Consider the following 241,901-nt stretch of genomic DNA (forward strand, 5'->3'; position numbering starts at 1 on the left):
AACTAAATTGAGGGCAGGACAGAGGAGAGGGGTCTCCTGCTGCAGTCAGACCCGACCTGTGAAGGCCAGATTGGGCTAGCCTGGGGAGGACAGGGGGATGAAGGAGGACAGCTTGTGAAGCTATAGTGCCGCTCTGCAGCAGAGACATGAACCCTTCTGTTTCACTGGCTCTGGCCAGAAGTGTCCCTGTCATATACGACCCACTGTCACATACACACACACACACACACAAACGTGCTTTTATACCCCTAACCGGAATTTACCTTTGGTCTGGTTTTTCTTGTATTCTGGACCAAAGTCCCCTCGACAACCATTCATGTTATGTAACACCTTTAAAAGTATGTGATCTTACTGTCCGTTTACTCAGATCTCAGGTTCCAGGGGAATTGAATGTTGTGTTCATACCTGTGCCACTACACAACCCTGGGCGGCTACAACACTGGTCATCGAAGAACTATTGCAAACTCACAATACTAGACACGTGACCCATTACAATGGCAGGCAAAAACTATCGACGAGAGTTTATCTCAAAGTGACCCTGATTTGTCCCAAATGGAAATAAAAAACCAAACATCCCCTTATGTTTCTGGAGATGCACATTTTCTCAGACTCTAGATAAGGAAAATTCCGGAATGTGTGGGATTCTCAAGGTAGACCTTTTTCACAACTGCTACTCACTCTGCTAGTGAGCCTTAAACCCCAGACACTGCGACGATGATCAAACAGTTTTCCTAGTGTAGTCTAGCAGTCTACACACCTCATCTTGTCGTACAGCAGTTTTAGTTGTGTAAACCGTAGTGGTAGGATATGCATGAGCACCCCAACAGGCAGCATATCAAACGCATGCAAGATGCAGGAAAGCATTCGAAATGGCAAAATACTATTTTTTAAACGTCATTGCAAGTATTGTCAAAGAAGGCAGAAAGACTCTACCAATCAAAATCATCTTACCCACTGTCAAAATCTGGTTGCCAATTACATCATCACATATGTAGATGGGTGTTTAAAATCCAATTTGTTATGCTCCAACGCAATGTGTGTAGACTGCCCACTACTTCTGCTGCTACAATATTCTTAGAAAAAATAGACAGTAAAGGTTGTAGCCTACATGCTGAATTTGCCTTCAAAATATTTTTCTGCCAGGATCTTTTTCCCCAGAGAAAACAAATTAGCAGTCATAACATATACATCAATAATCATTCTTACTTTTTTTTACGCCAACTCTTCAACTATGCCTCATCCACATGCAATCACAGTTCCATTGAAAGAACAATGAACTCTGGACCAATGAACACAGTCCTCATTAGACTCTAGGCCAACCAGAATGCAGGGATGGAACTGGACTGCCATGCAGGGCCTTTAACCACCACACCGCTCTGGAGAGCTTGATGGATCTTTGATGAAGATTATCGTTGTAGACCACACTAATGTGTACGCATCCTGTGCAATCCAACCGCAGGCGGACATCACTGAAGGTTGTTCCATTGTAGGTTGGGATCCCAAAACTTCTAAAGAAATCTCAGCAAATGGTTTTCTGAGGGATGTTATAAGTGTTTCAGGTAGTACCTATATTATCTCAGTATGAGATCAAGTGAAAACGAATTAATGGGTTCAGATTAACATTACGTTTACATAATGAGGTAATATCCCATTTGTACTGCCTTAACATGACCCTAAAACATTCTCCCCATTACTAGCAGGGCAGAATGTAGCGTAATGCTAACTAATTTGCCATTTGATATTAATAAAAGCAATAAAAGCAATGAGTTCATAATCTATGATGTTAAATACGTTAGGAAAACATGTTTGGGTGGAATTCTCCAGGTGCTATCTGTGTGTTACAGTGTGCTGTCACACATTCTCACATGGTCCTTCACACACACACACACACTTTCTACTGCCATTTTCTAATTGCCACACCCGTGTCCTGGCCCACCGGGATGATGCCCAATGACGACCTCTGGCCCGCTGTGCTCACTTTGCTCTCACCAACCTGGACCCCCTGTTTCCCTCTGGGTGAGAGGGCATTTTGCCAGCTGAACCCCTAAAAGTTCCAGAACAACAACAGAGCTGGAACTCAGGCGGTCTGCAGTCAAGGGGGCCCATACCTAGCCATGCCCGGGGAAGATCTACCTTTCGGCCCTTTCATGTCCGTCCAAGAGAGAGGTCACTGGGGCCCATGTGGCCCTGGATGGAGGGGAGGGAGAGGCCCTGGTGAAAAGGGGGACAGCTGCAGACAGACAAGGCAGAGGGACTCAGGAGAGAACAGAGCAGCTGTAGCCACAGTCAAAGGTGTGCAGCAGGACAGCTTTCTTCAGAGGGGAAAAAATATGGTCAGAATTGTCCATTCTGGGTCAGCTGACAACAGCATTCAAGTGATAAATGTGGCCCCAGAGTAATAGATGGGCAACTTCTTTACCAAACTACTGATGGCGTTACACTGAAAAAAAAACAAAGCTGCACTAAAGCAAACCGTTAAAATATGTATATTTTGAAAGAGAGGTATACCACATCCAAACCATTTTGTGTGTAAAAAACAAATTGCATATTGTAGGTCCCTTATATAGAAACGTGTTATCTTTTAACCATTATCTATATTGGAATTAATCCACCATCAATATACCACAAATTGTGGTTAGAATGCAGATATAAATAGGAGAAATGTTTCTGTGTGTGTGTAGATATGTTAGTGTGTGTGTGTGGATATGTTAGTGTGTGCGTCCTCATGTTTGTGTGTGCATGTTCTGGGGTGTGCATACACTGTATGAGAATGTGTTCACATTGCATGTGAGTGTGTGTGTGTGTGTGTGTGTGTGTGTGTGTGTGCAGTGAGGAACACCCTCCTCCCCTGTGCGGTGGGACAGGTTGAGCTCCCCCGTAAGCAGACAGACAGCTGATGGCAGGGGGAGGAAGGGGCGTCTGTTGAGGCCATAGCCTGTGAGCAGAGTACAGTGTGGGCAGGCTCGCCTCCAGACCAACCTGTGTAACAGCCGGGCCCCTGCCGGCCTCAACCCTCCACACTACCTCTGTGCCACTCTGCCATCTGGGTCAACCAGGGAGCCTGGGCAGTAGTCTGACCCCACACCGTAGGCCTCGAGTGGAGGTGCGAGTGGATAGTCAGCCTGTTGGGCCCAACGCCCGCAAGGCTTCCTTTATCATATCTGACTGAGATGCAGTTGATGTCTTTATCCTGTGTCAAGCTCATCTAAAAACAATGAGAATTAAAAGCATAATGGTTGGACAAACAGTCTCTTATCTTCATAATGAGGTTAAGATGAAACTCTGTTTGGATTTAAAAAAAATTACTACTCCAGGGTTTCCCACAACTCTACTCTGTGCCTCCAGGTGTTTCACACAATTTATTTTAAACTTGAAATGGCTCAAATGAATTAATCAAAGGTGTAATGATTAGCTGACAAATTGAATCAGGTGTTCTACTTTAGGGTTAAAATAAAAAAAATGAAACATCTCATTGGTCCAGGGAGAGATTTAAGAAACCCTGGATTAGTCTACCTCCACAAGATGAGGTTGGTAAATAAAATATTTTTTATTGCTGAATTATAATTTCTAATTTACACAAATCATCTATTAATCATTTCAAATAATGAATAAAACAAATCTGCCAAGACAATAATTACAGAATGTTAAAACCACTGAATAAGAGATTGAGCCCCTACCATATCATTTGGAGTTAATTTAAATTCTGAGGGTGGTGTGGTCCCAGTGATTTACTATTTTTTATGCTGTCATATTTCTTTTTAATTTCATTAGATTGAACAGTGAGGAGAGGGGAGAGGATCTGTCAGAAAAACAGTTAGCAAGAACTGAAGCCATACTCACGACAGTATGTGTCCTGGATGAAGCATCTTGGATGACAAGACTACCCCAAGACACATCTGGTGATCATAATGAAAAAGAAGTTTAGTATTGTTCCCCTCTTGGCATTAAATCAAGCCTTTATAGTATGACAGTATAAACTAATTGTATTGGTTTGTGTTGTATTTTGTGGGTTGGTGGGAGGGGTTTGGGTCATTGGTTCCTGGGATTAAGTGCAAATTGACCTGTCTGTAATATGTGGGAGGGTCATGTCCTCTCATCTCCTCCGCCAAAATCTGCTTACTTTCATATTAGGTTGAGCCGCCTAACACATCTCTAAGCAGGATGCAGTTCAATATTTCACCACATGGGTGGCTGGTGTACTAGTGTGAATTAATGTGAATAGAATTTCATTGATAAAATCTGATATGCACTGCAGCTATAATTAAAATATCTTAATACAGCTGTAATAAAGAAATACCTCCATGTTCTGTATATGAAACTAAACAAAAAGCTAATGTAAATCCTGAAAATCAAATAAAACGAATCCTTGGAAATGTACAATTTGTGAAACAAATAGCGACTGCTTCTCCAAAAAAATAAACATGCTTTTGTCTTTTTACTATTGCAAAATGGATTGCAAAAACTGTCCAGTACTATGTAATATGTTTCTATTGTCCCAGCAACACAAGACTGAGTTATTTCCAGATGTTTCAGTCATATTGATCGACTGTTGAAGTGTAACTGATGAATCACCTTATTTTCACTTCATCTCTGATATCCCATGCAGACAGAGGTCAGATTGTCAGAGACAACAATTCACTACATTAAAAAAGAATAATAGAATAAACTGTAATACCGCGTCGTTCTATTATAATAAGATTTAACGACGATTGCAAAAACGTAGATTTTGTTGCACTTAAAAAAAAAAGTCCAACTGTGTTAACGTTGGACTTGTGACCATCTGATAAACAGTAGTATTCAATGATATTTCAGTTAAAGCAATGATCCTCACTGATATAGTTTTTTTTTTTTTTATGGAGGTCACTTATGGTAGATCACAGCGCATACAATGCCTGGGTTGTAAGTTCAATTCCCACGGGGCTCCAGTATGCATATGTAGCCTATGCAATTTGTAAGATGCTCTTCATGAGAGCCTCTACAAAATTAAGTAAAATATATATGCAGATAAAACATGACACATTAGATGTCTATAATTTAGTAAATTACATCCTAATCCTACATAATGCTAGATGAATCACTGAGTATATTAGTTATCTAGACTATATCGCGGGCATGTTCGAAGTCCAACACACTGCAGCGTTGTAAATGCAAGGCTACATCAAATTAAAGCAAAAGGTCAAGAAGAAACAAACACATTATTTTGGTGTGTGATATGGACTGTGTTGTGAGTCATCATCACATGCACGCAAGTGGGAGGCGTCCAACTTCCAAGCCCGCCTGGCGAACAGTGAAGACGGGGAGACCGAGGGCAAGGAAAGCCGTCCGAGAAGTGGCTGAGCGTGACGTCACGAGCTTTCCTGGACGTCAACAACAACCTGCGGCGTCAAAACCTGACAGCGGCGGTTCGCGTGCAAGGAGTCACAACCGCTTCTTCAAGCCGCAGCCACTACCTCGCTGTATTGTTTGAAGCCATTCCAGCAACGCCACAGCCTCCTGCCTAGGCTGATCTTTCTCTTTTATTCACACGCGCACAAGAAAAGGGCGAGCATAAAGTGCTGGGACGCTATCCGGGCTAGGGAAACCCATTGCTCTCCCCACCACTTCCCGTGCCAGGTAATTATGATGACAAGAAGCATAGGTATGCTGCAAAATGTTTGCAAAGACCCTCAACCTACAGTGTTTATGTGCAGTTTGAAGTATTAACGAATGCTGAAAGCTCTACACGCTGACAGCTAGCTAACGTTTAGCCAGAAAGGGTATGTGGTGCTTGCTGATTCGTGATGATGATGATGATGATGATGATGCAACTAAGAGGCTGCGAGTGCGATTTCGAGATGGAAGGGAGGTGGGTGCTTTGGGTCGGGATCTGGCCTAGTTGCGTGTGTATTCTCAGCATTTCTCTTCTTCTGACCCAGAAACAAATGACTGGATATTTTATTGTTTACATCAAGCATTAACCACATTACATAATAAGGTATCTGGGGATAATGCATGCATGGCAGTGAAATCGATTTTAAATTCTGAAACTTGTCTGCTAGCGAGCTATTGGCTGCATGCGTTTGCAGAAAAAACTCAAGTGAGATTATGCAGAGAACTAGCGTTGGGCATGTTTGAGCGGATCGGTTTTGTGAAGTTAGTTTCACAGTCAGTGTGAAGGTGTTTTGGCGATACAAATTGTCACACCGACATGTCGTTTACTAAACCAAACGATCAAAGGTCTTGACGTGTGACTGCAGTCACAAGTTATTATAGTGGCTCGTCAACAACTTTAATCTGCATCCATTGGCTGCATTTCAGAATTTAGAAATAGCTAAAATCGTACGGATATTACAATGCCTGGATATTTTCTGTTCTATTCAATTGGCTGACCCCCTAACCCAAACAAATCCCATCCCCTTAACTCACCTCCATCCCACAAATACTCCTGGAACGAACAAACAAATTCAAATGACTACAGATTCTTGTAAAATGAAACAATGACACAGTAAGGGTGTTTACCAGTACCTACACCCTTTCGCCAGCATTTAATATGCCCCACCTACACTCTGGGATTGAATATCCTCTACCTACAAGAGATGACAGCTGACACTGGTATAACAGCTCCAGATAAGGGTGACTCTTCAGACATCAACATCTGCCTGTCTTTACTACCTTCTCAATGTCTTTTTCAGTTCCTCTATTCCAAACCAAACCATGCTCTCAATCTCGGTTTCTGTTCCAAGTGATCCTGATAAATAACATATTGAGGCTTCATTCATTTTGCTCCTGTGGTATTGCCCTTACTCATGCTTACTTGGAAGGTTGTATAATCTTGAAAGCTAGTCTGTGATGACGATGATGGCTGTGGATTTCTATTTGATTGACAGCATGCACGCCCATATTTTGACGTTACTTTATTTCTGTATTAGTGTTTTTTCACCCAGACTTTCTTAGTGGCTTTTTTAAGCACTAAGGCAGAGGGAGTGTGATATATGACCAGTATACTACAAGGGCTGGTCTTAGGCACAACGCAATGTGGAGTGCCTGGATAAAGACTTTGCCTGTATTATATTTGCGATATACCACAACCCCTGACCAGTGTACCAAAACTAAGGGCTGTTCTTAGGCACAATGCTGCAAAGAGTATAAACTGGTCACTAGTACAGTTAGAACAGTAACAATATTTTAACCATATTGATTTGTTAGGTATGATATATGGTATGGATGTGATAATTGGGGAAATTTGCTTGTACCGTGACTTGGCGCATGTTCGTTGCTATGACAATATTGTGCTCCCTCACTGTCGCCATCTTTCTTGCTTTTTTTTTTATACTATGACGACCTGTCTGAAGGTATTTTGGTCCACAGTGTAAATGCAGCATTAGTCTCTAATAAACCAAGTGGTTTGAATGCTGATTGGCGGATATCCGTGGTATATGACACTGAATGACTTTTGACTGCTCTAATTGAGTTGGTAACCAGTTTGTAAGAGCAATATGGCATTTCTAGGGTATGTGATATATTGCCAATATAACACGGCTAAGCGCTGTGTCCAGGCACCCTGCAATGTGTCGTGCCTAAGAACATTGCTTCGCTGTAGTATGTTGACCATATACCACCACCCCTTGTGCCTTATTGCTTACATATGCCATGGCTTTCAGCCATTATACATTCAGGATTTGAACCGCCTGGTTTCTGAATGTCTGTATACCTTAGCTGCTTTCCAGGGTCTGCTCTAAGAGTTTGGATGCTGAAGGAAGAGCATTTTGAGGAAGTGTGTGGCTGGAGATAATGTCCTAAGTGCTTCCATAGAGCCATCTTGAGTTACAGAGCTGTAGTTTTGAACAGGGTTCTTAAGTGCACAGCGAGAGTCATGTGTAAAGCAACATGATAGCCCTTCACAAAGGAAACACTCTTCCTCTTCACCAGGGTCTTGGCGATAAGGTACACAGTATTTTTATATACTGTACATTTCCTGAAGCTCTTCAAAAACCACATACAGCAGTTAATTGATATTTCTTTCAAGAGACAATCGGCTGTTCAATCAATAGAAAAAAAAAATGTGTCTAGGGAATTTCTTTAAATGACTGAGAAATTTCACTTTGACATTCTCAGACAGCGCTATGGAGGCAAGAACTGCCCATCCGTGAACAGTTTAGTTGGGACCAGGTTTGTTATGGCGGACCTCATTTACAAACAGACAAATATGTTGGGGTCTGCCTAGGGTACAATGGTTAACGGTTAACGCTTGAGAGGCATTCAAATAACATGAAGTTACATTTTATATTATATTAAGTTATATTCTTCAAGAATCAATATCGTACATTTTTTAGGACCGAAAATGTATTTAACAACTTCAAATCATTCTGTCATTAGTGTTTACATTTTGATGAACAAATGGAAAAACACATGCCAGTCAGTGCCAGTTTAAACTGTGTATATATTGTCTGCAAAATAGCCAAGCTATACACAGCCCCTATGTGTCTTTTGACTTTGGTCAGCACTTTGCCTCATTCTGTCAATGCAGCTTTCTGTGTCACGTTCGGTGTATCCTAACATAGCTAGCATTCAAATAAATGCCTTGAACCAGGTCCCCCAGATAACGGTTTTAAAGAGGAGAAATGGATGTGAATAACCTATGCTTATGTGTGCTTATGTATTCTGGCTGCGTGATATGGTTCCTGGGTCTCTAGTGTTGATGGTATTGTAAAAGCTTTATGGTGTATTTTTGGATGGAATAAGACATTTCTGATTCTTGTCCTTTCTAACTTTATTCTGTGCTAACCCAACCAAACCAGAACGCTGCTGAGTCAGTTGTCTACTGCGCTTGGGATCTGCCGCTCACAGGCAGCTGTGAAACACCCTGAGCTAAAACCAGGCTAAAGCCACAGATGAAATATGCAGTTTGCTGAAGTGACTTATCAGGACAGGCATCTAAAAAAGCTTTGTTTGAAAACATTTGATATAAAAGTGTTTTATTTAATGTCTTTTTTAGCATCTGGTATGAGAAGCATCTAGGGTTGTAAGTTACAAACTGAATATTGGTTTATAGTGTTTCTCAAACCCAGGTGTGTGGACCGGCTCTGGTCCATGAAGGAATGTCTGTCCGTCCATGGCATATCCCATATGATGACATTCCATTGATTGCGTTTGATGCTTCCTTCATTTATCCACGGTTACGCTAATTAACACATTGATGTTTGCTAATTAGCGGTCAGCACATACAATGTGCTTTCTATTTCTTTTCTGCCAAATTGACGCAATTATTTGAACGGTTTGAACTATTAGCTATCTTGAACATATGACATGCAGTTGTGGAAAACACAAAAGGAACTGTGGCAAAATCGTGATTCAAAGCAATGCATGTCTTCTATTGTGTACTAGTACCTGATAATCTCTTGGACATTTTCATGAACCCCATACAACTCACACAATGATTTCCAATAGCTGCAACATGTCCTAAAAGAATGATTGAAATTGCTACATGTAAAGGAACCATGTTTTGGTTATGTTAAAACAATTAATTGTCTTAGTAAATTGTAATAAAAAGATTAAATAAAAAAAGTGATGGTCGCCATATTTATTTATTAACACACGTGAAAGGATGAAGCCCATAATTTGCCAGTCCATGGTACAGACTTCTTTGAGAGATGCTGCGTAGGCCTATAGCTTCATGTGTTCAGTCCCCCATGAAGATAATAATTTATTTACCAGTAATGGTGGGCCACTTTGCAGGTTCATATGTACGGGTTCTTAGGATCATATGTACAGGTTCTTAAGATCATATGTACAGGTTCTTAGGATCATAGGTACAGGATCCTGTTCCACAGTATCTCTTAGGAGAACAAATATCTTTAATATGCAACAACCGGAGTCAGCAACCAGAGCTCATCTCCCGGACACCGATAGTTCTTCATGGTGCCGGATGTCGGTCTGATGCCCTTGTGGCTGGTGTTTCTACTTCATCCTGGCCTTATTCAGCGCTCACCGCATCCTCTGAGGACACGAGCCTCATCAGTTGATGTGACTCGCTCGCTCTCTGGATCCTTGTTCCCCACAGTAAACGGACCGTCCCTCATCAACACGGACTAGGGTGGACCGCCAGCGGGTGACCAGGCGTTATTGGTCGTTTGAGACGGACCACAGGGGAAGCTGGACTGCAGTGAATTTCCCTAACGCTCCGTGTGCTGTTCTTGTTTGGATTCGGTGCTGCTACCCTGACACGGCGAGACTGATTAATGGTGTGTGGCGGGCTTGCTCTGTCTGGACCCTCCCTCCGCCCCGCTCTGCTCCCCTCTCCACCCTACCGCGCTGAAATTAAATGATTATCTCAAGGGTGCTCCCCCTGGCTACGTGAATGAATTGGATTCGGCGTGGTCGGGTTCCAGCGCCGCTGCTGCAACAGGCTTACAACGGCAGGGCGGGGGGGTTTCGTCACGCCGGATCTCAGCCCGGCCGCCGTGTTTGTCACTCTGTCTGAGGCGGGGGGAGCATGCGCGGGAACGGTTGCCCGGCGGATGGCTGCCGCTGTCACACATGGGGCTGTGGTTTAGACGGGTACTTGGATTCCGATTGGGCATTTCCACTTTTCAAGCGCCGCGCTCTCCCAACTGAGCCAAACCGGCCAATCAGATTGGCTCTGAAAAAGATCTGATATAAGCTCTGATGTGATTGGTTAAAAGATCAACGAGTGTGAACAGCGATCAGAATTGGTCTGCCTGTGTAAATGCGTGCAGATCCATGTGTGTTTTCTACTGCAGCAGCAGCTCGATTTTATTCTCCTCTGTTCTGCGTTACTAAACATTACAGGCCTGGACTGTCAGGCAGTGACTACAGTGTCTGGGACTGTTATTTCACAGTTTCATGTGCTGTCCTTTACATGTAATCCATTGACAGTCATCAAAACCCTGTGCTCTGCAGAGCAATGAGGATGAGCTCTGTGGCCCCAAAAGGTTGCCTCATTATTTTCCGACCTAAAATTAAAGCTCCGCCCCCCTGGAATCTGCCACACATCCAATGAATGATTAGATTGTTCTGTGAGGCTCCATCTCTATGTTTCATGGGTTCACATGTTTGGGTGATGCCAGGGAGGGTTTCTCTTTTTTGAAATATGGCATGCCATTTGATCAGCTCTTCTTGTAGGACTGCTGTTATGTGGTGTGCTGTTTTCACTGCTTGGTCCAAAACACATTTAGAATTCAAACCCCAAGTTGCAAGTAAACAGCACAGTAATTCAATCTATATAATGGATTAAAGAAACAAGTGCTGTTTAATTTGAATTCAACCACTTTTTCAACTGCACTCTCTGATTTGAACAAATCTTTTTTTCCCTATACATTATTTGTCTATGGTAGGCCAAGTTGTTAGAAAGTAGCTTTTTGCCACGAGACATATCTGAAGATGCATGAAGGGTTTTATTTTGTAATAATTACAGGTAATTGGAAAGTGGATCAGTGTATTTTATATTTTTACATCTTAACGAAGTCTAGACATGAATGTGTCGTGGTAAGGTGTGTAGTATGTAAAATCGGTCAAACGAAATGCTTTCACATTCATGTCCGAAAGGTCACTTTCTGACCACATGTACCATAGGCTGGTAATACATATGGAATGTTCTATTCATATCCAATGGAATGCAGGCAAAATGTGATTGAAATGAAATGGAGTCCCTAAGGTCTCCTTGATGATTATAAGGAGGCATTATTTGATATTGATCTCAGGATAATAGATTGTGTTCTGTACCTCCTAGGAATAAATCGGGCCTGCATGCCTTGCAGCACCTCGCTAAATATGTTCATATTATACATTTTGGAGGACGATGTTGGCAGCTTTGTAAGGTACTCTAAAGATGCAGTACTCCCATTGCACGATTGCGCTGATCATGAAGTTGCAGTTCAGAGTCTCTCGCTGTTTTAGCAAACAGGAAAGCGACAACCTGTACTGTGTCAAGTTACCTATGTCTTCACCAGCACAGCCAGTGCGTGTCCCCAGTGCGTGTCCCCAGTGCGTGTCCCCAGTGCGTGTCCCCAGTGCGTGTCCCCAGTGCGTGTCCCCAGTGCGTGTCCCCAGTGCGTGTCCCCAGTGCGTGTCCCCAGTGCATGTCCCCAGTGCGTGTCCCCAGTGCCTGTCCTGCTGACTAACATTTAAAGATTAAAGGCCATCTTCACTGACGCCTCACCTTCCCTGGCTGTCCGTTTAGCACATGACCAGAATCTGGACCATACAGCAGATTAAGGTTGTTCTAAATGCGTCCCGATAGGTTAATGGCTTAAATGTATCGGCGAGGAGATGCGTTGTTTAACCGGGAGGTTCATTTCAGTCACCTCTTTATCTCACGGTCAACTCAGTCAGTCTGGTTCTCCGTTCAGTTGGATACGAAAACCACTTTAAGGAAGATACAAAGCCGTTTAGCTTATCAGGTACACAGTGTCACATGGCTGTATTGTGGTTCGGTTTGGGTTTCCAGGAGGAAAGGGGAGCTCAAGAGAAATGCTGGCTGAGGTCTTAGAAAACAAGTGGTACAGTAGATTAAATCCAGACAGTACTCGTGATGCCCTAAGCCTCCATCTCCAGCCAATGTGGCTTTGAGGACTGATATGGGTGACATCTGCATAATGTGTACTCTTATTAATGACACAGTTCACTGTGTTACCCTGCATACACAGCTCTGGGCAAATTGTTGGACTGGACCATACTGTACTTTGATGTTTCAGTAGAAGGAAATGGGCCGTAATTGAATAATAAAGTTTTCATGGAATGGTTCTTGAGGGGATGCCTTGTTGCTGTGATTTGTATCTGAAAGAAATTCTGAAATAATTTCTGAATCTCTTCTGAGAGTCCATGATGTGTATTTTGTAGGTGGTAAGGGTTTAAAAAAGTCCATATTATTTGTTTAATTACTTATTACTCCTTGGGGAAAGTAATCAGTTGTGTTTTGCCAGACACCCCCAAACCTTTGCAGTTAATAAGCTACACCAGGAGTGTCATTACAGATGGTGTGATCCTGCCATAATAAATACGTTTTAATGGTCACCAGTAATCATAAGGAAAAACCCCATTATGCACCATCAGGTTGGCCTCATCGCAGTCTGTACAACACAAACAGCTATGTCAACACATGTCATTTTCATAGGATTTTTGGGGTACTAAAGCTGCACTGAGTATCAGGCAAATTAGCCTTCCCCCTCATGTACAATGCATTTGAAATGGCAGGCAGACTTGTTGTCGTCCCTTATAACCCAGAAAAAGAGCATTACAGATGTTCTTTCTTTTACTTTTTATGTCCATGATGGAAGGAAACTGGAAGTTCCTGGCTTTTCCTAGTTGGCTTCTGGTCTTAATCCCATTTGTTTCTATCTACAGTATTAAAGGAAATAAAGAATCCTTGAGAAATACTGCACCAAACTTAACCAGATATTGTAGACTTAAAATGACTCATCTTCTCTGATAAACATTTATTACATCTTGAGTTATTTTAGAGTCATTCTGTCTATTTTGAGGAAGTGATACTGACACCCTTCATAAGGTGTCTCACAGGGGACAAACCTCTGTAACTGCCACTTCGAACCACGTCGGCAAGACAGATCTTTGCTTTTTCATAATGAGCAACTGAAAAAGTGGATGAGATCAAAATGTTCTAAATATGCCGACTTTGATAAATGATTGATCATATCCTTTAAATAAAGATGTTCTAAATATTAACAATACCTCATTCAAAAGCACCATTCTAAGGATAACATTTCATTTGAAATTCCCAAAGCGATGGTCTTTTTTTATCTTGGTTTTGTGATGAATCTGTCCAATATCAGCAAACACATTGTGCGTTATAGATGTGTGTTGTGTTTTAGGCTAAGGAGCCTTGGAAACCAGGCAGGTATAACGTTGTGATGTGTGCCACAAACTGTGCAAGGGATTTCACTTAAATTGTAGCTCTCTCTGTGAGCATGTTTGATCAAACCGACTAAACTCAATGCCTAAAGACCTACTTTGATTGGTTATTCATCTAAAAAGGGCACAGAAGAAAAGCGAGAGCAAAAACCAATAGCTAATTCACCTGCAGAAGTATTCAGGCAAACCGTTTAGCTTCACTGTTTCCTGTAACGTGTTTGTCAGTAATCCTGTGTGATTCGGCTTTGTAGACCTACTCTACTGTGACAGACAGTCGGCTGTGGGGGATAGAGTCCCAGGTGGATTGTGCGTTCGCTGGCTCAGTGGTAGACAGTCAGTGGAAGTGTGATGTGTTGCTAGCCTAACACATGACTGTGGGTCCGGTCTTTAGAGTGTTCACAAAACGCTGCCATCAGGAGATCTGCTCTGATAACTGGCACTTTGAGTGGAGTTGTGTGTCATTTATTCCCTCGCTTGATATGACATGGCTTTTCTTCGATGTGTCAGTGTGCGAGGAGAGTCCTCTTTGAATACAGATGCGAGGTAGAGAGCTGCAGTGGAATTCACAAACTGCGATTTTATTAATGTAACCTTTAAGTCTTCACGCTCTGTGTACAGTACAGAAAGGTCGTATGGCATCACCCGGGAAAACTATTGCAGGTTTGATTCTCTCTAAACGGACCAATTGGATTTGTGTGTATTTCTCTTAAATTTCTAAGTAATCCTCTGGTCGTTAGACGTGTAGACATTTACAAAACTATTGTTCTACTGACGTGATGAACACAGTTGGTGTTGTATAGGCTAATGACATTTAACTGTACGTTAGGTTTGCTCATTGTTTGCTGCCAGGGTTACGTTCTGCCCCCAGTGAAGACAATATCAGCTACTGTGGAACTACTAGAGACCGTAACATTGCCCTCTGGGGCTTCTGTAGCACCTGGTCATCAGGTCAAAAGGTTAACTGGCACTTAGAAACTACTCAGTGCTGAACAAATTCAATTGAAGTATTTAGCGGGGACTGGAATGTTTGGAGAACATGCTGTTTTAAGAAGTAGTAGGCAAAATCAATACATCTCCAGTGGACTTGGGAAATCATCCCAGTTGAAGGTGAAACCCGTAGCAAAAGCTTGATCAGAAATGATATCCACTGAAATATTAAAATACTGCTTTGCAATCGATTGATAAGATGATGTTAGCTTAAATAACACTCCAGTCTGAGAATTTAGAAGACAAACTCAGCAGCATTTTACCTGGTTTGGGAAGGCAGTATAGCATAATTGACAGTGGTGTTATTTTTAAACGTGGTGTATCGTATCCTAGAGTTTTAGGTCAGTGATATTCCCACTGCCCACTCAAGCCTCTGCCAGGCTCCATCCTGTTCTGCTGGCTTCTCACCAGAGCCTCAAGCTGCTCACCCACTACCACCTCCAATACAACCGCCGTTTATGAATGAATACTCAGGCTTCAGCTCAGATGAGAGAGGGAGCATCTGAGTGTTATCATTTAGAATCTTCCTCTAGGCCAGGAGCAGAGGGAGCTGAGCGGGAGAGAGGGTAAAAGAGATGATGTTGACCCTTTAGGATGGAATAATGCTTTTTGCTAGTGTACTTACGTAGTTGTGGCATTAGTTAAGTAATGACGCTGTGAGCAAACATTTTAGGTTGGATGGCATAAGTTTAGAATTGACCCTTTGCTCTCTTTTTCATTTTATATAATTTTTATTATTATCTTTCAGCACAAGAAAAACACATCCTTGTAGCGACACATTTAAAACATAAGGACAAAATAAAACAATCCAGCCACCTGTCCACTCTCCCCAATCCTGGACTGTCCTACCCACATTTCCAAACCATTCCCCATCCACTCCACCCCCCACCCCCCACACCATGGCTTGAATGTCAGTACTTTAAAAAGTACTTTAGTTGAGGTAGCCTCTTTATTTTTCCAAAACATCAAGATATGTTTTTTGCTAAAATAGAAGTATAGTTGTTCGGGATTGTTCAGAGCATTGGAAAATATCTAGATGGTCAGTTGTGGGTCCAGGTTTACTGGAATCTCCATTACATCCCTGGAGACTACAGATCTGGAACCCAACAGGGCAGGACATAGGGGAACACTAGTGTGCCCTGGACTGTTTCAAATGTATAACATAGGGGTGATGTATACTCTAATATTGTTTTCTAGGGTGGTAATAGTGCTCTAGTAATTGATCAAATGAGGCCACAGTCTCTTGTAGGTGAAACTCCTCAGTGGAATTGTGTTAATTAGGGCTACATGATTAATCGAATTCTGATAGGCTTTCAGGTATTAAAAAAAACGGCGATTCTATATTTTATTTCAGCCCTAGTCCCAGTCCTAGTTCTCTACAGAGATCAAAGGTATTCTTTTGGAAGGGACAAGGAATGGGCTGAGTAGCAGTTTGATCTTAATTCTGTTAATAACATAATCAATGCTTTTTATGCTATATCGACTTTCTGTTTACAGTCTTATTGGCTGTTTAGATGAAGGGAAACATTTTGGTTTGATGTTTTTCACTTTATCTTGTCTTACATTGCCATAATTTTGCAGACAGTCTTATCCAGAGCAACCAGAAGTTTTCATACTTTTTTGTACTGGCCCTGTGAGGAAAAGGAATCTAACTCTGGTATTGGAGGTAACATGTTCCACCAACTGAGCTCCTCAAGTTTTTGGTGGAAGAAGGAAAAACACCAATTAAGACATTTGCGATATATTGCAAATAGCGATTATTAAAAAGTACTTATCACCAAGCAGTATCATCAGAAGAGTCAAACCTCTCTGGGGAAATTAGGATAAAAAGCATCATTGGTGGTTTTGAACAGAGAAGGAACGAGGGATATTTGCCTTCACAATGACTTTGTTGTTTGTCGTGTCAGATTGTGTAAGAATGAGAGGAGTTTGGAGGGGGGAGAGAGAGAGAGAGAGAGAGAGAGAGAAAAAATCCATGCATTCTTTTTTTTTTCTCTCTGTTACTTCCTTCCAGGCTGAGTCACCGCTGGAGAGTGGGAAGGTCTGGTGAGAGAGAACGAGGGAGAGAGAGAGAGAGAGTGGGGAGGGGAGGGAGAGAAGAAACAACCAGGAGAGGAAGAGGAGACACCACTTGTGTGTGTGCGTGTGTGTGCGTGTGTGTGCGCGAGTGTGGATGAGTGTGAGAGGCCGACAGAGCGAGCTACAGGGAGAGCACGAGTGAGGGAGAAAGACACCACCGGCATCGAGGCTGGGAGGCACCATGAGCGATGTCACCATCGTCAAAGAAGGCTGGGTGCAGAAACGGGGTGAGTAGTACCTAATACCTAGTACTGTTTAGTTAACCATCTGGGATTTATGTGTGTGTGTTCGTGTGTGTCTGTGCGTGCGTGTGACAGAGGGAGTAAACACAGATATTTGTGTGTGTGTAATAGAGAGTGAGCGAACACGTAGATGGCTGATTTTGTGTATGTGTTTGTGTGTGTGTGTGTGTGTGTGTGAGATTACGGTAGCCAGGTTTGTCTGGCTGCTTTATGCCAGGGCATGGCTTCAGTCTGATTGTGTCTGAGGAGAACAGTGTGTGTGAGCGAGAGAGCCTGTGGTATGTGAATGGTTTTCTGAGTGTCTGAGCTTAGGGAGGTTCCGTGTGTGTGTGTGTGTGTGTTTCACTGTTTGTGTCTGTGTCACTGTGGATGTGGCTGCTGTAGCTGAATGAAGGGGAAGGAGTGCCCCAGTGTTTGAGTCAGCGTGTGGAATAGTTCTTGCATTTGTTTCAAGCTGGTTTCTGCTTTTGTCTCATCGTCTGTGTTTGTTGTACAGCACACTTGGCCTGTTGAACAACTACTCCGATGTCAAGTAAAGTAGCCTTGGCTTCTCAGACCCGAAGCGGCCCCATAGCTTGCCTGACGACGCAAACTGATGCTGCTGTATCGTTCGTAACGTGTCCACGGCTGCTTCCATTCATGTAGTTTGTAGAAACTTTTATTATTTAGAGATTATCAGAGCCATTGATTAATTTTCCATATGTTGCTTTACCCAATTGTTTTCTGGCACTTGCCCAACACATCAGTTTCTGCGTAACCAGAATATAATTTCTTTAATTCTACGATCGTTGACCTTAGGGAAGAGTTTGGTTAGACAGGCAAGTCTTTAGGTGCTAATCTCCTACAGGGCCTTCCCCCGTATCAATTTCCTTAAAGAGCCCCCCCAGATCATATGTGACTAGCTAACTGTTTTACTGTTTTACCACTGTTTTACCAGAAAATCTGTAGTTTGAAAGCGTCTGTTTTCTGGATGCTTTATGGCGCCATTTGGAGTACAACAGGTTTGACATGTCGGCGCAAGCCAGTTAGATATTTGAACTTGAGCCCCTCACTCTCTGAATTACTTCTGGCAAAATACACATTTGAGGTTTGTGCGTCTTTAAATGGTCATAACAAATTGGTGTGGTTAACACCTAGAAACAAGTCCCATGGGTAATGATTCCTTTTCCGCCCTGGGTAGGCCCTGCTTTAGGAAGGTCGGGAGAAAGTGCAAGCCGAAAATTGCAAGCCTAGGGATAAAGACCCCGGAAAGTGCTTGCCCATTTTTGCGTGTTTCGTCCTTTTGGGTCAGGAAGTCGGCGATCCACGAACGTTCAGGACACGTTCATCTTTGCGTTGTCCAGGTGTTGTTGAGGCCCGTGTTGATAATGTTATAAACCGGCGTTGGGCCAGTGGGTGTTACAAGATGAGACAGGACTAGGCACTGGAACCTTTTCATGGTGACTGGGGTGGGTACCACACGTCTGTAGTCATTCAGGGAGGACACATTCTATTTAAAATGTTATTTGTGTGTATAGGTGCCAGTCACGAGTCTGTGTAAGTCCAAGACAATATACATACACACATTTGAGGAGCGGTGGGGCTGGCAGGCTCTAGCCTCTCTTCCCAACCCATATGTTTGGTTGACGCGCCCCAACATCTGCACCCAACACTCTCAGTAGATGTAGAAGGCTCCAGGTCCTGCTCACTTGGTCGGTCGCCGAGATGCATTTTCACTGACAAAAGTGTTGTGGTGGTGACTGGACGTAAGTGTCTGATTTGATTTGTGGGGTTTTCTTTTACAATCTCCAGACACAACATAGCCGGATTTGAAATGGACAGGTGAGGTGAGTCACAGCCCTCTGTTGGCCCGGAGCAGTCACTGTGGGTGTCTGTGCTGAGACTTCTGGAGCTCCTTCCTGTCAAAAGGCCGCTTTCGACGGGTTGCCTTTTTCATGTTTCAGACTGGAACATGGAACCGTTATTGCCGTTTTGGTTTCGGTCTTCCATCGTGTCGAGGCTAGCAATTTAAGTGCTATTTAATGACATATTGAAGTATCGATCCACACAGAAAAGAATTAGCCTAAAACCAAGAAGCCAAAGGACAGAACTTGTTTTTCAAAAGTGATCGAATCAAGGTTTTAACTTCTGCAAGGGGTTCCAGTGACATACAATGTTTTTATTCCAACAACAATAAGAGAGAGAGAGAGAAAGAGAGAGAGAAAGAGAAACAGAGAGAGAGACTGTTGAGTTATCTGGGAAATGCCTGACCCTCAGAGCTTTACCCAGGTCATGTGAGTGTACAGCGCTTGCATCCCTTTCAGTCCAAACCACTGGAGTCTGCCAATGATAAAATCATAAAATGTAGGATTATTACACACCGTCTGGACAAGTGCAGAACAGTCCTAAGCCTGGGCTAATCACAGCAGACGTTGGTGTTTGTGTGTGGTCTCCCAGATGTGTGTGCTCCGGAGCTGTCCATTCCATCCCATATAAAGCCATCTGGGAACGTGGGGGGGGGGGGGGGGGGGGGGTTCTGTTCAAACTTCCCTCCTCGGTAGGGGTGGGGTCACTCTCTCCAGCCGTGCAGGCTGCAGGCGAGGAGGCCTGGCCCTGCCTGGGAAACAGAGCACGTTTTGTTAGGCTTGGACTCTGGCCAACATGACCTCGTTCACCCTCTCTCTGTCTCTCTTGCTGCCTCTCTCTCGCTCTCTCTGCCCCTCCCTCTCTTCTCTCCATCCCTCGCTCATCTTTTCCCCCTCTGCTCTCTGTCCTGCTCCGTTCTGGCCGCTTGTCTGACTGTCTGCTTGTGTTTTCCCTGCTGGAGGATAGTTATTTTGTTCCTGGCTGTGTCCGCTCTCTACTGGGATGAAAAAATAGCTATTTGATAGATTTCCGCGGGGGGGGGGGGGGGGGGGGTCCTAGTGGTGACATCATTTCCTGTTTACGGAACAGCTGAATGGGTCTCTCTGAGAGGGGGACAGACCGGCTCTTCAGTCCACCTCCCTGTCTTACATCACTCCATTAAAGCTCTAAACCTCTCACTCTATTCAACCGGCGCTGATTGAACTCCGGGCCAAAGATGCCCTCATCGGCCGGACACACTAAACTGCACTGCCAGGGCCTGTTCGGTTCAAATCTCTTAACCAGTTTCCCTGTTCAATCAAAATTGGCGTTCTTCTAAGTGTATATTATGGTGGTCCAAAGTGAATTGATCTAAACTACTTCCTGATATCCGGTTGCTGATCGAATATGTCTCGCTACTTCCAGGGCTCAATAAAAGGGCATTAATATAATCCGATGGCTTTGGCGTTGTGGATCACTGGGGTATCTCCCTGGCAGATCTAAATGGGTTGTCTGTAGCGTTTGGTGAAGCGCACGGGGGAAATGGACGGCACCCGCAATCATTCCGATAACCATCGCAACACAGGCCCCCTCGGGTGGCTTCTGGTCGACGTGTCTGTCCCGTCTCGGACTACGGGCGCACCTCACTGTCCCTGCGACAGTGCGTGCGTGGTGTGTGCGTGCGGAATGAGCGCTCCGGGGCCGCTGGGATCACATGGCTATTTTGCTGTTGTCTCCCGGTCAGGACACTGATGGAACACTGTGTTCTCTGGGGGGTGATGACTTGGTGGTGGTGGTGGTGGGGGGGGGGGTGCATGCTGAGGCATGAATGAATCTCCCCCATCATCCCTTCTTTCTATCTGTCTCTCTCGGTCTGTCACTGACCTTGGTGGTACCAGCTCTGCTGACTGCGCTCCATTTCCTCCTTGCTCCCTGCTCCCCCTTCAGTGGCTCGCGAGAGGGAAGCGGGCGGGGGGGGGGGGGGGGGGGGGGGGGGAGAGAACCCGTCTGACCCCGGACAGAGCAACACTTTAGTGGCCACTGCCCCCCACCCACCCACCCACCACCCCCAGTACTCATGGTGGAGAGGACAGCTTACGGGAACACCCTGGAAGGCTCCTCGATGACTCAGAAGAAAGGGGGGGGGGGGGATAAAGAAGTTCCTAGTGAAACACTGTCGCTACCTTTAGTTTGGTTTTGGTCTGCGGAGTCCAAACCCACCGTGACCCGAGGTCTGCCAAGTGTGTGCATGGAGAGAAACCCGGCGGGATCCCGGCACCGAGACGTCCCTAAAGAGTGGGGAGTCAAGGCTTCTTACAGCCACTGGTCAAGCCAGTTGTTCTTCCTCTTGGCTGTTTTCAACACCCGGCCCTCCCTCATTCCCCAGGGAGGAGCCAGGGTGAGTATGAGGCACGGTTCCTGACTCTGACCTTGTGTTTATTGTGCTGAACGCACACCATTCACACACACACACGCACATACACGCACGCACGCGCGCACACATACACACAAGCGCGTGTGCGCGCAACTGTTAGAATTAAACAGCAGAGGCAGACAATGTTATGTGACCTGTCGGTTTCGTTTATCACGCCGGGTTGTGATACTGTCCTCCTTTCAGCCAGCAGCTTTAGACAGTCTCAGTAGCACCAGACCAGTCTGCCAGCAGTCTGCTGAGGATGGACTCCAGCATGCGTCTGTCTGTTAGCGTGTTGCGTCTACGCATATTAAGAGGAGTGCAGCCCCCTCAGTCACGACTCAGGCTTTTGTATGTGTGATGCATCAAGGACACACACACACACACAGACTTACTGTACAGAACATTGCCTGTATGCCTGGATGACTAGGTGTCTGGCTTGCTGGCTGTCTCTCTGGCTGGCTGTCTCTGGCTGTCTAACCAATTAGCTGGGAGAGATCTTGCTTTTCAGCTGTCTGTCTGTCCGTCTGACTGTGACTGACTGACTCTGTGTGTGTGTGAGGCCTTTGTCTTTCTGCCTGCCTGACCGTTTGTTTGGCTGAACGGCTGTCTGTGAGAGGTCATGTTTGCTGCCTGTCTGTCTGTCTGTCCGGCGGGTTTGCTGTCTTGCTGACTGTCTGTCTTTGTCTCTCTGAGAGGTCTTTGCTTCGCTGTCTGGTCTTGCTAGCTCTCGGTCCATCCATCTGTCCCCTCTGTCCCTCTCTTTGACTGGCTGTCTTTGAGAGGTCATGTTTGCTGTCTGTCTGGCCGTCTTGCTGTCTTGCTGACTGTCTGTAAGAGGTGGTGTTTTCTGCGTGTTGTCCAGCGAGGGACCAGGACGGGGTCAGTTCGCTGCTCTGCCCAGACTCATGACGTCAGTCTGGACAGAGCAGTCTGGGGGGGGGGGGGGGGGGGGGGGTCATGCAGGGTCACCCAGGGGAATGAAGGAGCTGCCTTTCACTACAAGCTTCCTCCGTTCTTCAGTGATTGCGCCGTGATGGTCAGTCTGTGTCGTCTTCCGATGGACCGCTGTGCAGAATGTTTACCTTATATGTGTCTATTAGTGTTTCTTATGGCTTGTAAAGTCACATTCATGGAGTGTTGGACCTCAGGAAGACTGGCTGTTGCCATGGCGTCAGCTTACTGGGGATCCAAATAAATAAAGCGATCATCTGCCTAGTTGACAGTGGATCTCAAATGAAAGCCAGGCAGTCTGAGAGAGAAAGATGTTGCCGCAGATTTTCACGGCGGGGAAATGAAATCAGTTTTAAGTGCGAACCTCCGGACCTCTTTGAAGACCAACAATGTCCCGCAGGGGAAATGGTTCTGACCCAGTCTCAGACTCGCCATGTGGTTTGACTGTCAATCCATCAGTTTAACCGCAGTGTCTGACTGTGTGGGGGCCTGTTGGAGCAGCAGACAGAACTAGAGACTTGTGTCTGTGTGTGTCCGCGTATGTGCGTGTACGTGCGCGTCGAACTAGCGTGAGGCTTGTCGATCCTTTTGCCATGCCTCTGTTGAGTGTTCAAATACATGATCTTTACCAAATGTGTTAAACGCCTTACTACTGTATCTATTATGTTACTATTATTTAATCTTTCTCTAGCTTGTAACCCACAGCGGGAAATGTATAGGACAGGATGAATGGCCCTGTGACATGTAATTGAATACCTAGGCTAGATTGATTAAGGTTTGCTTAATGGAAATCATGCTTTGTTAAAGTGATGTATTAGTTGTAACTGTCTAATGAGATGAACCAGAAGAGTTATTACTCAACAACCACTAGCTAAATATCAGAGCCTTCTAAAGGAGCCTCAAAGTTAGTTTTTTGCCGAAATGCTCTCTACTTTTTAATTAGGATACGGTTGTCTTCATCTTGATAGTCAACATCATTTCCCTTTATCTTCTTCCTCTCCTCTCTGAATGAGACTTTAACTCACAGAAGACAGATTCCACTGTCTGCAGTCAACACATTTATCAAAGGAGACATGGTAGAACAACGGGGATGCACGCATCACGCGGTTTAAATAACTTCATCAAAACGTTCCTCTTCCTCATTAAGCATTCCTAAAGTGTTCTGGCTCCTTGCTTCAATCACTGGCGCTCAATCATCTTCAGCCTTGCTCAATTCCATCCAGAGTCTTCATACTCCTCTATGTCCGGGGGTGTCCTCCTGCCAGGCTGCCATGTTCTATCGGGTCCCACTCTACTCCCAGGCCCCTTTTGCTCTGCTCATCCTCCGGTTTAAATTCTGTATCCTGTAATGATGAGCTCAATGTCAGAATAATCTGATGACTCATGATGAGTCAGGATGGATACTTACACCACCGAGAGAGGGAAGAATGTGGGGAGAGAGGGGAGCAGAGATGGGTGGAAAAAGAGAGGGATGGAGACAGAAAGAAAGACTGGGTGGGAGTGACCTCTGGCTGGTTCTGCCACTGTCCAGGGCTCAGGTTTCTGGTTCACGTAGGACAGGATCTCTGCTCGCCGTCTTGACAGGACAGGATCTCTGCTCGCCGTCTTGACAGGACAGGATCTCTGCTCGCCGTCTTGACAGGACAGGATCTCTGTTCTCCGTCTTGTCTTGGTGTAACCGTGTCACCTGCGGCCTGTCTGAATGGCAAAATTGATAATTTTGGGTTTGTAATGGTTGCCAATCTAAGAGACACTCTCCCCCCGAATGTTTCTTCTAAAATAAATAGAATCAGGAGGAAACCTGTTCTGCACACTGACATTTCCCAAAAGGAATGTTGTTTTATGAAGTTCTCTGAACTGTTCCCAAAGTCAAACCATTTGGAGACAATCTTAGACTATACATTTAAAAAATAAAGCATTGAATGTAACTTTCCAAAATGTTCCGTAAGTAATGAAGTACCAATAACATTATTATCTGGTCAAGTACCTTAAATGAGTTCTTTCCAAAGCCAAACAAGGTATTGGATGGTTGTATGCTAATTTACACATTTACATTCAGCAGACTCAACCTGATCTCTTAAGGTACCATTGTGCATAATCCAAAGGATGCCAATCCTCTCGCTAACCCCTAAGAACCACATGGAAACAGAGCATTTGGTGCCTGCTGTCTAAGCTTGTCTTCACACTCAGCCTTCCTGAAGCCTATGCGTAGCCGACCAATCGAAAGTGTGGTTTCGTGGATGCAGTTGGTCCATGCTCTTCTATGTGTATTGGGTCTTAGTGTGTGGAGGACCTCCCTTGTGTTTAATCCGAGGATATAGTTGCTCATAACTCTGTAATCAGCTGTGAGCCATTAGGAAAATTGGGATACATTGACAGAAGTCTTCACGGTTGATACACGCACACAGTATCTCCTGGCCTGAACTATCGGTTTACCCTGGGCAAAAGATACTGATCTGTTGTGGCGATTTCGTTAGCAGTGGAACATGCTAGCTACACGCTCACTCTTCATTAAGTCTTCAATTAATCTTTCATAGGAATGTGTCCCACTCAGGTTTTACTGTAGGCTGATATGCTGGGAGCAATGGTTGACTGGGGTAGCCCTCACATTCATCAAAGTGGTGTTAGTCAGTATTATTCCTGGCCATCTGGCTACAGGGCTAGCCTGAGCTACACTTCCCTAATCAAGGCCGGCTGTGCCGCTAACAGCCCAGTGAGAAATGCAACTTTAGCGCGTGTCATACGGGGAAGAAAGATTTAAAAAAAAAAACATCCTGTAATCTTTTCCCTCGTTTCATGTGTTCTAGCCTAACTTCCTGTGTGAACGTAGTCCTTACTGTAGGAAAATAGCTCTGCGTCTTAAGCTGCCCCTCAACTGCTAATCTTCAGGCAGCAGACCAGAGAAAAGCGACATTTTCGGTGGCAGAGCTGCTGCTCATTTCCATTAAGGAAGAAGATAGAACAGGCAGCAATTTGCATCTGCCGGTTCTAAGGGGTGGGGTGGGGGGGGGGGGTGCATGTCGCGGACAGTTGTTATGGGAGCTTGCACCATGTATTTGATTGGAGATGATTTTAGATGGTTCTCCAGATCTCCAGAGACCTACTGAGTCCAGGGTTCAGGTGAAGCCTCCTAAACAAGGTCACATCCAGCACTCAGGCTGCATACTAGAGTTCTAAAGTCTGTACATTACCTCAGCCAATCGTCTCAGAAAAGAAAGTGTGTGTTAAGTTTTCTATTAACGATATCTTCAAGATGTGCTAGGAGATGTAGCAGGGTGTGAGCGTGTTATTTCACTCGTAGGGCGGTTTTATTGTGACCAGGGCGGTGTGGAGACTGGATGGCTTTTGTGGGTGGGTGGACTGGTGTCTGTGGGTGGACTGCTGTGCCTGCCTCTCAGCGGTGCTCAGATAGCGGTGATGAGCGAGTGGGCAGTGGGCTGCTGTGCACCAGTCTTCCCATTACCCACCCCTCCCCCGCTCCGTGTCAGCTAGGCGGCCATCTTGGTTCGGTGGGTTCAGCGAGTTCAGTGCCGCCGGAGCCGAATGGATCAGGTGGCAGTGCCAGACCGCTCTGGTATCAATCACCGTCCGCCGCTGTCTTTGTGTCGCTCTTCTCCCTCCCTCCCTCTCCACTGACTGCAGAACCGAGGAGCCAGTCAAAACACCAGTCTTTCTGTCCTCTCTCCTCCCCTCTCTCCTTGTCCTCCTCCTTTTTCTTTTTTATGCACCTCTCTTTCATTCTCCTCCACTTGCATTTACATGAAACAGTGGTAAACATAGACACACACACACACACACACACACACATAAAAAGACCCACATTATTTGGGTCTACAAATCGAATGTCAGTTTCAGAAAGGACACCTAGGAGGTGTAGATAACACAGTGAGGCTCTCCTTGACCGCTGACAGGGAGCTCCAACTCTCCCTAGCCTCTAGCCGCATTGTCCTCGTCCTTTAGTAAGTCTGCCATTTGAAGGCCACGGGCTGTTACCCTGGGAACATGGCCCGGACTCTGGAATATCAGTACAGTACATTTACGCTGGTTAACCGAGGCTGTTTAGAAGTAGCATCAGCGACAGCCTGATGCTTGGGCAGCTTGTCAGCCGGCTGAAGAACACGAGTAACGCTAAACCGACTTCCCACTTTCGCCAGAATGTCTGTGTATGTGTGCTACTAGGGAAAATGCCTGTGTAACCTCACAAGTCGCTCATGTCTAGGAATGTGCTGTGCCTCAGGAACAGCAGCCACTCATGGGGAACAAACAATGGTTCTTGATTTGCATGTTGCCAGAGCACCTAGATTTCAATCTTGTTTGTAGAACCTGTAATCTCGCCTTAGCACAGAGTTTCCCTGCAGTCTGAGACCAGTCCAGAACAATCAATTTCCCCTGCCGTCTGAGACCAGTCCAGAACAGTGTGTTTCACCTGCAGTCTATGATCAGTCCAGAACAGTGAGTTTCCCCTGCAGTCTGAGACCAGTCCAGAACAATCAATTTCCCCTGCCGTCTGAGACCAGTCCAGAACAGTGTGTTTCACCTGCAGTCTATGATCAGTCCAGAACAGTGAGTTTCCCTTGCAGTCTGAGACCAGTCCAGTTCTTCTGTAGATGCCTCTGGTTTTATTAACGAGTGTTGTTCATTGTAAAAAGAGATGTTCCATCAACTGTAACAGGAGTAGGGCTATGATTCATTGAGTACCTTGAATAATTAGATTACCAAAAATACTTGATTAGAATTTACTGCCTGAAGGCTTCTATTCATCATGGCAGTGAAGCCTGAGAACGTTGAGGATGGTCAGTGGTTCCGGATAAAAAAATAAATAAATGTCACGCCAAAGGTGCAACCTTGCCTGCCGCTACTACAAAACAGTACATCATTGATGCTGCAACATTTTTGGAAAAGAAACATCCATTCACAGTGTGTATTTGAACTTAAGTAAAAGCTTGCAGTAGGTTTTGATTTTATTACGTTTGGTGAATAACGTTAGTGTCAGTGTTTTACTGGGAAACTGCATGTTCTGTATGCACAAAGAAGTTATAAAGTTGTTTAATATGGCTGTACTGATCTAGGTAGATGACTCACATCTACTAAAACCAACCTTGAAATCACAATGAGAGTCCTATTCGAACTGAAGAGCGAGGTTATTTGCTAAATACGGTCAATTCAGTTTTAATTAAGAAATTAAACTGAAATAGAAAATAACGGAAAATAAATAAATCTTACGTGTTATATATTGCGCCAGAGGTTTTTATTTTTTATTTAGCCTTATGGAAATCAATATCATTACAGAATGGGAACTGATTCCAATCAAAAACGATGCAAACTGAATGTATTTATGTAACAGTCCTTCACATAGTTTTTCTTCACAACGTCGGAAATTAGATTTTTATTGTGACATGGAGAAATTCATTAATGGAGCTGGGCAACGTTCATGTCAGCACGCAACATTTTTATAGATGGTGTTGTAAACATGATCATCACAGACATGTGCCTGATTTCCACAGTGGAGGATGAGGGGATATAAAAGAGGATAGGGGTTAACCGGGCTGATGATGGGGTTGGACTGTGCTCCAGTCCGGTTCTGCACAGGTCATCAAGGTCTGGCCGGACTCTTAAAGGCTGCAGCACACAACTGTCTGGTTTTCCTCTGGCCTTCCTCCTGAAGCACAGGAAGTCTTTTTCCTCAGACACATGAAATGCACACGCGCGCGCAAAGTCAGCTGGCTCCAGACCCACTGACAGGCGCCCGGGCCTTATGTAGTGAATGACATCCGGAGGAAGATGCAGCAGGGTTTCACAGACTGTCCATTGTGGAGGGGCGACTCGCTCACCGACACAATGAAGAATGGCGTTTTCTTCTCTCCTTGACAGTCACCACAATCGCCTCCGTCTGCATACCGTCTTCTGACGCCGCGAAACAATAAAATGCTATCGGAATTCAAGCACCCGTGCAGTGTGTCGGGAGGAGTGTGATGGTGGGGGACTACTCCACGCTTTTTTTTTTTTAAAGATGCTTTTCACGACCTTCTAAGTATAGTCTTAAAGCCCTGACAGGCCAAAGGGCTCTTAACCGTAGGGCCAAGGAGACGTCTGCCTGGTCGTTTGATGGCGGCCCTCCCTCTTCGCTCAGTTGCTGTAGAAAGACCTCCGTTGTTCCCTCTGTGTTTTGTCGTCCTCTCAGGTCCCGTCACCGGCTCCTTTCCAGGGGTGATCCTCTGTTAATGTGATTATGGGCAGCTCAGGGCTAGTAATCTTGGAAAGATTGTGACGTTATTGAGGCTGCTCACACAGGCTGTGTGTGTGTGTGTGTGTGTGTGTGTGTGCGCATGTGTTTGTGTGGGAGTGTTTGTCTGTCTGCTTTCGGGTGTTCGTGTCACTTGCCTCAATACATGCGTGGCGATGCATCTTTGCGCTTAATGCAAGGCAAGCATTTTCCCTGCAGCTCGGGCCTCGTCCGCTTAACACAGCGCAGCTCCCGGCCAGTGTCTCCAACCTGTCAGTCAAAGTCTGTCACTACGCCCCCACCGCCAACTGCTTTTAACTGGTAATAAAACGTAGATATTGGTCTTGGTGTATAAGTTAACAATCATCTTGCACTGTGGTAGGGTAGAAACTGACATTTAGAGCAGACCATTTTACTGCTGCGGTGTATTCAGGTCACTGTATCTTCCTCTCTGTCTCGTATCCTTCTGCATCAGCCGCTGGTATTAAATCTACCCGGCGGGGGCCTTCAAAGTTTAGTGCTCCGTAAAAGCAGCAAGGAAGGCCTCTCTTTGTAAACGGTGACCCAGGGGGACAAGCCTGCCTGGCCTTCGTCATCAGCATGCAGATGGCGTGTTGGAGCCCATCGATTGATGGTCCGCTGAGATCGCTGCCGGCCGGGAGGGCGGGAGGAGAGAAACGAGAGCCGGGCCCGGGATGCACTAACGCCACGCCCGGGATGCACTAACGCCACGCCCAGGACTCACCAACTCACATGAGCTCCAGACGAGCTGACGACCTGAAGTGCGGGGACAGGCTCGTCTGGCTGGAAAGGGACCGCTGTCGCTTGAACGTGGCGCTGAACAGCTCCGGGCATGCGACAGCACGTGGGTGCATGGACACAAGCACACGCAGGCGCACACGCAGACTGGTCTGCCATACATCATCAGTCAGGCTTGGTAGCGTGGGCTGTTTGCAGATCGTTTAAGGTCACCTAGGTGTAAGCATTTTGCTCATATTTCCTCGGCCATCTGCAGTTCGTTGAAGGTGATTATGGATCTTGGAGATTAACTGTATTCATACACTCTGCACCACAGAAATTTCACCAGTGTCTGGTTTTAAAAATTAAGAAAATCCCCCTCCCAATTTTGTGATGTTCCATTACAGATTATGGCCTTGTCTTCCTCCCCACATTCCCCAGCTGACCCCCCAACCTACACAAGGAGTCGCTAGAGAGTGACGTAACCAGGTAGCCCCGTCCACCCTTGGCAGGGCTGTGCCATTTTGCACCACCCTGTTCTGGCCCCCCGGGGATCAACGGAAAGCCAGGACACAAATGCTAGCCACAGTGGCAGCGACGTCTTTACGTTGGTTTACGTCAGCTGATAAACCAATCCGTGACCCCCGTGTGACCCAAGGACAGTCATGTGACAGACTGAGCGGTGACGTCTTCCTGGTCTGCTGTGTGTGTGGAAGCGCCACTGTCCAAGAATTTCACCTGTCTGTGACATGATGCCATGGCCCGGCGTGTAGCCGCATCCATATCTGTACGGGAACATGGGATTGCTTTTAACCCACCCCCCCATTCCTCTTTCAGCTGAGCTACCCTCCCCCCAAAACCCACCAGAGCAAGGACACTGTGGCGTTACTGCTGATGAAGCTCCCTCCGGTCTTTACAAGAATACTCTCGCAGTATTAGTATCACATTACATGCTTTACATTATTCAGTAAGAAGGGGGAATGGGGGGGATGGTCCCCTGCTGGGATGTGACCAGTATGTAACAGTGTGAACCATCTTTTTTATTTTACCTTGCCCTAACCCTTATTTATGCAGAACCAGTCTGAGGCCTAGCAAGTAAAAATTAATGCTGATTATTTTATGTGTTTGTCTTAGGCTGTTTTATGTCAGGGATAGATTTCTATCTTTTATTTCCATTTTGCATTGGAAGATCCAGGTAATCTCATGCTTGTGCGAGTTATTTTTAGATTGTATGTTTGACTTCATGAGATTATCCTCTGTATTTTTTTCGGTCCTCTACGCTTGCCGTAGTAATTGCAGGGCCGATCTGCACGTGGAGCAGTGGTCTAATTGAAAGCCCCCCCTGAGTTTTCCTTTAAAAGCTTCAAAGGCAGTTCTCTTTGCTCTGCCTTAGTCCCCCCATCATGTCTTATTAAGGCATGAAAACCCTATTATTCTCCGATTTATAGGAAGGAGCTCAGCCCCTTAGTGGTCGTCATCTCCAGTGGGGTGACTGGCAGGGTAGCATGAGCCAGGAGAGGTGCGACTTGTCCCCAGTTCACGCCGATCTGTTCCGCAGCATCCGAGACAGGGGCGTGTTGACGTTGACTCCCTCGCCGGTCCCCACAGAGCCAGACAGACGGCCCTCGACGGCCGAGCGCAGATCTAGCCGGGATCGTTTTCGTTTCCACTCGCGTGTGTTCAGATGGAGGGGAAACAAAACAGTCCTCACATCTGCTGTCGTCGTGCGGGACTGGAACGTCGGCGGCAGCCGCACCTGAATGTGAACGAGACCGGCGGTAGCTGGCGAATGAGACCGGAGGATCCTCGGTGAATGACTCGCGCTCACCGTTTCTCACAGAAGCCTGTCGCTAGGTATACAGCGTGGCGGTATATTCAACAAGGCAGCATTTTAGACAGACTAACGCTAGTCGTGCTCCAGTGCTTCCCTGTGTGAGTCATCCAGTCCCCTGTGTGCTTTCAAAGCCATAGTGACAGTAGTTAAATGAAATGAAACGAAATAACAGAATCATTTAACCGACACCTTTACGCGAAGCCACTTACTGTAATGTCAACTTTGATAGAGGCACGTGTTAGGTGGCCCAGCCGCTACTGCAAGTGGCAGCGGTGAAATAAAGATGCCGGACCTGTGTATTATCTGCCCGCTGTGGCTGGACTTCTTAACATGCCACTAAGCGGAGATTGCACATGGCTCAGGACTGAAATAATAATGGTTGTGAATAAAAAACACTGTTGTAAAATGTAGACCAGCTGATCTGAAGCTGTTACTGTGTCAATCCAAAATGGCGGCCAGGAATGGCCCAGGAAATGGTCATGATCTGGATCCAACTAGTTATTAAAGACTAGCTCTTTCATAATACCACGCTGTCAATGAAAATGATAGGGCACAGAAACTTGTGATAAACAATTTTAATGTAATTAATAAACTAAGCAGTTTGAATGTTTTTCTGTTGATAATGATTCCAAGTAAATTTTTCTGTACAGGGTTTTTAAAAGAACAATATTGAGTCTTTTGATTAAACAAATGAATGGAAAACCGTAGTTAGAAAAACAAAAAGATATAAACAAGTAAAAACAAACCTGGAAAGCACCCCCGCCTTATCTTCCTGGTAAGAAATTGCCATATTCAAGTCAGACAAGTAAAATCGTTAATGGATAACTACACTGAACAAAATTATAAACGCAACACTTTTGTTTTTGCCCCCATTTATCATGAGCTGAACTCAAAGATCTAAGACTTTCTCTATGTACACAAAAGGCCTATTTCTCTCAAATATTGTTCACAAATCTGTCTAAATCTGTGTTAGTGAGCAATTCTCCTTTGCAGAGATAATCCATCCACCTCCCAGGTGTGGCATATCAAGATGTTGATTAGACAGCATGATTATTGCACAGGTGTGCCTTAGGCTGGCCACAATAAAAGGCCACTCTAAAATGTGTAGTTTCACTGTATTGGGGGGGTCCGGGAGGTCCAAAAACCAGTCAGTATCTGGTGTGACCACCATTTGTCTCACGCAGTCCAAGACATATCCTTCACATAGAGTTTATCAGGTTGTTGATTGTGGCCTGTGGAATGTTGGTCCACTCCTCTTCAGTGGCTGTGCAAAGTTGCTGGATATTGGCAGTACCTGGAACACGCTGTCGTATATGCCGATCCAGATCATCCCAAACATGCTCAATGGGTAACATGTCCAGTGAGTATGCTGGCCATGCAAGAACTTGGATGTTTTCAGCTTCCAGGAATTGTGTAAAGATCCTTGCAACATGGGGCCATGCATTATTATTCTGCAACATGAGGTGATGGTTGTGGATAAATGGCACAACAATGGGCCTCAGGATCTCATACCGGTATCTCAATGCATTCAAAATGCCATCAATAAAATGCACCTGTGTTCATTGTACATAACACACCCCTGCCCATACCATAACCCCACCGCCACCATGGGCCACTCGATCCACAACGTTGACATCAGCAAACCCCTCACCCACACGCCCTGTACAGTGAAAACTGGGATTCATACGTGAAGAGAACACCTCTCCAAAGTGCCAGACGCCATCGAATGTGAGCATTTGCCCACTCAAGTCGGTTACGACGACTAACTGCAGTCAAGTCGAGACCCGATGAGGAGGAGATGTACTGCCAAATTCTCTGAAACACCTTTGGAGACAGCTTATGGTAGAGAAATTAACATTCAATTCACAGGCAACAGCTCTGGTGGACATTCCTGCAGTTAGCATGCCAATTGCACGCTCCCTCAAAACATGCAACGTCTGTGGCATTGTGCTGTGTGATGGAACTGCACATTTTAGAGTGGCCTTTTATTGTGGCCAGCCTAAGGCACACCTGTGCAATAATTATGCTGTCTAATCAACATCTTGATAACCCATCCACCTCCCAGGTGTGGCATATCTCGGCAAAGGAGAATTGCTCACTAACACAGATTTAGACAGATCTGTGAACAGTATTTGAGAAAAATAGGCCTTTTGTGTACATAGAGAAAGTCTTAGATCTTTGAGTTCTGCTCATGATAAATGGGGGCAAAAACAAAAGTGTTGCGTTTATAATTTTGTTCAGTGTATGTGGATCTAGATTAGAATTGTTTTATCCTATGCCGTGATTTTACACAGGTTCAATCAGGTTAATTTGCAGAAGCCAAATGCTTCCAATGAAGTTACAACAAGAACCGACATAGCCACAACCTCGATGTTTGGCAGAGGTTAAAGGATGGCCGGTGATGGTTGCGATTGAGATCACCTGCGCTAGTGGATTTAGCATATATTGTAGGTTTCTTAGAAGATTGGCTGTCAATGATCTAGTGGCCAATCATAGTTGCAAAGGGTCAAATACGTTTTGAAAGTTTTGCCTCACCCAACACTTCATTTTATTGGATGGAACTTAGTTTGCTGATGCACCTACTGTTGGAGACAGGGAGGTTGTAGAAAGGGCTTGTCTTGGGTATCCTGTCCCCTCCTTCACCTCGACTGTGACTGAGAATAACCTCATGAATTGGGTAGGGAGAAAGTGTTTTCGAGGGATTCACAAAGCGGGGAGGGGTGAAAGCTGTTGTCAGCAGGTCCATTAAGCAACCAGAGAGGGTAACAGGGCTACCGAAGTCTTTCCTTAGAGAGATGATCTGGGGGATCCTCACCACTGTGCACTTTACTACCCTATCCCACCTCTGGGAGGGAAGGTGTATTTTTTTTCATCTGTAGGAGGGAGGATGAGAGAGAGGGGGGAGAGTGAGTGATAGGGATGAATATGAGAGAGAAACAGGAGGGAGACAGCCACAGGATGCGCATGCATTCTGAAAGCTATCAGGAAACCGTTTCCCCCCTTGCTGCCAGAGATGAGGCCGAAGCTTTCAAGGAACATTTTACCATGCCAGTCTAAGCAAAGTATATATTTTTTCCTAGTTCCTTTTTCTAGCATTTAGACAGTGTTTGTGTTTTTTGTATTTTTTTTCCCTTTGTAGACGAAGCCATTGTACATTCTGACACACTGCTTTTTAAGCTTCTGTATGGAGCTGATTTTCAGGCTAAGTAAAGCTCAGGGTTTGTCCTCTGTTAAAATGGCTTTCCCTTGATTGTGTCTGGCTCCCATATTCTGTGCCCAGCTATAAAACAAAACTGGCCCGTTCTTCTTTCACAATTAAAATCTTGTACATTTTGCCAGTCACATTACATTTTTGTGTAATCCACGTTATCCTATTGGTAATTTATGCTGCATATATCTAGTGTATAAACACTGGTCTCATCTGTTGTTTGTAATGTAAGACTGAGGAAAATTAAACAACAAACAATAATCAGGAAATCCACACTAGTTGATTCAGTTGTCAATCAGACAGGTGTCTCGAAAGAATATACAGCTCCAGAAAAATGATGAGACCGCTGCACCTTTTTCTTTCCTTACACAATGCCAGGTTACCCATCCCTTCAAGGCCCAGGCCCCCCACCGCAACCACCGCCACCCACTAGGGGTGGGGCACTCTCCCACCACTGCTTGTCACCACTCTCTCTCTGCCAGTGCTTAATCACCACAATATGTGGTTACTCTTTATGAGCCTTCTCCCTTCTTTTCCTACTCTCTCATCCCCTGTATCTGACTTTGTCATGTACAGCGTCTCTATGAAGTGTCCAAGGGCACGAGGGCAGTATATTTTTAGTTGCAGCAGCTCAGCAGCAGGACCCAGGCTGCTAGTAACAAGCTATAGCTGTAGCTGAATGCATGTCCGTTGGGCTGCCAGTGCTAATAATGTCTCTGCGAGCAGCCGTCTCTCATCATCATACCTCTCCTCAGACACTGATTGGCCTGCCCGCAGAGGCTCACAGCACTGCTTGTTCCCTCACCCATAATGCAGCATTGCCAGCCATGGCCACCTGATTATATCTGTGCTATTGGCTAAAGCCGTTGAGCTAATTTATTGAGGAGATTTTTTTTGCCTATGGTTTTTTCAACAATGGTGGCAAAGTTAATGTTCAGGGCTTGGCCAATGAAAGTCTCTTAAACAAACATTTTAAAGCTTTCGGTTTCTTTTTTCTTTTTTTTATGGGGGCAAAGAAACATTTCCTTCTTACTGTGAAAAAAGAAATATAATTCTTAGTGACAATATAAAAGTTTGTATCACTTAAGACAAACCGTCCTTTTAAACGTGTTGTCAGCAAAGCCATTCAAACATTCGTTACAACTTTAAGATGAAGGTGATTCCATCTCCCAGAAGGTAGACTGACATAAAATGTATGAAATTAACTCCACCCAGGAACAGTACAAGGAGATGCTACCATCTTTGCTGCAGTTGCTAGGCTTCCTGTGACATGCTGCACGTGGAGCTGTGTGGCTCTGAGCCAAGGTAGATTGATTATTTCTGCTGATAGGCCAGGCAATCTGAGCCAGCAATTCCTATGCAAATAATGTCAAAGATTTTACACAGCAGCCCAGCTCCACACTGGGAGTGTGATGTGAAGCAGTAGACTGATCTAAATCCATGAGTAGTTAGAATTTGTGGTGAGCCATTCCTGGGGCAAACCGACACATGGGAAGCTTTCTCCAGGGATTCCTCACAGGCAAGGTCCTTTGCAAAAGAAGTATGTTAGTGCACATTTGGTGCCAGAGCTTCCCCTCAGACACTAAGTATTTTAGTTTGGTTTTATTAGAAACCCTTTCAGCTGCAGCTGAAGCAACTCTGTCCACTCCTCCTAAGGCATGGCAGAAGTATGTTTGTTTGTATATTACCTTGCAAGCAAATCAGTTGTTTGTTCTGTGTTTAGCTGTTGTGTGCAGTACATAAATATGTAGTAGAACTTTGTTTTAATAATTTTAATTTACATTGCTTAAAATGTTTTACTATCCTGAAAATGATTAATCATTTTTTATTCATTTTGTACCTATTTTTGTTGTTGGTATCTCTGGCAAACAAACAGTGATTGTCATCACCCTGATAGTTGACCTGTCATTGAAATCTGAAGTTGTGCAAAAAAAACTTTTTTTGGTATTAATGGGGCTATATTGTGTAAGGATGTGTGTGGAACAGCATTGTTTTTATCCTGTCCTGACATTGTGTAGAAAACAGATCTACAGCCTGCGGTTTCATTGCATTGCTTGTCAGGGAGACTGATTCAGGCTAGAAAGAGCAGCCATCGTTATAGCCTCAGTGGGACAAAGGTCCTGTGTGGTCATAAGCTGAAGACAGGATGGGAGAGGTGGAGGAGGAGAAAGGAGAGATGGAGGAGGGGCAGAGGGAGCAGGGAAAGGTGTAGGAGGGAGAGATGGAGGAGGGAGGAAGATGTGGGAGAGAAAGAGATGAGGGAGGTGGTGTAGGAAGAGCTGGTATTATGCAAGGATTTTGTAAAACTTGTCTTGGAAATTCACTAACCAGGGAAAATGTTGGCTTGTTATTTGTGTGAATGATTTGTAGTAAATGAATGGTGAAATTGCAAACCCTTTTTTGTGCTACAGCCCTGGGTCAGTTTCACACAATATTAATTTGATAATTCAGCAGATTTATGCTGAAACTGTGCGGCAATTGGTCAAATATACAGTATATTTTATATACACTGAACACAATTATAACACTTATTTACATTAAGTATAAAAGACTCTCATTGTCTCTATAAGACTTGCTTCCACGTAATCACGCACCTAAGAAGATGCATCTGTCTGGGTTTTGCGGGGGGAGAGAAGCAGCATACCAGTAATTCTCAGGTGAGGGGCTAACTCTTTGATATGAGTAGCTCACTGTCTGCAGGCTGCTATTTTTAGCATAGATTATTGCTACCCACTCCACGACTCTTTCACAGGCTGCCGCCCGCCCCAACGCTGAGACTGAAGTGTGCGACATCTTGTTCTAAATGCCTCTTTCTCCGTGTGTGTACACACTTAATCAGGAAGTCTTTAGGAGGAAGGAGGCATTATGGATTTAAGCAAGGGGATTGCTGCAATGTAAGCTGTCCTCCCCTCGATGGCTAGCCCAGCGTTTCCACTACGTCAAAGTTCGGTCACGTCAAAGCAGCTTGTTGACCGCCTGCAAATATGCTGCCGAAAAAGACAGCCAAGGCCACCTATCGACATAAATGAAAAAGGCTATATACAACCGACCAGAACTAATTTTGGGGAGCCAGAACTTAAAACTTGTTTTATTGCATCAGATGCTGAAAAGTTCCCGGTATAAGTTTTAATTACCAAACAAGCACGTCTTCGAGAAGTCTCCACTTTTTTTCCCAATGGAAACTGTACATTTGGAGCATGTCCAAGCTTCCAGAAATCTAAAAAGTCTGGATACCTGAACAAAGTCTATTCTTTTTGACTAGCACACTGAGGGACCCTTTACCATTCATGTTACGTGCGTCTGTCCACGAGAGATTATGCTACCCATGGCAGATGCTATAACCACTGAGGACTTCCTCATTCAGTTGTTTATCTGTTCTCCAGCTAGCTTGCAAACTTGGCCCTTTTAATCGTCCCCGCATACTAAGCCTCAGATTACCCCGTCAGGGTGGGGAACCTTGCCCTCCTCTCCCACCCTCGGGGCCAAAGATGCGCCCACCACTCCACATGGTGGCCCCAGCTGTATCACAGGGAGACTGTCTGTCTGTCTGTCTGTCTGGGACCCCGGCATCCAGCACTGGTTTTGGCAGCGAGTGCAGCAGCTGCAGGGCTGTGGCGGGGAGCAGGGGGACGAGTGCGCTGAGGGCGGCCGGGGCGGGACGAGGTGGGAGTCCCAGAGGGGAAAGAGAGAAGGAGCAGGAGCTGAAGGGACTCCGCTTGCTCCCAGCTCCTCTCAACCAGGGCCCCGTCCCCATTGTAACAGAGCCCCTCGTTGCGACAAAGCTGGCCGCGGGGCACACAAAGCCCCCAGATGGCACTCAGAGATGGGGACATATCAATAATAATGGACACCAAACAAAAAGTCTGGCCCAGCCACTGCAGGGATTAAAGCCCCACTTGGCCCTTCTTTTACCCTGCCCAGTGTGGCTTCGTGGGGAAGGGTGTCAACCCCCCGTCTGAGTGGACGTCTATACATCTGCAGTCAGCCATGCCTTCATGCCAAGTGTGTGGATGAAATGCCCGGTATGAGTCCATTAAGTCAGAAGGACGGGGACGCGCTCTAATTCAGGCAAATATTGGATCCATTTAGCAATTTTAATACTAGGATGGACAGTTTAGTTGAAAATTGACGGATTATGGAAATACAGGAAGTTCGGGGTGTCTGACACCTCCGTGTTTGATCCATTCTTCGCCGTCTGTCCTTTGTACCTCGCAGACGGCGCCCAGGTGGCGCGTGAGGAGGAAGCCTCCGAGTTGAGCGCTAAACAGTCCGGAGAGCACGTGACCACATCTTCTGTCCGTCAGCGCGGTGGAGGACACAAGGGGGGGGGGGGGGCGGGGGGGGGGGGGGTGAGGGGCAGGGGGCCAGCCAGGTGGCAGGTGGAGCTCTCTGGGGACGCGAAGCCGTTCTCACCGTAGCTCCCCCGGCGGGCCTCACCACTCTCTATCGCTCTCTTTGTTTTGGGGAGATATGTTCTTTTCTTCCGTCTAGTCTCTTTTCTTGTCTTCCAGTGGGTTGGTTTCCTACAGCTGGTCCGGTCCTCATCGTTAATGAGGGAGTGACTGGAGCCACACAGCTGCCCGATGATCCCCCCCCCCCACACCACCAATCACTGAGCATGTTTCACGCAGGCCAGCTAGCAGGGGCACATTCACATCCTTCTCTAGATTCAACCTCACAGCAAAAGAGTTGTTGTAATGTCTTGTTGATTGCATCGAAACTGACAATGATTGGTCATTTGTTGTTTAAGGAAAACAGATTTTCTTTATTTTTTCTGGTTTTTAATGGCACTATTCTGGATGATGACGTCGAATCTAAGGTACTGTATGAGACATGGTGCGCCTAGGATGTTTTGTCAAGTTGGTTCGGTAGCGCATTCCGAAAAGCTGCAAATCACCAAGTCAATCTCATGGGAAATATTTCCCAACTGAGCCCAGCGCGTTTATATGTCGACAGTCCACCACACATGGTATCTGTATTTGCAAATGTATTACCTCCTAGCCACATTCAAATATTGGAACAATCAACAGTGAGCTTGTGCGTGAAGCAAAACATCAAACTAATTATGTGTACAATGCTTGTGCCTTCTCACTACTTAAGAGGTAATGTTGACATTACCAAGGGCTTTATGGCTTGTTAAGAACCGGCATCAATGGTTAAGTGGTGTCATGTTGAAATGCCTTGTTGCAACCAAGCCAAGACACAAACACAGGCTCTCCTCGCCTTTTTCTTTCGCTCTTCTCACATCCTACTCGAGCGTTCTCTTCTGGGCACGCACCCCAGTCCTAGACCCAGAAACTGCAAAAAACCTCACTGCCTGATAGACAGGAAGTGAAAGTGCCATGGGAATACCAGCCTTTCAGGAGCGCTAAAGAGGAAGTCAGGATTTAAGTAGTGAGAACAAAACACCGTAAATGCTTTGTAGAACACTTGGGAGTTGACAGGTGAACTAATGCCAAGTAACAGGCCACAGTTCAACTGACCAAACGCTGACCTGCACAGAAGCCCATTGTAGATGCTCATCCATGTCAGTCCTCCCCTGCTTGTGAGACACATCCCACGCTACATTAAGTGTGGGAAAAGAACTAAAGCTTAAACGCATTTTAACGATGTGTGGTTCATGTTTACGTTCCGGCGCGTTCCCTGCTATAAGTGAAGTAGCAAATCCGAGAGGTCACGATGTGACCTAAAGAGACAAGGCAAGGGACAGTCTGCTCCCTCAGTTGGGCAACACCTGATCACTCCGTCGGGAGGAGGTCAACGCCAAGACGACACCGCACGAGACTTGCCAGCTCGATGAAAATCCATGTCTGAGAGGAAAGAGGAAGTGTCTTCAGAGCAGTGTGTTGAATGTGGTTATTGTCGGTTTCTGTGTGTAGCATGTGTCACTGTAGTACACTTTAGTAGCTTTGTAGTGCACTACTTTTGACTCTGGCGCCGTAATTCTCTGGTCAAATGTAGTGAACTGGGCTGGGAATAGGGTGCCATTTGGGATGTCGGCCTAGTGTTGGGCCCCAGTGTGTCTGTGAACGGCCCAGACAGTGACCTTTCAGTCTCGGGATTGTCTGATAGTGAGGCTAGGCCTCGCTAATTGGTATGCTGGGTGTAGAGCCAGAGCACAGTTAAGCATTTTAAATCAGGATGAGACAAAGGCAAGGGTTGTTTTGGTCTAAAGCAAGTCTTCATTGTGACCACCCCCACCCCCCTTCTTTTTCTCTTATCCAATTCCTTTAAAAAAGACAACTGCCTTAGTGTTCAGAGAATTTCACCATTGGGATGCAAATGTGGAAGTCTATGGTGCCACTAACCCGATAAAACAAACATTTCTTTTATAGGCTCCCGTCATCGCTTCCTGTTTTCGACCCGGCTGTTTCAGTAAAAGGTGACAACTGCCTACTGTAAAAAAATAAGCACTCACTGCGTTCTATTTTAGTTTGTTTTGTTTTGAAGCTAGTGTCGGTTCAACTGAATTTTGTTTTTAGCATACCTTAGGATATGTTTGTTGCTTTAGCCGACACGGTGTACTGTTTTGGTGTCATTGGTTGAGCTAAGACTTTATGGTTTTGGTGACGTCTTTTTAATAGTTGATCCAAAGTCTAAGTATCTAATTTTCATGCCAATCAAAGCTGGCTGGTCAGTTGGGACCTTGCAATATAGCGTGACTATCAATTGAATTAAATGTATTTCATAAACCCTGTTTTACATCCCTGTATACCAGCATGTTAGAATTGGATGGACACACGGTACTTTATCCAAACTGTTCCGCAGTCCCATTGTACTCTATTTCTCAATTCCATTCCACACATTTCTTCATCCCATTGACTGAATTTCTCCTTGCCGCTGAACAGCTGTTTGAGAGTTACAAGAAAACAGTACTGTTAAGCAAATGCGGCACAAGCCTTCTACAGATCCCAAAGGGGGTTGTTGTTCCTAGAAGGCGCAAGATGTTCCAGAATGATCCTGTTTGACTTTCGATTGCCTTAGGCCACCAAGCATCAGCAAGAGAGGGATTCAGTAATCGTTGCTTGCAGGCAAAGTACAGTTAACATTCAGTATGTACACTAGGAAATGGCCAGACGTGGCTGTAAAATGTCATGCTTCTTTACTGGAATATCTACATCAATTGAAACATCTGTTGGTGATGGTTGTTCTCAGAAAGTACTTTGTCACGCCACCCTGAAAGTATAGTTCTTTGAAAATACATGACATCCTTACCTAACAACAAATATCCACCAAAAGCTTTGATCCTCCAGTCAGTACTCAAGTGTCATTTTCTCAGTATGTCTTCGGGATAACTAAGTCCATTCATCAGTCAGTGGATCAAGTGGAAATGCCCACCCGTGCTCGTATCTTTTCAACCGTGACTGGACTGACTTAAAAGGCTGACAGAATCTTTTAACATGGTGGACTAATTAATGGCATTGATTTACGCGGAAGAGGGCGGCGTGGAAGGGCCCGGCAAACGCTTCCGTACGCGGGGTGAGCGTGTGGCCAACGATGGCCACGCGCCTACGTCTGGCCACCGGGTCAATGTGATTTTAATGGCTCTTAAGTGTTAGGAGACAAGCTGGCTTTTGTGGCGAGAGGGCCGTAACCACACCCCCTGCCTGCTTTTCTCCAGGAGCTTTTTCTGTCATGGTCCGGTTGACATGCAAGGAAGAGGGATGAGTGTGATGGTGGAGGATGGCCAGTGTGTGTGTATGCGTGTTCTGCATTTGCTTACCTACACACACACACACACACACTGATTTGTTTTACCCTGGATATACAGCACCATATTTAATTCATTCGTTTAAAGTTGGTTCTGTGATGATTCAGCACATTTCCTTAAGCATTTCTTTCTTGCTCTTTTTTCCCCCTCTGGCGCTACGTGTTCTGCCCTAACCATCTCTGGACCGGGTCATGTAGGTAAGTGATATGGACGTGTCTTATTGTCTATGAAGGAAATTGTCCCTGCCTGCACATAACACCACTTTACAGCTGAGATCCAGCAGAGATGTGCAGCCATTAACGTCTGGCCCATAGCTCCTCTGTGGCGGCAACGTTCAAAAGTGCTTAAGGAGTTTAGGAAAGAAAAGAAATCTAGTTTCCTCCTGTTACTTAGCTCTTTCTGCTGAGTGTCGTCTTGAGTAGGACTCAGTAATAGCAGCGGAATGGGGACAGGCTGCTGAGATGCAGGGAACAGGCTGTTCTGTGCTACAGAGGTGACGGCGGCCCTCTGCGAATAGGATAGGAAGACTGTGTTCCTTCCTGCTCAGACTTCTTAAGGCAGGGTGATGCTGAGATGTGCCATGCCCTGGGAATACAACCGCACTGCATAATGCCTCATTTCCCACCACTAAAACTGAACTTGTGTCAGCCAGAAGGAGATAGAGAATGTGTACAGTATCGTTGTGTTTTAAGCTGGGTGTCTGTATAAGCATATGTAAAAGAAAAAAAAAAGGGGGGCTTTGTAAATGACATTGGATTGGTTGAAATTTGATCAATTGAATCTTGGTAACTCCCACTTCAGGGGATTTCTTTCTCATTACATTCTTTACTCATTCACGCATTCACACGTTGAGTTTCATATCCACAAATGTCTCTCAGGCCAAGTATCCCTCTGACCTACTTCTGTGTAGAAGACTGACCCCTATTGGTTGCCAGTCTGGTAATAACAAATGATCAGTACATTAAGTCTAGTTCATACAACATAACCCAGGCAGGTTCACTGGAGGCAGGTTCACTGGAGGCAGGTTCACTGGTAGGGACATTCACTGGAGGCAGGTTCCCTAAGGTTGTTCTCTCACCTCCCCCATTCAGCTGACAGGATCAGCATCACTGCACTTACAGAGCAGGCCATCCTCCGAGCACAGATCCCCATCCATAATTCACGCGTCGCCCCGGTCTGCACGTCTCATTTCCTAACTCAGCTCTATACAATGGCAACGGGAGTGCTCTCCTCTCCGCAGCAGCCGCCACCGCGGCCCACTGGCTAATTATAGCCGCCGCAGCTGCTTTCAGCGCAGGGTTGCCTCCCTAACAGTTTGCACCGCGCGGAGGGAGGGGTGAGAGAGTGGTGGGGCTGTGTGTGAGAAACAGAACACCTGTTTGTTGTGGGTTGAGAGGGCCTCCAGATGACTGCTGTAGTCAAAGCCCCTGGATGGGGTGGGGGGGTGGGGGGTGGGGGTGGGGGTGGAGGGGGCAGAAGGATGGAGGTTACTCTGGGTTTCATTTTCCCCATAGAACTGACCAGTCTGGTGAAGAATGTATTAGTATGGTAACTGGTAACTGTGCAGTTATCTAGATTGTGCATTAGCGTGTTCTACATATGTCTTCCTGAAAGCCCCCCCCCCCCCGAGCCTCTCATGATCTTATACCCCAAACACGTGATTGTGGGAACTATGGATGCTTTTAACAGTTACCACCGCGGAGACCGTTACACTGGGTGCATTGGGGTTGAGCTCCGTAGAGGCGTCTCACACTTCACCGCTCCTTCCGTGGCTAACTCAGCCCTTCTTCCTGTGGTTTGGGGCCCATGGGGCACAGCTGCCCCCTGGGGGCCAGGCAAGGCCTCCCCAGTCGTGAGGCGTCTCTCCACCCACGTCACAAACCCCATGACTGGCAGCGGCAATGGCAGTTCATCTGTGAAGGTATGCACACGCAGAGAGCCTTCGGCTGAAAGAGCCTGGTGGTAGATTCTGACAGGCTCTCCAGGAGGTCTCTGAGGACCAGTCTAGTCGAAGCTATTGCAGTTGGGCACTGTTACAGCTCTGGCCATTCAAAAACCACCGGAGCTGGTGGAACGCTGTGGGGTCGTCTTGTAGGGCTTAGGTTTCCCTTAGCGAGCAGGCGCCGCTACGCTTGTCGTGTGCCTCAGTTGTTGTAGCTCTTTAGCGTTTTGGTTGTAGGGAACATTCACACGTGTTCAGAGGTCATATCCGCTGAGAGAGGAAACGTCTGTCATAGTGTCAGCAACGGTCAGAGCAAGTAGGACCCGGCAATAGCTGGTTACGGCACCGTCTTGACAGACAGGTGCTCTGACATTCGTAGTTCTTGTGTCTTTCTAGGAAAACTATCATGTCACAAGCATGTATAACTTGGTGAACATAACTACTGTCCCAATCCTAGATGTACAGTACCATCTGATAGCATACTGCGCAAAGCTGTCCCCTCAGAAATAGAGCAAGTCTGGAGAGGAGCCGCTAGACTAATCTGGGAAATTGGATTAATGGGTATGATTTGTGTGGGCTAGACCATAAGGATCTGTTTTTCAACCCACTATGTAGAGTCCCGCCACGTCGAGCAGCAGAACCGGTAAAGAGGCTTGGCTTGATCGAGCTGGAGCGGGTTGTACCCGAACTGCTCATTGGCTCGCCCGAACCCAAATGGGTCATCCAGGAACTGGTCATTTGCTTGGGCAAGCCGTGTCGGGTCGTAGTGAGTGCCAGATCGGCTTGAGCAGTAGAGACGCGCTGGTAATCCGTGATGAATTTCACCGGGCTAATCACAGGCCAGCCTGGCGGAGAGTAAATGCCAGAGGCCCGTCATTGAGGACTCTGGTACAAGGGCCAAAGAATCAGGGTCAGAGGACCACTTGGCCTTATTTGACATCAAGGATTTTCAGGGTTTGTTGGATTCAGGGGATTTCAGGAGATGTTAAGAGTATTGCTTGAGAGCAAGTGCTTCAGTTTTGGTTGTTTTTTGCAGGCATAGGGAAAAGCTAGAGTGCCGTCTTTAGTGAGCGAAAGTAACAGAGAGAGAGAAAAAGAGGAGTGGAGAGAAAGATTCTCTGCACTTTGAGCCCTGCGGTGGGCGGATGAGGCTTTAATGGAAAACGTGTCATCGCCGGATGAGGCTTTCCAATTACGATGCTGTTGTAGGCACAAATACAATTACATTTAGCATACAGCCGTGGATTAGGACCTGCTCCAGACTATGGCAGTGTGCTGCTGTGGCCCTGATTCGTCCGGCTGCCGAATATTGACTTTGAGCCCACAACCCCCGGCCTCTGCATTAATGTTCATGTGATTTGATACAGTCGGAAGGCAGATGAGGTGTTTATGATGACTACGGTCACGTTGGGTCAGGGAAGTCTGACTGACTACTTCTACGCGGGCAAAAGCACAAGCACATTCAGAAAATCTACGTTTGTAGCATACAATTCCCGTACACTAATATTAGCAGGAGCACACAGACTGCTGGGATCTGGAAAACGTCCTTCTAATTGTATTGAAGAGTCGAAGATTACACTGCATTGTCTATAGCGCTTCGCCCAGATTTGCCCAGACTCGCTGATATCAGCTACTGTACTCTCCTGCCATCATAGCTCTTTCAGAGGAGCAAGACGTAGCGGCGGTCGCTCTGACATTCTGTGTCTTTCTGACCATTGCTGCCTGCCACTGTAAGTGCCCGGAGTTGAATGGAAGCTCTCACTCTCCCCGTTAATGGCCTTTTTGGTTCCTGTGAAGACGAGGGAAGTATTATTAATGTGCTGCTGGCTGCCGGAGATGGGCTTCTCACAGGGGTTTTGGACAGCACTTCCTGATGATTTACACTCAGATCCCTAATGGTTCATACAGTAGAAGGAGCTGTTCTGAGCTGTTTTATTATAGTATTTTTTATATGCTAGATATTTTATATGCAATTTTTTTTTTCTGTGTAGTTTTAAATTAGTTTTCCAACCAGATTTGCCCATTTTTGTTTAGTTTATAAAAGTATTTCTAATTTGTTTTTTTAAAAGTTATTTTTAGTTCATGTATTATTGTTAGGGAGAAAATATTGCCTTTGTGAGGGAGGCTAGAAGCCATTATAGTTCTATAGTTTGTATAGTTTGAATTTTTGGGAATAACTTGGGCAGGGAGATCACCTCTTGCTCTCTGGTAAAAGATACTGATAATGATGAATAAGCAAGGCCTATTTGAAACATCGCCATCTACTGTCAGCATCTACCCACCCGACACAAAACACTGTTACAAACCAGAAAAGGAACCAGGCAAGTTCAGCCGGCCTGCAATTAAGTGATAAATGTTGTTGCCCTCACTGGATTTGAACTCGGCTCTCCCACTTGAGTGGCTGTGTCTTTAACTCTTCAACCACTACACAACAATGCTATACGTTTGCCCAGTGTCGGTATAACATCTCGACATTAGATCATTTTGTCATGCATTAACATCACGCCAAGTTTGAAACGATTCTTGTTAAATTTACCTCCACCAGAAATAGCATCTATGAACTGTATGGCTTTTGCCACTGGCTGTTTCAAAGCTTATTAGCCAGTAATAGACTAGTATCTAACTTACTGCTTGGACTAGTCATAAGATTTGAGCAATTGCTAGCGAGTCCGAATATGAACTTAACACAGCCAAAGCTATTTCATGGCACAAAAACATTAATTTTTCTTTCATTCGTGAATGACATTGATACAATAACTATCAATATAGGTGACGATAACTGAATTTTGTGTCAAATGAAAAGAGGAAAGAATCGTGGAAATCCCTACTCTTTTACAGACCAAGGGGTTTTTATCTAGCCTATATTACCCCAAGAATCATGCACGGATGCCTACTTTGTTTATAATGAGACTATTTCTGGTGGATTTTCTGTTTTATTTTAGGCTTAAAATAACGTATCTACTGAAGGTTGTAGCCAGCAAAGTTTTTGTCTATCCTGACCTAAAAGGGCATGCACGGATGCGCACTTCGAAAAACAGTTGCAATATTATCGTGAACAGTTTTATTTTAGGCTTGCTATAATGCAGCACCTGAAGGTTGAAGCCAGCAACGTTTTTATCTATCCGGGAACAAATCCTAAAGCATGATTTGCTTTGACTGACAAGATTCGAATGTGGGACCTATTGGTTGCAGGTCCACGTCTCTGAAAAGGTTACAAATCCCGATTGATAAGAAAAACTAAAACAGATTTATTTTTATGTTACTTTGTGTTCATAGTTTCTGCTTGTGATGATCTGATGTTATGGCCTCCAGTCTTGATCTGCTACAGAATGGGTTCAGATCTGGCCCACTGCTTTCTGTAGGGACTCCTCAATCTTTCTCAAACTTCCATGTTGCATAAAGCGTATCAAATGCCTGAAAAAAAATATTTTATGGAAATAATAATAAGTCACTAAATAATTTTCCAACTGTAGTTTTATTTTCGTGTCACTGTGATTACCTTTGTGAGATTGTACATGAATGCACAGAGTCTTATCTGATACTGATGAATCCTGTATTAGAAAAGAAAGGTTATAGTGCAGATGAAAATGCTCTGACATTTCATACATGTAAAGTAGCAGTGTGAATGTAGCCATTTCCTGCAACAGGTGTTGGTACTACTGTACCTCCCCATTCTCTGCCAGGGCAGGGGTGGCTCCTCCGTCTTTAGCTTGATGGCATCTGGCTGAACAATGGAAGGTCTGTCCACTGTGTCAATACTTCAGAGTGTGTATTTCGTTGCAGGCAAATATGTGCCATATTATTCTCTCCTTGGTTGAACCATGTGTCCGACGCTCAACCTCACGTTGCTCTTAACAATGATGCATTCTTCACAAGGGACTTGAATATGCCATAAGCTCTGCCTGCCGGTCTGCTGCACACGGCCTGGGTCCGAGTCGGACTCTTCATTCACAGCTTGTGCTCATAATGTCACTTTGACCAATGTACAGTGAGGTGACCCGAGATTCAGAATGTATATTGTTTTCCCGGAGAAACAGCTGGTCCGCACTTCACCATGCCCAGTGGAGCCTGACCTCTGTTGGAATGGTGTCTTTATCCCAGAAATGATCAACTCCCACTAACGCTGACCTTAACCTTCAACGTCAACCTCTCTCTCTCTCTCTCTCTCTCTCTCTCTCTCTCTCTCTGTCTCTGTCTCTGTCTCTGTCTCTGTCTCTGTCTCTGTCTCTCTCTCTGTCTCTCTCTCTCTCTCTGTCTCTCCCCTCTAATCCCTCTCTTCTATAGTGTGTGCCCACCAACAGAGGCCAAGCTGTGTGCTTGGTTACAGCTGTCTCCATCTTTGTAAATGCTTTAAAGGTTTCTTTTAATATATCTGCTGTTTGGACTGGCATGTGTGGTATGTAACAGTGGTTTTGGTGGCCCTGGCAGATGTCTCCATGTGTCCACGTGTTGAGACCCCAGTGACAGTCAGGCGACTCCTACTTCACACCCAACTCCCAGGCAACTTTTCAGACAGAGTGTGCGGGAATCTGCTTCAGAAATAAATACAGCCTGGTACGCATAACACCTTTCATTCGCACTTGCAGTAATTAGTCCGGCTCAACACGTGTGTGTTTTCACCCCCCCCCCCCCCCTCGTTTGTACCTGAAGGGAAATCGAGGCGTACAGATCTTGGATGGAGAAAGAAAATAAATGAGAGAGATTTGCGCTTCGTCGTCCCAATCACCACCACACTGGTCTTCCAGCTCCAGTTGCCAAACGGACACTTATTCATTTGCTTTCCAGGAAAAAATCCCCCCCCCCCCCCCCCCCCCCAAAAGAAAAAAGCCCTGACAGAAACAGAACGTTATAGAATCCTGTCCTAATCATGTAAGTGACGGCTAGCATGGCTTTCTGAGGGGATAAATGTCCCCCATATGGCCAACTGGCAGGGTTCAAGTTTGACAATTAGCAATTCTCATCCCCCTCATTACTGGTGTTTTTAATGGTGTGTGTGTTTGTGTGTGTGTGTGTGTGTGGGGGGGGGGGGTGTTGGTGGGTTGGACTGTGGCGTAAGGTAAAGACAGACGCACCGCACAGAACTAATGACAGGCCTGGACCCACACTCTCTGAGAAGGAGAGATGGGGGCGACGGGGTGGGGGGGGGTGGCTGTGCACATGCAATAAATTACTAGATAAGCTGCCCTGGCTCCTATTCACACTGGATGCTCCAGAGATACTGGCAAGCTGGCACGCTGCTCTGCCTCCCTCACTGCCACCCCCCCTCCTTCTGTTTAAGTTGGAGTTTCCAGTGTGGCGGTGGAACGAGATGACTTCACTTCAAATACACTGTGTGAAACAAAACGGAGCAGCGAGTCTACGGCGGATGTGTTTGCTAGTGCTTTGACTGGGGTCTTAGGTACGCTTGCTTTCTACTGTATTCTGCCATGTAGACCGAGCCATTGACTGTTCTCTGTGCTACCAGACACCCGAGCCCTTTTGGCTAGAATAAAGATTAGATCTAGGTTCTGGCTATTAGGTGCCATATTTACTCAATGTTATGAAGTAGGGACGGGTGACAAATTAAAGGAAAAAAACAATATAAAATGTCTCAGTAAGGTTTTGGTCCACCATGAGCCACCAGAACAGCTTCAATGCAACTTGGAAAAGATTCTACGAGTCTCTGGAGCTCGACTGGAGGGACGGAACAACATCCTTACAAAAGAAATTCCCTCATGTGGTGTGTGGATGATGGTGGTTGAAAGCCATAGCATATGATTCACATCATTTGCATGATCACCAACCGTCCAGTGTCACCCGTGTCTCCCGTGTCACCCGTGTCACCCGTGTCTCCCGTGTCACCCATGTCTCCCGTGTCTCCCGTGTCACCCGTGTCACCCGTGTCTCCCGTGTCACCCGTGTCACCCGTGTCACCAGTGTCTCCCGTGTCTCCCGTGTCTCCCGTGTCTCCCGTGTCACCCGTGTCTCTCGTGTCACCCGTGTCACCAGTGTCACCTGTGTCACCTGTGTCACCCGTGCACTAAAATGTCTTCCAAAGTCATTTAGATCTTTTCCTATTGCCAACTTCATCCACAGTCAAGGTCAACTGGGCCTGCTCAGCATTTTTATACATTTCTCAGAGCATAATAGGAGGTTAATTTCATAATTGTATCATGCAATACACCTGTGTGGAAGCATCTGCATTCTTTATGTTCCTCCACTCATTTATTCAGGTTTTTCCTTTTAGTTATCTATCTGTACAATGTTCTGGAGTAAATTGTCCATTGGCTTGAAGGAAAATATGTAAACATTCCTCTTAATGTATCTCCTGTATCATCTCCTTTACTACCTCCTGTATCACCTCCATTACCTCCATGACTACCTCCTACACTACCTTCATTACTACTTCCGTTACTTACTCCTACACTACCTTCATTACTACTTCCTTTGCTTACTCCTACACTACCTTCATTACTACTTCCGTTGCTTACTCCTACACTACCTTCATTACTACTTCCGTTGCTTACTCCTACACTACCTTCATTACTACTTCTGTTACTTACTCCTACACTACCTTCATTACTACTTCTGTTGCTTACTCCTACACTACCTTCATTACTACCTCGATGACTGCCTCCTGTAATAGCTGTTTTGCAGTGTATCTCGAAGCAGTTCTGCAGGTCCCTCCTAGTGTCACACCTTGGTGTAACATCCAGTGGCTGTTAATGTCCAGTTGAGTGCCACTAAACACTCAGATTGGCTCTCAGGCTCCTGAATTCTGTCTCCTGCTCAGTCTGCCTTGCTGAGTGTGATGACTTGTCTGGCTGCCTGTCTTGCTGTCACCCTGTTTGTCTTGCTGTCTGCCTAGCTATCTGCTTGTTTGCCTTGCTGCCTGTCTTGCTGTCTCTCCTGCCTGACTAGCTGTCTCTCCTGCCTGACTTGCTGTCTCTCCTGCCTGACTTGCTGTCTCTCCTGCCTGACTTGCTGTCTCTCCTGCCTGACTTGCTGTCTCTCCTGCCTGACTTGCCTGTCTGTCTTGTTGCCTTCAAGTCTTCCTGTTGGCATTTCTGCTTACCTGCGTTCTCATCTGTCTGCCTGCATGTCTTGCTGTCGCCTTGTTTGGCTTGCTGTTGCCTTGTCTGTCTGGCTGTCTTGCTGTCGCCCTCTATGTCTGGCTTTGGGTTTGGAGGGTGGGGTGGAGGTAAAGGGCTGGGTGTGGAGTGTGGGGTGGGTGGTAAGGGGTGGGGGCGGGAAAGTGTTGGGTGTGGAGGGTGGGACCCAAGAAATACGGGCTGGATATTCATTTTTTTTTTTTGCCATTGTTTTTGTAGCGAATCAAACTGCTAGCAGCTGGACAGTGCTAGTTGAAGACAGACGGTCAGACAATAGAAACAGATGTAGGGCATGTTAAAGGCCATGTCCCTGGCTGCTTCAAACCCAGGACACATAGCTAGCAGCGTGCTCTGGGCTGGTCTCATGGGATTAGAAACCCGGCATCTTATCAATGGCATTGGTTCTGATGTAGTCTCGTTCATTTGAATTATAACAGTAAAACCACTGTCTGGTTTTATTCAGCCTGAGTTAAGCAGAGCAGAATGTCCACTTGTAAACTGATGAATCCACAAACAGACCAGGACACTTGAGTTAAGTGGGAAGCTGGACAACTGCCACTGCTAATAAAGAGCCAGGAGCAGAAGAGTGCTTCAAGAGGGTTAAGATAGTGTCGTATTTATTATTATAATTTTTTGTCTGAGCAAGCAACGAGTTGAATGCAGAAACAGTTGGGGGCATTAGGAGGTTGTGACCCCACATACACCTAACACTCTGCCCTGATAGTGTTGTACCACGTCCTGTACACACACACCTACAAACAGCATATCTGACCAATCAAAGCACAACAGAAGCACCACAAGTACAACCCTTTTGTGTTTTTCTTTTTTTATATTTTTCCTGAAAGTCTTTGAGTCCTTTCTTACTTGTATTCAGTCCTACCTCCTATTGGACCTGTATTCCTGCCTGCTTCCGCTGGGCAGCTGTTCCTCTGCCTCTTCAACCCATCACACCCTCTAAACACACTCGACAGCGGCAGCGAGCGCGGCGCGTGTGTACGAGTGGTGCGGTGTGTGCTATAGAGTGCGCACGTTTTAAGTAGGAGAGAGGCTCTGGTCCCCACAAATGGTTTTAAACAGCTGTATTGTAGGGAGAGAAAAACAAAGGGGGCCTTATTGTGTCTGCGAAGAGGAGGAGGGGGTTAAACGGGGAGAAAGAGAATGAGGGGGAGGAAGAGGGAGTTGGGTGGGCGGGTGTGGAGGGGGTGTATGTGTGCTTGGGTTTCGGGGGCCACCGACTGGTCAATGATGCACCGGTGATGTTGGCGGGGCGATTGTTGACTTGCCATCTGCCGGCAAGAAAAGCAACTCCAGTGGGTGTTTTGAAGAGCGCGTGTGTGTGTGTGCGTGTGCGTGTGTGTGGAGGAGAGAGAGAGAAAGAGCATTGTGACGGAAGGGGCGGGTTGATGGGGGGGGCGATGGAAGGAGAGAGACGCGTAAACATGTGCAGATGTCGTGCGGCATAATGACTGGAACTTGAGACACACTGGCAGGCTGCTGCTGTGGGCGGGGCCAGCGCGACCAGGGTGTGGGGGGCGGGGCGTTGGGCGGGGTTTACTAGGTGAACAGTAGTACACATCCACAACATCCCCAGTGCCTTTCCGACCCGGCTCGTCACTGAGCTCCTTCCCTCAGTAGTGCCATATTGGAGAGGACAGGAGCAGCGGTGACGAACGTTGGGGTGTTGTCGTGCGGTGGAGGGACAGGGGGACGGGGCTGACAGCTGTGGCCTCTCCCAGGGCACGCCACCCCGTAACCCCCTCCCCCTGGTAGTGCCCTCACAAAGAGTCTGGGCCTGGGCCGTACTGACCAACAGGGCCCTTTCGCACAGTTTACCCCAGGGAGGGAGGTTTACCGGGGGGCAGGTCAGGACGTGATGGGCTTGGCAGCCTGGCAAGACGTTGCAATGACTTATTAATCAGGGACAGTAAAAGGGATCACAAGCGGGGTCATTGATCATTCTCCTCAGCATTTCTTTCTTTGCTGTAAATGTAGTTCGATATCCTCCTGGAAGGGAGTAGAATGGGGATGCTCTCCTGTGAGGGATCTCTCTTGTTAGAAGACCTGTTCTTCATGTATTTTTAATTTCTTCCTGCAAAAGCAGTAGAGTGTGCTAAGTTGTAGCGATGATAGTATTTTTCTTAAGTGTGTATGAATGATGATTTGATAAATTATGAAGTGCACGGCTCTGCTACAGGGGATGGAGAGGCATTAACTAGATTGTGTCTCTCTCTGTCTATCTGTCTCTCTCTCGGTTTTGTCCTCTGTGCCTGCCAAGTGCAATTAAGAGAGGGACAGGGGCATCTTAGTCTGGGCCAAAATGCTCTTCCTGACAGCACTGCTGTATTGATCTTTTACTGAAGGCAGGAGGAAACAAAGGACAGCTCCTCACAGATACGTCACCTCCACAGCCCAGCTGGCTTTATTAGCATCATTCCTATTCAATAATCTAGGCAAGCAATTGAAAATGCAGAACACAGTCTATCAACTTATAAGTTGGTTAAGGAGAGAAGACAAATCTTTGTGTCTTTAACTAAACCTCCTCAAATTCGTTCTAAGGCCTCCAGAGGCCGCGTGAAGTCTGCTGACTCCAGAAAGACACCGTGCATGCCGGATCCACTTTACGAACAGCAGTTTGTGAGTTCAAGTGCTCTTGCCGTCTGGGCCTCAAAGAGCCCCCTGAATGGGCCAGTTTAAATGGGTTTGGCTGGGGTTGGTGGCGCTGTTAGCCTTAATTCATTAGTGTTTAGCACGGGGGTGTGGCGTGGGAATGGGTGAGTGGTAGTGTCTTGGGGGTGTGTGAGTGTTTCAGAGTGGGGTACAGGGGATTATCGGGGCTGCGGTGGGCGAGCTCGCGTCTGCGTAGGGGTCTTGGGAGCGGGGGTCGTTTACTGGAAGAGAGGGGCCAGGACATAGCATAAAAGCGGTGGTGGCGGAGTGGAATGAGATGAGGAGTGGGGAGTAGGGGGTTGTTTGGGGGGGGGGGTGGACAATGGGGCAGGGGGGGTTCTGTATTGTCCCCCCCCCCCCCCTCCCTGCGCCAGCTGCCTCCCAGAGCCCTGCTCAGCCCAACACTCCTGAATAAATAATAGAATACAGCCCCATCCATCCATCCATCCACTCTGGATATAATGGCCAGTCAGGGCCTCTACCACCATGCAGCCAGCCAATCCTGCACCTGTTCACCGTCTCTGTACTGTACTAATTTAACTCAGACTGAACTGGTTTTGCACTGTACCCTTCGGTACTGTACTAATTTAACTCAGACTAAACTGGTTTTGCACTGTACCCCTCGGTACTGTAAAAATTTGACTAATTTGATGCACACCAACCTGGTTTGGCTCTGTACTTTACTGTACTGTCCTTCACCTCATTGCACTGTACTGACGTGATCACTCACAGCACTTAGACTCAGTGGGATCGCTTTGGTTCTGTCATGAACAACCTCCCCTTTCTTTCCTCTCTCTTAATAGAAGGCAAACACTAAAGTCTCTCCTCGCAGGCTTAATCCAACAAAACCAGCATGTAATTCGTTAAGCCCTTAACCGAATGATCCTATTTGTTACAACAACTTTTTTATATAGAGTTTTAGCTCTCAGTATCAACTGGCATTTATTGTCTTTATTGTTTCATATCAGTATTAGTTTGGATGTATTGCAGGTGACGTTAGGTGTTCCTGCTTTTTGTTGGGTGTGTGTATCCATAATGGATGACTGTACAGTCCAGGGGCCCGTACAACACGTGACCCGAATGAATTAACAATGCCTGTTGTGGTGGTAGTGGCAGGGCCCTTAGCGCACTTTGACCCCTGTCTCACAGGAAGCGGGTCACCCTCGGAACACGAGTGTTGTCATTAGAGTTTAGATTCATTGAATGCACACCTTTCCTGGTGTGTTTCAGTCAGACATGGTCCCTGTATGTGGTTTAACCATTTGTCTAAAATTATCATACATTCTGGTGTTTACGTTCAGGCTCCCCCGTCGGTCAGTTACTGCCGAGTGACCATAGTCAAATTGTTAGTAGTGTCAGGAACCGCAGCGCCACTGCGCTCCGGTGGTTAGCACTGCCTTCGTCTTAATGCCGCTTTCTGGGAATCAAGACTTACACTCAGGAACGCCCTCCCAGCACTCTTTAACTAAAGTTAATTCCCTGTCACGTCAGGCAACAGTTGGGAGTTAGTCGTCCCCTCCCCCATCAGAATAACTGACAGCGTCAGGCAACCCTCTGTAGCGATGATTGGACCAATCACGTCGTCTCTGCAGCAGCCTCTAGCATGGGCGGATTATAATGTGTAATAAAGGGAAGGGGCTTCGATGAATTTCACGCTGTGGAAAGAGACCACAGTCGCATTGCTGTTAAAATATTAACTATTATGTTCTTACAGCGGCGCTGAGGCAAAGGAGTTAGGAAATACTGTCAGAACTGCTTTGGGATAAGATGTTAGGTGGGTCTGAGGAGGTGGTTTCTCTGGTATTTGGTATTTATTATTTATTCCTCATTACCGTGAATATCTGGAAGATTTCTCGGTCCCGAATCAATACCTTCTCGCCTTGCTCAAATATATTGGATGTGGCGTGCTGTTTCTAGATTCCTAATTGTGAATAATTCACCGATTAGACTTATATAGTATAGTCCTACCTCAATTTTACCTGAAGTCTATTTCATTGAGGGGTGAGAAGAGAAATCCGAAAAACATAATTGAAACAGCGATGTACATCGAATGAAATCAGGGGAAGTTACACCAGAATATTGTTTTCTTATCACACCGTGATTATTGATGTGAAGCACCTTTTACGTGATGTCATGACCCAGTGTAACGTGCTCCTAAACAGCCGCGCTCCGTTCCATCTCAACCGGCACATTGATTAGATTGGAAAACGGATAGAGGCAAGAACAGCGATTTAAGCTATTTGATTAAGAGCTCTAATCGGTTAACAGTTCCTCCGATAATCGTGTTAATTAGTCTGGTTTTCATAGCAAAACCCAATTCTACATGGTAACACAACGTAGCGCTGGCCAAACACCGAGTCAACTACATCGCTATTCCAAGCGTGTTGCGTAGTGAATTTCACCTGTTTTGCGTTTGTATGTGCGTTTGTGTTGAAGGCCTCACACTTGGTTGTGTGCCTTGTTGAGGTTTGTGTTTTCGAACGTTGCCTGTCAGCGCAGGTTGTGTACGTACGGTAGATTGGGATCTAGTCTGTGCGAGCGTCCTGACCTGTGTCTTTGAGGACATGCTCCTGAGCTGGTCAAGTTGTTACAGGGGCTCTGCCATTCTCCAATGTCCCGTGTGAGGTAAAACGGGTCACTCGGAGGACCTCTGTTACCCTCTGGTTGTGGCCTGACTTGGGCCCAGCAGCACTTTTCTTTTCAGCGGCCCCCCCATCAGAAGACATGTCTCATCCGCGGCATCTTGTTGGAGTCACTGTAGTGACCAGGAGAACAGTAGACACAGCAGCTCCCCTCCGCTCCCCACCCTGCCTCTTCCAGTCCCAGGTTCGCGTGTAGGTGACTGACCTTCACCCCTCCTACCCCCAGTTTATCAGGGACATAGCGGGGGCCCACCGCCGCCCCTTCCTAATTCAGATTGGGATTAGGCGAGTGGGTGTTTTCATCTTAGTTGGAGGAGTCTAGCACGCCACGGACGTGAAGCCACCTGTGCCCAATGGGAGGATCTGCCCCTCTCCCAGTGCCCGCACTGCCACTCCCCTAACACACACACACACACATACACACACACCCCTCGTGCTCCAGAGAGGGAAAGGGGATTAGGGAGAGAGGGCCTCTTGGCTGCAGTGGCTCTGTCACTCACCGACCACTGTGGCCTGTTGTGCTGTCTGTGTATCCAGCCAGGCAGACGAGGAGGCAGACAGCCTGATCCAGGGAGCCAGCGCCATCTAGCGAGCACTGCTGGTGCTGCAGGGACTGACTGGTAAGACGGAGGACAGGAGAGGGAGGTGTCGGGGTGATGGGAGACAGAGAAGGGGATGGACCAAGTCAGTGATCTTCCAGATTTAGCCCCATGGATGGAGATTTACTGGAGATGTACAATACCAGTCAAACATTTGGCTCAATGTTTACTCATTCAAGGGTATTTCTTTATTTGTACTATTTTCCACACTGAGGAAGAGTAATCATGAAGACATTAATACTGAACCAAAAAAGTGCTGAACTTACCAAAATACATTTATATTTTAGAACTTGCCAAAATACATTTATATTTGCTGTGAAAGTAGCCACTGTTTGTCTTTGTACACATTCTCTCAAGCAGCTTCATGTAGTAGTCACCTGGAATGCTTCTCCAACAATCTTGAAGGAATTCCCATTCCCTTTTTGGCAGATTTTCTTTGACTCTGCAATCTAAGTCATCCCAAACCATCTCTTAGTTTAAGGTTGGGTGATTGTGGAGGCCAAGTCATTTGATGCAGCACTGCATCACTCTACTTCCTGTTCAAATTGCCCATAAACAGCCTGGAGATGGGTTTTGGGTCATTGTCCTGTTGAACAACAAAGGATAGTCCCACTAAGCACTAACCAGACATATATCTCTGCAGAATGCTGTGGTAGCCATAATGGTTGGGAGTGCCTGGAATTCTAAATAAATCACAGACCGCGTCAAGCAAAGCACCCCCACACCATAACGCCTCCTCCACCACACACTTCACAGCGGGAACCACACATGAGGAGATCATCCATTCACACACTGTGTGTCTCACATAGGCTTGCCGGCTGCTGCCAACATTTTTTAATTTGGGCACATTAGACCAAAAGACAGATTTCTACCAGTCTAATGTCCATGTCTGGTGTTTCTTGGCCCACGCGAGTCTCTTCTTATTGGTGTCCTTCAGTATTGGTGTCTTTCAATACTCTTGACATTTTCCAGATTGATTGACCTTCTCATGTCTTAAAGTAATGACATACAGTACATACATAATGATGGTCATCTTAATACCAACACTACCTTGTCTCAACATTTGGATTTACATTTTAGTCATTTAGCAGATGCTTTTTTCCAGAAGAGCTAGATGAAACAACCACACAGTTTAGTAGTACATTCTACTCAATTAATTAGTTATTGGCAGAGGCCCTAAAACCCAAAAAGTTAACAGACAGATGTGGTATCAGTGGAATTATTTTTAGTTTAACTGAAATGTAACAAGAAATTCTAAAAACCTTTAACAAGACACACTTGATAATTGAAATGCATTCCAGGTGACTAGCTCATGAAGCTGGTTGAGAGAATGCCAAGAGTGTGCAAAGCAAGAGTGTGTGGCTACTTTGAAAAATCTAAAATATTAATGTATTTTGATTTGTTTAATTCTTTTTTTATTTTGTTTTAACTGTAAACTACATGATTCCATATGTGTACTTTCATAGTTTTAATGTCTTCACTATTATTTTACAATGTCAAAAATAGAAAAAACAAAGACACCATTGAAGGCTTAGGTGTGTTCAAACTTTTGGTTGATACTGTATGTCCACTTTTTTGTTGGACATGAGGTGTTTTTCCTTTCCTAAAATTAATTGGTCACAGCATTTCTACATGAGAAATTATCATTATTAAACAGATTAAAACTAATTAGTAGTCTCATCCTTATTTCCATATACTGTACTACCTATTGTTATGGAACATTTCTATATATCCTAGGCGATTCAACCTAATGGTCAACCCTCCCAAAAAAATCCCAAATCTCCAAATCAAGCCATATTCCTTTATTGCTCTTTCTTTCAAAATTTTGGGAGTGCAGACTTTATTTTACCGGTCTTATGACCATTATAGATTAGGGGGGCCAAGTCTCATTTAAGATGTGACTTTTGCATGGAATCTGCATATCTAAAGCTGTAGCCACACATCAATAGTTATACCCTGTGGTCATGTTGGTTATACAAACTGTCATAGGAGTAAAGGTCTTTCCTCTCATCCAGTACTAGAAGCAGTCCTAGCTCTCTGAGAGCCGGTCTGTATTGCCAGTGTTGATCTGCCCTGTGTTCCTCAGCCACAGTGACAGCGCCTGTTGTTTCACTGTCCCCCCCGCCTGTGTGTGTGTGTGTGTGTGTGTGGCTGGGGTGATCCAGCGGGCTGACCTCTCTCCTTTGCGAGCCGCACCAGCTGGAGGGGCAGAGAGGGGCACCGGGAGGGCAAGCTGTGTGTAGCTGGCAGGACTGAAATCTCCCTGGGGCCGCAGGGACTGCCATGGTCCCATGGGTGCCTCTGTCAATCTGCCTGTAACTCCTGGGCCCCAAAACAAGAGCGGTGTGCTGTTGACAACGACAACCACCACAACATAACCTCTCATCTCAACACGCATCAGGGTGGTTCACAGATGGGAAGTTTTTGGAAATTCACTTCCGGTTGGATTCTTGGAATATTGTCATACTCCAAGACAGGAGGTTTTTCCAGTGAAGAGCTTTGAGCCATCTGTGAGTAGGATAGCATTGAAGATATAGTGACCTTTTATTCACTGTTGTACCCAAGCGGTAGATACCTAGCTGGTCAGAGCGTTGGAGCAGTAACAGAAATGTAACATGTTTCAAATCTGCTGTTGTGCTTTCCTGGTTCATCCTGACTCCTGGTCACCCCTCTGTCCTGGTCACCCATCTCTCCTGGTCAGTACATCCACCTGGTCAGTACATCCACCTGTTCACCCCTCCCTCCTGGTCACGCCTCCCTCCTGGTCACGCCTCCCTCCTGGTCACTCTTCCCTCTGGACAAGTCTGGTAATGACACTAATACACGGTAAGTGGATTGGCCTAAACTGGTCCTGGGTTTTACGTAAGACGTCTGGGAGCCTCTGGATTGAAGCAGCAGGGCAGCTGTGTCCGGGGTCGTCGTGGGGTCAAGGGCCTGTGGCAGGGGGCTCAGACACAAAGTACCAAAGAATTTAGAATAAAAAACTGTACTGGATATTTATATAATGGTAATTCCATTTTAGTCATTTTTTTTGGTTTGTTTTTGTCCTCAGTCTTTCACTTTATCGGATTCATATGTTTTCACCTAGGGGGTGGAAGGTCCTCTCTATGCCCCGGCTCTCCAATGGATTACCTGGGCATCCCAGGCTGTGGTTTGGGTAATCTGTCCATGCGCCAGGCAGCCCCCCCTTTCAACGCTGGCATGCCTAAGGGTCAGAGCCCAGTCCATCTTGTTGTGTCTGAGTGTCTTAATCATTAATGACCTTTAGCTCTCAAGGGATAAACTCTTTTGGCAATTCAGGTTGAAAATACAGCAAATCCCTGTGGCTTTGTCTCGCTAAAGGATCACCCTCTTAATATCAACTACCTTTCCATCGACACATATAATCTAGTTTAACATCATTTGTATTTAATAGTGATAGTTGTTGTTGTTTTTTTTTTTTATGTATCCTGACACGGGACATTGGTATAGATTGTGGGTCAATATGTCTCTCAAAGTTGGCTTTGAAATCACTCATGAGTATTTTAAAATTTTCAGTGGAAAAACAAGAGAACACAAGGTACTTTTTTGTGCTGGTGGATTGACTCGATGTCAGAGAGCCTCCTCTCCAATCAGTCAAGCCAAATTGTCAAAGTGGCTCCAGCCGCTTTCTCTCAGCACACTGCTGCCGTCCCCAGCCTTTGCGGTGGCATCGAGCAACGTGCGCAGGTGCGTCCAGGTCCATCGCTCATTCTCTACCCTCTCACTCCTTCCGTCCCTCTCCCTCCCTTTGGCCAGTCCCAGGGCTGCCCGCGTCCGTGTGCCCGTGTCGGTGCCTGGGCTGGGGTGGCGTTAGCATGAAAGGCTGTGTCTGTCTACGGCCGTGCCAAGGCGGGCTGGTTGGTGGTTTGGAGCGTGCCCGGCCTGTGTGTTGGAACGTGGCAGCGCGTTGGTCCCAAGGTACCCGTCACAAGCCCATCTTTAAGCCATCTGCAAATCAGACTCAGGCTCTGGCCAAAGCATTAAATTAAATCCGTGTTCGGACTGATTAACAAATAGGCTGTGTATTTATTTATTTATTTTATCGAAAACCCGATTGCGTCAAATGAAGAGGAAAATGGAGGTGTGAGTTGGCAAAACGGTCTCAGGAGCCATGATGGTGCTTGGTTGCTGGGCTTTTTTTATTTTTTTGGTGGAAGAGCTCGTCTGTCGTTGGAAGTGGCCCATCCAAGTCTTTTTCCAGATTCATACAGCCACCTGCCTATCTTAGTCCACTGACAAATGAACAATTAATCTGGCCTTGTAATTGAGTGGCGTACAGTATGCTGCTTTAATTGTGCATTTGGATCTGGGTCTCTGTCAGAACTGATTGTCTGGGTGGCCGAGCTTAATGTGTATTTTAACATTTCGCATCTGATTTGCAATGGAAGTCCAAAGTATGAGCTACGAGGGGAAGGAATCTTTTATTTATATTTTTTGCCACATTCTTGTGATGAATGCAGAACATTCTGTCTCAGACCAAAACATAACAAGGAGTATGAGATTACAGCAGCCCGTTGAAGATGCAGGGAATTTGAGCGAGCAGGCCAACGCCCAGAGTTTGGTGGGACGCCGTTGGATAAGTTGAGACCGTGAAGTGTCCACGCCCTGGCATTCCACCTCTGGTCACTCGTTCTACATAGTCTGGTTCCCAGTTCTGGACATCCCTCAGTATATGTAGAATATCGGATAGATCCATCTACATTTCTTGACTTTTTTTCAGCATCCCTTTTTAATTTGAACAAAACCTTCCAAACAAATCAAGCCACACTCAAACACTAAACTCAATCTGGTGAGATTTCTATTTATAGCAATCATTAAAGTCCATTCTGTCTTCCATGACACCTTACCTGCTGGCTTATATCCAGTGCTTTTGATTAATTCAGAACCTAGACATCTTCCCTCTCGATGACTTCATGCAATTAACCATGTCACGCCCACTCTCCCATCTGGTAGCAAAGGTCTATTGATTCTTACGTTGATGATTCTTGTTTTGATAAGGGGATCATTTATAGACCTCATTTATTCATTCCATAGCGAGTGTTAGCAGTGAGATCCTGTGGCAGGCTATGTGAGCGAGTTCGGAGGAGAGGCATCGCCGTCGACCGGCGTCTCACGTCCTCGCGGCGCACTGCGCTGTGTTCGTCTGCTGTCCCCTCCCACCCCTCCCGCAGACCCCAGCCTCACAGAGACATACCAGCAAAGACCTCCGTCTCCTCAAATTAACATGAGCAGGTGTTTTTCTCTGATGTGTTAATTAAGAAAAGCTGGTGTCATTATGCTTTAAGTGGATGTTACAAATAGAACATGTTGTTTATTTTCCCTTCCCGGTGTAAAAAAGAGAAAAAGAGGAAAAAAAAGAAAAGTGATCAGAGCTGTCAGGGAGGCGCGCGTCTGCCGTGGCGATGGCGGTCTAATTACAAGGAGGTAAAACAGAAAATACGGAACGTGCACGTTTGTGGATTTTCGAGTGCTCCCGTTATAGAGGATTCCGTTGTGTCCGTCCACACTAACGAGGGCGCAACAGAAACGACCTCCAGCTGAAACTAGAGAGAACTCAACATGATGGTTGAGATCCACATAGGCTGTGGAAGGCCAGTTTCAGAGATGTTCTGTCATTTGCTTTTTCGATCATCTGACCAATATCAAAAAGCAGCTGGAAAACAACAAACGCATTACCAGAAAGAAGCACGAGTGCGTTGAAATACTTGCTCCTTTATTATTATTATACTTTTTTTTTTTTTTTACATGAGTGAAGTGCCCCTATATCTCTCGGCATTCCCAAGTCCAAACCCCCTACACTGAGGGAACAGGTAGAATAGCTTCTAGCTTCTACTTCACAGTAGTCAGTGTACATTATTAAAGAACAGTTAGTCAATTGTAGCAGATGTGCTGCCCGTCCTCTCCAGTAGTCTGTGTTCAACCCAGTGCTGTGTGTGATGTAGCGCTGTGTTCCGGAGACACTGACAGCCTCCTAATCCTGCTGTTGGTTATCAGATGGAGCAGGCTGTTGCACCAGAAGTTTTGTTTGGTAATGCGGGATGACCAGCTGCTCAACAGATGTTGTTTTTTTGTCGCTCTCGCGCCGGGAGGGTTAAAGGTCCCCGTTCTGGCCCCCGATGGAGATCTGACCAGCCACCCCCCCCCTCCCCGTGCTGCGGCCCTCTCAGCGGGGCTAGTCTCCAGGGGCTGGAGGATAGGAGTGTACCCGGTCCCTGAGACCCACCCAAACACCTGTCCACCCCGAATGAGGCAGATGATGTTTGGGGAAGAGATTTCTGCGCTGAGATCGTAAACATGTTGTTGTCATTTTGATCGTAATAATCCCGTGATTTGGCAAAGCTACACGGTAAGAGTCGGAACGATATCGGGCTGGATGGACGTTCAAACAGAAGCCACTTCCGAATGAACAAAAGTGCCTGTGGACGGTTTTCAGGTGTAATACAAGGTTTAACTTGCCACTCCTTTCTCTTTCTCAACAGGAGAATATATCAAGAACTGGAGACCTCGCTACTTCCTGCTGAAAACAGATGGCTCCTTCATAGGTTACAAGGAGAAGCCACAGGACGCAGACCTACCCTATCCTCTCAATAACTTCTCTGTTGCAAGTGAGTATCCTGTGCTTGGTTGTAGCTCGCCGTTTCGTGTCATTCAAACGATATGGCACCGTGACATTCAGGCCTGGATAATGTCAAACTCACCCCTCTCGAATTCCATCACACCCGAGGCCTTGTTTCGTAGCATCAACGCCCACGACATCCAGGATCCTCAGGAGCTCAGTTCAGATTTTGTACAGCATCAAGACCCCAAACCTGAAATTATTTATTCCAACGTCTGTAAACAATCTGATTGCAAACCAACACTGCAGAGCCTCCAAACGTGGTTTAAACACACCTTTTGATGACCGGATCATCCGTTTCTGCATCAAGAATCCGTCTTGTAACATGAGTGATGTTCCTAGACAAGGCCGGTGACCTTTCAAGGCCGGTGTTGCTTTCGTATTTTTGCAACTGCAAAACCTTTAAAGGGGCAATCTGGGTTTAAGTCTATTGTTTAAAAGAAATTACTTTTACCCATTGGTTCTTGAAGAATGTATGTAAATTTCAAATTGTATCAATGCAAACCGCTAGAGCAAACAATATATAAACAATCACTGATTAGCCCCAAGGCTTTAATGACATACAGGTCTGTCTCATGTGACCAAGTCCTTGTTAGTCCTGGCATCCATTGCTTTGTCTGTGAATTTCCGAGTGGTACCATTTCTCCAGCCTCGTCCCTCAGCTGTGTACCAAAACAACTAGGCATAATCTGATAGCCACTAAGCTGGTGGAAACATTTGACACTTTGTCAGTTCTTGGCACAGTTCCTACATCTAATACCACTGTATTTACGTGGTCGTGACAGAAATCCAGCAACATCCTTTTGTTTCAAAGCGCGATGGAACTGACCAGGGCCTCTGACTTGGCTGCTGGGTAGTTACTGCTGGGGAAATAAATAACAAATGGACGTGTCTATCCATACTGCCTGACTGGGTTTCCACCAGGACACATGGAGGAAGCTGAGCTCCAGCCTCTCTCTCTCTCCTCTCTTTCATTCCTCTCTCGGTATCTCTCCCCCACGGCCCTCTATCTCCTCCCTCCCTCCATCCGTCAGGAAGCCGTAGCGGCCAGTGGCCAGGTTTTAATCTAAAGGCTGGGTGAGAGAGGGAGGCCATACATCCGGCCCCGGCTGGCTTGGCAGGGCTACAGTATTGCCACATCTGCTGCCTAAAGCTGGGAGGACAGGTGGTGCTGGGGAGGCTGGCTGCTGTAGTCAAATGGGCCAGTGAAATGGTGCAGCCCTGCCTGACTGGCTGGCTGTCCCCAGCGTGGGGGGAGGTACTTACTGTCACTGACAGACAGGGCTTGAGACACTGCCGGCCAGCCTGCCTGCCTGACCAATGGGCTACCTTCTACTGCCAAACACTCACATCTCCTGTAAGTCCACCAAATGGCTGAGAAACCACACCATGGTGCCCAGTGGGGATGTTCCTTCTCCAGAGCCCCTGTTTCTATTCTTTAAATATGTGTGTACGTTGTCCTTTTGTATTATTATTTCCATTATTTTCATGACAGAGCTGTAGGAAACAGAGTAGGGGGACGGGTGGGTGTAGGGAGACGGGTGGGTGTAGTGGGACGGGTGGGTGTAGGGGGACGGGTGGGTGTAGTGAGACGGGTGGGTGTAGTGGGACGGGTGGGTGTAGTGAGACGGGTGGGTGTAGTGAGACGGGTGGGTGTAGTGGGACGGGTGGGTGTAGTGAGACGGGTGGGTGTAGTGAGACGGGTGGGTGTAGTGAGACGGGTGGGTGTAGTGGGACGGGTGGGTGTAGTGGGACGGGTGGGTATAGTGGGACGGGTGGGTATAGTGAGATGGGTGGGTGTAGGGGGACGTGTGTGTGTAGGGAGATGGGTGGGTGTAGGGGGACGTGTGTGTGTAGGGAGGCGTGTGGATCTTACACCACTACATCAAGCTCTGGCACCAAAGGGCCTGTTTCTAATGCATATCATATGTTCATCTTATTTCAGTTTTGTCCAACTGAAATGCATCAATACATTGACAGTGATAATGAGGGTAGTGGTGAACATGACCAGTATTCAGACTGATTAACCAGTAGTGACAATATTGTACAGTAGCTAATAACCTGTGATCAAGACAATCAGAGTTGGGAAAGAAATCTAAATGGAGATGACGGCAACACTTACATATTTATTTTGATTAAAGGCAGTCTCTCCTAGTCAGTTTACCTAAACTAGCAGTCCTGTCCAGTCTTTCTAAATCTGTCCTTTGAAATTTAGAGAAATACTACTCCTCACTACTGCTACTAAAAGTACTACTACTAATTCTTCTAATACTACTACCACTATTATTGCTACTACTGTTACCCTTACTATTACTGTGAATACTAAGAAAAAAGACATAGTACTGTATGTATACAGGGCTTTTTAATTAGCCAAACATGAACTCCTTCATGACCTTGTTTTCTCAGTGCCCAACGGGAGACAGTTTAAAAAAGAAAACATGAACAGGACGAAGTGGAGGTACAGTGCCGTGACCTTATCCGTGTCGTCATTAACCTTCCTGGCTATATTTAGGTCTCCCCGTCGTTTTGTGGCGGTAGAGATGGAGCCAGCTGAGGGAGGGAAGTCATTATGTACTGGCATGTACAGACTCAACACTCTGTTTCAACTGTCATCTGACTGAACACCGTCCCCGATAGCTTTTCTGTAGCGGTGACAATGGAGCACATTGCAAAACCTTTCTGCGTTTAAAAAAATAATAATGTAAGTCCCTTGTGCCGGCGTGTGCGTGTGAATGAAGCCTGGGCACCATCGCTACTGTCGACCACTGTGCTTTAAGTTTGGCTGGACCGCTTTTTCTTCACCATCAACCGGTATGAACCGCAGCTGAACGTCAGACACGCAGTGTGACTTCTGGTTATTGGGCCTAAGTGTTTACAGACTCTTAACTCTGTCTGACTTGCCTTTATCGCAGAATGCCAGCTGATGAAGACAGAACGACCAAAGCCCAACACATTCATCATCCGATGTCTTCAGTGGACCACCGTCATAGAACGGACCTTCCATGTCGACACGCCGGAGGAAAGGTGGGCACACTGAACTGATACCCCCCCCAACGCATTTGGTTCAATCCAATCCACTGATTATGCACTCCCCAAAATGCTTGCAAGCCGGTCGAGAGAAAATACTGGCCCCTCATTCTGCTCAAATGGCAGCCGACGGCTTTCTACATAGACCACAGGATATCTAGGAAAGTGTCAAGAGGTCATTCAAAACCTCTGGTTTAGTAGTTCTGTTTTAGATGATTTTACTCATAGACTAAGATGATCTTTAAATATGACTGTGATATTACTTGATATAAACTAGTATTCCAGGGATACTTGATTGTGATGGTTTTCTTTTGAGTGACGTATTCTCCTTAGCCTCCATTCACTTTGAAGGTAGAGCAGTGACAGACACACACACACACACCAATCCGGTGATCAGGTGAAGCAACCGAGGGGTGCTGTGTAGGGGGGTTGTGTGCTAGAAAGTGTCCTTTCAAGTTACACTGGTATCCATATAGTACCCAGCTGGTGTGCTGCTAAGTGGAGTGGTTTACCTCTACAGAAAAAGCTGAATTTGCCCATAAGACATAAGACAATAAGATGTGCCTGTTCACAGTTGCAACACACACACACACACAGAGACAGAGACAACCCCCTCCTGTCTCCAGGGAGTGAGCCACTGTAGGAAGCGAGAGGAAACGGTGAGCTGGGCAGAGGAGGCGGCGCCGGCAGATCTTAAACTTTCCGATGGGAAAACAGAAGAGCATTTCAGCCGGTGCTCTGGCTTGGCTGGACTGATGGGTGGATCGAACGGCACAGCCGGGGTTAAGAGGAAGGGTTAAACACCCCCCCCCCCCAGTTCCCGTTGTACTATACCTCTGGCACGCTGGCCGTGGCTGGTACTGTCCTGTACCTGCCTGGCACCGGGCCCAACAAGTGAGGAGTGAGGTGGCACCAGCTGGCACCGTGCCCAGCTGGAGTCAGGCCCATTATCTGGCATTAGCTAAGAAGCCTGATTATATGTGGTTGTGTTTAGTTTTTTTGATGGAGGGGGGGGGGGCGGGAAGGGAGAGACAGCTTAGCTACCATTCATCTGGACGACCTTGAGAGAATTCCCGTCGCTTTTTGATGTGCACACCGCGCCGTTCCATTGTTCAAACGGGAACGCAACTTTGGTTTCGCCCTTGCTCAGAGTCTCGTGTGGCGAAGGGCGTGCTCAGGATCCTGGGCAGCAGAGAGCTGTGGAAAGGTGTTGAGAAAAAGGAGTCCGCTTGTGTGTTTGCGGCTTTGCATCTCGGTCGGTCCCTCGTCAGGGCATATGGGCCTCACAAACTCGGAAGGAAACGTGGGCCAAAAAGAACACGCACGGAGGCTCCGTCGTGAATAGCATTTTCTTTATGTTTTATCCAGTTACCACATGTGCGAAACCTGGGTTTTCAGCTGTAGCGAAGCGTTGCTTTGCTGTAAAGCTGATCGCCCAGGAGACCTGGTGGACATGTATTAGGATATCCTATGTGAGTCAATGTTTCCCAATGCCAACCATCCTCTCCTGTGGAATGTTTATGTAGCAGCAGTAAATACCGGGGGAAACCACAAAACACACAGATATATTCATCATCATTAAATACGCACATGTGCTCACAAATCTAAATGCATCGCTGGTTTTATGTAGCAGATGTTGTACAGCACAACAAATGAACACCCAAGACCATTTGCAAACAAGCAGTCGTTCCCATTCGCATAAACTCATTTGTGAGCATTTGTTTCAGTGTCGTAGTTTTTTTCCCCCATTGTGGAGGTGTATCGCATACATTGGCCTGTCTATAGATCATCCTTAACTTACCATAATGTCATTGATTGTGCATAATGATGTTACATTAGAGATTGAACAGTGGCTAATTTAATAGGGAAATGTCACTGTTTCCGTGCAGAAGTTTGTTTAGGTGTTTGTGTTACAGAGCAGAAGACAATGGGCTGTACCTAACTAGGGGGTGTTCTGCTGTGTTTCCCAAAATAGGGATGAGTGGACGGATGCCATCCAGATAGTAGCAGACAAACTCCAAAGACAGGAGGAGGAGAGGATCCAATGCAGTCCCACGTCTCAGATAGACAACATCGGGGAGCTGGAGGAGATGGACACCTCCACCAGCCACCACAAACGGAAGGTAAGGGGACAAACAGTTATCCAAACAACTAGGGGAACAACTGTCCTATCTACTAGGTATACAACTGTGCAAACTTCTACTTAAATAACTGTCCAAACTACATAGAAAAAACAGCTGTCCAAACTACTAGCTACACAACTGTCCAGACAATTAGCTACGGAACTGTCCAAACTACTAGTTAAACAACTGTGCAAACGACTAGCTACACAACTGTGCAAACAACTAGGTAAACAATTGTCCAAATAACTGGGTAAACAACTATCCAAACAACTGTCCAAACAACTAGGTCTACATCTGTCCAAAAGACTAGGTACACAACTGTCCAAACTACTAGGTAAACAATTGTTCAAACAATTTGTTAAACAACTGTCCAAACAACTATATAAACAACTGCCTAAACAAGTGAACAAAAAACGAGTTAAATAAACAACTGACCATACAACTAGTTAAACAACTGTCCAAACAAACAACAACGTAAACAACTTTTCAAACCACTAGGCAAACAACTAGCCAAACAATTGTATGTCCTAATGGTTTGAAACGCTTTGTTTTGTTTTCATTTATTTCTAATGTAATTGTTTATTGATTGATTGTTGGATTTTGCTGGAGGGTTTTTGTTAGAACATGAATATAATATGTTAATATGAATTAATATGGCCTGGTTAATAATCTATACAGTGTGCACTGCAACACCAGACACATTGTCATTATCACTATTGGTTAGCGCAACATTATTTGTTTATTGATATGTCAATCCATCCCATCACCCAATTAAATCCCACTGAAATCTGAGGAAGAGTATGTAATACTGAACTATTAGAACTACCCTAAATTGTTGTTTACGTGCCTCTTTTCCAGACAATGAATGACTTTGACTACTTGAAGCTACTGGGAAAAGGCACTTTCGGTAAAGTAATTCTAGTAAGAGAGAAGGCTAACGGCAAATATTATGCAATGAAGATTTTGAAGAAAGAAGTGATTATTGCAAAGGTACGTTTTCAGTGTGTGTTGTCTCCACTAAATTAAACCCAACCGGTAGCAAGTTGACATTATGTAGTGTTATTGAAGTGTTATGGAAGTGTTATGCTCTATGGGACAGCATTTGACAGAATGTGCTGGGTTGTCTCAGAACCGCTGTTCCATTTCCTTCTTTATCTACCCCCTCCACAGGATGAAGTGGCACACACACTCACAGAGAGCAGAGTATTAAAAAACACTAGGCACCCATTCTTAACCGTGAGTACTGAACGCACGTGTGAACACCCACACAAACACACACCAGCATGTTTGTATGCATCCATGCTCGTACAGACACACTCGGTGAAATACACAACCGTGGACATGAACTGCAGTCAGCAGCATGTTGTGCCTGAACCCCCAGAGCCTCATTAGCATGCACTGAATTACGTGTTTTTAGTGCAGTTCTACATCTGTCCAAAAGATACTACGAGAGGTCATTTCTGTTGGACTCTAGATGCTGGTGTTTACAGCGAACCACACACATGCTCACTCGCAGACACTCACACACACACACAGAGAGAAACAATTACAGTTCACATCACAGTAAAGCTCCCCCTTGTTTCAACAAGGCTCTTAAGAGAGTCAGAGAACAACATTTATTCTTTTTAATGTGCTCTCCCTGGATAGAAAACTTTATTCACTCGACCAGAGCCACATCAATATAAATATGTGTTGGGTCGGAAACCCGTTCTGAGATTGTGGAAGTCTGCTGACAGCGGTGTTTCTTACCCTCCTGTTTCAGTCTTTGAAGTATTCGTTCCAGACTAAGGACCGCCTGTGCTTTGTAATGGAATATGTCAATGGTGGAGAGGTACGTCTGTCTGCTTGTCCCCTGTCCGTCGGTCCGTCCGTCTGTCTGTCCGCCTGTCCATCCGTCCGCCTGTCGGTCCCCTGTCTGTCTGTCCCCTGTCTGTCCCCTGTCTGTCTGTCTGTCCCCTGTCTGACTGTCTGTACCCTGTCTGTCTGTCCCTCCCCTGTCCCTCCCTCTGTCTGTCTGTCTGTCTGTACCCTGTCTGTCCCCTGTCCGTCTGTCTCTCTGTCTGTTCCCTGTCTGTCTGTCCCCTGTCTGTCTAATTTGTCCGTCTGTCTGCCCCCTGTCCATCTGCCCCGTCTGTACCCTGTCAGTCTGACTGTCTGTTCTCTGACTGACTGTCCCCTGTCTGTCTGACTGTCTGTTCCCTTTCTGTCAGACTGTCTGTCTGTCCCATGTCGGTCTGTCTCCCTACTGTTATTATTTCAAGTTTGACACATTCTTATTTTCAGCAACAACTACGGTGAATGTTATTTTAAAGTTTGCAAGATAATTCATTAATTATATAAGCCCCAAGTGTGTGTGTGTACTGTCTATGTGCTGTGTGTGTGTGTACTGTCTATGTGCTGTGTGTGAGTGTACTGTCTATGTGCTGTGTGTGTGTATACTGTCTATGTGCTGTGTGTATACTTTCTATGTGCTGTGTGTACTGTCTATGTGCTGTGTGTGAGTGTGTACTGTCTATGTGCTGTGTGTGTGTATACTGTCTATGTGCTGTGTGTGAGTGTGTACTGTCTATGTGCTGTGTGTGTGTATACTGTCTATGTGCTGTGTGTATACTGTCTATGTGCTGTGTGTATACTGTCTATGTGCTGTGTGTACTGTCTATGTGCTGTGTGTGAGTGTGTACTGTCTATGTGCTGTGTGTGAGTGTGTACTGTCTATGTGCTGTGTGTGTACTGTCTATGTGCTGTGTGTGTACTGTCTATGTGCTGTGTGTACTGTCTATGTGCTGTGTGTGTGTGTACTGTCTATGTGCTGTGTGTTTTGTGTGTGTACTGTCTATGTGCTGTGTGTGTTTTGTGTGTGTACTGTCTATTTGCTGTGTGTGTTTTGTGTGTGTACTGTCTATTTGCTGTGTGTGTTGTGTCTGTGTCAATGTGCTGTGTGTGTTTTGTGGGTGTACTGTCTATGTGCTGTGTGTGTGTGTACTGTCTATGTGCTGTGTGTGTACTGTCTATGTGCTGTGTGTGTACTGTCTGTGTGCTGTGTGTGTACTGTCTATGTGCTGTGTGTGTACTGTCTATGTGCTGTGTGTGTTGTGTCTGTGTCAATATGCTGTGCGTGTTTTGTGTGTGTATTGTCTATGTGTTGTGTCAATGTGCTGTGTGTGTACTATCTATGTACTGTGCATGTGTATGTCTATGTGGTGTGTGTGTGTGTTGTGGTGTGTGTTGTCTATGTATGTACTGTATGTATTACTATGCATCTGTTGCTTCCACAGTTTAATTTCCACTGCAAGCCAACTGGTCTCCACCTGTTCGCCATACCAAGCCTTTTCCCAGTTTATGTCCGTTTCAACACACCTGTGGGTGATATTACCCATATGACATTCCCAAATTAGTTTGGATCCGCAAACATTTCTATTTCAGGCATTTTTAATCGGGACTCTTTGCAATATAGCGAAGTCTAAACATCACCTGCTCCCCATGTCGGTCCAGCCGGCTCCGACCCAGAATCCCCTCACCTCAGTGGGCTGTTCTGTGTGCCTGCACCCCCCCCCCCCCCCACACACTCTTTACAAACCTGCCTGCCACATTCACAGCTGCCAGCGTGCTGATGAAGGCCCACCTGTCCCCCCACCCGCTCCTCACCCGCCAGGCTGATCAGGCAGGCCGTTAGCGCTCCCCAGCGGCCGTATGCAAACCCCCCTCAGCAATTAACGGAAGATGTGCCGCCCCGCGTCCTCCTGGGTAATTTGTACAAAAGGAGCCGGGGCAGAGAAACAAGAAGGGGGGGGGGGGGAGACGACAGAGAGCCCCAACGTCTGACGGGGAGAGACTGATAAGGAGACGGAAAAGAGACTTTTTTTCACTCTTTAAAAAATGAATAGATGATTGCGGGGAAAAGGGGCGCCCTGCTTCAGCCCCTTTAATGGGATGTTAGCCCACGAGCGGCGCCGACTGCCTTTAACAAGATTGGTGTATTGATTAAAACGCTGATTTAACAGGCCGTGCCGGCTAGCCGTCGGAGAGTCGGGATGATGCGCCAGCTGCTGTCTAGGTTCGCCGGGCGTCCTCCGAGGGCCCCACCATCTATCATCTCAATATGGCGATGGGAGGCAGTTTGTGTTGTGTTAATTTCCTCCAATAAATCAGTAATTATTGCAATCCTGTCCCTGCTGTTTATCCTGCAGCTGTTTTTCCATTTGTCGAGAGAGCGGGTGTTCTCTGAGGACCGCACGCGATTCTACGGCGCTGAAATAGTCTCGGCTCTGGACTACCTGCACTCCGCCAAGATTGTGTACCGGGATCTCAAGGTAAACAACGCCGAAAAGGGGGGGCGGGTGGGGGGAAGCAATCAGATATTTGGAAAGTTGTTGTCCTCCGTGCGAGTGGCATGGGATGTGGGGGATTCACTGTGAGTAATTAAAAGCTCCAGAGTTTTCAGATTTGGGAGAGGGGGACTTTTTGGAAAACATCAAAACTCTTGCGGCTGTGAAAGATGACACAGTGTTTCGCTTACAGCCTTGGACCGAGCCAACCTGAAAGCAGCCAAGAAACATGAAAAAATAAACGTTTGCCATTAAAATTAAAAGGTTCGACTGCTTGACTAGCTTGAAGTTTCTTTCCATTCGTCTGCTAGAAACCGTGGGCAAGCAGGAGGCTTTCCCTTTTCTCCTTTGTTAATAAAAGTAACGCTGGTGTGACTCTTGAACTTCCCTTTATCATCTGAGGTGAATTGTCTCCACAGAGCACACTTTGCAGGGTAAGAGATGGCTGATGAGAGGCTGGGGCAGACAGTCGATCCTCTTGTGTTCTTGAAATTATGAAAGGAACATGAGGGAGGTGGTAATCATAGACTGCTGTCTCGTGTGCAGCTCAGCGTTGTGTGTGTGTGTGTGTGTGTGTGTGTGTTCCTGCTGCCCTTGGGTTTGCAGTACATCCAATAAAACCCAGTTCTTCTAACTTTGTTGCACTGCGGCGCTCGTCTGGCCTTGTAGCAATGTTCTGCCCACGCGCTCGTTGTGCCTTCAGATGCGCTGGTGCTTTTGGAGTGGCCGGATAAAACCTTGTTTTCTCTCTCTCTCTCTCCTCTTCCCTGCAGTTGGAGAACCTAATGCTAGATAAAGATGGACATGTGAAAATCACAGACTTTGGGCTCTGCAAGGAAGGAATCACAGATGCTGCTACTATGAAGACTTTCTGTGGTACGCCAGAGTACCTCGCTCCAGAGGTAAACCGCTGACCCCGCCTCCTCCACACCCTTAACCCGCGTTACGCTGCCATACAGTACAACAGCCGCTACAACATTCTACAGGAATCTAGCTTATTAGTGTCGCTCTTTCGCTCCTCTTGACACCCAGACCTCCACATTTTGAACATACAGCACAGTTGAACAAACACAGTCCTGCAGAGGTGCTCGAGCCTATTTTGCGGCACGGCTTTGAGGTACGTCTGTCGAAATAAAGCCAGCAGATTTACACCGTCTCCGTGGCAGCGTCCCATAAGTCATGACGCCATCGGGGTCCCACCGTGCGCCTGACGTCAGCCCTGCACATGCTCTGTATGGAGACGCTCTGCCTGGAGTCAGGCTGAGAAACGAGTGGATGTGTGAAGTTGTTAGAGTGAAATTGAGGATCCGAGCTATACAAGCGCTGTTTGGGTGTGATTTCTCAGTGACTGACTGGTTTCACCTACTCCTCTATCCAAGCAGTCACTTTAATGTGCCGTAACAAACTGCTAAGTTATGGTCATTCACGTACAGGAAACTGTATGTATGACACAACTCAGTTATATGTGTCCTTTTAGAAAGTAAAAACAACAGTGAAATGCGTTAATACTTACCCCACTGAAAATCAGTTTTTCCCTTAACCAATGAGTGCCGTTTTCTTCTCAGGTCTTCATCTCTCTATCCAGCAGTTAGGAGGAGTTGTCCCTAGAATTGCTGTGGCTGCAATACATATGTATGGAGTGCAGAGGAGTGAGGACTGTGGGTGGGGAGGGAGATGGAGCGGCAGGGGGTGGTCTTGGTTTGGGGGGGCGGAGAGGGAGCCATAGATCCCACTTGAAAAAGTATGGAGGACAATTTGGCTGTGGATTTTGTTTTGCTAAGGCCCTTCGCTGTGCCAGGAGATGATTTGAGTGTTGGTTATTTTTCACAAGAGTATGTGATTGCACAAAAAAAGTACATGCTAAATAGAGGCAGATGGTGGCAGATGGGGGAGGTTGGAAGAAGGTAGCTGGGAAACCTGGAAATCTATACCGCCTCACTGGTGTAAAAATAACAGATCACAAACCACGCCAAGTTCCAGAGATGCAAAGTAGCGGGGATTAAAAAGAGGAAAGATGAGACAAAGTGAAAATATTCCATTGCTTTAGGGTTACAACTGCGATATTCACATATTCTTTCCCTTTTCGTTCACTTTTTACCATGTGTTTTGCCCTCTTTGGAAAGGGCAAATGAGAATACTGCGTAGTTCGTTTCGGTTACCTAAACCTTTTTATTATTGACAAGAGAACATATAGAAATGTATTTTACGAATGTGAAAAGTAATAAGACATTTTCAAATAGTTTGCTAGAAAAAGGAAATACTGGCAATGAAAATATGATTGAAATTATTCACATCAAAAACAAATATTTTAGTCTCACGCTTCAGCAACAATGTGTATTGACAAAAAGAAAAATACTTACATCCGTGCCCACTGCATGTAGGCAATTTCGTTTGTGTATGTTTGCAAACTGTGTGTGTTTGTGTGTGTGTACACGAGCTAGAGCAGGCTAAGTGGGCGGGGCTGTGTGTTTGTTCCTTGTATCCTGCTGGGTAACTGGGCTGGTGGAGCCACAGGCTCTCTATCTCTCTGTCCCTGCCCAACCAAGCCTGCCAAGGGCCCCGTTCGGTCCTGGGAGCAGCAGCCCCGCCACATGGCTGTCCGAACGGGGCCTGTTCCTCCCCTCCGGGCCTGCCTCTCTGCCTGTGGCTCTGGAACAGGGGGGACCCCAACTGGCTCTGTGTGCATTAATCGCATCCCCGCCTGCGACCGAGCTGCTCCTGATACAGTCCCAGGACAAACTCCCAGTCCCAGCCCCTCCCTGCACGCACGCACGCACGCACGCACGACAGCCTGGGTTCTGCTTGAGCTGTTACGTATTTCAGTAGCTTATATTTCAAGAGAGCTCCGGCCTAACACACCTTCTTCTGGCCCTCTGTGATTAAACACAAACATTTTATTTATTTTTTTACTTTTGATTTGATGAGAGGGATGGATAGCTTTCCTCCTCCTCAATTTCTGAACTTGGTTTTCTAGTGTAATACCTCTGGCATTAGGTTTAAAAGTGTCAGCCGTTTTTCTGTGACTGTACCGCGGTTTCTCTCCGTGATTCTAATCTCGATAAGATCGCTACGTGTGATTAACAGCAGTTTTGCTTCTTTTTTTATTGAGTTTGATAATTCTCAGCTTTCCGGGATTACTTGTACTGCAGCTTGTCTTTCGGGCCTAGATTCAGTGAGATCAAGCATTAACCGGTGCTAGCCGACACCCGCCTAGCTGGTGTTTCGGCGTGTCGGAGGTGTAACCGCGTTAGAGCTGTCAAATCTGCGAGCGGCTGCTTGTGTGGTTGTTGGCGCAAAGCCATATCCGTCCCACTCAAGTTAGATTGAGAAAGTGTACGCTGTACAGTATCAGAATAGTGACATTCGAATTGAAAATTATTCAACAAAAAAATACGAGTTTCTGTCAGCCTAATCGAGGTGTAGATGACGTGAAATTGAGCACTGCCATGCTGGTGTCAGATTGCATGGGTCTGATGGAATCTAGCGCTTAGGTATCAGTCAGTTTTGTTTTGTTATCAGGGGCTCAGTGATTTGAGCCTCTTTCCATTAGTATCGCTCCAAAACTGATCCGAGGTCAGCACTCCTAGTCCCAGATGCGATAAAAACATGGACCTGGGGATTCTGAACCTTTTTCCGAGTTTGTCACGTTGTCTTGGCTGAAGGGTTATGCTTACGCCTTGTCTCTAAGACAGCTGCCCCATTTCGGTCCTCATCTCTAATCAAAGAGACGCGTGTGTCAAAGGAGAGGGGATCATTGCGTCGACACATCCAGGTTCTGCTTCCCATTAAGATTAGAGACGAGACATCATTATTCTGGAGATTTAGAACATATGCTTAACTGGCCCCTCTCCAGTGCCGCTTTGGCTTTAGTTAAACATATTAATTAGGCTTCCCTTTAGCAACGGACTGAAACGGGAGCAGCCCTTGTTTCCTCGGCGAGGTGAACGGCACCCGGCAGCACACTGGAGGGGATGTGAGGGAATGGAAGGGGGGATGTGTAGGTAGGTCCTGTGTGTTAGGACGGCAGCCCAGATGGAAGTCTCTGATTCAGCCGCGGCTCCTTTGGCCCTGTGCTTCCAGTCGCCAGCGATCCACCTCAAGCGGGACTGCCCTTGAACCGGTGCGTCGCGTCGCTATGGCGAGTCCCTCTGCAGTTCCTCCATCCGCCCAGGAGCATTTCCTGTCTGTTAGTGCCAGGTATGCGCTCGGGCCGGGGACGGCCAATTGGCTCGGGCCGATGGGGTATCTGTGGCCCGTGGCGGCGGGGTGACACCTCTCTTGGGGCGTCTCTAGAGAAGTGTAGCGCTGGAGGGTTCTGCGGTCCCAGTAACACCCTAACGGGATTCCGCATTCATTTGGGCGGACCCAGAGACGATGGCAACACGCAGGGGTCACGTGACCATGAGGTCGTTGTTCAGCGGAGTTTGGTGTCCGAATTTGGTTGATCTGCCTATGGTCTGTGTGGTCTTCCTGTGGTCTGCTTATGGTTAATGTGGTCAGCCTTTGGTCTACCTATGGTCTATGTGGTCTTCCTGTGGTCTACCTATGGTCTGTGTGGTCTTCCTGGGGTCAGCCTATGGTCTCTCTCTCTGCCATAGGTGCTGGAGGACAATGACTATGGCCGGGCAGTGGACTGGTGGGGTCTGGGCGTGGTCATGTACGAGATGATGTGTGGTCGGCTGCCTTTCTACAACCAGGACCACGAGAAGCTGTTCGAGCTCATCCTCATGGAGGACATCAAGTTCCCGCGCACACTGTCGTCAGATGCTAAGTCACTGCTATCAGGACTTCTCATAAAAGACCCCAACAAAAGGTACTGGTCAGTCTTAGTGTACACGCCAAAATAAAACATTATTTTAATTAAATTGAACAATGATAGTGTGTTGTTTAGTCCATAATGTGCTATATTTGAAAGGGGATCCTAAAACACTAAACCACCTGATCAGCCAGATTCTTATCTCTGTGGTTTGCCCCCTTAGGAAGGTTGCATGGGGTTGGCAAAGAGGACGCTGGCTTAACATTGAACTCTTCATAGTTGTAATAGTAGAATGCACAATAGTGAATGTTTATTCATTTTGTTTTAAGGTTTGTCACATGAACACACGTAAGACGTGGCAGAATATCAATTAAGTATTTGCTTGATATCAATTAAGTATTTTGACTACAACAAGAAAGGTATGAAAAATTGGTGTTGATGGTGCTTGTATCCATAGGAATCGACATGGCACATGCCCACAGGGGTGAGAGCATGTGTTCTACCCCAATGATGGAAAGGTTCCGGGTGACAAAGTTTGGGTGTCATGGTGTTGTAGAGGCAGGACGCGTGGAGCAGAGCAAAATTGAAACATTTCTTTATTACTGATATCACTCACTTGAAACCATTACAAAATAATAAAGAAGAGGAACAACCATGAACTGAAGCAAACAGCAAACAATTACTGACAAACTAAGGCAAACAAGGGCCACTTAAATGGGGTCCCCAATTAAAGGCAACGTGGGGCAGCTGCCTCTAATTGGGGACAATCAAAAATGGAGTGCAGAGATGCCAAGAGACCCCTCTGTGGTCAGGCCCTGCTTGTGGCCCCCAGGCACATTGAGGTGCCTAGAGGCCCCCAGCCAGGACCTGACAGTGGGAAACATTGGTCTACCTAACCTAGTTATTAGGGCTAGAGTCATTCACTATTGTGGTGAATTCGGTTTGTCATTCAATTAAAGGCCCAGTGAAGTCAAAAACTATATTTTAAATTTTTTGCAGATTTACATCAAAGTAGCTTCATGAAATACAAACCCGATTCCAAAAAAGTTGGGACACTGTACAAATTGTGAGTGAAAAAGGAATGGAATAATTTACAAATCTCATAAACTTATATTAAATTCACAATAGAATATAGATAACATATTGAATGTTGAAAGTGAGACATTTTGTAATGTCATGCCAAATATTGGCTCATTTTGGATTTCATGAGAGCTACACATTCCAAAAAAGTTGGGACAGGTAGCAATAAGAGGCCGGAAAAGTTAAATGTACAGATAAGGAACAGCTGGAGGACCAATTTGCAACTTATTATGTCAATTGGCAACATGATTGGGTATAAAAAGAGCCTCTCAGAGTGGCAGTGTCTCTCAGAAGTCAAGATGGGCAGAGGATCACCAATTCCCCCAATGCTGCGGCGAAAAATAGTGGAGCAATATCAGAAAGGAGTTTCTCAGAGAAAAATTGCAAAGAGTTTGAAGTTATCATCATCTACAGTGCATAATATCATCGAAAGATTCAGAGAATCTGGAACAATCTCTGTGCGTAAGGGTCAAGGCCGGAAAACCATACTAGATGCCCGTGATCTTCAGGCCCTCAGAAGGCACTGCATCACATACAGGAATGATACTGTAATGGAAATCACAACATGGGCTCAGGAATACTTCCAGAAAACATTGTCGGTGAACACAATCCACCGTGCCATTCGCCGTTGCCGTCTAAAACTCTATAGGTCAAAAAAGAAGCCGTATCTAAACAGGATCCAGAAGCGCAGGCGTTTTCTCTGGGCCAAGGATCAAAAGTGTTTTGTGGTCAGACAAATTAAAATTTGAAGTTCATTTTGGAAAACTGGGATGCCATGTCATCCGGACTAAAGAGGACAAGGACAACCCAAGTTGTTATCAGTGCTCAGTTCAGAAGCCTGCATCAGTTATATCCAAGTTCTAGAACAACATATGCTCCCATCCAGACGTCGTCTCTTTCAGGGAAGACCTTGCATTTTCCAACATGACAATGACAGACCACATACTGCATCAATTACAATGTCATGGCTGCATAGAAGAAGGATCTGGGTACTGAAATGGGCAGCCTGCAGTCCAGATCTTTCACCCATAGAAAACATTTGGCGCATCATAAAGAGGAAGGTGCGACAAAGAAGACCTAAGACAGTTGAGCAACTAGAAGCCTGTATCAGACAAGAATGGGACATTCCTATTCATAAACTTGAGCAACTTGTCTCCTCAGTCCCCAGACGTTTGCAGTCTGTTATAAAAAGAAGAGGGGATGCCACACAGTGGTAAACATGGCCTTGTCCCAACTTTTTTGAGATGTGTTGATGCCATGAAATTTAAAATCATTTATATTTTTCCCTTAAAGTTATACATTTTCTCAGTTTAAACATTTGATATGTCATCTATGTTGTATTCTGAATAAAATATTGAAATTTGAAACTTCCACATCATTGCATTCTGTTTTTATTCACAATTGTACAGTGTCCCAACTTTTTTGGAATCGGGTTTGTACTTAAAATAATGATAATGCATGAGTAAGAAATTAGTTTAAGGAAAATAATCCTGGAATTTCAGTCTGTTTGTGTAGGATGGTACTTTTAGCCAACTGCAACGTGCCACATGGGTAAAGGATGAGATCTACAAACATCAGTCAGTCAGGTCTGGGTTCTAAAAATTCAAAGTTTTGTGCAGTCAGACTAAAAATTTCACAAGCTTAAGGGATTCAGGTTATACATTTATAATATGTATTTATAAAGTACAGTACCAGTCAAAAGTTTGGACACACCTATTCATTCAAGGGTATTTCTACAGTTTTACTACTTTCCACATTGTAGAGTAAAAGTGAAGACATCAGAACTATGAAAGAATACATGGAATCATTTAGTAACCAAAAAAGTGACAAGCAGATCAAAATACATTTAATATTGTAGATTCTTCAAAGTAGCCACACTTGGCCTTGATGACAGCTTTGCACACATTTTGCATTCTGTCTACCAGCTTCATGAGTTAGTCACCTTGAATGCATTTCAATTTACAAGTGTGTCTTGTTAAATTTGTGTAATTGTTTTCTTTAATGCTTTTGATCAGTTGAGTTGTGACAAGGTAGGATTGGTATACAGAAAACCATTATTATTTATGTACTGTAGTAGGCCATATTGTGACAACAGCAGCTCAAATAAGCAAGAAAAATGACAGTCCGTCATTACTTGAAGACATGACATCTTTAAGACAGATGTCTTAAAGTATGTCATTACTTGAAGACATACTTTTAAGACATCTGTAAAAGTTCAAGAACTTTGAAAATTTCAGTCACAAAAACCATCACATGCTATGATGAAACTAACACTCATGAGGACCGCCACAGGAAAAGAAGACCCAGTTACCTCTGCAACAGAGGATACGTTTATTAGTTACCAGACTCAGAAATTGACAAAATCCTCAGTTTGCAGTCCAAATAAATGCTTCAGTGTTCTAGTAACAGACATGTCTTAACATCAACTGTTCAGAGGCCATCAGTCAGGCCCTTATGGTCGAATTGCTAGAAAGGTATGACTACTGAAGAAGTCACAAAAGAAGAAGAGACTTGCTTGGGCCAAGAAATGGAAATTAGACTGGTGGAAATCTGTCTTTTGGTCTGATGATTCCAAACATGAGATTTTTTGTTTTAACTGCCGTGTCTTTGAGAGACACAGTGGGTGAACGGGTGATCTTCGCAAATGTGGTTCCCATCATTAAGCATGGAGGAGGAGGTGTAATGGTGTGGGGGTGATTTACTGGTGACACTGTCTGAGACTTATTTAGAATTCAAGGCACATTCAAACAGCATTGCCACCACATTCGGCAGAAATACGGCATCCCATCTGGTTTGTGCTTAGTGGGACATATTGGAAAATAGTCAGAATAAAGAAAACCCTTAAACAATTTTGGTACGGTATATTAAAACATTTGGTAGTGTACTGGATATTAAAAAGTAAATACACACGGTGATCTGTAGGACAGAAACTGATTTAAAAGTCCAATTCAAAAGACTGTAGATAGCTTTACGTTAATGACATCTATCCATAAAAACTGCTGTAATACTAATGTCTTTGTGGTGAACAAACTTGAATTTGGGATTTCTTCCCACAGACTTGGAGGAGGTCCAGATGACGCAAAAGAAATCATGCGACACAGTTTCTTTGCTGGAATCGACTGGCAAGATGTTTATGATAAGAAGGTAACTAATGCCTGTAATACTAGTTCTATCATATACCACATTCATATTGAAGAATCCTGTTGGAAATACCACGGTAGATTACACAGGGACCCAACCCTTTGGCTATCACCAGTTGGCATCCTTGATCATGGTTTGATAACTCCCTGGTCTGGTCGGAATGAATGTCATCCTTGCTCTTTCAGTGCTTGACCCTCACAGAGACGAGCAATGCAATCCCCACACCCTGATAGCAGATGGATGCAAAATACATTGTGGGAGGTGTTAACTTGTGACCTCCAGTTCTGTGTGTGATGGCGCTGTGATGCTGTGATTTCTGTCCCCTCCTGTCTAGCTCCTACCTCCCTTTAAGCCTCAGGTGTCATCGGAGACGGATACCAGGTATTTTGACGAAGAATTCACCGCACAGACGATTACAATAACTCCCCCAGAGAAATGTGAGTGAGAATTTTTTACTTGTTTTATTTGTGCCTGCTGTTTTAAATGTGAACCACTGTCTCTTTGTACCTCACTCGTGCTATTTTGAATGTGCCAGTTGTGAGGCAATATGGTTTCATCACAGTCCCGAAACTGCAGTTAAAGTGCAGTAACTGCAGTCAAATGTGATCATTTTAATGCAGGAAAACCAATGTTCTCTCCAACTCCTCTTTTTTGTTGTTGTTGTCTGTCAAGCTGTCATGTTAGTTTAATTTTAACCAGTAAAATTGGGTGAACTCGAATCAGTCTAAAAAGGTTGAGTTCACTGACACTATGCATGATCTAAATGTGTAATCTCCCGTAATCCCTCCCAGTTGATGAAGACGGGATGGATTGTATGGACAACGAAAGGAGGCCACACTTCCCCCAATTTTCCTACTCCGCAAGTGGGAGGGAATGAGAGCTATATCCAGTCACTATCACCGCCATTGGAAGGTTACCTGTGGAAAGTTACAGCATAAAACCAACCTAACCCCTCCTCTCTCCATTCGGGTCCTGCCATTCCATAGAGAGCCAGGAGAACCATATGTTTTATGTCAATGGTGTTTTTCATTGGGATTTTGCACGTATGGTCAGGCAGAAGTTAAGCTCTGTTGGTAGTTCCTAAGAGTTTAACGGTGTTTTTGTTATGGTTGATTTCTTACGGGATGGTATTTAAAGCCTTGCAACTGACTCGAGGAGTCAAATGGGTTGGTTGTGATGTGTCTTTAGTTCTTTCTGTTCTTTTTTCTAACTGAGATACATTTCTATCTGCTGTAGGAGCCTCTCATTCCAGGTAGGAACAGATGCTGTCTTTAGCATTTTAATTCAAAATAGGACAGTGTACCATAGCTTGAGATTCACAGGAGATTCTCCACTTGTTCGCTGTGTGATGGTCCGCAAATGTAAAAAAAAAAATTGCTTTTTGTCTTGACTTAATGATATTTGGGTTTACACTGTATTCTTTGGTGTGTTGCGTGTATTGAAATAATTTCATTTTTGTTAAGTTCTAGGATTTCTGTTTTTCGGAATTCCAAAACTGCCAGAAAACGGTTCACTCAGGCTTCACGGAGATCAATCTGTGTTCAACTCAGTAATCAACAGGTAACTGCTACTACCACTGGCTTTACTCTGCAGGTCAAACCATAGGAGCTATCAATATAGACCACCTCCACTACTTCTCATGGACTCTATGATGGTAGTTTCAGATATTAAACTATTAAGTGTGATGTTAATATAAGATATTTAAGGCGTGTGCAAAAAGAAAACTCTAGTCTGTCGGTTGATAAGCTGTGATTTTCACTTTCTCCTATTAGTGAAATCATTTGTTTGAATAGTGTGAGCGCTTCTGGGATTTTGCTATGCCAATGCTATGTATTGAATGGAAGTAAATGTGTATATACTGAGAGTCTAAAGACACAACTGTTGGCTGTAAACTCCTGTGAATCTGAGCTATGCGTTGGCTAAAACAGAAAGGTTCACCTCACTGTCTGGCTGGGAGAGAAATGAAGAAAGGTATAGGTACATGTGTTCAGGTCAGAATCCAATCATCCAATTTTAACTGGCTCAAGGTAGACGTTTCCTAAAACCGAGCATTATGTAAATAGGCTATGCCAAGCTTTATTTTAGACATATCATCACTAGATAATAAAACCATTCCAAAACACACCTTCATAGATGTGATTGAGAAATGCAAGATGGCGACTGTTTATTGTTGGATGCTCCTCCTTGATTGTGTAAGGGGAGGAGCAAATGAAGTTAGGAGGGTTGTGCTAAGACCATAAGAAGGGTGAATGAATTTGAAAAATCTGACCGGGGTTGAGAGATCTGCGATATTATTTGATGAACAGAAGTAAGAGGCATTGATATTGTTTGATTTGCACCACAGAAATGGCTTTCTATGGTTTTATTTATTTGTTCTTTTGTATAATGTTCTTGTTTATATGATTAGGAGTAATGACCAGTCATTTGATCTGGATGAAAAAGGCACCTGGAATAATGGCTTAAGAATGTAGAAGAAAAGGCCTTGTTGTTTTCTTTTGATATTTTTTTTTTGTTTCTTTCTTCTCTTACCAAAATATGATGATGATGATGAAAGACACAGCGGACAGCAAATTAAAGAGTTATATCAGTACCCAGGTAGTATTATTAAACATTTTCCATAAGACTTCTACATTTCAGGGGCTTCTCTCTTTAACATAATCGTATGTTCTGTAACCAGAGATGTGTCTGCGGTGTTAAAACCTAAAAGTTGTCTTCTACACAAATGTAAGGGCTTTATTAGCTACCACTTCCTTTCCGTTCCAATTGGTACAAAGCTACTGTCGTCTTCTAGTATCCTGTAATACATGCAAATACACATGCATGGTGCAGAACACTCTTCCACACGCAAACACTTGGTACTTTATTACAATTGCTTATTAACGCATTGCACGTTCAAGCTGTTTTTTTGTTTTACCTCCCGCTTTTCTAGAACAAGAAACTTAAGACATAAGAATGAATAACTTAAGCACTTACAAAGGCAATACACATTCATTGGCTTTAAAGTTGAGTGTTTTGAAGAATAGCTTACTGTTTATTTAGTTTACTGGTGAAATGGGATGCAGACTCGTGGGCCAGTGTTCCACATCTGTAGGTGGACATGCTGTGTGTGTGTGGTCACACTGTCATGGCGGACTGTTTCGAGATCTTCTAAAACACCTCACAGTGCCACTTGGAATGTGTTTTTACTGAACATTATTGTGTTGTATTACCATAGATAATAGTCAACAGCCAATCATTTTTGTAGGCAGTCACTCCATTGCAGAGTATCAGCTAGTCAGTGTAGGTGATTGATGCCAGCCTGATGCCGCTGTACATGTTGACTGGCGTCGTTTATTAAAACAGTGTTTGACATGCAGTAAGTTGTTGAGACATGGCAAATAATGGTACAGCATTCTGTCCTGCTCTATCCACTCGTCACGAGTAAGCCTTGCTTGGAAGGAATGCGACTTTCAATTCTTGATTGAAAGAACATGCAGAGTTCACACATTCCTGATTAAGTGGTTACTTTCAAGTCCCTTTTCAGGTATTTCATTGTTTAGGTTTAGTGTTCAGTATATTCCACGAGTGGTTTTCGAAGCATGTGTGCTGTCATGCTAATGTCAGTTCAGAAGCAAAACATATTTTTGTAGAGAACACACTCCTGTCTGTGATGTGAGCTGACTAAGAGTTTGATTGTGAATGTAGTCATGTGGATGAGAAAGACAAACTGATGTGACTGATTTCTTGTTTAATGTTTAATAATTTGACTCAAATTTGATGTAATTGAAGAGGTCCAATCAGTGCCGGCTCTAGCCATTTGGAGGCCCTAGAAGGTCAGGGGCCCCCTAGAAGTCAGGGCCCTAAGCGACCGCTTATGTTGCTTATGCCTGGAGATGGACCTGGGTCCAATAAGTGGGAAGAAGAGTACGTTGAAAAAGAAAGAAGTATATTGGGAATGACATTACTGTGGTATTGTCATTCTCACGTTTGTTTCGATCCACCTTAGATTTTGTTAGACCAGCAGCTACCTGGGATCCCTTAATAACAGAAAACATGACTGTAAAAAACACTTGAAGACCACTGAGAAAAAGTATTTAATACAAAGTAATGCAAACAATACAATTTAATAAACACAACAATAGAAACAAGTTTTAAGCTTTGATTCTGGGATGAGGAGTCATCTGGCAGAACTAATCCCGAGGTGGATATGGGATTTCATTAGGATCCTCATTAGCTACCACCAAAATGTCACTGTAAAACATCTGAAATGGAGACGTCCCATACTTCGGTAAAGCAGGGTGCGTGTGGTTTAAAGACCCTATTGCCAGCTGACCAATGTCGATGTTCAGTTGTGATGTAAGTAGAAAATCATCTCTTCTCAGAAGATAAGACTGTCAAATATGATTTAGTAAGTACATATTATTTGTCTTAGCGGTTTATTATAAATGACTGTCGGCCTGTTGTTTTTTTTTAATACTGCCAATAATGTGTCTGGGAAGAATAATCTGGAGACAAACTGCTATCTGAACAACTGTGCTGTAATCACTAACCCCTAAGCGTTCAAGTGTGTATGCTCTGGTCTGAGAAATGTGGTTAATCAGCCTGTTGGCTTTCCTCTTTTTCTTCCAAGATGCATTCCTTTTTTTCTTTTTTGATGGTTTCTATGTTTTGACTGAAGAAGGAAAATGATACAGCATCAGTCAAAAGTTTGCACACACCCATTACACTTACCTATTCACTTGAATGGGCAAGTGTGTCCAAACTTCTGACATAAAAACCTTGGTTAATAGAGGTTTGGCTTTTATGGCCTACTGTGTGATTTCTTTGATTCATTTTTATTCAAGGATTGTTTTTTATTTTATTTATCGATGGACAACTTGAAGTTTTTTTGTTAAATTTATTTTTTATTTAAAATGGTTGACTGTTAATTTTTTTTATGTTTAGCTGTCATAATGTTATAGTCTTCAGTACTGCGGCTAATTGTGATAATGAGGTGAAATTCTCCACAATTTATACTAGTCATACAAAGATTGCTGTTTCTTAATTTCTCAGACCCAGAACTCAAATGTGGCGTTTATGAGTCAGAATCTAGATGAGGATTTCCTAAAGAAACACCTTGTAAAGAGAGGCTGTGGCAAGATCCAAACCACCATGCATCATGGGTAAATTGTGACTGACTGACTGATTTGCATAAAGAGTTTTTATGATGCAAGGTAATCAGTAATTTGGTAGTTGCCTACAGACATTTTGAACACACACAAGGAGACTAACCCTTAGAGATGTCTCCAGTCCCCACCCCCTAAAAGGAAATACTAAGAAATACTTATGAAATGGACAAAATCTCTCCTCCGAAATTCAAAATAGGCTAACTTCTGCAAAATGTTTATTTGTCCAAATGATCAGTGGCAAAACTCTGTGCAAACCTCTGTGTTAGTTGCATGCTGTATGTTGATATTCACCTATACCATCCTATGTTTTCACCCTCTGTCCACCCCATACAGAAAAAATACATTTAAAATCTATTTTTTTAAAGCATGTTAAATATAAAACGAATTGCCAAATTGTCTTTTTTATGCATATTGAAATATATTTTAATGCGGGACATACATTTGTGAATATTTCTGGAAAACATACGGCACATCTGTTTGGAAATTACTATAAATCATTTTATTTTATTGTTAATATTTTTGGGGAGTACACTTTATTGAGACCGTTAAGCAATGACAGAAGATATGTGGGAGGCAGATTGAAGAGTTGGATTTGGAAATATAACTATGGTCTCTGGTGGAGAGAGGTTATGTCTGTCTGTGCTGGGAGCATTAGCACCAGACAACAGTCTCTGCATGTTTGGAAATTATTTTGCTGAAATAATATTTGCTTTGGATTTTTCAGCCATTTTTTTTCGGTATGGGGTACGAGAGCTTACTTCAGACACAGAAGATGTCACAATTTGCTACTCTGAAATGTGACATACTTCAATGTCATCATTTATGAATATGCACTTGTAAAGAAATGTATCATCTGTTTTTTATAAGGACATGTTAGGAGAAGAGGGAATGGGATTTTAAGGGGAATGCTGTGTTGCATGCAGAAGGCCTTATTGACACATTTTACTCTATACTAGGGCCATTCTCAACACAGGCCAAAAAGACATTATCTTTTTGATTCCATGGGGGTAAAAAATTGTCATGAGGCTATGGCAGCACTTTCAAGTCCATTGCTCCTTTTATAAGAGAACATCAACAAAATGCCCCCTGCTTTAGAAAAAACAAACGTTTATAGAAAACATACTATCTATGATGAGAATTAGCCCCTGATACAGTCCAGGCTTCCTGTCGTCATGTATTTTTTAGATTTCTTTTTAATATTGACATAATGAAGCATAGAGGACAGTGTGATGACAACAGGCCAGGAGAAGCTGCCAGGAGAACTTCAGCGGAGTAACACTGACCAGATCTGAACGATCGACTGGATCCATCTCAGCAATGCCGTAAACATGGAGCTCATTCAGTTCCACTGGTGGGTTGAATCTTGGCAGTTGAACCCAGTTGTCAACACTAAGACCAGATGCATTTTCAACTTGTATGTGAGGTGTATTAGGTACAACATCAACCTAGGAAACCCAAATGTTTTTTTTCTGCCGGGAATTTGCTACCACGGTGTGAAGCATTTGGTTCAACGGTCAAGATAAGTGCACTGCCACCCACTAGGGTTAGCCGTGCGATCTTCTCCACACCGACGAACTACAATGTGGGTTCTATCCTTACTAATTGCAGGGTCTGAATAATCTGTTTTCCACCTCAATGTACACACTGCTGCTACTGTCTGAAATGTCTACGACAGATTGTCTTATTATCTAGCTCCTGGTAGTGTATTATAAATGAGCATGAATTGTAATGTATTTATTTAAAAACAAAAAAGACATAGCTGTCGGATTAATACCTCCACAAACAAATGAACAAGGGTAAACTTTTTTTTTTTTTCTTCATCTAAGGAACATACAATGAGGAAACTTGAGCTAATTTGAATATGATGATCATGTGATGAAACAAGTAGAGTGAGTGTTGTGAAAATGGGACACTGTGCACCTGCAAAGATTTCCACTTCAAAGCTTAAATGTTCCATTTGGCTATTTGTCCCATTTTCATAAGTCACCCAACCTTCATTCAAATACATGGAAACAAAAATAATAATTTGCAAAATTGCTATGAGATTTTCATCTGACAGCAATGTAATAACTTGTAATTAATTTAATGTCCATGTAGCTTTAGAGTTTGACATTTTCTTGACCTTGCTAGCTCTGTCATTAGGTCCGTGTAAAAGATCTAGTCATATGGTTAAGAATTTTGAAGCAAAGGGATGATGTCTCAAATGAAAAAGAAAACAATTGTATCACTATCTGTCTTGTTTAAAGAAAAAGGTTTATTTCCTAGTAAATGGGACAAACGGGGATGTGAAAATGATGTGATCCGCAAGAATCTGTTTTTGTACACTGTACATCCTTAGTATTTTTACACGTAAACGTATATGATAGGGATGCCCATTTTCCTTCTTACAGACAGCTTAAATAAAGCAAATTGTCAATCTGCCATTTCTGTCACTTCTGCTCTGACTACATCGTATTGGATTTCAGAAGACAGATCACACTACACACTTCGCATTGAGTAATATTTAAAACACTGCATGTAAATATTTATTCAAATTTAAATTCATATCAAATATTGAAACGGCATTATACAACAACCAATGCTTTTAATATTAAAACATAGATACAAAAACAAGCCAGTTCCATTAGGGGAATGTTCTCTATGGAAATCTATAAGACCCTCATTAACCTAAACACACACGGAATTACAGAACGCACACACACTGTTGTTTTTGCCTGGCTGGTGCGGTGTGTTTGACAGAGTATCCAGGAGAAGAGGCTTGCAACACTGTGGTGCTCTTAGCCAGAGCTTCTTCCAATGCTGAACCATGACTTCAACCATTCCTGCCATGCCATCCCCAACAATCTCTGCTGCTTCACATCTCTCTCACATACAGAGCATGATGCCCAAAACCAACCTGAGAAAGTCTTCCCTCACACACATTTCTGTGGCACAATACAGCAGTAGGCAGATCAGTGACCTGACTAGGAGATCTCACAGCTGGATGCGTCATATCTTCTATGTCTACAGTAAGGACAGTGCTTCGGGCAAGATGAGGAGGTGTCATGTGGACAAGCTGTCGGGCCTCCTAGCACCACCAGGTAACTGGGGAAATAGAGAAGAGAGATGAGAAACCCACCTGGAAATATAATCTACACATTACTAGACTCAACCTGGAAATATAATCTACACATTACTAGACTCAACCTGGAAATATAATCTACACATTACTAGACTCAACCTGGAAATATAATCTACACATTACTAGACTCAACCTGGAAATATAATCTACACATATCTAGACTCAATCTGGAAATATAATATACACATTACTAAACTCAACCAGGACATATAATCTACACATTACTAGAGTCAGCTTAATGTGGATTCCTCAAATAAGTCAGACTTGAGTTGCATTTGAATTCCAATAGCCATGTAGTCTGGAGTATGTGCCGGTCTTTTGAGCAGCACATTTGTTGGTTGTTAGAGTAATGCTCCAAGGGAAATCCAGAAGTGCTAACGCTGCCATTTGTCCCGATAAAAACAACAGCACGGCAGCATTAGAGCAGCTGAGAGCAGAGGCACTCGGCAGGGCTCTCCGCTTTCTCCGTAAGCTCTTAAGAATGTCAGCCTCCGCGTCTCTCCCTCTCTGTCTGTGACACGCCTTTAGCAGCAATCTGGAAGAGCATCTGTGGAGCGCCTAGTCTGGCGGGATGTGCGGCCCTTGCTACCAGCTGTTTTTCTTCTCTCTGTGTCTCTCACTCTGTTTCCCTGTCTCTCTGAGGCTTAATGCCACGCGGTCTCTCTGACTGGGGTGCAGGGGTGAGCAAAGGGACTAAATGTGACTGAGTGTCTATTTAGAGATGCACAGTAGACAGTGCCAGTCAAAAATTAGGACACCTCTTCATTCCAGGGTATTTCTTTTGTTTAGAATTATAGTGAAGTCTTCAAAATGATGGAATCACATAGTAACCAAAAAAGTGTTTAGCAAATCAAATTACATTTATTTTTCAAATTCTTCAAAGTATCCACCCTTTGCATTGATGACTGCTTTGCACACTCTTGGCATTCTCTCACTCAACTAGCTTCATTTCACCTGGAATGCATTTAAATTAATAGGTGTGCCATATTAAAAGTTAATTTGTGGAATGTCTTTCCTTCATGTGTTTGAGGCAATCGGTTGTGTTGTGACATGGTAGATTGTAGGGTACACAGAAGACCATCATTATCTCTGTACTGTATGCAATGACATACATGGTTGTGAATGTACCTGTATGCATTAATGACATACATGGTTGTGAATGTACCTGTATGCATTAATGACATACATGGTTGTGAATGTACCTGTATGTACTAATGACATACATGGTTTTGAATGTACCTGTATGTATTAATGACATACGTGGTTGTGAATGTACCTGTATGCAATAATGACATACATGGTTGTGAATGTACCTGTATGCATTAATGACATACATGGTTGTGATTGTACCTGTATGTAATAATGACATACATGGTTGTGAATGTACCTGTATGCAATAATTACATACATGGTTGTGAATGTACCTGTATGTAATAATGACATACATGGTTGTGAATGTACCTGTATGTAATAATGACATACATGGTTGTGAATGTACCTGTATGTATTAATGACATACATGGTTGTGAATGTACCTGTATGTAATAATGACATACATGGTTGTGAATGTACCTGTATGTAATAATGACATACATGGTTGTGAATGTACCTGTATGTATTAATGACATACATGGTTGTGAATGTACCTGTATGCATTAATGACATACATGGTTGTGAATGTACCTGTATGTAATAATGACATACATGGTTGTGAATGTACCTGTATGTATTAATGACATACATGGTTGTGAATGTACCTGTATGTAATAATGACATACATGGTTGTGAATGTACCTGTATGTAATAATGACATACATGGTTGTGAATGTACCTGTATGCGTAGGTTCTGCATCTCCTCAGTGAGTAGGTGGCGCTCCTGCATCAACTGGTTCTGTCTGGCAAGCAGCTCCATCACCTGCTGGGCACTGGACTGACTGTGCCGGTCCAACTGCTGCAGTCTAAGACAGACAGACAGACATTGTATAATATACAATTCAACAGTTATTTCAGACATGTATGAAGAGCAACATTGATATGACAGACTAGATTGATCGCAACGCTACACATGAAAATGGAATTCACATTTGTTTCTGTTCACACCCACAGTGGAATAGCCAATGTGCAGTATCTGATGTAGTGTTTAATAATCAAAGCTATGGGGGAGTAATACAAGTCAGTTGTCTCTTCCCAGTGTCTACCGGCCAGAGATGCATAGCTATTTCTAAACCATAGTTAATGCTTAAACACTCATTTTCATAAGCATGGTTTATATTAAGAATGATGTTTTACACCTTGGCCATTCTATTCTGCATTTTAAAATAAAATTATTTAAATAAGTTCTACAGTTGACAGGGACAGAGAATTACCTAATTAACACCTGTCATACTCTGAAGGCCCCAGTAAGAGCCACTGTCTACGTTCTAGATGATGTAACGTTTTTGACACCAACATGTTGGCATGTCGTAGGTAACATAGGTTCGCAGTAGTCCTGCATGTCATCCACCCGAGGACCAACACAAAGCATTCAGCTGAGGCAGGGACGACCTAACTCATCAGACCAGTCCCTCAACAGGGAACCTGTCCAATCACCGCGCTAACTCACACCAAAATAATGCTACACTCTACCCAGTACTGTCTATCTGTATAGTAGTGGGAATGGCAATAGCTTATTAGCCGACTGTCCGTGGCTTAAAGCGACTGTTATGGGCTCTAGTCATCCACTGCTTCTTGGATCAGAGGAGATTCAGGCCAGTTCCCAGTGTCCTAGATCCCACAGGAGGGCACGTCGCCAGGGCCATGGTGGAGCTGAGGAGGGGCTTGGGCGCCCAGGGGAGGGGATGTACTCCTTCAGCGCAGTAGGCGCCGTGCGAGGGGAGGCCTCTAGCTGTTGCTGAAGGGGGGAGACAGATGCCCCTCTCCTGCTGGCTGGGGCAGTGCCGTCTGTGCAGTGGGAAGGCAGGAAGAGCATGCGGCCCTCGCTACCCCCTCCGTGAGAGCTGGAGCACGCGGGCCCTCCACGGCCCAGGCTGCACTGGCCAGCTTGTCTCGGGCTCGTCCCTGCTGCGCTGGAGGCTGGAGCTGCTGACTCCCCCTCGCCTGGCCTCCAGAGCCTGGCAACGAGCTGCCGGTGCTGGGGATACAGCCTGCGTCAGCCGGCCCCCCGCCCCCACATGGCCACACAGCAGGGAGGGAGCCATCACGGAACACGCCGAGCTCCGGAGCCCTGCCGAGCGAGCCGGTGTGGAAACGCTCCGCGGGAATCGCGCGGGGAACGAAGGGAGATTTTTTTTTCAAAGGGTTCAACGCGACGGCGAGAAAGGGGTTTCGATTCTGTGACAGCAGTCTGTTCTGTACGACGCTTTTCTTGTTGCTGCCATGTGAGCTGTGATGTCCACGCCTAACGGATGTAAGTTTCTTACAGGCATGACGCATCGCATCTACATTTGTCAGCTGAAAACATAAAACTAAATGTTCCTGTATTCTAGACCTAGAAAAGGGTTTAACGGGATCGAATAAAACATGGAACATTATTTCTGTGGAGCCTTTTCAGAGTGGTTTTAAAATTAAAATTGAAAACTAACATTATATTTATTTAATTTTTTAAGGCAAAACCTGATCCATGAATTCATTGATCGATCAAATATATATAATATTATTGAATTTGTCAAATTTTCAACATTTATTTGAATTTCTAGTACAAAGTTCTTACTCCTGACCTGTAACAGCAGCACTAATGCCTTCTGAAAAGCTAAAGAGTCAACAGTTGCAGCTGTCCGTGCAAATGCCATGCGTATTAAACCTTGTCGGCTATGCCATGCATATTAAACCTTAAACCTTGTCATTCTGTAACTAATGCTTTCACCCTACACTGGACACGCCAAATCGGGAAACATACTGTTTCAATCTGACACATTAGCCTATTAATTACACAATCCTCCTGACCTTAATCCACCTCCATAACCACCTCTGTCAGCACCCACAACCCAACAAACTCAATCCCAACTTAGCAGCCTTATCCCAAACCAAAAAGGCCTCAACTCCAACTCAACCGCCTCAACTCAACCACCTAAAAGAACCAACATGCCTTATCTCCAACCCAACCACGTCAACTCAACCACGTCAACTCAACCAACATGCCTTAACTCCAACCCAACCACCTCAACTCAACCACCTAAAAGAACCAACATGCATTAACTCCAAGCCAACCACCTCAACCCAACCACCAAAAAACCCAACATGCCTTAACTCCAACCCAACCACCTCAACTCAACCACCTAAAAGAACCAACAGGCCTTAACTTTAACCCAACCACCTCAAATCAACCACCTAAAAGAACCAACATGCCTTAACTCCAACCAAACCACCTCAACACAACCATTTCTATCCATTCAACTCAGCGACAAACAAGAAAGCTTAAAACCAACCACCTCAACTTCAACCACCCACCTCAACCCCATCAGCTTCAACCAAACCACCTCGATCCCAACCCAACCACCTCGGGCCCAAAACAAGCCGCCTCAACTTGGACCTGGCTGACGTAACCCCGACCGAGGCCACCGAGGAGAGGTGAAGTTGAGGACAGGGATGAAAGGGGGGGTTAAAACTCAAACTGACGAAAGAGGGAGGGCGAGCTCCTCCGAAGCAGCAATCACAATGGGGGTCTGATTAAATTAGGGGCCCGTCCAGCAGCTAAAGCAGCAAATCCAATAACCGCCCTACATTTACTGGCACACAACTTAATTAGGTTTTTAATACAGCTTAGCGCTGGGCTCTCCCCCCCTGTCCAGGCTGGCTGGCTGGATGACTGGCTGGCCAGTGTCCACTGATGCCTGCGCTCTGCCCGCTGCTGGATGGATGGCAGAGAGGGCCGAGCCCAGGCCTCCCCGCTGACCTGGTGAAAGGACACCATCTGCTGGCTCCCAGGCTAACTGAAGACAGGACGGCTGAACTGAGACAGACACACACAAACATGCACACACAGGAAGACACGCGTAGCCCTTCACAAAGCAACAGCCAATTGTCAATCTGTATTTTCATTTTGTTTCTCACACAAAACTAAACTTTTTGAAAACTATTGCGCCAGATGAGTAGTGATTAAAAATCACCCTCCAACTCGCACGCAGCCATGCAAAATCTTCTTATAGCTTTTATGGACATGGACTAAATTACACACAAAAACCTCTGCAGTCGACTTGCCACAGCCCACAGCTTGCGCCCGAGCTCCCCAGTGAAGCGGTTTGTTGGTTTACATGAATGAGGCTAGTGGTGGAACAGTGGAGCCTCTCCAGGTTTGTATAGTCAAGTGTGGAGCAGCGCTGCTTTGCATGGCCTACAGCACTGTTCCAGGGGAAACCCCTGTCTGTGAGACACACCAGCCCAGCCTGGGAGAACACGAGACGGAAGGTAAGCTCGGTCTCTGAGGCCACGCCGGGCCCAACCGTGGCCCGGGGATGTGCGGCTGGCTCTGGTGTCCCTGGGAATGTCTAGTGTGTTCCTTTACCCCAGCTCTGGCCTACATCCTGCTTGGCACATCCCAAAGCCACCTGAGAGGGATGTTTTTTGTGCTCTCTGTTGGCACATCTTGTCCAACAGTCTGAATAGCAGACACAGGTTCAGGAATTTACTAACAGGTTGAATATAAAAAAGGTGGATTTGCCTAAGGCCGATTTGGACAGCGTTAATAAGATTACGGATTTTCCCATAATGTGACTTGGATGTAAATCAACCGGATGGCATATCGATAATCACAAACCAGATGGGACGGTGTATCGCTGCAGAATGCTATGGTAACCATGCTGGTTGAGTGTGCTTCGAATTCTAAATAAATCACAGATAGTGTCACCAGCAAAGCACCCCCACACCTCCTCCATGCTTCGCGATAGGAAGCACACATGCAGACATCATCCGTTCACCGACTCTGCGTCTCACATAGACATGGTGGTTATAACCACACATCTCAAATTTGGCCACAGTGTGGACAAGGCACACCTGCTAATTGGGATGCATTCCAGATGACTACCTCTTAAAACCGGTTGAGAGAATATCAGTTTGTGCAAAAGGTACAAAATTAAATGTATTTTGATCTGTTCGATACTTTTTTCGTTGCTACCTTATTCCATCAGTGTAATTTCATAGTGGTGATGTCTTCATTATTATTCTACAATGTGGAAAATATTCTGACTAAAGAAATAACCTAGAATGAGTAGGTGTGTCAAAACCTTCGAATGCTACTGTATGTATTTGTGTACTTTACCATGCTCATATTATACTGTCATCTATAACATATTTTTCAATAATCAGATTCCATACCATCCATCAGTTTATAACACATGACTAGGACCTTCTGACCACCTTCAAACGTATCCAAAATAATAGAATTCTAAAATAGAAAATAACATTGCAGGGATGAAAATCAGACTTCGGTATCACCATGCAATAACATACTGTCACAGGATTTCTTTTTTTTCCACAGTCTGACATTCTGCCATTATGCAATATTCACTTGAATGTGTGTAGATGGGCTACTGCTAACAACCCAGCCCAGACTGGGGATGATAGGGGCTGCAGGGCAGAGGAGACGGGGGTGAAGAATGCAAGCAGACTGCCTTGGCTTGCCTGGTTAAAACCATACCGCCAGGGGCGGCTCTACAGCTGCTCAGTAGCCCAGCCCGACCCACCCTAACCCTAACCCTAAACCTGGCATGGCACAGGGGTGTGGGTGGTTGGGTGGAGGGTCTGCCTTGAGGCTAGTGAGAATCTCATACCCCCCCAACCTGAATAGACATGTCTGTTGCTGCTCATGGTCGTTCGTTAGTGCAATTTCAAACCTTTAATCCATGTAATTAGAAAAATGATTAATAGTTTAGAGACAAAAGGAACAGAAGTAGAGACCCAGAACATGGATTTGGTCATAGCTTCCACAATCTCCCCATAAGCTTTTTCAGATACCCCCCAAAAAAAAACATTCTGCGTCTGGTGGTTAAAATACCGGGTTAGTCACAATAATACACTGACAAACTCGAAAACAACACAAACAAAAGTAGCGGAAGTGTGTTCTGAAATCCATGGTGACCGTGTGGTTGGGAAAGTGCCAGCGTTGCCATTTCCCATGGTTCAGTTGAAGGTGTGACACTGAGAGGGCTGTCGATACGACTCCGGTTAGGAGCACGGCGCTCCAGCTTGCGTGCCCCCTGGGAAACAGGCCCGGCGTACGGTAGTGGAGCCGTAAAACCACCGCTTCACAATGCTCTTTCAGCAGGCCGCCGAGCCGCAGCCCCCCCGGCTACACAGGCCAGCTGGGCGGGACAGGGGGAGGGTGAGGGACAAAGGGGGGAGCGGCAGTGCCACCCAGAGGACAGAGGGAGGAAGGAGAACCACTAGAGCCCCCTCACAGGAGAGTACCAATCCAGAGAGGAGGACTGTTCTGATATAGCTTGAGACGTCCGCGTTCTACTGGCACTCAGGGGGATGTCTTTCGCTATCAACAGCAACTCGGTTAAAGATCGTTCACATATTGAAATGTCAAGGAAATGTTAATGTTTCATCGGTAAACGAATGTCATTAAGTCAGGAATTTGGCAGCTATGGAAAAATATATATTCAAACTTTAGCTTTTAGAAAAGAAAACACTAAGGAGGCTAAAACAAGTCTAAAACAATCCTGCTCTTCATAGAATAGCTGAAACAGAGATGAGACTGTAGTATAACCATCAACGACACACACCACCACTATTATTACCAGAAACACACACACCACAAATAATAACCACACGCGCACACACCACAATCAAAACCACACACACTTGTTCTACTATACAGTACTTGTGTGGATTTTCAGGTAAAATGACTACCACATGCACACAAACCACAACCAAAACCACCAGTCATATCCTTCAACCTTATTTCTAATATTAACCGTAAGCTTAATCATTTTTCACTTGGCCAGATTTGCAAAAGGTTACTTGTCAGGACTTATGATTCTTCGTATATTAATATTCACACACCACTTTCTGCATCTTCCTCTGCCAACTTAATTTGCAAATGAAAAGTTTGAGGAGAGTCTGACTGTTCCTGGGGAGATGGCAGCACAGTATGAGTTCAGGGAGAGAAGATAGGGTGAAGGGGGGTTGTGGGGGCCGAGGAGAAGGGGTGTGGGGGTGGATGGCAGAGAATCAGATGAAGCAGCCCTGGCCCGGGGGCCCTCGGTCTCCCCCGGCAGTGGCGAGGCTGTTCCCAGGCCGCCGTCCGCCATTTGTTCCATTACCCAAATCTCCTGGAGCCTTTTCCCCAACACAGCTCCAACAACTGCCTGTGCTGCTCTCGCACATGGCCCTCCATCCCTCGCCCCACTCCTCCAGACGCACACACCATCTTTCTTTGTGGGGCCATATGGCTGACAGAAGCCTGTAGATTTAACGGCACATCTGCGTATACATTACTGCTCTCCTTATAAAGGGCCGCGATGCAAGACGCTAGCGTGCGCGCGTGTGTGTGTGTGTGTGTCAGAGAGCTGGTGATAATTGGTGAAGGAGCATGCTGACAGCTGCAGGGGGTGAGGACATGGCGTGGCACTTGATGCAGACTGGCAGAAGTGTGGGTAAAACCACTAGTCAAGCAAAGGAGCGTCGGCATCCGACCGTCAGGAGCTATGCTTGCAAACCCTTAGCAACTATTCACTGTTACGTAGCTTGGTGTCTGAAGGGGTATTTATGTGTAAATGTCAATGTAACGGCACATCTGTTTAGAGTCTGGAAGGTCGTAAAATGAGCTTGAATTGTATGGCACACTTGAAAAAACTGGAGTGGGCTTGATTAATCTGCAGTTTGAACAGGCGTGCTTAATTGTGTTCCTGTTTAAAAAGGAAAAATGTATTTGCTTCTGGATCTCTTCTATCATTCAATAAAAGATTGCTTTCTACTGTATATTAGTATACTAGCTGGTCATCATCTGATGGCTTAGTCCATTCTAAAATCCAGTCAAATCAATAATGTATCCATTCAATAATCCAATTTAATTACATTTCATTGTCTATTCATTAAATTATTTGATGTATCTACAGTGGCTTTGGAAAGTGTTCAGGCCCACTCCACATTTTGTTATTATAAATTATAATTTTAATGAATGAAAAAAAGTCAATCAATATACCCACTATTATCCATAATGACAAAGCAAAAACGTGTTTTTTGAAATATGTGCCAATGTATTTATTTATTTGGCAGTAATCACAGCTAATAGTCTTCTTGGGTATGCCTCTACAAGCTTTGCACCCCTGGATTTGGGTAGTATCTCCCTTTCCGATATTCTCAAAGTCTCCTCACAGATGTTCAATGGGGTTCAAGTCCGGGCTTTGGCTGGGCCACTCAAGGACATTCACAGATGCACCGAATACACACCAATGCCTGTCTTGCCCGGTTACTTAACCTGACCAATGCCTGTCTTGCCCGGTTACTTAACCTAACCAATGCCCGTCTTGCCCGGTTACTTAACCTAACCAATGCCTGTCTTGCCCGGTTACTTAACCTAACCAATGCAACCTAACCAATGCCTGTCGTGCCCGGTTACTTAACCTGACCAAGGCCTGTCGTGCCCGGTTACTTAACCTAACCAAGGCCTGTCGTGCCCGGTTACTTAATTAAGCCGGACAGTCAACTCCCACCTCTTCCATTTCACAATGATGACACCCACTGTGCTCCTGGGAACTTTCAATACTTAATACATTTTTTACAATGATCTTGGTGGCCTATGGAGAGTTCTTTGCACTTCATGGCTTTTTGGGGGATTTTGCTCTGATGTGCTCTGTGAAGTGGGGGACCTTATATAGACAGATATTTTCCATGTCCAATCAGTTTAATTTGATACAGGTGGACTCTGATCAAGTTCTAGAGACATCTCAAGGATGATCAAAGGACACATGATCCAAAATCAATGTGGAGAGTCATGGCAAAGTGGATATTTAAGTTTTTCACTTTTCAATAAATTGTCAACAATTTCTAATTAACTGAATAAATTATAAATTAATTCTGTAACACAACAAAATGCAGAGAAAGTGAAATGGTCTGAATTCTATCCAAAGCCACTCTAGATACTGTACACATGATGAAGCCAGAAACACAGTATTAGAAACACAGTTTCCTAATGTATTAGACAAATCCATTGTAATGTTTACAGATACATTAAAAGACTTGGACTAAGATATTTCTTATCTGATACTGCTACTAGGGTCATAAAAAAAAAACGAAATTTAGGAAAATTAGTCAAAAGTTTTTTTTTGTCATTAACCCATTATCACAACAGTTCCCCAAATAAGGAGCTACATTTAAAACACTGAACAGAACAAAAACACAAACAGATGAAATATGGAACAATAATACATGATTTGTTCCTGATACATTCTCTGAACAGAATGTTATAATGGCCAGATAAATAGACACCCTTCTGCTGGCTTTGTTTCAGCGCTCTCTTTCCCTAATCTCTGGGCAAAAAAAACCCAAACACATTAATACTATAAATAAATAAATAAATTCAGGAGCGAAAACATTATGTGCTAAAACCCCTGTGTAGCTTGGCATTCTCCCCCCCAAATGTAAAAATAAATCAAGCTGATTTTCCAAATGTTCCATACGCACCGGGCTGTTGCAGCTCTTCACAGCACAGATTGAGCTCGATCGAGAATACGGGCTGGAGGGCGGAGCCTTGGCTATTGGCATGTTGGGTGAACCCATTTGCACCCGCTTGTTAACACGTACACCTTAACCCCCGTGTGCCGGGGCAGTGTGCCCGCTGTGCCCATGAAGACTACTGAACACACCAGGGAATCACCCGGCGAAGTACCTTTCCGACACCTCGTTGGAACGGAGTCGTGCTTGTCACCGTCCTCTACTGTTATTTCCTATCTACACCTGGCTCAGGAACACAACGCCAATTAGGACACAAAATAACACCCACCACCCTGTATTTATGCAATAACACAAGACGGCATATACTTTAGCGGTTAGTGTTGGGCTCGTGACTAAAACGACAATGGTTCGAATCCCCGAGCCCAGACGGAGAAAAACCTGGCGAGGCCCCTTGATCCAAAGTGATGTCAAACCATGCTTTAAAAGAAAATAATAAAAAGAACTTGGGTCCAGGTGGCTCCCTGAACGGCGGGTTGTCCGTTCTCTTCGGACCGCGTCGTCCTTTTACACCACTGATGAGTATTTCTGTTCTGATCAGATCGGTCTCTGTAACAATCTTCCAGAATCTAACTACATGCCTCCCCCGCACATCCTAATGCCTCTGTTAATCACATGCAGCGCTGCCACATTTCCACTTCTTTAGCAACAGAATATCTCGTTTCATATCGCAGAGGTACATTAAAGATTACATCAGATTACAGACCGTCTGTGGATTCTTCCCATGCAGCCACAACAGCAAGTAATGTTTAGAACTGTGCACGTGCCTATATATGTGTTGACAGGGAAAAGACCAAGCTCGCCTTAAAAGGTTCATTTGCAGTGCTGAAACAAGTTGACCCCGAAAACATTACTTATAGTACAGTATATGGAGATTGGCAAGAAGAAAAGGTGAATCGTACAGATTTCTCCACACATCTACAGCCAACAGGCCTCTATTCTTCAACTGGGCCTGCTGGGAGATGGGGATTCACAACAAGCCGGACAGCTGCTGTTTTCTCAGAACTTTGTTTTTTGACAGTTTTTCACTCTCTACTCTTCTTCTTGGCACATTTGTGACAGTGGGTGTTAAGCAATATCTTGTGTTACGTTGTGGGAAGTGGGGGGTGGCGGGGGGTCCCAGCAGAGGCCTCGTCGGAGTGCAGCAGTGACACCTACAAATCCTCGCCCACGTCGCATTGCTAGGTGGGTGCTGGGCTAGGTGCCAGGCTAGGTGCTGGGCTAGGTGCCAGGCTAGGTGCCGGTCGGCCCTGGGGCTCGGCGGTTTTGGCTGTGTTGTACAGTTTTAACTCCCACTATAAATACTATTAACACACACATAACACAACACAGAATACAGGCCACAATTACACACTGTTAACACACACACACATAACACAACATAGAATACAGGTCACTATTACTCACTATTAGCAGACACCCAGATAACATAACACAGAGTAGTGTATACAAGCCACTATTACACACAAATAAATACACACATTTAACAAAACACAGAACAGGGGCCACTATTACACTGTTAACACACACATATAACACAACACAGACTGCTATATACAGGCCACTATTACACACCAGTAACACACACACAAAACACAACACAGAATACAGGCCACTATTACACACCATTAACACATGCACAAAACACAACACAGAACAGAGGCCACTATTACACAGCATTAACACACACACAAAACACAACACAGAATACAGGCCACTATTACACACCATTAACACACACACAAAACACAACACAGAATACAGGCCACTATTACACACCATTAACACATGCACAAAACACAACACAGAACAGAGGCCACTATTACACAGCATTAACACACACACAAAACACAACACAGAATCCAGGCCACTATTACACACCATTAACACACAAACAAAACAACAAAGAAAGGAGGCCACTATTACACACTGTAAACACACTCATATTACATAATACAGAATGGAGGCCACTATTACACACACACATAACACAACACACACATAACACAACATAGGCCACTATCACACAATATTAAAACACACACCTGTACCACAACACCGATAGACTCAAAAGGAGTTCACTATTCATGGTCTCCTCCACTGTCCTCAATTCAGAACTTGTTCAACATGAAAAGGATTAATTCTAGATCCTAGAAAATCTCGTTCTCACTTCTATTGGTTAGCAATATCCTTCCATAATCTCTATCAGCTATCTTTGTCTGTGTGTGGGCACGTGCGTGCGTGCGTGCCAGTACCTGTTCTTCATGCGTTGATGCATCCTGCCATGCTGAACACATTGCTCCTCCATCTCTGTACAGCGCGCTCCCAGCTTCTCCACACGCTCTTCGAGATGCTCCTTCTCCAGGGACAGCTGCTCCACCTCACTCCTGATAACATACAAACATTCTACACATTACCAAGCATTGCATTACGGCCGTTGATATGACTATTGGAAAACACTACAGGGCCCTTCCCCTTGAATTTAGTAATACAATGAGCTGCCTGCCAGGTGTGGGCTGTTAATGTCTGCAGAGCTTCCAGGGCTTACAACAGGTGGAAACCCAGGATGCTGAAACCGCAATGATTCTCGCAGCAACATCAACCGTGATCCAACTCCGCCAAGTCCACCCCATTAGAGAGAACCAGCCCCTGCCTCTCCAACCGTGTGATCCGGGCGAGGGCGGCTGCCGCGGCCATTTAAAGACATCCAGCTGAAATCAGTTGCTTTTAAAAGTACGAGTCGTAGACACGCTGTATCGTAAGAGCGGGCGGATGACAGGAGTGTTAACGGATGACAACCAGCTTGAGCACTCAGCCACCACTCTTCAGGAGTGGCAGCCCAGGCCCAACCCACGGTCAGGGCCTAACTCAACCCGCATTCCAGTAGGCCGAAACAGGCGGCTGACTATTGGCTTGACGTTTTCAAGTGGTCTGTAGAGGGGCCGTAGCGGAGGACAACGCCCCTGTTCCCGGTTCATTGTCGAGGGCAGCAGTGCAGAATAACAGCGCGTTCATCTGGCTAGTGGGCCGGCACGGCTTTAGAAGGCGCATTAAGCACGAGGCATCAGGAGCTGAAACAGCCCGCGGACGCAACAACCGATAGCCGCCACGACCACGCGCTGAGTCAGGTCGACGCAGCGTGGCGTAGCGGTTTCTTGGCTAGACGTGTGCGCGGGCGAGTGCGCGATGAACAGAGACGCGGCGGCTGGTCATTGTTTTAGGACCTGTTGACGTTGGGATTTGCGTGCGGGTGGGTGTTCTGGAGATGAGACTGTGCTGTAATGTCTCTCCTGCCCGGTATAGGGGCTTGAGAGGACCTTGGAAGGTTGGGCTGTCTGGCTGTGGCAGATTGGGGGCTGTGATGTGACTAATGTGCTTTTCACTGTTTTAACAGCTGACTGGCCCAGAGGCCTGAGGTAACAAATGTGACCCCCTGTGTGTCCATGTGTGTGTCCCCGTCCCTTTTTATAATATCTGTGTGTCAGTGTGTGTCCGTCTGTGTCTTTTCATATATCAGTGTGTGTGTGTGTGTGGGTGTGTGCATATCCGTGTGTCATTTCACATGTCTGTCCGTGTCTTTTCATATATCCGCTTCTGTCCGTCTGTGTGTTGTTTCATAAATCTCTATCTGTGTGTGTGTGCGTGTGTCCGTGTCTATTCATTTACCCGTGTATGTGTCCATCTGTGTGTGTGTGTGTGTCATTTCATATATCCCGTGTATGTGTGTTCGTGTGTCGTTTCATATATCCGTGTGTGTCCGTCTGTGTGTCATTTCATATATGTGTGTGTGTGTGTCCGTGTGTCGTTTCATTTATCCGTGTATGTGTCCGTGTGTCGTTTCATATATCCGTGTGTGTCCGTGTGTCGTTTCATATATCCGTGTGTGTCCGTGTGTCGTTTCATATATCTGTGTGTGTCCGTGTGTCGTTTCTTATATCCGTGTGTGTCCGTGTGTCGTTTCTTATATCCGTGTGTGTGTCCGTGTGTTGTTTCATTTATCTGTGTGTGTGTCCGTGTGTCGTTTCATATATACGTGTGTGTCCGTGTGTCATTTCATATATCCGTGTGTGTGTCCGTGTGTAGTTTCATTTATCTGTGTGTGTGTGTGTGGATGGTTGGTGGGGCCCTGTACAACAGCAGTCCTTAAACAGCACAGTGTCGGGACTCCATCACAAAGAACCAGTGCCACAGAAAACAGATTTCACAATCTGCACATGTACCGCACAGTTCTCCTCATCCAATATGGTCCAAGACAAAAAAACAGATTGCAGTGGTCTCCCCGGAAACGCAATTTACATCAGGTGTCTGGGTAAATATAGGGGTTGCGGGTTTGGGTTTGATTTCTGGGTTACAGTGGGGTAAAAATAGTATTTTGAATGGGATTAAGGTTTGGGTTCTACACAAGATTAGGAAAAGGTCAAACGTGTGTGTTACCTGCTGGTCTCAGTCAGCATCTCCAGTTTGGCCCCCAGACTGCGACACTCCTCGGTCAGCTTTCCTATCAGTGCATTCTGGGAGCTGAGCAAGCCCTCCAGCTCAGCCACTGTCAAGGGGACATAAGACCACCACCATTATCCACACATTAACCCAACATCTAATGTACAAGTATATAGGCAATATATAGTGAATTACAGTATGTTTCTTCATAGCCAAATTCATTACATGAATAAACCCACTGACTGACTGTCTAACTAACAGCCAGACTGACCAAGTGACAGAACAACTGTTTGATTGAGAAAATGAGTGATACAACAGTATCTTTCAGCAGATTCACCACGCATTGTTGTTTAAAGAAACTACTGAATTATAAAGAGAGTTGTTTACTAATGTAGGTTACCTGGCCTTGTCTCATGTGCTCATAGATTGACTTCTGACTTTTTCGGAGCGATCCGGCGCTCGACTTTGATCAGTCTTTGAAACACTGTGCGACGGTACCAGCTCTAACATATGTTTATTCTATTTATTTTTTTCACCATTTTCTTTTTTAAATGCCCCAAGTTTTGAATGGTGTACACTCCACCTGCTCGCTCTGTCACAATGGAACTCATGAAGGACTGCATTCTTCTCAAAAGCACCTCAGATTCATAAAGAGCCTTTCAACGGTTTCCTGTTCTGTGAAATAGCAGATGAGGGTATACGCATGTGACTCTTCCAGGCTTAGATCTCAAGGGCTTCACGCGGGAGAGCTCAGGAAGAGTTTTGACTTAGCTTGCATTCAAAGCAGAACAAACGCGTTTACCAAACACAGTCTGGCTGACTAAGGGTAGTTTATAGTTTATTGCTGTATGTCTGGCCGCTGAGACACGCTCGCCAGATTCCTTTCATTCAGAGGTGAAAGTAATTGCTTTTCATAGGTTGGATTCCACCGGTCAATGGCTGAACCGGAAACAAAATCTTGAGAGACAACTCTAAACTCAGGGGGGGCGAAATGAACTGTGACTGTACATCATATAGGGAGTAATTACTAACTCGGCACAGTTAATCTGGTCAGGATGAGCTGGTTTCATGTTCGCTCTAAAAGGATTTTGTCACGGTGGTTTATGGTTGGAGTCTGCCAGTTTATAGAGAAACTCCATAAAAGCCTGTTAGCCATTAGGACCCAAATAGACAAAGGATGCAGAAGAGACACACAAAAGCAAATCGAGATATTTGGGAAGTGGTGTGAGAATCTTTTTTTTTGGGTGTGAAAATAAACCGTCTGAAAAAAGTTGGGTCGCAGGCTGGGAGCAGAAAAAAACTTGTCCAAAGTATCTTTAATTAGCTGACGGGCTTTGAAAGCGGCTGGGCAATGCTAGGCCATAGAGAGAAACGAGATACAAAGACAAACAAACTGGGAGTGAAAACAAACAGGGTAAAGAGAGAGAGGGAGAAAAAACACATCATCTAGAGGCTATTCTGTCTACAACTACTAAAAACCAAACTGTTTAGAAGGGGAGGGAGGAGAGAAAAGGAGTGGGTGGCCGGGGGGGGGAGAGAAAACTAATTAGCTGGTGAGAGAGGCCATTATATGCTTTAGAGAAGGAAGTGGTGTGTGGTATTAAAGGACTAATTCCATAGGCCCAGAGAGCTTCCTGCTGAGCTTCTGATGCCATTTCTCTTTAGACAACATGTGTGCCACGAGGCGCGCCAAAAAGAAGCCCTTTGTTTTCCCGAGGCTTTGTTCTGGCAATCAGCATGCTTCAACTTTCTCAAACGCAGGTAAATAAACTCGCCGGATCCAGATGGTGCCACAGATGTGAGAGCAGCACTCGGAAAATCAACAGACAGTGGGCAACGCGGCGCCATTTTTCCCCTTTCTAAACGCTAACTAATACGTAACGGCCATCCTCTGGAGCGCCGAGCATCTGTTCCCTTCGGCCAGCCAAAGGTTACAGGTGTTCCTGATGCCGCCGCTCACGGCGCGGTGTGGGCGAGTGGGGATGGCGGGGGGGGGGTAGGGGTGAAGTTTATTCTTGGCAGGCTGAGGGGCGCGCCACCCGACACCCACCGCTCAGCTCATGCTGCTCCTCTGTTTGCCGGAGCCTCTGGGTCAGCTCTAGCTGGTGCTGCTGCGCGGCGAAGGTCAGAGCGTCCACGTCCTCGCTCCGGCAACGCTCTGCATTCTCCTTCTCCTGCCTGAGAGACAGAGAGAGATGGTGGGAGGGTGAAAAGAGAGGTAGGCATGGAATGGAGAGACAGAAAGATGAATAGAGGAGCTCAGGAGGGGTCAAAGCGTAAAAGTTTCAGGGTCCAGACAACAGACCCCCGAGTGTTGAGAACTAAAAGCAACAGTAGGCTACAGTGTAGACCGAGGGTTTGGCTACAGTGTAGACCGAGGGTTTGGCTACAGTGTAGACCGAGGGTTTGGCTACAGTGTAGACCGAGGGTTTGGCTACAGTGTAGACCGAGGGTTTGGCTACAGTGTAGACCGAGGGTTTGGCTACAGTGTAGACCGAGGGTTTGGCTACAGGCGGCCCGCGGTTTTTGCATATTATCAGAATTATTCGGTTTTGTTTTTGGTAAGACCTGGACTAAAGTTAAATGAGTTTAATCTATTTCATCTGTGTCAGAGTATTGCCACAAATAAAATTAGAAACATTACGTAATCGTGTGACAGTGTTAATTGCAACGTCTTCTTGGGCTTCTCGGTGCCCCTATTTGCTGTACACAAAATATTTTCAGAAATTGTTAGAATTATGACTTTCCGCTCCAAACAAAAAAACAGCCCACAGTGGAATCTAGTTGCTAACCCTGGGGTGGACTTTGGGAAAGGGATGCACAGTTTACATACGGTGAAAATGGACTGACAGTAAGCTACTACAAGGCATCTCTTACAAAGTCCCTGATGCTACTGTTCCAACTCAAAGACAGATATCAGACCAATCTAACAGCCCACAATGCTGTAACAAACATCACAACAAAACTACCGCACCACTAGTGTCGCGCACAGAACACAATATCACGTGGCGTTCAAACCTCCACACCAAACAATTATCTTCAAATTTTAATGTAACGCAAATCCAACAAAACGGAAACGTCATCAAAGTGAGAAGGAAGGACAACAAAAAACGAAAACTCTCTTCAGTCGCGAAGCGTTGAAGGGAGCGAACGAAAAGGAAGCGAGCAAACTTTTCTCCCACACTGTGTTTTGGAACAGGGCTCCAAAGTGACCGTTCCTCCAGGCCTGCTGTCGTCTGGAGTGTGAACGCGGGCGGGGTGTCGGGTGGTGATGCGCCTGCCCGGGAGACCAGGAGAGAGAGGCCGCCCGCCCGGCCCCCTGCGGTGCTTGAACAGCGGCCTAAAACACCATCCATCCCCACACCAGCGCCCAGCATGGGCTCCGACAACCCTCACAGCCAGCCATTTGTTACTGTTTGTTTCCAGGGGGGCCCCAGCCTCGCACCGGTGGTGTTTATCTACCAATTAGCATGAGACAGCCGGCCAGAAAGTTTTTCCGAGAGGACTAGAGGATGATGAAAGACTGTGTGTGTGTGTGGGGGAGGGGGGGGGGGTTTGAGGTTTTCAGCCAGGAGGCCAAGATCACCTGCACTCAGAAGAGAGCGAAAGAGTGGAAGTTCGACATGTTCTTCCTCGATACGTTGTTGTCCTTGGCTGGTATGACTCAGGTAATGGTGATGGGCTCGTGGCACTTAAAGCGGGAGTGAACAGTTGAAACAATAGCAAGGCGCTGTAACTGCCCCGTTTCTGTTGAAAGCTGCTCGATGGGGCTCAGTTTATAGAACTATGGATGTAAGGTCAGACCGTCCATGATGTCAACATTATAGTTTCAACCTTGTTTTCAGGCTGTAAAGGTTTGTTTACCTTTACTGTGCTTAGAAACATTGGATATTGGATAATACAATTCAAACTAAGATCATAAGGCATTTAGAAGTTATATTTTTCAAGAATAAAACAGAGATGTATAATTAATATATAGGTTCAAAAATAGAAGTTGCAACTCTCGGTTGCCCCTTTCACATGTATCATAATTTAGATGTATTTTTGTGTACTGATTCAGCCTACTTAGTTGTTCTGAAATATAATTTCTCTGTTTTGCTGATAAAAGAATGGCATCATTGAGGACATTAAAGCAACTTCCCAGTGAAAATCAAACTTTTTAATTAATATTCTTTATACTCATATTCAAATAATTTTTATAACTCATCCTGTATTTGTACTTGTAGCCAAAACATAAATTACAGAGAAAAACATTTTTAAATATTGTAAAAAGAAAAGAAAGCATGCCACTTTCTACTAGAGTACAAGATCAAACAGGATGAGTTGGTTTATCAGCAGTTGAGCTAGCAGTCAACTGGAATGCATATTTTTAATGACTAGTATGTATCTACACCTTTCTATTTTTGGGATATGCCAACACAGAATAGATGGTCTCAATAACATGCTTTATTAAAGATGTATTTGGAAGGAAAACTGTTAAACTCATATTTTAAGTAATTACATATATGCATATAGTAATCATACATTTACTAAGAAACTAAGAACTAAGAAAATGTCAGGAACAGCTTAATTTTATTTGTGATTAATCAGAGTCACTTTAAATGATGGCACGTGTGTAATGACTTCTATTTAACATGAGTTTGAATGTGATTGGTTAATTCTGAACTCAGCCACATCCCCAGTTATAAGAGGGTGAGCACACTTATGCAACCAGGTTACTGTAAGGTTCTTACAATAACCTCAAAGATTTAAGTTTGTTTTTCAATTGAATTGTTCACATTATAGGTCACATTCAAAGTTCTGACATGATTTATCTTTGTCTTATTCTTTTACATCACAAAAACCTGGCATTTTAACAGGGGTGTGTAGACTTTTTATATCCATTGTATAACCTACAGTAAAATACGGCTTTAACCATCTCTGGCATTACAGGCACCAATCCAAGCCTTTTCTTCCACATTGCTCTTCCAATCATAAAGTCACATCAGTCAACAATTGTGAGGGCAGGCTCACGCAACTCATGACATCAGCCAGCTTCACAGGTGTTTGAGTCACCTGAGGGAGTCGTGTGAGTGCAACGGGTTTAGGAAATCTGCCCTATACCAAAAGTAAAAACATACCCTTTTAAACTCATTGCAAAATGTGTGCAATTACAGAAACCAGGCAGGAAATGAACTTTAAAACTAAAACATCTCTCTTCTGTGAAGATATAAAAAATATTTCACAAAAACATATTTCTGTCATGGGGTGGGGGCCCCACAAACCAAATCTCACCCATGTCCCCCAAAGGACTAAGACCAGCCCTGGCCACCTTTCTTTGAGAATTTTTTTTATCAACAAAGCCCACAATGAGAACTCTGTTTACACATATTTCATACGATCCACTTTTCTCAGGCCAGGGGTCGTATTCAGTTTGCTCACTGGCTGTAATGATGCGAGTGAGGCCTAATGTCCACCGAGTCAGAAGGCAGCGCTGGATCTTCCAGCCTGGTAGGGGGAACTCATTCTACCCGTCCCAGCGACAGACTACGTGGCTGGGTCCTGGAGCACTAAGTGTGGTCCGAGCGCTGCCTAAGTGGGTACTAGTCAAGCTGTTGCCCATTTGATCTGGAATACCACAGCCCATTTGAGCACAGAGTTTGCCGCACCCTGCGGTGCTCCGTGAGCCGGGGCCAGGAATGACCAAATGCTAAGGTCCCTAAAACGACTCAGCCGCTTGGCTTCAGAAGAGCTCGGCAACACCACTGTGTAGTGTAAAAACGTGTCAACCGGGTCTGCAACTTTTACGGCACATAACGCAGAACTAGGATGTATTTGAACACGGAGGAGTGCAATGTCTTTAAAACACACACATGCTCCTACCCGCCTCAAAACAGAAAAAATGAAAACAATATAATAGTAGCAATCTAGCAGTGCCCAGTGATCATCAGACAGCATGTTCCCAAGCCATTTCAAACACAAACTCACCAACTCATCACTGACTTATTCAACTCTCATACTGTTATTCCTGACAACAAAATGTGTTTTATTTTAATTACAATGTATCTGGCAAATGAATATGTTAATGTAATTGTAGCGGTTGCCATTTACTGTTTATGGCTTAATGTATATTGTTGTTAAATGAGCTCTACAGTGATATCCTGATGCTAAGAATAACAGTAGAAAGAGTGGGAATGAATGATGATTAGGTGTGACACTGCCAACTGGTTGGCATACAGTGGCTTATTTACATTTTAATTATGTAGAACACACATACTCTTTAAATGAAACCTTTACATACATATTGTATACATGCTAAATATACCCATGTACATACATATAATATTTATGTATATATACTGTACAAATGAATATATATTCAGCAACTGTTGTACTTAAATCTGCCGATCTCCTTACATCTCCCCCTCACTCTGCAAGGCAGACAAATATCAAAAGGAACTCTATTGCCTGGATATCACTAAAACAGCACATTGTAGCCTGGCTATCACTAACACGTCACACTGCAGCCTAGCTATCCCAAATATATCGCACTCTACCCTGGCTATCGCTAATTCATCACACTCTACCCTGGCTATCGCTAATTCATCACACTCTACCCTGACTATCGCTAACACATCACAGTCCACCCTGGCTATCGCTAACACATCACAGTCCACCCTGGCTATCGCTAACACATCACAGTCCACCCTGGCTATCGCTAATTCATCACACTCTACCCTGGCTATCGCTAACACATCTCACTGTAGCCTGTCTATCGCAAACACATCCCAATGTAGCCTGGCTATTGCTAACACATCACACTGTAGCCTGGCTATCGTTAATACAGCAGAGCACTGATCCACGCATTCTCCCTGTCTCTCTCTTCCCATCTCTCTCGTCTCCTCTCCGTCCTGGGGGCTATCATCTCTGCTCTCATCCCTTTTTCCTCTGCGCCCACCCCCCACTCGCTCCCCCTTTTCCCTGCTCTCCCTCCCACCCTTTTCCTTTAACTAAACTGGCTCTGGCTCCCTCCATCTGGTCCCTCTTCCTTCAGCAGCCCCGCACCTGTTCACACCTCCTCTCCTGTTGGACCGCATTGAACATTTCCTCCGCTGCCAGGGCTATTCTGGCACCCGCAACCTCTCTGTCATTCAATCCATCTGTCAGAAGTGAACTTTGTTTACCGCCAGCTTCTGCTTTTCTTCTTCAAGGAGCGGCAAAGCCCCCTCAAGGTCACAGGCAGAACCAAATGCAGTCGCCACCAATTTAACAAACACTCCCCCGATACAGTGCAGCTACACCAACCCCCGGTCCTCCCAACCCACGGATGGAAAGCAAACGTTCATTTGCAGAAAAAGATTTCACTCCTATGCAAACTTCAAAAAAAAAAATAAACCTTCTCACTCTTGTAAAGTTAAAGAAATCTGAATAGCTAAAAGGAACACAGATGATCACCTTTGTATAATCACTGACTTCGCAGATAATAACTTCCAAACACTGCTATTTCCAACACGTTCTTTTTTGAGAGAAAATGTACTGTTCTGACTATGAAATGTGCTTGTCTCATCTGGCTGTCTTAAGATAAATACACTAATTGTAAGTGGCTCTAGAAGAGCTTGATTATTAAAGTGTAATTACAGGCAGATATATGATATTTGTATAGACATAACAGTATGTGGTCTCAACCAAATATAATAGAATAAATCCCATGCATAAGGTTTTTATTCCTTAAATTTTTATATCTGTGGATTACAGCTATTGTAACCCTCTAATAAACCCTTAATGGATCTAATAAACCCTCTGATGTATTAGTTATTGTAACCCTCTAATCTATCTATTAAAACCGTGCCCTTACAGCTTTAAATAGGTGTTTGAATAATATTTTATTTGATACAATATGCATTTCAATTTTTTTTATTAACACAGACAGAAATGTAGTCCTAGAGTTCACTTCCTCTGTCAAACTGGGGCTCACACCCAATCATGTGACATCTTGCCCCCCAACCTCTGGCCTCATTTTAAAAGCCCCTCCCCCCCACCCCCACCTTAGCAATCAGCCTCATGCAAACCCACACTGTCGAGTAACATAAAGCACAGCCTCCGCTTAAATGGTGTCAAATCAAAAGTGTTCCACCGGAACAGCAGCCACTGACTGAGAAAACATGGAAGGTGGAGGGCCATGGGGGTAGTGTCCAGCTCATTCCTCTGTTCCTTCTCGTTACCATGTCTTTGTGTGGGTTCCTCTCTTTGAAATCAACCCCAAGTGCCATCTGCTCCGTGTGGTACCAGCGCTGGACTGATAGAGTGGAGTCCGGCCAGGCCAGGAAGGGCGGGAGAGATTTTCTTATTTGTACAATTTCACCCTGTTTTCTCCTATTCATGTCATTCTTGATGGTTTCCTCGGCTCATCTCAGCAACGACGTAACCTCCAAATCACATCTTCCCGAAGCCATTCTACTTTTTACACCGCTGGCCCGAACAGGAAGTACTTTCCCGCACCCATGCGCATGGAAGACAACGCATTAATTGGCCAAAAAGACATGATTGAGTCTGCAGATGCCCGACCTACCTCAAAAAGTCACCAGAGCGCAACAAGCAAGGCGACTTTGAACAACACCACCGTCCCCAAAACGGCACGGAGCCAATTTGCACCGCCACATGCGAGGCCCGTGGGGATTGTCGGTATGTCATGACCACAATTTGAACTCTGGCCGCAATGATGCAGCTGTACTGCAGGACAGTGACTTCTCCGCTGCGCAACCCGTAGGCCCCCGCAGTTAATCTTTCAACACATTTTCCCTGTGCTGTAGACACACACACAAAAACACAGCAGGTGCATTTACACATTCCAGCATACTTTGAGGCCATAGTGTGACACTGAAACACTGAGGAAAATGTGTTTTCTCCAACGCTCGTAGGTACTGGAATGGCAAAACTTAGTTTGCTCACTTTTGATTCAACTTTCACAATATTGCATATTCATAAAGCATTTTATATTTGAGAACTGTTGGGTTAGAGACTACCCGTTATCAGCACACTGATGAAAATAAATTAAAAATGTAAGTTATGTAAATACATTTAAGAATGTAACTATATTTCTAAACGGTATTTCGATCATCTCTGTAGCGGTGACAAACTGTGACAAATAATGAGAGAGCGATAATAGACCAGTGATGGAATGAAAAAGTGTGCCTCGTTCTGGAAAAGGAGGGAGAAGGAGGGAGACGAGCAGAGATGGTACAGTAGTAACCCGTCTTCCAGAAACAGTAAGTAGGCCACTTTCTCTGGGCAGAGTTGGCCCAAGCATGAACACTTGCACCCAACCAATTTGCCTCCATTTTGCCCCAGGGCTCTCTGCATTCTTTTCTGTACCATCCGGCAAGATAGAGAGATGGATGGATGAAGAAATGGAGGGATACAGCGACGGGGCGGGAAACAAAAAGCAATAACGTTCATTGATACTTTGTCATGAGATGACTATTCATGTTTGGTGTAAAATTCCGGCCCTGGATGAAGTTGACCGGCCATAAAATGTGTCTTAAGAACTTTTAATTAATTTAACCAAGAATGGTTAAGACAGTCCCATTTTCCAGACATCTAGATTTTATTGTAATGTATACAGTCATCATCTGATAATTAATAAGGCTGCGATTTTTAATAAGCAAATTCCTTCATTCTTCCTCTGACTGGAAATAAGAATGAGAAAACACACAAAAAAGGAATTTTCGCCTAGCCCTATAAAATAGCAATACATAATGTATTTTATTTGCCGATGTTTAGAATCGTCTTGCATGCAAATGATTGCATCCTTACTTTGCTGTTAGTTGGCTGTACCTGCACCTTCATAGCTTGTTCAGCAACTTAGCTTTTAAATACGGAACTGGATTTCAGCTATTTAAAAAACAATTGTTCCTCATAGTCCTCTCTTGTCTTTCTGCAACAAATATATAGTAAGCAATATGTCAGGAAAGTGAAAAACCAATAAAATCACAATATCAAATCGCAAATCATTTAAAATGCAAAGCATTTCAGTGAACGATAATATTGAACGATAATATTGCATTGTGTGAGCCATGGCAATTCACAACTTAATTTACCATGAAAAAATGCAAAATATTCCAAGGTTCAATACTGTATCTATAGTTATTTCATCAGCAAACAGATGACTTGACATGAGGCCCTGACTAAATATCCAAACAAATAGCTGCAATTCCCTCTGTACCTTACATGCAAAGGTTACAAAAAGATGAAGGGAGAGAGAGAGAGAGAGACAGAGAGAGAAGATAGGAGAACGGAGGAGGACATTCGCTCGGCGTGGGTTGGCCTCTGCGTTGCCACGTCAGCGGCCCGGGCTGGCCGAGGCACGGTGGCAGGGAGAGGGGCGCCCGACAGCGAGGCGAGAAGACGCGGCAAGGTCTCATCCCAGGCCAATGGGCACACCACTGTCAACATCATGACACTCGGCGGTTCCCCTGCACACTCCCGCCTGGCCGCCAGCCTTCCCAGCTGCCCTATCCGTTACTGTCTGATTAGTTCTGCTAAGCAGCCCCTCCCCTGCCAGCCTCGCCGCCATCTGCTCCCGAACAAGATGGCTGCCGCCCAGCTCCTGCTCGGTGCCCGCCCTCCTACCTGGCAGCGCCGGTGCCTGCGCTTAGCCTAAAGTGCTAACACAGGTTCTCTCGGTTGGCAGCGAGCGCGGCGGACGGGATTTCATTACTACCACTACTTTGACGGGAGCGAGGCCCGCGTGTCACGGGCTCCTTTATCCTGCGCTGATTGTACAAGCGCCTCCCACCGACTCAGTTTGCAGCAGTTCGGCTGCGCACAGACTTTGCTCTCCACATAAATCTCCCCCTGGCATCCAGCCGCATCTGTTCACTATTTTATTCATTTTCAGAATCCCACCCTTTCAGGGCCTGTCTCCCTCTCCCCGCGTTAATAGGAAAGAGAGAGAGCGAGAGAAAGGGAGAGGGGCAAAGTGTAGACACCGAGCGAGGGAATAGAAGCGTGTCATGTTTAATGGAATCCCGAGTTCAAATGCGAAACCTTTCATGACTAACCCAGCGGTGGGTGACAGCTCGGTTTCTATGGCCCCAACGATTCCCGGTTTGCCGCGGGGTTTCGGAAGGTCACAGGAAGGAGAGACTGGGCTTTCAGGTAGCTCGCAGTGTAGCGAAGGTGGTGGCTGTGACGCATCAGCCGGGAAATAAGCTATTTGAAAATGTCAAAAGAAACCCACGGAACCCTTGCCATGCCTCACACCTCGCATCTCTGTGTGGTACAATCTCACCACCGCAGAACCGCTTGAACGGGACCCGTACACAACCGCCGGCAGACGGGTGAATGGGAAACGCGGCTGTGGCCGGCATTGGCATCCGGGGGCCAAAACGGTCAAGGTAACACGGAGTCCGGCAGCGGCGGCATCCAAAACATACACGGGCAGGCTCCACCTAGACCACGGGCCCGACTACAGTTCCTCCGCTTGTATGTAGAATGTTCTGTCCACCCATTTACCGCAAGAGAGACACTCGGCTTTGTCTGTCTTTGCTTTGACAGAGGCGTCATAAATATTGGGGACTTTAAACGGGCATGTTCATGCCCACAGGTCCCCCTTCCGAGCAGGGACACGCTTCTGAATCCATCCAAACTTTGGGCCCGCTCTGCCAGCGATGCTTCTCAAACGCTGTCATTAAAATGGATGCAAAATTTCATGTGGATAAAATTCTAGGGTTGGTGGGGATGGGGGGGGGGGTGGCGTCGGTGGGGATATTTGGAGCCCGACAGCCCGTTTCCCATCCAAGCCTCAGTATAGAGCATTACCACCAAACACCCAATTGAAGTGTGTCTAGGTTGTGAATATCAGTGTCTGGCACGTGACGCTTCTGAAAGTTTGCTGTAACCCCCCCCCCCCCCCACCCCCCCCCCACCCGTGAGCAGAGCGAAGGAGGGGGGACAGACACAAAGACAAGAGCAAACAAACCAACAAACAAACAGACAGACTAAAGCCCAGGCTCAAAGCCGTCAGAAGGAGCTCAACAGAGTGGGGGGGATTAGGGCAGATCCTCGGCTGCCCAATGCACAGCTGGCTGATGATCCAATGCTGGAACTGATTGGGGCAGGGGGGTGGGTTTCATTTTCAGCGCCATCCGCCGCAGGGCCCGGGGGGTGCTCTGTATGGGTGTGTGTGTGTGTGTGTGTGTGTATATGTCTGTTTGTGTGTGCGTCAAAAAGAAGACAGCTCACGAAAATCTAACAAAAAGACAAAAAAAGTGCTTCATGTCCCCCCCATTTCAAGGGAAGCTGTGATCATTCGGGCCCTGAGATAAAGAACCCGACACCAAAAAGCTGGAATCAAAGGCCCCTGTCTCAGAAGCCCGGTCACACGGCCGCCCGCCTCCCAGCCTACTCTTCCCCTGGAAGTGACACAGAGAGGGCGCCCCCCCCCCCCCTACAAAGGCCCCCGTACCTCCCAAAGTGAACAGCGGGGGTGCCGCACTGACTGACTCTCACAGAGACACACCCCCCCCCCCCCCCAACCGAAAGGGATTTGTGATACAGTTCAGGGAAGAAAGGGAGAGAGAGCGGCCTGTTAGATTGGCCTGAAGGAGGAGTGCGACCGCGGACAGATGTCTGCTGCATCTGTGCTCCGTTGCCGGGCCGTATCTCTCCAACCTGCCCTCCAGTTCACATAAACACCACCTGCCTGATAAAAAGCCCTCCGCCGCCAGGCGCCGATCGCCAGGGCTCACTTAAAGGGCCAGGCCGACAAAACGAGAGCCGATCGTCGCCGTCGACGGAGGAGCCGGAAACCCGCCTCCGTAGTCGTCCCCATCGGAGAGGCGCGGCCTCCCGCGGGGTCGTGACCTCTCCTTCAGCGGACCACAGAGACAGTGAGGAACGCCGAACCGTCCGTCCTCTACGGGTCAACCCCGGGCCGTGGCGGCGGACAGATGGAAGGTCGGAGCGGCGAGCTTAGAGAACAAGCGCTGTGTGCCCCGCGACTCGGACACGGCCGCGGTGTGGCGTATCGTCATGTCATCTCCACAGCTGTCCAGATTACACCAGGCCACGGAGAAGACAGATCAGAGCTCCACAGCGGTGGACCGAGGGTGAGAGCGCGGTTCACTCGACGGCGCCGCGTGGCTCCTCCACGTGGCGGCTGGGCACATCTGTCTGCCTGGCTCGGCTTTGACACCTCGGCTGGGGGAGGCGGGGGGGGGGCGCAACACTGAGCGGCTGGCAGGCCACTTGACGGAGAGAAAGGCGCCGATCCTACCCGCCGGGCTCTGGGCGGACGGGCACAGGGCACGGGCAGGTGCCAGCAGTGCCAATCTGCTGCTGACCGCCAGCCGACACAGTGCCCACGGAGGAGGAACAAAAGGAGGAGGAGCGCTCTCCTGCCGCTGTCCACAGCGCCACGCCATTTTGACTTTCTGAAAATCTAATCACCCAGTGAAGGGAATGGAACCCATGTAGGTGGAATTTTAACAATGAGCAAACGCTCACAAAATATTTCACGGTGGTCAAAATATCCCCCTAAAAAATACTCCACATACTCCAACACACATTTTCCTTTTCCACTAGAAAATTGGGCTAATAGTTTTTGAAACGCAGGAACAATTACGAGAGAAGGACAGCCTGCTAAAGGCTGATTAGTTTGTGAACCAGTACAACAGCTAAACAGCGCGCCGCCATTATCAAACCCAATTATCACACTCGAACGGGTCTCGCCGCCGACATTAGCTAGTGGCTACGATTCGCGGGTGAAGAGGAGAAACAGCGCGTGAATCCTCTTTCCCCGTCCGTACTATTGTCGCCTGACCCGTGACAGGAGGTATGCGTAAGGACAGACGACAGCCGGTCTGGGAGACTTTAATAAAGGTCCGGTGCTCCCTAACTTCGGACCTGGCACCGGCTGGTGCCTGTGGGCTGTGCGCTGGCGCAGAGGCAGGCGGAACTGAACAGGGCGGCTCGGTTCTGGCCGCCGCGGGGCGGGTGTTGCGGCATGTTTAATAGGATTATGGGTCACCTGGTGAGGTGCAGTTGGTGCTCGGCCTGGCCCAGCCGCTCGGTCAGAGTCAGAGCCTCCTCCTGGAGTCGGCTCGCGTCCCTCTGGGCCTGATCCAAACGCTGTCGGCAGCCGTTAAGCTCCACCCCCAGCTTCTCCGCTTCCTGTCCACAGAGGGAAGGGGGGGGGGTGGGTTATAAGTAACACACCAACCTTTGCTCTAGAACATTTACATGTAAACAATTCAAACATACTACACTGCTCATAGAAATTGTACTATAGTGTAATAGCAAATTAAAGGTTTTGTCTGATATCAACGCACAATCACTCAAAAAAGCATTTGTTTTTCCGTCGCTGTGGCCGTTGCTCACACCTTTTCAGCCCTCTCACCTGTTCGGCCGCCACGAGCTGCCGCGAAATCCTGGAGTTGGATTCCCGGAGCTCCCTCTCTGCCTCCTGTCTCCTCAGCTGAGCCTGGCTGAGCTGATAGCGCAGATCCCCGCACACCTGGAGGCACAGGGGACGGATCAGGAGTTCAGGGGAGCGGCGGACACCAGGCCGAGGCGTCTTCGAAGCGGTCGGCACGACACGCCGTCGCTTTGCGTACGACCGCTCGTTGACCAGTACTGACCTAATTAGCACCCAGTCGCTATACCCTCACAGTCAGTTAGTATTAATTGCATTGCATGGAATGACAAACCTCCCTACACGCTCATCTGCTTCCTGCGGAAATGTTTTTCATGCTTGACACTGTCAAATCGAATGCCGTTGCAAAGGCTATGACGCCACCCAGTGGCATTACAATACATTACAACAACAGTACTGGAATCTCTCCTCAGAACGACAGTCCCACCGACAAACCAGGGAGCCAGACAGACGGATGTACAAATCTGGAGCGTCGCCGGTCATTTCCCATTCGCCACGTCGGTAAATTTAGCAGCTGCACTTCTCAGAGAACCCGTTCCCGAACATAAACATGCGAACGGTCCTAAACCTCTCCGGGTGTTTTACTACGGTGGTGAAGTGTCTTCCGTACCTTGCTGCTGTCCTGCTCCTGAGATGCCAGTTTGCGTAGGGTTTCGTCCAGCTGGGTGGTCAGGGAGGCCCGGTCTCTGTCGGCCCGGTCCAGTTGACCTTCCTGGTCTGCTACCCGCTGGGACAGGCTGGACACCTGGGAGTGGAGAGACGGCCACACTGAGCTAACTGAAAACCAATAGGGCCCCAAGAGGGCACAGAATATGGCTTATATACATGGCTAAGAGCTGTCCTTAAGTACGACGCATCTCCGAGCGTATAACATCCCGTTACTTTTTACTGTTCTCATTGTGTTGGCAACTGGTTTCTCATTGTGTTGGCAACTGCCTTGAGTGCCCATATTCTGCATCATCAGGGGGTTTGATACCAGCCCGGAATTCCGTCTCACTCTCTGCTCTGTCATTCCTACTTCAGCACCTGTCAATAAAGCACAAAATGCCTCAAAATATATATTTGGGAGGGGGTTCAAACCCAGACGTACGGACCATTTGGGCCAGTTCCTCCTTCTCCTTGCGGGCCTCGTTGCGTGCTGCCTCTCTGGCCTCGGCTATTTTCTCCCGCTCCGCTTCTATCTCCCTCTCCAGCCATTCTCTCTGCCGGGCCATCTCCCTGGAGAAGGCCTCACACTGAACCACCGCCTGTGGTAAGGACAACACGGGTGCACACAAACGTATTAATGACAGGAAGTCATGTTCCACGACTGACTAAGTGAGATCAGTAAAATGATAATTGGCTCTAGTGGCATTGACTCACCCAAACAGCTTACCAAACATTGCGTGGGGCATTTCTTGCTTTTCACTGACAACCACATTAAAAGCCATAACAACAATCAGCTGTTTGATAATTCCCTTGCGTACTGTCAACTGCGGGCTTCCCGGGAAGGAATGCAAAGAACATTTATCTACCATTGATATGCAATGTATTAATTATTAGAGAACAGCTTGGGTTGGTATTTACAGTTTGCTTTGTTATAAACCATAATAAAAAAAATATATATACATCTTCTTTCTAATTTCTTTTGAGCCTCCCCTGAAGCTATCTGGCGCCCCCACCTGGGTAGGCACGCCTCACACTTGAAACCCCTGGCTGTACAGAGAAGAAATGAATGTTTTCTGGAACGGAGAGGTTTAACGGGTGTAGTTAAACAGCCTGACCACTTGGCGTCACTGGTGCTCAGCAGTTGTCGACTTACCCTGGTCTTCTCGAGGTTGGCCTCCTCGGCCATCTCTACGGCCTGCTTCACCTGCTGGTAGGAGGCCCACTCCTTCTGCTGGGCTTCGTTCTGACTGGCCCTCAGTGAGCACAGTGCACTCATCAGCTCATCGCGCTCTCTGTGGGACACACAGCCGTGCGCGCAAGCACACACACACACACTCTTTATAAATGTATATCCTTGCAGGGACACAAAGTTAGGATTTTAAATTAGACTATCTTCCCAAACCCTTAAATATAACCCTAACCCTTAACCTAACCTTAATCTCAATGTTAACCTTTCGCATAAACTTAACTCCTAAGCCAGATATAGCCTTTTTCTCACATGGGGAGCAGTGAAAGATCCCACAAGGTCAAATAGGTACTTAAAGATCCACAACAGGTACTTAAAGTGTGAAAACAAACACAAGCAGTTGACAGACCAGATCTCGGCTCCCCAGTAGAATTTCTGGTTTAAGGATACCAGTTCTCACAACCAGACATGCCGTGCACTTCATCCAGACATACCGTGCGCTTCATCCAGACATGCCGTGCGCTACATCCAGACATGCCGTGCGCTACATCCAGAAATGCCGTGCGCTACATCCAGACATGCCGTGCGCTACATCCAGACATGCCGTGCGCTACATCCAGACATGCCGTGCGCTACATCCAGACATGCCGTGCGCTACATCCAGACATGCCGTGCGCTACATCCAGACATGCCGTGCGCTACATCCAGACATGCCGTGCGCTACCAAAGTCCCATTTGTCATTCAGGAAAGACATCAAGAATCAAATTACGACGACTTTGCTAAAGGGGGGTGAAGCGATCGATTACTTGGGTCAAATGAACCGGAATCCTTGAGACGACATCTAAACTTGGACGCTCTTTCCCTAAACATAGCCCAGAGGCACTGGCCAATCAATAGACAGCATCAATAAAGTATGATCAACGGTAAAGGCCTAGGCCTCTGTTGCTACAAGAAATAACCACCACATAAGAGGAAAGAAACCTCAAGAGGACCCCAAAGACCTGAATCCATGAAGGACAAACGGCAGGAAAAAAGGAGACAAAGGCGCGATCCCACTGACTTGGTGACTCTCTCGACGGCCTGGACGTGCATGTTGGAGTGGGTCTCGGCCAGCACGGCCTCATGCTGGGCACACTTCAGACAGAGGCCTCCTACACACTGCTTGGCGCTGCCCGCCGCCGCCAACGCCTCCTTGTGTCTCAGACGATCTTTGACCTCCTCGCACTCCCTCTGACTGCCAGCCAAGTCCTTCCTGAAGGGAACAAAACAGAAAGAGGATGTGCAAGCGGAGGACGAGGAGAGATGAAATGATTACTCTGTGCGTGCATTTTACCGTTCAAATGCAAATAAAGTCATTCAGTTTACTTACTTCAGTGACGCTACCTGAGCCTCCAGGGTCTCAGTCTGGGCTAGATACAGGGCTTTAAGCTGCTCCTGAGGCACAGACAAGCTGATGTTAGAAAGGAGATTAGCTCTTGACATTACTTCAGCACTCTTTGAGAATGCACATTTAGACAAAAGGCTACCTAATCCAAAGCTTTATCAAATGAAGTGGTGAGCGTAGTCATAGAGCCCTACCAGTTCTTTCTTCCACTTGTGTTCCTCTGCTTGTTTAAAGATTTTGTGAGCTGGTTTGGAGGTAGGAATGTGAGCAGTGTCTGCTCTAGGCTCATTTACCTGGGGGGGGGGTGAACCCATCAGTCCCTATGTGAAATTATCCTTGCAATCGATGTCTTACTTGTATGCCATGTCTGTACATGCATTTTATATTCATCCTCAATGAATTACAGTTACAGTTACTTTTGTGATATAATACCCTACATCAATGGCTAAACAGCAGCAAGAACTTGCATTATCCGTCATCAGCAGATTGTTACATTTACACAGAGGTTATTCCTCTGATAGCACCAGAACTTGCATTATAGTTGGTAAAAGATAGCAAAATATACATTTAATAACAAAATAAATCAAAAAGAGATTATTAAATGTAAACATAAATACTTGGAAAGATACTGTATTGTAGCTGTATTGGAAAAACACTCATATACTAATCTCCAGAATAGACCCAGACCAATAATTGTGAAATCCCATTACCGAGTCATTTAAGAGAGTGTAGTCTTTTAGGGTATCGTGCCCCATTTTGGACTTGATCTCTCCATGTAGTTTCTCATTTTCCACCACCACCACCCTTATCCTCTGTTTCATCCCCAGGAGCTCCTCCTGTACACAACGACAACACAGTCAGAAAGAAATGACTGTCACAAACAACAGACACACAGTCACCGGCAACTGACATGCAGTCACAGGCAACAGACACACAGTCACAAACAACAGACACACAGTCACTGGCAACTGACACGCAGTCACAGGCAACAGACACGCAGTCACAGGCAACAGACACGCAGTCACAAACAACAGACACGCAGTCACAAACAACAGACACGCAGTCACAAACAACAGACACGCAGTCACAAACAACAGACACGCAGTCACAAACAAAACAGACGCAGTCACAAACAACATACAAATATTCACCAACAGGGGATATTCAGTCACAAACCACAGAATCACAGTCATAATCAACAGATACCCATTCAAAAACAACAGATACACAGGCAAACAGCTGTGCTAAAATGAATAATAACGGACACTGGTAGAAGTGCAATAAATGATTGATGTCCACCAGGAAAATGTATGAACGACTAAAACTGCAACTTGTACATAACACAAAAATGTTGAAGATTTGACAAGTAAGGAAATGACATGGTCAAAGTGGCTACAAACTGTAATGGAGAGGCAACTGGATCCTTCAGCACAACGTGGACATCTAGTATGGTCACCTGGACGTTGTCGCTAGGGGGAGCCCTCAAGTGGATGGATGAGCAGGACGGACCGGCAATGAGTGATGTTGTGCGGGATGTTGGGCTGGACGGACGGGTGATGCTGGGTGGGACGTTGGGCTGGACGGACGGGTAATGCTGGGTGGGACGTTGGGCTGGACGGACGGGTGATGCTGGGTGGGACGTTGGGCTGGACAGACGGGTGATGTTGTGTGGGACTTCGGGCTGGACAGACGGGTGATGCTGAGTGGGACTTTGGGCTGGACTGACGGGTGATGCTGAGTGGGACTTTGGGCTGGACGGACGGGTGATGCTGAGTGGGACTTTGGGCTGGAATTGAGCAGGAGGGATGGGCCATGAGTGGTGTTGGACTGGAGGCCAACTGTTTGAGTGATGTTGAGCAGGATGCACTAGAGCCTGTGAAGGTTACCACCTGAACGGACTGACACCTATTGGCTCACTCAAGTCTACGTTTCTCTTTTTTTAAGTTCTAAGATTAGTCTCTTATGATTTGATTTTAATGTGCAATAAAACCCCAGGGGAGATGGGAGAAAACTGAGAATATTTAATTTCTCTTTCTAACAATATTAATTTAAACAATGTACTCCTATATTCTACTGGAAATACAGAGTGTATATCAGAGCGAAAAAGTTAAAAGCGAAAAGATAATAAACAGTCCGGGATGAACATGTGTCATCAGTTTCCTTAAGTCTTCTAGTTAACACTTGCTGGCTGCTTTTCTTTCACTCTGCAGTCCAACTCATGACCCCAAATGTGTGGTTGAGGTCATTGTCCTGTGGAAAAGCAAATTACAGTCCCACTAAGCACAAACCAGAAGAGATGGCATATCATCACACTGGTTGAGTGTGCCAGGAATTCTAAATAAATCACAGACCATGTCACCAGCAAAGCACCCCCAAACCACCACACCTCATCCTCCTACCGCTTCACGGTGTGAACCACACATGCGTATATCAACCGTTCACCGCCTCTGCATTTGTCAACTACATGGCAGTTGAAACCAAAAATCACACATTTCCAGATTTCCACCGGTCTAATGTCCATTTCTAATGTTTTTTGCCCCAAGCAAGTCACTTTTTCTTAATGGTGTCCTTCAGTAATGGTTTCTTTGCAGCAATTCAACCATTAAGGCCAGATTCACGCAGTTTCCTTGAAAAAGTTGATGTTGAGATGTCTGCCACTTGTGAAGAATTTATTTGGGCTGCAGCTGCAGTTAACTGCCAATTTCTGAAGCTGGTAGCTCTAACGAACTTATCGTCTGCAGCAGAGGAAACTCTAGGTTTTCCTTTCCTGTCGCAGTCCTCATGAGCATCGGTTTCATCACAGTGCTCTAAAGTTCTTGAACTTTCCATATTGATTGACATTAAAGTCTTAAAGAAATTATGTTTGGTAATCTCTCTTTGCTAATTTGAGTTGTTCTTGCCATAATGTGAACAACTATAGTAGATATAATGATGGTCCACTACATACCCACCCGACTTCATCACCCTCTGGATACCCACCCTACTGCATTGAGAACAAAATGAGTTCCACAAATTAACTTTTAACAAAGAACAGGTAAAAAAAAATAAAAAAAAAAAGAAACCCATGAACGAGTAGGTATCCAAAGATTTGACTGGTATCGTATTTAGAAATTGACATGACATATGTAAGAAAAAATGTAATCAAAAGAGAGTTGAGGAAATGGTCAATGGTTGTCAGAGTTGTTTTTTTCCAGTCTTTATTGTCTTTCAATTGATAAGGTACTGTTTTGTTTTCCTAAAAGAAACAGAGTTTATCGTATAAAGAGATATTGTTAAATATACTCAGTTTTCTTCCATCTCTGGATTTCATTGTACTTCGCTATAAAAAACCAAAACATCATGCGTAACAAATCATAGGACTTAAAATGCAGGCTGCTCTGGTGAGTCTGAAGGAGCAAGAGTCGTTTTGGACTATTGAAGGCAAAAAAAAATCCACCAATCGAAAACAGTGCAGCCAAGCATGAGTTCAAGCATAATCATTTTAGAAAGAATACATTTTGTCATTGGATTATAGTGCTTTCATAATTTGGTTGATGATCACATTGTCATCAGTCAACTCCATCATTATTACGTTCAAAATATGCTCTCCCCAAGACGTCCAGGCCGCTTTTCTGTACATCCAGACAGCACCCGTCTAGCATCTAGCACATCACTCATCACCCATCCGTCCCGCTCAACATCACTCATCACCCATCCGTCCTGCTAAACATCCACTCGAGGGCTCCCCCTAGCGACGACATCCAGATGACCATACTAGATATACATGTCGCGCAGGGGGATTGAGCCCCTATTGCTGTAATGAGAGACCTGTGCTAATCAGAGGTTGGCTAATCAGACCAGACAGACCTTACAAAACTTGACCTCTGCCTCCAGATGCTGAATGTACTCTGTCTGGTTGTGGATTATTGGGACTAGGTCTTGAACTGCCGGCATGCTGGATGTCACGTCCGCTGAATGTGTCTGATAACATTGGGCAAAGAAGGACCTAATTAGTGTGCAAAAAAACTAGTATCTGGACTCAATAATGCATTATAGTAGTTTCCAATAACAATGGTTTCAACCCAATAGGGCTTATTTGTGATAAATCAATATAAAGCCTTAGGATCAAAGTGATTGATTGGAGTTAAAATCACTAGTTAATCTGATCAAAGTAACAATGTAGCGAAAATGATGAGCCTCTGTGTTATGTTAAATATTAAGTTAAATAGGTAGCCAAATTGAACATGGGTATATGCACGCGTTACACTGTAAGGACAGCACCTTTGGTGAAGATTTTCTCTTTGAAGGCCAAGTGAAGGGAAGTGTTTCTTTCTGTTGCTTCTGCAGGAGTGATCGCAGCTGATTGACTGAAACATAAAAAATTATTTAGTATAAGAGCATCAGAACTCCCTTATACAACAAGCTTATCCGCAATTGTGTGTCAAATCAGCTGTGTTAGAGACAGGGCTCTATAGTACAACTATTTAGCTTGCATACGATCGTAAATATTTTGCTATGCAACCTAAAATGTACATTTCAGTGAATCAGTGGTCAGTGGATTCTAGCTTTATTACTTAAACAGTTGTTATGCTCTTATACAGTATTTGTATGTTAACCAAAAATTAAATACAAAAAATTAAGGGACTGAGGGGTTGACACTGATCACAGGCAGTGTGTTTTAGCAAATGTACCAGCTTCACTCTGTTGCCTTTGGTTCCACGAGTCCTCTCCATCCGTGCCGTCCGTGTCTCCAGCACGACTTGGTTCCATGCCCTCTACATCTGAGCCTGGCTCTGCGAGTGCACTGCTGAGCTGCTGGATGCTACGGTTGGCTTTCTCTGGAGGGTAAAAAAAATCATGTTGACAGCTTTAGCTTTGCCTATTAATACTAAATGAAAAATGGTAAAACATAATTAAAGACATTCAACGAGTTTAATTCTCTTTTGAGAAGATTCAAAACAGAGTCTACGGCTAATGTCAACCACAAAACATAGCAAAAAAGACCAGCTTGTTATACCCAAGATTTTCTGGAAAAACAATTATCTAAAGTTAGCTAACCTCTGAGTTTCTTTTGATAAGCTCCCAACTCTTCTTCTTCATCATCATTATCCAACAGTGGCTTCATGGATAACTTGTGAATTATATGGCCTCGATTCAGAGAGTATGCTAACCGTTTAAAGTGTGTGAAAACCGTAGATCAGTAGATAGTGGCAGAGAATGTGATGGTCTGGGCTTCCTTCAGACGGTTGGAATTAGCTTTCCAAACACTTCCGTAAATCAAGCGGTTGCTTTTGGAACTTGTAGTTCTTTGACGGACGTGATGACCAACGTTCGAAAATAGAAACTACAACCACAAGATCGCGTTGGTAGGACTATTAGATTGGTGGTCTATGGTCGCATGGCGATCACCGTAATCATATTAAATAGATTTTATTCGGCAAAAATGAGCATAATTGATAGATACATAGAACATTATTTGCAGGATCTCACCCATTTTGTGAGATTTTTTTGTTTTATCCGTTGCATTTCGTTTTTCAAAAAATCACATTCGGTCCCACATTTGCCAATCAATTTTGAAAAAACACGCCCACCAGGTCCAGTTGGAACTGCAGACGCAGGCACCTCTCCGCTATTTGTGAGGAATAGCGTTATTGCTGAGCAACTGAGAGAAGACCGACCGGCATAGGACGGGGCTGGGCACCCGGTTCAGAGTGTATACAGTTTCATTGGATAGAGCAACCCTCCATAGAAGACAAACCATAGAAAAGAGACGCAAAGAAAGGGTAAGTGAGCTCTGTATGGAACGAAACCTTCTCTAAAGCTGTATCATCTTCGGGAGAGTGGTATAGGCTATTGCAACCTAATGTAAAACAACTTTACAGCTGTAAACGGAACCAAGATAAAATACACGTTTTAAATCTATTGGCATATTTGTGAATCGTGAAATAATACATTAAAGGAAGCTAAGGCCTAAATGATCCAACTCGCTGTGGGCCTATGCAGAATGATTAGCATATTTAGGGTCATTTCTTATTGTTAACTACATAATAAAAAAAAATAGTGTAGTGAGAATGGTTAGGCTAGCAATGTTTTGTCGTGCAGCATGACCTCTTACACAGCCTTTGTGGTCTTGCAACATTGTTGCAATTAAATATTCCTTACGGTGTAACCCGTTACTGTGTATCCAAGATGCCATACATATTAAGCCTCTACTGCTGCCACTGTATGATATTATTATTTGCTATATTTTCTTCAGTTGATACAATTTTGATAGTTTAATACTCGCCTTTAGCTTTAGCCAGGGCTATGCTCTGGCTAAACATCGCTGGACCGACCAGGATGTTCTGTTGTTACCAGTTCAATGATCTACGGGCTATCAGATATTGGTTCGTCTATTTATAATTATATATTATTGGTTATTATGTGCTTTTCTTTTCGGTTTAGTTTTTCTTTCGACCATGACGCTGGACCCCTTGTGGGCTGTGTTGAGTGTTGGGGCTTTGTTTTGAAGCCAGACAGCTGGCCTGGTTTACATTCGCTCTCTTTGTGTGATGTATAGATTTTGTTCGCCACACAAGACTAACTTACATAAGTGCTGACAATGCAACTGAATCCTTTTATATGTTTAGTTTAATTTTGAATGAAGAATCATCTATATGAAGCTTATCCTCTTAATATATCCGGTAATTCCAAACTCACTCGAGATGGGTGTTTTGATTCCAGCACTCAGATTTTTTATCATAAAATCTTGAGATTCTGCTATTTCCTTACGCTCTAGAGGATATAGACACGTGTGAAACAGGCAAGTGTTGTTAACTGCAAAAACATGTATTTTTTTTACAAACACAATTGTCTGACTTATTGATTGTCTTAGAACCATGAGCAGGTTTAATCAGGCAATACAGAACTTTGTGGACATTTACTGCGTGAACCATGCTTGTCCTCTTTGTGAGCAGGACAGTGTCCATTGGCCCTATTGGTTAGTTGTCTCCTCCTCTTGCAGAAATTCAAGTATTGGATCTGAGCCACTGATAATCATAGCCAGCACTCCTCCAACTGTAACCGCTGGCTGTATGCAGCTGCTTATTGGTAACGGTCTTGCTGGATGACTCGACAGAGAGACTAACTACGCCTAAGGAAAGTAACATTTCTAGCAAGAATACTTTATAAACTGCTGCTTTTGGGATATAGTCTCAAGTAACAACAACGTTTATGGATACAGGGTGTTTCCTTGAACAGCAACTTATTTTTGTTTTCCAGCTTTGCTATTGTGTCTAAATTGCCAAGAAGAGGAAGCTTGGGAAATGAGTTCACTTTACTACAGCATTTCGTTTATTGTTCATGAGACCCTGCCTGCCTCACTCTACACAGAGACTACAGTGAGGCTGGTTCTCTTTCCAGTGTTGTTATAATAACGTTATTATCGGCTATACGTACATAGCAGTAATATAACTAAATTTTCTATCAGAACAAATGCGTTAATTGGCTTGAAAAATCACTGTCTTTTGTATTTTCAATGACAGTGAGAAAATATGTAGGCTTTTTTTCATAATTTAATCAGTCTGTCCCAAATTTTAGATGAACATGAGGGTGTCCACTTTTTCCACATGCAACCATGTCAAAAATGTCAAACAACATGCAATCTACTTCACATCTGTTTTGGGGTGTGACACTGTCACCCTACAGTTTTCCAGTAGTTTATATTTTTTTGTATTTGTTCCACTGACTTTTATTACAGTTTGAAATATAGATAATTTTTAGTGCCAGTGTTTGTTTCCATGTGAGAGACATTGCTATTTTTAACATCCTGTGAAAATAGGGTTATGGCTGTGGACAGCATTAGAGGTGGTATCATAATCAACTAGGCAATATGCCAATGTTCCCTTTTTAAGGCCAGAGCAAGGTAAAGACAATGTGTTACAGCCTTGCAGTCTACAATCAGTGCATGGAAACATTGGCTTCACCTTGCTCTACAATCCATTGGAATGAAACATACATTCTCTGCGTGCGATTTTCTAAAATGAAACCTAAGTATATTTTTGTGTCACTGGCATTGTCTGGTACGGACTAAACCTGACTGTCACTAATGAAGTCAGTTTTCCTTGTCATCTACACATTGATCAAATGAAACCTGTTTACCAAAAGTGATCTACTTGTCTGGCACCAGCCAGGATGCTCACCGGATAGAATTAGAAACTTGATGATTTAATTTTTCGGGTTGCTATGGGTTATCATTGGTGTAGTATGCCCTAAATCCTTAGAGAGTGTTATGGTAAAATCCAGCATGTCAGTGTTGCGTGTTGGCTTCATCACCAGTGACCTATATCGATGAGTAGTTAAATTGTTAATATCTGCTCATTTAAGTGCTGCTATGTATTACAGCTTCTTGAGGCAGTAGTCGATATGTTGTTGAGTTAGGAATGTTAGGAATAGTAAAGCAACTACGTTGTAAAAGGACAAATGGGGATCTTTTCTTTGATGCAATTTTTAATATAAACAATTAACTCATGCTGCATTTAAATCATGTTCATAATACATTTGAGTATCACAGTAGTTCTACTGACAATTACAGTGTTTACAGTCAAGGACATCTGAGTAGAGAGCATATGTAGCTCATACCATTAAGGTCATTGAGTCTATGAGTCTATGTAGTACATACTGATCATTACCATCAGGCCCAATGCAGGATGCTGGATTAGTTTAGTTTCTTTCCCCAAATGCTCATGTGATTAATGTGCTGTCTATGTCCTATCTAGTTTTCCAGACCATATGGTATTTTTGCTGCACCTCCAATTTAGCTCTGTAATTTAATTTTCCCCACTATTCTTGTAGTTTCTATCCCAGTGGATGGGTTTGTCCTTATTTTGTACTATGATGCATTTTTTTTAACCAATCATTTTACCAAAACCCACAGCCTTAATTGTGCTGATTTAAAGAAAACCATTCAAAATTAGCTGGCCTGCTAGGCCTAGATTATATTTTCTGTCGTGTTATTTCTTCTAGTTTAATATAAGACGCACAGCCAATGGCTGAATGGCAAATGCAATTGTCCGTTAAGTGTTCTTGGTCTGTCGGGCTGATAAGATAAAAGATGAATGGTTGTCACTTATGCCCCGTTTGCACCATTGGAACCAGCTTTGTAGGTTCGTGTTTGTGTTTCTGCTGCACTGGAAGTGTAATGTGATGTCAAGTTTTAGTTTGCAGGAATAAAGTACTAGAGATGATTATGACGATATGACAGGCTTTAGTTCGAGTTAGGCCGTGAGCAAATGGAAAGACTGATGGAACTGTGGATTTCATGATAGGAACCAGCACGAACCTGCAGTGGAAAAGCTGCATTAAAACCAGAATAGTATTTAGGAGAGTGGAGAATAGAGAAAGGGACATTTAATTAGGTAAAGATTGGGAATAGGAATTGTTAATAAAACTTAATCACAACAAGAGCTAAGCATGACCTTATTCTTATAACCCCTGTGAGTGATTCAAATAGAGAGCAGCATTTTTATAGCTTTATCATATCAGGTTTATAATATTTTTATATATGTCAGGTTAATGTTGTATCTTTTAAGCCCTAACATTTTATGTAGCCTGGTAACAAAGGGACTGCTCCAAAGACTGCTGCACACAACTACATCCTCATTACATGGCCAGAGAGATTTGCCATGAACATGATGTTTCTGCTCGGTTGTTTTTACCTACAGTATCACTTGAGTGTCCCTCTTACTGGAGTGTATAATGTCCAAACGAGGTTCATTACTAAAACTCTGACAAACCTTGAAGCAGGAGATCCATGCTATGACCTGTTCAAAGATATGAAAGATCTTGATATCTTCAATTGCAAAGGCAATAGTGAAGCTTAGGGCTCTTTTTGTTTATTTCTTGAAACAGAGTTTTGTGAATGCATTGCTTTTTTCAATAGCCATTTTCCCTTTACGGTCTCATGTCCTGATAGCATCCAACGCTATGGTTCGCTAACAACGAGAAATGTTGTTGAGACTGTTAGCTGCTATTTACACCTGTGTTCAGTAAGCCTGTCCCAGGGTCTCTTGAGTAAAGCAGAAATGTGATTAAATTGCTCATCTCACCTAGACAACAACCTCAATGCTAAGTCCTTGATGATAATTATTTTGTGTCCTCACCAAAGAATAATTACTGAGTTCATGAATATATTATATCCATGTTATCACAGACCCATTGACCGTCTGAGATCATATAAGGTTATGTTGATTAAAGGAGGTAAATCAAACACACAACATTGCACAGTACAGTGACAACACACACACAATCTAACAAACAACAAACACAATAAAACCCACCGACACAATCAGCACACATGGTTGTTAGTTGCATTATTGTATTTTCAGTTTGTTTAATATATCATTGTCTTATACAGTATGTGCTCTCACAGCATTCAAACCTACAGAAATGACTCAATTGTGCCTTTCAAGGTCAATAAGGGTGCCAAGCATGGACAGAAAAATCATTCCTCGGCCCAAACTGGATTGATTTAATTCCGTCCTTCGTCACGACTGGGTGAACACAGGGACCAAATGGTGTTGTAACTTGCCCTCTATCCCAGGGTATACACCCAACTCAGGGTTTCTTTCAGTCATCCACATTGCTCCCAGATCCCTAGAATGACTTAGCAGGAGCGTGACATTTCCCTGGTGCTACGGGCCCTTCAACCCTTCTTGACCCGGTTTACAATTTGAGTCAAGGATACCTCACCCGCCTGCCACTCATATATACCCAGTCGTTGGAGTAGCTTCCAATGTCCACCCAACAGGTGGATGAAATCTGCAAATCACTCTTCCTTTGAACATTACCTAGGAACATTGCCGGGTTGCGCATAATCTGAATGCATGTATACACTGTTGGTTCTTGGACACAAACAGGGAAGCTGAAAAAAGAAACAGCTCAAAGGATGGAGTCCCAAAAGACTTGATGATTTTAGCCTCAAGACTTGGATACAACAGCTTACCTAACGGGGCGCTCTGATCTCCCCTTCAGAAACATTTTCGTGATGTATGAATATCTATTTCAGGCTTGCCAGCAGTTCCCAAATCTGAAGAGCAAAAACATTGCTCGTAGTTTGAAGGAACACTCTGCTCTGCAATATACTCGTCAAAGCAGGGAAGGGCTGCAATTAGCTCCTGGTTCGCCTTTGGGGCTAGATAGCTACAGTAACTAACCTCGTCCAGAGGCATTTGGACTAGCCCCACCTACTTCATATTACCCAGCTCTAAGGAATTCTCCTTCCCACTATTGAGGGCACAGCAAGGTAACCCTCAGCTTGTCCAGAAAAGCAGAAAGTAGGGCAGTACTCTGGCCAAAGCCGGGTCTGAGGAAAGTAGGCTGAAAACTGGACTACTTTTGCTGGGTAGAGATTGCAAGTCCAAACAAAGACGTACTGCTGCTTCTGCTACATATGTCAACAAAATGTCTTCTTAGCCCTATCAGTGATGTAGATTCTACACCACAGAAGGTATTGGTTGGCAGTCCATGAGACCGGCTGTTACTTCATGCCCAGTCTGAAAACCTCAGACTCTGACAAACCCAAACCGGAGGAAGGTGGAGACATTCACCTCGGTTTCGACTTTAGCAGGAACATAACCAAGTTTCTTGATTGTAATTGCATTAACTGGAACTGACAATCTGGTGAGCAGTTGGTGAGAAGCAATTGATGAAGCTGCGTGACAAAAGAGATGGTCTAGAACTTTTTGGGGAAAACGTGAGGCCTTGTGATCTGGTGCATTGGAAAGTGGTACATCATTTTGGTTAGGGATGCAATTTTTCACCTGACTCAACTCCCTTATTAGCCTTGGAAGGCATGATTTGATCATTTGTTCAGGTGGTGCACCTGGTGTGATCAGAAACCCTGTATGTGTTGTACCAAAAGGACCAACAGAAAGAGAACTGCGGCTTTGTCAGTTGGTAACGTGGATCCGAATAAACAATGAATAGAAGTCTGTCGATTGTGGTGTAGGGTTGACCAGGGCTAAATTTTGACCAGCTTCAGCAAAAAATCTCCTCTATCTTTCTTTATCACAATAAAGCATAACATGTGTCTACACATATATATATATATATATATATATATATATATATATATATATATAAAACATTTTAAGAATATGGATAATAGTAACATTTTCTGTGGGCAAGAGGCATAGTGGCAATGTTGTGGTGATGTGACTGACACATGAATATGTTTTTGATTTATGCATGAAGGAAAAGTAGGCCATTCTTTTCCAACGTCAAAATGATTATCAAAATCATCTTCAGACAGTTCACCATGAAACTAGATCCTTCCCCTGGGAAAAAGACATCGTATCCCCAAAGTGTGCCAGCGGTTTAGTTGAAATCTTCAAATTGCATTGTCAAATTTCACCAAGACTGTGTCTGCAAAAGCTATTAGCATTGAAATCGGTCAAATACTAACAAGGGATGTTGTTTGAGGTTGGTGCCTCAATTACCCCCCTCACACCAGTCAACCTCTGGTGGACGTGATACAGAATATCAGTCAGTTGTGTGGCGACATTAAAAGCTTCCTGCTAATAATGATGAGTGTTCCTTCCTTCAAAAGAAATAGGAAGACATTCAGAAAGGAGCCTTATTTGTGTCTCAACTCTCCTTTTGTGAGGGGTCAGATGTATACCTCTGTGTCTGCTGGGACTGGTCTGGGCTGTCTGGTTCTAATGAATAGGACAGTCATCAGGGACTAGAATACATCTCTGTCTTAACCTGGTAGCCCTTTTTCTTTTCTTAATTTGTTGCCCTGTTCTGTTGTCTTGCCTCCGTATGCTTTCTGAACGGATGCAGACAAGTATCAAAGGGCTATCATTAGCTTGGGCTGCTGAATAAAAGAGGAAAATTTGACAAGTGTAGCATGCTGTTTCCTTTATGTGGTTTTACAGCAAACATCCTGGTTCATTTTAGTACACGTGCACACTAGACCACACTTTACACCACAGTCTAACACAATGCGAAAAACACTTACCTCAGCATCTAGGAAATATGTGGGAGATTTTGTGATTGTGTGTGTGTGTGTGTGTGTGTGCGTGTGCGTGCGTTGCTGCCTGCATTGGTGCATGCCTGCAGTTGGCAGTGATAGATGGGCTGAGACACTAGGCCTGCAAAGGGGCCAAGGAACGGACACTTTCACAGCTGTTGCGTAGCACGATGGCAGCATCCATGTCTCCCATCAGGGAAACACATTGGAGCGCCCGGAAGTGAACGTTATGTTCATCTCTGTCCCGTCCATTCAGATGAAGCCTGGGATCTGTTTGGGTTAGAGTGGAGGGGAAAAGTTTGACTGGCTGGAATGAAAGCACCACGCTACTAAAATAATTTGGCATATTTTATTTAGGCAGTGAAGTGCTATAGCTTGGAAGGGGATCAAGCAAAAAGCTGATTATGCCAGATTTACTTGTTCATTGTTTTCACTTTAACAGCTAATTGTACAGGTTTTATGAGATTTTACTGGTTTAGTAGGAAACAAGCAGGCTTTTGCCTTCAAGAAGCAAAAGTTCTCTAAAAGAACAGAGTTTTTTCAAATCAGACACGCAGGCAACAATCTAACTTCCTGTCCAAGTGGATTCAAAGATGAGCATGGCTGCGCGGGCCATCCTCAGGAAGAACTGCGGTGACTTCCTGCTTCTCATGCCTTCTGCTCCTCACAAAGCATGCACAGTCAGCCCAGAACAATCCAGCTCTTTGACCTAGTGGGGGGCAGGGAAGACGAGGACTGCTCTGCCAAAACCATGAAGTCATCCATTAACCCACAACTGGGATGTTATAGGATGATAATTATGCAGAATTGAGGATTGTTTATGTGTTTTTAATGATAAATCAACTGTTTTAAGACTGACTGAAAGGATGTAGCACATTTGCCTTTAAGTTTAAGTCTTTTAGCAGACCCACTTATTCAGAGCGACTTACAGTAAGCACATAGATTTTAAGAAAGCTGGTTGAAACGAACACACTGCTTAGTGAGCGCTTTTTAATTAATTAATTAGCAATCCACAACATGGTGGCAGTGGAACTTTTTTAGGTACTCGATGAAAAGGTGAGTTTTCAGATGTTTTCTGAAGATAGGCAGAGACTCTGCTATCATAGCGCCTTCAAGGCAAAATGTTTGCACTTGACAAGGAAGAGTTTAAGCTGCTTGGTTGGTGAACTGCCCCAAAGGGGCGGGACCACCAACAGCCCAGAGGAGGCTGAACGATGAGCCTGGGTCAGGATGTAAGGTTTGAGCATTGCCTGAAGATAGGGAAGACAAGCTCTTGTCACTCTGTAGCCAAGAACCACAGCCTTGAATAGGATTTAAGCAGCCCACATTCCTAAAATACTATTATACAGTATCGGTGTCTTCAGTCATGCACTGTGGTGTGGTACTGTTCCATTAAGCCACCTGGGCTGCGGGCCTTCCTCACTTTTCAGCAAATGGCATATTAAAATTAGCTAGCAGGCCAGTGTTTTGTGGTATATGGGTTACCATGTAGCAGCTATCAAGCTGCATGTGTGCTGCGGGAGGTACAGACAGGCTGAAAGTCCTCACCCAGTACTTTTCTGAGCTGCAAAGACTCTTGTATGTGTGATTAAGCGAAGGCTTTCCTTTTTGCTGGTTGGCCTGTACAGAGCCTCCAGTTTAATCTGCCACGTTACATTCTATATATCCCTGGTTCTGTGGTTGTTTCTGCCAGCCTTGTGACTTCCCTGTGGTTAGGCCTCTGGTTCCTGGACTCCAGAGAGGAAAAACACAACACACTATTATCGTGTTCAGCTGCAGTCATTCTATAGATGATCCCATTTTGCTTTCTGTTGACATCTACGCTAACTTTGTCTTTTACATTGGCCGTCATTAATTAGATAAGTTTGGGGGGTAAATATATTAAGAATTTGGAGAAATACAGCCAAGCAGATGGATAAATATTTTCTCCTTTCAGCGAAGCAGTGTGAATAACATCCACAGGACAACTGCCCAAAAAACACTTTCAAAGCCAAGTTCAAAACCCATGAACACGTCCTAGATAAAACATGGATCACTGTTTTTATTTAATTCCATTCTGTGGAAGTGCTTTTGGTGCCCAGGGGTTTGTCGCTGAAACCTAATCCAGAAGATTAATGGCACTCTTTTATAAACTTTTCGTCACAAAGTAAATTGTTTGAGAGAGGCGCCATATCGATAGTGTCTGAGAGAGGGAGGGATGTGGAACGGGTAATAGCACCCAAGCTAATCTGTAGGCGGACCGAGGCATTTTCTGCTAACACTGACTTGCAAAAGGGGCTCTATAGGCCACTACAAGTTGTCATAGTGATAAATCATCAAACACAACACATCATTTGGCCGAGCAGTCCGTGTTGGTGTACGGCAACAACAGTTTGCGATGAGGATGGGTTGTGTCAGTGGGGGCGGTGGCGTTGTCACGGTAGCTCTGCCTTTGTTTCCGTACCGTTGTTGATAAGAGGTTATGCGTGAAAAATGGATTATGAACTGTTTCTTTCCTAATTTCCGCCCAGCATCGCCTACCTCCGGCAGTGTGTTTTCATGTCCAAATGTCAACGTTTGACTCGGAGGATTACTGAATAAGTATTTAGTAAGTCGAGTTTTGAGGTCGAGGGAGAACACGTTTTGCTATTTAATCCGAGTTTAATCTCTGATTGACTTTGATCCATCTTCTGGCCTATCCCCCGGTCACTTGGCAATAAGTGCCGCAAAAAGTCTCAGAGCTCCTATAGTTTCCGCAGTCAGCATGCAAAGTTAGTCTCACGTTTGTGTTTTAAACAGAGTTAAATGAGGCGTGCAGAAAAGAACTCGGTATGGAACTGACAGATGTTTGTATGGTGCACTCAAAAGATGGTGAGGCTTTGTTGGTTTGTAGATCTACACAGTTTGATTATTTTCCTCACCCTCTAAGCAGTTGAATCTTGGAACTTTTCAGTCTGACCTCCTTTTCAGCCCAACTGAAGGAGAGAAGAAAACATCTTGGGGTGGGTTGCTCACACTTTGCCAAGATTCCTACATCACTTCCTGTAGCATCTGGCAATGATCAGGGCCGACAGGGCAGACCAGGGCAGACAGAGCAAGGGAGGATGTAGCTTTCTCAGATTGCCCAAGCGCCCTTCCACAAGCAGCTACTTCAGACCAACCCTGACCGATTTCAAAGTACACAGCGGTTTTGAAATAATGTCTCCTTTAGCCGTCATCTACTCTGTCCTCTGTCACACCTCTCTCTCTCTCTCTCTCTCTCAAATGTCTCTCACTTCCACATTCCTTCCGTCCCTCCACCAACCTCCCTCTTTCCCCTCTCTCCCCCTCAGGATGACGTAGGGCTGGAGGTGGGAGTGAGCAGCGTTGCCGTAGCAGAGCAGAGATGAGTCTCACATCATGGTTCCTGGTGAGCAGCGGGGGCACTCGGCACCGTCTGCCCCGGGAGATGATCTTCGTCGGCCGGGATGACTGCGAGCTCATGCTGCAGGTGAGCTCGGCTCCGACCGCGACAACACCACATCACCCGACACCCGTCACCGTGCTCACACTGTTGAGCACGGAGCGTAAATTCTCCAACGCATATTTGGTACTCGGAGATTGACATGATCGTATCAGCTTGTATCCGTTTTCCGTTTACCCGAGGGTGATTGGATTATTTTGATAACACTGAAATAGTGGTGTGCATGGTTCTATTTCAGGAAACACCTTGCAGAATGATCTGACCATGGCAATATGATATTTCCGCAGGCAGTAAGGTTAAAACACACAACTTCCTTTGTTTGTAGTAGAGCACTTGGCGTTTCCAGAGTCTAAGCAGGCGGTTGTGATCTGACAGACAGCACCGTTTTTAATTTGCCACAGAGACGACCTCTAACACCTGGAGATTATGTGAACACAACTAGTCACCCTTATGTTGGCCTTTTGTTGACCCTGCTGTTTACATTCACTATTTAGATATATTTTACATGCCGTAGCTTTCTATATCTTTCTTAAGGGTAGTGTACCTGAGATTTGCACTATTTGGGTAAAATATTGTACCTGAATATCTGGGTCATTCATTCTGCAGTTTTATCTAGGATCTAATTTGGCCACCCCACAACACCTGACATCTGAGCGGGGCTCACTGCAGATGTCTTCTACATTACCATGTACAAACTCCCTCAACTCACTCCCATGGGTTCAGTACTGTTACATTACTCCGAGAGGTAATCCAAACAGTTGGACGACCAACCGACTAATCTCACACCAGCCTAAATTAGTTGCCATTAAATAAGTCAACAGTTCAGCAGTAATTAGTTGCTATTATGTAAGTCAGTAGTACATGAGTAATTGGTTTGTTATTCAATAAGTCAACAGTTCAGCAGTAATTAGTTTCTATTAAGTAAGTCAGTAGTACATTAGTAATTGGTTTGTTATTCAATAAGTTAACAGTTCAGCAGTAATTAGTTGCTGTTAAATAAATCAGTAGTACAGTAGTAATAGTATTTGGATTGGTAGTAATTAAATGGGTTTTATTTGGGAGAGCCCAGGGAAGGGATGCTGCACAGAACGGTAGTCTACCTCTGCTGGCACTGTGTGTGTGTGTGTGTGCATGTGTGTGTATGTGTCTGTGTGTGTGTGTGTATGTGTGTCTGTGTTTTCATGTGTGAAAAGAAAAGGTCCCAGACAGAGTGCTCGCTATTTATAGAAAGTGGGGCAGATAGCTCCTGAGTTAAATTCATCCGGACTGACGGAAGCATTTTTTTAGTTGCTGCCGCAATGTTGCGTGTAGTGGAGAATGGGTGTGGTTCAGTGTATCATCTCATGTTAATGAGAAACTGACCAATGGTATCATTTTAAACTGTATTTGAACAATGCAAATATAATTACTTGCTTTATACAATCTGTCTAGGAATTTGAATGTAAAAGCAATGTTCCCGCATTAACTAGTTAATTACACACTGGCCAGGTGTGATTAGTGGCTTTTCTCTTTTCGACAAACATACATTTTCAAAGAAGTGAATTGCCTGTATTTTTAGCAATACAATCCTTCAGTTCTTGTCACTAAGACACTCAGAACCCCGGCTTCACTTTCTTGGAGACACAAATCAAGGAGCCCTCTTCAACTTGCCTAACTCTCCTGTTGTCCCTCTCTATAGGAGTCTTAAGAGCAGGTCCTTTCAGATCAGCAGTGTGTTCCCATGTCAATGGTTTCTATAACAGACTGCTCTAGTGCCAGCAAGATACTTAAAAGTTTTACCGCAAAAATGAACTGGGTTTGAATGAAGGGAGCAAGTAGGCTGTTTTTCCAACAAGGATCCTCTTTTCTGGTGTTTGTCTCTCTGACGACCTGGCGGGGAGGAGAATAGCGGGTGCTTTGTTTAAAGTGAGCCTGCCAAAGGAAAATACGCCAAGAGGTCTGGGCCATGTGACTGTGTTTAACTGCTCCGGGTCTTGTAGTCACATGGGCATCTGAGTAATGTGCGAGTTTAGGATCCGTTACATTCCGAACTCAAGACTATCGCTGTGAAAACAGGACCCCTCCCATGACAGGACATATTTATGTTTGAATGAGGTATTCCATGAAAGCAACAGTCTCTCTGCCTCTGCTGAACTCTGTCTACATACAAACAGAATCTAGTATACTGTATATCTACAGTAGGTTTATATAGTGTGTGTGTGTGTGTGTGTGTGTCACAGTGTTTTATATTTCATTCTATCAATGTTTCATTTTGGATTCCACATTTTAATGTAAATCTTAAATATTTCTCAGTGTGCTTAGTCTGTAAAATAAGGGTTACAAATAAATAAATGATTATCATCTATTGCTTGCCCTTTGGGGTTTTGTAATGAGTGTATAGGCACATTGTGATAACGGCTGAAGTAAAAAGGCCTTCATAAAATACATTTGATTGATTGATTGCTTTATGTAAGTAATTTCCCCATTCTACTTACATCCCTAAATTCAGCCCAGGCATTAATGCATTAGTAAGCCATCTTTCTCCCTTCATTCGCCTGAACCACATAGCGTGTCTTCATGCTCCGGACAGACAAGGAATACCCAGGATTCCTGTGGGTCTTTGTGTGGGTGCTTTAGCTCTCCGTCACTGATGCTTGACATGGCTCAGTCCTTCTTCACTGCGGGAACTGAGAGAGGCTGTCCTGATGTAGGTGTACAGAGTCAGGCCAGATCATCAGAACGCTTGTAGCACGCAGAGATTAGCATCAGGGAATTGACAATGAGGCTCCCAGCCGGCCACGTTTCTCTTTCGCTTACATCAGGGTGGAATCCAAATCCCAGGTCTGTGTGCGAACATCGCTAACTGTATGTCACTCTGGATTAGAGTGTCTGCTACATAACTGTGTGAAATGGGTGAAAAATAAATTGTGTGAAAACTCAAAAGTTACACATGCAGAAGTTAGGACATCTATACCACACCTGGCCGCCTGCATGTTGTAAGACTCGTAGGGATTTTAAACATTGTTTTTCAGACAAAGGCTATTTGGAATGTAGGACTATCAGAAAGGACTTGTTAAGGGTGCATTGTTTATGGCCTGTCCCTGTGCTGTGGTCTAATCTGGTTTGATCCGGTTAAATCGCTAACTCAGTCTAGAGGGAAAGTCGCATCTCAACAATGAATGTACATCACGCAAAGGTATCTGCGAGACTCGCATGCGTCCTTCAACCAATCTTATCATGATAGAGCCATTTTCAAAATGTCATGACTCATGCAATTTCAAGTATTAAAGGAATTTCCATGATTGCTGGTTTCAATGTTTGCTTTAGTGCACATCTTAGAGAGACTCGCCAAAGGTTGCAATTTCCATAGACGCTTCAAATGAATCACACTTTAAAGAGCTGACGAGGCGCAATCTGGATACCAAAAGAAATCAATACTCTCTCTCTTCCTACCTCCAAGCCCCCTTAGATGTTCTGTTGTGTCTGCATCTTTGTGTGTGTTTTCTGTGCTTTCCTCCTGTCTGTGTGAGAGTCGCACAGGGCCGAACTGTCTTCTAAATAGAAATACTAGTGGCCAGGTGATCCAGCGGTCTGGGCCACTGCTTCCGGTACAGGTACTGCTGCAACATAGGTTTCAAACCGACCCACTGCTCTTGTGGTGAAAACTCTCCTCATCACTTTCCTGTCCAATAAAGCATAAAATGTCTGAAGAACTCTTTCAATTGAAATAATATCAGTATCTCTATATGGCAAGGTTGAATACTGACTTCAAAGCAGAACGGTGGCTTGAATGTGCAACAGTGCTGATGTCAATAATGACATGACCGATAGCGTGTTTGTGCTTGCAGTCTCGGAGTGTTGACAAGCAGCATGCGGTGATCAACTACGAAGCGGCCAGTGATGAGCACAAAGTCAAGGACCTGGGCAGTCTGAACGGGGTGAGTAAGAGGAGAACAGATCAGGTCAGATGTTAAGTGTCTAATCTCTGAGCCAATCAAAACTACTCCAGCTTGGTCTTAAGAGGAACTGACCCGTCTTTGAACAATGTCAATTCACTGGCTTTTCTATCTGCATCTTCATTCGTCAGGTAAATAACCATTGGTCACAGCAGGCACATATTGTGTACCTACAAGCAAAGCAACAGTAAACAAGGATTCATTTTTTACTACTAGTGTGTCTATTCAACAACCTCTAAAGTTTTCAGAGCAGTGAAATCAGTACAGAGTAAAATCCTGTTGTCTGTCCCCCATATGGTGTGAATCACGTTTTTGTTAGTTCTACCAATGGATCGGTGGTAACTCAGTCAGTGTGTAGCCTTATCCACTAACATGGACCCACAGTGACACATCCTAGACAGGAAGCTGGAGTCATAACCTCTTCCTCACAAGTTATACACCAGCATTCCAGCCTCATCAGGGAGGGCCCGGGGAAGCAGGATGTAGTACTCCATTCCATGCTGGGCCAATCAGAGACCGCTGAATCATCTGCACATCTTGCTCATCTTTGGGATCGATATTGAGTCATAAAATAAATCACTTTTAGCAGAGATTAAGTTCAGCTGAAGGCCGGCACCTTTGGGTATACAAATTCCACCATCTACAATAATGATGAAAGTCGAATCAGCTAGTCAATTGTATTTATATTTTCCCCACTTCTCACTATCATGCAGTAGGACATGTAGCTGAGGATATTTTATTCATATATTTTATTATATTATAATGTCATTTTTTCTTAAGTATGTGAAGGCGGTTATTTAAACATTGTTAGTCTGCGGTCATACGGTATTTTTATATTTTAATAATCAATATAAAGGGCCCAGATATAAAACCTCACCTCTTGTACCCTTGATCAGGTTCAGTCACACTATTAGAGGGCAGAGAGAGACAGACACACAGTCGGTCTCAGGAAACCTAATCAGCGTCGGTGATGATTGAACATGTTTTCTCAGTGAGGCCAGAGCTGTGGGTGCTTTTTTGGCTCTGCTCTGTACCTACAATACGCTAAACATTCCCCTTAGTTGACCTCGCCTGCTAATGACACCGTGTCTCTGGTGACATCTCAACATTACACAAATGTATCCCAAGGATCTGTTTCTCCCTTTATAACAGCAATATGAGCGTTATGTCAGACACGTCAAATATGTCCATCAGTCAGCCTTATGCGTTAAGTGTCACAGTGATTTAAGTCGATGTCTCGCCGTACAGCTGCGTCAGCTGCCTGGAGTTTGAATCCTGGCCGCAGCATGCCATCGGTGTCAGGGGTCCCACTGAGGGCAACGCACATAGGCATAGCGCTGACTGGGGTGGATGGTTGGGATGTTGGACAGGGCTGCCTTGTCTTGTTGTGGTAGGTCAGGTTCCTGCTAGCTCAACTCTGGTTGCTGGCCTGGGAATGATCTCTCCTCTGAGCATGAATGCGCCAGTGAATACTTCCTGTTTCAGTGAGCAAAGGGATGAGAAGCAGAACTGCTTTGCAATAAGTAGATACGTCTTGATTTGCAATTCCCGATCCTGCTGGATAGTTGTTCCGGTGAAACACCATAATCACGAATGGTGGGATTTATTATGGCCTTGCTTCGTTTTATGAAGTCCACAGGAGGTGAGGCAGAGTTGAGGATCGAGTCACATGTCAGCAGGATGCCTTGTGTTTAGAGATTCTGACCAGTGACCAAATCCCCAATCGGATCCCAAAATGAAACAATTGTCTTTCTGTCTTTGAGCAAGACACCCAATGTCTTCTAAATGAATAAAAGGTGAACTATGTGAAATTTGTCTAGTCAAACCGTTTTGCTTCTTATCATCCAGCTTGCTCAACCAGGAAATGTATGGCAGTATATTCACGCTGAATGTGAACACATTCCCTGCCAACAGCCATGATTAAATTTGCAGACACTCAATCAATCACTAGGAGACAACAAGACCTGAGCCCTTTTCTCCATCTGAAAATAAGAAATTATTTGATCGTATTCTGAATGAAGCCTGATGTTAAGGATCGGTTTCAAAGACACAGATCTTGCCTAGTCCTGGAAAGAATAATTGTTTTAGTCCAGAACTTGGCTTAATCCAGATTGTATTTCAGGAATAGGCTTTGTGTCCATAAAACCGCCCTTAGTGTGCTGTAATCAGTTCCTTATTAAGACATTTGGGCAAATCCAAAATAACAGGATGATGCTGTGACACAGTGATTATTTCCTGTAACAAATTCCTACTAAAGAACAAAAATATTTTCTCCACAAACCAATGTAATTTCTTTATTATAGGGCAACCAGCAGACGGATGTATTTAAATGTTAAATCTGACCTATTTTAGGAGGTGCTGTTGATTTGTGGAGATTTATTTTTAAAGTATCCACCTAGAACGAGACCTACGCAAGCATCATACTTGTGGGTTTGAGCAAACTAGCAAGTATGCTACATAGTGCCAGCTAGGGCCAGGCAGATGCATAGGGCTGAAAAGGAAAGTATACTGGTATTACCTTGATTAATAGTAACACAATGGCACGTTGTATTTGCACGCTTCTCTCTTCCACCCTGTTCCCACCACATGTTCGCATCAGCATGCCCACCAGACCTCCCTGTGTTGAAATAATTAGGTCTTCATTGTTTCATTGCTCTTAACAGAAGTTGTTAAGAAGGCCTGTTATATGCAGCACAAGACTGACCTACTTGGGGTCTTTGAGAACTGGGGCAGAATGACGGTATAATGTGTCTTTTTCTCTTTTCTCCTTACAGACATTTGTGAATGAAGTCCGCATTCAGGAGCAGATGTACATCACCTTGAAGATGGATGACAAGCTGCGGTTTGGTTATGATATCCTTTCAGCCGTACAGGCCTGACAACCTTAAAGACACTGCCAAACCAACAGACATGAAGAGTTCAGTTCGTTTAATTGCTCTCGCCCAATAATCATCTGTCAAATTGGGAAGTCTGTTTTTGTTCGCTCTATGGTAGTTCTGTTTGTGTGTGCGTGGTGACAAAAACAATGTGAAAGTGACTTTCCCTAACCTGTCTTACATACCAACCTTTTCACAGTGGTGCGAGGTGAAATGACTGTCCCGGACGAGGCTCTACAGGTAAAACTATCCGCCTCTTTAGCTGAACTCGTGAAACAACACAACATACTACATACTACACGCATGTGATATGATGGTATGTATGTAATCTGCACTATAAGCAGACTTTTCGGTCTGCTTCACATCTATGCTGTACTCAATATTGTCCTGGGGTGTCAGGGATGTAATTTCATCAACATTTTCAATAGCAATGGTTAGATCATAGTACAACCAAATCTATGGAAGTAGGCTGACGACCTTGTGGCTTGGCCCATGCTGTGTGTCAGCATTAGAATATATTTTTGTCCCTGACAATCTCACTGTCTCCCACCATCTCTGTCCCTCCATTAGCATGAGAAGTTCACCAGTCAGCTCCAGCTGAGTAAAAAACCTTCCGGTGGTGAGCCCACCAAGTCACCTGCCAAGTCTCCTTCTAAGACCCCCAAGTCCCCTAGCTCCAGACCAGCAGAGAACAAGGCAGCAGAGGTGACCACCATGGAGCCATCAGTCAAACCAGCTGAGTCACACAAAGGAGAGGACAAGATGGCAGGTAAGGGCAGGCAGCACATATGATGTCCAATCAGTGGGATTCATTATTATATTTTATAACAAGCTTTTTTAATCAGTATTCTGAATGACTAAGCAAGAATGTCATGATCCTAGCATACTTGCCATGTCCTTCTCAAAACCTGTTTAGATGAAAGGAAGAGATCCCTTCCCTGAGACATCCAGTAGGTTTTGGTTTCAGGTAACGGTAGCACTTGCCTAATTCCTTTCAGGTAACGGTAGAAGTGGTGGACACATCCCTCCAGTTTTCATAGAAGGCAAATCTGTCCCCCTAAATAAGTCATATAATAACAATTTAATTGAAGTTGATATGTGGGCAGTCTAACTTTTGATGCTCGACTTCCTCCTGATCACATATCAAAGCCTGGCCAGCTCAGATCCCAAAATCATTCTACCTGCTCTCTATGGGTAACAAAAACATTTCATCATGAATTAAATTGATGATTTTCCCTTTAACTGCAGTAGTGTATCCAAAGAAAGGGAAAACCCTAATTTATCTGTAAGATTATGAGTAGGTAATTCGTTCTTGGATATTGACCATATTAAATATGAAAATCGATCTAACCAGGTTAAGATTACACAGTGCAACAAGCTGCTAATGTGTTACAGTAGCCAGAATAAGCTCTTGTTAGATAATCAATCAGTCGTTAACTAACCAGTAGTGAGATATTAGATCATTTTTGCTGTGTGATTTGTTCTTTCCCATCATTTCCATCCATTTACACTGTGTATTTTGCATCCAGTAAATGAAAAGCTTCTCTGACTTTACCAATTATAATGAACAGACAGGCATCTGTGGACATTTCTTTGCAAAAATAAAAGTTGCTGGAGACGTTATGCCTGGACTGTTTCACCATTGAAGGGTAGGAGCTCCACATAGGGTTAAGGTAGAGATAAGCACTAAATATTCTCTCAGAACATGATGCATGTTTGAAATGAGCTCCCCCCTCAACGCCTATACATCCAATCACATTATTTATGCCTTGGGCACAGATCTTCCAGGACATGATTCCTTAACATAAAGATCTTCCAGGACATGATTCCAACCTGCCACAGAGGTTTTAACAACCCATTGTCAGCAGGATCTTGTTGAAGCTACCCTAGAAAATTACACAGTATTCTGAGCTACTGTTACGTTTCTACCCAGAGTGTCTTATCTGTTGGTCCAGCCCAGCACACTGCTGCCAAATGAGCACCATTCCAATCAAAGAGCTGTATTTATCGACAGGATCCAGTGTAGTGGCTGCTGCTGGGCCCTGTCTACTCTCCCCCATACACCATCAGTAGTCAGGTCTCTGAGGCGGAGATATTTTCGAGATGTACAGGATATCCGACTGTCAGCGCCAGCGGTATAGACGTAATCTGCAGGAGCCTGAGTGAATGCTCTGAGTAGCTCGTTTTATTACGGGTGGCACAGGATGTGTGTCTGGCTTTTAATATGGGAACCATGGCTTTTAGATTGTGATATGCCCCGTTCCGCTATTCACCGGCACTTGAGGTTGTTATATCAATCATTACTTCAGGCCTCGGCCACAGTTTAAGCTCTCGGGATGAAAACAACAGATGTTCTAACGCTGTCGCATTGAGCGCCAGGCTCGAGCGATGAGACCGCTGTACCCGTATCCCATTTAACCCTGCTTGCCCCCCACTATTCCTTTAATTACAACATCTGCAGAGCGGAGACTTTAGCGGAGGACATGTAATGATAGGGGGAGACACATCCACGCCCGTTTGTCTTCTGGATCATCCGACAGCCATTAAAAAATGAGAGGCGGGGAGCGTTTACATGTGTTTCTCCTACCCTGCCACCTGGTTATTTCAGCCCGCTAATTGTCAGTTTTATGCTAATGTGTTATTCCGCCCTGCCGATTCTGAGTCAGGCAGTCACCGTATGTTCGCCTTCCTCACTGCTGCCCGCCACGATAGGTTCACTGGAGATATTAAGCTGGCGTGCAGAGCTCCTCGCTAGTCTTGCGGCATTCGTAGCCTCCTCACTAATCCTCCAGCGGTAATAGACATTTAAAGGCATTTTGAGTACAGTCATCTCTGAATTCGCACGGCAATTCGTGGAACCTTTGGGTGTTGTTTGAATTCCTGGATTCCATGGTTGTTGTTTAAATGTCAGTGGGATGCTTACACTGCAGCTCTAAGTGATTGCGTTTCCATTGTGCCACTGTGATTTCTGTAAACTGACTTGACACTTCATGATCCAAACCTGGGTTTAAGTATGATCTTAATCATTGTGGTGCATATCTGATGTGCTTCTTTAAGGTTTATTATAACAAAATGAACCTTTTGGCAGTAGGGAGGGGTGAAGGACGTTCGAAATATACCGTCCTGTGAGACCTCCTCCAGAACATCTAACCAATAAACACAATTTCACCGGTCTGTTTTAATTCAGATCCATGTGTTAGTTGTGTTATGTGTTGAGGTCACTGGTGCCAGAGGGCCAGGGTGACCGGGTGTCTATGGGTGTGTCCCTCAGTCTCCTGGTGAGTGGGTTATGTAGGTCAGTTGAGCGGCTAAATCCAAACCAGTGCTTCCATCATCCAGCTGTAAGAATGAATATACGCAGAGCAGCTGCGCTGAGGAAGTATTGCGTGACAACCATTACCGGCCTGTTGTAAATCTCGTCAGTTAACTTTGTTCATTTATCTTGTCTAAAATTCAGTTATGAATGTCATGAATCATTGCTGTCTGAAGAAAACCTTTTTTCTCCAAAACCAACACTTTTCAGGAAATGGGGAGAAAGGAAACATTATTTTCCCATGAACTAAAGTATGATTATGAAACTTCCAAATGAAGGAATGTAGGTAGTCCAGGAGTTACAGCATCTGACCAGTAATCATAAGGTAGCTAGATTACAAGATAATAATCTATTCTGCAGACGTTGAATATTGAGAAGTGTGTCTGCTGTCCATCAATCTTTTTTGGTTTTTTTTTACGAGACAGAGACAATGTATGTTTCACAAGCACAGTGCTCATGTAAGTGCATCTACATTTAGTGAAAAACTCATGTGTTGGTTTTCTAGCGGACAGTGCAGCATTTCACAGAGGAACGCCTCTGTATGGGCAGCCGTCCTGGTGGGGGGATGGCGATGCAGACGATGAGAACTCCTTCAAGCAGGAGGCCAAGACGTCTGGGAAGAAGCACGAGAGCCCTGCAGCAGGTAAGAACCAGCAAACGTCGCCACCGCATCTAGAGGATCATGCCAGTCGTTTCGAACGTTGGCACCGGGAACAGATACCTAGTGGTGATAGTTCTCAGTGCAGCCCGTACTCTGAAATAATCCAATAGCAGTCCCCTCAACTACAGCCTGACGGTGTCGGAAAATGAAGAATATATAGAATATTTCCTGTACTTAACGAAATGGCGGCTTCATGTTAATTCCCAAGGCCCACGTCTGTGCGTTGAGGCTAATGGTCATCCGGACTGGCAGTACAAAGTGCGTATGATCTGTGTGGGTGTTTGTATCGGCCCAGAGGGCTGCGATCCCATCAACTCGTGCTGGGCCGGGGTAACAGGATTATAGATTAGGTCAGGCTTGGAAGCAGCAGGACACCCGGCGGGCGCCTGTGTGGAGTGGGGGGATGGCCCACATAGTGCAAGACCACAGAGCCCTTACAGAATCAGTCTCCGCCGGGCCGTAGTAGCGATGCACGTCCCCGGTGGCCTCTTAGGAAAGCCAAGGCATTGGAACCCATTTAAATCGGCGTTCGGGGAAAGCCGGCGGACCGTCATTTCAACTCAAACATGGGAGTGGTGGCGTCAACCGTGGAGCTCAGTAAGTTGAAGCAATTTCACGGTTTCTTTGTGTGATCATTGACATGGGTTGATAGTGACTAGAGCATATTTATCAGAATCAGAAAGAGTTAATAACATAGGCTACTTTTACATTACAGTTCTCTTTATGGATTAAGCAACACTCCGTTTATGTATGGATATTTATATTCCAATCATTTTTCACGCTCACAAATGTTTTTTTGTTAATTGCAAAATGTTTGTGAAAGCAGGGAGAATGTCGGTATGGCACATATAGGTTGTGTTGATGCTCACGCCATGGGCAGGGGTCTGATCTGTCAGACTGGGTAATTATGAACAGTGTCCCTAAAGAAAGTGTCAGACAGTTGGCCTGCAAGTATTAATAGGATACGGGCCATATCTCTGTCCCTTATGTAAACGTAGTGCACAGGCATCCGAGGCAACTGTACGCTACGTCTCCACGGTGTCATTAAAACAGATCCGGGGTGGAAATCACGGTCATTAAATGTAAACGATACGTCCATTGCACACCGCCTGTAATGACCAGGGCTGCATGGTATTTTAAGCTGTTTGTGGGGTGCTGAAGTCTATAGGATGTAGTTCATGATGTTAGTTTGTTCTATGTGATGATATGTCAGCGGGCACAGACTTCATTTTAACGTCTGGTTTACATTGATATGGTTGTTGTCCACTAACATCGATTCAACGTGAAATCAATGAAAACTTGTCATTGGAAGTTAGTTGGAATTTGGTTTACAGTTTGGTGACGCTGATGATTTTGTGCAGAACCTGGCCGTTTTCCACATTTATTCAACGTCACCACATTTGCTTCCGTTAAAATGATGTGGAAAAAACAAGGATTCAACCCGTTTGTGCCCACTGGGATCTTATTCGAAGTGCACTGAATCTGAAAGTACTGACACTCCCTGCCTCAAGAGCCACTTAAAGTGAAGTCAGTAAGAAGTCAGTGAGGACAGCGCTTTCTGTTCAAAACAAGACACCATATCCATTCTCTCCTTCCCACCCAGCTTCTTTCTCTTGCTCTCTGTCTGGCTTTCTCTCTCTCTCTTTATCTCTCTAAGGGTCATTCATTGTGTGTTTATTTAGTCAGGGAACCTCGAGCATTGAATTGCATTGTCTGAAACCTAAGGCATCTTTAATCAACAAATGTCATTTTGACTGGTGTGGAGCAGAGAGAACACCTTCTTAATTATTCAGCATTATTTTTATTGTGAGTCCAAAAAAGCATATAATCAGCGACCAAAAATAAGCTATATTCACGCTAGAGTTCTCCATATTAAAACCGCCTATTTACGGTCTCCCATTGTGTACTCATGTGAAGAAGCTGCATTCCCCCCCCATTGCCCTAGTAGAGAGGCTTAGTGGAAACAGAAGTTAGCAGTGAAGGGGATGTGAAATTGTTTAAAGAAACGTTCTCATGTGCTGTTGAATATTCTTTGTTGTAGTCCACCCCCCCCCCCCCCACACCTTGTCTATTGTCACTCGGGGCTATTGAATTTCACCATGGCACTGGCTCTCACAGAGAGCTGAAACAGACCGATTTCTACAACACTGGAGCACTCATTTGCACTCTTTTCTGTTGTCAATGTCTTTTAAATGTTATTTTGAAGGAGTCACCACTACAGGCACTTACATATTTTTATCACTTGGCAATAAGGCGATAATGAAACAGGTCTCTTCAGCATTGAGGTACGTGTTGTCACTTTAAAAGGCATTCTGGTCACTTCATTCAGGAGGTTTAAAATCCTACCAGACTTACTTACATACGTATTCTGTTGTTTAATGTGTTTTAAAGTAAACATTTGATGAATTTAATTCTTATGCCAGGACACAGATGCTGTTAATGCTCAGTGTCTCTTGTACTCTTAACGTTAAATGAAGGGCCACCGTGACACTTCCTCTGCGTTTAGTTTTCATAGCAGTCACATGATTCTTAATGAAATCCCCAGAGGAAGCGTTGTTGTATTTATATCAAAATGGGAAGTTTATGACTTTAGTTCTGGTGGGCGTTTTTAGGGAAGCAGGTAGTTTTATGCTTGGTTATGATGAAACCTGATTTATCATCAGGGGTCTAAACATATTTGCAAGTTGTGTCAGTTAGTTTTCCAAATTGACAACACTCAGATCCATCATTTCCATATCCCATAATGCCTTGCCTCTTAACGTGACCAAATTAAATTACACAATGATAATTAGTTTAGTAGCCTAAAGGGGATCTAATCAGGCCCCCGTCAGTTCCTGTCAAAGTGACGGCGTGTTTCTTTGTGCCTGTTTGCCAGGGCCTCCGACACAGATTCAGATTAACAGTGGGACTCAACGGAACAGACACTGCTGTGACCTCTGACCACTAGATACTGATCCCCGGTTTTCTCCTCTCCTCCCTGTGAACCTACAGACGGCAGAGAGCCTAAGAGGAGTGACAGGACTAAGGAGGACGGCCTGGGACCCGAGCCCAGCTACTTTGAGATCCCCACCAAGGAGGCTCAGATGGCCGAGGACAGCATTCACGAGATCCCCACCAAAGACACAGAGGGGACCGCCACGGCCGGCGCTCAGGGCCACGCCTCGCCTCACGCCTTCACCATCGAGTTCGATGACACCTCCCCGGGCAAGGTGACCATCAAAGACCACGTGTCCAAGCCGATTCCGGATCACCGAGCGCGGCCTAAGAAGGTCCCCCAGCCGGGCAGCAAGGACCTCAGCACCCTGCAGGCCGCCATGATGGCGTCCGAGAGCAAGGTGGCCGATTGGCTGGCGCAGAACGACCCCCCGATGGTGCGAAGCGAGTCCACGGAGGATGACAGCAAGAGCATCAAGAGCGATATCCCCGTCCACTTCAAGAGGCTCAAAGGTAAAGGCTCTAGCCTGCCTTCTGTCCTCACACTGTCTCCGCCTCCCTGCCTTCTGTCCTCACACTGTCTCCGCCTCCCTGCCTTCCCGTTGTCCCTCAGTTTCTTCTCCCAGATCTGCAAAATACACTTAACTCCTCCCTTTAACCACACAACATCTGACGCAAGCAACTGTTCTCCATCTGACCTGGCTAGATTCACAACTGTGATTATCCCGGGACCTGTTCTTCATCTTGCCTCACTAACTTCAGTTACGCTGATGTGTGCTGAAAGCTGTAGTTTTTTTTTTTGCAGATCATGTGAAATACATCCTCTTAGTGAAGCTCATCCCTTGCTCCCTAGAATCAGAGCCTAAAATGTTGGTCAAATCTGATTATCTAAAATAAGCATTGTGTTGACCCAGAAACCCCCCCACGGCTCACCCCCGTCCAACTAATACAGCGGCTGGGTCTACTGATGCACAAACGACCATTAACAAGCAACCAGACTTCACTGACCCATACCTGTCACCGACTAAGGCTTGGAGCAGGACGTCTTTGTTATGCCTCCGTTCATTACTTCTGCTCTGCTAAAGCCTAAAACTGGACTCCTGCTCTGAGCTACAGTAGACGTGTAGGGGAGTCCTGGTCTGAACTACAGTAGACATGCAGGGGAGTCCTGGTCTGAACTACAGTAGAGATGTAGGGGAGTCCTGTTCTGAACTACAGCAGACATGCAGGGGAGTCCTGGTCTGAACTACAGTAGACATGTAGGGGAGTCCTGGTCTGAACTACAGTAGACATGTAGGGGAGTCCTGTTCTGAACTACAGTAGACATGCAGGGGAGTCCTGTTCTGAACTACAGTAGACATGCAGGGGAGTCCTGGTCTGAACTACAGTAGACATGTAGGGGAGTCCTGTTCTGAACTACAGTAGACATGCAGGGGAGTCCTGGTCTGAACTACAGTAGACATGTAGGGGAGTCCTGGTCTGAACTACAGTAGACATGCAGGGGAGTCCTGGTCTGAACTACAGTAGACATGTAGGGGAGTCCTGGTCTGAACTACAGTAGACATGCAGGGGAGTCCTGGTCTGAACTACAGTAGACATGCAGGGGAGTCCTGGTCTGAACTACAGTAGACATGCAGGGGAGTCCTGGTCTGAACTACAGTAGACATGTAGGGGAGTCCTGGTCTGAACTACAGCAGACATGCAGGGGAGTCCTGGTCTGAACTACAGTAGACATGTAGGGGAGTCCTGGTCTGAACTACAGTAGACATGCAGGGGAGTCCTGTTCTGAACTACAGTAGACATGTAGGGGAGTCCTGGTCTGAACTACAGTAGACATGTAGGGGAGTCCTGTTCTGAACTACAGTAGACATGCAGGGGAGTCCTGTTCTGAACTACAGTAGACATGCAGGGGAGTCCTGGTCTGAACTACAGTAGACATGTAGGGGAGTCCTGTTCTGAACTACAGTAGACATGTAGGGGAGTCCTGGTCTGAACTACAGTAGACATGCAGGGGAGTCCTGGTCTGAACTACAATAGACATGCAGGGGAGTCCTGGTCTGAACTACAGTAGACATGCAGGGGAGTCCTGGTCTGAACTACAGTAGACATGCAGGGGAGTCCTGGTCTGAACTACAGTAGACATGCAGGGGAGTCCTGGTCTGAACTACAGTAGACATGCAGGGGAGTCCTGGTCTGAACTACAGTAGACATGTAGGGGAGTCCTGGTCTGAACTACAGCAGACATGCAGGGGAGTCCTGGTCTGAACTACAGTAGACATGTAGGGGAGTCCTGGTCTGAACTACAGTAGACATGCAGGGGAGTCCTGTTCTGAACTACAGTAGACATGTAGGGGAGTCCTGGTCTGAACTACAGTAGACATGTAGGGGAGTCCTGTTCTGAACTACAGTAGACATGCAGGGGAGTCCTGTTCTGAACTACAGTAGACATGCAGGGGAGTCCTGGTCTGAACTACAGTAGACATGTAGGGGAGTCCTGTTCTGAACTACAGTAGACATGTAGGGGAGTCCTGGTCTGAACTACAGTAGACATGCAGGGGAGTCCTGGTCTGAACTACAATAGACATGCAGGGGAGTCCTGGTCTGAACTACAGTAGACATGCAGGGGAGTCCTGGTCTGAACTACAGTAGACATGCAGGGGAGTCCTGGTCTGAACTACAGTAGACATGCAGGGGAGTCCTGGTCTGTACTACAGTAGACATGTAGGGGAGTCCTGGTCTGAACTACAGTAGACATGCAGGGAAGTCCTGGTCTGAACTACAGTAGACATGTAGGGGAGAAAGCACATTAACGCCATGGCGTGCGTTACTCCTCTCTCATAAGCTGATCCCGACTTTCATCCTGGGAGGAAGCTTTGCTTGATACTCATCTTAGTGGCTTATCTAGCTGATGTTATACAGCCAAACTCTATGAAGGTTCCCAGTCTAAAAAGAATATAAAATCAAGACGGCCACCCCTGTCTGCTGAACTGTATGTATTGTCATAGAAACCCTGTCTCAGTAGGGCTACCTGCCACTTTGATTCCACTCATTCTACACACTCAGATTTCTGTCTGTACTAAGCCCAGAGTGAGACGGCTTTGTTACTAGTGGTCTGAGATTTCTGCAGCATTCGCTACTTCCTCAGGATTATTCCCCAGCACTTTTAAATCCCCTAGCCGTCTCCCATCTCTGACAGCCCCACTGACTGAGCTTAGCGTGGATGGCACAGTAGGCGATCAGAGCCACAACCCCACCCCATCCTTTCTCCCTGCCTAGAGCAATCGTGACACATCCATCCCATCGTCTCCTTGACGATTAACCCACATAGTGCTTCATCTTTGTTTCGTTTAATTAGAGCCTGGACACTGTCCCTGTCTGCCTCTACTACTGGAGGCCCCCTTGCATTCACGCATCTCTCTCTGTCTCTCTGTTTCTCTTTCCCTCTCTTCCTCTTTGTACCTCTCCTACCTATTAACTGCTGAGTAGGGTAGTTTTGCTGCGGCACACAGTTTGAAAGGACTCTGGAGAGTGTGTGGGCTGAAAGCTAGCTGCTCTTTAGAGTTGGCTAATTAAATGAATGCTAAGTTATGTTGTGTGATAGCTGTGTCTGGGGGGCTGGGCTACTGACAGGGTGGTATAAATGGAGATTTATGAAGCATGTAGCGCGCATGAGAGGCTGAGCAACCGAGTGCCACAGTACATGCTATGTGTGGTCACTGGACAATGCAGTCTTTCCAGTTTTAGGTGTGGCTCTCATACTCAGTTTTTTTGTGTGGGATTATTCTGAAGCTGAACATTCCAGATGCTGTGGTGGGATTCTGGTTGAGTGAAGGTGGGGGGCTGGGTGGAGGTGTGGGGCTGGGTGAAGGGGGGAAGCTGAGTGAAAGGGGGAGGGAGAACGAGCGCTCGGTACTGAGGTTAGGGCACTGCTGCAAGCCACCCTGGGAGCTTCGGAGGCTGCCGCGTACGTAAACCGTGCCTGCGTGTGCGTACGTGTGAGTGGGTGTACACGTGTGTGTTTGTGTGTGTGTGTGCGTAAGGGGTGCTCAGTGCTGTCATCAGCCCCAGGGACAGAGCTGTGTGTGTGGGCGGTCAAGCGTGAGGACGGGAAATCGAGACGAGCCGGAGGCTGCGAGTGGTAATTTCTATGCTCTCAGGTCGGTCTGAGGAGATAATGGATGGAGAGGGGCCCGGTTCCTGCATGGGGTGCATGTGGACCACCTGGAGATACTGGGTAGATTTTATTCTGAGTAAGGGTTTACTGGTGTTTGTCATGTAAATGAACTAACAGGTCGACTAAACTGCGAACAATTGCTTTGTGGGGGGGGGGGGGGTAATTATGTTTCATTACTCGTTTACTGTTCAAGGTTCATTATTACCATGACCATGACTGGCGTTGGGTACAGTCATGGTGGTTTACTGTTCTAACGCATCGTCAGTGTCACCCACCTGGTTTTCCCAGGTCTAAATATGTCTCTGATTAGGGGTTTGCAATGAAAGGGTGGAACTGGCTTTGAGGTCCAGTTTGGTGATTGAGGGCTGTATGTTACATGTAAATTGCTCTAAACTAGTTGTATTCAGTTCCAGTCATGGGGACCCAAAAGTCTTGGTTTTACCTGCTAGTTAATTGCACTCACCTGGTATCTCATATCTGTGTTATTATTTTGTAGGATGTGTCTCTGTGCTGTGTTGATAGTGTTGTACACAGACATGTGTAGCTCTGTTGGTTGAGTTTGTGTCTGTGCTGTATTTTGTAGTAGAGTTAACAGTGTTGTTTGTGTCGGTGCTGTATTTTGTAGTAAACAGTGTTGTTTTTGTGTAGTAGAGTGTTGTTCTTGGTAGATGCATCTGTGTGTTGTGTGTTATAAGGCAGAGTGAAGGAGATGCAGTCTGACTCATGTGTGGCTCCAGACACTCAGAGACAGGCAGCGCTGTGAGGCTCGTAACAGCTCCTTTGTCTGGGTGACTGTATGAAAGCCTCTGTCTCCAGAGTGACCTGGTGATTTCTGCCTCTCAACTCACCCGTGTCAGGTCTGACTGCATGCTATTTCCCGCAACCCCCACCCCTCAGCCCCTTCCTTCTGCTTGGTCCTCCACCCCCCCCCCCCCCCCCTGAGCCCAGGAGGCTGGGCTGTTAGAACAGTGGCTTGGCAACGTCTGGAGTGCTACGGCACGTTGGAATAATCCACCATAGAGGGCTATGGAGGTCTATCCGTCTTTTATTCTTTCTCTCTGTTTCTCTAGGTTGCAATTAGCAGTTGAAAGGTCAGGGGTCATGGGTTGTGTGTGCAGTGTGTGTGTGCAGTGACTCAGGTCTGCACTGTCTTCATCCTCACAGGGAGCAAACACGAGGACGGCACTCAGAGCGACTCCGAGAACGGGATCGGCCTGCGCTTCGGCAACAGGAGGCTGGCTCTGGAGGAGAGGCTGGGAGCGGCTCACGGAGGTCAGGGGGGTCGGGCGGCCCGAACGCCCAGCAACAGGACCGCGTTCATGATCGAGTTCTACGACGACGACAACCCCCGCAAGCGCCGCTCCTACTCCTTCTCCCAGACCGCACCACTGCTCGGGGGCACGTCCGGCGAGGCACTGTGCCCCACGCCCCCTGCGCACCCTAAAGCCTCCCCCGCCGCCACCACAGACTTCGGCAAGGCGCCGTTATCAGCAGCCCTGATAGCCGGTGCCCCCACGGCGGCCCGCGTGCTGATGAAGCAGAGGTCTGAGGAGCAGAGTATAGGGAGGAGCTCCGTCAGTACAGGCCACCAGACCACTGAGCCCAGCCCCAGCGAGGAGGGCCTGAGGACGCCACACTCCCAGGGGGACAGAGACAAGGAGCAGGAGGACGACCAGAGCGATAAAGGCACCTACACCATCGAGCTGGAGAACCGCAACCCTGAGGAGGAGGAGGCCAGGCGCATGATAGACAAGGTGAGGACGAAAATAAGGTTTTCTGAATGGCTTCAACCTGACTCGGTTGGATGTAAGAATTATCTCCATTGAATAAGTCATTGAAAAGTCAAATTCAGTTTCTTCTGTTTTGTGTTTTATGGTGTTTCTTTTTCATGTCTGCCATAAATAACATCAACTGAGGATTCTAGCTTTAGAATTTATAATTATCTGATCATATTGTTTTGATAACGGTTCTCAATTTTACATTGCCTCTTCTAATCAGTCCTAGATCAAATGACCTGCCTCACGCAACAACGGTTTAATTGCCATTGTAAAAAACTAAATGAATATCACATTACGCATTCAGAATTGGATAAGTAAGAGTTCAAATGTTTTCATCAGCCATCCTCGTTTTCTTCCAAATATACCGTTTTATTGACACTAGGGACTATTATTAATATAATAACTTGCTACAAAACGGAGTTAGCCTTTAGATTGTGCTCACAACATACCACACATTTCATTTGGCAGGACACGCTCCATAAAAACAGCTGCCAGAGAGAAACTTGTGCGTTCCAGGTTTGTCCTGCTGATTGACCCTTTATGGTTCATTTTTGTTGAGTAGATCCAATTGGCTCCTGATGGACTTTTGAAGCCCATCGTCCAGCCGTCACTCATGTCATAGTGATCCAGGGAGAAAACAACCAGCGTTTGTTAGAGTCACAGCTGGCTACATTCTTTCTCACGGTGAATAAAAAGCCCTTCTAATATGGCAGTCACAGAAGGAGGGGGAGGATTTACCCCTGGGCGGGTTTCAACAATAAGATTCATGCTAACAAGATCAGTTTAAACTCTTAAACTTGTAGCCCGGAGAAGAAATGTTTCTCATATTAAACGTGGTATTTATGGCACTGAGTAAGTGGGGGGGCATTGGTTGTCTGTTTTATTTACGGCGTAGATTGGGTCGTTTTCTCTGAACTAGAAGTCTGAACACGGTAATTCCTATAATTAGCCGACACAATAATTGGCACACGGCTCCCTGTCTTTTGACACGTGTGTCGTTGCTAGTGGCGTTGCCATGGCACTGGCCTTGTTCCAATGTATTAAGTGTGATCCAACTTTCCCTCACGTTGTTCTAATATTAGCCGGCCTCATCCCTGGGGCCACCTACAGGAAGTGGGGGTGATGATTCAGCTAGCAGTTCATTGCTTTCATTCTCAGGTGTTTGGGGTGGAGCAGAACCAGGATTCGACAGACCAGGGGGGAGAAGGGAAGGAGATTAAGGAGAAGAAGACCACGGAGACGCGACAAACGGCAAAACCAAGCTGCCTTCCCTCCAAGGTGATTATTACAGCCAGGCTTGCGGACCATGATGCTATCTCCTTCACTCTGTGATGTGATGCTTGAGAACTGGAACCCTGACAGACAGCCATTATCATCTTTATAATTATGACGTACTTGGAGGGATTGGATCTCTTTCTCTGTTCCTCAAGTGGCATTTCGGGGACCGGACAGCTTCTGAAGATTGTTCAGTGTCAATTTAACAAAATAACATGAACTATTGTTTTAGTTATCTCAGGGGTGTTTAAAACCAACTTGGAATGAGCGGTTTCCCCATTTTTGATCTATGGCCTCGCCTCTCCTCTTTGGACTATTCATCATTGGAATAATGTCATTCTAAATTTGACCTATTTTATCTTTTTGCACATGGACAAGGGCCTCATGTGCTTGCCCGAGCAGAGGGTAGGGAGACGAGGGTGGGGGAGCACTCTATTTGGTAGGGATGAGCTTTGGGGGTGAGGAAGGGTGAATAGAGATCTTTCTTATTCAGGTTTTATTGTTTTTCATCGTGATGTCTGTTATTTGTTCCTCTGCATGATCATTTATTTATAGAAACAAAGTTAGGAGAGATCTTGTGCTTGTGTGTAACCAATGCTAGCGCTGATTTCCTCATACCACAGCAAAAGAGGACTGTCTAAAGTGGCCCCTTCATTAACTCTAATCTGAGGAGAGTTTTTCAGTAGATTACTGCTGAAATAGAATTAGTCGAGTATTTTTGTGTCTGCCAGGGATTCCCCGACTTGATCACTTGGTTGGCGTCCTGAGAGTCGGTCACTGACCTACTGACTGCTTTTTATTGTTTTCCCTCCAGGCAAGTCCCTCCCAATCACGAGGGGAGGAAGGAGACTGTTTATAGGCCACAACAGTCTACATCTGTTTTATATTGGGATTGTATATTCACTTATTCACCACTGTTTCTTCCTTAGCTCATGATGTTCGGATAGGATACCATGCGAAGGAATACCCTTTGGCGTTGTTCTTTTTTCCTCAGTAGCTCTGAATTGTGATGAAACAAACACAAATAATCAGAAAGCAAACTAATTTCACATTCCAAAGCTTGCAGTAAAACATCAATCAGCGGATATATGTATGCGATGTGTATGATACATTATATTATATCCAACTTGGCACAATTATGCGACCATTCAGAAATAATCTAACGACTCTGGAGTCGCCCCCCATCTTTAGGTTTGATAGGTTAACTGGTTTGATAGGTTAACTGGTTTGATAGGTTAACTGGTTTGATAGGTTAACTGCAGTCTCCTGCCACAGATGCTGTGTATTTAAATAGGGTGAACCTGTTCTCTCTTCTGCCCTGTCAGAGTGTGTCTGAAGACCCGGCAGCATTGGGCAACGGTAGCTGGGTCTCTCAATGGGCCAGTCTAACTTCCAACCACACCAGGACCGACCCAGAGGGTTCCGGTGCTGAGACTCCTGCCTTTCTACATCAGGAGAGAGGTACAATACTGTAGGGCTTCTATACTTACCACCCAAAAAAGGTTCATGGGAATCTGAATCTGTCTTGGGTTTCTTTTCGTGACACAGGGGTACTTAATTACGATGGCTGAGTTGAGCGGGCACAGTATGTATTAAGAGACAGAAATATGAGGCTGCTTTACTATTTGGGTTCATTTCTTTCAGAAGTAGACAGCTTTGAGCCAAGTGTGTCCATCCGAAGTGCCAGCTCAGCTACCTCCAGTCTCACTGAACGTAAACGCAGGACCCTTCCGCAGCTCCCCGTCGAGGACCCCCGGGCCAAGCCGGAGAAGACGCTGTCCGGCTCGGGCATGCACCGCGAGGTCGGGGAGAAACAGGACACCGAGCCTCAGGAGAAGGAGAGCCAAGCAGAGCATAAAGGAGACGGCGAGTGCCTCGCCTCCAAAGAGGGGGACGCGATGAAGGGTAAACAGAGCCTGGCCAAGTCTTCCTCCAAACCCCCACTAAGACCAGCCAGCAGCAGCGAGAAGAGGTCCGAGGAGAGGAGGCGGCGGGCGGAGGAGCGGATCCAGCACCACGGCAAAGGAGGAGGGGACGCGGGGGAGAAGTCGGGGGGCAAGCCTCTGGTCCGCCAGGGCAGCTTCACCATCGAGAAACCCAGCGGAGTGGTGCCCATCGAGCTGATCCCCCGGATCAAAGGGGGCGCCGGTGGACTGGGCCGCGAGCGCAGCGACTCCGTGGGCAGCATGGACACCGCCACCCTGCTGAAGGACACAGAGGCCGTCATGGCCTTCCTGGAGGCCAAGCTGAGGGACGAGAACAAGCTGGACCGGACGAAGCGGGCCGGCTCCATCTCACCGGAGTCAGACGTGGACACGGCCAGCACCTACAGCCAGGCCGCGGGGGAGGGAGAGAAGAAGGCCGCCCTCCAGAAACGCCGCTCCCTCAGCAGCCTGCACAAGGAGAAGAGCAACCTGAGCTCCGCTTCGAAGGCCGCCGCCAGCACCAATGCCCGCGAGCGCCTGGAGAGGAAGACCAAGACCCGAACCGATCCCGGCCGGCCGGACGCCCGTCATGCCGTCCAGCCCGCCTCCGCGCGGGGGCGCCGGCCCTCACAGGACCTCACGGACGACGACCAGACCTCGTCCTTCCCCATCTCAGACATCCTCTCCTCCGACCAGGAGAGTCTGCACAGCCGCTCGTACGGCCGCAGCCACACCTCCGCGGATGACCTCTTACATTCCAAATTGGAGGTCAGGTCCAGCGGCAAGGCCGGCTCCACCAGGTCCAGTAAGACCCTGCAGGCTGCCACGGCCTCCTCCCTGGGGAAACAGGCCGTTCTGCCCACGCCGCGGCCCACCAGAGCCTCCCTGCTCCGCCGGGCCCGGCTGGGGGACACGTCTGACACGGACATGCCCGACGCCGACAGGATGTCGGTGGCCTCCGAGGTTTCCACCACCAGTTCCACGTCCAAGCCTCCGTCGGGTCGTAAAGGGCCATCGCGGCTCGACATGCTGGCCCAGCCCAGGAGGACACGGCTGGGCTCCATCTCGGCCCGTAGCGACTCGGAGTGTACCGTGGGCCGGGTCGGCGCCTCCTCCCCTCGCCTGTCTGCGGAGACGGCCCTCCGTCTGGGCCTCCGCTCCTCCACCCCGACCGACAGCAAGCTGGCTCCTCGCATGAGGGCCAACAGCGTGTCCAAGCTCACCGAGGCCAAGTCCAGAATCAGCCCCTCCGTCCAAAGCACTCCCTCAGGTATGGTCATGCTCTACAACTCCCAGTCTTCCATCCTTTACTGTCGGCTTTTCCCCAGACTTTTATGTCCAGAAATCCCTGTCCGTCTCCTCCCTGCATGGGCGTAGTGTAAAGGTGTCTCCGTCAATGTTGGATCTTTTCCATGTGTGTTGTGATCGCTGTAAATCCTTCACATTGTCTGTCCTGTCCAGAGAGCCTTCCTCCTGATCCTGAGCCTGTAGATGAGGAGCTCATGGGTACAGTACCGTGTCTCTGTGTGGTCCTGTGTGTTCCTGTGATTCGGCTGTTAATATACAGGACATTTTGGGACCTTAAGTCCCAACTAAAGATAGGAAACCTTATCTTGAGCATGTGTAGGCCATTGATAAATGCTTATCTTTAGCATGTGTAGGCCATTGATAAATGCTTATCTTTAGCATGTGTAGGCCATTGATAAATGCTTATCTTTAGCATGTGTAGGCCATTGATAAATGCTTATCTTTAGCATGTGTAGGCCATTGATAAATGCTTATCTTGACGGCTGATGAAACACCAAACTCTCAATGACTGTGGTATAGGTTCTAGATTATGGGTTGGATTGGGTTTGCCCTTTCAATGACTCATTCAATATATGGGTTTAGGTATTAGGGGTTAGGAGATAGGGGTGGTGAAGTTTATTGCGGTTAAGATTGGGTTAGGGTTATAGGATAAGGAAAGAATAGGAAAGAATTGTTTTGCTGGTCCCCTCAAGGATAGTAACACAAATGTGTGTGTGTTTGTGCTGTGATGTAATTTGTCTGTGTTTAGTGTGTCCTCCCTCCCCTTATACTGCCACTTCAACGCTGAGCCTGATGACCTGCTCTACATAAGACCTTAATGGAACTGTTTAAACCAGTTAGACTTAGAGATAGCCTAACTGACTACATACACAGGTTTCAAATTGGAAAGGAGTGACATTGTTATTGGTTTTGGACAAAAGCTGACCAATCTTATATTTAATCTTAATTGTCAGAAAGATAAGCACTAAAGAGCCTGAGGATTAAGCCAAGTATTACTGAGCCAGTCCAACCTCATTGCTGATGCAAGACATGAGCAATGTTTAGCTGGGCTCTGTTGTTTTAGGGCCTGTACTCCACCTAGTGGAAATGACATTGTTGTAGCTGTTACTTGCGGTGTTGTTAAGTAAAATGGTACTACAGTGACTGACACAACCTCTAAATGTCTAAGTTACATTATTTAAATAATAATGTAAGTAAAGCACCCTTAACCTGTAGCAAGGTTGATGATGTGAATCATGTTAAGCCAATCACATGACTTATTACATTGTCTGTGTCCTGCATTGTCACTAGATGTTGTAGAAACTGATGTGACTGAGCCACAGCACAGCCTTGAGTGGGCACAGATTGTGTGTCACAGAATGAGTGGGCACAGATTCCAACTATGCGTCTTTAACGCGTTCCTTAGAATAAGCACCCATGATACTCACCAGCCATGACCTCACCTTACTGTAATTCATGAACAGTTCAGTCGTATATCAGGCTTCTCAAGAGGACTTCCAGTTATTTTATTCATCAAGATAGCTAGGTGGGACAACCATAATCCACCCAGCAACTAGACTTTACCCAGAGCTAGAAGAAAGTGGAGAAGAGGGGGGAAATATCTGATAGAAATCGAGCAAAATTCACAGGAAACCATGGGCAAGGGTGGTCAGTGGCCTGGGGTGGTCCAGTGGCCTAAGGTGGGGTGGTTTAGTGGCCTGGGGTGGTCCAGTGTCCTGGGGTGGGGGTGGTCCAATGCCCTGGGGTGGTCCAGTGTCCTGGGGTGGGGGTGGTCCAATGCCCTGGGGTGGTCCAGTGTCCTGGGGTGGGGGTGGTCCAATGCCCTGGGGTGGTCCAGTGGCCTGGGGTGGGGGTGGTCCAATGCCCTGGGGTGGTCCAGTGGCCTGGGGTGGGGTGGTCTAGTGGGCTGGGCTTCTGCGTGCTGTCCGCGTGTCACTGTGGTGTTGGTTTCCATCCGGCCCACTGCTCTTGCAGCCTTTTACTTTCTGTAACACTTTCCTGTCAAATGAAGCTAAAGAAAAGCCTAAAAAGGAAACAACTAAAACAAAAATGAAATTCCAAAGGAAACTGCCCAAGCAAAATACACAAGCCAGGAAGATGCATGACAAGACCAGGCTGCTATGTCAACATAATAGGGACTAGCTTGACAGAAAGTGAAGGAAGTAGCTTTACCAGTTGTGTTAAAACAACACACATTATCATAAGCCAGCCTTTAGGCTGCCTCGTCTCCCATTCATCAGAATCAGGAATCTGCTTGGCTTGCTTTTACGATAGAACGCCTAAGACCAGATGATAAAAACACATGTAATATCTCCTGGTAGTAACTACGTCCTCCTGGCCTCAGCCTCAAACAGGTGGAGACGACTGCCCCCGGAGTATGGATCGACCTCCGAGGAGGAGTTCAGCTCTAACAGGAACTCCCCCAAACACGGACGACCCCTGCGCTCCAACCCAGTCCTCCGGGGCTCCAGGCTGGGGGGCTCCACCTCCAGCTTGAACTCGATTCAGGTGGGCCCCGGAGGCGTGGTCCTCAAGCACCGTATGAGGGAGCAGGAGGAGTACATCAAGGACTGGACCGCTCACAGCGAGGAGATCGCCAGGTACTCATCTTATCCAATGCGCACATACACACATAACAAATATACAAATATGTCCTGTACACCAGAACCGTTCTGCCTTCACTCCTTCACATCACACATGTTTTGAATCCACCAGTAAGCTGAGTTAAGTCTCCCTCACGGGGTCTACTGGAATAAGATAGAAAGAGAAGCTCAGTACATAGGTTTGTGTTTTGTCTATTCAAAACCATCAGTCTGTTAGTCCACTACAACAGAGCTGTTTCTGAAAGCTGTAGTAAATGGTTTCAGACTTAGTATGACGATCATGAGATCTCAGATACAAAGCTCATGTGTTCTTTTTCATGGGCGGGCTAGTTTCTGATCAGTCACTGTCTCTCCCCTCTGGCCTTTGGCCTCTCCCCTCTGCCCTTTGCTCTCTGCGCTCTCCCTTTCATCGCCCTGCATATCAACTGGTTAACGTGATAACAGGGACACCAGCCTTCCGCTGAACTGCATGAAAGTGGAAGGGTTGCAAACGTCCACGTCTGTAATGGTCTTACCGCCATCTAGTGGCCAGCATAGTGTCTGCAGTCCAATTAATGCTATACTGAGCTGTATTATGCACAGTTCAGTAACCTGACATGCACTCCTTAACATTTAAGGACCTGTCCTAGTTTACACCATTGTCACATCTGTTTGTGTGTAGTGATTCACAGACATGCCATTCGCCATCCTGTTTCAGCAGCCCGTCTGATGTGTCATAGGTTATTCCCCTGTGTGCGTAGGATCAGCCAAGACCTGGCGAAGGACCTGGCCATCCTCGCCCGGGAGATCCACGATGTGGCGGGAGAGATCGACTCGGTCAGCTCCTCTGGCACAGCCCCAAGCACCACGGTCAGCACCGCCGCCACCACGCCCGGCTCCGCCATCGACACCCGCGAAGAGGTAGGCGGCACGCCGGAGGTCACGCGGAAGGTGCTTGACTTTTACTTCGTCGTCGTTTTACTGTCACAGGCTTTGCTTCAGCATGGCTTTGCTCTGGCCTCACACGGCTATAGGACGTCCAGACTGGCATTTGACACTGTGCATTCCTCTTCCCTCTGTCGCTGTTTGAGTGTACTGGCTTTATACATATCTGATATGACTCAAGGTCGTGTTTCCATTTTCTTCAAGGGCTTTTCGGTGGCTATTCCTTCGCTTCTCTTTTCCGATTTCTTTAATTCCACATTCATAATTATCATGTATCTTACTACGGCTGTAGTGTGGCCGCACGTTCACATACAGAGACACCGGTCACGCGGTGGTCACACGCGGCTGTCTTCGCGGTAGTCACACGCGGCTGTCTTCGCGGTAGTCACACGCGGCTGTCTTCGCGGTAGTCACACGCGGCTCTCACACTGCAGCCTTGTATAACCAACCCTTTTTGCTTGGTCTCCTCTGCCTCTTCATAGCTGGTGGACCGCGTGTTCGACGAGAGCCTCAACTTCAGGAAGATCCCTCCCATGGTGCAGAACAAAGCCCCTGAGATAAACGGACGCGCTGTGGAGCTCCGCCCCCGCGCCCCGGACCACTTGGACTCTCACTCCGCCCTCCGCAGGCGCACGTGGAACAGGGACGAGGGCGTGTTGGACAGCCTGTTGCTCACATCTGTCTCTCAGCTGTCCGCCAAAATCCGACAGTCTGTTGACAAAACAGCAGGAAAGATCCGGTAAATATCAGCTCTTGATACATGTACATACATCAGACATTCACATGGAAATGTTTAGCTGAGTACGTTATTTTTTTTTCAGAATACTGTTCAAAGACAAGGACAGGAACTGGGAGGAAATTGAAAGTAAACTTCGATCTGAAAGCGACATACCACTTCTCAAAACTTCCAACAAGGTGAGAGAAATCCGGTTCAATACAAAGTTGTTATTTCATATATATAGTATGTATAAATATCTACTGTCCATATATTTGTCATGAGGATGCAACCTTCTCAAAGTCTGTCATGTCACTGACTCCTCTGGAACAGGAGATCTCTTCAATCCTGTTGGAACTGAAGAGAGTGGAGAAGCAGCTACAGGGTAAGATAGTGTGACAGATCACTGCTAAGAGGACCACAGGAGCAGTGTTGAACAGATTCAGACTCATATACAGTGGATATAAAAAGTCTACACACCCCTGTGAAAATACCAGGTTCTTGTGATGAAAAAGAATGAGACAAAGATAAATCATGTCAGAAATGTTCCACCTTTAATGTGATCTATAAAGTGAACAATTCAATTGAAAAACAAACTGAAATCTTTGAGAAAAAAATTTAATGAGAATAAAACCACAATAACCTGGTTGCTGAAGTGTGCACACACTTAAACTAATACTTGGTTGAAACACCTTTTGATTTTATTACAGCACTCAGTCTTTTTTGGTAGGAGTATATTAGCAAGGCACATTCTTTCCAAAAGCATTCCAAATCTGTCAGATTACCAAGAAATCTCCTGTGCAGAGCCCTCTTCAGATCACCCCACAGATGTTCGATTGGATTCAGGTCTGGGCTCTGGCTGGGCCATTCCAAAATGTTAATTTTCTTCTGGTGATGCCATGCTTTTGTTGATTTGGATGTGTGCTTTGGGTCATTTTCGTCCTGAAAGGTTGAACTTTATCTCCAGCTTTCTAATGAACACCTGAAGGTTTTGTGCAAAAATTACCAGATATTTGGAACTGTTAATAATTCTCTCCAACCTGACTAAGGCCCCGGTTCCCGTTTAAGAAAAACAGCCCCAAAGCATGATGCTTCCACCACCATGTGTCACTGTGGGTATGGTGTTCTTTTGGTGATGTGCAGTGTTGTTTTTGCGTCAAACATACCTTTTGGAATTATGGCCAAAAAGTTCAACCTTGGTTTCATCAGACCATAACACATTTTCCCACGTGCTTTTCATATGAAGAATACAGTGAGCTGCCACCATGCTTCACAGTGGGGATGGTATTCTGTTCACTATAGGCCTTGTTGACCCCTCTCCAAACATAGTGCTTATATTTGTGACCATAAAGCTCTATTTTGGTCTTGTCACTCCAAATTACAGTGTGCAAGAGGCTGAGGGGTTTCAAGGTGTTGTTGGGCATATTGTAACCAGGCTTTTTTGTGGCATTGGCGCTGTAAAGGCTTCTTTCTGGCACCTCAACCATGCAGCTTATTTTTGCTCAAGTATCGTCGTATTGTGCTCCTTGAAACAACCGCACCTGTATTTCCCCTGTGGTTACCTGACCTTGGCTTGGTATCAAGAGATCCCTGAATTTTCCACTTCTTAATAAATGATTGAACAGCACTGACTGGCATTTGCAAGGCTTTGGATATCTTTTTATATCATATTCCATCTTTATAAAGATTACCTTGTTACACAGGTCTTTTGACAGCCTGCTCCCCATGGCTCAGTATCTGGCCTTCTCAGTGCATCCACGTGAGAGCTAACAAACTCATTGACTATTCATACACAGACACAAATTGCAATTTAAGAAGCCACAGTGTTGGAAATTCACATTTAATTGCCATTTTAATCTGTGTGTGTGTGTTACCTTGTGTGTCTGTAACAAGGCCAAACATTTAAGGGTATGAAAACTTTTGATCAGGGCCATTTGGGTGATTTCTGTCATCATTATGATTTAAAAAGGAGCCAAACAACGATGTGATAATAAATGGCTTCATATGATCACTATCCTTAAATTAAGATAAAAAGATTTTGCATGATCAGTAATATTTTCAAAATCAATACAAAAATTTCACAATTTCTGTATGCAGGGTATGCAAACTTAGCACAACTGTACATAGACACCTGCATATCCTTAGAATGACCTGAGGGATAGACCCTGGTTATTATTGGTACAGATTGGGTGGATGATTTGATGTCCCTTATTGTTCACTCTGTATATAAACAGTGTACGCAGTTCTATGAGAATCTGTATTTCTCATGTTTATGCTGACGAAGGTTTAGGTGTGACCAAGATCCCATTTTTACTGAAACGTTGTCGGTTTTAGTTTGTTCAAATAAATTCACCATTGGAGCACACCAGAGTTATGGACATTCTTCTCAGCTTGACTTTACTTTATAAATATGTGAACATAAAGTTGAATGAAATAAATTCTCATCAGTTTAAAGCATTCCCCTGTATTTCTCATACAGTGATAAATGTCATGGTGGATCCTGACGGCACTCTGGAGGCCCTGAGCAGCCTTGGCCTTACCAACCCTGTTACATCCAAGCCCACTCCTGGTTCTCAGGGGCCAAAGGAGGCCCTTCCAGACCCGACACCTTCAGCCAGGGGCCACGCCGTCTCCTCTGCCTCCACCGAGGGGCCCGTTTCTGGGTCAACCAGAGACGTGGGAGGCCTGCATTTCTACCGCATCCACCCCAGTGGAAAAGAGAGTGCCATCGCCCAGAAATAAGGAGATTCTGAGTATTTCTAATGAAGTTAACCTGTAAATAGTGTCTGCCCTGCTCCACAAGCATTAGACTACTGTACCTGTCACAACCCCAGACAGGACAGGTATTAACCCTCACCTGTCTTTCTTCATGACAATGGGCGTGGTCTAAACCACTAAGAAATAAACATACAGTACCGTATGTGTGGTATATTTACAATATGAGCTGGTCATCGTCCTGCTCCATGAAGACTGGTCACAGACCCTCCAGTACCGTATGTGTGGTATATTTACAATATGAGCTGGTCATCGTCCTGCTCCATGAAGACTGGTCACAGACCCTCCAGTACCGTATGTGTGGTATATTTACAATATGAGCTGGTCATCGTCCTGCTCCATGAAGACTGGTCACAGACACTCCAGTACCGTATGTGTGGTATATTTACAATATGAGCTGGTCATCGTCCTGCCCCATGAAGACTGGTCACAGACCCTCCTTGTGGTAAAGACGACTTCATACCCTTCGTTGAGGCCCCAGCTGAACAGTTTCCTTTATATGTGTGTCACAACAAGTAACACTGACATTTAATATCAAGATCGACTGCATAGAGAATTCTCGTTCTGAAAGCATCTGTGTCATTGGCGTTAATCGGACTAATTGAGTAATAGTGGTCAATTGTAGAAAAGCAATTGCCGCCAGGAAACAAAGGTTATTTTCTACAGTAATTCAAGTGAAACTCACCAAAGCTTACAGTATGGATTACGTTTTATTGTGAGCCAAGTTTTTTGAAGTTTAACGTGAAGCAAACTCAGCTGTTACTTATCTGTTTTCTGCTTATATTTGTCTAAAATACTGTATGTAAACTTTTCTGAACAATTAGACTGAGAATCAAATACATTGTTATGGGTTAGGGTATTCACATGAAAAACATTTTGATACTTTTTTAAGGACAATGTAACCATGTTACAGTACAGTACTGCTTGTTTGTAGCTTAGGCTTGGTATTTGACCTGAATCTTATTTCATATGAATTGCATTACTTGATAATTTCCTGTTCACAACTGTGTGGTATCTTTGTAAACTGGAAGTAAAAGCAAAAAGCTGACGATGGCCAGATCATTTTCAGCTTGGGCTGTTCTAAAACGGACCTGTATACTTTAGCACCTCATACAGTACCATGCTATTTCTTCTGGAGTCCTTGTCAGTTTTCGAGTAAGTACGTCCTGAATTGGCCTTGCATGGAAAAAGCTGATGGGTCTTCGACCCAAAAGAGCCTTGGTTTGTTTAATGTTTATTTACACTAAGGACTTAATAGGTCTTTAATACTGTGTGAGACAACATGACCGCAAAAAGCTTACTATCACAGCATAACTAGCTGTAACCATTGTCATTATTAAATGTATAAATGAGGATACAAGTCATTGGAAGTCTGTAGCAAGCCTTTAACCGACATTGAATTGCTCACTATTCTACATTACCATAAGGGAGGATGTTTCCGTGTACTCATACAATGTGTATAGAACTAGACCTCCTCATTGAGTTTGCTGCTTCTCCGTAGTTCCTTTTTGGAAAGGGTTAGCCTGACCATTTTCCAAGCTGTTTAATGTAACGTTATGTGTCGTGGTATAATATCAAGTCAAGATAGTGCAACAAGATGTAGAGAATTAAGCAATAGGGACATTAGGTACAAGATGACATTCTCTCCAATGTTCTGCTTTGTATTCAGACCTTTGATGTCACCAAGTGCCCAGTTTTAATAGAAGGATATCATTTTCTTAGGATGAGGAATCACCCGGTAACTGACTGGACATGTATAATTCTGCACATACTGCAAGTGAGAAAACTACGGACTGTGTCAAAGGCTCTTCAAGTGTCACCATGTGTGGTTTTAAGATTAAAAAGAACAAAACCAAAAACCTGAAATGAACAGCTCATATAAGCATGAGACGCCTTGCTTCTGTCTGTAGCTATACTCTGTACACTTGTTAAAACATAATCTTCATGTTTGTCAGTATATTGCATAAAAAAGGCCGTGATGGGAATAAGAAGTGCTCGGTACACCTTTTTATTTTATTTGTTTTGAGAGTTTACACATCGGTTATCAGTGTTTTACTTTTGTTTCATGTTTTGTATAAACCACCATTTTATTTATTTATTTCAATGTATTTTATTGTTGCAATTCATGTTTTTTTTTTATTTACATACATTACTTATTTTCAATCAAATAAAGTCTTGATTCTTACTTGACAAACAGTTCTTCAGTTGTAGAAACAAAAACAAATTATTTGAGTTAAAATGTGTATGCACACCTAGCACACACATTTAAAAACAATATGCAATATAACAATATGGCATATAAAAAATGTTTTGCACAACTATTTTAATATGTTTTCATTGTTTTGCACGTTTGGGGATTCCCGGTAAAAGTAATTTGATTGAGGATGTGCAATTGGAGAAGGACCATCTCATTTCAAACAAGAACATTTCTACCTACATTACGATCTTTTTTAAAAGCCAGCTAGGAGAACAGTCAAATGGCCAGTAGAGGATTAGGTCAAGTCACTAAAAGCAACGTCTGGGAAAGCACTATTCCATCAACAAATCAATAAACATTTAAATTGTACTACAGCATGTAAAAACAATAACATTGCCCAAAGCATCACACTGCCCCCACCAGCTTGCCTCCTTCCCATAGTGCATCCTGGTGCCATGTGTTCTTCAGATTAGCGACGCACACGCACCCGGCCATCAACGTGATGTCGAAGGAAACGTGAGTCATCAGATCAATTGCTCCGTGGTCCAGCCTTCGCTCCCCATGTGCATCAGTGAGCCTTGGTCGCCCATGAGCCAGTTGCCGGTTCACCGCTTACCCTTCCTTGGACCTGCTCTGACCCAGTCGTCTAACCATCACAATTTGGCCCTTTTCAAAGTCGTTCAGATCCCTATGCTTGCCCATTTTTCCTGCTTCTAACACATCAACTTTGAGGAAGGAATGTCCACTTACTGCCTAATATATCCCACCCACTGACAGGTGCCATTATGACAAGATTATCAGTGTTATTCACTTCACCTGTCTGTGGTTATAATGTTATGGCTGATCAGTGTATCAGTGTTATTCACTTGACCTGTCAGTGATCATAATGTTATGGCTGACGGGTGTATCAGTGTTATTCACTCCACTTGTCAGTGGTCATAATGTTATGGCTGATCAGTGTATCAGTGTTATTCACTTGACCTGTCAGTGGTCATAATGTTATGGCTGATGGATGTATCAGTGTTATTCACTTGACCTGTCAGTGGTCATAATGTTATGGCTGATGGATGTATCAGTGTTATTCACTCCACCTGTCAGTGGTTATAATGTTACGGTTGATCGGTGTACATACATGTGTTTGTTTGCGAACACCGTGGTACTCCAACTCATCCCATTATTCCAACCGTTACATGGAGAGTACTGAGAGAACGATAGCTAGAAACCTACACGTAACAGGATCAGAACCAGATTTAGGACATGATTTTCATGATGACCAGTTATCTAATTCCTACTAGATTAATATGCATCTATCCATATAAAAATGGTCATAGTGTCTGTGTGAGCAGCCGTTGGATACATGACACTAAAACCATTACAATTATAAAAATATGAGTTTTTCCAGCAGGATTTGCATGATTCAGCTTAGCACAGTTGGAAAACAACAGCTGGCGAGTGCATCAAATCGTGTTAGGGTCTCAAAGCATATTCTATTTAGCTCAGCCAGTGGTGTATAAACATATTTTATTACATTCTAATGACCAGTCCAGAATAATCTACATCAATAAAACCGAGATGAGCTGTCTGAGCATAAGCTCAACATTTTGTTGCTCTTCATTTTTTAAATCATAGATAAACCTTACTGGAATGACTGCAACAAAACAGTGTTTGTAGTCAATGTGTTTTAAATGGTTTTCTTTAATTCAAGACAAATAAAAACAGGACTGATACGGGAAAGAAGTTGGTGAAATAACAAACAAATAAAAAAGCTAATAATCCTGACAAAAAAAAACTGGGGAAAACAGAAAAGGAAAGGAACGCCACCAGGCAACTGTTCAAACTGGAAATATGTATATAGCAAAGATGGACTAGTGGAGTACATGAAATAAATTGTGTTAAAGTGTTTTTAAAATGTATGGTATCCTTGTTTTCAGTACTTAATAGTAAACCTGCAGAGGTTGGAGAATACATTGGAGCAGTTCTTAGATCATTCCTCCATACAGAATCTTTGAGATTACTTATGGACTGCCCTCTATATTTCAAACATGTTTTCATTGTGACTGAAGTCTGGAGATGGATTAGGCCTTTGCAAAATGAACTAGTTCTTTGTAGATTTTGATGCTTGCTTAGGGTCAAAAGACTTGCAGTGAGATCCATTTGCGGACTGGTTTCAGCCTCCTGGACAAATTATACTGGTTCTGAGTAAAGTTTATAATGATGCTGACCTTAATGAGGGCCCCAGGACCAATATAAGCCAAATAGCCCCATGACATCATGGCTACCACATTCTTGTAAAGTAGATATGGGGTTGTTTTTTGCACAACGATCAGTGATGTGTACAGCCAAAGAGCTCTATTTTAAAGAAATTGCTAAACAGCACTGATACCAGGATTGGAATCAGATTTTGGTTAAAACATTGCTTTTCTGAGACCTCTAGTTGGTTTAGGGTTAAAATGAAAAATGAGAGGCCTGAGATTGAAGGATTCCTGTGAGGTATAAAGATAGTCTAATCAAAGCATAGTCTAACCAAGTACTAAGCCTATTGACCACTGTCTTGGCTAATATATTTTCACTTGTGTTGATAAGAGGAATCAATATATTTAACACAACCACTTATGGGTCTAGGGCTGTCTCTAACAAAACAAGTAATGATCCACCAGTAGTAAATAGTTATTCACACTCTATCTTTAAATAAAATAAGACTAATCACCTATCAAGGCATATCATGGTAGAATCAGAAAGTCTGTCAGAATCAAGGTGGTTAGAGTCCTCCTGATTCTAACCACCTTAAAAATAAAACAAGGGGGACAACATCATAATAATAAAACATAGAATAATAAAATAGAAAAATAATAAAAACAAAATAAAAACATAACTTGTCCTGGTTAACATTCTAGCAGCAGCATTCTGAATGAGCTGCAGTTGTTTTACAGTAGCTGTTTTATATATAATATATGTAGTTTTTTAAGCGGAGGAAACATGAAAGAACAGAATACCAGTTTATCTTTGACATTGAAGAATGAAAACTGCCTTTCCCACAAACCCCGTTGAACAAGTGCCGAATTACATAATCTAACTGCGACGTTGCCCAGCGCAACGTTTACAAACCCTAGACGACCGAGTTTAACGCGGAGAGGCTAGCGTTAGCAAGCTACCAGTTTAAAAACTCAGTGGAGCTACCTTTTCAAACAGAGAGGTATCAAACTCCTGGTTTATCTTTTAAATTAAAGGTAGCAAATGCCAAAGATAAGGTAAGATCTCCTAATTAGTTTTTCAAACTGTACAGTAACGGTAATGTTGCTAGCTGCCAGCTAGCAACAACAACACGTTGTTTTACAAGATACATAATTATCACAGTAAACAAATTGCTATATCCTACCGTTTGTCTGGCAGTGACACGCTATGGGACTTGGCCTCTGCCGAGGTACAGAAACGGGAAAACCGGGCAGGTGGAGAGGAGGAGGATTGCGGGGAGGATACAAGACTGTCACTAAACGAGAAAACCGTATTCTTCATTGGAAATAAAGCAGGGGTAACCGGCATAAGTTTAGGAAAATGGTGTCTGGAGAAACTAGCTAATAACAATCATGTTAATAGCAAGATCATTGTTTTATACATTAGTTAAGTTCCGATGAGTTACTGAGTGTGCTTGCTTTTGTTGCGCTAGCATAATAATACATAATTTACCCATCTTAGGGTAAAACTACAATTTTGCTCCGGTGCCTCGACAGGTAGGTTTTTAGTCTCAATAGGCCACTTATCTATTTTTAGAGTGAGTTATAAACATGAGTGACTGGCATAATCTCACCCTTTTGTTCTCATTTAGGGATGAGCCTTCTAAACCAACTTTAGCATTGGAGTACACCTTTGGCAGACGGGCACGAGGACATAACACGGTATGACACGTTCTACTCTTCACCTGTGAACTGTTCCGGAGAGCTGACAGTGTGTGAATGTCTACTTGACCTATTTTCTTCTCCACCAGCCCAAAGACATAGCTCATCTGTGGGAGCTGGGAGGAGGAACCTCCCTATCTGACCTGGTTCAGATCCCCATCACTGCTCAGAATGTCAGGTCAGTCTCAGTTTCACAACCTAAACCACTTAATGATTGGTTCATCACGTGCCCTCTTCTGTAAAGCCACTCTGTAGAGATATTGTGCCGGACTATGTCAGGTCTGTGTATTGTCTCAGATCTCTGTCTGTGGTGCTGGTCCTGGACCTGTCCAAGCCCAACGCCCTGTGGGGAACCATGGAGAGGCTGCTGCAGGCAGCAAGGACCCAGGTGGAGAAAGTCCTCTCCCAGTCACAAATGACAGTTGAGTCCAAAGCTCGGTTCAAGCAGCAGACCCAGAACCGGACGCCGAGGGTCCTCCCCAAAGACTTTCCAGTAAGAAAACAGTTTATTGGGGAATTTTGATGATCGACAATTCTAACAGGAACGTATTGCTTTGGCAAACTCAACATTAAAGTTCCAATGCAACTACACTACAGTATAATACACATTGAATCTCCAATCCCAGAAATCTGTTTTCAGCCAACTACACAAACAAAATAACATATGGTTTTGCATGGAACTCCAAAGTAGAGTGTTATAGAGTAACATTTATTTTACTTCAAAATTTCAGCATCAGTTTGCAAAATATTACAACATTATAATAAGAGTAGCCTTTATTGGGACACATCCAGACGACCTGAATCGATAGAATTGCTTGCAAAACACTGCCACCTGCTGGTTAACGGTGGACCACAGAGACCACCCACATTATTCTCACAGAAAGGAGTGTTTCCTATGTAAGATACTAACTCAGAGTCCCTCGACAGGACAGAGAGCTAATAGACCCCTTTCCTGTTCCACTGCTGATTATTGGCAGCAAGTATGATATCTTTCAGGTGAGAAATGTTTTATACTTTTAACAAGATAATCACTCAAGAAGAATTTTGTTGTTTTAATTTGTGTTTACAATGGTGGCAATTTTTTTCGATTTTTTATTGTATAAAAAAAGCAAGCAGTTTGACAGATGAATTAATCTTCTTTATAGGACTTTGACTCAGAGAAGCGGAAAGTGATCTGCAAGACTCTTCGGTTTATCGCTCATTACTACGCAGCTTCTTTGATTGTAAGATGTCTGCCTAATATTAATCAGAATTAAAGTTCCCAGTGTGTGTATGCATACCTTCATTTTCCTAAATGCTGTATCAAACAGTGAGAGTGCCATGAGTGTGTCAGTACAGTTTGAATATGCAAAATGCTTCCTTTTATTTTTTGTGCTTTCTTTAAATCTTCTGTTCACCTACCTATTCTCTCTGCCTCCACATCTGTCCATTCTTCTGCCTGTAGTTCACAAGCATTAAGTTTGAGAGCTCGATGTCCAAAACTAAAAGCTTATTCACACAACTAGCATTCGGAACAGAGAAGGGGTAAGCGTCCGTCCGTCCCTATGTTTCACAGTTTGTTGGTGCTTTAAACATTTGAGAAGACAAGATGTAGCCCCTATGTAATGACCTACCACTTCCATTCAACATAACACATTTTTCTTGTATATGAAGGAAGTCCATGTCCTCTGACCTCAGTAAGCCTCTTGTCATTCCTGCTGGGATGGACTCTCTAAGCCAGATTGGTGAGCTGTGTGTTGTCCAGCACCCCCTTGTGGTCGCATTGAGTACTAAAACTGTATTAAAATCCAGAGGTTTTCATGGTAGCAAAACAGTTACACTTAGGTTTTAAAAAAGATATTCACCCTGAAGAATGTAGTAGTTTTGGTTTATGTTTACAATCTTAGATATTTTAGTTTGTAGGGCTTGAGAAGCAGAAGGTGATCGGTCATATATAAAAAAGTGGATGAGAAAGAGGAGGGAGAATGTCAAAATAACTGTGGTCTAGTCTTAAATTCTTTTACAGTGCTATATGTACACTGTAAGCACTGGCTTAGAACGTTACTCCACCTAAATGTTATTCTAACACAAACTACTTCATCTCACTCTACATTCCAGGTCCACCTCAATCCAAGGATGTCGACATTGGGACTCTCCACGCCAAGAACCCTTTTGATCTGTGGAAGAAAGTATTTGAAGCCGTCTTCCCTCCTGAGGTAATTCCCGCACAGTTCGGACACACGCCGTGTCATTCATACAAGCTGCCACGTTAATAGACCGCTTGTGCGTTTTGCTGATCCGTTAATGGCGTGTTCCTCCAGAGCACCAGTGAGCACAACGTAGAGCTCAAGGATCCAGCCAAGGACCCCCAGTACACTGAGCCCCAGATCGACTCCATGAGGGCCCAGAAAGACATGGTATGAACCCTGTCTCTGCTCCAAGGGTTCTGCTTCTCAGCTCCCACGGTTTTCCTTGTACTGTGGTTCTGGCCAGGCCACTGTAATCCTGGCGGTCCGGTCTGTTTTGTTAGGGTTAGAAGCACATAGACCAACAGTGCATAGAATAGGGAACCAGATTAGATGGTGAAGATTTTGTTCTTCTACTCAAGCTCGTCCATTTCTGTGTCTTCTAACCACTGTTACATTACGTACATTGCTGTTGCCCCATAGTGACCCCTGTGTAATCGTCCGATTAGTGCACTTTGCATTTCTGCCACTGTGGCATTTGACCTAATGTAACCTCTAGCTTGTGTCTGGCTATGGCCTGGAGTCAAGTCTGTCAACATCATGTTGGATTTATTGTCCCTGACTTTATATAGTCCCCAGGCAGCCTTCCCACTGAGCAGGGATCATATGATGGGTGGAGTCAGCCAATAGGAGTTGAGAGACTGGAGTACTGGCCCCTGCATTGACACGTGACTAGGAATCTGAGCAGAGCCATTAGCTGGAATTCGGTTCAGATGTACCCTTGATAAATGTTTTTTTTATGAGGATAGAATTCAGTTCTGGGTCTGGCTGTGTATATATGTCTTTATCCACCACTATAGATTGGCTCTTTTTAGTATTCATACACGGCTTGTGTCAACTTCACTGACTCTGGGGTCAAATGTAGACTTAGCATCCAGACAGCATTCTGTTTTACAAGATCACATTGTTTGAGTGTCTTTGATGGTTTACTTTGTTTTATTTTACAATCTACTGTATATGACAATGTAAAAACAATGTAAGATGGATCCAAAACATTTGTGACACCATTTCCCCGTTTGTCTTGTTTAAAGGAGCTGGAACAGTACAAGAGGGAGGTGTCCAAGTCTTGGAAAGGCTTGGAACTGGAAAGTTAATGGACTCATCATCTCACTTTAGTCATCAAAATGGAAGGTTCTGAAGCTCAGACATACCTTATTTTGTATCAGCCATGCCAGATACATGTACAGTCATTTAATATGTCCATACAAAAGCTAAATACATTATACTATAGAACTGACTATTTCAAGAATCATTGTATTTTTTTTCAATATCCCTGGTATTAGATTAATACAAGAACTTTCCTACACCCACACACACCCAACTGTGGTATCTTAAGTGTATCTTGAGTGTCTAATCATAAAAATATAGGCTATTCTGAAGAATACATTATTTGTCTTTTTAAAAACAAGTACTTTTTTTTTTTAAGGCAATTCTAATCCATCACACCAAACTTGCACGTCACTTTTTACAAGTGTATCACATTAGATGTAATTCCAATAGTAGGCAATACCTTATTTCTAAAGTTATAAGAACATTACAGCAGCAGGACATATTTACACTGGGTCAAAGAATGAATTACAAGATTGGTTCCTTTACTTCCGTTACATACATCACCCTGCTTAGCTCATGATGCTCTAATCCAGGGCCGGTTCTAGACACAAGCAACATAAGTGGTCCCAACCGCTAGGGTTGGGGGCCCCAAATCACAATTTGCTTAGGGCCCTCAAAAGGCTAAAGCCGGTCCAGCATTCAAAACAGCTGCTGTTGCCTTCCATGGGGAATCTACGGAATGCGCTGGCGTATTTAGCATTATACCAATGACCTCCCGCATCCCTTTCAGTTTCATCCTAATACTGCCAGGGTCCATTTCAGGGTCTGTCGAGGCGGTCTCTGATCTTGTAGCTGATGATTCCCAGCAGCACCAAGGCAGGCAGGAAGGAGTAGAGCAGGAGGAAGTCCAGTGTGTAGCGCTCCAGGGCTCCCGGGTATCCCTGGTCTATGATGTTGTCTCCGTCTGTCATCAGGCAGGCGCCTGGCCGAGGTGGGCTTCCTGTACCTGTATGGGACAGAAACGATCAACCCTAGACTCACCGCCAAGACCAGGGGATGGACAGCACAGCGCACGCTGTCAACAGTGTTGTAACTGGAGGGAAGTTGTTGTGTGCGTGTCTCACTGCAAGTGAAGTTGAGGCCGTGGAACTCGGTAACGATGAGCAGCTCACAGCCGTACTTCTGGAACGTGAGGTAGCTGAGCCACTGGAACACTACAGGCATCTGCTGGTTACTCCTGAGGAGGTAGAGGACCATCAGTACACTGTAGTCCTCAGTTCACATCTTTGCCTTTATACAGTGACCCGAGACAATACCACGGTGAAAACAGACAAGCGGGTCGGACCTGAGGAACCCGGAGCCGACCAGGATGCCGGCCACGTTGAGCAGGGCCACTCCGGTGTTGACCATGTTGGGGTCCTGCACCACTCCCATCAGCGCCAGGGTCAGCAGCTCCCCGACCATGTGCGGCACCAGAATCACCGCCGAGAAACAGAAGAAGCGCCACACCTCTGGGTTCATACCCACCACCCTGAGGGAGAGGGAGACTGTCAAGCTTGGGCTGGGGGTTGGTTCTGATCCCCTATATAGGCAACCCTGTGTAGGCCATACTGTGCTCATTGGGAACATTACCAGAGGTCTGGGCCTTGTGACCTCTATGCACTGGCAGCCAACACTTAGCCACCACCACCCCCCCCCCCCTTTCCTGGGTACTGGAGGCTGGATATTGACCTGGTTCTGGTCCCCTATATAGGCAACCCTGTGTAGGCCATACTGTGCTCATTGGGAACATTACCAGAGGTCTGGGCCTGGTGACCTCCATGCACTGGCAGCCAACACTTAGGTGAACAAACACCCACCAGTAGAGGAAGGAGCTGAATATCAACACGCTAACAACGCTGAATGGGATGATGTGGATGATGTAGGCCAAGAACATTTGCCACTTCTGGTACAGGCCGTCCTTACTCTCCTGATCAGCTATGGCCCTAAGAGCAGGAACTGGAAAGGCCAGTGGAGAAAAGGAACAGAAATAGTTTTCTTCTTTAATACAAATTTTCTTACAGTTTCTTTTGAACAATGTAATATGTCAGAGATGCGTGACAGAGCATTGAAGTTAACTGTCTGTGGGCTGTGTTTTTCAATTTCAAGGCCAATGATTACTATAGATTGCTGCTATCTACAACTGTTTGGGTGTTTATTGATGCTTTGTCGTCTTGAGCACCTTGGCCTGGTCCATAACTCATTCATTATCCTATGTCCTTTGTGAGACATACAGAGACAAAAAAGTTCAGTGAACTGTCTTAGTAGATCTGGAGTAAAGTTTCTGGTCAAGGTCATTGCATCAATTAATTCCACGTCAGTATATGACCATGATATGTTTTATCAGAGATACTCACAAGCAGTGTATGATATGCTTGGCAAGGTTAGACAAAAATTGCCATTTTGTTGTTATTGTAACTTTTCTACATTGTTTCCTGGCAGATGTGCGAGAGTATTCAGTGCATTCAGAAGGTATTCAGACCCCTTTACTTTTTCTACATTTTGTTATGTTACAGCCTTATTCTAAAATTGCTTTTTCTCATCAACCTGTACACAATATCCCATGATGACAAAGCAAAAACGTAGTCTTCACAAATTAGAAAATTAGAAAAGAAAAAGAAACCTAGCAATATCAAATTTGCATAAGTATTCAGACCTACCTGTGTTAAATTCAATATATTTAATTTATCAAATAATTTGGAAAGGCACATGTCTATAAGGTGGAATGAACTGTCCGTAGAGCTCCTAGACAAACTGTGTAAAGGCAAACATATGGGAAAGGGTACCAAAACATTTCTGCAGCATTGAAGGTCCCCAAACACACAGTGGGCACTATAATTCTTAAATGGAAGGAGTTTGCAACCACCAAAACCTATAGTTGAACGCCTGGCCAAACTAAGCAATCAGAGAAGAGCCTGTGAGCTCCAGAGTTCCTGTGTGGAGATTTGGGAACCTCTGGGAGGGCAACCATCTCTGCAGCACTCCATCAATCATGCCTTTATGGTAGTGGCCAGACAGAAGTCACTGTTTAGTAAAAGGCACATTATTACATGTTAGGAGACTAACATAATATTCTCTTATCTGATGAAACCATAATTGAACTGAATGCCAAGCGTCATATCTGAAGGAATAAGGCACCTCTCACCATCTGGTTGATTCCATTTCTACGCTGAAGCTTGGAGGTGGCAGCATAATGCTTTGGGGATGATTTTCAGTGGCAGAGACTGGGAGATGGGAAAGATGAACGGAGCAAAGTACAAACAGATATTGATGAAATGCTTCTGAGACCTCGGGAGCTCAGACTGTGGCAAAGGGTCACCTTCCAGCAGAACAACAAACCTAAACACACAGCCAAGACAATACAGGAGTGGTTTCTGAGCAGGTCTGTGAATGTCATTGAGTGGCCCAGCCACTGCCCAAATCGGATTAAACATCTGAAAAGACCTGAAAAAAGCATTGCAGTGAGATTCCCCATCTAATCTGACAGAGAATGGAAGGATCTCCCTAAATACAGGTATGCCAGGCATTACGTGTCATACTGTAAGAGTCAAGGCTGTAATCGCTGCAAAAGGGGCTTTAACAAAGGATTGAGTAAAGCGGTCTGAATACTTATGTAAATTTGGTATTTCTGTTTTGTTTTTTTAATACATTTTCTAAAACCCTTTTTTTTTTTATTGGTCATTATGGGGTATTGTGTGTAGGCTGGTGAAGAAGACAAGCGTTACCCGGAACAGCGTGTCTGTTTTAACAGAAACAGACCATGTAGATAACTCACATAAGGCCACAGCGTTCAGCATGCCGGTGTACGGCGACGCCCCCATGGCCTGGTAGATGATACCTATGCGGTCCTGTATGGCCCCCTTGGTGATGTCATTGTCCAGCCTCATGACAAAGAAGGCCACAAACAGGCCGTAGATAAGGTTCTGGGACAGACGCATCAGGACACCCATTCTGTCTCGCGACAGGTTCCTCACAGTCCTCCTGACGAAAAAGAACGGGGGGTGGTCAGTCAAGTCTGAGAATCAGGCTGGAGGTAGTTCCATCACGCCAACTTCTGTTTATCACTATGTGTATTTCCAGTTTTTAATCAATAGCTGTACGGCAGAATCAATAGCTGGAGAGGTGAGATTATCAATGCGTTTAGCTAGCCAAGTGAGGTGCTCTGACCTGAGAAGCACAGCCAGTTTGGCCAGGCCACTGGGTGACTCTTTGCTCTTGAAAGGGATGGTTGGTTTGTTTGATCGGCGGTAGCTATTTTCAGTCTGTACAAGCATGCTCCGGTAGATCTCTGAGCCCTGATAAGATGAGGTGATCTCGTGCATGCGACTGTATGTGGCGGCCTCTCTTTCACTGCAGCGCGTGTCCACTGACGTCAGATCCACTGTTGGTCCATAGGACAGATCCGGATGAAGGGTTAACATCCAGGTCTGGTCTAGACAGGGTACACACTGTGTTTAATAGATACATGACTTTACCAAAGATGTCAAAGGGGTTGCAGTATTCTGGACACTCAAAGCCGCATGCGCTGAAAAAGTCCACCATCTCCCCAGGCTGGCCACAGAACACCAGTTCCCCTTTACTCATTATGGCTATTCTATTGAAGACCTGGGGGAAAACAGGGATGGAGTTATTGACCAACACTATTCACCAAATATAACCGAACCATACAACAGACTGAAATGGCATCAACAGATGCGTCCGAGGGATGAAAACACTCAGCCAGATTCACGTGAGCACTGGACATGTGAAATGAACTCAAAGCAGCTCGATTGGCCTTGCCTCACCCGAAAGAGTTCCGAGCGTGGCTGGTGGATGGTCACTATGACGATACGGTCACTCTTGGCAAGCTCAGCCAGCAAAACTACAATCTGATTGGCCGTCATGCTGTCGAGGCCCGTGGTTGGCTCGTCCAAGAGGATGACCTCTGTAACAACATCGCATTCAAAGCCACACGTCAGGGAATATAAAACACAAAATACAATCTAAATCCGTCCAACTTTTAAAAACAAAGTTGGACTTAAATGGCACAGTACCCCTCTAAGGGATACCTTTATAAGATAAGTATGTTCTTTTCCGTTAATTTCTCCAATGTAGCACAATTAAAAGATTGCCACTTTATAAAGGATGAGTGGAATTAACAGATGCATTAATTGTGTGATGATTAATTCATTTCCTGGTTGATCGGCGAAGCAGCGAATGGGAACCCTTCATTAATGTGGCCCAGTGTTTGGGGGAAGAGTTGTCCGTCTAATCCGAATGAAGCCAGAGACCCCCTCCCCCCGGCGGGGCTCCACAGAGCCTGATAAACTCCACCTGGGACCCCTCACCGGATTCACTCAGCTTAATCCTGAGTGTGTGATAACCCTGCCTTTCATTAGCCTCCTTCAATCGCTCGCTCTTCCGTTCCTCTGTCCATCCCACTCAGTTTCCAGTCTATTCTTAGAAACAGGCCTCACTGGTAGCCACTCAGAAAGTGGTTGAACTTTGTGGGGACTTTTTCAGTCAATCAAGGTGACATACTCTTATTTTAACAAACCAGAGTATAGTCCTGGGTACTGAAATGAAGTATTCTTTGTTTTGTAGAACAAGATGTGTGTGTGTATTGTGAGGCCCCAGGTATTTTTTGTCGTTGACAGTTTTTTATAATAGGCTGGAATTGGCAGGTGTTTCTACAGCTTTTTGGTACTCACTAGGGTCTTGTAGTAACTGCATGGCGATGGAGACCCTTCTCCTCTCGCCCCCGGAGATCCCAGGAAAAACGCGTCCTCCAATCACACTGTGGGCCACGTGACTTAGATTCAGCTCTGCCATCACTGCCAACACCTGGTCAGGGGTCAGAAACGTGTGTCAAAGGTGACACCCGAATCCGAATGTATGGAAATGTGTATCTGCCTTAGGTCAGCCTGATTCACACCTTCTTGTGGATGACTTCTGCTGAGTATCGTCTCAGGGCCAACTGTGCTGTGTAAGTCAGTGTCTCCTCCACTGTCAGGTAACTCAGCAGATTGTCACTCTACAGATGGAATACAGGAAGTCATGGACGGAGAGAACGAGAGAATGTAGGGATGAACGTGACGCCGTTTAGTACACATTTCCATCGACTGTGCAACAACTGTGAACTGTGCCTTGGTGTGCAGTATGTCCACTGCATAATGTTGACTTCCTCTTAGGTTTTTCTGCCCCAAATATTGATTAACTGGGTTGCATATTAATGATTAACTGGCAGCAGAGCCCTACCGCATTTTGGAACTTTGAGGCTTTGAGGCGTGTGTGTGCACGTGCGTGTATTAAGGCACGACAATGTATAGTACTCTATCAAACAGTATGTGTGCTGTAGCCCCTTCACTCCCAGAGCAACACTGCCTATAATGGCTTTGGCCTGAACCTTGTGAAATTGGAGTTTAAAAGCAGCCCTCTCCAGCTTCTCCTCTTAATTACTGTCAGAGTTAATATCACCACCTCATCCACGGCTTAGGGAGGAAATTTAATGACTGGATTAGTTTATGGTCCCGGTGAGCAGTTAGGATTTTATCTGCAGTAAAAGGAGAGATTATTTCAAAGGACTGGGTTCTACCCTTGGTGATTTAATTTAGCTGTGGATACACATGAACACCCACAAGGAAGATTACTATATGAAGAAGATATCGGTAACTCCAGTTAATTTCACTCCTGCCACTCTGGCTGTCCACCCATCAGCAACTTGGAGTGTCTTTGTGATTGCAGCCTCGGTTTTCCTCAAGCCAGGCATTTCACCCCCTCACTATCACACTGCTCCAAACATACAAATAGAAAATAGAAAACATTTGCAAAATAATATATTTCCTAACTTCTATGTGTTCAAATACACTTAAAAATAAATGTGTTAAAACAAACCTTCCAAAATGCGTACAACATACATTACATTATTTGGCAACATGTGTATGTTTCAGATCAGTATTCCAAAGTGAATGCCAAAATATATTTTGCCCAAATGGCAGTTCAAAGACAAAGCTCAATTTAATGTCAGCCAGCTTGAACACACACTTCAATACAGTTATGAAAAGCTTAAGACAGGGCAGTGTGTGACATGCTAATGAGAGTTTGAGACTGATATTATGTGTTTCTACTCGTCATCCATACACGTATGCATATGTATGTGTGTGCGTGTGTGTGTGTGTGTAATTACTTGTAGCACATAGCAGAAACAATCTTGGTATTGCTCTCTCTTCAGCTTCCTTCCGTTGACAGACACATCACCCAGAAGAGTGCCCGAGTTCCCAATCCTGCCAGAGATAGCATCCAAGAGAGTAGTCTTCCCCGAGCCTGGCACACCCAGAAAGACACAAATATAATTGTAATCAATTAAAATTATGATTGATCATTAAAATTGATTGCATTTTAAGGGAAGGGTTGATTGGAATCTTCCATCCTTCACTAGACAATCTACTATAAGTGAGTTCTCATTCGTAAACGCATGTTAGTGACTGTTAGTAAAGCCATTATCGTTATGATGTTAGTAAGCCAAATATTTAGTCTGTCACCAGACTAGTGCGTATGTTCTTCATTACTCGTCAGCTGTACTGTGTTTGTGTTACACACCTGAGTTCCCGAGAATGCCCATGATCTGCCCACTGTTCACATGGAAGGAGATACCATTGAGAATCTGTCTGGTCCTTTTCTTTTTGAAGCTGTGGAGGTCCCACCAAGGCCCCACTTGCTCACTAACACACAATCACACACATACAGAATTATTTTTATTTATCAGTAGATTTGTAGACTTTACACTTTGCCAAAAAAAAAAGATAAATGAGTTGTTTAGAAAAAGGGTAAGGTAGTATTAATTATTGCACATACCAAGTACTTCACAGACTAGGTATTTTCTTGACATTTAAATATATACTAGAATGCTGCAATTTCATCTTGGGTTATTTATAAACATCTTAGATATGACTGCTTTAGATACTTTGATTTAGATGAGCAGATACTGGTATGTACAATGTTTCCATTTCTACCAGATATTGTGTCAGAAATGTCTGCTTGCACACATAACCCACTGAACACACCGCATGTACCTCTGAGGGTACTGTAAAAAAGACTTGTTCTGTACCCCAACAATCTAACCATTTTCTTTTTTTCTGAATGAAACATACACTCTTTCTGCTTAAACTTTACTGTTACAAAAAGCCCTATTGTATTTACATTACATTTCAGTAATGTTAACTAGACGCTTTTATATATTCATAAAGGCGCAAGCCATACAATTTTCACCTGTTTCACAGTTTATAGCGTAAACCGAGTTGCCGGTGCTGCCTTTGGGCTGAAACAGACAATCTAACATATATCACGTTCGTAACACATCTTTTTACCTAAACATCTTTAGCTCACCTGACTCTGTAGGAGACGTTACTAACACTCAGACAGCACGAGGGCTGCTGTTGTTCATAGTCTGCAGGTCCAGACATCTTCGCGAGATTGTTCTCCGACACATACTTGAACGATTCCTTAGACCTAACCCCTGTCTCCTCTGGCCTGGTCTCCAAAGAGTAAGATCCATTCATCATGGGTTCACAACTTTGCTCATCCAAGCCACTGTTAAATGCTATGTATCTAAGTACATGCGTGTTCTTTCCCCAATTAACTATCCTACGGCCATTACATATTGCATTGTTACAGTGGCGCAGGCAACATAAACGCTCTTATCAGTGGAACTTTGGTCTTAGCTTGTGTGAAGGGAAAGGTAACATTAAGTCACTGTTCTCCGCTGTCCTGTGCAGTCAGTCTGTGTCAGCCTGGGAGAGGAGAAGGAAGACCGGGAAGATATACGGAACCGGCCAGGGACATGTGGAACTGACCCTTGTCTTACACCGCCTAACACTCTTTACGCCAAGGGTACAGGAGAGACGAACAACCGGCAAGACCCAGAGACTGAGATGACTACCGGTGCTCCGCCACAGACTGTGAGTCAACGAACAAGAGACCGTGAAATCAGATAATACATCAGGGGTTCTTAGATTGTTTTATGAGATATATATATGGAGAGAGAGAGAGAGAGATATTTGGGATTTATTTGTCAAAATGGGAAAGAGAGTTGAGTGCTGAGGTAGCAATAGAACCGAACTGATCTTGCGTTGTTACATGTGCACAGCCACTTAGACCGCTGGACCAGCCTAGGCCATAAGATTGGGAAGATGGAAGATTGTTATATTAGTCCTCCACACGTGCGGCATCTGTCTGTCTTTAGACTTTAATATTACATCATAGTGACATGTAGCTCTGTTTGAGTGGACCCTGGACCAGCTGGCATCCTCCTACACTGTTTACCAGCATGCTGCATATGCTTTCATCAGATGCCGCTCACTTCATTTACTGAGGTGTCCATATCTGAAATTATAACCAATCACTTTTATAGTCATCAGAACTGCGATAAACTTGTGATAAAATCCATCACACATATCATCGATGGTCAAACAATAAAATTCCGAAACGTCCATCAGTGTTTGCTGGTGGAGTATACTCAGATAATTTTTTATTACCAAAATAAATCAGGTAATTCCCTCCTATTGAAGATAAAGTTAGTGTAAGTGAATAATTCTCATGATTATGTGATTTGTACCCAAGACTGAGTACCTTTTTTGATCACTTTCTTACTTAGTGACCTACAGTAACCCTCTCCTTCCTTAGAGACGAGACACTGTGCTATTCTCCTCGTCTGAAGAGGACAGCAGCCTGTACTTCACTTACAGTGGAGGTCGCAATGAGATTGAGGTCAGCAACCTGCACTATGAGGTAAAGATACTTTTTCTCAGTGGATCTACTCCTAAGGGTTGATGATAGGGTGTAGAAAGGGTTATGGGTAGAGTTAGGGTGTAGGTAAGAGACAAGCACTAACTCTGTTCAAATGTCCTCCTAGGAGTTTTTAGGCCATGCTCCTCCCTCTCTATGGAGCCAACATTGATTTCTGCTTTCAGGGCATTTTGACTCCAACACATGCCATTTCCTGTCCTCCCTCGTGCCATTTCCTGTCCTCTTTATCATCTTTAGTCGTTCTAGCTGAATTAGAAATAACCAGCGTTCGTCTGTGTGTCAGGTGGACACGGCAGCTCAGATCCCATGGTATGAGAAGCTGTCAGAGTTTAAGATGCCCTGGGAGATGAAGGGAGACAAGCAGACAGCCATAAACAAACTCAGCCTGCGAGTGCACAGCGGCCAGATGCTGGCCATTATCGGCAGCTCGGGTACGTACACTTCCTCTTCACACCGACAAGAGGTGGTCTCAGCTGGCTGTAACGCTATGTGTCGAATCCTCTGGGAAGATTCAAGACATCGCTCCAAATGGGAGAAGGCTCAGCAACTCACAATGCATTGCCAGTACATTGTTTCATTCTAGATGTGGGTATTTGGAGGGTGATTCTTTTCAAACCCGTTTTGGCCTGGTGACGACAAAGCGAACATCTGTCATGTGAGCTCCTTTCCCTCTACCCACCACAGGTTGTGGAAAGACGTCCCTGCTGGATGTCATAACGTGTCGTGATGAGGGAGGCTCCATGACGTCTGGCCAGGTGCTGATCAACGGGCAGCCCAGCAACCCCAAGCTGGTGAGGAAGACAGTCGCCCACGTTCGCCAGGACGACCGACTTCTGCCGCACCTCACCGTCAGGGAGACGCTAGCTTTTGTGGCTAAGCTACGGCTACCTACACACTTCAGCCAGAAACAGAGGGACCAGAGGGTAAGAGCCAGGCGTAATGTGACAGGCCCAGCTATGCCGGGTTCTCATGGTCCAATCCTTGGAACTCAGAAGGGGACGGTGCGCAGGCCTTTGTTCCAGCCATGCACGAGGACACTTGGCTGTGTAAAAGCCGGCGTACGTTAAACACGACCTACATAATGTAGAACTCAACCCGGAGTCATGGGCCCAGTCCCAAATGGACCGCTACCCCCCACACCGTAAGCAATTGTGGAGATCTGAGAGTGGCTGCCTGGTTTAAAGGGGCACTGTGTAGAATCCTCCCTCAAAACAATAGCTAGATTTGTCTCCTCCACGTCTTGCCTTACCGAATCAGACCAGTATAGTATTAGCTATTCCAAGGTGGTTTAGGGTGGGACAGTGAAAGACAGTACTGCGTAGTAGTATCTAAAGTGAGTATAAGGACATTACAAGTCAATGCAAACTGTTTTCATATTTAACTAATACGGTGGACCTTACATCTAGCAGAGGGTGAAGTTACTTTCACCTGCTGAACCCTCCCAGAGGGTGTAGGGTTCAGGGGTCAGCATGGGACTGGGCAGTGGTTCTGTCAGGAAGTGAAATCAGCTCAGTAAACGTCATAGGAACTAGGACGATGCAGACAAGACACGTCAGCTCTAGTGCTCATGTCACCGTGGCTTCTCCGCCCGCGCAGGTGGATGACGTCATCGCGGAGCTACGTCTACGGCAGTGTGCCCACACCCGGGTGGGCAACGATCATGTGAGGGGGGTGTCCGGGGGGGAGAGGAGGAGGGTCAGCATTGCTGTCCAGTTGCTCTGGAACCCTGGTGAGAGACGGAACGGGCCGAGTACTTATTTAAATACACATTATGTAGTCCACATGGACTGATAGAGCCTGATAGTCTTCGTACTGTAAGGTTGACTGTTTAATGATACACCTGTGCTTTTAACCATGTCAGATTTCTGGTGGATCCGGAGCACAGCAAAAGGCAGTAATCTAAAATCTGTGTGCAGGAATCCTGATTCTAGACGAGCCCACTTCAGGGCTGGACAGCTTCACGGCCCATAACCTAGTGATCACTCTGTCTCGGCTGGCACGGGGGAACCGCCTGGTTCTGCTTTCTGTCCACCAGCCCCGATCCGACATCTTCCAGCTGTTCGACCTGGTGGTGCTGCTCTCCTCCGGCTCAGCCGTCTACTGTGGACCCGCCAAAGACATGGTGCCGTACTTCACCGCCCTGGGCCACCCCTGCCCGCGCTACTGCAACCCATCTGACTTCTATGGTAGATGGAGGGAAGGGCTATAGTATAGTTTGTCAGGGTGAGGGTGTGTGTATATATCTCTGATGATGATGTGTGTTATACCCTCAGTGGATCTGATCAGTATAGATCGGCGCAGCCCAGAGATAGAGGCTGAGTGTCTGGAGAGGGCCGGGGTCCTGTCGGCCCAGTTTGTGGAGAAGGTGAGCGGGGCCGATGACTTCATGTGGAAGACGGAGGAGCCGAGCGCGACCCACGAGGTCGTCACAAGGTGGGCCTCTCTTCAGGAACCAGCCAAGACACTCTCAGAGCTTCTTGTCTTCAGTGTGGTCTTTTCAGTGCATTTTATTGGACTTCTGTCTTCACGTCATTGTTCAGCCTAGTGATTCTGGTTTTTGGTCCATTACACAGTCCTCAGTCCAAACCTCAGGAGGAAGTGATCACTATGTCCAAAAATAGGGACCGCCTGCCAGGGCGACTTCACCAGTTCACCATCCTCTTCAGGTAGGCTGATGATGCACTAGAAAGGTTCTGTCATTCACATGAACACATGGTTCATCCAAATATTACTTAGACCAGATTTAGCATTTTAGTTGTTTAACAGATGCTCTTATCAAAAGCAACTTACATGAGCAATTAGGGTTAAATGTCTTGCCAATGGGCACATCAATAAATATTATTTTTGTCAGCTCTGGGAGTAGAACCAGCAACTTTTTGTTTGCTGCCTAAATGTGCTTGAATACAAGGCTAGATTTCAGGTCAGGATTCATCAGCCCGATCTGAGTGGATGAAATGCGTTGTCCCTCATCCCCAGACGACAGGTGTACAACGACTTCCGCGACCTGGTCACTCTGCTGGTGCATGGCTTCGAGGCTCTTCTCATGTCTTTGCTGATTGGCTTCCTGTATTTCGGGGCAGGGGAGGAGCGTCTGTCCATCCAGGACACCGTGGCTCTGCTCTACATGATCGGAGCCCTCACCCCATTCGCTGTGGTGCTGGATGTCATAGCAAAGTGTGAGTGACAGCCGCGGTGACCAATCAGAGGCTTCAGCTCGGTCTGATCCAGCCAGAGTCCTTATGGGTCGAGTTCAGTTCCTCATATGTAACCTTGGATGTCCACAGGTCACACAGAGAGAGCCATGTTGTATCACGAGTTAGAGGACGGCATGTATAACGTCACATCCTACTTCTTTGCCAAGGTAACCTTCCAACCCCACCTCTTCTACATCAAGAAGATATTTAGGTACAAACCACAAGAGGTCAGTAGAGCTCCATGCTTGCCTGGCCGCAGTGGAGGGTTTCATACAGTTGTGTGTAAAATCGGCATAAAGGGAGAAAATACATCCCAAGGTGTATGTTCATGCTATGGGAACTGTGGTCCACCGTGTTATCCCAAGGTGTATGTTCATGCTATGGGAAATGTGGTCCACCGTGTTATCCCAGGGTGTATGTTCATGCTATGGGAACTGTGGTCCACCGTGTTATCCCCGGGTGTATGTTCATGCAATGGGAACTGTGGTTCACCGTGTTAGTCAGTATATTGTTAAATGCAATACGTGCGTGTTTCTCTTGCCAAGATCCTGGGGGAGCTTCCAGAACACTGTGTTTTCACGTTGGTCTACGGCCTGCCCATCTATTGGCTAGCTGGACTGAACCAGGCCCCGGATCGCTTCCTGCTCAACTTCCTGCTGGTGTGGCTTATAGTGTACTGCAGCCGGAGCATGGCTCTGTTTGTGGCTGCAGCCCTGCCCACCCTGCAGACCTCAGCCTTCATGGGCAACGCTCTGTTCACCGTGTTCTACCTGACCGGGGGCTTCGTCATCAGCCTGGAGAACATGTGGCTAGGTAAGGACTCTGCTGTAGCCCTCATACAACAGGCATGCCCTGGACATTTTCAAACCAACATTTCGCAGGGTGTTACTGTCTTGAGTTGCAGCGCGTGGATCTACCTGTAACTCGTAGACATACGGGTGGGCATCTCCGTTTGGTGGTGCCCCTCGCCTCCACTTCTTATGTACCGAGCCTGAACTTAACTGAACAGCCGACCAATTACACGAGACTTCGGTTCTGGGTTAACCCGAGATTATGCAAGGCAAAGCAGTAAGAGCCCCAATCCCTTAGAAACAAGAGATTTCCACAAGCATGGCAATGTGACCCTCTGTCTTGTGTGTCGGCGACCTCTGTGACCCCCCCCCCCGTGCGTCTCTCCTCAGTGGCGTCCTGGTTCTCCCACGCCTCCTTCATGCGTTGGGGTTTCGAGGGCATGCTGCAAGTCCAGTTCAGAGACCTCAAGTACCCCGTCTCCATCGGCAACTTCAGCTTCGTCATCGATGGCATACATGTGAGTCATTTGCAGACGTATAGTAGACCTGTGAGAGCGCTACACTCCTACCATGACTGGAAATACACAATAGACAGGATAACGATTTGACTCGTTTTTTCTCTGGTCAGGTGGTTGAAGCTATGGATATGAACCAGTACCCCCTCTACTCCTGCTACCTGGTTCTCCTGGCAGTCATAGTGTGTTTCATGCTGCTCTACTACCTGTCACTCAAATTCATCAAGCAGAAGTCCAGCCAGGACTGGTGAAACCAGTGACAGAACCTGACTGTTGCAGTACCTCCTTCTGCCGCTGGGTGGCAGAAAAGTACTGCATTCTATTTGAATGTCTAGCATGTTTTTTTTTCTGGCAAGTGATTAGAGGGCTAGCCTGGATGATATCCATCAACAGCTTTCGCTTGTTCCATTTTCAATCTTTTTTTCTCCTTATTTATTTCTACAGCTTAACAATGTGTGTACCAGTAGAGAGTATACTGAAAAATCTGACAGGTTTAGTAAGTCACACTGAAAAAGGGTTAGTGTTGTAGATTTGGAGATTGAAGTTTTGCACTGGTGCAAAAGACTGATAAAATATACTTCTGGAATGTTTTGGACAAAATTAATAAAGGATTAAATAGACTTTAGTATATCAGCCCGGGGTATTTCTATATAGCTACACTCACTATGATCACAGACGTAACAATCTGGGGTAATATGGCCATAAAAAAGGCCCATGACATCTTCCCTGCGTACACTTTGAGGTCAAGAAGACAGACCTGAAGAGATATTTCAACAAATATTTATTAATGTTGAGAGATCAGCTGAGAATTAAACTATTCAATACGTGTGTACGTGTGTGTGTGCGTGTGTGTACGTGTGTGCGTACGTGCGTGCGTACGTGTGCGTACGTGCGTGCGTACGTGTGTGTGTGCGCGTGCGTGTGTGCACGCGTGTGCACGCGTGTGCGTGTGTGTATAAAGATCTCTTCAGAAATAACATGCACAGAATGAGACATAAGCCTATAGAGAAAAGAAAGAGAACAAGACGACGGGAACACCTCTGGTTTAATCTCTTGGGAGACAGGTTAAGACAGCCAACTAAGTGGTAGAACACAGCTGCTGCCATTCACACAATGGTTCTGACTGACACCTGAACACCTTTATTGAGCAAACGCTTTACTTGATATGACAGGGTTAGGTGGTTGTCCCAGCTACTGCAGCTTAATGTACTCACTATGTAGACTTGGGTATTTGGGTCAGCCAAAGGACACAAATGGAAAAGGCAGGCGTCATACAGTTCCTAACATTTATTGCATAAATACTTCTGTACATCACTGTTTTGTATCATCATCGGCAAGGTGGACAGAGGTTACCACACAACACTGTATTCCAATACATATGTTCTTACATTTTTATATAAAAAAAAGGACAGAATGAAGAAAGAATGAGGATAATCTTATTCCACTACTGCGGTGTTCAACTGTGATTTGTTGGACTTCTCTTTCAGCTTTTCGGCATAAAACTTAAATGACTCCTGAAAAAGAAGGGGGGGGGGGGGTCGTCCAAAAAGTAGGATTTGCCGGTTAGTAATATAAAACTGCAGTTAGTACATGGCCATTAGAAAATGAAGCATTTACCTCAGAACAATACATTACTGTATTTATATGAGCATTTAGCACATAGCGACAGACTTGTTCTGTATGACACGGAGAACTAGCCCAATCTAAGTCGGTATGATCTACCCACTATGACTGCAGACTTCAGGTGTGTGTGCACGTGCGTTCCCGTGACTGTGTATGGCAGGCATCGCCTCAGACAAGCCCACGGCACCCCTGAGTCTAACTAATAGACCCCCCCCCCCGTCCAATCACGAGCTCTCGTTTCATCTCCAAATCCAGATGAATACACAAATAAGGGATTAACATGTTCCCTCCCCTCCCACCAGTCTGCCTAATTAAGCCCCGCTTTCAGGCCGAAAAAAAAAAGTGGGTCTTTTTTTTTTTTGGAGAAGGTGAGTGCTTTCAGAAGATTAACGTTGCTGTAACATTGTATATTCCCCTATTAACCGTGTAATTAAAGTCGATAAATAGCTGTAGCCGTGTAGGCGAGTGGGGCCTTGGACTGGCCGCGCCTCAAATCTCCTCTTATCTCCTCCCTCAGGAGACTGCTTTGTACTCCAGCTTGAACAGCAGAGAGTTGGAGGGCGGAGGGGAGTCGGGCATTACCTGAGATTGGTTTGTTAAAACTTTAAAGGTGATTTGAGAGGTCTGAAGGCAGGAGGTGGTGCCGGGGGGGGTTGATGTTTGATGCCCTGCCCCCCCCCCCCACGTTGGTAGGAAACTTGTCCGTACCTTTCCGACAGGTGGTGAATAATGCAGTGAGGCTATGATGCCAGTACTCTAAATATCCACAGATGGGGGTGAGTCAGGCTCTCAATCATGACATTAAGTCAGAGGTACTTCAACCTCAACAAACACGAGACCAACCATATAAAGTATTAGACCGGAACATTATCCGAGTTGACAGGAAATATCATCTTTTTTTTTTTTTGTGTTGGAGTTTAGGGAGACTATGCAGCAGCTCTCTCCATTTCTTCATCGTCTTGCGAACAGCCAAGTGGAGACACTGATAAGGAATCCTCCCACACAGTGTGTATGGATAAGACAAGTATGGACAGATGACCAGCTAACAGAATTATAGATTCTTTCCCCCATACATTTAGGGGTTCAGGGCAGGGCTTTACATGGGAGTCAGCTGTTGAAACCAGGACCAGTTCTAGGCATAAGCGACATAAGCAGTCACTTAGGGCCCCCACTCACTAGGGGAAGGGGCCCCAAATCAAATGTTGCTTAAGGCCCCCAATAGGCTAGAGCCGGCCATGGTTGAAACAATAACAGTATTTCAAGGGTTCTGCTTGGGTGCCACTGTACAGAACTCTGTTACAAATTATATTCTTCAAGAATCGGTGGATAAAGGATTAATTTTTAGGTCCAAAACACATTTGGCAGAAGTAAATTGTGCCAGAGTAGAGTCACATATGAATGTTATGGGCCTGGAATTTAAATGGCATATGCAGGGCTGTGACAGCCAGACAAAGACAGCCAAACAGAGACAGCCGGCCAGAGAGATTGTCCGGTATTTGTCTACGCTGTGTTAATACAATAATGTCCAACTGATTCAAGTGCACCAAATGCTAAATCAGTTCCTCTCTTTCCCACTCATGATACCACACTGGTAACATTCTGTCAAACAAACCTACCGATCCATTTAAAGCACAGTTGCGTAGGTTATGACTGCAGGCGTAATCTAACTCAAGCCAGAGAAACCCAGAGGAAAAAGAAAACGTAGAAATGCATCTAGAAATCCATGTAGAGGCATTTGGAATTGAGTCTCTCAGAGTAGGCAGTCTTGTTCTTTTTGATTAAGCCCAGTCTTCCCTCACACAGACACACACAGACACACACAGACACACACAGACACACACAGACACACACAGACACACACAGACACACACAGACACACACAGACACACACACACAGAATTCTGCCAACCCCTGTTAGGGCTTGGATGTGTGGTCTGGGTCCAGTTTGTGAGAATGTGTGTCTGTGAGAAAACATGTAACAGTTTACTTTGTTCCATAGCCTAAAGGACAATTAAAAAACCTCACTATCAGCAGAGTCTTATGGGAATGACAACCAAGTCAGGGTCCATGATATTCCTAGTGCAACGCGCTGAGGCAGTAGACACTGCGATGCCGCCAAGCGGGGTGTGTAATGCGCATACACTCACAGGGGGCTCGGTGAAGGGGACACTCTCTCCCGCACTCTTGTACAGCTTGGCCAACCTCTTCAGACACAGCTCATCGGCCTCCACGCCTTCCGACTGCATCTGCTGATACAGGGCCTTCGCGGACGCCAGGTCGTTGTCCAGAGCTGTGGACCGAGCGAGAACGGTTAAACATACCCAGTCAAAAAAGTTGAGAGAAAAAGAAAAGCTTAAAATAAGCAGGAGAGAGAGGGCGAGAAAACAGAGCTAACTGTAGCGCTCCATTGCCTCTGCCCTCTCCTTGACCAAGGGAGGCCTGGTGATAAATAAAACAAATTTCCTAATCAAATAATAATGCTCTCTGCGAGTCAGGCCCGTGGAACCAATAGAACAGCAGGCCCGGAGTACTGCAGCGTGTCGCGTTTAGCACGCCACACTGACTGGCGCAGAACCTCTCATTAGCGAACATGTGTTCCCGTTCTTCGGACGAACCTCCCAAGTTGCAGTGGACGTGCGCTCTCTCCAGCCTGATGCATATTTTATCTGCTTCTGCAGGCTAATGACGACTCCGCTAAAGGCCGGCAAACCGAGCAACGCTAACCGGCTTCACGTCCCCGCAATGTGACGGAGAGCAACCGGGGAGGTCCGCAAGGCGCTGAAGTGATCAAGCCAGCTAGCGTGACCTCCACACACGACACCGCTAATCTGACTGGATTTGCATTAAAACCCGGCTGGCGAGCAAAACCACACAAAGACGTAAGATAGCATTTCCTACGTAGACGAGCACCGTGTCAAACGGTGAACGTCGCTGTGTAGACTGAGCACGACTTAAAAACATTTACCGTAGCTCTTCACCAGACAGGAATATATGGTGTCTTTCTCTGCGAAGTCGGGGATGACACTCATCAAAGCCTTGATCTTTCCCACCTACAAAAAAAAAGAAAAAAAAAGAAAAAAAAAGAGGGAGCTTGTTGGATGGCACCGTCATAACATTAACCCCAATAGCTCCTTGGGTGCTCTGGGCACCGCTCCAATTCGGAGAACAAATCTCCTCTTTCCCCGGGAAGGCTTTTACCTGGCCTGGCGTTCTGGACAGTCTGGACATGTAAGACACCAGTGCCTCCCTCTGTTCAGCCACAGCACTGCAGCGCTACGGAGAGACCAGACAGACAGGAGAACGTTAGGACTACAACGATGGCTGCAGAAACAAAAGCACACACGTATATAGGGTACATACATTTCGCAGTCAGATGGCAATTTAGGGTTTTGTGCAAAAACGGGTGGGGGGGAAGGAAAAAAAAAGCTCGACGTGTAAGAGAGCATATCTGCCTGCAAAAACCTTTCCATTTGTGGCAGCACGTGTGTGTTTTGTGCCCTTAAGTGTTTTGAATTGCTTAGACTTCCATTATATCCCTTGCACTCCATACAGGACTGCAGTTATAGGTTAATTACACTGCTAATAGGGTGCCAGGCAGATAACTACTTATTTCTTTATAAAATTAAAATGTACAGTGCCTGTTCACTTTAAAGTATAATTATCTACACTTAGCAACATAAAAGGGCCTGATTTTAATCTGTACTATGCTGTAGCTTTCTAGTGGGTAATTTACTTCACCTCTTTTGCTTTCTGTTATTAGCCAATTATAAGAAGCAGGAAGTTATGTAGGGGAAGTAACTCTGGTAACGAGGGGAATGAGAGACCCAACCAGGGTTTATACCCACAGAAGAAAGTACTGTATGAAAACAGCCTCTTAAGATGCACACAGAATCTAACCCAGCCACTAAATCCTGGGCCACAAGTAGGAAAATACTTTTTAGATAATACAATTTAGATTATATTTGGGATTAGGATGTAACCTTGAAAAATAGGTACAACTATAAATTTGTGTGTCTGTGTCTGAGTGCTGCATTAAACCTTGCCGTGCTGCAAGCTTTCTGGGTTCCATAGCAATGAGGTCAGATTACAAGCCATTCGTGAACACTGTTACTTTCCTTGGGTGGAATTAAAAGCGGAGGCCTCGGAGGCTTTTAATGGCAGCGCGGCATAGCGGCATATTAAACAGAGGCTCTGAGTCACTCAGCGGCAGAATGGGTTGAGTACAATCAGGCAATTAGAACAACACTATTCACTCCACTTATACAACCCCCACCCACCACCCCTCCTCCTCGGCAGGCTCTCTCTCCACGTCTTTGCTAAGACCTGTGTTTCCCAGACGCCAGACTGGCTGTGTGACGCAACCACCCTGCATCCCTGATTCTGGATGAGCCAAGTCCCTCACGGCTGCTTAAAAGCCCTGGATAACCAGGGAGCGTTGAAAGAGGTCCCCCCACCCCCCACCCTCCTAGCAAAGTACGTCCAGGAGGACCCTGCCTCACTGACTTCTGTTCCGAATCACTTCTTAATGACTTAATTTAACACACTTGTCATGGGCCTTGTTAAAAGCTTTTCAGAGTTTGGCTCCGAGTTGCTAGCAGATTGAGAAGAATGTTACCGTAGGACAACCCAGGACGAGGAGAGGTAGCAGGGTGCATATGAGACCGGTCCAAATACGCTCAAGCAGATGCATATAACTGCACAGATTATTTTAATTTGCCTTTAAATTCTTATGAACTCAGCGGCATATCCCTATTCATTTTAACATCCCGGTCGGAGTCAGCCATCTTGTTAATCATTGATCGGCAGTATAATTACATGTGAATTCAAGGGGAACATAATACGGGGTTGTGGATCTCCAGACGGTCTCATTAGACGCTTCTCTGAATGTTCGTGCGACTTGAGCTACATTTAAATTAGACATAAATGAGCGGCCCCATCTAGCTGGCATATTTCTGAACGCAGATTGACCCGTATGTGGAAGTGATCTATATTTCAATGTTATTTCTGGGGGCAGAAAAACAGACAGAAAGCCAGGAGCTGTGCCCACTGGAGCTGTGCCCACTGGCTGACGGGATGTGGCGTCGCATGACACTGGGTGAGCGTCGCATGACACTGGGTGAGCGTCGCATGACACTGGGTGAGCGTCGCATGACACTGGGTGAGCGTCGCATGACACTGGGTGAGCGTCGCATGACACTGGGTGAGCGTCGGGTGGCGCGTCGCAAGGCGGGAGACACGCGGTGAGTGGGACACTTACGGCCAGCATGAACTTGGCTTCCTCTTTCATGCCCGCGTCCATCAGCTGTATGAAGAGATCTGAAGCAGGTCCATACGAGGCGAAGTGATTGGCCAGCCTCTCCGCCATGGCACTCACTAAACAGACAGACGGTTACAATCAATGCAGATCCAGCCAGACTAGTAAGGAGACCGTTCTCACAGGGGGTTTCCATTTTGCAGCATGTTGGCGGGTCTGTTTCAAAGTATCAGCGCTGTTCTGTGTGGCATTTAAAAAAAAAAAAACATTGTTGGTTCAGGTGTTCAGGCTTGGCTGTGGTACTCACATTTATCCAGAGCAGTGATGTTTTTCTCCTCCAGCACCTTCCTGAAGACGAAGGCCATGCTGGCAGGCTGTGACCCTTCACCTGCTGATGTGTAGATGGCCTCGAGGCCCTCCACTGCCGAGTCCAGGTCTCCACTGAGACACAGACCAAATGAGACCAAGTCATGAGAAAACCATGAGACCGTTGAAAGTAAAAATAAATAAATCACCCGATAAAGTCCCATTTCTGTCAGGCGAAATACCTGTATGTGCCATCATTGATAAACATGTTAAAACTTGGTTCCGTGTCATTCATACCGGTCATTCATACCCTGACTATTTCCAAATTAGTGCTTTGTGCACAGCTAATCAAATTGTATTTGATGTGGCTTCATCTTTTTTTAAACTTTTGTATTTGCAGGGTCCTTTTCAGATCTTATACATCAAAATTTCCAATTCCAATAAAGCCCTTTAAAGTGAAACTGAATCTGTACAGAGACATAGTGAGAGAAACCGAGATATACTGGGAGCCAGGGAGAAAGGGACAGAAAGCACGGAGTCAAAGCAAAACAAATCAAGTCTCCAACTAAGACTCCAATCTCAGCACTGATTCACCCAGTCCCAGTATGCCCTGAGGGAGTTCAGAAGAGCAGCGAAACTTTGCAGGAAATGTATTTAAACGTCGCAATGACAGAGACAGATGTGAGGAGTGGAGACCTTCATCCCTCCTTCCTCCCCTAATTCATCAAACCCTGAGGAAAAACAAAAGAGCATCAAGCCTAGTAGGGGCTCCATTAGCATTATCCCAGCTAACAGCAGTGTCAACTCCTCCTAGCTCCCAGCACTCATGCCCGACTGGGCAGCGCTGCCCGCTCTTTCGCAACGGCCAGGCCTGTCAGGTTGAACTCTGACCTCCCCTGATCGGTCTAAGGGGCTTTGACACACGCACGGCGGCGCGACTTGAGCTAAGCTGACTGGCTAAGAGGCCAGGCGGAAGGGCCCGGAAAGGAGGCGCCACATTTAGAGGGGCCCTCTGTAAATTATTCAGACTCAACAGTCACAGCGATCACAGTGGATTCAGGCCCCGGCTTAAATATTCATGTGGGTTGGTGGCGAAGGAGAGGCAGGAAGCGGGGAGGAGGGTTAAGTGTTAATGGCCTGTTGGGTTGCCAGGTTGGGGGGGTTCAGATTTGGTGTGTTGGGGCTATTTGGTCATAAGCAACCACGCCGAAAGCCTTTCCGCGCGTGACCAGTGTGTCCATCGGTTTGAACCGAGCCACTGGTTGTGCTCTAGGGAATCGTTAACCCCTGGGTACTGGAGACCAGGGTGTTATTAACCCTTGGGAATGAGTGGTCACCGAGAGACACCGCCTTACTTAGACAGTTTCACTACTACTGAAGCCTGTGAAGACAACACGCCTCCGCCACCTTCGTACAGCCGATCGATGGACCTTACTTTTTGATGCGCGCTATGGCGGTGTTGTTGACAAACATCATGGGGGACAGGTTGAGGGGATTGCCCAAACCCTTCATCAGAGCCTCTACATCCTGGATGCCCGCGATGTCGCCGTGGCTACCGAGGGATTGGACCAATCGGGTGATGGACAGCTTGGAGGGTACCTGGTCTGCCTGCAGCATGGACTTCAATGTGGCCAGGGCATCTATTTGGGAGGGGAGGGGGGTTAAAGAAACTGTGTGTGGTGTGTAAAAAAAAAAAGAAGAGTGTGTGATGTACATGTGTGCGTGCGCGTCACAAAAACCCACCTTTGGTTAGATTTTTCTTGGCCTGTGTGATGATCAGCAGACTGTTGGCTATGTCATTCAGCTTGAAGTGTGGGATGTGTGTAGTGGCACTGAACACCACAGACAGAAAGGAAGAGACAAACAGAGACATTAAGTCAACAACGTTCACAGCAGAGATGAACAACCGGCCAGTCCTCGAGGAAAAATCGACATCAGATTGGGATAGGGGGGCGGGGAGATGGAGGTCTAGATGGCTAATCTACTCCAACTATACACCTTAAGTATTACAAAACAACTGATCCAGTCTAAAACGTAGAACCCACTACCCCCAATAGGTTCCAGTGGATTTGTCTCATCTGGGACTGGGCAGGAGTCAACAGCTGCTGGAGGACAGAGACCTTAAGACCCCCCCCCCCCTCGTCTTTCAGAGCCGCTAATACCTCAATCAAACTGGCTTTTTATTATTACAGTCTCTGGCCGGATTAATCTGGCTGCTCAATTGAGCGCTGCCCTTGTGCTCCTTATTGCCGTGCCAACCGGCCGCCAGCCCGCAGCCCGCTCCGACAGATTGCTGCAGAGACCTCTGGGTCGTGGTTCTTCTTCAATCACAAGAAAAGAAAATCCCTCCTGTTCCTCTCCCTGTCCTCCCCCCACCCTGTCCTCCCCCCGCTCTCCTTCCCCACTCCCCCACCACTCCCTGCTCCTCGCTCCCCTCCTCTGTCTGCGGTCTAGGTGCTCCAACCGCTGGAAGAACAGCTACCCCCCCCCCCCCCCCCACCAGCCCTATCCCCTTAATCTCTGTGTAAGCCCCAAACTGCTCAGTTATCACCCACCTCCTTCTGTCTCCATCTCTGTCCACCGCGCATGAAACCAGGCCTCCAACACACTGGGGGAATTATTACTATACTGGCGTCTTGATGGTCTTGCAACATGATTAAACCGAACACCACCCCCCCTCCACCCACACTCCTCCCGCTCCAAAAAACATCAACCACAGGTCAACATGCTCTTGCTCAACTCCAACCATGACCTGGCTTGAAGGAGGTGCTCGTGGAGTTTTAACGAGGTTAAAGGTGGTTGTGCGTGTAGAGTTGAAGGTGCGCGTTGCCCTGTATTAACTACGCTATATTCAATCTGACAGACGTGGGTCAGTCCATCAGCCGTTGCAGAACCGGGAGCGATGGGAGGATTATACAAAGACCCATGTCCAAAGGGGACAGATCGGTCCAGTGTTAACAACGATCAGAGCCTAATAATTCCACTCTTGTTTTTCCAGGGATAAATCAATGCTACTAAGACCTTGGGACAACCAGAAAACACACAATGCATTACTAATCAGCAGAAGATTGTTATTTTTGCGCGAAGTCATCCGCTTCCCAGAAAACCAAATTAATCTGTGGCAGTGGGAAAGGGCTCCGCGGGCTTACCAGAATACTGCTGTTGACATCCAGCGGGGTTCAGGGTCAACTCACAATCACCCGGTAATCTCAGACCTAATTCAACAACCATGAGCGCTAGCACTGCCTGTACTGGCTCGCGTGGAAGTAGGCCACAGTGAGAGTTCAACATTGTCTTTGTTAGGACGACTGACTGACACACACACTCACATTTTCTGGACCTCCAGAGCGTCCTCCATATTGCCCTCAGCCAGCAGAGCCCGGATCAGTGCGCTGTAGGGGGACGGGCCCAGAGCCTCGCCCTTCCTGTCCATGTTCTTCAGCTCACTGTAGGCCTCTGAACAGAGAGACGAGTGGAAGAGAGAGCGGCAGGCGCAGACCAGACATGAACAGGAAACATACGATGAGCATTTAACAATACTATTTCAATGGGACAATCAAACTGATTCAAAAACAGTTGTCATGACTGCCTATGAGGTCAAAGGCTGTCGGGTAGCATTATGCCCCCCTTGGGGTGCGTACCTTTGGCCTTGCCCCTCTTGCAGAGGATGAGCAGTTTCAGCTGGAGGTCAGTAGAGGTGTTCCCCTCAGTAGCAGAGTGGCTGCTGGCTGACTTGAAGGAACTGGACTCCGCAGTCTTGGTGTCTGGCTGTGTCTCGGTGGCAGCTGCCTGCTCGTACCACACCTATGGAAGTTAGAATACAACACAATTACCACTAACTGACAAAGTGCAGGTCAATAATATTCAGGCCGCAACAAAAACCGTTGTTCACCTAATAAGAACATGCCTGGAGAAAATCCAGTGTCCGTCCATCGAACAAGGACAGTCCTATCAGATGGCAAAGAGGGATTCGGCGCAACAGAGGCTTCGCAATATGACTACATTCATTTTGAATGCTGCCATGTGTCAAACATCTCACTGACCTAGAAGTGACCAGATCGTAAAACAAACCCAGTCACCTGAAGTTGACAGTCCCTTTAAGTATAAGGACTGCAATGTGTCTTTAAGGAGTGGTTAGTGGGCTGTAGAATGCCCCCTCCAACGTTCAGTCACCCGTTAAGCGGCCGGGGGTGGGGGTTAAGTTGTTCTAGCCTGGGGCAAATTAGGCATCAGGGACAGGGAGGGTTAACGGGGGTGTGGAGGCCAACAACTCCAGAGCGCCTCTGGACACAGGTCACACCAAGGGCTTCAGCCTTCACTTTGAGTATCATCTCGCTCCGGGCATCCCCCAGTGCACAAAACAAACAACGCGGACACAATTAGAGGGGAGCTTGGAGATAATGTATTCCATTTGGGAGACAATGTATTCCAAACCGGGCGATAATGTATTCCAAACCGGGCGATAATGTATTCCAAACCGGGCGATAATGTATTCCCGAGTCAACAGAAAGGAGGCCAGATAGGATGCGGTCGGGCAGAGGGTGATTCTGGGTAACCTGGTCGGTCACGTCGCACCAGAGGTCTTCGCCAGTGTCTTCCAGTGTCGTGTGATGAAGTCCACTAAGTGGCAGACTTATGGAGGCTTTCAGCAGTGGCTGAATTAATTGGGCATTAGGGGCCAGCATTAATTCCCGAACCAACGTAAGATTCATTTCTTTATTTATTTTTATCCAAATGATCCTGGATGTAGATAAAAATACTGAGATTTGTGATTTCAGAATCCAAGCCCAAAGGTGAGGAATATCAGAGTTCAAGGACTTCAACCAACAAGGAATTGGGGTCAGAGAGGGGCGCCATGGCAACAGCCAAGGCTAGGGACCGCCATAACCAGTGTAATAGAAACTATTATAGGTACGTCAAATGTAACCATACAGGCGACCTGTAATGACACCAACAGTGATTAGACAACATTAGGCTGGACAGAATCCAGAATAAACAAGCTGGGATTGGTAGCTGTGGCAGAGCGTTAGGTGAAGGATTTCAGAAGGGTTTTTACCTCTGGCACCTCGAAGGGCACCTCCTGTCCGTTGCTCCTTAGGATGTCGGCCAGCAGGCGTAAGGTCCTCTCTCTGGGGATCACGTTCTCCTCCTGCATCTTGGTCCAGGTGGCCTCCGCCTTGCGCCAATCGTTAGTGTTCTCTTGAAGGTGAAAATGAGCATGAGCACATCTGTGAGCACACACCATGTAAACACAAACGCACGCACACAAATACTTGTTGACAGTCCTGCAAACTAATGCTGAGAGAGAGCAATCAAGGAAGTAGAGGCCTAATCTGCTCATCATCCTTCCGTCAGACCCTTAACTCTGGGCCGTATTAGAGCAGCAGGCAACAGATGTGCTCCCGGGCTTAACTGACTCAGGCAGAATTGGGTAAGTAACAGTTCCAAAAAGCTCAATCTTCCGATCGCAAGCTATAATCTAATCATCCACTATCTGTGATTACTCTGCCTTTACGTTGGCCCCATTCTCCGGCACACGCAAATGGCCCAGGGTTTATCTCGTGGTTCGCACCAACACTGGAGCAACCAGTGATTTGAGGATGCAAATGGTGAAAAGGTCACAAGACTTGAAGAGGAGGCTGCCTGCTGGGCTGCGGTAATGGCTGTGGAGATGGAGGGTGGAGACGGGTGGCTTACTGCAGAGGCGGAGCAGGTAGTGGTACATCTCGTCGCGGTCACACTCAAACAGCTTGGCGGTCATCTCCACCAGGCTCTCCAAAGACTCCATCTGGACACAAACACATACATTAGAAATGGCAAGGCCTTACTGGACAACATTAGAAATATTTCATTTAAAGAAAATTCAACAGATATTTAGGGGTTTAGAATTTTTAACAATTCTCCACTTTGTGTTATGCAGAATGTTTTTTTTTTGTGTGAAAACGTCATCCCTGAGCTTCTTTTGCAGGCATAAATCGGTCACATGAGCCCTACTACTGGTACGGGGGGGGGGCAGGACACCATAATGTGCTTTTAAACATAAGAATCTCAACAGCCATCTCATGTTTTTGAGGATTTTGCATGTTAATATCAAAACATTTCCACTATTATCTGCATACATTTGAACAACTGAAGTGTAAATCAAACTGTCCAAACAGTAAGAAGTTTGAAATATACACTTACGCTCTTAATAGTGGAAATAGTCAATGATAAAAGTCTGTCCGTTTAGGTAGACCAAACAATTTGACAGAATGATTTCCCAACCACCGGGCCGTCGACTGGTCCGGGTTGTGGAAAGCTTGCCATTCCCCAGGCTATCAAGCATAGTGCTCTGAAGTGTTAGGAAATTACATGTTATGCCGAAACTTTCCAAAGAACAAAAAGAGTAAAGGGCTTAAGTAGCAAGCTTACATAGCCATGACTGATATGCAATATTAATAGCCTTTTTAAGCACATTCACTAACCATGAAATGCATGAGAAGTTTGAACCGAGTTGAGAGCAATAAACCGCCTACGGTCAAATAACTACTAACAACAAAAGCCCTACGTTGCTTTAGCCAAATAGAATCAGAGGTAGCTACAGATCGGCTATTCCGCATTCTCCCATGTAAAGTTGGTTCGCTGGAAGCTAGGAATAAGCTTCGCAAGGCAGATGAACAGAAGTGACTGGTTGCAGGGGTCAATGAAATCAGAAGAAATACACGCAGATGGAGTGTATTTTCAGGACGTCCCTCGCTAGGTGCTGTACCAGGCTGTGGTGAAACTATACAGTCTACCACAGGTTTCCCAGTAAACAGATCCTTTATGTTGCAATATTAAAAGATATCTTCAGAAAATCAATTCCCTCGTACATCTTTAAATTAAATGGATAGTTCCTAAAAATGTTTGTTAACTAGGTTGTTATTAGACAAATAACAGATGTTTGAATTAGATTTAATAATTCAATCATGTGCAGTTTTTTGAGATTGTGTGGTACTTTCAAGCCTCAGAAGCTAATACATTTAGCTAATTCTCAGTTGAGAAATAGCTCTGAACAACGAGAGGTGGTCTGATTAAAATCAGTGTTGGTAGTCAAAGACTACATCAGATGTTTTGGTATTCATATTTGTGGATAATATCAGTTTACAGTTTGCTGGATTTGAGTATGTAATTAATTTGTGTTTATCAACAATGATTTGGATCTAACAATGTTGTCATTAGCTAGGAAAGACATGTGCTAGGTACAGCAGCTAGATGATAACGTTAGCTATTGTACCTCAACTGTGGCTAATTGTAATGCCTCTAAATCAGTCTTGTGATATGACAAAGATATCACAAAACTGATTCTAACATTGCTAAAGTCAGCTAATTCTAACATTGCCAAGTCAACATGATTGTCAGAATCTCTGTATTTTGTACTTTTTTGATGCATCTGGCTCCTGTCTAAGTGGTGAGTTTAAATGCATGTCAGTAAATTAATGAGGGGAGGATATCTATACACCAAGATGGAGGCTTCGAAAACTCAAATTCTGCAACTACAAACTGTCACCCCAAGGCACCTTAACTAGGGTGACCACATTTTCAAACCCCCAAACCAGGACCCTAGTCATCTGCAAGTTCATGCACGTATGCGCTTATGCACGCGTACGTATGCGCTTATGCACGCATGTTGGTCATTGTGAGTGTTTGTGGTTGGTGGAGAAGGGGAGCTGGACCAGTTTGTTACTGTTTTTCCGCTCCTTGAGCTTTAATTAGAATTTTTACTGTGCTAAGTTGCTTTGTTTGTTAGGCTCCGACTTGCATGTGGAAATATTACAGTATTCTTAATTTGGTGAAAACCGGGACAATTTGGTAGTGAATGTCAAAAGCCGGGACATTTTAGTGTTTAACAGATATTCGTCAGGACCCAGGACACCTTGCTAGAAACCGAGAGAATCCCAGGCAAACCAGGAAGTCTGATCACCCTAATCTAAACCCCATTTTGATCCAGACAAAACCCTTGTGTGTGTAGCCCAGTGTGTGTGTGTGTGTGTGTGTGTGTGTGTGTGTGTGTGTGTGTGTGTGTGTGTGTGTGTGTGTGTTTGTGTGTGTGTGTGTGTGCTCTCTCACCTGGTTGGCAGCAACGCATTTCTCTGCATACCACTGAAGGCGTCCTGCTCGAGCCCTTAGGCCTGGAGTCTGTGGAAACAACACACAGTGTGGTTAACTTTGAATCAACTAATGCCCAGTACACATTTCTGTAAGGAGTGCTTTACAATGTTGGTAAAGATATGTCAGAATGTTTATTTAGCGTACATTCGTTAAAAAGGCCTTTAATTACAGTAACATTCCAGGAAAAGACATTTTGACATAGCTGGTTTGTAACCTGCTACATTAAGCCTACATTACACCAACCGCAACCGGATATAAATAGGCCACTAGTGGGCCTATTCGACCAAAAAATATAGGCCACAGTATTCCAATAAAAAATGCCTTCAAATGTTAATTGATTTCTTAACAACCAGTTTAGATGAACAGGGGGCCAGTGTAGATCGACCTCTACTACAGGCATCTATTAAATCTGGGTACAAAACCGTGGCCGGCCTTAAATAATTAACCTGGATAGCGGTTCGTACTTCGCAGGGCAAAATTATTCAGTGTAACATTTTATTAGGTAGGCAACCGATTTCTGGCTCATGGCAGAGCTCCTATGCAATATTGCTGGGCTATAGGAGCATTACATAATATCCCAGTTAATGTCAAGAGTCTACTCTCAGACAGGAGATAGAAACCCAGTCAGATACCCATTAACACTGACCAGATGTTTCCATAGAAGTGTGTGTGGGCTGTAGCGTTTTAAATTCACTTGCAGTCAACAGAACAGAATAAGTGGCAAATGGATGACACAGGGAAAACGTTATTTTAAAAAACATTTAATTGCTCAATCTTCTGGAAAGCATTACCAAATAAAGAACATCTGACGAATGGGTGGTGGTTTCCGGGCAGCATTGTTAGCCTCGTTCACAAGCGCAGAAACAGTTTGGCACTAATTTACAAATGCTGACACTTTGACGAGTTATGTGACAGTTCGATAGATCCCAGCATTTTCTAGCATTACCATATGCACCACACTTTAGTGGGATTTGTGCCCAACCAGCCGAGTTGAGAAATGAGGCCCTTGGTCTTCTAGACTAAATGAATTAAAAGCATCAAGTCCTCGTTTTCCTTCAGGATGAGCCCTGTCCACCTTGTCCACACTCAACAAGCTGACCCCAGTTTCACCCACTCAGCTATATGGTTTATAACACATTCGAAACCAAACGTTCCTAAAGAATCTCAACTATAGAACGATTCCCCTATGGTGTGTCCAAACAGGGATTAGCCAGCAGGCACAAAATGACCTTACAGGAACTGATGTGGGATGGGGAAAAAGATAAAATGGAGATACAGTATAAACATAGATAATACCAGACTATTAGAATATACGTATGGCTCTAATACTACAGTCTAAGGCCCTGTAGAAACACACTGGCTGGCTCGAGTGCCTTTCTGGACTGATACGGGCTCACATGTCCGTGGGAGGGGTGGGGTCGAGGGGCTTGGAGATGGGATAGCAGTGATCAGGATTTCATCAGTGCTCCAGTCAATCACAGTAATATAGTACCTTAGCGCTTCCACTCTGCTCTGACATGTTAATCTGCCTATGACCAAGATCTGTCAATCCCCTGACGGGCCCTTTGCTGCAGGAGTACATCATACCAGGGCTACTAGATGAAAATAAAGAAAAAGACTACGCATTATGGTCTTATACAGGCGCCCAAAGGACAAATTAAAATGTGTTCCGTTCTCCGCTGTCTCGTCTAATCTTCTTAGTAAATAAGGCAGAGTGCAAGTAGTACATCTTTTTCTTTGCTCTGAATGAAATCCCCCCCCCAGCCAGCGATCTAAGCCCCCCGGGGGCAAATCTTCCTGGGCATAAGTCCATGGTGATAAGTCCATCCTTTCTGCTGCTGATTCTCTCTCTCACACACACACACACACACACACACACCCCTTCACTTGTAGCACATATCCCAATCACCAAAAGGACATCTATCTAGGTCAGATTAAAAAGACCACCCCCCTGCTTGTTGTGGTTTATGAAACTCTGCCTCTTGGACTCTGCAGGCAGGACCGGAGTGCCACAGCACACACAAACTCACACACTAGTACTACTGGACAACTTGCATAACCTTCCTACACCATTACCAACCCACAAGGACCCACACTGCCCTCCCACAAATGATACTCAATCATCTCAATTTCATTTAGAACACCACCTAAGATAACCGCAGCCAAAAATGGCACACATTTCTAGTAATTTCATTTAATTACCTGCAATTATTCATCTCACAATTAAACTAAAGTGTGGCCAGCCTCTGTACCTACACTTGAAGTTACACTCAGAAGAGGAAAGGTCTCTGTGACAGATCTCTGTCATCTGTCTGACCTCAGAGATATCATTTGTTTTAATTAGTAGGCAAAGTTACTGGTCAGAGTTCACACAGAGGGGCTATCTGGGATGGAAAACAACAGCCTTTTCTGTTTCCTGCCTACTGGGTTGAACACAAGTGACCCAGAAAAATACCGTTTTTACCTGCTAATTAAATAGTCAGGTCACCTTACGACTTCTCCTTACCCATTAACCATCAACATGTACGTGTACAGGCACGGCCTCATCCTCAATAAACAGCAGGAAGCGATGGTTGCGTCACAGCAGACAGAGTGCTTAATAAGCCTGAATCAAACTGCCCGCAGCTGAAAGCGAGCACGTCAACAGGACTTCGAGAAGGCCATTTCGGGTCAAAACAAAAACCCAAAAGAGGGATTTGAAGTTGAAATGAATCATACTAAATCCTGTGTGTGGTTCTGGTATCATCTAAAGCTTGTCCCGTCCTCCCCCTACAGTGACAGAGGAAAGGGGCTCCATTTTCCATTCTTGAAAGGGCATTAGGACAGAATAATAGCATGTCACAATTTAAGAGGTTTTGGGAATCAAACCTCATGTCCTAAATCCTTACAATAATGCAGAACGGACAAGCTGCTTCTGGCAAGACCTGTCCCGAGACGAAGAGCCAATGAGAGATGAATGATCTGGTAAGGCAGGAGAGAAATAAGAGCGAGCGAGAGAGAAAAAGAGCAGGAGCAACACGCAGATCATTATTCTCATCCTGAGGGATTCAGGATATTAAAAGGTGGCCAGGCCAAAAACACTAAATCGCCTGCTCCCCTAGTCCCCCCGCCCTTATCCAGTGAGATCCTTCCACGGTAGATCCATCATCAAGTACAGCGCTGTCATCTCATCCCGAGGACCAAAGCTCCCTCATCTGATGAGTTTTAATAACCAGGAGAAGGCTTAGGATCTGCTAGCCTTTCCGACTAACAATAACAACCAGAACTACAATCCAACCAGTCAGGATAACACCCGGGACACGTGGATCGGCAAATGGCAAGACTCCCGGTTAATCCACAAGGGGGTGGTTTGGGTCTTCGGTAGAATTAATGTACGCATTAAGACACGCCGGCGTAGCCATAGCATCAGTGTTCTGGCTTCCGCCTTCACATACAAGACCCAACACCCCCCCCCCCCCGCCCCCACACACACACACCATGTCATTTAAAACCAACAGAAGCCCACCGACCTCACAGCTAAAGGCATTAATCCATACCAACTGGTATCTGTTCATTCGTGTAAGCGGACACAGTCTACGGGGGAATTGAGCCGAGAGATTAGAATGGTTGGATAATTAAACATCTGAACGGTTTTGTCTGAGTAATGTTCAGCGAGGAGGAAGGCACTCCCGGACCGGCCGCGTTTGAAGTGCGTGTCGGGGGAGCGGCCTGAAAGCAGAGACGGCGGACAGAGTGACATGAACAAAAGACACAGAAAACGAATCAAGCGTCTCAGAATACAGGACCTGTACGGTACTCTTCTTCCTGAGGTACTTTTAGCTCTTTAAGAGCAGCTCTTCTGCACTCGGAGACACCGGCCTGTTTGTAGCAGCTATGCAGAATACAATCTAAAGACAATGTGGATCCACCCAATCAAACGCCCCTGCTTAAACTGCATCGGAGGGCCCGCTCAGAAGACACTGATACACAACATTAATGTGTTCCTGGGATGTTAAACATCTCCAGAGTTGTGGCCATTCATCTGCTGTATAACAACCACAGCAAGGCGTTATGGAAATGTGCCTGTCCTCTAGCCAATTAACACGCAAACACAGTCAATTGTCCAATCGGAAACAGTAGCTTAAACCCTGACCTCAGAGATACCAGGGAATTCGCTGAGCAAGGACTGGCTACAATCTCTTAATTACAGACGTGGGAAACATAAATGTGACCACCGCAGACATCCAGCATGGTGTAGGCAAATACGAATACACACACACACACACACACACACACACACACACACACACACACACACACACACACACACACACACACACACACACACACACACACACACACACACACACACACACACACACACACACACACACACACACACACACACACACACACACACACACACACACACACACACACACACACACACACACACACACACACACACACACACACACACACACACACACACACACACACACACACACACACACACACACACACACACACCTGTGAGCATACATGAACACACACGCACCCGTCCACCCCATTCCAGCCCGTTCTATTGTGTTGGTTCTGAATGGCATTAGTTTAGATTTTAGACCCAATCTAATTTAAAAAGAGGGAACTTATTACTGCCGTCTAATTAAGTCTCTTTAAATGGATGTGTGCCGCGCGCAGACACAATGGCGGTGGCACGGAAGTCCCACCTCAATGATTTTCCTGGCCTCCCGGTGACGGCCAGTCTGCATGAAGGCGAAGAAGAGGTTGTAGAGCATTGTCATCTCGCCTCGCTCCTGGCTCACAAAGTCCATCGCTGAAAAACCAGAGTGGGGGGGGGGGGGGAGAGAGGTGTGTGTAAAAGGCTAAACAAAACAACACACACACACACACGCAGAGAGCTTTCCCTGCATTCTTACAGGCCCTTTTGAATGGCTATAAGCTGCTTGGCTTTCAGAGCTGAAACTTCTCAAAGAGCCTCTCTCAGCAGTCTGCTCTCAATCCAATCTGTCTTTATCAGGCACCAGCCAGGTGGAGATGTGGGGGGCTCATCTGCGCACACACCCTATGCAAACCTCACCCTCTCCAAGTATCTGTGCATATGAATACACACACACACACACACACACACACACACTTCCATCCATGTTAATTTCGGACAACAGAAACAGTGTTTTCCCGGGCGATGTGAGAAGGGTTAGCCTCTCCTGACCTCTGGCGGGGACACGGGTGGGCTTAAACCGGCCTGGCGGGGGGGGGCTGTGCCACTCACAGGGAGAGAGAAGGGGCATGGGGCCGGGTGGTGGGTGCCTTGGGGTGGGGGGTGTAGAGTGGTGCTTAACAGGGAGTTCCTCACCTTCTCGGCACTCCAAAACCACTCACCTCCTGGTGAACAAAGGACTTAACCCCTTCACCGCCCCCTTTGTCAAGAGGAGCAGCCATCAAAATCCTGATCAGTGGCGTCCTCCACGGCGACCTGGGGCATGGTGTCCACGGTGGACTCTGATGGGTGGATAGAGGAGACGACGGAGAGACACTCACCTTTCTGTAGGAGCTCAGTGTCTCCGTTCTCCACCAGGCCACAGATGACGTCATGGATACGGGGGAGGTGGCCATACTGTTTCTGACACTCCATGGCCGCATCAAGAGCCCCACTCAAGTCCTTACTGGAGGGACAGACAGAGAGAGAGCGAGAGACAGACAGACAGAGAGACAGACAGAGAGCGAGAGAGAGACAGACAGAGAACATTTATTACCCATATGGCTGAAAGAAAATACTATTTCAGACTTTCACCGTTGACCTCCCTTTCAATGCCTAACCCACCCCCCCCAAAGAAAAGCCCTGTCAGTTGAACCAGGAGATGAGACAATTGTCTCTGTTCCTTTACAAAAATACATACATCTCTCTGATAGAACAAATGGCTATAAAAAATAGAAATAACATACAGGCTTTTATAGGGTGAATGGGTGAATAGATGGGAATCGACCTCTGATCTGTAGCTGCTTCTCTTGCTCTGCCGTGTTCTCGGGCTGTCAGCCTCCCTCACCTCCCATCACCCCCCCTGCCCACACCGGTAACGTCACCCCCAGCTGCGCAATTTAGAGGAATATGGCAACAAAATTAGAGCGCTCCCTATGCCATCTCCCCCTTCCTCCCCTCTGGCCCCAAACAAAGAGCCTGGGAGTCAGGCTGACACAGGAGGCTGATGGAGAAATAAAGACAGAGAGTTGGGGGAGAAAACCACCACTCCAATCCCTTCTATTGTGACTGTGCCGCCATCAATCTGTTGATTGGGTAATTACCATGCCAATCATACAGAGGTCATAGCGGATAGGGCACCGTAGGGAGGGGGGTCAGGTGAGGTGGGATAACGAGACAGAGGAAGGGGAGGGAGAAAGAGGTATAATTTCTGGAGTGTTTTCTACTCTCGTGGATTATACAGCCGGCAGACAAGGAAATATGCCTCCTGACGGGAAAAAAAGAAAAAAGCCTGACCTTGCCATTGGTAGATTCGGGGGGGGGGGGGGGGGTGATTGAGCATGGAACACAAACAGGCCTCTCAGGCAATCTGCTTTAATTGAAATGAAGAGCGACAACATTATTCATCAAGCGGGAGTCAAGAGGCAATTCAACCACTTGCTTCCTGATTGAACAGCCACCCTCCAAAAACTGGGGAGAGAGAGAGAGATTCAGAGGGAGAGAGAGGGGCTCAATTTATTAGAAAACTGTGAGAAAGTTTTCCTGGACAACCATCAAACATGAGTCAAGTTACAGCCACAGGAAAAACTTGACTATCAAGTGTTAAAACGCCATTGTGTGAAACGGCACAGAATGATTTTATTCAAAGACGGTCAATCATAGACATTCACACCACACTCCCTCCATTCTAAGACACCTCAATTCCGCCCACCCAAACACCCTAAACCCCTTCTTACAGGGAAAGACGTCTTTAGAAACTCCCGACAGTTCTGGCAAAAGCGGCGAAGCATTGCAATTACGGTCTCCCTTCGCCTCACCAAAAAGAGAATTAACCATGTTGAAGGCTTCATAATTTCCCTAGGTACAATTTAGCTGTCACTTTGCGATCCGATTTACTCAAACACATCCCCCCCGTTAATGTCACCAACTTTGCATGTCAAGCACTTTCCAGCCAATTAAGTCCTGGGAAAAAAAACCTGGGGGTAGGGGGAAACGCTTTACGCACAGAACCTGAAGGATTAGACAAGAAAGCTCCTATCATGTCATCCTTTTATCGCTTCCATGCAACCTTCTCTTCTCCCTCTTTTGTCCTAGAGGGCGGCCTGCACCTTATCACACCACTCTCCCCTGTACGACAGGGAATGTGGTGCAGAGCTGTGTCTGTGTGTGTGTGTGTGTGTGTGTGTGTGTGGGCGGGGTTTGGTGGGGGGGAGGCAGAGTCTGGGGTGTGTTCGGTGTGGGATAGAGAGACACACCTAGCATGTCGTTAGGAGTGTCAGGTTGTCCCTAGGACACGGTTGCTGAGGGACAACACACACTGCCTGTTCCGTAGTAACGGCGACGGGTGATGTATTGATCCAACTGAGGTTAAGTCCAACATAAAGGCAACCCTTCTCTTCTGGCTGTACAGCTGCACTTACACACTCCACTAGAAATCGGTCCACTCCGTTCACGCACGCACGGAGTGAATTTAATTCTCCGTCTCAGTCCTCTTCCTCCTCCTGTGAGTGAGACTCTAATAACCCACTTCTTGTCTCTCCCCTCTATCACGTCTCTTTGTGAGACTCATTAGCATTGTAGGGGTGCTAATTGGGGATATGAATCCAGTAAGGCAGATAGCTAGCGGTTAGCGTCTTTCCAAGATAGCCAGCGTGTTGTGGCGGCGCTAAGCGGCTGGCCGGCTAGGCTGACGGGCTGTCAGCGCTAATCTGGCAGAGAAGTGTTCATTAAGTCATTATTGCTGACACTGTGATGAGACAGCGTCACCGGAATGACACACAGCGCTTTGTCCTCCCGGCGCTCTGACTGACGGCGGCAACACAGAGATGGGAAAAGAGGGAGGGGTTGAGAAGAAGAGAGAAAGGGAGGACGGCGTGATTAGAGGAGAATGTGGAGGAGACGACGAAGTTGGATATTAAAAGAGATAGCCGCAGAAAAGGTGAGGGGGGGGAGACGTGAAGAGAAAGAGAAACCTCAGAGCGGTTAGCATCTCTCAGAGAGCGCCGCCGTTCCGGAGTGGTGCGCGGCGCCAGCGCTAATCCGGGGGAGAAGTGTTCATTAAGTCATTAACGCTCGCGCTGTGATGAGACTGAGTCACGAGATGACACGTAGCGCTTTGTCCTCCGCCACCGCCAACGCCACCCTGACTGACAGCCAAACTGAGAGACGCGACGGAGAGAGAAAGGAAGGGACAAGAGGAGATTAAAACAAGATAAATGTGGAAAAGATGAGGGGGAGAAAGACTGAAACCTCCTAGGTATAGTACTGTATGGGTGGGTTACAGGTTACTATAGCAATAACAAAATGTCTCTAAACTAGACAGTCTGTACTCTTCGATAGAGGTCTAATGGCGGCCTATACATCCCTCTAGACAGCTCTCGCCCTGACCCCAAGACCCTGCGTTTTGTGCTGAATTGTGAGGCCGGTGAACCCGAGTCATTCAGCGCCGAAAGTGGCTCTGCACTGCTGAGCTGGGGACCCAAAAAAAAAAAAAGATCCCTTGTTTTCACTGCTGCTAATGAACCTGGGGGAAATTACCATGCTAATCTCCTAGCAGAGCAGGCAGCAATTAAGGCATGAACCTCCAGCGTGTGTTTGTGTCGAGTACTGACTGACAGCAAACAAACAGCCCCGGGGGCTGCCTGCCTTCTGCACCACGCTGATGTGTCTATGTGTGTATCAAACTTTGTGTGTGTGAAGGTACACACTTGGCCCCCTGTTCCAGAGCATGTTTGGAGAAAAGTGTGTGTGTGCATGGCGATGGGGGGGGAGGGAGGGGGTTGTGTCTAACAGTGCCCCGCATGGCTGCGGCAAATCCAGCAATTAGTGCTCTGTACATAATTAACATGCAAATGAGCTGATCTACTTAAAAGCTGTTCTCGCAAATAGACCTGAATAGAGGATAAGGGGGCGGGGCCAGGGGGCTGCAACTCCCAGTAACAGTTGCTCCCCAATTCACTTTTTTTCTTCCCAGAGAAGGCGCACACGGCCACATACGAGAACTATAGCCGAGCCCCTCCAGGCACAAACCAACGCTGTAGTCAGGGGAACAACGGGAAACCGAGCTCTCCATGAGAAGGGTCCAGGTATAACCTACTTCGCTGGATGTCTTTACGATCGCTGCAGTCCAAAACGCCCTTATACCGGACGTACACTGGGGTGGTCAGTTGACGGCCGTGGACAGTGGACTACTCACGTCTGGAGGTGGGCCGTTATCAGGGGGGAGCAGAGGTTGGCCGTTGGTTTGGTGAGGCCCAGGGTGAACACGGTGGCCTGGAGCTGGCGGACCGCCGCCACGTCCCCCTTCAGGGCGGCCGCGTTGAGAGTGTGGAAGAGTAGCGTCACCGCTGTGTCGACGACAGACACGTCCTTCTCCTTCATCTCCTTCAGCAAGTCCACCGCCTCTGTCGTAGGAGGGAGGAAAAAGAATTTCAACACGGGGCACGGACGACTGGCGCGCCAACAAAGCGCGAACGCAAATACCTGACCAAACTACTCCAGCCCCAGCTATTCTTAGTGTCAGTTAGAGGAACTGGAGGGGCAAGTGCACACAACGGACTGGATTAGAGAAGCATTCGGCGTCCAACGCTCAATATTAGGCTCCACATGAGCGAGGGAGGAGGGAGTGAGAACTAGAAATGCGAGGGGTGGGGGAGAAGGTGTTGAAAGGCCCCTTAGATAATTTCATGTGGGGAAAACAAACCTCTATTAAAACGGCATTTTACACCCAGCAGGAATGCAAATCTGCCCGTATAATGCCAATTTCCCGCTTAATTGCTACTTGCATTTCTAAACGAGACTACAATTACCAGGCCCCCACAATGGGGCCGCTTTTGGCCGTCCCCGCGCCGAAAGCGTCAAGGCTAAATTATAGGTGTGCGGCGAGTGCCCTCGGCGCCCCCGGCGCGCCCTGGCCCCGGGCCCTAGGTAGGCACGCCGCTCAGCGGCCGCCGTAATGGAGGCTTTTAAGCGGGCCGGGCTCGCATCTGGCCGGCTGGGCGGCGGCGTGGCGGGGACGCTCGGCTCTCCTCACTCCCACTGCGGCAGGCAGCTGCTCGTGGACAGGGCCAGATAGTTAAGATGTGTTTACACGGTGTTCAGAGGCGTGCTAATGCGCTGATACCGATAGGGTCTGTTTGCACCGGCGATACTAATCGGCGCAGCCTGGTCGGAGGAAACGACAAGCTCGCCAGAGCCCGGCCGGCGTAAATAGACACACGCTCGCGCGCGCACACCCACGATAAAAAACAACAAATAAACTATTATTCGCTTTGCCTTCAACTGCCAAACACACAAACACAAGCTACGGACTCATTTGGGTTCAAACCTGAATTCTCCTCAACTTGAGAGCGATGCCTGGATTTGGTTCCAGCTAAGCACCCCCCCCCCTCCCCCGACCAACTGAGCTAATTGATCAGTTCAGTGACTGACTAAATTCCACACACCTGGTCGGTTAAATCCAAAACATGGAGCGCCCATGGCAGTCCAGAAACAGAGCCGCCTCACCCCTGGTATGTAGAGTACATGTTTGGACCCCACCATCACTCCACTTCAGTTCTGCCAGTCTGATTCTCTAGCTAGCTATTACACCTCTTCAACCAGAGTTCGCTTACAGTGAACACCCCCCCCCCTCCCCCACCCACCCACCCCCACAGTGCTTTGGCATCCAAACTCCAGCCTGTCTCACACCCCCCCCCCAGCCTGTTGTTATGTAAATGAAGCACCGAGTCTGTGTCATTAAAACTGTCACTGATTTAATGAGGCAAACAGCGAAGGGGTGGGGTGGGGGGAGAAATGGCGGGAGTGGGGTGGGGGGTGCTTCATGTGGGGCTCTCCGGGTCTCTAGGAGGAAGCTTTGTTGTATCTGGAGCTTGTTCCGTTCTCTTCCCCGAGGCGACCGGATGGGGTGGACATGGATCTGAAGGACTGCTAGGGGAACATGTCCCTGGGGGGGGGGGGCTTGGCTCCCTGCAGACATCCCCTTCACTGGAGCGTTCAACAGATGCTTTTATCGGATGACACCGGAGAGAAATCACAGGCTTGAGAAATAAAAAATAGGCAGCCTTTTGATGCTGTCCCCCCTAATGGTTGGGTTAGCTGACGGTAGGCTACGGCTTCATCGTGATCAAACGCTAATAAACGTGAAAAAAAAACAAAAAAGAAACGGCAGACAACTGGCCAACCAACTGTGTGGTTCAGTCGGCCAGGAATAGAGGACATCTCAAACCGAAAAAGTAAAATGGAGTAAAGCGATAGGGGGAGACCTGTCCTTCAGGGCGTCACACCGGGAGATCAGCCGCCCCATGGAGGAGGAATCGGTGAGCCTGCCAGTGAGTGAACGACTGAGCATCCCCTTCTCCCGTTCACGCCGCCGCCGCTAATCGCCACGACCACTGGCTCGGAGATAACGCGGCCAAATGGAAGCCAGGCAGACGGAGCGGCGCGTTCATCAGCCCGGCGAGCCTCCCTCCCTCCCCGCCAGACAGACGGGGGATGGTGAGTCTCACCCAGCCAGGTAAACAAATATCACACAGGCCATTAATCCCTCTAATTTCCCTGGCTTGCCTTCCACCGGGCCCCCGGGGCCTGCATTTACCCGGCCACGCCGGGGGGACGCCGCAGAGGCACCGTCGATCACCGCAGAGCGGGGAGGCAAAGGGCGGAGGCAGAGTAGGGATAACAAAGCCATTAGGAGCGGGGTGCCGGCGAGCGCCGGTGCCACAAGTCATGATCTTCAGCCGGGCCCGGGCTGTCTGTAGGGCGGCCCGGTGGGTCGGGGCGGTGAGGTGTGCTAATGCAGATGACAAGCCGCCCGCCGCACTCTGACGGACTAATGGCCGTCAGCCCCCCCCCCTCCCACCATTCCCGCTCCACACCACCCTCCTCTCTCCACAACGCCCTCTGGTTGAATTCACATGCAAATCTGTGTGTGTGAAATGTTCAAGCACTTTCCCGTACATGATAGGCCATTAGCTTCAGGACGGATTTCTGTAATTCTGTTAAAGTAGTGCGGGTCCTGTAACCCCCCCCCCCCCGACTCAGAACGAGGCGGGCGGAAGGAGGAGTGAGTGACACGCATCTTGGAGGGAAGAGAGGCAGTGAGTGAGTTGAGAGAGAGAGATGGGGCGCGCATTTACGCTGTCACTGGGCGCACCGAGCAGAGAAGAAACCCTTTCATTGTAAATGGGTCTTACATGGGCAGGCAGAAACCCACCGTGGCATTCAGATAATGGCTGATTAATGTGGGCGTCTGCTGCCCGCTCCTCGCCCAGCGTTCCCATCTCATCCTTACAGCTCTATGAGAAACCCATTAATCCTGACCGCGTGCTTGGTGACAGATCAGACCTCCCCGCTCAGGAATTTTGCTTTGCGGTGTCTTTCATATAGCCTACAGGTAAAGATATTTCCTACGCGGAACGATGACGATATTCACGTCTTGCCAGACAACACGTTTTCGACAGCAAAAGCTGGTACCTAAAGGTTCATTTGATCTGCTGAAAACGGGAGAGCTTGAGTCCACAGATCGTAGACGAGGTCAAACTCTTCGTAGACGAGGTCAAACACGATTCCCAGCAGTCTGGACAGGGAACCCTGACAGTTCATCTTTAACATGAAGCCATTTCCCTCGATAACAACGACCAGACGGTTCCACACAGCTCACCCACCTTCCATTCGGTCATGCTTCACCAGGGCCTTGACCAGAGCAATGGACTTGGTGGAATCCAGAGAGACAGAGGGATCCTTATGGCTCCTAAAAAAAAAAGTCAAAGGAAAAAGACAGTCAGATCATAGATTTGCTAAAATGAAAAAATAAATCATAAACATTTCACCCTGTGTATGACAGGTCTACAAATTACATCTCTCAACCCCTGACAAAGTCCCGATTCCTCCACCCCCCCCGCCTCCTCCTCCCCTTAAAGCTGTGTAGAGTCGAGGGAGACAGAGATCGGAGCTGAAGGTGAGTGCAGCACTGAGGCCTTTCTTTTCCTTAGAGGCGACAGGGGTGGGGTGTCTGCCGCCGAGAGATGGGGTGGGGGGTTAACCACGCAGCGGATTCACCGGAGCGCCCCAGTCTACGGGCCCGGCCGCTGCATTAACGTCTCCCCTGATCCGGCTCATGTTAAACTTTAATGCTCGGCCGGGTCGAGTACGCACGCGTGTCCACTCACAGCTCTCCTTTCAACTTAAGCGCCTCGTCCACATTGTTGTGGCGACAGCAGAGGTGGATGAGGGCGGCATAGCCCCCGGTGGCCATGTCTGCCGCGTGTTGGCTCTTCAGCTCCAGAGCCGCGTCCAGTTTCTGTTGAACACACAAGCCTTTAGAAACAACATTCGTCTCGCACACTGATTTGTAACGCTGGACTCAAAGTTCACAGCTGCAGAGCTGCAAAAGTCTGCGTGTCCATTAGAACGTATTTACAAGACTTGTTTAATAGGCTCTTGCCGTAGCTCGGAGTGGGAACATAATTGCATGGCAGCAGACTATCACTTTGCAACTGGACATGTAGAGCTTTATAAACGCCACCCAAACTAGGGAGCTTCAGGGGAATGGACAGTACCTCCTCGGAGCACAGACTGAGGATGAGTTGTTTCAAGGTAGGTCCTACAGGTTTACCCTCAGCCTTTAGCTCAGCAAGCTTCCTCTCCAGCCCCAGACCCTGGCAGGTAGACACACCATTACACATGCAAGCACACACATGCACACTTTCACAATGAGAATCCAAACCCCAATGACCATCCCAATTACATCCAAACCCCAATGACAATAACTTACATTTGCTCTGCTGGCTCTGTCTGATAAGTTCAGAGCATCTTTTCCATCCAGCAGAGCGAGGACGTCCTAAAATAAAACAAAAAGAACAATAAAGATCCCAATGGGTCAGCCATAGTAAGAGCACGGTATCGTTGTATTCAGACGAGCTGTGAGCAGGCCATCTATGTAGCGGTGCTGGGGGAGTCAGAAGATACCTTTATGAGCTCAGGCACATGGTAGGAGTCCAGGAGGTTACGGATCCCTCTGTAGATGTTCACTGGGATGACAATATTCTGCAGGCCAGACAACTAGCGTTAACAGAGGTTCTTTCATCTGGGGTTAAGAGTAATCTCAATCTCATGGTCGGCACGGAAACCATTTCCTATTACAGATCTGTGTGAAATCATGGCAAATACTATTCAACATTTTTAAGAAGTTCAACGGTCATATTCGGGTATTGGCGGGTAGGCCATTTGGCATCTTTTGATACCAGTGTGTCAGCTGATGAAAGAGACATCGGCCATTCAAAATGTCGAGTATCATCTCAAAAGCAAGTCAGCCTTCAAATCTCATTACACTGGAAAACTATTTAAAGTTCAAGAATAAATACTTCAGCACTGAGGGGAAAACACAAACCTGCCAAAGCAATTTTGAAGGGGAATTAGGAGAACATACGTTTCATGGGGTCCCATCGTAGCAGTTGGATTTACATTGTGTTTTCATTTCTTTAATTGACTAAAAGCCAGGGTGTGTACATGCAAGCTTGTGTGTGTGTGTGTGTGTGTGTGTGTGTGTGTGTGTGTGTGTGTGTGTGTGTGTGTGAGAGAGAGAGAGAAAGAATACCATGCTCTTTAGCTGGTTAAAGTATTGTCTGAGCTTTTCCTCCTGGGCCTGCACCTCTGCCTCAGACATGCTGTCAATCAGGTTATAGAGGAAGTAGGACACACCCTCTGTAGAGAGGAGAGAGACAGAGATGGATACAAGGACATAGAAAGTGACCCCAGGACCATGGCTGTGCGTGGGTGGGTGAGACTGTGGTGCTGACAGAGACAGCTCTCTTCTCAGTGAGTGAAGTGTCCAGTAATGTTCGCCGGGTGGGTGGCAGCCACGCCAAAGAGAAAACAGGAAGTGACACGGATAACCGTCTCTAACTCACCCACCAGCACCGCAGTCCGGTCAGATGTAGCACACGCACACTGACAGAAAGACACCCACCCACCCAGGCTGTTTATTCAGCACTGTGTCAGCAGCCAGGGTCCATTTCCCCTGACAGACAGGCTGTCCCTGACCAGGCCCCCACATACCCTGCACACCCCCCCCCCCTACACACACAGACATAATCTAGGTCAGGCCAGACATCAGCGTTGTGCACACCACACATACACGATGCAGAGTAGTGGCATCAGCAGACTCCGGCCATGGAGACGGGGGATACCAGTATAGAGACAGGCAGGCGGTCACTTCACCGTCAGATATAATTTTGTTCTTATTGACAGATTTACACCCGTTCAAAGATGATCTCACCAGCAGGACTTGTAGTTCCCAGAGAAAAACGCTCATCTTTGTACAGCAGGTCCGTGATCTGATAAGCAGAACAACTTTTAAGAGCCAACTCATGCAAAGCTATACATTTACTTCACATATAGAAATGACTGCACTTTAAATACATTTTCAAGCATTGCAGGAATAAATACAGATATTAGGCTGGCACAAGTCTATATTAGGTGTGAAAACAGGAAATGTGTTAGGCAACATTTCTTGCCATCAATAAATCAGCAACAAAAACAAATGCATCTATCAGGTTGTGGAATGTTCCCTGACTGCCTAGGTGTCATTATTGAGCTTCGCAATCAATAAAGTGAAAGAATGCACCCATTGAATTTTGTTTTAGTCATTCTAGTAAATAAAAAAAACTTTTAGGAGTGCACCAATGAATCGGCCAGAAATTGGTGTTCAGCTTTAAACTGAATCAACGTCCAGTCAGTCATGCATCTCAGATTTATTGTAATTATTCTCTGTTGAGTTAAAATCCAGGCATCATATAATATACAATTACGGCACAATCATTATATTAATGTTATTACCATAAAATGTACATTTGTTCGATTATTTGTGCTATGTTTTGTTATGCATTTGCTAACATGACAAGCCTTATTTTGTATTTAACATATGACAAGGTACACAGATAGAGAAATGACAAAACATCAAGACCGTCCAATTGTGTTACATGAATATTGACTTTTGGTATCTGCAAATAATTCTGTTGGACGATCTCTAACTTGTTTTTACCCAGAGTAAAAATGAATTGCATGCGAATTAACTGACAAGCTGATCTATATTTTATATTATATTTTTGTACAAACTATCTGGGGTGCTGTGTACTTTCATGAATTGTTTGAACATTCTGAACATTCCACCCTCTTCAATAAACCTGTCCCAGATTCTGCCGGACGAATATAGACCGACGAACCAGGAGGAAATCAAGCAGCAGTGGGTGCAGTGCATTACCTTGGTCATGGTCCCCACGTCATCTGACCTGTAGGGGGCAGCAGAGGACTAAACATTACACAGACTTCTCCGTGATGTAACACACAGCCAGGACACATTGTCACAGTGATCAGCACAGACATGCCACAAGCTTCCTGAGATGGTATGAAAGCAAACGGACAAGAGAATTCTCTGTAATGTTGCACGACAAATTGGCAGTTAACGGAGGAGGATGTAAAGAACCGGGGCTTTCCGAAGGTACAAATCATCCAATAGAGTAGATTAGGAGGAGAGGTAAAGAGGATACAGTGGCAGAGGACACAGACAGATAACGAACCCTGGTCTCCAGCGTGAGACGCATATGTGCACAGATTATACTGGATAGAAGTATACTGAAGGGGAGATCATTGAGAATTCCAGAAACATCTGAGATGCTGCAGTGTCACGGCTCACTGAAATGACATGCAATGACTCAGAAGACCGTCACTTCGCCTGAATGCGAGAAAGGAAAATCGACTGAATGCGAGAAAATGGGCTTCTGAAGTCACTACTAATCCAACAGGCACACAGAGGATGACACCAGAAGCGTGCGTTTGTGGCGCTGTCAGCCAGTTTGAGAGACAGACAAGAGGAGGAGGTGGGGTCTTTCATGATTAAATTATCCCCTGACCTTGTCACTGACAGGAGCAGGTCGTGGAGTGTGGCGACATGGCTCTAACACTGCACCCCCGTCTCCCCGGTAACACCCCCCCGTTGTCCGTGACAACCCCAATTACGGCCGTGACAGGCCGCCTTGCAACGACAGCGCGGCAGTCCTCTCGGCTCAGAGCAAGACTATAGCATACAGTGACGCAACCAGGAACATCGTTCATAGACCGGGGGGGGGGGGGGGGCTAAATCAAACATCCATAAACTGTCAATCAGCCCCCTGAGGCGGAGGTGATTCCGTATCTGACTGACATACACCATACCGTCACAGACATGTGAGGGAAACCCAGCCTCTTCGTGACTAAGGGTGACACAGTTTATGCCGCTGCCTCCGGCCTACATGTACCGCTGCAGCGTGGGTTCAAAATGATCTCACGGCTATTCCAGCAAAAACATTATCTTTCCCCACTGTCTGTCCAAGAACGCAAACAATAGGCCTGATAAAACAATAAGTCGTAAAAATTAAGTCAACCTCTTCATATTCTTCCCATTAGCAATCCCCGACTGCTGCGTGCATTGCTGTGACGGGAGCGCAAGACCATCCATTAGGCCAGGAGGGGGAGAGAAGGCCTGAAGCGGGTGTAAAGCGTAAATATTTACATCATTACCCTTCTGCCAGCAGCCTGGGTAGGGGCGGAGCTCAGGGTGGACTCATTAACATATCTCCCAGGGTGCTCCTGGGCCAGGGCTGCAGGTCAGGACCACTGACTGACTTGGTCCATATGCATGAGGCAGCCAAGTCCCAAAACTAGATGGTCTGCTTGAGGGAGAACACTGCGCTCTCTAACTCACGGTAATTCCCTCGCCCTGGTGGAGCAGGGGGGGGGGGGGCCTGGCAAATGTAACGTATTTATTCACATATGTCATAAAGCCCATATCGCCAAAGGCTTGAGACGGCACAGTGCACATTAGAAAGAGAAACGGAGCAACACAAGACAGCTCACATTCTGAATCCACTGATCAGGCTGCTTCTGAAGTTGCTCAGGTCCAGGGCCGAGAAGGAGGGGTCGGACACTAGAGATGGGAGATAAAAACAGACAGAGGGGTGCGTTAAGTTGGATGTTAACAGGAGGAAACAGGATATTCCCAAAGCCTTCGAAGCGCGGTTCAGTCCCTCACGGTAGCTTGAAAGTGAGAAAAACACACGCAGCCAGGTGGAGAAAAAAAACTAGTGAAAAGGTACAAGAGAGACAGAAAGAGCAAACCCGAGAAAGAGAGCGCAAACATGTTAGGAAGGTGACAAGCAGACAAGCATTCATAATTAAACAGCCCCTCTCATCTCAGCCCCCCCCCCCCCCCCCCCCCGTCCCTCTTCACCTCCACCGGTTCAGACGCTCGGCTAACATATTCACACAGACTAATCAGTTAAAAGGCTAGACAAGCGTGGCAAGAATGTGTGGAGAGGAGAGGACAGAGCAGCACTCTGATGGGGGCAATTAGGCTCCAGGCGAAACCACGGCCAGATGCTGATGAGTCCCAGTGCGACGCCTCGACGAGCCAACCGAGCCCAGAGAATCGTGCCGGGTGGGTGGTTCACAGGGAGGCTGCGGACGATCTGGCTAGCGGACCCATCGTGACTCCACGAGAGAGCATTACAGACAGAACTTCAATACAGTTAATACAGTGAGGACACTGAAATACAATAGGAAGTGCATTAAGCGAGATTGCGAGCATGTGGACCTCTTAACTGGGGTTAAATCACAGACACAGACTACGTTAAAACAGCGAGGGAAAAACAAGGAAAGTGCATTAGGCATAATTGCCGGCGTGAAGACCTTCCATGGATGTTTTGACATTCGGAATGACCGGAGGAGACAAGTGAGTCAGGGTTGAAATAAAGTTGGACACTCACACATAGCCAAGAGTCTGGACAGGTTTCCACTGGCAGCCTCAAAACGCACCTCAGAAGACAAGAGGCCCTCCGACCCTTGGGAAAAGCCCATCTCCTGGAGCAAAAACAGAAAACACGCATTTGTATCACTACGCTCATGAACACCAACAACTGATCACTCTAAACAAAACAAAAACACCTGGCCCATATTACAAGTCCCACAGCACCATAAACTTTAAGCACTGAGGCTGAAATGAGCCCTTTTCCTCACGCTGGGAGGGTGGTCACTGTGGACTGGGGACCTGGGGGTGGAGGCCCTTTTCCTCACGCTGGGAGGGTGGTCAGTGTGGACTGGGGACCTGGGGGTGGAGGCCCTTTTCCTCATGCTGGGAGGGTGGTCACTGTGGACTGGGGACCTGGGGGTGGAGGCCCTTTTCCTCACGCTGGGAGGGTGGTCAGTGTGGACTGGGGACCTGGGGGTGGAGGCCCTTTTCCTCATGCTGGGAGGGTGGTCACTGTGGACTGGGGACCTGGGGGTGGAGGCCCTTTTCCTCACGCTGGGAGGGTGGTCAGTGTGGACTGGGGACCTGGGGGTGGAGGCCCTTTTCCTCACGCTGGGAGGGTGGTCACTGTGGACTGGGGACCTGGGGGTGGAGGCCCTTTTCCTCATGCTGGGAGGGTGGTCACTGTGGACTGGGGACCTGGGGGTGGAGGCCCTTTTCCCCATTCCGCAAAGAGAACACTCTCTACACAGCCACATTCTGTTAGAGTTATGGTGGCAGTTGGTTTTCCTCAAGACCAGCAAGATGTTCCCAAAAGGTCACATTCTCCTTGTCCGCCAAGAAAGTAACGTGTACACAAAAACACACTACCTTGAAAGTGTCCCGGGCAACAGCTACATTGGGGAAAGCAGGCAGGATGTAGTTAGACAGGGTCTCTACATCAGCTGGAACACCCAGCTCCTGCATGCCCTTCATCACCTCCATGACACCTGTGAAAACAGCAAAGAGTCAGCGTCCAACACCAAGCCTCGACATGGAAGTACACTGATCAGACAGCAAGACAAAAAAACACTAATGAACTAGTAGTGGTTTCATAAGGAGTAGACGTCCTCTACCACGCAGAAACCCCCACACGCCTCCAGCTGAAGGCTGTTTACGACGTACTGGGCCCAGAAGTAAGCCTGCCTGCACATTCTCACACATACATATTAATATTAATGGCGCTGGCTGGCCCAGAGCTCTTTCCTGCCAGGATAGAACGGTTGAGGGACCGGGTCTTGGGTGGCCTCCAAACCCCGTCACCGCAACCCTGCTCGGCTCTCCAGCAGGACCACGGGCCCCCAGCCCCAGGCCCACCCTCCCCTGGAGCGGCCGAATGCATATGGAACAGGCACTCCGCCGTCTAGGCCTGGATGAACATCCGAGACGGGGCCGTGACTGGACTGAACCGGCGAGGCCGCAGGTACATCTCTCAGGGTTCGGGGGGGGGGGGTTTCCATGGAGACATCAGTACAGGGGTAGGTCCGGTGGATTCAGGGGGGGTATGAGAGTGTGCACGCCAACACACCTTAAGCCTGTGTGTGTGTGTCTGCTGTGTTTACTCTCCACTTAGACCCTCTCTGTATCGCGGGCCCCGGGGGGGGGGGGGCGGTGTTCACCTGGTAATACTCTCCTCCGCCCCAACATCTGAATAAAAGATAAGGGCCGGCTTTTATCTGCCATTAAAACCTGCCTTAGGAGGCCCAGCTGGGAGCGGAGGAGAGACGGGTCATACTAAACAGGTAGTGCACCTGGCCCACTCAAGCTCTCCACCACTCTCCCCCATTCATCCTTCCCTCAGATCCCGCTCCCCGCTTTCAAGAAAAATCCCACGGACGATCAGAGTCTTCCTTCTCAATGGAGCCGGAGAGTGTCCACTCTTCTCATCCTCCCCTCTTTCGTCTTACCGGCCTTTATTTTTTATGAAAGAAAAGGGAGAAGAGCACCTGTTTCGCTGGTGAATTATTGACGCGCCATTTTTGGGGCGAGACGGATTGATGGGACACGTGAATGGAGCTGGCTAATGTGTATCTGGTCTGGTCTGGTTCTCGGGTGAAATTCGAGAATCAGTGTTTGTCACGGATTCGCGCCACACGAGTGTAGCTTTTAAAATGCCAGGACACGCGCTGGTTCAGTGATTACTCAGTGAACAGGCTTTATATACAGACAGTTCATCCTCACTCCATTGAGTACAATCCATATCCTTTCGCCATTTTAGTGGTAAAACGTTGGGTAACATTTCTTTTGAGCTTTTTCCGAGTGCACTTCATGTCACAATTTGAGCCATATCTGGAATACATAGCACAGCATTACTGCCCAGCTGAGGCCGGAGGAAGTTGACACCAACTGAATTGACTTATAACCATATACGTTCTGCAACGCGAACCAAGCTACAAACAACACCTACACATCCACCGAAGCGGACAAGACACGCAGTCAGAGTTATAGAGAAAATGAAAGCGAGAACCCCCCGAAAAAGATGAGCCCGGTTTCCATATTCATCCGTGATTGAAATGTCATACCTGTCAAGTGTTCCCCCTTGTCTCTCTAAGAGTACAGACGGAATCACACCTCGTTTCAATAATTACCAGACTAACACTAACGGGTGTGTGCGTGCGTGCGTTGTGCAAAACCCTCTTCATAAAGCCAAGGTGAACTGAAGCGGCGCACCACTTTCTCCCTCTCCCTCTCTTAGCGCCGTTGTCACAAGCAATAAGCGAGCGCTCCCCCGTTCAGGAATGACAAGCCGGCCGTGGCTCGCGGCTGGTGGGAACAAAAGCCGAGCATATGCTTCTCCAAACTCGCCTGCCTAAATCCACACCTCATCAAAATGCAAAGTTTCTCTGCCCAGCTCCTGGCCGCCAGTGACACCTGTGGACAAAAAGTGACATGGCGCTTAATATTTCATGCCGGAGAACACTGGTGCGCGTAATTCAAAGTGAATTCCCTCAGAGCGCTCACATTTACATGAAATCAAGTCACTCCACATCCATCACATCACCTCCACCACGCTGCCCCCCGAACGCTTTTACACTCTCGCGCGCTCGTGGACTGACGGACACACAACCCTCCTGCAGCCATCGAATCTGCATCATTCACGAGGGTTAAGGCTAACAACGTAGGGAGGCCGGGTGGAAAGAGAAGAGAGGTCTCCTTGCTTTCCGCTAAGCGGTCCGACAACTAAATGGACGTCGGACGTGTGCGTTCATGCCGGGGTCTGTGGTGTTGCCGCTCTGAACCTACAGACTCGACCGTTGTCATTTAGAACACGAAGACCAACAAAGCCTTCTCAAAATACGGTGCGTACCGCCACACATCGTCAGCGTTGCATACTGTCTTACTTTCCATGGACAATTTCCGCCGTTCATCTACCTGAAAACAGGACTCGCGCGGTTTTCGATAATGAAGACCGACACGTTTGGTCAGTATATGAAAAGTCTCAGATCGCTGTTTGGCTGATATTCCTGTAAACGTTAGTGTGACCCTAACGTCACCCTTGGTCTCCCATGACCCCCTTCTGTTTCCTCGGGGATCGGCCAGGCCTTCACATTCATTGTAGCAGAATGACCTGTGCCCCAGGCAACAGGGCTGGGCAGGGGGGTGGGGAATTTAAACCCTCAGGCTATTGTCCCGAGACCACCCCGCCCCCAAAACGGGGCACCGTCCCTCCCCGAGGGGCAGGGTAAACGTCACATCAGCCCGCCCCTCGTATGATCATGGATTCAATCACCCGGAGTGGTTCTCAGAAGAGTTCCACCCAGAACGCGGTGGCACTGCATTTTCAGAGTCCAAAGCTGACCACCTTGCTGACCTAGGTCTGAGACCCAACTGCCATTGGATGAGGATCAGCTGGGAAGCACAAAGGATGACACCTGGCCACGTCTGGGAAAGTTTCGACATTAGCAATGTCCTGGACTCGCGTTGCTCCTGCGATTCAGTGCCTCCAAAACTAACTGAAGGTTATCAGGGGAGTCAGCATTGATCCACATGACTTCCTGGTTTACATTTGTTGCGATGAGACTGGGCTGTACATACATGTAATTGTAATATTAAATTTTTTTTATAAATAGTATTTGCCCCGTAACTTTCCACAACCTATTCCCAAGTCTCAAGAGGGGAGGGGTTGTGTCAGCGTCGTTCCGTCTGGCCTGTTCTCCCTTTGACGCACGGATCGGACGTCTTACCATTAGCATGCCCCAAAACCTGTGAATAACTTCCAGGGTGGGACACTCTGGTCCATAAATATTTCACAGAGTCAGCTATTCTAAAAGCCCCTAGTACAGTGGATCGGTCTGAGGAAGTCATAACCTGGCCGGGTCAGAGTATACTGTGGTCTCAGAGAGCCCCGACCAATCTATGCTGAGAGTACCATACAGAAACAACGTATCAGCCGGAGACCCAGAGCAGCCCAGGCCCTAAGGGCATACATTAGGCTGGCGCGCTCACACACACACACACACTCTTTCGGCCCAAACTTCTAAAATCAACTTTGGGATCTCCAATTCCATCTAAAACACACTATTTAGAACATCCATTTCAAGCATCCCAGCATCTACGCGAAGGCTTTTCTTAAAAGGCATCTCTGGTACATGAAAGAGATGCGCTTACGAAACCGGGTTCCAAGGTTACCGCTGCACCTGTCCAGTAAGAAGGCCCGTGGGTGACCGTTGTGTGAGTGACATCACAGACAGGTCCCATAATGCCCAACGGCAGGTAAGGGATCAGAGCCAGCGCCCACCAGAGAGCAGCATGAAGGCGTCGCCCTTCCACGACCGAGCTGTCAGTCAGCTGTGACGGACAGCTCCTCCACTCAGGCTGATCCCTGTCACTCTCTGTGTCGGCCCCATTAAGAGTGACATGTGACACAGACAACCCAAACTGACCTACTGTGGAAGCCTCGCGATTGGTTATAATCCAGAGGGTGATAGCGGTTCATATCCAGGCAATTCCAAGTTAAGGTCCATTCAACCAAGTGAAATAGTAGGCATGTATAAAAGTACTAAGAAAATGTGACAAAAATCATTCCAAATGTTCAAATTTGACCATATTCCCCGTTATCGTTAAGGTCTGTATTTCGGAATTCAGACCTTTGGTTAAGCAGGGAATGTGGTCTTAACTTTTCTGCAATTTCAGGTATTAGAAAGGGCACACAGCAGTTTTCCCATGTTATTCAAGCTGATCAGAAGAGGTCTTTTTAAAAGCAATGCTATTCCACAACATCATCATCCAGAAACTCTATCAAGCTTTAAAGCTCTTATGAAGTTCACTATTATTTCATTTAACGTAACATTTAAATAGAATGACCTACAGTAGAAAGTGTACACATTTTCCCAATGGATCCCAGGCCAATCTAAATAACTGACATTGCAAGCGTCATGCTTTTACAAAGTAAGCAAAAAAGGACCAAATAGGCTTGTCATTTTCACTGTCATTTCCTTCTTTAGCAATGTTCTGGATTACATTATGACTTTTACTGCTGCAGTTGTTTGCCCGTAAAGTAAAATCCAATGTTATTTGTCATGTATCAATCGGTGTAGACTAGGCAAAGGTATAGATTATAAACAGTAGCAGCACTTTTTCATGAGTTTAAAAGTGTGTGACAGGAGTATGCACACACTGACAAATTCGGTGTTAATAAGCGTGTTTGTGGTTAGCACATTTGCACAAAAGCATTCATTCAAAAAGTGGACCACGTACAAACCGGCTAACTGGAATACATTTTTTGCCGTGTTTAACAGTCTTAAGGCACTAGAAACAGCACAGGTTCCATTAGAATCGGTGTGTTTCTAGTCATGTTGATGAACATACCCACTGTGTTGCGGTCCTTGACGTGTTGCATGAGGAGAGGCCAGAAGAAGTGGGGTCTGATCGGTTGTCCCTGTTCTTTCATAATTTTCATCAACTCCAACGCAGTAGCTGGACACAGGGAGGGAACATCAGATAGCGAAAATATGAATTATGAATTACCTCATACCCCTCCCTTTAGTCCCTGTTTATTTCTCAGTAGGATGTACGGTACCGGTATTCTTGGCCTCCAGGCAGCAGTAGAGTGTGAACTGCAGAGGTGCCGCATGGCAGTTGGAGTCTTGCAGCTCCTGGCAGTAGCGGGCCAACTTCTCCACTGGCTAAAAAACAAACAGACAGACAAATGGACATTTATTGAGCAGTTTATATGTAGATTTAGCTGTGGTAGCATATGATCAGAATTTAATTGTGTAAATGAGTGACTTCTGAGGAGGCCAGCTTGGGTAACCCGTGTCTATAACGCTTCACCTTGTTCATGTTGACACAGTGGCGCAGGAAGAAGTTTCCCAGGTTGTTGGAGTCTCCGCTCTCATTCTCTTGCTGGAGGGTGGGGAAGGTCTTGAGCACGCTGAAGGCGGTGTCCTCGTGGCCCTGGGTGATGAGGCTCAGGCAAAGGTTCATAGCATCTACATCCAAGTGGGAAAAGAGACTGACTCAAGTCTTGGTCTTCATCTCAACAACACCTAACTGGAAGCAGAGTGCTAAGAATGTGAAGGCTTTGGCGGATGCGTATCGCGTGCTTACCAGTATGCTCTCTGAATTTAGGATGAGTGGCAAATCACTCATCCTAAATTCAGAAAAAAAATGAAAAATACCCATTTCCACAATTAGTTAAAATGAAAAAAAAATGTGTGAAGTAGATGCGGAACACAAGCACAGAGTGAACCGCACACATGCAGAAGCTTTGGATCTCCAGCATCAGAATTTAAAGATCCAAAACCTGTAAAGTCAATTTGGTCAGGAGTACTTAGGCCCGTCCCGTCCACACACAGCAACACAGTGAACCTACCTGGCACATATCCTCTCTCGTGTCTCATGAGGTCCACTATGCTCGGTACGTGCTGATGATAGCCGGCCTTGGCCAGGCTGAATACCACCTGCATCAGGTCCCTGTCCATCAGACTGATGTCAGTGCTCCCCGCCGTCTCCAGAGTCTGTGATGGGACACAAGTGGCTCAACATGTTCACCATGTCATAGTCCATCCAGCCAACTGCTCTAGCCCACACACCTGTATGAACACACTGGTCCACTCACCTGTCTGATCTTCTCCATGTCGCCTCTCTCTGCATAGGCGTTGAGTAACGCCACATAGGTGTCCGGTCCCGGTTCGATGCCCGCCCCCTTCATCACCGAAAGGATGCTCACGGCGCTCTCCATGTCGCTGCAGGGACGTGTGAGACAAGTCAATACCAAATTCGGGCGGTGAGGGGATGCATAAACTTTAGGCTCGGTGAGGATTTAGACAACTCACTCTGCACGTGCGTGACCTGTCACTAAGGAATTGAAAACAGCCTCTGTGATTGGAAGGTCCTTGCTCTTCATAAAGCCGAGGATTGTACTTAAAAAAAGAAAAAAAAAGAAAAAAAACAGCGTGAGAAACACACAACAGTCGATCATCGTCACATTGCACTAATATCAAGTTGCTGAGCACACAAACTGGTAAAAGGTCTCTCTCACCTGGCACCCTCAATGTCCCCTGCATTGCAGTAGGCTGCAATCAGTCTCTGGTATGTGACCTAAAATGGAGAAGTTATGTCAAGCTTTAATCTATATTGAAGACTGTAAAAGTCTTGTGATTAGAGAGCTAAATAACATAGAAAAAGTAATCAATGGAAGCTGATAATTTTTCGTAAAAGGGCTGTGTCACCGGACAGGATGAAGTCCACTCACTCTGTTGGGCTGCACGCCAGCGGCCTCCATCTTGGCGAGGAACTCATTTGGGGAGAACTTAAACTCGTTCTGCAGAAAGACCTTGACCAGCGCATTGTAATGACTGGCGTCATAAGAGGCACCTGGACGGCAGAAATCAACCTTTACTAACACGACCACAAACACGCCTGCCAAACAGTTCAGCCATCTCCCGCTCATCAATTCCATTAAACAATGACCCTAAGTAGCTCCCTACTACACTGGTAAACTACAACTTGTAGCCTCATACCTAGCTCCTTTAGCTTGTCCCTGCAACCTCATACCTAGCTCCTTTAGCTTGTCCCTGCAACCTCATACCTAGCTCCTTTAGCTTGTCCCTGCAACCTCATACCTAGCTCCTTTAGCTTGTCCCTGCAACCTCATACCTAGCTCCTTTAGCTTGTCCCTGCAACCTCATACCTAGCTCCTTTAGCTTGTCCCTGCAACCTCATACCTAGCTCCTTTAGCTTGTCCCTGCAACCTCATACCTAGCTCCTTTAGCTTGTCCCTGCAACCTCATACCTAGCCCCTTTAGCTTGTCCCTGCAACCTCATACCTAGCCCCTTTAGCTTGTTCCTGCAACCTCATACCTAGCTCCTTTAGCTTGTCCCTGCAACCTCATACCTAGCTCCTTTAGCTTGTCCCAGATGTGGCGTGCCAGCTCGCTACGTTCCGCCATGGGCACCTCGGGAAGAAGAGAGCCACAGCTCCGCAGTAGGAGTAGGGCTTGATTCCCACTGGGATAGCCTTGAGATGGAAAACACCAGTACATGCCATTGGTTAGCATTAGAAGGATGTACGTCACAGATAGTATAACTAAGGATTACTGACCCAGGAGACGAATAACGTGTCTTTGTCTTAGCTACCAGAAAAGTATGTATCAGATCAGACAGGATCATTTTATACCTGTCCTGCAGATGTCGTGGAAGATTCGCATCAGCAGGGTCTTGGTGACACGCCCCGTCCGTCTCACTGAACTGTCCAGTTTGGCCAAGGCCCAGTCAAACTGCTGGGCCTGCTTAGAGCGTACTCCCAAACTGGACTCATCTTTGGCTGGCCCCTTCTGTTCCGGGATGACAGCATAGTGGCGTAAACCTGCATAGGGCCACAAACACCTAGCAGAAGAAAGAAAGGGTCATCACACCAATATACCTACATTATTAGCACTGGTACGACCAGTGAAATAGGCATGTTTCTTACTTTTTATTTCCAATTAGAGGTCACCGTGTCATGATGATGACCTTGACCTGAGCACATTTGCCAAAAGGCTACACAGGCACGCAGGTCTAGGTACTAGTGAACATACTAATAAAATGAAATAACTAACATTACACAATATTGAAGACATCAATAGGACATTACGCAAAGAGGCCATCTTTGTCGCATATGCCATCTTTATTATTAAGTAAATAAATACCAATATTTATATTTCTATATAGATGCATACACCCTCGTGATAAATGTTCATATACATCTTCAGGTGCTAAATGCTATTGTCATTGAGTCTCAATGACAAACCGTGGGATGCCAAACCAGCATGGACCATCGTCACGCTACCTGTGTACACTGCAGGGACCTGGGACGAGTTGTCTTGGACAGACTCCGGTTCCTTTACCACCGATAGCTCCACTGTACAATCGACTAAGCGGTGGTCCATTTCTGATCGTCCCTTTCGTCTGAAGCAAGCCCGAAGGCAAACATTTAAGAAGCCGGGCTGATCTCAAGAGCGCCGCCATGTTTAACCTAAACAACGAGGAATGGAGAAGGGCATCCGCACCACGTGATAGGGTCAAAGGACCACAGACGAGAACAAGAAATAGGGGGGGTTATTTCGATAAAAATAATATTCCTCAATGTTTAAATAATCAACGAAAACGTGTTATTTTACGTGATAAACATATATATGTGTGAACATTATTAATACTGTATTTCTTATATTGCATTTACTGCATATCAAAATATCCCCATCGACACGGACAATAAATTGCTCCACCTCCGATGAGGACTGCCATGGAACTCAAAGCAAAAACAGACGAAAGTCAGCCCACTGATATAAGCGTGAGTCTAAAGTGGTCTTAACCCCAGAGATCTTCATAGGAAACATGCGCTCTGATGGTTACCTGAAGTTAACGCAAACTTTCTTAATGTAAGGATATTACAGGTTACTGACTGCCACATATTTTAGCTCCCTTGAATGAATGCGATGATTTCATGTTTAAACTCCAATATAATGTGAACGCTTCCTTCAGGCAAGAGTAGTATTTGATAGCACAATTGTCCCTATAATTTAACTGATGTCGCATTTCCAGGGAAATCCAGATGGGGACGCTCTTGCCCCATATAATTGGGTAAGGTGAGGTTAAGGACCAAAGACAGTAGGACCGAGGTCTCCAGTGGTCAAAAGTAATTTTAACTTTTACATGGCCATTCAGGGCTTCAACCATTTTAATATCCTCTGCTTTCACTTTTCTGTATTTTACTTCAATGGCTTATCCCTCCTGATGACTCAGTTGGAGTCATCAGAATTCAGAATCACTTTTATTTGTACATTTTTTGGGGTCAATTTAGCTGTAAATGACTGATGACCGAATTGGAGTCAGGTATCTGCCAGTGAAGTCGACAGTCCCCAGACTATTTCGATAAGGATACCTCTCATACACTTGCACACACCATAACTGGAAAGGATTAGGGTGTTGGGATGTGTCCTTCTTGTCCTGTTCTGTGAACAAGGCTAGACAAAGGACCTACAGTGAAACCAAACTGGTGGGTGGCAAGTTGCAATTCTTTGATTGCAATTATACAGGGGAAAATAGATTGTACCTGGTGTACAAGTTCACTGAAACATTACCAAAAAAAACACTCAAGCTGCTGTTTGTTTTTAACATGGCTGGTTTACCGTGGGGGAGAAGCTGATTGGCTCTTGCTGGGGGTCAAGCTGGGTAAAGGTCACCCAGGTGGGGTGTTGGCAGGCGTGTGCCAACGCCCCGCGGGTCGCTGTGGAGCTTCAGCGCCGGTGGTGATCCGGTAAGGCTGACGTGTGCCATGCCTTCCCGGCCTGCCGGGCTGACATTTGCCCCCGTAATCGCCCGCCCACACCCACCCCGCTCTGTATGGCGTGCCGACCCTCGTGGCGATACCCAACTGACAGGTGACAGTAAACAGGCCCTGCCTGCCAGGCACATCCGTGTCCACCCCTGCTGGAGCTGTCCTCTCCCTGTCCGAGCCACTGCCCATCTAGACCAGGCCGCCTGCCCACCCAGGGAGAGCCAGGGGCAGGACGGGGAGGGGGCGGCACATGTGGCCACTCAACCTGGTGGCACAAATGTCAAACACCACACTGGGCCATCACGCCTTACCTATGGAGAGAGAGAACCAGAAAGCCAGTTCGGGCACTACGGTTGAGGCAAAACGAACATATTCAAAATAATATAAATTGAACGCATTTTTGTACTCTACCTTAGCTGCTGAACAAGGGCAGAGGCACATTTTCTGGGGATCCAAAGAAGAAACAAAACGCAACGTAAATGAAATATACAAAATACAAATACTTAATAATGATATGGTAGCACTACATTTACTGTTCAAGGTAGTCATATAGCAGGTGCTCCCATCCGGAGAAACCCACTGCTAGTGCATTCCTCTCCTGAGGAACGTTTAGCCCAATGAGTCAGTATTAGTGATGCCACTGTGTTCCATGAGGGGACATGAGCAGACATGAGCCCTTCATAACATATGAGCTGCCTGTATTCACCCTGCAGCGACCGGAGCACAGCTGTCCCCCAGGATCAGAGCAGCCACTCTTCTTCAGTTTGTTTATGCTCACTGTATTATTCTTTCCTCTATTCCCTGTCTTTCCCCTATCAGTGCTGGTTTGTGAGATAACAGGACAGCCTCAAACATACAGCACTGCTCTCTGTGTCAGGCGGAGATCACGGCGCTTCCTTCTTTTATAATTTAGCTAAAGAATATATTCCTCTCGATCATGTATTAAAGATTACACCAGCTTTTAAACGGCGGGTAAGAACGGCGCGCGCATGTGGCGGGGGCTTGTTTTCTCTCTCGTCTCTCGAAACTGACTTCTTGTCCGATCACGGCAGGCATAATCGGCGGTTTCAGACAGGGCGATGGACAGATGCAGAAAGACAGCCCGTGAATAGCTGATGAAGAGGTGACGGAATGAAAGCTAGTTCACCAGTAAGTTCCTGACCTGTCTCTCTGTTCTTTTATGTCTGTTTTTACCAACCTGCAGGAATGAATTGCTGCCACCTCGACCCCCCTCCCCTGGTCCAGCGCGGTCAGTGAGTGCGTATGACGGCCCCGGAGTGAACATGTCAGGCAGGCTTCCGTGTCCAAAGGGAGTCAGGCCTTTTCTCCGGCCATGTGAGCTAAAAGTGGGAAGCAGGGGGATGGGGGTAAGGGGTGGGGGGGGGGGGGGGGGGCGCGGGGCTATCTCAAGGTCACTGAATAATGAAAGAGGGAGGGTGAGGTGGGCTGCCGAGCAATGCCCCCGCTCCGCTCCACTTTCCGCCTTCTCCCTCCTTTTGCTGAATGAACTTGGCGAAGGCCTGTTCTATTTTTCCACAGCATGAATGCATTTGTGTAAGTGATCTATAATTCATCACTATTATCCATTATTTACTGATTATTTTCACTTCTTTACTAAAAGATTCTTGCCCTTCGTCTTTCTTTCCCCGCCGTCTCCTAATTGATAACCTGGGCTAGTCGATTCACATAAACAAAACCCTTCACCCCCGCCTTCGGCCGGAGGTCTTCCCATCTGTGTAGTGCAGCGTGAAATGCGCCAAAACAGGTAGATGGAGTGCTAGCCTCTTAGTGACCTAAAGTTTGTGTTGACAGGCTCTCCTATCCAGGTGAGGTTTCAGCATTCTGCTACTGGTTGGTTAAACCCAGAAGGTTTCAACACCCCTGTTTTTGCCAAGTGCCTATGGCAGCGTTTTCCATCCTTACGGCAGCAGGTGTCTGTCTGAGAGTATACATCCAGCATCACACCATCCCCTCCAGACCAAACCCTGACACTACCGTATCACATGACGCAATGCCTCCTCTGCAAGAGGGAAAAGGAGAGAGAGAGAGAGAGAAGTGTGTCTCCCTAAGGAGGGGTTGCTGTCCATCCGGATCAGGATGTGTGAACGTGACGTAGCGGTAGAACTTTCCCCAGTGCGAGGACAGTTGTTTTTCTCAGACCCCAGTGAGCTAAAGTGTCACATGTGTGGAGATTGCAAGGTTGGGTTGGTGGCAAAAGGAGACACTCCGAGCACAGAGATGACACCAGGGGTCAGGCAACCGGACGGGTGGGGCGGGGGGCAGGCGGGCTGTGTTGGTGGCTGTGGAAATGGAGATGGTAACAGGTTCTGTGGGTGTGATGTCTTTGTCTGACTGCTCAGGGCTGGCAGGTTTGAGG

General features: G+C 45.9%; 7 protein-coding genes across 20 annotated transcripts; 4 read left to right on the forward strand and 3 right to left on the reverse strand.

Moving 5' to 3' along the window:
* Window positions 1-5,281: 5,281 nt before the first annotated feature.
* On the forward strand, window positions 5,282-89,679 carry akt3a (v-akt murine thymoma viral oncogene homolog 3a). Of its 3 annotated transcripts, XM_010888754.3 has the most exons (14): window positions 5,282-5,613; window positions 16,868-17,159; window positions 63,521-63,646; window positions 66,570-66,681; window positions 68,660-68,807; window positions 69,666-69,797; window positions 69,978-70,043; window positions 70,570-70,638; window positions 72,995-73,117; window positions 73,906-74,034; window positions 77,731-77,945; window positions 82,025-82,112; window positions 82,444-82,546; window positions 82,901-89,679. In XM_010888754.3, the coding sequence occupies exons 2-14, from the start codon at window positions 17,114-17,116 to the stop codon at window positions 82,984-82,986; spliced, it is 1,443 nt and encodes a 480-aa protein (XP_010887056.1). In that variant the 5' UTR covers window positions 5,282-5,613; window positions 16,868-17,113; the 3' UTR covers window positions 82,987-89,679. The 3 variants fall into 3 exon arrangements, with proteins under 3 accessions (XP_010887056.1, XP_019902079.1, XP_010887057.1); XM_020046520.2 differs by lacking the exons at window positions 5,282-5,613; window positions 16,868-17,159 and adding an exon at window positions 42,257-42,276; XM_010888755.3 differs by lacking the exons at window positions 5,282-5,613; window positions 16,868-17,159 and adding an exon at window positions 55,532-55,553.
* A 79-nt stretch (window positions 89,680-89,758) lies between these two features.
* sdccag8 (SHH signaling and ciliogenesis regulator sdccag8) lies at window positions 89,759-128,360 on the reverse strand. 3 transcript variants are annotated; one of them, XM_010888756.3, is made up of 18 exons: window positions 128,155-128,359; window positions 127,788-127,934; window positions 127,378-127,463; window positions 126,964-127,077; window positions 123,828-123,953; window positions 123,312-123,410; window positions 123,103-123,167; window positions 122,794-122,985; window positions 121,700-121,838; window positions 120,993-121,145; window positions 120,509-120,643; window positions 119,863-119,979; window positions 119,494-119,636; window positions 107,536-107,663; window positions 105,483-105,591; window positions 103,304-103,435; window positions 92,209-92,335; window positions 89,759-90,340 (listed from the first exon to the last, which is right to left on the reverse strand). In XM_010888756.3, exons 1-18 carry the CDS (start codon window positions 128,219-128,221, stop codon window positions 90,299-90,301), a joined length of 2,121 nt encoding a protein of 706 aa, XP_010887058.2. In that variant the 5' UTR covers window positions 128,222-128,359; the 3' UTR covers window positions 89,759-90,298. The 3 variants fall into 3 exon arrangements, with proteins under 3 accessions (XP_010887058.2, XP_028975933.2, XP_028975934.2); XM_029120100.2 differs by lacking the exon at window positions 89,759-90,340 and adding an exon at window positions 90,347-92,097 and having other exon boundaries at window positions 92,172-92,335; window positions 128,155-128,360; XM_029120101.2 differs by lacking the exons at window positions 89,759-90,340; window positions 123,312-123,410 and adding an exon at window positions 90,347-92,097 and having other exon boundaries at window positions 92,172-92,335; window positions 128,155-128,360.
* A 131-nt stretch (window positions 128,361-128,491) lies between these two features.
* cep170aa (centrosomal protein 170Aa) lies at window positions 128,492-172,940 on the forward strand. 8 transcript variants are annotated; one of them, XM_010888762.5, is made up of 18 exons: window positions 128,495-128,879; window positions 139,420-139,577; window positions 143,378-143,467; window positions 146,260-146,338; window positions 146,543-146,601; window positions 146,932-147,130; window positions 150,180-150,317; window positions 153,327-153,782; window positions 158,608-159,197; window positions 160,380-160,499; window positions 161,822-161,957; window positions 162,141-163,691; window positions 166,074-166,329; window positions 167,052-167,262; window positions 167,739-167,995; window positions 168,078-168,171; window positions 168,305-168,356; window positions 170,451-172,940. In XM_010888762.5, exons 2-18 carry the CDS (start codon window positions 139,473-139,475, stop codon window positions 170,711-170,713), a joined length of 4,656 nt encoding a protein of 1,551 aa, XP_010887064.2. In that variant the 5' UTR covers window positions 128,495-128,879; window positions 139,420-139,472; the 3' UTR covers window positions 170,714-172,940. The 8 variants fall into 8 exon arrangements, with proteins under 8 accessions (XP_019902318.2, XP_010887064.2, XP_019902314.2 ...); XM_020046755.3 differs by having other exon boundaries at window positions 162,144-163,691; XM_020046756.3 differs by having other exon boundaries at window positions 128,496-128,879; window positions 167,052-167,232.
* Window positions 172,941-176,029: 3,089 nt separating this feature from the next.
* Window positions 176,030-180,443, forward strand: dync2li1 (dynein, cytoplasmic 2, light intermediate chain 1). Its single transcript, XM_010888768.4, has 13 exons — window positions 176,030-176,191; window positions 176,334-176,472; window positions 176,637-176,671; window positions 176,767-176,836; window positions 176,926-177,014; window positions 177,134-177,329; window positions 177,764-177,832; window positions 177,982-178,059; window positions 178,281-178,360; window positions 178,490-178,560; window positions 178,934-179,031; window positions 179,137-179,232; window positions 180,093-180,443. The coding sequence occupies exons 1-13, from the start codon at window positions 176,178-176,180 to the stop codon at window positions 180,153-180,155; spliced, it is 1,098 nt and encodes a 365-aa protein (XP_010887070.1). The 5' UTR covers window positions 176,030-176,177; the 3' UTR covers window positions 180,156-180,443.
* Window positions 180,444-180,902: 459 nt separating this feature from the next.
* Window positions 180,903-188,715, reverse strand: abcg5 (ATP-binding cassette, sub-family G (WHITE), member 5). Its single transcript, XM_010888767.4, has 13 exons — window positions 188,515-188,715; window positions 187,729-187,850; window positions 187,316-187,452; window positions 186,065-186,163; window positions 185,841-185,973; window positions 184,935-185,074; window positions 184,626-184,755; window positions 184,318-184,531; window positions 183,926-184,131; window positions 181,971-182,109; window positions 181,457-181,642; window positions 181,236-181,348; window positions 180,903-181,117 (listed from the first exon to the last, which is right to left on the reverse strand). Exons 1-13 carry the CDS (start codon window positions 188,688-188,690, stop codon window positions 180,930-180,932), a joined length of 1,983 nt encoding a protein of 660 aa, XP_010887069.2. The 5' UTR covers window positions 188,691-188,715; the 3' UTR covers window positions 180,903-180,929.
* Window positions 188,716-189,003: 288 nt separating this feature from the next.
* Window positions 189,004-195,066, forward strand: abcg8 (ATP-binding cassette, sub-family G (WHITE), member 8). The gene is made up of 13 exons (XM_010888766.3): window positions 189,004-189,086; window positions 189,811-189,915; window positions 190,217-190,364; window positions 190,618-190,856; window positions 191,530-191,662; window positions 191,850-192,119; window positions 192,207-192,366; window positions 192,507-192,599; window positions 192,910-193,109; window positions 193,218-193,294; window positions 193,673-193,940; window positions 194,309-194,436; window positions 194,547-195,066. The coding sequence occupies exons 1-13, from the start codon at window positions 189,060-189,062 to the stop codon at window positions 194,682-194,684; spliced, it is 1,986 nt and encodes a 661-aa protein (XP_010887068.1). The 5' UTR covers window positions 189,004-189,059; the 3' UTR covers window positions 194,685-195,066.
* Window positions 195,067-195,460: 394 nt separating this feature from the next.
* Window positions 195,461-238,243, reverse strand: lrpprc (leucine-rich pentatricopeptide repeat containing). 3 transcript variants are annotated; one of them, XM_029120133.2, is made up of 38 exons: window positions 238,037-238,243; window positions 237,386-237,594; window positions 237,104-237,226; window positions 236,462-236,583; window positions 236,249-236,307; window positions 236,043-236,129; window positions 235,826-235,952; window positions 235,580-235,724; window positions 235,039-235,196; window positions 234,785-234,890; window positions 234,574-234,681; window positions 229,597-229,715; window positions 228,746-228,839; window positions 227,838-227,907; window positions 226,207-226,234; window positions 225,223-225,280; window positions 224,542-224,648; window positions 223,914-223,991; window positions 223,720-223,785; window positions 223,505-223,603; window positions 223,115-223,245; window positions 222,611-222,696; window positions 219,142-219,349; window positions 215,288-215,412; window positions 214,456-214,562; window positions 209,705-209,773; window positions 207,314-207,404; window positions 206,673-206,815; window positions 205,258-205,420; window positions 204,946-205,072; window positions 203,360-203,448; window positions 203,052-203,256; window positions 201,618-201,751; window positions 201,314-201,429; window positions 199,255-199,329; window positions 199,022-199,106; window positions 198,204-198,346; window positions 195,461-195,947 (listed from the first exon to the last, which is right to left on the reverse strand). In XM_029120133.2, the coding sequence occupies exons 1-38, from the start codon at window positions 238,213-238,215 to the stop codon at window positions 195,870-195,872; spliced, it is 4,317 nt and encodes a 1,438-aa protein (XP_028975966.2). In that variant the 5' UTR covers window positions 238,216-238,243; the 3' UTR covers window positions 195,461-195,869. The 3 variants fall into 3 exon arrangements, with proteins under 3 accessions (XP_028975966.2, XP_028975967.2, XP_034148108.1); XM_029120134.2 differs by lacking the exons at window positions 237,104-237,226; window positions 237,386-237,594; window positions 238,037-238,243 and adding an exon at window positions 236,968-236,973; XM_034292217.1 differs by lacking the exons at window positions 237,104-237,226; window positions 237,386-237,594; window positions 238,037-238,243 and adding an exon at window positions 236,730-236,770.
* Window positions 238,244-241,901: the final 3,658 nt, after the last annotated feature.

This window comes from Esox lucius, chromosome 5, assembly GCF_011004845.1.
Source record: "Esox lucius isolate fEsoLuc1 chromosome 5, fEsoLuc1.pri, whole genome shotgun sequence".
NCBI lineage: Eukaryota > Metazoa > Chordata > Actinopteri > Esociformes > Esocidae > Esox > Esox lucius.

Coding starts and splice junctions, on each gene's coding strand:
- akt3a (XM_010888754.3), top strand. CDS start 17,114: ATGAGCGATGTCACCATCGTCAAAGAAGGCTGGGTGCAGAAACGGG. Junction 74,035..77,730: donor CAGAGTACCTCGCTCCAGAG/GTAAACCGCTGA, acceptor TCTCTGCCATAG/GTGCTGGAGGACAATGACTA. Junction 82,547..82,900: donor AATAACTCCCCCAGAGAAAT/GTGAGTGAGAAT, acceptor AATCCCTCCCAG/TTGATGAAGACGGGATGGAT.
- sdccag8 (XM_029120100.2), bottom strand. CDS start 128,221: ATGAAGCCACTGTTGGATAATGATGATGAAGAAGAAGAGTTGGGAGCT. Junction 123,954..126,963: donor CAGAGGTCAAGTTTTGTAAG/GTCTGTCTGGTC, acceptor CGTTGTGTACAG/GAGGAGCTCCTGGGGATGAA. Junction 103,436..105,482: donor ATGCTGACTGAGACCAGCAG/GTAACACACACG, acceptor GTATGTTATCAG/GAGTGAGGTGGAGCAGCTGT.
- cep170aa (XM_010888762.5), top strand. CDS start 139,473: ATGAGTCTCACATCATGGTTCCTGGTGAGCAGCGGGGGCACTCGGCAC. Junction 147,131..150,179: donor AGGAGAGGACAAGATGGCAG/GTAAGGGCAGGC, acceptor TTGGTTTTCTAG/CGGACAGTGCAGCATTTCAC. Junction 150,318..153,326: donor GCACGAGAGCCCTGCAGCAG/GTAAGAACCAGC, acceptor GTGAACCTACAG/ACGGCAGAGAGCCTAAGAGG.
- dync2li1 (XM_010888768.4), top strand. Junction 176,473..176,636: donor TCATTGGAAATAAAGCAGGG/GTAACCGGCATA, acceptor TACCCATCTTAG/GGTAAAACTACAATTTTGCT. Junction 178,361..178,489: donor GCATTCGGAACAGAGAAGGG/GTAAGCGTCCGT, acceptor TTGTATATGAAG/GAAGTCCATGTCCTCTGACC.
- abcg5 (XM_010888767.4), bottom strand. CDS start 188,690: ATGATGAATGGATCTTACTCTTTGGAGACCAGGCCAGAGGAGACAGGG. Junction 187,851..188,514: donor AACGTCTCCTACAGAGTCAG/GTGAGCTAAAGA, acceptor ATTGTGTGTTAG/TGAGCAAGTGGGGCCTTGGT. Junction 184,532..184,625: donor CAACCCCTTTGACATCTTTG/GTAAAGTCATGT, acceptor ATGGACCAACAG/TGGATCTGACGTCAGTGGAC.
- abcg8 (XM_010888766.3), top strand. CDS start 189,060: ATGACTACCGGTGCTCCGCCACAGACT. Junction 192,600..192,909: donor CAGTTCACCATCCTCTTCAG/GTAGGCTGATGA, acceptor CCTCATCCCCAG/ACGACAGGTGTACAACGACT. Junction 194,437..194,546: donor TCGTCATCGATGGCATACAT/GTGAGTCATTTG, acceptor TTCTCTGGTCAG/GTGGTTGAAGCTATGGATAT.
- lrpprc (XM_029120133.2), bottom strand. CDS start 238,215: ATGGCGGCGCTCTTGAGATCAGCCCGGCTTCTTAAATGTTTGCCTTCG. Junction 235,725..235,825: donor ACATGGAGAAGATCAGACAG/GTGAGTGGACCA, acceptor GTCCCATCACAG/ACTCTGGAGACGGCGGGGAG. Junction 223,246..223,504: donor TCAGTCTGTGCTCCGAGGAG/GTACTGTCCATT, acceptor TGTGTTCAACAG/AAACTGGACGCGGCTCTGGA.